This window comes from Xenopus laevis, chromosome 1L (assembly GCF_017654675.1).
Source record: "Xenopus laevis strain J_2021 chromosome 1L, Xenopus_laevis_v10.1, whole genome shotgun sequence".
NCBI lineage: Eukaryota > Metazoa > Chordata > Amphibia > Anura > Pipidae > Xenopus > Xenopus laevis.
In genome coordinates this window covers 83,754,771-84,003,689 of record NC_054371.1, presented here as the reverse complement: position 1 = coordinate 84,003,689, position 248,919 = coordinate 83,754,771, and the positions used below count along the sequence as shown (strand labels likewise).

General features: G+C 38.7%; 2 protein-coding genes across 10 annotated transcripts; both read right to left on the bottom strand.

The window, feature by feature from the left end:
* Positions 1 to 10,119: 10,119 nt before the first annotated feature.
* fam13a.L (family with sequence similarity 13 member A L homeolog) lies at positions 10,120 to 139,500 on the bottom strand. 9 transcript variants are annotated; one of them, XM_018244044.2, is made up of 34 exons: positions 139,333 to 139,500; positions 128,411 to 128,989; positions 123,900 to 124,109; positions 108,177 to 108,357; positions 99,707 to 99,857; positions 97,240 to 97,314; positions 95,540 to 95,617; positions 94,903 to 94,980; positions 94,597 to 94,674; positions 93,160 to 93,234; positions 92,290 to 92,367; positions 87,668 to 87,745; positions 84,502 to 84,579; positions 83,199 to 83,276; positions 81,123 to 81,200; positions 80,984 to 81,031; positions 75,569 to 75,741; positions 48,713 to 48,754; positions 41,833 to 41,871; positions 41,233 to 41,415; positions 38,669 to 38,852; positions 36,149 to 36,225; positions 35,144 to 35,189; positions 30,399 to 30,537; positions 27,407 to 27,620; positions 25,933 to 26,074; positions 23,734 to 23,815; positions 21,417 to 21,637; positions 19,864 to 19,947; positions 17,735 to 17,830; positions 17,003 to 17,080; positions 14,337 to 14,533; positions 13,218 to 13,319; positions 10,120 to 12,478 (listed from the first exon to the last, which is right to left on the bottom strand). In XM_018244044.2, exons 2-34 carry the CDS (start codon positions 128,697 to 128,699, stop codon positions 12,355 to 12,357), a joined length of 3,876 nt encoding a protein of 1,291 aa, XP_018099533.1. In that variant the 5' UTR covers positions 128,700 to 128,989; positions 139,333 to 139,500; the 3' UTR covers positions 10,120 to 12,354.
* Positions 139,501 to 178,806: 39,306 nt separating this feature from the next.
* LOC108719625 (ovochymase-2-like) lies at positions 178,807 to 240,899 on the bottom strand. Its single transcript, XM_041584083.1, has 26 exons — positions 240,730 to 240,899; positions 239,009 to 239,031; positions 235,044 to 235,247; positions 234,324 to 234,417; positions 227,154 to 227,294; positions 224,765 to 224,862; positions 222,088 to 222,223; positions 220,728 to 220,937; positions 215,622 to 215,840; positions 213,821 to 213,961; positions 212,657 to 212,893; positions 210,377 to 210,562; positions 206,803 to 206,912; positions 205,119 to 205,219; positions 204,374 to 204,651; positions 203,837 to 204,000; positions 201,477 to 201,663; positions 199,492 to 199,710; positions 199,186 to 199,326; positions 195,933 to 196,169; positions 194,382 to 194,564; positions 192,091 to 192,179; positions 191,305 to 191,399; positions 189,244 to 189,491; positions 187,817 to 187,977; positions 178,807 to 179,035 (listed from the first exon to the last, which is right to left on the bottom strand). Exons 1-26 carry the CDS (start codon positions 240,854 to 240,856, stop codon positions 178,844 to 178,846), a joined length of 4,221 nt encoding a protein of 1,406 aa, XP_041440017.1. The 5' UTR covers positions 240,857 to 240,899; the 3' UTR covers positions 178,807 to 178,843.
* Between the last annotated feature and the right edge of the window lie 8,020 nt (positions 240,900 to 248,919).

The following is a 248,919-nucleotide window of genomic DNA, read 5'->3' as shown; positions in this document are numbered from 1 at the left end:
TTCCTACATATGATGGTAACCTAAATGTCCTACTTCTAAGTCTAAGTGGGTGAGGCTATCATGCAGTAAATGTAGCAGCTATGCATGGTGTGTACATAATGGGACGGAGCTCAACACAAAAAAACACAGAGAACAAGACCACATAGAGAGAGCCAATTAAGCACAGTGTGAAACACAAAATGTTTGGGTATACTTTTTTTAGTTCCAGTGCCACCGTAGACTTGGCATGGGCGTGACATCTCTTCCAGTTGTATAGCATGTCTGTTATGACTACGAGGTGCTACAATGGGCCAGGTAACTCTCATTCCCCAAGCTTCACAGCCAGATATAAACAACAAGTCTCCGGCAGCAGATGGAGAGATTTAATTTTTTCTTAAGAAAATGTAATTTATTATGTAAGGCACCTAAGGGCCTCTCACATACAGCTGCCACCCTAAGCACAGGCCCTGGGGTTCCGATATATAAATACAACCCTGGGTGTATTCAGGATTTATTTTTAAAGTGTTATCCATGTATTTTCAAAGGTAGATAAGCCTTATATGTGAATTGTGCAAAAAGTCTCAGCTAGGCATGGGTTGTTTCTCAAGTCACATGTAAAGGCCAGTCGGATGGGCATGAAGGCAAAATCACCCAAATCAAACATCAAGTGGTAGACCTTCAGGGCAAACTGGAAGACCTTATAAATAGAGAACATAGACATAACACATGCATTAGAGGATTAGCAGAATCTTATACAAATCTTGAGAAAGAGAAGGGATCTTTGTTTACTTCTTTAGTACCCAATGTGTTGCCAGATAAATTGAATATGTATTGTTTACATAGATCTTGAGCATTGTAAAATTCCACCATTATCAAAACAAGAAATCTGTTATGAAAGCAGCTTGTGAAACCCAATATTTAAACGGACAGTTGGACAGTCCAAATCTTTACAGATCTATCTCCAGCAATGACTGCCAAAAGATAAACATTTAAACCAGCTCTAGTGATTTTGCAAACATACAGCATTAGGTACCTTTGCATTATGTCTGATCTTTAGCTATAAAGGTGGACAATATACTACCAACTCATCCCAGGATACCATAGAGGTTCTTCAAAGACTAAATTTAGCACCCATTGGTTGAATGTGTGGTCCACTATGGGTTACCTGCTTAAAACTCCAAAGTGTAGTCACACACATCTATGTAATGGTATTTAAAGTTAAATTCAAGTTACACACATTTTTGTTATGGTATTTAAAGTTATATTAATATGTTCTTTAATTGCTTATACAACTCTTTACCCAAAACAAGCTCTTGGAACAGTAACCAACATTGTCTGACATACAAAACACATGGCATGCAATATTACCTTATAACATTTACACACAGTCGGGTCAGTTTTATCACAAGCCAGTTAACCTATCTTAATGATTTTGTATTGGGGGAACCAGAGTAACCTTATGCAGGCATGGAGAACATATATATTCCTTTATTAAATAAATCCTAGCTTTGCATTTCTGCTAAACTAGATAATGTTGCTTTGTTCTGGAGATCCCTTGAGGCATCTGGGAAAATGACTAAAGGTCCCCATAGACGCAAAGATTTTTCGTTGGTGTATGATCGATTTCAGTGCAATCCGACCAATCTGTCAAATTATGGTGAGGTTAGTGGGAATCGAACGATCATGCATCTTACGATTTTTCATCCATCTGTCAGAAAATTGATTGGTCAGGTTAAAAAAATGTTATCGGTCCCAGTGAAATCTATCTATGTTTGCAGGGCCAAGCTACCCTCGGTTTTCCTGCCAATATCGCCTGAAATGGACTTTTTAGTTGATGGACAAATCATATATGTACACGATTGTTTCGAGATAATCGTAGTCTCACAATAATGAAAAGATCTTTTAAAGATCTTTACCATCTATGGCCAACTTAACTGACCATAAAATTGAACTAATCAGAAACAATTTGTAAACATAGTATGACATTGGGGGAACCAGAGTAACCTTATGCAGGCATGGAGAACATATATATTCCTTTATTAAATAAATCCTAGCTTTGCATTTCTGCTAAACTAGATAATGTTGCTTTGTTCTGGAGATCCCTTGAGGCATCTGGGAAAATGACTAAAGGTCCCCATAGACGCAAAGATTTTTCGTTGGTGTATGATCGATTTCAGTGCAATCCGACCAATCTGTCAAATTATGGTGAGGTTAGTGGGAATCGAACGATCATGCATCTTACGATTTTTCATCCATCTGTCAGAAAATTGATTGGTCAGGTTAAAAAAATGTTATCGGTCCCAGTGAAATCTATCTATGTTTGCAGGGCCAAGCTACCCTCGGTTTTCCTGCCAATATCGCCTGAAATGGACTTTTTAGTTGATGGACAAATCATATATGTACACGATTGTTTCGAGATAATCGTAGTCTCACAATAATGAAAAGATCTTTTAAAGATCTTTACCATCTATGGCCAACTTAACTGACCATAAAATTGAACTAATCAGAAACAATTTGTAAACATAGTATGACATTGCTATTGTTTCAGCAGATATGCTCCAAAGCTTTGGGTCTTTGTGCCAGGAACTGAGTAATCACATTAGCTAGTATAATCCATCTGATAATAATTAGTAGCGTAGAACTAGGCTTTCATTTCTGCATGTTGTGGTATTTCACAAATATTTGTACTCAGAAAGCAATTTTTGGGTCACTATTTAAAAGTATGAATTCCCAGAAGTAGAGTATATAGCCTTCTAGAGACATAAACTTTCTGTAGCAGTCTTAAGGTCCCCATAGTCCCGAACGACCGATTTTAGTGAAGTCCGACCAATTAGTCAAATTATCGTGAAGTTAGTGGGATTCGAACGATCGTACTTCTTACGATTTTTAGTTCGACATCTGTCAGAAAATTGATCGGCCAGGTTAAAAAATCTTTACCAGCCCCATTGCAATCTATGTATGTTTGCTGGGCCAAGCAATCGGCTACCGTTCAGTTTTGCTGGCAATATCGCCTGAAATGGTCTTTTTAGTTGATGGACACATCGTACATTTAAACAATCATTTCGAGATAATCGTGGTCTCACAATAACGATTGGATCTTTTAAAATCTTTACATCTATGGCCAGCTTAAGTCTACCTAAATGTTGCTGAATTTATATTACCTATATCTTCCCTGATGTTTGATTACATAGTAATGCAAGTTTTGGGAGGTTATTATCCCCTTTAATATTATTCCCAGTGCTTACTTGCTTCCAGCAGGACTAGCTGCATGCTGTTACCAGCACAAGGAGCATAGTAACCATTTGTTTTTTCTCTGCTCCCATCATACCAAAGAGATTTGTGGTGATTAACAAAAGAACCCACAAGTTAAAGCTGATTTTGCTTTCCCAAACAACTTTCATGTGATTAACAGGAAGCAATATTTGTCCTATTTTCTAGGACAAATAAAAGCTGTAGTTTTGGTTAAATGTTAAGTTCCCAGAAAACCAATAGACAAGTGTTTTGACATTAAAGGGGACACATAGCCAAGGTGCAAGGTATCAGTCACATGGTCAAGATTTGAACAAGTGAATGTCAAAAGAGAAAACCAGTCATTCATACAACACGAATAGGGTTTGCCATATTTTTTGGAACAAAATACTTTCCTATAATTAGGATTTGTCCCTATTAATGACAGCTAACAGCATCAAGCACCATTTTTACCATCTGATTGGCAACTCTAACCACAAAGAATGGTTATATATATATATATATATATATATATATATATATATATATATATATATATATATATATATATATATATATATATAATATCAAAACAGGGGGGTTGTGGGAGCACTCTAAAGGCTTTAAAGTATATATAAGTATAATAAATGCTTTTGCATATGTACCCAAAACAGGGGTTATTTTGTTACAAAGTTATGATCATAAAATTGATAAGCCACCATACCACGTCAAGGTAAACCCCGAATGGCGGTCCCTAACTTGTTTTATATTTTATGTGCATTTTAGCATTACCTGTAATCAATGTCCGTTGAACGCTGTTTTTTCACTAAGGGCTAAATCCTCCCCAGCCAGCAATCAGGCTTTTAAAGGAGAGATATTCCCAAAACAAACGCCCAATTTTAAAAGCATAGGATCACCACTAGTTTAAAGGGGGGGTATGGGGTGCTACAACCACTGAAGCTATGCCACAGCTCCTGGCTAAATATACAATATCAAAACAGGGGGGTTGTGGGAGCACTCTAAAGGCTTTAAAGTATATATAAGTATAATAATGTTTTGATATTATATATATATATATATATATATATATATATATATATATATATATATATATATATATATATGCACAGAGATCCAGTATGGTGCACTCGGTAAACATTCATTCACATGCCTGTGTGCAGGTCAAAAAAAGCCATATTTACCACAATGAAAAGAGTCCTGAAGACGGCTCAAGTGAGGAGCCGAAACGTTTAATAAATATTTGACTTTTTTTCAAGACCTGATTAGTGCGGTCTTTTCATTGTATATGTATATATACATATATACATATATATATATATATATATATATATATATATATATATATACACATACACACACACACACACAGGACCTCCATCAGAAATCGCAGGGCCCCATACGACAAAATTTCCTGGGCCCTCTGGGCTGCACCCACTGCAAGCCCAACCTACAGGTCCGCCCTCCCCACAGGTCCGCCCCCCACCACACAGTAAAAAAAAAACAAAAAAAATATTGGTGGCTAGGGTTCCCACATGTTAATAAAAAATAAAAAGATATTGGTGGTCAGGGCCCCCCATAAAAAAACATTTGTGGCTAGGGCCCCCCCATTCAAAAATATTGGTGGCTAGGACCCCACATGAGAAATAAATAATTGGTGGCCAAAATTGGTGGCCAGGGCCCCCCCGCCCACATTATGAGAAAATTGGTGGCCAGGGCCCCTTAAACGTCCATGCCTTCCCGATGTCAGCAGCTCTCATAAAGATGGGGGGGCCCGGCTTATCAAGTAATTGGGGCATGGCCGGGCCCCCCTTACCCTCGGGGCCCCCTACAACTGTCCCCCCCTGATGGCTGCCCTGTATATATATATATATATATATATATATATATATATATATATATATATATATATATATATATATATATATATATATATATATATATAAAATATATATCACCATCCTGTCAAAAAATAATTATGTATGCCCCGAGGGATGTAATATACATATACACATATATATATATATTAGCACGTATTGGGGTATTAGATTTATTGGTATCATATCACACTCATTTTTTTATAAGATTAATGGGTAGAAATGGGCATTACACAATATGTATTATTTAATGAACAGAGCACTCACGGGTTAATAACAGAGATATGGGTTAAACAGTCCTGATTTCAGAACCGAGACCCATTGGAAGTAAATGGACATGTAAGGGATTATTATCTGTGGTTTTCAAGTTATTTATCTTTTTAATCAACTTCAGCAATCTGGTTGCTAGGGTCCAAATTACCATAGCAACCATGTACTGATTGGAATAAGAGAGTAATAAAAAGTAGCAATAACAATAAATTTACAGCCATGCAAAAGAAGGCAAATGAAAAAAACCTATAAAAAATAAATAAAAACAGATTGAAATGGTGCTTAGAACTGGTCAATTCTAGATCGTACTAAAAGTTAACTTAAAAGTGAACTACCCCTTTAAAGGCCAAGTATGTAACAAAAGGGCAAAGGGGGTAAGATTCAACCTGTGTTGCCTTCATAAACATCTAAGTTCCATGATCTTTATAAAAGCACTTGACCATTGGCCTCATGCCATTATTTGTACATGGAACTCCTATGTGACTTATATCTTATATTTACAATAGGTGGTACTTTATTCGCTATTCACACGCATTTTGATTAGTCATTTGACACAAAGCATAGCAAGACCCATCTGCATTCAAAAATAGCTTTATTATTTTTTTATAGAAAATAGAATATACAAAAATGTACAAGTTTTTTAGTGGTGTTTATGAAAGGGACACGTTCTCCATTCCATTCAATTCTGAGAAAGACAAGAATACCTCTATGATAAAATGAATATGGAGCTGCTGAAGTGCAGAATAGGGAGAGCGGGGAGTAGTGTACAACTGTGCTACACACAAATATAACTGCTGCACACAGTAATTTAGACGATCAAAAAAAATCTGCAAAGTTTTTAGTCCTGTTCAGATTCAAATGCATGCCAATGTTACCTTTATAAAAATTCTGACAAAAGCAAAACATATGTGCTTTTAATTCAGCGGCGCTGGATAATCAATATCTGCAAAATGCAATAGTGCATTAGAAATCATTATGCCTACCCATATAGTAACCCTAATTACAATGTTTTCTATAATAGTAATATAATCCTTACCATCAGTCATATTATCCCATAATATAATCTGCCGTCAAGTGCAGTCAACTTCATTTGCTGTTTATTAACAAGAGGAGAAGCATCTGCTGTGGAACAGGCCAGTCATCAGTGATCCAACTCTAGAAGTAAGGGTCAGTGGGCCAAAAACTCAAGGAGCCCTCTAGGCCTAAAAATGGGGGTGATTACTGTGTTGTCTTATAGACTGAAGAGAAATGCACCCCTTGTGTGATTGAGTTAACTCTGTCCATTTTATGTAAATTCCTGTGATTTTAAAAGGGTATTTTATCAGCTAGGGCAAGTGGTAAATTCCAGAGATATTTGGAGGTTTTACACCTTTATATTTGGTATATTTGTTAAAAAAAAATCAATATAAAGGTCTATATCCAGTGATGTTTGGCCATATAATGTATAAACACCTAGCTGAAAAAAGGGCCAGAAGAAGGTTGCTACAAATCCACTCCAAATTATTGTTAGGTTGTGTGATAAAAGTGTTAAATGAGTGCATTTTAATAAATATGCCCCAAAGACAAAAGTAGTGGGCAGACAAGATCAAACTATCACCAGCTTTTTGGTGTGTGTGGTGGCAGTCAGTTGGGAAGAGAATGGACTAAAAAATAATTCTGCTTCAGTTTAAAATCCATTGTGTGATCTTGTTCTTCTTCGGAAAGAAAAAAAATATAATGTTCAATCAATAAAAGAATTACACACAATGTTTATGCTACACCCCTGGAATAGATTTGTTTCATAAAAGCAAGGCTATCCGATCATTGTCTCTCATCACTTCAAACTATCAGGCAATACAGAGAGAAAATCTAACACAGAGGTAGTCATTTTTTTTTTAAAATGGAGGTTCACCTTTAAGTTAACTTTTAGTATGTTTTAGAAAGGCAAATTCTATGCAACCTGTCTTCATTGTTTTTTTCATTTCTATAGTTGAATTAATTTGCCCTCCTCTTCCGACTCTTTTCAGATTTCAAATGGGGGTCAATGACCACATCTAAAAACCAAATGCTCTGTAAGGCTACAAAGTTATGTATTTGTACTTTTTATTACTCTTCTTTCTATGCAGGACCTCTCCTACTCACATTCCAGTCTCGTATTCAAATCAGTTCATGGTTGCTAGGGTAGTTTCTACCCTAGCAACCAGATTACTTAAATTGCAATCTGAATAGTTGCTGAATAAAAAGCCAAATAACTAAAAAAAAAAAAAAAAATGAAGACCATTTGCAAATTGTCTCAAAATATTCTCTACATCATACTTGATGTTAATTTAAAGGTGAATAACCCCTTTAATGAAGGGCACGTGCAGTTTTCTTAACTGAAAGCCAGAGATTTCCAGAATTGTTGGCCCAGCAAAAAAATGAGCTAGATAGATGCTGCCATATGGAACGGTCAACGTTGCAGATCCTGCACAAAAGAATGATTAAAGAATGATTGTTCATTTTCCAGTGATGCTAATAAAGCCCTCGTGTTTAAATTATACACAGTATCTAAATATAAAAATAATTTTTCCAATACCACACAAAACAAGATACATCAGCCTTTAGCCCTTGGTCTCCAAGAACACTCTGTTAGGGAGCACTGATGGGAAAACTCCATATTAAACATGTTAAAGCACGGCTAGTAGAATCTGAGGAATATCAATTTGCATATACACTTATGTTTGGTACATCTTAGCGGTCATTCATTGCCATTTTGGTTGAACCCATTTTAAATTATACATTAAAATGATTAAAAGGAATACAGAATGTTTTACAATTACATTAAATACTGACATCATTAGAAGAAAAACTGACCCAATCTTTTCCATACAGTCATGGTATGTTTAGGGCTTTTTCTGGCCAAAATTTCCCAAAACTCAAAGCAGCACACTTAAACCACACCTTGGCTACAACTAAACTGATAAGCCTTCAGCACGAGGAGATGGATGCACAGAGCTTTTGAGTTTCAGAGAATGCTCTGCTTAAAGGGATTCGGTCATGATTTTTATGGTTTACTTTTTATTTCTAAATTGCACTGTTTATATTGCAAATAATTAATTCTACTATTTAACATTTTATTCTTGAACCAACAATATTTTTTTTTTGCTGTAATATTGGTATGGAGGTAGCCAGTGCATTGTGCCTGATTCTGAGCTTTGAGAAGGAGCCAACACTTCAGAATTGAACTGCTTTGAGACGGCTATTGTTTCTCCCATTCTTATTGTACTTCTATACGACCCAAGTCGAGCTCAACACCTAGTGGTAGACATGAGAAAAGCACCCAAGCAGGAAAAAAAGAGGTTTTTTTAGGGAGCACTTTTAGGAATGCAAACAAATACTTCAGCAGAGGTGTCAGGTAGCTGCTATCTGTTTAGCTGCCCATTGTTCTATTGATAGGCTACTGGGGGGGGGAAGAGGGGGGGGTGCAGTGTAGCAGTAACGAGTGACTGAAGTTTATCAGAGCACAAGTCACACGGTTTGGGGACATCTGGGAAATGGACATTATGTCTAGCCCCATGCCAAGTTAAATAAAATAAAAAAATTTGCTCTTTTAAAAAACGGAACTCTACTGGAGCAGTACTATTGCGATTTAAAACATGTTTTTCCGCGACAGTATCCTGTTAAAGGCAACACAAACATGATGATTGAGTGTTGCCTTTGTGGATTTCTAAAGCATCTACCAAACATGGTAGATGGGTTATTTTAAATGGATAAAACTAGCTCTACCAAATTAAATTCCAAATGGTATCTTTTACCAATAATCATACTCCTTAATATTTATAAAGCTTGAACATCATGGTTGGTTTAACTCAGACCACCCCCTATCATAAGGGGGGGGGGTTGGCTGGTCAGAGCTCCCCCTGGTGTACATGACACTGCTTTTCTGTAGACTGTAAAATGACCTTTGTGCTGAGTTTTTAAAAGCTGTGAGAGAAGCCTTAAATGAGAACCAAACCATAAAAATTTATGTGGCTAAAAATGCCACATTTTATATACTGAATTTATTGCACCAGCCTAAAAGTTTCAGCTTCTCAATAGCAGCAATGCTGCTGTGACACTCACATGCTCAGTGGGCTCTGAGCAGCTGTTGAGAAGCTAAGCTTAGGGGTTGTCCCAAATATACAAGCAGAAAATGAGATTGGCCTGTAATATAAGATGATGCTACAGGGCTGATTATTAAATTCTGATGCTATTTGCACTGGTTTCTGTGCTGCCCTGTAGTAATTTCTGTATTAATTACTAATCAGCCTTATATTGTGACATTTAAATTCTATGTTTACTGTATATTTTGAGTTGGTTCCTAAGCTCAGCAAGTGACAGCAGCACAGAGCATGTGCAGTGAATCAGAAAAAAAGAAGATAGGGAGCTACTGGGGCATCTTTGGAGGCACATATCTTTACTGCTCAAGTGCTGTGGTTGCCTTGGGATGGTACAGACCCCTGAAACATAATGTACAACATTTCTAGCTACTTTTTTGCATAAGCTTTAGTTCTCCTTTAAGCAGTTGTGAAAAATGTATCTGTGTGTCTCAGAGTTTAAGTGCCAATAACAAATGATGTTCCTGCGCTCCCAATGAATCTAAATATGCACATTGGCAAAAAGCATAATATATAGAACTGTCTTTTAAGCACTCTTTGTTGATAGAAGCTTAAGGGTAACTGTTTAGTGCAGGTTTGGCATCTATTAATCAGAAACCCATTATCCAGAAAGCAGACATAAAGCAATGCCATTTCTCATAATATCGAATTGTAACCCATTTTCTTGGTATTTTATGGATTATGGCCTTGTGTATTTATATGGTCATTAAACTCATTGGAGACAATATATCTTACAATAAGTAATACATTATTCATAAATAATGCATAATACATTATTCTGTAGTGCATCATCAGAAACACACTCCTTCAAAAATGGTTTTGAAAAGATTTAAAGGGAAACTTCACAAAAAATAGCATGGTGTCATTTTTTTTTCTTGACAAGGCTACTGTGCAACTCTTCAGTTACTTGTATCTTTAACAGCATGCCCTAGCAGATCATTCAACAATTCCCTTACGGTAATCTCTGGCTGCAGTTATGCCCATGCCCCAGTATTAAAGTAGGAATGGCAAACTCCACTGTGGGTACTGGGAGCTATTCATTTAGCTGCACTGGGTTGCTGTATATAGAAAAGCATAATAAGCTCTATGCACTTGTGCAAATTACAAGCAGGTATACAAAAATAAATCAAAACTACAGCACTAACAGAAAATGCAAAAACTATTGCCAACAATTCTTTCAAGCGTGTAATATAAAATATTTACTTATTATGTAATAACTAGATTATATGGATGCTCAACAGATGTAGAACAGCCAGGGGAAATATTGATGAAATATTTTAAGGGCCTGAAAAGAACAGCAAAATACATCTGAATAAAGGTTAAATTGGTGACCATGAAGCAGTATCTTCAGAATATGGACCACTCAAACAGCAATGTATATTAATGTACCATTTATAGCAGAAATGAGAATCATCAAGTACCATTTATTATAAAGCCATTTTATAGATTTCAGTAGCCGCAACACCGGTGGACTAATGACCACATTCTGCATCTGCACTGCAGGGCAGCTTCAAAAGCCAAGTCCAAATTAACTAACAGTGGTTAAAAATAGGCACAGGGATTGGCATGAAAAGCAAAATATCCACCCACAGGCTGTGTTCAAGGATCACAAGAGGTGGGACACTATAATATATATATATATATATATATATATATATATATATATATATATATATATATATATATATATATATATATATATATATATCTCTATCTCTATAAGAAGCATCACATATTTTAAAAAGAAAGTGCATGCTGCAAAATGGGGAAGGGGAGAGGGGGAATTTTTGCACACATGTAACCCAAGGCCTACAGTATATTAACAATCATAATCTATTGTTTGATTGAAGGGTTAGCAAGATCTAGAAAGATCACTTGGATTTTTAAAAATGGTCCATAAGATGCCATAGATGAAAAGTCCAGAGGCTGCTTAAAATGTTTTTCCCCCCTGGTTATTAAGAATGATCTGTAGCCCCATATTTTATTTTTCAGATGTGATCCAAAGGGAGGCCAACAATACAAGATTTTCCCCTGAAAGGGCAAGGATTGAGGATGTGAAACGGTCTTGATAATTTAAAATTGAAGGCCAAGCATTCCAGTCTGATAATGTAGGCATCCTTATGCCCAAGGTCCAGTAGTGTTAAAGTGGACAGTAGATTATAATGGATATGTGTGCCAAATATAGCAGCCCACATTTAACGTCTTTGTGTTATAATAGAGAAGAACAAGGTCTAGCCCTGCTGTTCATCAGTGCAAAATGAAATCAGAACAGATTAAAGAAATGCCAGTCCATACAGTGGCTGAGCTGTGACTATAAAGGCCACTGGACAAATAATGGCTTGTTATCCAAGCAGTACATACATAATCATGGTAGCAGTCCTTATAAGGACAAACATAATGCTTAGCTTCATCCTTTGGACAGGTTTTCTCCATGCACAGATTGTAGCTTTCAGTTACATTTACACTGCATCACATATTAAAGCAGTTAAAATGAGTTGTTAAATAGGTCCGACTTATTTGGTCCCCTTTTTTCTGCTATGGGCAGTCAAGTGCTTCATGGACCATTAAGTTCTTACCCATATATCCACTCAGTCAAAGTGGTACCCAGTTCAAGAGGCAATTATGATAGGTTCCAAAAAAATGCACAATTATGGTGAACAGGGGATAGAAAGACACAGCCTCCTTGCATAGCAAGACTTTGTGGTGAAATAAGACACACAGACATTCTTGAGCAGGAGAAAGGATGCTCCCTTTAGGATGAAGCAGGTTTTGGTGTTCAACAGAGACGCACAATTCTCTGTCTAGAACACAATGCAGTGCAGCCTTGGGACGTACACGGTTTTCATTTGGAAAGTTCGCTCACTAAATCACATGGTCTGGGAAACACCCCTCTTGTTTATTAGGACTTCCAACAGACGAAGTTTGGCTTTTATGTGCTTGTACTCAATGTAGTCTTCAGCCACAGGGTTGCGGTCTTCTTTTTGCACATTCCTAGTGAGAAAGCAAAATGCATTAAAACAGTTAAAATACTTCTGTAAAAACAAAACGGCTGAATAAATGAGACAGAAACACAATGTAAATGTGTATTGGATGAGAGACTGGAGGTAAGAAGGGGAAAGTTTTAATAGAAAGATAAGTAATAAAAAGTAACAATAACATTGAAGTCTCAGGGCGCAATTATTTTTTGGCTGTCAGGGTCACTAACCCTAATCTAAGAGCTTGAAAATGGCAGAAGATGAAGATAAATAATTAAAAAACTATTTTAAAAAAAGGCCAATTGAAAGCTTGTTACAAATAGGACATTCTATAACACACTAAAAAGGTAAACAAGGCCAAACACAAGGAAACGATAATTGATAATATAACTACATCCATACAACATGGATCAAGAATAATAGAAACACGGTTGCCAAATCTGGCAGGCACAGCAGAGAAATCAAAATAATTTATTTACAGAGGTTTTGCCAAAAGAACAGTCACATACTGTTTTAAATATCTTCAATGTTTTGAGTTCCAGGCTTTATGTGTTATTTGATTTGCATTGCAATAATTGTCTAATGAACAATTTTAAATTGTAAAATTACATTTTTGAATTCTGAAATTTGCCTATTTTGATACCCACTAGATTTGTTTACTTGATACTAGTCCCCAAATTATTATATGATTAGTACTAGACAGTGATATCTCTACATGGCTTTGAAAGCAACACATTGAGCTGCCAGTTAGTTACCTTCCATTTTGCTTCAGAAAATTATCTTCAAAATCTCTCAGTACTTTTCTGATCCTCTTTTTTTCTTCCCTTGCTTCTTGTAGCTGCTCTAAGAGCTCTGGGCTAAAAGAACAGAATAAACAAAAAAAATTAAGTTACACAATGCACAGTGCTATATATTTTCAAACAGACGCTGGTTAGAACCAGGGTTTTATCATTTAAATATTGTATCTGTGTACTAGCGTTTGCAAATGAACTATTGCTTGGAAACTAGTAAATATTAAAACTAATATTAAATCTGATGAGAACCATAAATGATATTTAAGCTGCTTACTACTTTTAAGAACTAAATCCACTGTATCAGGGGGGGCCAGTGTATGTGCCTAGGACAGCAACAGACCTAAATACAGCCTTGCATTGTATTCTACAGAGCTTATGTTACTGCCTGCAATATAAACTGTATATAAAATATAAACTGTAGCAGTGTTTCTGAAGCAAATACAACCTTTTCACTAGTGCAGGCTAACAGAACATTATATATTTTTTCCAATGGTAAAAGAGGACTAAAGGTGCATTATTTTTATATGCATACAAAATATTTTTCATATTTTGGAGATAGATGTCTTTTAAAGAGATAGTGACCATTTTCAGATTAGGTAGGAATGTGTCACTGTGCCTTTAATAAGCTACCAGGTGCTACCGAAAGAGCTCTGCTGTGCCACTGAAGCTTAAATTTTAACAAATACAGGTATGGGACCTGTTATCCAGAATGCTCGGGACCTGGGGTTTTCCGGATAACTGATCTTTCCATAATTTGGGTCTTCATGCCTTAAATTTTCTAGAAATTAATTTAAACATTAAATAAACCAAATAGGCTGGTTTTGCTTCCAATAAGGATTAATTATATCTTTGTGGGGATCAAGTACAAGCTACTGTTTTATTATTACAGAGAAAAAGGAAATAATGTTTAAAAATTTTGATTATTTGGATAAAATGGAGTCTATGGGAGCCATTCCATAATTCGTAGCTTTCTGGATATCGGGTTTCCGGATAAGGGATCCTATACCTGTACTATTAAATTTATTATATGTCCTAGCAATTTTACGATCGCTGCTTTGCCAAGCAATAAAATAAGCATACATTGATGCAGAATGAAGGTTGCCGAGTCCGAGATCTTGGCTGCTTTTAGAAGGAAATTTGTCATCCACTGGAGACACAAAGCCATCTGCATCATCTTCTAGCTGCTCCAAAAACGTTCTCACACTGAAACCAGGCTTCATTGTAACTGTAAAATCTGTGTTGCCATTGCTGTCATCTTCAGATCCCTCCTCTTCTTCCTACATTCCACAATGGATTGCAAGCAAAGGAATGTATTGTGGGTAACACAAATGAAACACCCATAGCCAATGACACGGCAAATGGTAAATGAAAAGCGATTAAGTGAAGCAACAGAGATGTCCAGTTCAGACCTGATTAGTACAGAACACCAAACCATACCAGTGTAGTTAGTGAAACAGAGCTTCAATCAGAACCTTTGCTCCTGTACATGCACTCATCCATCCTTTAGAAAACAGTAAACATAACCTCCCTGCAATGCACAAATAAGTGTTTCACTTGAACTTTGCTTTACTTTCCATTATAAGGTCAAGATAATCATATGTAATGACACACAGGGTCCCTGTATTCTTTTGCACTTATGGATATACCCATGTGATTTCACAATGGAAGGACAATAGTGTGTTATCACCTACATAAATTCACAGGCGACAAAATGCTCACGGATAGCATAATTTAAATCATTGTAAGGTGGTCATAATCATCCAGTAATACCGTAGTGGCAATTTTTGTACCTTTACATTGGAATGCCAATGCAATTCCACACTGCTGAAAAAACGACTCATGTGTCGCTACCCTTATAAGTAGGCAAGTCCTGTTTTTTTCTAAAATGGTGAATTACAACACGCAGGAGAGTTATACAAATGGGTAGAAGATTAAGAAAACACTATGCCATGGACAGTATTTTACTTATGTGGCATATAAATATTTATAAGTTCCAGAATTTGCCTGGTATTTGGCAGATGGCTGAAGAGTGCAGTGTGGTGGGAAACATTGCTTTGTTAGTATAAAAAAAAAAAAAAAGAAAAAAAAAAACCCATTGTGTTACATCAAACATATTCTGGTTTCCAAAACGCTCCAGATTTATGTTCTTAAAAATAACACAATTGGTGGTTTCCTCTTGATTTACAGTCAAAGGTTTGTCGAGTTACGAGATACATTCAGTCCTATGTTTGCAAAAATGCAAATAAACAGACTTCCTCTGTATGCTACATGGCCAGTCGCTGTTCTATGATCCTGAATTCACAATGTCTTTCAGTGTGAATAATTTTAATCAACTGCAGTACTTGGAAAAACTACAGCACCTGAAGGAGGACCTCCAGGTCGGTTCTGCAACTACTTAAAGGAAAACTATACCCTCAAAATGAATACTTATATACAGATAGTGTATATCAAAGTAAGTAGCATATTAAAGAATCTTACCAAACTGGAATATATATTTGAGTAAATATTGCTATCTTACATCTCTTGCCTTGAACCCCCATTTTGTGATGGTCTGTGTGCTGCCTCAGAGATCACCTGACCAGAAATACTACAACTCTAACTAACAGGAAGTGTGGAAGCAAAAGACAGAACTCTTGTCTGTTAATTGGCTCATGTGACCTTACATGTATAGTTTGTTTGTATTGTGTTAAAATGGCAATTCTCTATTTAGGATTATCCAATGGCACATTGGCACTAAAAAAAAGTATATTATTATGAAAATGGTTTATTTACATAAAGCAGGGTTTTACATATGAGCGGTTTTATGCAATGTATTTTTATAGAGACCTACATTGTTCGGGGGTATAGTTTTCCTTTAAGCGGAACTTTGACCTAGTTTCCGGACCGGGTGCCATGGCTTTTAAAATGTTTTGGGGTCTCAGTTAAGAGTCCTAATTAGGATATAGCTGTTTCAGGCATCACAAAGATAACTTTTGTTGTGAATACAGAATTTCAGGAAAAAAAAATTCATACTGAAGTACTGCACAGTTATTCCATTTTGTTTTTCACTGGTTACTTCAGTAACCTGTGTCAATGGCTAGGTTGCATGAACTTCAATACATCTGAAATTCTAGAATTTGTAGATGAACATGTAGAATCATGTAGAATCATACATGGTATGTCAAAATAACAATGTTACTTTTTCTAATTTGTATATCTTCCAGTAAAGCCCACCACAAAGAGAAGGGTCTGACTTCTGATTTGTTTTGAATTTTCAGAGCCTCAACGCAAATTGTTAAATTCAGGGATGTCCAGACATTGGTCCTCTATCTGGTGCTGAAGAACAAGTCCCAGCATGCTCTGACAGGAGGCAAAAAGCCACAGTATGTACAACTATGTTAAAATAGTTGCCCCATTCTCGTCTGCTTTTTCTTACAGTGAAACAATGCTCTGAGCCATTCATTGCTTTTCCAAACAGTAACCTGGAGCATAGCAGGAGGCATGGTTTAAAGAAACAGAAAGGCAAAAACATTATCAGGAAGTTTTAGAAGTCACAACACAAAAGCCAGTGCAATCACAGCAATGAGCAAGGCACGCAAGATTGTATTGAGTTGTGGGAAATTGAAGCAGCTACTGATTTGTTTGAAAGCACCACAATGAATCAATGACTGATTATTCAAGAATAAAATCATTGTATGGGTTGATTTATTGGGATTCTTGATGCAGATTTAGCATTTACTGGTGTTAGCAGGTGAAGTTTCTTTTACCTCCGGGAAGAAGGATGCTGTTTGACCCTCGATAATTGGCTGCAGCAAAGGGCTTCTCCGCTTGCTTGAGGGTGATCCCTGTGATGAGTGTTAACAAGTATGTTACACTACAATGCCCTCTCTAATATATCCAAAGCTACTGTAGCAGCTACTCTTTTTATTGGGCCAAAATAAGCCGTAGCTTCACAGCTAGGCACTCTAGGATTCTAGCGGATTACTTGCTTGCAAATACCAAGGAGGGTGTATGTCATAGCAGCTACACTGAACTGCCAGCCTGCTGCTAGCACAATCCCTGTATATGGAGAGTTTAATTCTGGTATATCAAACATTTTAAAAAGATGCCTAAATATTTCACAGACCTAATGTACGATCTGATCTGTGCCCTAGAAGTGGAAATTCTAAAGTGATAAATAAACCACATGACAAATTCTGCTTCAGTATGAATATGGTTAACATGTAAAACAGAATACATCCAAACTCACACTCCAAGTAATGGGAGGTCCTTAACCCAGTAACATTTAAATCCATATTATAGGCGCAGAGAACATAGTGTTTCTGCCACTACAAACGACATGCTGTAACTGTACAAAAAAAACCCCAAACAGATCTCTCATATTGAAGTTAAGCTAAGACATTTTGGGAGAAAGACTAACAATGAAACCAAACACATTACTGTGGATAGGGGAATAAAATGCATCAATAATAAACGAATAGGGATAACCCCTTACTTACAATGACTGGGATAGTGTTTGCTCGACATAGAATTTGCTTAAAAAGTCTGTATCTGTCATACAATGGTTTCATTACTTGTCTCTCATTTTTGGTTACCTGTAAAACAAAACATAATGTAATGGGTAAATACAAATATCTACATTTTTTTACTTTATTACTCGAAGCAGTAATAAATATACCAGCATATATTTTTATTCTTAAAGGGGAGCTATGGCGAAAATGAAAGTTTTATATAAGCTCCAGCATACTGAAATAAGAAACTTTGTAAATACAATCAATTAAATATTCTGCATTGTTACTAAAATAATCAAGTTTATGTTCACTATCTCTCTCTCTTAGCATCGGTTTCTCTTCATTATGTCTTCATGCAAGGACAAGGCAACCTTTTTTGGTAATGTGGACTTTATTCTAGAGCTATTTTTTCTCTTCTGAATCACCAACTCATTTTTGTGATATATGTCTTCCTTTACTGGGTTTAGTGCAAAGAACTTCACTCCAGCAGCATTATTGGCTGCAATACGGTCTTCCCCTACATATCCAAGATGGCCACTAAACTAGTTATGCGCAAGCACAATTTTTACAGTTCCTTTACAGTGTGGACCATGTCATAATAGCAATTGGACGCAACTATTCCAGGGTACTCACCACTGCAGAATTGCAGTCTGGTCTGAGGGAGAAAGTGAAGAATTATAGGAACTTGAAGCTACTCTGATATTTCAAAGTGGAGTTTAGTGCTACAAATAAATCTGTCCATATTAAGGTGAATCTAGGGCTCATCAGAACAGAGCATCAGTAGAGAAGAACTTTGGTATTGGTATTCTGCTTGTGTAAATGAGGGAATGCTTTCAATCCATTTCTGCATTAGTATGATAATCAATTTTCTGTAGTAATCAAACCAACAACCCTCCTAGTTATACAATTATGTAAGTTGTGAGTGACTTTATGGGCTTTCTACAAGCTTGGCACCTAGTTATTGTATACAGGTTTAGTCTTAGAAAAACAGGTTGGTTTTGCTTGATGACTTTGCGCCTCCCAAAATTTTTTCTGTGGATGCCTACATGGACAGGTAATTGGCATTCCTCTGCGAAATTGGCCAACAATGCATGATAAAGAGACACAGCATACACAGAAGTGCATAACACTGTACAGTCCTAACCCCCAGCTTCCAATATTTGTGTGTGTGCAGTGGATATCCATCCTGGTGGATCGGCTAAATATATAATTTACTATTTCTATACAACATAAAGAGGCCATATTTTTAAACAATTACAACAGGTAAAGTTCTTCTTTTGCATAGTCCTACCACCCTGATAGGACTTTGCAAAAAATGAACACAGCCTTTAAATTCCTGAAATGTTATCAGCTAAAAATTCATGTATACAAATCTTAATATACTGCTGAAAGTGTACTCTGAAATCATTTTTTTTTAACCTGACAGTCATCCAATTGCAGTAGTACTAATCTCAGTGTCTCAATACTCACTGTCTGTCTTGGAATGCTGGGATTTGTAGTTTAGTAACAGCAGAAGAGTCAAGTTTCTGCTGTAAAAGGTTTCAACTGCTCAATAATGCCTCCATTTCTCTCACACATAGAAAATATTGTCACCACCATAACTCCAACAGTAAAATCCAGTACTTAACAAAATAAAATGGATTCTGAAATGAATAGGCTTTGATGATTTCAAAACGTTTTGTTCCCTTGATAATACAGTTGGCTGCATGTAATGAATAACTTGAAATTACTCTGTATTTTTCCATTCAGAACCAGTGCCAAGTCAGGGAAAAGATTAAAGCTATTTAATTAAAGTCCTCCTTCAAATATTATGAGATTCTTAGACATGAAGCACAGTAAACGTGCAAAACAAAATGAGGGGAAAATACAGCAAATATGAGAAAATATATATATATTTTTAACATGGGATTTATTTTATTAATTCATTATTAAAATAAGTTTAATAGAACCGTTTGCTACATAGGGGGGCATTTGCTTCAACTCAAGAACCGACAGTCAATCTATAAAAACTTCTTATAGCAGACTACATTTAAATAATATATATTTATAAATATGTGTTAATAATGTCATTCAGATGACAAAAAGCATGATAGCCAAAGAGACCCACTAGTACATACCGGCCTGCCGTGAATACTTTCATAGTAAAGTAAGGCTTTCTGGAGAGACACTTTCTCAGCAGCAATCTGATCTCTAGTCATATCCTAAAAGTAAACATATAGAAGGTTACTCTCACTCCAGGTATGTTTAGGTTACCTACTAAAATAATGTAGGCATGTGCCCACAGACCTTTAATAAAAATACATGACAGGCCAGGGGCAGAAGAATTTGCTCAGAACCCAGTTATGTACCAGGCTAAGCACTGAATTCAGCCTGAATACAAAAAGAATCTGACATTGTGTCATTTTCACTCAGTTAGAGTTTGCGTTTGGCTTTAGGGCTGTGTCAAATATTCAAACTAAAATATTGTCAAGGCTTTTGTGACAAGTAAAGAAACATAAAACCCCCTCATAATTCTGATGCTATAAAAACAAAATGAATACACTAAAAACCTATTTTTCTATTGTTGTAATGAGCCATTTTTTTGCTCTCTTTTTATTTTAGAATCTAGGGTAAACAGAAAATATATCTAGTTTCTAATTATTATTGATCTTAAATAACATGTTAACTATGAGGTCACATGTTATCTATGTGCAAGTTGCATTCCACCTCTTCATATCTGAACTTATAAATAGGAGCAGGTAGTTGTGTTCCTGGCACCATGGGACATTGTCTATAAACATTTTGATGAAATGGAATCACAAGGGAAGCTGCTTTACTGAGCTCTATGGACAATACCTTAGGACAGCAGAGACATCTGAGAGCTCCTATGCATAAGAATGTGCAAAGACAACATGGCATTGTATTCATATATGCCTTTAAAAATGTTGCAAAGTATAAATGTAGAGATGATGATTTTTGATGTAAAATATCATTAAAATATATTCATAAAGGTAATCCATTGCAATAAATTTTACATTTACTGATATAGAACAATCCCTCTTTAACAAAAGTACAGGTATGGGACTGGTTATCCAGAATGCTTGTGACCTGGGGTTGTCCAGATAAGGGGTCTTTCTTTAATTTGGAATACCATACTTTAAGGCTTGTAAAAGAAAGTTTAAACATGAAATAAGCCAAATAGGATTGTTTTGCCTCAAATAAGGATTAATTATATCTAAATGGGGACTAAGTACAAGATACTACTTTATTATTAGAAGTAAAAGAAATAATTTTTCAAAATATGAATTATTTGATAAAAATGGAGTCTGTGGGACTTCCTGTAATTTGTAGCTTTCTGGATAACGAATCCTATACTTGTATTGCAGGGTCCACTTTATCTGCATTTTACTCAATGTATTTTGGTACAAAGACCTCACTTCACAGTGTCCAGGCTTGCTGGAAAGAATTTTTGTAATGTTTTGTGAGAAAAAAATGCAGGGAAAAAGTGAGGATTACAAGACTATTTGCTGGTAACGCATGTTATTAATAAATATAGGCTGTTAATCTTAAACCCAGAGTGCTACAAAGAAAGGAGCATTTAATAAAATAATACATTACCATACATCAGATTAAAACAATTTCATGGACTAAAAACAGTTGGCTGCTTATAAGAAAACCGAACATCTTGTACCTTTACGTCTTCAGGTCGATTGACTTCGCTCCTTTTTTCCTGAAGCTTTTTTTGGATAGTCTCCATTGTTGCTTCTATCGAAGGCTTGGCAGGCTTTTCTACCGTCTCTGGTTTCTTCTCCTCCTCTCTGTCAAGCTGAGAGCCAAAACTTTTTGGGAGTGTATTGCTTCTCTGGCGCATCTGCGGAACAAGGTCTTCTTCGGGTAGCTTGATTTTTGTATCTGCATTATGGAAAACCAAGTTGTAATTTGACTATTCAGCAAAAATAAATATCATTCAATAACAACTCAAAATACAGTCATATGAAAAAGTTTGGGAACCCCTCTCAGCCTAAATTACAATTTACTTAACTTTCAACAAAAAAGTGGTAGGGCTTTCATTTCCCAGGAACATCGGCGTACTGGGGTGTTTTCTGAACAAAGATTTTTAGTGAAGCAGTATTTAGTTGTATGAAATTAAATCAAATGTGAAAAACGGTCTGTGCAAAAATTTGGGTACCCTTTTAATTTTGCTAATTTGAATGCATGTAACTGCCCAATACCGATTACTGGCAACACCAAATTGGTTGAATTAGCTCATTTAGCCTTGAACTTCATAGGCAGGTATGTCCAATCATGAGAAAAGGTATTTAAGGCTCATTTAGACAAGCCACAGTCATTTTGGAACAGAGGGAGAAGTACAATATTCTGGAATGGCTGTCACAGTCCCGACTTGAATATCATCAAAAATCTATGGGATGATTTGAAGCAGGCTGTCCATGCTCGGCAGCCATCAACTTTAACTGAACTGATTTTTATGGACGAATGGTCAAAAATACCACCATCCAGAATTAGAAACTTTTTCATACGACTATTCTCCAAAATGGAGGAGAATTGAGTAATGGTGCTAGTTTTTCTCTCCCTAACTCCAGAAAAAACATTTGGGAACACAGAACACAATCAATAAGATTACTTAATTTTGCTTTTTGATCTGAACTGCATATTATATTGGTAATATACCCGAGTATAAGCCGAGTTTTTCAGCATCCAAAATGTGCTGAAAAAGTCTACCTCGGCAGTCACTTTTAATCATTCCTATACCAACAGTACACTTGGGGAGAGACTGCAATATCCCACAATGCCCTCTGTTGGTTATATGAAAGAATAACAGTGACTGCAATATCACACAGCGCCATCTGTTGGTTATATGAAAGAATAACAGTGACTGCAATATCAAACAGCGCCATCTGTTGGTTGTATGAAAGAATAACAGTGCGCCCTCTGTTGGTTATATGAAAGATTAACAGTGACTGCAATATCACACAGCGCCATCTGTTGGTTGTATGAAAGAATAACAGTGCGCCCTCTGTTGGTTATATTAAAGAATAACAGTGACTGCAATATCACACAGCACCCTCTGTTGGTTATATGAAAGAATAACAGTGCGCCCTCTGTTGGTTATATGAAAGAATAACAGTGACTGCAATATCACACAGCACCCTCTGTTGGTTATATGAAAGAATAACAGTGACTGCAATATCACACAGCGCCATCTGTTGGTTGTATGAAAGAATAACAGTGACTGCAATATCACACAGCACCCTCTGTTGGTTATATGAAAGAATAACAGTGACTGCAATATCACACAGCGCCCTCTGTTGGTTGTATGAAAGAATAACAGTGACTGCAATATCACACAGCACCCTCTGTTGGTTATATGAAAGAATAACAGTGACTGCAATATCACACAGTGCCCTCTGTTGGTTATATGAAAGATTAACAGTGACTGCAATATCACACAGCACCCTCTGTTGGTTATATGAAAGAATAACAGTGACTGCAATATCACACAGCACCCTCTGTTGGTTATATGAAAGAATAACAGTGACTGCAATATCACACAGCACCCTCTGTTGGTTATACGAAAGATTAACAGTGATGGCAATATCAAACAGCACCCTCTGCACATGGTAGTGGGACAGTGGGACAATGCACACAGTAATCCGTTTGGCAATTCTCTGTCACCATCAGCTTTGCAAAGAAGTCTGGTTGATCGCTGGGGGGTCGCTTTGGCAGAATGTGCGCTGCTGGGAGACAGGGCTGTAGTTGTGTCTAGGCTTATACTAGAGTCAATAAGTTTTCCCAGTTTTCGTAGGTAAAATTAGGTACCTCGGCTTATACTCGGGTCGGCTTATACTCGAGTATATACGGTAATAACTGTATAATCATAAATGTAACAGCAGGGTCCCAATACATTTATAAAACAGTTCTGCTATTGCTCCAGATCTAATTATGGGCAGGCATTTATCTTTATATGCCCACCTCCACCCACTTCATACCTTTCAGCTGCTTCCGGAACTTTGCCAGTTCATTCATCCATTTAAATACTTCAGGGTTTGTAGCTTTGTCCCGATGAGATGGCTGAGAGAAAATAATAGGGCAGAGCAGCGAGTTAGTTAAACTGCTTATTGTTAATCTAATCAGCCATAAACTAAAATCTTGGACAGGATTATACAGAGGATATTTTATAGGATTTAGGTACAAAGAGATTCTTGACATTTCTTGAGAAGCCTGTCTGCATGAATTTACAGGGCAGATTAGCTGGGATGCATACGTGACATGTATCAAGTAAAGTTAGCAATCCTTGTGGAAGTTTATTTTTCTGCATGTTTTATACCAGCATTATGTGAGTACCTAATCTTTATAATATATAGAAGCACAACAAATATGTATGATTATAATCAGTCACTGGTGCCATTATGCTAGCTTTTATGCAGAGGTATACAATATTAGAAGTGTATAAAAATCTATAAATACAAATATAAAGCAAATGCACATTTCATGTAAATAAGTTTCATTCAAACTTTGCTGTCTGTATCAGTTTAACCCTATTTGATCAGAGGCTATATTTATTTTTACTATCAACATCCTAAAAAAAAAAAAAACACATGTGATTGGAGAGTCCTAAATCTGGAACATTTTAATCTGATGCCATGAAGTCAGCATCTCAGGCAAAGCACAAATGAGGTAAAAGGGCTCACCGTGAACACACTGCAAAGCTACTTTGCCTGAACAGGAAGATCTATTTGCTGACTCACTCTAGTCATTTAGTAGTCATGAGATAGCACTTTTAACTCATGAGGTATAAGTATCAGATACAATGAAGGAAGCCAGATTTAAAGGAAAAAATAACCCGTCCTGCTGATGTAAGTTCATTCAGCTGGGCAGGGAGATCTATGTGCTGACTCACTCCAATCACCAGAGTAGTCATGAGAAAGCACATTTACCTGCTTCATCATGTCGTATAAGATCTGATATGGTGAAGCCAAGTTTTTTTGTTTTTTTTTTTTTTTTTACACAGACATACATAATTCCCCAAATTGACCAGAAACACTCTGCCTCAGACTTGTAGGAACCATTTCACTATGCCCCTTTAGGCTGACAGTTACTCAACTCCTCCCACACCATGTTCCATTGAGAAGTAACAGACTGGGATTTGAATTCTATCTGCTTTACTTTCTTCACCACCCACTGTAGAAAGCAGAGGAACTTCAAGTACCAGAATTCATCACTTATAGAATAAGCTAAGCAAGAGTTTGAACAACATTGTCAGCCTAAGCAGGGTAGGAAAATGGTTTATACAAGTAAAACTGGCCTTGCAGGTTGCATTCCATTTGTTTCGTATGGTTGGATCGGATCATACACTAGCCAAAAAATCATACAAGCATCAATTGGGCAGGCCTTCTCAACCAATAAACTACAACAGAGTCCCTTTGGAGGGATGAAGTCAACATATTTTAAGGATTTAAGTATGACCCCCTTCAGAGGCAGACTATCAGTTTCCTCTCAATCTGTGGGATCATGTATGTCTGTGTATAACAAATATTTTATTAGTTTGTGTTTTACATAAGCCCAATTGAATGAATGTGTAAAAAGAGGGGGGTATTTTTAAATGGCTTAACAACAAAACTATGACTATCTTACAGACTGATGAAGGGACACTATTTTTCTTACGGTTTTCAAGTATAAAAAAAAAGCACACTAACACAGTGTCTCATAACAGCAAAATACTGAAATACGTTTGCATAAGTATTGGATCTCTAAACTTTATTTTGTAGAACCAAATCAAGTCCTGGCTTAACCGGCCAGTAGTGCTTTGGAAGGGGGGCCCCTCTGCAAAGTTGTGTAAAGGGGTTCCTTTAATTGCACCTCTCAATTCTAAGAATCTGGGACACTACATGGAAAATGAGGAACCGGACCTGGCAACTCTGAACAAGGTGGCGCAAATCACCCTGAAAGAATCAGCAAAAAAAAACAAAACACAACATGTTCAGCTGGTACATTCTTACAAAAGCTGTTGTTGCTGTAAAGGTGAATTTACAAAATATTTTAAGTGTGTTTACTCAAACATCACATCAGTTTATTTCTCTTAAGGATTTAAGAACATACAAAAACTTACATTAAAATATTATTTATTCTTTAACATTATGTTAAAGCTTACACAAATCTGTGACACTTTTGTTAACAGCAAAACTTACTCTGTATTTTCGGTCCTCCTCAAATCTATCTTCAAACTTGCGGATTTTCTTTTTGAGGCTCTGGATTTTGCGGGTGAGCTGCGCTGGTGTAAGGTCCTCATCTCGATCTTCTTCATGTGAGCCCAATGAAGAGCTGCGCCTCCTGCTGGAAAAGCAGCAAAGGGTTAACAAAGCACTGAGGTACTATACAAGAGACATAACCTCAAAATCTAAGCATTTGAGGGAAGCTTCAAATTACTCTAGTCTTCATATTATGGTTACAAAGGATTGTAAAGACCACACTAAACTTTGAAAAGAGACTGTGAAGGTTGGGGGTGTTTTCTCTGGAGAAAAGGCACTTGTGATGGGACATGATTACATATACTAAAAGTACTTTTGAAGGTATTCTAGCCAGACAGCGAGGAATCTTTATCCCATAAAAAAAAAAAAAAAAAAAAAAAAAAAAAAAAAGATAAATGCACCACAGGCCTCCCCTTTTCAAGTTGTGCTGACAGATTTTAGTTAATGTCTTGGATAACTTCTTAGACAAACGTAAACTCAAGGACTATAGTGATCTCAAGTTTATGTATGTAATTGTATTGACATATCTGTATAGATATGTATGTTTACATACACAACACACACACACACACTGCTGCAACATTGTATTCTACTTCAGTCTGTCTGTCTTAATATCTGCTGCTAGAATCTACCTCCCACCTAAGAGAGAACAAGCCTCTGCAACTGAACTTTTTTTTTATGGTTACCTATTTACCAACTTTATTTTTGTCTTCATTCATCTTCATACTTGCAGACTCCTCGGTTCCTCGAAAAGAAACACCTGGTCACACTACTCACTTTGATTATTGCATGCTACCTTAAAGAAACAGTAACACCAAAAAAAGAAAGTGTTCAAAGATGAAAAAGTAGAAAAGGCACAGGTTATGCAGCATATAACAGTTAAGCTCTGTAATATACAATGGGATGCTTCAGAACTTATCTGTTATCTACTATGTATCCTGTGCTTGAATGTCTGCCCCCGTGGCTACAGAGCAGCTTGTTTATAAAAACTATTGTTGTGTTTCTGAAGCAAATACTCTAATTTTACCAGTGCAGGGCAACTCTACATTATATTGTCATTCCTTAAAAACACTTTCATTCTTCTGTTGTTACTGTTCATTCAAACCTTTCTCTCTTATGGAATCCCATCCCTGAATTCATCTACATAGAATCCAACTTCAATCTCTTCAAAAATAAACTCAAGTATTCTTTCTTGGAGCAGTGACATCTTATCACATCACAGTATTTAAGGAGGCAACGCCTCAACCACGATAACCCTGAAAGCTCTACAGGGAAGGGGCTTCCTTCCGCTGTCATTTCCATTCAGACCAAAGTCAATAGTGTCAAAGTGCTCTCTTTTTCATTTACCTTAATGATAATGAACTTGTACTTGGTACGCATGATCGTTTTATTTAGGCAAAACAAAGTGTATTACCTCATAAAAGAATGTGCATTTGGAGGCGAAGGGGGCACTTCAGGGTCGTCAAGATACTGTTGACTGTGGCCATAGGCATAAAAACGAGGAGACAACATAGGGTCACTGTCAGCTTCAAGAAGTTGGCGAATAAGGCGTCCTGCCTGAGGAGACAACCGTGCCTCATCTGAGTCTCTTCCACCTTGCTCCCAAGAGGTCAGGGCTGGGACTGGTTCTATAATAGGCAAATTAACATTTACTTGCAAGATAAAAAGTTAAACCTACAATTTTCAGTAAGCATATGTGTATGAAGCCTTTTCCTCCATCTAAATACTTACATGTAACCTATTTAATTACTTACATGTACTATTTTTCTCTATCTCTCAAAATCTTTTTCATGTGATCAACTGTTGATTTAACAAATGTGACTTTTTCTTAGGTAATGCAGTATCAGAGTTGCCTGTGTGACCAAGGTCACAATATCTACCTGTTATATGAGCTGCCTTTATAACAGAGAAAGCAAATAAGACAGATTTGGTCTTTCTACTTATTCAAACAAGATTCCTTTCATATAACCGCTGTCCAGAATACAAAGCCGATAACGGACTTCCTAAATAAGTGAGAGACATAATTATATACATCTGAAGGTATATGTCAGCATTAGGGCTGCAGCTTGAGACAGTCTGCATAGAAACAGAGCAGATCTACCGTTTTCAAACATCAAACTATATTGAACACATTAAACAGGAACAAAGTGTTTAAAAGTCACAAAATAACTATATTGCCTTTTCATAACCAGTATATGATGCAGTTTTCTGCAAATATTCTTTATAAACTCATAATCATGGAAGAACACAGAGACCTGAACCCAATCCAAAATAGTCAATGATGTTAAGTTAAAATGCTTATAGGCTAATGTCTCTGCAAATGTCTTTTACACAGAGAAGAAAAATACTAGAGGCAAAAAGTAGTAGTTTCATAAAATAAAAAAGACAAACAATGAAAAACAGGGATATGGAATATTTCCATGCAAAAATAATGTGATATATTATTGTTTAGCATGCTAAGAGTAGGTTTTTTTCTAGAAGTAGCAGGTTGGCTGAAATATCAAGTGAAGTATGAATAGAAGGACAAAAGGACACATCCAAGTACAGAATGGATTTTTCTAGGTGCCTTTGCTTCATATTTTTAGCTATTAACAGTTTAAACATATCAATTTACTTTTATTCTACAGTTTGCAAACCAAAGTGAACTTTACATGTACTTTTTCTGCACATAGCTTGAAACGAGAAGCGTTGTTTAAACTTCGTATAAAGTCCCAAAGACGGTGGGATTTCAATGATAAATAATGAATTTTGGAACTATCAAAAAGTAGAGCAAAAAAGGTCAGCCTTGATGTACTTGCAATATTCTACTCTTAAGGCCCATGGCAAATGGGATGTATTTTTCCATTGGGGTTTGTGTGCCCAGCAAAACGTAGCTCTGCAGCCTGTCATTTACTTGAGTGGTGCTCAACCCTTGGATACAGGGGGGCTGTAAGAGCCAGACAACACTTCAAGGCACAGCACCAATAAGAGACGCACCCGTTCATTGTGACATTCTGGAACACAGGCATGACTACAGGGGGATTAAGTGAGGAACTTTTTTTATTTTAGCTGCTGCTGCGGCGGCCTCCTAACAGTGTTATCTTGGAATGTGTCAGCAACACAGGCACATTCACACAACACCTCAACACACCAAAAATGTTGGGTTTATTCATTTAGCAACTGTAAGAGTAAAGTAATCCCCTTCAAGTGACTTGATCAAAGTCCAAATGAGCACAAATTAAAATACCCACAAAACTGCAAATGACAGAGACACACAATGTTATTTTTTCTTACAGCTAAACAGCAATTGTTATTTACTCAAATAGCGCTAATTTACTTGCTTTGTATTAAACAGGGAACAGATAGTTTTGATGCAACATCTTCTATTTCAAATACATATGTAATTTATTAATGCATTGTTTGAATATTCAAATCCATGCCTCCTAGTGTCTCTGGTTACCACAGCAACATCACGCTTGGCAGATGGGTGAAGCATTAACAAAAAAAAAAATTACATATATTTGGGAACAGTGCACAAATCAAGAGCCTGAGATGTTCTCATTCTCTCTCTCTGCTAATGAAGGATATCAGATGTTCTTTTCAAAGGGGGGAAATTAAGGCTCTGCACAACAGCAGATGTCTGCTGGGTATCTGTTTCTTTCTTGCTGTACATTTACGCTTTATTATACTTTCAAGTAAACATGCACTCACAACTTAGTTTATTATTAACTTAACAGAAATTAGCCACATAGACATTATAAGAGGTTCAAGTTAGAAGAGTGCAGCTCAGAGAAAAACTACTTTTAAACTCCAAAAAGCTGGTAGAAATGGTAACTAAATGTGCAGTTGTTTTGAGTGTAACTGCTCTAAGCCCTTCAGAGTAGCCCCCCCCACCTGCATTTTGTAACCTTAACTGGGACTCCACCAATTTCTTCCCTAAAGAACTAATGTGGTAATTGAGTGGTTGTGTAAAGGGTATATTTGTACGTCTGAGGGTCTCCGCACCAAATATCACCTAAACCCCTGAGTATTAAAGTTTTTGTCACATTTCATTTCATTCAGCACGATTCCTTGAGCGAAAACATACTGTTGTCACTTACCACATGTCTATCTTATAATTTATAGTTGACATCTTGTAAGTATAGCATTGGTTACTGCAACTTATTAATCACAAAACCAAAGTAATCACTGACATCTTTGCTCATTTTTATAACAGCTTAGAACTACTGCTGCAAACTGAAATAATACTGTTTCTAAAGGGCTGGTTGCACAATACATTTGTATGTAATACAAGTTGCTTTTTGCAGTTGTACTGTGGGCACTGAAGCACAACTTTTTGCTGAATACAGGCACATTTGTTGGTCAGTCCTCTAGAAATACCAGCCCTGTTAGGAATGTTTTTTTATAAAAACATATCTATTTCTTACCTTCCCAGTTATTGTCATCACACAGTGAAGCGAGATCCAGCCGAGGCACCTCAGGAACAAAGCTCTCTTCAGCCTCTAGCCTTCTTTGCGGTCTTGATTCAGAATTACTCTTTTGTTCCTGAATTTTCATTTTTGCTGGCTGGAAAAAAACCCAGCAAGAGAAACAATGAGCTAAATGCGTTTTTAACAAGAACAAAATGTCTTGCAACTCAGAAGGAAGCTGTGCAAATCCCACATGAAACAAATGAGTGCTGGACAATCCCTGATTCAAGCTTTCTGCCTGCTCTCTGAAGACTGAGCGCTTAGTGACCTTTGCATGTTAATTGGCCAGATATCCTCCCCGGTGAAAACACCCCAGTATGTTTCTGAACTTCCCTGTTGGACCACAGAAACACAGCTGCATTCCTGAGACCATCTGCCTAAATCTAAAAAACCTGGAATTCTAAGAGCTGTTGCTTATATTAGTTCTAAAGGAATCACCACACCCATTTGCTGACAGTGGCAATGAGAAAGGAAATCATATAACATGTAAAATAATGATCTTGTGGTTGCTAAGGCTGACACAGCAACACAAGCTTTACTTTACTGGATTCCCTCAGGCAAAGACGACAGAACAGGAGTGGATAAATGGAGCACTATGAAGTTGATCTTCCTACGCAGGAGCTGCTAATCAGCCTGAACTGTTGTAGTTCCCTAGGATACAGGGCTGACCCCAGTCCTGAGAATACATTTCTACCAGAGGCTAAATGAGAAAGAGGGGGCCAAGGAGCACTTTTTATAAGGGACCTCCTGCACACCAGAGCTAGCATGGTCTGGAAGCTCAGCTGGAAACAATACAGGGTTTGGGTCAGTGCCAGCCACAAAGTGAGAGTACACTTGATAGCAAGGAACATACCCTGCAGTGTGTCAGTAGATGAAAACTTCATTGTGCTATACAAGATTTGAAGGTTACACAGAGGATTTCTAGTAACCCTTTCTGTGCTAAACCAGAATTATTACGAATATATTTTAGATACTACCTGGATGAACTGAAATTGTACCATTAATTCAAATGACTTTTGAGCACTGGACAACAAAGGGATTCTGTCATTATTTTTATGATGTAGTTTTTAATTCAATCTACCATATACAATTTAATTCCTGAACCAACAAGTGTATTTTTTATTTTAGTTGTGATATTGGTATGTAGGCAGCCATCTCAAGTCATTTTACCTGGTCATGTGCTTTCAGAAAGAGCCAGCACTTTAGGATGGAATTGCTTTCTAGCAAGCTGTTGTTTCTCCTACTCAATGTAACTAATTGTGTCGCATTGGGACCTGGATTTTACTAATGAGTAATGTTGTTGTTATATCTACCAGGGAGCGGTTATCTTGTATTAGGGAGCTGATCTGGTTACCTTCCCACTGTTCTGTTGTTAGGCTGCTGGGTGGGAAAGGGAGGGGTGATATAACTCCAACTTGCAGTACAGCAGTTAAGAGTGGCTGAAGTTAATCAGAGCACAAGTCACATGACTGGCCCCGTGTCAACCTTCAAAACTTTTGAGAAATGCATCTCAGTTCAGAAGTCTGATGGCGCAGCACTATTAACTGATGATTTTCAAAAAAAAACATGTTTTCCCATGACAGTATCCCTTTAAAGTTATAATTTTTTCATGGGCTTTTGTCTAAAGGAGTTGAATCCGCAGTTTAAATCTGCCCATGTACAGTCATCTTTAGGTTACTGCCACATGGAGCAGTTTGTTGGCCTGAGCTTAATTGCATCTCTGCTCTGCTCTCTGGTGAATATGCACCCGGAGACAGTTCCTGCCTAGGGGCAGACACAAGTAATGGATACGGGTGTAGGCTATTTATATGCGGGTTGAGTTTTCCTGCACCCTCTCAACCCTAACCCGGCCTGCGCCACCCCCACTATGTATAGACATGCGCCTACCCCAACATCACTAAAGGGGCAAGACAGGCACAAGCCGGCAGTGTGAGGTCGTGGGTGGGGAGAGACCCGAAGATTTTTTGCGGTAGCCGCAACCCGCGGGTTTCAGTCCGACCCGCACATCGCTAGTGTAGAAACATTGAGCAGAGACACGCCATACTTGCGTTTTTTCTCCATTTGCCTATACCCAGGCCAAAGCAGTGTGTCTGGGTGCAGACACACAAGTCTGCAAAGGGGCAGCTTCTCAGCCAGCGTATAAATTGCCAAACTAAGCTTTTTAATAAATTTTCAAACAACAATGTTTCCTAAACAGTAGGCCTTAAATAAGCTCTGCTTAGTTAATAAATTTAAGTATAGTCTCCAAGTCTTTTAACAGCTGCCCATTAAATAGCTGAAATGCAGGCCAAGGGACTAGGATACTATGCTTTTTTTCCTGAAGGCTCATAGGTAACAGCGCCTAGAGGATATATATACAATGAGAAAGTAAATTATCTATCTTTAAAAGGCTTTTCACCTATGAAATCAATGCTTCGGGTGACTGGTATTAGGCGGAGGGCACATGGAGAATTGTATCCCGTGAGAAGCAGATTCGGTCCCTTCCGCAGCTCCGTTTATCTGTACTGAAAAGTACAGTTTCCGCTGTATTGTTTAATATGAACTAACAAGTGCAATAAATTTAGCATTTTTTTAAAGTACATGGGCTCTATGAATTGTAATAATTTATGGGCAACAATGAACTTACGTTTTAAGCATAATAAAGTGAATGGTTATATTTAGTATTGATTTCCACTGATCATTTTTGGGTGTTATATAATGATGTTCTTGCTTCCCTTTGAATTGAGTTACAAACTTCCCAGCATGCATTATGGGAGGAAATTAACAGCAGTTATGCCAATTTCAGAAATGCCCCCAAACAATTTTGCATAGTGTTTTATATGATGAATGGAAATCTTCAGTCAATACATATGTACACTGCTAACACTATAAGCAGAGAAGCAAAGCTTTAAAACTGCCATTCATTTCAATGGAACTGCACTTAATTTGCTCACAGTGTCATATTCATATATTCACTCATACAAACAGAGAAACATGCAAACCCTGGATTTTATTATGACCTAATTCTGATTATTAGCGATGGGCGAATTTGACCCGTTTCGTTTTGCCAAAAATTTGCCGCCGGTGAAATGTCGCTGACGCCCATTAAAGTCTATGGGCGTCACGGCAAAATTTTTTGACGCGCGTCTTTTTTTTTTGGACGCACGATGCCATACAAGTCTATGGGTGTCATTTTTGCGGTGAAACAAGGTGAAAAAATTCGCCCATCCCTACTGATTATCCCATAAAATTTACTGGCCTTGCATAAGATAGAAGATCTGATTACAAGCCCCTTGTACATGCTTTTCCTTCCTTTAGAATAGCAGATTAACATGAAACAAGATTACACACTTTTTTGAATTTTTCCTAATTCTGGCTTACAGTGCCCGTTTCTAGTGGAAGGTTTCCCAACTCTCTAGGCAACAGGCTTAGAATGCACACAATTTCATAGGGATGTCGCATTTTTATGACCCACAAAAGCCATATAATAAGATTTTGGCAGATTTTTTATGTTGAATGATTTTGCCTGCATTATAAATCTGAAACAAACAAATATAAAAATACTCAAATAAGGGGAAGGAAAGAAAAGTGCCACTCCAGTGAATATAATTACTATTCTAGGACACCACACCAACATGTGTTACCTGTGCATGTACAGTATAGTTCAATTCATTAAAGGGGTTGTTCCCCTTTAAAATAACTGAGTTATTTAGCGTTTTATTCAGATGCTCTCCAATGTGCAATTTCAGCCATCTGGTTGCTAGGGTTCAGATGACTGTAGCAACCATGTACTAATTTGAACAAGAGACTGGAATATGAACATCACTACAAATTTATATTAGAGCATTTGTTTTTTTAGATATGGGTTAGTGACCCTCATCTGAAAGCTGGAATGATACAGAAGAAGAATGCAAATAATTCAAAAACTATAAAAAAAATGTTTAAACAAAAAAGAAGGCCATAATTAGAATTAAGTTCTAGGTGAACCACCCCCTTTAAGTTGTAATGTCACTATGCTGCGTCATGGACAGTCGCAATGGACACTTGAAAAATTCTTAAAGGAGAAGGACACCATTAAACCCTCAAAGTAATGCTGCCCTGAGTCAAAGGAAACACATCCTTTCTTTCCTTCTATTGTGTACACATGGGCTTGTGTATCAGACTTCCTTCTTTCACCTTAAACCTCCAGGGCACGGCTTGAGCGTGCTCAGTTTGCTCCTCTCTCCCCCTCCCTGCTGTAATCTGAGCCCAGAGCTATGAGACAGCATGGAGAGGCTCAGGCAGGAAGTGATGTCACACCAAGCTAATATGGCAGCTGCTATCCTAAACAACCAAGGTGAGCTTCTAGAGCTGTAGTGCACCTACAGTTTGCACAATAACAAACACATTTTCACAATCTGATCCTAGCGTCTATCTAGCCAAGCCTTCACTAGTGTTAGACGTATATTAATAATTATAAACAGCAGATTTCTAACCAAGAAGTCATCAGATTTGGTGAACCCTTAAAATCAAACAATGTCCTAGGTTGGTGTTATTTAAGAACACTAAACATTGGATTAAATATATGGAGCAAAAAAAATGGGAAAGATTTTTTTAAAGTTTCCTGCAGCAAATTCGTATAAGACAGTTCACCAGCATTATTGAGGAGTTTACAAACAGAAATGAGCATAAAACAATCATTCCTTGCAGACAATTTAAAATGCGGCAAACAGGCAACGGCTTACCGAGGATATCCTTGAATATTCTTGGTCACTCTCCATTTCTTTGCTGCTAGGAGACAAAAATAAAGGGAAAAAATGAAGTTATGTTTAGGTGTGCGTTGGAGGTTACAAGATACTGTAATGGTAAATGAGATGATACATAGACAGACACAGCAGGAGTTCTAAACACTAAAACTGGCTGAACAAAATGTTTCCTTCAAATTAATCAGATCGCATGGTATCTGGCCACACACAGTTTACCCAACTGCAGTAATCTGGCTACAGGATGTAGATCACACACAAAGAAACAATACACCTGAACATTGTAGATCTCTAAAATATAACCACAGAACCATCTAACAAATAAACAGTGTTCTGTTTTGCCAGAAGCATCACCTGTCATTTCACCTCATCCAGTTGGTTCCTCTGTGGCCCTCAACACATGCGCTTTATTAAAGGTCTTCTTTCAGAAGCTGGCAGGACTGCGTGCAATATTTACAGAAGCGCATAGTCCTAAGAACGCAGGTGAGGAAGGGGAGGCATGTAATAGTATTATTCCCCCTGCGGCTCAACTTTATCACCACCCGCCAAATTATCAGGGGAGATCAGTGACTAAATACTTTTTATGCAAAATACACTTTAGTAGTACAGGTACGGGATCTGTTATCCGGAAATCCGTTGTCCAGAAAATTCTTATTGGAAGCAAAACCAGCCTATTGGGTTTATTTAAGGTTAACATGATTTTTAGTACACTTTAGGTATGAAGATCCATATTACAGAAAGATCCATTATCCGGAAAACCCCAGGTCCTGATCATTCTGGATAACAGGTCCCATACCTGGTCGTGCAAATGGATAATCAAATATAGAACATTTTAAATATTAAAGTTTCCCACCTGGCACTTATGAGAGACTGTGCTCCCACACAACTCAAGGGCAAACACATACATGTTAGGTTTCTTCAAATTAGTCATGTTTTGGTGTACCCCCTTCAGGAACAAAGTTTTAATCTTAAATAAAAAAATATTACCTTGCTTCTGACAATACTTCCATGCCAGTAGGCTCTTGTATATCTACACTTCTTGATGTAAGAAAGTTTTCTGTACTCTGCAAAAGAAAGTCAAATTTACAAATCGCAAGATATATCTGGTAGCATCCTACGATTGATGTTATCTTTATGCCTATATATAGCATTTCCAATTATTCACACAGGCACTAGAGTTGCAAACGGTTACAGAGAACACATGAGAAAGGAACAATGCACAGTGCACAAAGTTTCTTTTAAATAAAACATCAAAAAAGAACAGTTTAGAACCTCAAACATTCAACGATTGGAGGTAAATACAAACAATGCTATGATTCAGCAATACAGAACACCTACAGTGAATATAGTCACATTGCTTTCAGAATACAAATGGTCACATGATGATGCTAACCACGTTTGTTCTGTTGTATTATCTTATTGGTGCTTACACACTATTAGGGATTGATAGAATGAATGTAGAAACAACAGGTTTCTTTTTGACCTAGAAATTCACTGTGCACATGTCATACTATTATGGAAATGTTCACTCTAAAGCCTAGCAACAAATGACAGAACAAAGCATCTGTCAGCACAACCCGACCACCCCCCAAAAAAAAAAAAAAAAAAAAAACTTCCTATGGTTTGCCAATCTATGGCATGCATTGAATTGTCTGAATATAATATCTATTTTCCACAGTGACTTTACCTTTCCATGTTAGCAAAGTACATATTTTAAGGTAATAACCATACAAGGCCTTTCCACCCACAGAGAACTACAACGTACAATGTGCTAGGCCTGTCTTACAAAAATCTAAAATTGTTGGGATTATATGAAAATTTAGTGCTTGTTTCAATTCTGGCAGCAAAAACAAATTATTCAAGAGGAAAGTAATTGCTTTCTGAAACAGCATGCTGTCAAACTGTGCACTTTCCGATCATCCACCAGCTGCACATTTTTTGTATTTACACCCACAGCTAGCAGCATATGTCTCCTTAAAGTGACAAGGACCTCACTACTGTCAGTTATACATCAAAGACTAATAAGAAGCAACCCATTACCAGAAGCATAATCTCTGCAGCAATTTTCTACAAAGTTAAACGCAGTACATCAGGCACACGTGAAATTATGGTTGTAGTCTAGAACAGCTGGAGAAAAAAAATAATATTCCCTGCCCTGCCACAGAGCACGTTCCAATACATCAGCATGTAAAACTTGCTGGTTTCAAGCAATAAAACTACCAGCATCCACCAAAACCCATACACCCTACTGACAAGACCCCTGTCGTGGTGTAAATAGGGTAGGGCACATTACCAATGCTTTATTCACTCACTTTTGATGCAGTTGCTTTAGTTTTAAACTAAAGTTTAAAAAATATGAACCAATTTTTTTTATCACAATTGTATTGTGTACTGTTAGGATCACCATATCTCTCTATAGTCCTACGAGTTAAAGAAAACAGGCTTGGGCATATGTTGTACTTTGACTGTCCCTCCATGTGGAAGCAATGAAATGGCTCTTTGGTTCTAAAGATCTTTAAATGTCAGAGGTAGTTCCATAAAAGGCAGTTCCTGTTTTATCAAATGGTGGGGAGATAAAGATTTAAATACTCCAAAGCTGCAGCTAGGGGAGTTTAAACAAACATATAGGGGCAAATTCACTAAGCGCCGAACGCTAGCGTTAATTCGCTAGCGTTTGGCATTTTCGTTACTGCGCAAATTCACTAACGAACGCTGGCGTAGTTTCGCTAGTGTTACTTCGCACCCTTACGCCAGGCGAATTTTCGCTAGCGACGTAACTATGCAAATTCACTAACTTGCGCAGTGTACTGAACGCTACCTTTTACGCTAGACTTCCTTCGCCACCTCAGACCTGGCGAAGCGCAATAGAGTAGATAGGGATTGTTTAAAAAAAAAAAGTCAAAATTTTTTCTAAGTCCCAAAAAACGCTGGCGTGTTTTCTACATTATGGGTGATAGGCTGAAAAAGATTGAAATTTTTTTTGGGGCTCCCCTCCTTCCCCCCTACATTTCCTGACTCATGGCAACTTACCTAGACAGTGGGCACATGTGTAGGGCAAAATAAATTTTTATTTGATGATTTGAAGGTTTATGCAAATTAGCCTTCGCTAGCGTAACTTCGCTTTACATAGCGAATCAACGCTAGCGCAACCTTACGCTACCCCTGAGCGCAACTTCGAATCTTAGTGAATTTGCCCTATAGTGTAGTATATAATTAAAAATGTGTGCCGTCCAAATAGACAAAATTGCAGGGTCCAGCAACACAGGATAAAACTAAAATGACAAGAAAAAAACAATAGAAGACAGGAACACCAGTGCTCAAGCAGTCCTATACACCACAGGTTCATATTTGTGTGTTAGTATAATCCAAAAATGTTTATTGAAACATTGGGCAAGCTTGGACAAGAGCTGTACAGCCCTCACCTAGATATTCAAAATATTAGTGAAAAAATGTCAATCGGGCTTTTATAAAGATTTTTGTATTTACATACACAGCTGTCATACTTACCAGTGGGCTATCTTGATTATCATTGAGCTCTGAAAGCTTGCTACTTGATTTTTGCCTTTTTGGTTTGCTCCTTTCCTCAATATACCCAGAGCAATTTTCCTGGAGCTTCTCTTCTTCTTGTGCAAGGCCACAAGCATCCAAACTCCCACAACCTGAGGGGATGTTTTCCTTGTTTATTACTTCCCTGAAAAACAAACATGTTCTTACAAGTTACCATCACAACCTATCAGGGACCATATACATGCTGTGAGGTGACAGCAGTCAATGTACATCAGAAGTAAAGAGAAAAGAAAGGACATGGTTATCCTACTGAACAGTTTATTTTGTTGTAAACTGTGTTAGACAAAAGCAAATAAAATGGCTGTTTGTGAATACACAACAGGTAACCACAATTTTATAAATTTAAAGTGCTACGGACATCAATTTCTACATTAAATAATATGGCACTGCCATCCCTATGATCCAATATCTTAAATATGGCATTTCCCCCCCCCAAATCTGCATATGCTAACTTGTTACAACCATAACCAAGGGGTGATCTACTACTGTACTAGGTACTTGTAGCATGATGTATATAGCAGATATATTATTCTCCTTTTAGTGGCTAATCAGATCTTGGACCAGCAGTGCATTAAAGCCGTAGGAACTATGCCTTCCGACACTCACTGGAAGTAGACAGGCAATACCAATGTTCACTTTCAATTACGATAGGTTGGATGGGGGCAACAATGACGGGAGCAGCTTCATTAACCGACTACGGTAAATATTTATTAACATTGGAGACAAATATTACCACTGTTGTTGCCCATAGCAACCAATTAGGGCTTTGCTTTTTTTGTAGGCTACTATTGAAATTATGGATCCACCAAATCCACTATCTTGGCATTTGACTGTATCCCAGAATTCTTTGTGAAAGATATGGGCGAATGACAAACCTAATCTGATCCATAATTTGCATATGCAAAGCATTTGGTTCAGCCAGGCAACTGAATTTGGCCGAATCCGAATCCTGCTAAAACAGGTTGAATCCTGGCGGAATCCCGAACCGAATCCTGGATTGGTGCATGCCAAGTTGAAATTAATCACCGATTGGTTGCTATGGGCAGCATCGCCGGTGAGATTTGTCCCCAATGTTAATAGATATATGCCCTGTAACGTCAATTCATTTCTATTTGTAGGAACTCTTGCTGTGTATATGAACAACAATACTGCCCATGAAAACTTGAGTACTGTCTTGAATCCCTGTTTTAAAGGAAAACTATACCCCCCAAACAATGTAGGTCTCTATTAAAAGATACGGAGTAAAACAGCTCATGTGTAAAAACCTGCTTCATGTAAATAAACCATAATCATAATAATATACTTTTTTAGTAGTATGTGCCATTGGGTAATCATAAATAGAAAATTGCCATTTTAAAAAATAAGGGCCGCCCCCTGAGATCGTAAGATTCACTGTGCACACATACAAACCACATGTAAGGTCACATGAGCCAATTAACAGACAGAGTTCTGCCTTTTGCTTCCACACTTCTTCCTGTAACAGTTAGGGGCCGATTCACAAAGGGTCGAATATCGAGGGTTAATTAACCCTGGATATTCGACTGGGAATTAAAATCCTTCGACTTCGAATATCGAAGTCGAAGGATTTTAGCGCAAATAGTGCGATCGAACAATCGAAGGATTATTCCTTAGATCGAACGATAAAATCCTTCGAATCGAACGATTCAAAGTATTTAAATCCAACGATCGAAGGAATATCCTTCGATCAAAAAAAGTTAGCCAAGCCTATGGCGACCTTCCCCATAGGCAAACATTGAGTTTGGTAAAAGGGTCGAATATCGAGGGTTAATTAACCCTGGATATTCGACTGGGAATTAAAATCCTTCGACTTCGAATATCGATTCGAAGGATTTTAATCCAACGATCGAAGGAATATCCTTCAATCAAAAAAAGTTAGCCAAGCCTATGGGGACCTTCCCCATAGGCCAACATTAAGTTCGGTAGGAAATAGGGGGGTCAAATACAGTACTTCGACTATCGAATGGTCAAACGATTTTTAGTTTGAATAGTTCGATTCTAAGTCGTAGTTGGTAGTAGCCCATTCGATGGTCGAAGTAGCCCAAAAAACACTTCGAAATTCGAAGTTTTTTTACTTTGAATCCTTCACTCGAAGTTAGTGAATCGGCCCCTAAGTGTTGTAGTATTTCTGGTCAGGTGATCTCTGAGGCAGCACAGATAGAGTCACGAAATGGTGGTTCAAGGCAAGAGATGTAAAAGGGCAATATTTATGTAAATATATATTCCAGTTTGGTAAGATTCTTTAATATGTCATTCAATTTGATATAAACTATCTGTTGCTTAACTATTCATTTTGGGGGTATAGTTTTCCTTTAATACACTGTATATATTTAGCATTGTTAGATAAAATATGAGAATGGGAAAGCTAACACCGAAAGCAGTTGCTTTTTTTCCCCATCTTAAATATCATTATTAGCTAGCACCAGGCAAATATATTTAGCTTCTTCAGTTGGATAACTTCCATGTGCCTCAACTGTTTTGCTTACATGTCTCTGGGTTTTTTCCGGATTTCCTCTTGTTCTTTCAAATGCCTCCTCCTCTGTCTGGCAGACACGCTGGTAGATGGTGATGATGTGCCAGACTCAGATTCTTCAGAACTTTGGGCTCCACCACTAAGTACATCAAAAAGATGCTGTTCCACTGCTGTTCTAATAGTCCTCTCCAGAAATCTGTTGACCATAGAAGAAAAAAAAATAGTTTACCAAAAATTGTGAACTTCCTGGATGTGTGCGACGTGTATCCATAGCGGCTCGTACAAACAAATAAAAGAAGACAAAAACATCAGTGACAGGTCAGGGCCAAAGTACTAAAAACCAAAGCTCCGCCTAGCAAATTAAAATAATTCACCGCCGACATACATAACATTTTTTTTTTTTAATGATTCACATTCAAAGACTAAACATTTTCAGATAATTGATTTTGTAGAACACACTGTTAAAAAGAAAAAACAGGATAACGAGACTTCGTAGTCAAAAGAAGCAGCAAGCAATGGTAGTAATGTGAAAGATAAAAATGTACCAAATACATATATGATGCAAAGCCCATGTTTTTTGTTATAATGAATATAAACAATGTTTAAAACTTACTCTCGGTCAGCAGGAACGTTGACTTGAGTCACGTGACCACTGTGTAAAAGACAGGTGGAAGAAACAAGAAGCATAAATTAAGTGACTGTTCTGTCATACTAAGCATTTCAAGGTTGAACTTGATGGACTTCGTCTTTTTTCAACCCGACTTAACTATGTAACTATTTATCCCCGGCGACTAAATCACAGAGGAAACAGCTCTGGTTACTTCCCTTGGTTTCTGTCCCATAAAAGTAGCTTGTACAGTTCACAGCACAACTAATAAGTATTGCAGGATCTATTTAGTAAGGTCCACTGTAATGGTCACAATTTGTAGGTGTTTTATAATAATGAAACCGTTAAAAGATCCCCAAGAAAGTGTCTAGACAACAGTTTAAGAGCATAAACTTTTTTTTTCCTTCCAGTTTTATGTATAATGCTTGCCTTTATAACTCTCCTAATACATAGATAGGTAGGATTTACAAGAACAACTACTTCTTTTCTGTGATAAACAATGGGAAATATCTTCAAAGTAAAGAGTAAGGGGTTATTTATCAAATTTTAGAGCTATGTGAGCTTTTATAGACCTCAAATGAATTCACAACTAAAATGGTTTCTAATTTAAGATAAAATTTGAATCAGCAAGTTCAGGGTTAACATCCCAAAAACTTGAATTGATTTAGTTTTCAGCGAAAAAATTAAAAAAACTCAAAATCGCTCAAGTGTTTGAGTAAGCCCCTCTGAGTTTTTTTTTCTTTTTAACCAATTTATGACTCAAAAATAACCTTGAAAATTTAAACAACAACTTGAACCTTAATACATCTGCCTCTAAGCTTCCCCAAATATACAATGAATGGACTGTGCTGTACACAGTAAACCGTGACCTTGTGCCATACTTATTATTGTAAAATGGAAATGGAAACAAAGTGCTGCTTATGAACAGGATGTATTTTTTTTATTAAATGTTTAGTTTCATTTAAGATTCTTTCATAGAAAAATCATTTAAAAACACAGCAACTGACAAACCCTGTTATTAACTATCTTAATGCTTTTTTGATACAATGTGAAAGCTCATCAATATAATTCTCATACCACTGGTCTGACAGAATGCCTACATGTATACATTGTAAATGTATACATTAAAAGCCTATATTAGCGTCACAGTTCATTTAGTTCTTTTTACAGAAAAGGTCTTGTCAGATTAGATATCCATTTCCATTTTCAGTATCAGAACTGGGTCCAAGCTTCAAATGCAATATCTTTTGATCCCTCGCCTCCTGTACGTGACAGCATTTACAGTACTTTTCCTCATTCTTTAGTTATTTACTTATAGGGGGTTATTTATGAAAGTCCGAATTTATACCAATATTTTCTGAAAAAAACTCCAACAAATCCGCACAGGTTTTTTCGGCTCATTTATTAATACACTTTCCTGAAAATTTGCCATATTTTTTTTAAATTTTTGCTCGAAAACCACGTAAAATTTGGATTATTGTACGAAACCCAGCACAGAGAAAAATCTTTGGGACTTCTCCCACTGACTAATATGCAACCTCGGCGGCAGGTCCGAGATGCCGGATTTTCGGATTCGGACCTTTTCCATCCTCGGGGTATGATAAATTCCGGAAAATGTGTGTTTTTTTTGTGTTTTTAAATTCTGAGTTTAGTAAATAACTCCATAGTATTCATTCATATATGCATACTTCTTAGAGCACATTCTTTTCTCAGTTATGATAAATGACTGCCATATTCACAAGACTAAATTCAATATCAAGCTATTTAAACACTAAGCCACAACACTTAGAGCACCCTGTGATTGGGAATGCTAAGGAGTGGGCGATGCCACAATGGGCATTAAAAACAACAACAACAACAACAATACACTCAGCTATTCCATGGAAGTTTGCCTTACCTGTCACTGAATCTACACAGCTTACGGTATATAAGTATTAAATGTAAATGTAGCCACTTACTGAATTACAATTCTATACAAATATATCTAAAATTACAAATAAAGATTTACACATGTGGACTTCAGAAATGCAAACGTGAAACAGAACTGCCCACTCACCACTCTGTTTCTTCGTGTAATGCAGTGAAATAAAAAGGATGACCCCAGTTTATAAAACAATGCCCATGAAGCTGTACCCATTAGCATACTCACTGCCTCCTCATTCTACAGCACATGAAATAAAAGGGATTTAGCGATGTGAAGAAAACAAAGTGTTTCACAAACTCTGTACTGAGTGAATGGTCAACAAATTTTTATAACTTTGTCAAGACAGGAACTGCTCCTTCAGAAGCCAATAAGGTAAAAGTCATTCTATAGCTAGATCAAGTACACAATTCTACATTAGCTACTGTTAATTATCCACTACAGAGGTAATAAAGAGAGGATAGTCATTTAGCAAGCTCTGGAAAAACACCAGCTTTCTAACTTTGGGCAGCAAGCCTATGCTCTCTTGCCCTTCTCCATATAGTCTTCCTGCAATTCCTTGCTCTCCAAACCTGTCAAAAATACAACTATTGGGGTACTGTACCTTTTATACTTTATGCTGTTTTATTAAATTTAAATTACCTGCCCATTAAAATGACAGAACATCTTCAAAAATACAAAATAGACACTTCCCATCACATACGGGTATTCCATTTGTAAATTCACAGGTAAAAACACAATCATTACAAAAAATGGTCTAGTGCTATTCACTACATATCACATTTATACTACAAATTCTAATTTTTTTGCAGTTATTTTTCTAGGTTTCTGCACTACAGTATTTACAAAACATTTTTGATATTTAAATAAAATCCTATTGATCCTAAAAGCGGATAATGATTTAAGTGAAGAGCACAATGTAAAATCTCTCCCAAAAGGGAGATGACCAATTTGAATTAGCAAAAACAAAACAAAAGCACTACAACACATATGAGAAATTAAATACCAATATCAACCACCAATTTATCCTTCATTCCACCGCACGATCCTGACTATTTCCAAGTTTTACCTTTGCTCAATAATGAATGTTCTGCTTGACAATTACGTCAGAGGAGGCAATTATATGTGTAACATGCATAAACAAATAAAACCAAGCATATTCCAGATTACGCACAGTACATTTTTTTTTCTCAGCACATTCAATCCCAGTAATGTTAATGATTACTCAAATGCCATAGTTACAAACAAGGGAATATGTTGCTTACAAGTATGTTGCATTACAAACAGATGAAAGTTTTCTATGAAGCTGTACAATTTCCAAAAGTTATGCTTCAGTAATGCTTTAAGGTTAATTGTCACAAAAGGGGTTTTGCGCTGCATTTTTAACCATTCCTACAGTGGCATTATTACGCCAATAATATATTAACACGGATATTAATTGCATCACCGCAAAAGCCAAACACATTATTGATGGGCATAAACAATCACACAATGCAGGACAGTGCACTGTTATTCAGATTTTTAGAACGGTGGCTTCCAAAATTAATGTGGTAAATTTAAATAAAAAAATATGGTCTACATATACTAAAGAGTAATACAGTCATATGAAAAAGTCTGGGAACCCCTCTCAGCCTGCATAATAAATGACTCCACTTTCAACAAAAAAGATAATGGTATGTCCTTCATTTCCAATGAACATCTGAGAACTGGGGTGTTTTCTGAACAAAGATTTTTAGTGAAGCAGTTGTATGAAATTAAATCAAATGTGAAAAACAGGCTGTGCAAAAATGTGTGTAATTTTGCTAATTTGAATGCATGTAACTGCTCAATGCTGATTACTGGCAACACCAAATTGGTTGGGTTAGCTTGTTAAGCCTTGAACTTCATAGGCAGGTGTGTCCAATTATGAGAAAAGGTATTTAAGGTGGCCAATTAAAAGTTGTACTTCTGTTTGACTCTCCTCTGAAGAGTGAAAGCATGGGATCTTCAAAGCAACTCTCAAAAGATCTGAAAACAAAGATTTTTCAGTATCCTAGCTTAGGGGAAGGCTACAAAAAGCTATGTCAGAGGTTTAAACGGTCAGTTTCAACTGTAAGGTAAATGGAAGGCCACAGGCACAGTTGCTGTAAAACCCAGGTCTGGCAGGCCAAGAAAAATACAGGAGTTGCATATGCGCGGGATTGTGAGAATGGTTACAGACAACCCTAAGATCACCACCAAAGACCTGCAAGAACATCATGCTGCAGATGGTGTATCTGTACATTGTTCTACAATTCAGCGCAATTTGAACAAAGAACATCTGTATGGCAGGGTGATGAGAAAGAAGCCATTTCTGCACTCATGCAAACTAGGGATACACCAAATCCAGGATTCGGTTCGGCAGAATCCTTCTGGCAGGCCGAACTGAATCCGCATATGCAAATTAGGGGCAGGGAGGGAAATCATGTGACTTTTTGTCACAAAACAAGGAAGTAAAAAATGTTTTCCCAGACTTCATCATCATGGAAAATCTATGGGATGATTTGAAGCAGGCCGTCCATGCTCGGCTGCCATCAAATTCAACTGAACTGGAGAGATTTTGTATAGACGAATGGTCAAAAATACCGCCACCCAGAACCTATACACTCATCAAAGGCTATAGGAGGTGTCTAGAGGCTGTTACATTTGCAAACGGAGGCTCAAGTAAGTATTGATGTAATATCTCTATTGGGGTGCCCACATTTATGCACCTGTCTAATTTTGTTATGATGCATATTTTCTGTTAATCCAATAAACTTTATGTCACTGCTGAAATACTACCGTTTCCATAAGGCATGTTATATATTAAAAGGAAGTTGCTACTTTGAAAGCTCAGCCAATGATAAACAAAACTCCAAAGAATTAAGAGGGGTTCCCAAACTTTTTCATATGACTGTATAAAGGGCCTCGTGTGCAGCACTTGATTATACATTACTTTATAATTGGGATAACTCCCAATTTAGGGGTTGTTCACCTTCCAAACACCTTTTTCAGTTCAGTTGTTTTCAGATTGTTACCCAGAAATAAAGACTTTTTTCAATTACTTTCCATTATTAATTTTTTTACTGTTTTTCCAAAATCTAAGTTGAATGTCTCTGTCTCTGGTGTTTGAGTCTGGTAGCTCAGTAATTCAGGTGCAGACTCTAAACTCAATTTTGCAACATTTAGTTGATACATTTCTCAGCAACATCACTGGTGTATTAGCAACTATTGTATCAATTCCAAAAGCTTTAAATGAAACGGCAGGGACAAAGATAAGAAATGTATCAATTTAGAACAGTTTAAAGGGTCAGCGACCCCACTTCTCCCAGAGCTGCTTTAGAAGGTGAAAAATTATGTGGAAAGCAGATGTCAATTCACATAATCCATCACTTCACAATGATTCAAGGCAACGATAATGTGAGCTTAACAGGCACCTGTCACCAGGGGCGATCCGGGCCCCTCCATCGCCTGAGGCAGGTCAACAATGCCGGTGGAGGGGTCAAGGAGGCAATTTCCGGATTTGAAAAACGGAAATCCGGCTCTTAAAGTTACAGAAGTGGCATGCGCCCATGGTAACTAGTGGGGTGCTGCCGTCTGAGGCGAGTTTCTCAACCCGCTTCATTGGTACAGTGCCCCTGCCTGTCATACTTAATAGAGCTTCCTTCACCAGAGGTGGGGGCTAATAGAGCATGCACTCCATTTGGGGGAAACAGATTTCTTCATTAAATCACACCCACCAGCGTGCGGCTGCTCGTACAGGGAGGGAGCTCGAGGTGCAAGGTGGATATGTTTGGGCACATGCATAATATGTCAGATTGAGAGGCAATAAGGTCAGAAGCTCATTATCGGTATGCATGCTACACAACATAGCCGCTAACACCAGGAGCTGGTGAGGGAATAAAAAAAACAAAACCGTTTTTCACCCACCCCCTTAGAACCGAAGGTTTCCTTTCAATTTGGGGAATCAGAAAATTTCTGTGGTTAAAAAAAATAAAAAATATTTATTTATTTATAACATTTATTTTTCCATTTTTCTACCAGGGCCAAACTGAATGAGCTAAACAATGAAAAAATTGCCCTATAAGGTGATATTAACATAAAAATGAATGCCAGGTCAAAGTTGGTATTGGATACATCTGTAACCAAGCTCTCGTTGCACATGCTCACATATACAGGTGTGGAACTCCTTATACAGAAACCGGTTATTCAGAAAGCACTGTATAACAAGACCATCTCTCAAATGGAGAACATTTTAAGCAAATAATTCAGATTTTTTAAAAAGGATTTCCTTTTACTCTGTAATGATATAGCAGTAACAGTACTTGATCCAAAGAAGCTTCCATATTGATGGCAAATTAATCTTATTGGCTTTAGTTAATGCTTACAGTAGACTTAAGGTATGGTGACCCAAATTGGAGAAATATGCCTTATGTAGTACCCCCAAGCATTTAATAGAGCTCAAACCTGTATTTATAAACATGTTCAACATAAGTCCAAAATCACATTTGCAGGTGAAAGCTTGCCCAAGTACAGTCCATGCTTGCATGTAAAGTAGCATCTAATAAATCACTTGTTGGATTCATGGAATCCTGTGAGTGCAGATTTAGAGAGAACAAAACTTTATGGCAAGGAATATTAGGTATTTTGTGGGTGTGTATTTCTATTCCAGTCTCTTGTGCAACTCAATGCATGGTTGCTAGTGCAATCCGGACCCTAGCAACCAGGTTGCTGAAATTGCAAACTGGAGAAGTGCTGAATAAAAAAATGAAAAGCATTTGTAAACTGTCTCAGGATATCACTCTCTACATCATACTAAAAGTTAACTCAAAGGTGAACAACCCTTTTAAGGCAGTATGCCCTGATGTGGTTACTTTACTAAAAGTAGACCCTATATTGCTAAATCTGGGTACCCTTTTTTCACATTTAAGTGAAACGCTTTCAAACATTGTAATGTTTGCAACTCACCTCACGTAAAAGGGTGACATGGGGCGTTCATCATCCTGAGAGCTGAAAACAAAAAAAAAAAGGATATGTGAATGAATGCCATACCATCAGTTGGTACACCCAACCAGTGGCCAGTTGTATTGCCCACAACAGGCAACTGTGAAGAAACAGATGAGAAAAAAGTAAAGCAAAGAATGCCACCTGCTGGTAAATAAACAAACCACTACTAGGCTATGGACACACAGGCTGTTGTAAGCTGCTGTTTTCAACCTGCTTAATTGGGCTTACCTCAGCCTGTGTGTGACCGCACAGATCAGATTCAAATCAATAGGGCAAGGGCACGGAGTAGATCTGTTTCTCTCAGCCTGCAAAATTACTCTGATCAGCCACTTACAACAGCCTGTGTGCCCATAGCCTTTATCTTAGCAGTTCTGGGGGGGCGGGGGGTAAAGGTATTCTTAAAATATTTACTGGTCTTGTACTTGGTCGATATACCACTAAAAGGCACCCATGTTGCAGCAGATAAAAAAATATTTAACTTATTTATTTCTGTTTGCTTGCATGGAGAAGTTGTACACGTTTCCCCTTTATTTCCCTAGATTAATATCAGAGGGTCTTGTATGCAGAATGGACTCATTAAGGTGAATAAAACCAGTATACAAGTGGATAAAGCTTGCTTTGTGCATCAAGAAGCAAGAGAAAGGATCCTTAAAACAAAACTTATGCTTTTTAGGCTGTAATACATGACTACAAATGGCATGAACGGGAAAAAGTAAAAGAAGCTTTAGGCCTTAACCTGAAAGAGCTAATGCATAGAGACAAGACGGAGCCTCAACTAAAGAAAAAATGCACAATTTGTTTTTTTCCCCACCGCAAAGATCTGATAACCTCAAACTTGTGTAATACAGGATTCAGCACAGTATTACTTAATGATAAAATAAATTGCTTTGTATTCAACTTCAGAATCTTTAGTGAGAAACACAGATGAAGTATTTAAAACAGCACTCACTTTAATATATATCCAATATAAAAAAGTAAATCTTTGAAAGGGAACACACGTGACGATTAATTATGCAGAGATATCCTGTTTTACTTTGGATATATTTTTAAGCGAGTACATAATTAATACTGAACTATATACTTTTTTCTATTCCTGGAATATACACTAGTGTATTAAATGAACATACCAAACTGTAAAAAGTCAGCAGCAAAACGTAAAAGCTAGTTCAGTTATATGCAGGTGCATTTTTTTCATATCTGTGCACGTCGGCATTCTGTTTAAAGAGGTAGTTCACATTAAAATTAACTTCAATGCTATAGGCAAAGCAATTCTTTAGTTAGTGTTAATTTTTTTCCTTTTAAATATTGTAATTTTTTGTTCTAGAAATCAAATTGATCAAAACTCCAATTTACTTTATCCCCTATTTAAGCAACTTAAAATACAAAGTCTATAACGCGATTTCGTTTTTTTTTTTTTTTAAAAAAAAAAAAAAAAAAAAAAAACCTTTGGATCATAAATATAATTTTGTATTTTGTTATTGTAATATAAAATAAGCCAATGCATTGGCCACAGATTTTATGAAGCAACTGCAATTGATAAAGTTTGCAACACAATTATTACATTTATGCAGGATTTAGGCACAATATACCATTACACTTTGGTCCAGCTTCCTTCCTCTAAAATAAATACAGTGTTTCCAAAGGTCAGTGGGAATGTCCATTTTGTGCCTTTAGTGTCATGCCATGCAAATACTTAAAATTAAACCCTTTAAATCTGCTTTAAGTGTAAAATAATAGTGTTCCTTTAAAAGTAAATATGTTACAGAATGGCCAATTCTAAGCACCTTTTCAATTGGTATTCATTATTTAGCACCAATTCTAAGCACTTTTTCAATTGGTATTCATTATTTATTTTGTATAGTATTTTAATTATTTGCCTTTTTCTTGCTGACATTTTCCAGCTTTAAAATGGGAGTCATCTAAAAGCAAATGCTCTGTAAAGCTACACATTTATAACTATTGCCAGATTTTATTACTCATCTTTCTATTCAGGCCCTCCCCTATGCATATTTCAGTCTCTTATTCACATCAATGCATGGTTGCTAGTGTAATTTGCACCAGATTGCTGAAAATACAAACTGTAGAGCTGCTGAATAAAAAGCTAAATAACAAAAAAACACAAAATAATGAAAACCAATTGCAAATTGTATCAGAATATCACTCCCTACATCATACTAAAAGTTAATTCAAAGGTAAACAACACTAGTGAGGTCGCCAAACAACTTTAACTGATATTCCCACCAAAGGCAGGGCAATATCAGGCTAATTAAGATTGTTCGGGCCTAGGGCCAAACGATCGTATTACAATAATGGGAATAGGCGCAGACAGGACGAGGACCACATCAAATACCCAATGCTGTACTTGATTGCAGGGGAAAACCAAAACTGTCTGATCGATATCTGCCTAATTTCTGGTTAGATATAGGTTGGGGAGGCCTCTGGGAATGCCAGATACACAGGTAGATAATCTGCCAAATTGGCCTAAACGACCCGAATCGGCAGCATAAATCTGCTCATGTATGGCCAACTTTACAAGGATAAATATTTAACAATATATTCTGGATTGCTCCACAAGGTGGAGTATGCAGAAAAACCATACAACTCTCTGCATTCTTATTACTGCAAACTAACTTCAGAGACATTTTAGAACTGTGGCAAACAAAACGTATTTTACTGAATTTATTAATAAGGATCCTCACTGTACTCTTATGTATACTTATATAGGAATGGTAACAAAAGAAAAAGCCTACAAATACTGCAATATAGAAATTATAAAATAAAAAATATCAAAAAATGCTCTGTTTCAGAGTTTAAAATACATATATATTTCTATCCTTGGTCTCCTATGGGTTTTAAAAAACAAGAGTAGGATGAAGTACCTACAGGTACCATTAAAAGTACAATAAATGCTTATTACCTATATAGCTAGGATATAGTTCCATAAGTTGCAGATCACAAACACCAAAACCAATGTAACACTATTAGCAGCAACTGCTCTGTGAATTGGTCATGATCAATGTCAAGGTTCAGACTATATCTGCCCATCCAGCTGGTATGACCTGCCAGCCATTGCAGTGTAATAAGGGATGTGAAGTACCAGCACTTTTCCTATAGTCTGTAATGAATATGTAAAAAGAATGTGCAGATAATGGTCTACTTGCCAAAATGACAACAAATTTAGGAAGCTCAAGGGATATCCAGAGAGATCATTGTTTGATTCAAGCTGAACAGATTTGTGGATAGATGGTCTACAAAAAGGGCGTAACTACAAAGGAAGCAGGGTTGGGGGGGGGGCTTATGAGGTCCTAATTCATATACAATTTAAATAAATATTGGTAAGATTGCCCAACCTTGGGGCCTGAAATAATCTGCTGTGGGGCCCAGGAATATCTAGTTACACCACTGGTCTAACAATATTACATAAGTGTCTGCCAAAGCTTCTCCCCAGGATGGCTAGTTTGTGCCAAAAACATTAAGCAAATGTAGTTAGCTTAAATCAACTTTCTCACCCCCCCCCCTCGACAACAGCCTCATTGCACCCCCGCCTAATGGTTTTAAAAAATAGTGGTGAGCACAACTTTCCCTTGTTTGTTATAGTTTATACAGGAGCAGTGACCAGCTCCATGTTGTAGCTCCCACCCTTCCAAGCTATAGTCAGGTGATCCCACTGGTGTCTAATAAAAGGGCAGCCAAGTATGGAGGTTTACTTTGAAAGCAGCAAGTTAAGTTGCAGGTAATACCTAGTCCCTTTGTAAAATGTATAATGAAGCAATAGAATTCTTAATGAATCAGATAAAATTGAGCATAGGACTGGCCAGATATGGGATGACTTTGACGTAGTTGGCCAGCTTAAATATATTGCAATATATGGACAAACAATCCCTGTTTTGTTTAAAGGGTAAGGCATTTTTTAGTAGCAGTATGCACAAAATGTCACTGTCTTAAATATATTGATAATGGGTTGAGTGCAGAGGACTCTTGTATTTGACTATATGTATTTTGTGGTCACAGCCTCATTGCACCCCCGCCTAATGGTTTTAAAAAATAGTGGTGAGCACAACTTTCCCTTGTTTGTTAAATGAATCATATTCAGATACGAGCAGGCAGTCTGGACAATTTTGACCTTACTGACTAAAGGTGGCCATACATGGAGAGATCCGCTCGTTTGGCGATGTCGCCAAACGAGCGGATCTCCCTCCGATATGCCCACCTTGAGGTGGGCAATAGCGGGCTGATCCGATCGTGGGCCCTAGGGCCCAACGATCGGATCCTAACGATGCCCAAACGGGCGGTCGGATCGCGGGACCGCATCAACGAATAGATGCGGCCGCGATCCGACGGGATTTTCTGTCCCATCCGATCGAGATCTGCCCGACTTTTGGCCAGATCTCAATCGGTGAAGCCCGTCGCGGGGCCCCATACACGGGCCAATAAGCTGCCGACACGGTCTGTCGGCAGATTTTATCGGCCCGTGTATGGCCACCTTAACTGTCTGGACATGTTTAGCTCAGCCATCAGTTTTGCCAGATTATCCTGTAGTTTTATCAAATTACAGTTGCTCTGTCCAAAGCAAAACTTTTACCAACTTTTTTGGGGGGTGTACTATGATAAAATGATTCAGCTCCCCTTTGCTTCCAATTAATATTTAAATAGCAGGACATTCAGGATATCTGTTAAAGAAAAAAAAAAAAGTTCATTTTTACATTGAAAAAGGTCAATGCGTTTTCGACCCCCACTAAATGGGGGACAATTGTCAGGGGGACAATAAAAAAAGCAGGCCTATTTTTTTTATTGTGCCCCTGTATCCATTTGGGGATCTGCCACACGACCCCTGCAGTGAGCAGGCACATATATATGACTGGGTAATTAACCAGGAATGCACTACCAATAGTGATGGCAAATCTGACCCATTTCGCTTTGCCGAAAATTCACAAAACGGCAAAAATTCACCGAAATGCAAGTCAACTAATTTTTGACATGCAACAAATTTTTTCACCCATTAAGGTCTATGGGGGACATTTTCACAGCTAAACTTGCCAAAAATTTTCGCTCATCAAAAACTACCAATTAAATCAGGGATCTGCAACCTTGGCTCTCCAGCTGTTAAGGAATTACAAGTCCCACAATGCACTTGCCTTTAGACTCCTTCATTAGACTCCTTCATTGCATTGTGGGACTTGTAGTTCCTTAACAGCTGGAGAGCCAAGGTTGCAGATCCCTGAATTAAATGCTTTTCCCTTTACTTCCAGCCAGATACAAAGTAATGGAAAAATAGCATTTGACCATCCCTACATATATGCAACTGCACAGTATCTGTCCTTTCTGCTATTTGGCCCTTCAAGAAACAACAAATCAAAGTACAATAACTGGTTATGCTTATTTACAAACACTATTTTATGCAGTTATTTGCCACCAGGTTGGACTAAGGGTAGCAGAGTGTCAATCAGAAAATATGCAAATCACACAAGTTTGTATCACAAAGAGGCGTTATCCAGTACTGCTGATTATGCATTTTTTCCATTCGAACACAGACCACAGAAACCACAGGAATGAGAACATGTAGAAAAACAACATTGTTGGGCCAATGATTGTTATACCCACTTTCAATTAAACTATACATGTGAATAAAATGTGAGAATACACACTGCAGCATCAACAATGAAGCTATCTAGATACAAGAGAGACTAGAGAATCAACTTAACTTGCAATATATACACCTATGGGAACAAGCTTAACCCTTTGGGTGCTGGTATTTTTTCCCTATAGCCGAGCTATAGCTTGCCAAAAAACATGTGGTATAGCACAGAACAAAGAGCACCAAAACACGTAGAATATATGAAGCTGGCACAATGGTACTTTTGATTAAATGCAGATAAAATTGGACACATAGGTACAGACCCATGGCAGAAATAGCTCCTGCACAATAAACACCCTCAGGCTTATTATCAAGCAAGGTGTTTCTATTGTCATGACTCTGCCAGACAAACAGTCCAGAAGCATTATTTTTTTTTTTAGTCACACCTATGTGTCGTACTGTCATTCTAGGCAACTTGCTGAGCTGCAACCACTGGCTGCAGGTTGATCAATAAGGCTGCACGTAGTTTATCCTTGCCCCAGACAAGGAAAGCATGTGGCAGTAATATTTAAGGCCCGCAGATAACATTGTATTCAAATGAGAATAGTGAAAATATATGTTAGTCATTGACTCAATTGGTGAGGCTAGTAATATTACACTTCTAATAAAATTAATACCATTATTTGGCCTATTCAAAATGTATCAGCAGCTCTCCAGAACTCTTCATAAAAATGTAAATCTTAATCTTAAAGCTTAAAAAGTGACAGTAGGAGCAAGGTATGGGTATAGCCCTAAGAGTTTTGGATCTGTGACTTTGCCCCGATATATGAAATTATCTTTGTACTCTTAATAGGATGCAATACGGAGGCATTAGAGAGAAGTTATCACAAGCACTGAACTGCAGGGCCCTGCTGATAATACCACAACAGGGCCTTTGCACTTGGCTCTTCTGTTACCCAAGTCACCTAGGAAAAGACAGTTTTCTCAAGGCATCGAATATAAATAAATAACACCTGATTTTAACTAAGGCATAGAGAATGTGTCTGGAGCACAACACTGCTTCTGAAATTAGACGAATCTCAAAGTAATATCCAAAAAATAATCTTGGGCCTAACGCCCAGCTGTTATTCCACAAGTGGTGTCTTTGTTGTTGTGATATCATTCTGGCATCTTCTGGGATCTGTGCATAAGCTGCTCTTACAACAGCACCACCAGGTTATCACTGCAGACAACCCCAAGTATTTTGTTTTTTTTATTGATCAATATCGAGATCTAGGCAGTGAATCATACCAAACATGACCTTTTTAACCAATTAGGGACAAGCACCCTTCCCTTAGCAATGAGCTGGAGACAAGTCTTTTTTTTTTCCTGGCAAAAACACTGCACTGCATTTACCAACACCACAGCTCTGGGTGCATATTTTAGGGACTATGTAATGCAGGACTGCCAAAACGAAGCACTTGGAATGAGGATGCTGGAATGAGTATGCCAGAGGGTTAAAAAAAACTATTGCATGAACCCATGTTGCCAATTTATGGGATAAACGTTAAAATGCATGAATGAATAGGACAAAATTGTAATTATGACAAAGATTACCCACATAACAACACTAACCCCCATCTACATGATTAAACAAATAAGAAAATGACAGCTGATGTATGAGGTTTACGTGGTCACTATAAATTGAAATATAAAACGGGGAATAAAAGGAGAAAAAAAGGAAAAGCATTTGAAGAAATACGTCTGAAATCCTAAATGGAGCAGCCAGGCTGCTGTGTACCTTTGAAGAGCCATGAGTTCGCAGGCCATCCCAGTGCAGGGAGCAAGCAGAGAACAGTGTGCTCGTCCAGCAGCTCAGTCTGCAGTGGCTACCTTCAGCAGGATTCCAGTTCATGGAATATACGAGTAAATTTCCTGCGGCCGTTCGATGCATGGACTAACTTCTGTATGTGGCAGCTGCTTATCAGAGGAATTGGGGCTGCGTAATGTAGCCTTATCCCCGCCCTCTCCTTGGCACACATGCACTTCAGCAACAGCAGCAACTAGCGATGAAGTCAGCCAGCCCAGCCGAGAGAGGAGCGGTACAGTGGCGCTACACCCTCCTTCCTGGTAACGTGACAACACTTCTGCAGGAGACAGCCAATCACGTGCGCTCTTTGGCCAGCCTCATGAATGGCGAAGATCCCAAAAAGGAAATCCTGGGTTGTGTCCGTAATATTCCCAGGGCTTCGTCTCGCAGCTTTTCTTGTGTACTCTAGGCTGCATTTTACGCTAGTTTATGCAGGCTTGTACGTAGTCACGTCTGCCATGCGCCACAACAGCGCTTCACGACCGTGTCTGTCTGGATAATAGCACAGTTTTCCACAATATCACGTTGCACTTGGGAGAAAAACAAACTGATTGTAGGCCTGTACAAAACAGATCGATATAGGCCGCTAGCTGCAATGTTTATACAGTCCTGTTTCTCTACACAGTTACATATAGAAGCCAGTCTATAGGTTTAGTTCCAATAACCTTATTGTGCTTATTTTAACCTTAACTTTAAAGGTCACGGCATTCTTTCCAGAAACTCGGACAGGTTTTTGTATCTCTGCATGTATGGCCTATCTAACGATATCAATGAGTGACTGTCACTACTAATTGTCGGCCATAACTTTCCTAAAGGTGGCCATACACGGATAGATCCGCTCGTTTGGCGATGTCGCCAAACGAGCGGATCTCCCTCCGATATGCCCACCTTGAGGTGGGCAATATCAGGCTGATCCGATCGTGGGCCCTAGGGCCCAACGATCGGATCCTTCACGTTCGCAAACGGGCGGTCGGATCGCGGGACCGCATCAACGAACAGATGCGGCCGCGATCCGACGGGATTTTTAACCCCATCCGATCGAGATCTGGCCGACTTTCGGCCAGATCTCGATCGGGGAAGCCCGTCGGGGCCCCCATACACAGGCCAATAAGCTGCCGACTCGGTCTGTCGGCAGCTTTTATCGGCCCCGTGTATGGCCACCTTAAGGTTTTTCTTTTTGTCAGTGATTTAATGGCCAGAACATTCTCTGATTTGTTCTTTTTTACTACAATTTAATCTGCATAGTTAGTGATAGGTCAGGAGATTGCACCGCATGATCAATTGTCCGATAAAAGGCTATATGTGCCAGGGTCGGACTGGACATTGGTGGGTCCACTGGGTTCCAAACCATTTGTTTTGTTTTTTTGGGGGGCCCGGCCGATCGGGGTAGGTGGTCTGGGCCAGCGGGGGCTAGGGTTGCCACCTGGCCAATATTTTACCGGCCTGTGATGGTTGCATGGTTCAAGAAAAGGTGGCATCCCTAGCGGGGGGGGCCATGAGGGCCCACCGGGTTTTTTCCCGGTGTCCCACCAGCCCAGTCCAACCCTGATATCTTCATGTCTATGGCTCAGCAAATGTGAGGGTAAACGTTGACTCCTGAAATTACTGAATTGCCATGCTCTCATTACTCCGCAATCTTGTATGAAACCAAGAGAGCTAAATGGTTAAAGGAGTTGTTCACCTTTAAATTAACTTTTAGTATGTTGTAGAAATAGTTTTTTGAGTTATTTAGCTTTTTATTCAGCACTTCTCCAATTTGCAATTTTAGCAACCGGGTAGGGTCCAGATTACCCAAGCAACCATGTACTGATTTGAACAAGCATACGAATGGGCAATTTAGACTGAATTTAGAATTGGCAATTTTTTAACATACTAAATGTTAACCAAGGGTAGGACTACACAGAAGTTTTAGGCTGTGTCTGCATCCTACAGTCATGTCTCGGCGGATTTCGATCTCTTACCTTATTTCTGTCGCATGCATTTTGTCACAGTGCGTTGGATCGCGCCGAAAACGTCCGTGTAGTCCTAACCCTAAGGGCTCTTACACACGGCCGTTCCGACCTGCGCTCCCCTGCGTTCCGTTTTTTGGCGTTCAGCCGCAGGGGAGCGCAGGAATAGACGCAAGTAATGATTTGAAATGGGGCTGTACTCACTCAGGCGCGTGTAGGCGCCGAACGCAGGTTCAGACGCAACATGCTGCATTTTTCCTGCGTTCGGCCCCTACACGCGCCTGAGTGAGTACAGCCCCATTTCAAATCATTACTTGCGTCTATTCCTGCGCTCCCCTGCGGCTGAACGCCAAAAAACGGAACGCAGGGGAGCGCAGGTCGGAACGGCCGTGTGTAAGAGCCCTAAAGGGGGGGGGGTGAGCATGTTGTCTGTTTTGAACAAGCAGTCAAATGGATGCCCTAGTAAAACATTTGGTCAATAATATATTTATGCAAATGAAATCAGCAGGCAAATGGATTTCCCATCGAGTCCAATCCAATCTGTCCAATTATTTGCAGCCAATGATGTAATGATCCAAGTACCACTTAATCAGAAAAGCCTGACCTAATGAACAGGAAAGTTGCAGTTTTGTAAACAGTTAAAACCTTTCTTATTAGGACATCAATATAAGCCAAATGCATTTCGTACCTGTTGGAGCACTTACTCACTGATATTTCCATGGAGTATAAACTTTTCCCACATGTATCCCGTGGCACAATAACAGTAAAGCTGGCCATAGATTTTGAGATTTTTAGAAGATCTGATCATCATCGTGAGACCACGATTATCTCGGAACGATCGTATGATCGTACGATCACTAAAAAGACCAATTTGCCAGGAAAACAAAGGGTAGCTGCCTGCTTGGCCCTGCAAACATAGATTGCACTGGGACCGAAAAAGATTTTTTAACCTGGCCGATCAATTTCCTGACAGATGTCGTCCGAAAAATCGTAAGATGTTCGATCGTTCGAACCCCTGTTTTATTGCAACTGTTTCTTTGTTAAGACCTAGGCACACATTTACTGGGAAACAAAAGCTTTCAGAGAAAGTGGTTCTAGTACTTTGCAAAGTGACAAGAAAACCTAAATAGTGGAGTAGTAAAAGGTCAAAGCAAAGTAATTTCCCAGGCTTACAGCTTGCTTTACTGGCTTTCTTCATCCAGATCCAGCTAGTTTTATTCAATTACTGAGGCTGGGCCACAATAAAACACAAACAGTAAAACAGGATTGGCCTGGGCTAAGACAAAGCAATTGCCAGGTCCCTAATATTCTGCATTACAATTCCACTTTGCAAACCTTTAAAAAATGCTTTTTTTTTTGTTGCAAAGTATTGGATTATAATACACAAAAGCCATGAATATCCTGTAAATTATATCCTTATAAACGGTGAATAGTGATGTCATCAGTTATAAACGGTGAGTAGTGATGTCATTTCTGTCACATGACTCACTAAAATTTGTGTATTATAATAAATAAAGTACCCCCAGTTGTAAAATATGAGGATATTAGAAGTTACCTCGGAGTTCCATGACCTGTATAAAAACACTCGGCCTTCGGCCTCGTGTTTTTATATGGTCATGAAACTCCTCAGTAACTAATAATATCCTTATATTTTACAAGAGGGGGTACTTTATTCACTATTTATTTATTGGGTTAAATAGATTTATTCTATATCTAAAACCTTTTGTGAACTATAAAATATGCCCTGCACTGAATCCCAGTATCCGTCTTACCTGTTACAAAGCGTGTAGTGTACCCACAGCCTCTTTTTTTCCTAACCTATTCCTATCTGTTTTACACAGCACTCAGGGAGTTAATTACTATGTTTTACTAGTTCATCCTCTTTCCCTTAGCAGAATAAATTGTGTCAGAATAAATTTGTCAGAATAAATTTGTAATCCCTAAAATGCATAAATACCACAAATAACCTATAAAATATATCCATATGTATTACTGAAGGATTGCTCTAATACAAAATATGCTATTTTGTTTCCTAAGTGAGTCTTGAGAGTAATTTCAGTCTATAATAATTTACTGCAATCACACAGAACAGGAAGTACAAATGAGCACAGTGATTACAAGGGTTTTACAATAGCCATCTGTGTTATCACATAGGCATGGGATACTTGAGGAGGTGGTGTTCTGGAACTGTTTACTCACAACTAATTCTGGAGAGGCCATGGCTTTCAAAAAAACGAGGCATACATTTCTCCAGCACTCGGTCATGTTCCCAAACAGGAAGCGTATTAGGACCGTTACATATTCCTAGCACTGTCATTTTACAAACAGATTTAATCTGGGGACAGAGGCAGCTCAAATTGCTTGATGTCATTTAAACTCAAAAAGCAAAATGCCTGTTAAAATGGCAGTATACTGCTTTCTGATGCAGGTACAAACACCCAAGGCCATGGGCTATGCATTTAAATACAATGCGATACAGCAATTAGCATTTTATAGACCAGAGCATACACTCCCGTACATGCTTTTTAAGGGTAGTATCTTAAAAAAAAAAAAAAAAAACAAAACACCATACTGTACCTAAAAGAATGATTTTCAACCTTTTTATATAGTGCCATTATATTCTGCAGATAATATATAGGAGTTCCTGCCCTGGCAGAGCTTACTAGCCAAGGTCCCTAGTGCATTCACATAAAACACAGTTAGGTGATGTTGCCCTTGGGACATTTTGCTCCCTACGGACACCAAATTACTTTTCATTGCTCCAAATGGGAATTGCCACCAGTAAGACATATGAATTGCATGAAATTTCAGTCACAAAACAAAAACTGTGCTACCGTGTTAGCCAGTAGTAAAAATAACAAAATTTGTTTGTTTTTTATACATTGAAATTCAAGACATTCATATTACGTTGTGTGTGTTAAAGGGGTTGTGAACCTTTAAGAGAACTTTTAGTATGGTGTAGAAACATATTCTGAGTCAATATTGGTTTTCATTTTTTATTATTTGTGGTTTTTGAGTTATTTGGCTTTTTATTCAGCAGCTCACCAGTTTGCAATTTCAACAATCTGGTTGCTAGGGTCCAAATTACCCTAGCAACCATGCATTAATTTAAATAACAGACTGGAATATGAATAGAAGAGGGCCTGAATAGAAAGATGAGTACTAAAAATAGTAGTAACAATACATTTGTAGCCTTACAGAGCATTTGTTTTTAGATGGGGTCAGTGACTCCCATTTGAAAGCTGAAAAGTGTCAGAAGAAGAAGGCAAATAATTTAAAAAATGTAAAATAAAATAAAATAATGAAGACCAATTGGAAAGTTACTTAGAAATTGCCATTTTACAACATACTAAAAGTTAACTTGAAGGTGAACCACCCCTTTAACCACAGGTCTCAGGCACTTTGTCTTACCCATTGGTACTGACTGATATTATTAAAGCCAATCCACTTTTCATTTTTTTTTCTTTTTTTTTCCTTTGGAGTGTGAGAGAATATCAGAGTACCCAAAGTAAATTCCCACTATATGGCCAGAATCTAACCTATGACTCCAGTTCTAAACAGCAGTCATGCTAACTCTTGAATATCCCTTTATAATACACAAAAGCCATGAATATCCTGTAAATTATTTCCTTATAAACGGTGAGTTCTGATGTCATCAGTTATAAACGGTGAGTTCTGATGTCATTTCTGTCACATGACTCACTGAAACGTGTGTATTATAATAAATAAAGTACCCCCAGTTGTAAAATATAAGGATATTAGAAGTTACCTCGGCCTTCGGCCTCGTGTTTTTATATGGTCATGAAACTCCTTGGTAACTTATAATATCCTTATATTTTACAAGAGGGGGTACTTTATTCACTATATAATACACAAGAGCCATGAATATCCTGTTAATTATATCCTTATAAACGGTGCTTAGTAACTTATAGAGGGGATACTTTATTCACTATATTATGTATTGTACAAAATGGTGATGGGTAACTTAAGCTGTCCACTTAGCTACTGTGGAGAATGCTTTCAAATATTACATTGTATGGGTTATCCAGCAATACCCAGTTTTTTTCTCCCATGAACCCTTGCAAATAAATTAAAGGTTTGGCTTGTTGACAGATCAGCCTGTGTTCTGAGGGGCCACAGTGTAGGGGCTGCACCTAATAACGTATCAACATGGCAGTTCTGACAAGTTAGTAACACATTAGGATGGATGGAAATGTGATATCTGAGAAAGCCAGTCATGAAACCAGTCAGTACTGGAAAGTCTGGCAGCCCTGCTTTACATTTTCCTTTATGCAGCTGTCAAAGTGAATTTGCAATGCAGTGTTCCCTGAGCACTCCAAGCAGTCCAACGTCTATAAACACATGCTTACTGCCCTGTCTTGGTTTCACTACTGCTCTTTCTGCTGTGTAGTATTTCATATGCACCTGTTACGGATTCTGTTCCATCTTAAAAATTAATTCCATTTGGGCATGAAAAAAAGTCTACACGCCATAGCTAATTTTCCTAGGGGTGCCTAACCCCCCCTTTTTTTCTCCTCCTTTAAAGGGGGTCTCCACCCAAAAAAACTGATTGTTGCATAATCAAAGAAAATGTAATTGTAAGCAAACTTCCAATATAAATAACATGGGCCAACAACAATCTATCTATCTATCTATATATATATATATAATGAATAAAGTACTCGCTATTGTAAAATATAAGGATATTACAGTATAAGTCCGCAAGTTGTCCCATGACTACTAAATTTATACAGGTTGTGGAACTCCGAGGATACTTCTAATATCCTCATATTTTCCAACAAGGGGTGCTTTATTATAATACACAACTTTTAGTGAGTCATGTGTCAATAATTACATCACTAGTCACCGTTTATAAGGATATAATTTACAAGATATTCATGGCTTTTGTGTGTATATATATATATATATATATATATATATATATATATATATATATATATATATATATATATATTTTTTTTTTTTTTTTTACGGAACTTTGAAATATGGTGAGAAGAAATAAAGTTTATTTATTATTCCAACATTTGTTTCGTTCTTCCCCAAGGAAGACTGAAACGAATAACGTTGATGGAATAAAAAAAACATTTTCATGTTGAACTAATGGAAAGAGCTGTGAGTGCTTTCATTTATTGGAATATATATATATATATATATATATATATATATATATATATATATATATATATATATATATTTTGAATAAAGTACCCCCTCTTGTAAAATATAAGGATATTATAAGTTAACGCGAAGTTTCATGACCATATAAAAAAAACGAGGCCAAAGGCCGAGTGTTTTTATACAGGTCATGGAACGCCGAGGTATATCCTCATATTTTGCAACTGGGGTACTTTATTATAATACACAAGTTTCAGTGAGTCATGTGACAGAAATGACATCAGAACTCACCGTTTATAAGGATATAATTTACAGGATATTCATGGCTTTCGTGTAACACACACACACACACACACACACACACACACACACAGCTGGAAACAGCCATATAAGCATAATTTATTACTGTTGTAAAGGCAGTCAGAGTTAATGGGTTATTTGTGGTAAGTACAACTTGTTACCTTTAGAGTGTCCAATGACTGTGTTGTATTGACCTGTCCTGCTAGTGCATGAGGCAGCTGTCATTTAAGAATGTACTTATCCAATGAATGAGGCCAGGTGGAAGGCTCAGTTATCCAAAATATGGTAATGCATGACTAAGACTTCCGCAAAATTACTTTTATTTAGAGTACACTATGGTATAATGACTCACTGAAAACAGGAATTGATTCAGAGTGCTCTTACAAATAAACACTACCACTTTCAAAGTCAACCCTTTCCTAAATAAAAATGCCACATGTACAGATAAAGTTTTATGATAGTTTTCATTAGAGACATGTAAGAAATAGTAGAGAATGCTCTTAAAATATAGAAATTTTTTCATACTCACCGTAATTTCTATTTCCAAGTCACTTCCATGGCAGCATTCACCAACATGGGTTAATCCCGCCTATCAGGTCACTGGACAGGAAAGAGTTAACGATCGGTATAAATACCTTGCTCCTCCCAGCAATCCTCGTCTAGTAACAAGCTCCAGAAGAAGGGAGGGAAGTTGGTGAATGCTGCCATGGAAGTGACTTGGAAATAGAAATTACGGTGAGTATGAAAAAATTTCTATATTTCCCAAGTCACCCATGGCAGACAATTCACCAACATGGGATTTCCCCAAGCTTAAAGAAGGGAGGGACCATTATCGATCAACCAAAAAACTTTATTTAGCATGAACAACAGATTGCAAAATCTTTCTTCCAAACTTTGCATCTTGAGACAGCATCACATTCAGTCTGTAATGACGAATGAAGGTACAAGAAGATGTCCACCTCGCAGCCTTGCAGATGAGGTCTGGCGGGGCCTTGGCTTCCGCCGCCCAGGAAGTAGCCATGGCTCTTGTAGAGTGAGCCCTCAGGTCCTTAGGAATCCCATTGCCTGTCAACCGATAAGCTAGAGCAATGCAGGAGACAATCCAGCGGCCAATCGTAGATTTAGCTGGTGCCATACCCTTTCTAGGGCCCCTCGGAATCAGGAATAACTTGTCAGATTTTCGCCAATCCTTCGTTCGCGTCAGATAATGCGAAACGGCCCTCACCAAGTCCAAAGTATGCCATTCTCGCTCCTTGTTAGACTTTGGAGACGGGCAGAAAGAAGGTAGTGTAATTTCCAAATCGGCATGAAATTGGGAGATTACTTTTGGAAGAAACTCAAAAGATGGTCTCATAATCACTTTGTCCGGATAGACAACTGTGTCTGGCTCTTTTGCTGACAAAGCAGAAATCTCACCAACCCTGCAAGCTGAGGTAATAGCGACCAGAAACAGGACTTTCAATGTCGCATGCCAGTCCGAGGCTTTCCGCAAAGGCTCAAAAGGTGAAGACATTAAGGCTCGTAAGACAATCGTAAGGTCCCAAGGTGGAACTCTGGATTTCTTGAAAGGACACACCCTTCTCATTGCGTTGAAGAACCGGTTAACCAGAGGCTCCTCCGCCCAGGAATGACCACACAATGCAGATAATGCGGAGACTTGACCTCGCAGGGTGCTTGTGCTAAGTTTTCTCTGGAAACCCACAAACAGGAACTGAATCACCTGTTGGACAGTAGGATCTTTTGGGTCAAACTTGTGTTGTACTGCAAATTCTGCGAAACACTTCCAGACCCTGTAATATTGAGCCGAGGTAGAAGCCCTCCGAGCCTTCAATAAGAAATTCACCAGATCTTCCTGGAAACCATATTCTGCTAGCCTCTGCCTTTCAATTTCCACGCCGTCAGTGACAGGGAATCCACTCCCTCGTAGACCACTGGGCCCTGGGATAACAAATCCGGCTGAAGAGGCAGTCTCAGAGGTGGCTCCACTGCCAAACTCTGCAGGAGCGGAAACCAAGGGCGTCTCGGCCAATACGGAATTATGGCTATGACCAAGGCTTTCTCGATATCCACCTTTTTCAACACCCTCCAAATCATTGGAAAGGGCGGAAAAACATAACCAAATATCCTGCTCCAATCCTGGAGGAGTGCATCCACTGCTTCTGCCAGAGGACATGGTGCCCTGGAGAAGAACCTGCTGCACTTGTGGTTTTTGTCCGTGGCCATAAGATCGATTTCTGGCCTTCCGAACCTCTGTACTACGCCTTGAAAGGTTAGCAGACATAAACTCCATTCTCCTGGTTGCAAGGTGTTGCGACTGAGAAAGTCTGCCTCCGTATTCTGACTGCCTGGAATATGTAAGGCTGTCAGCCCTTCTAGATTTTCCTCTGCCCACGTCATTATTGGGGCCAGTTCTTTTAGCAGTCGGGCGCTTCTGGTGCCACCTTGCTTCTGCACATAAGACACAGTTGTAACATTGTCTGACTGAATCTTTACCCAGGCATGTAGAATCTTTTCTGAAAAGGCCAGCAATGCCTCTTTCACGGCCCGTAGTTCCAGAATGTTTGAGGAGACACCCTGCAGGTTCCAATGACCTTGAACACTGCGGCCTTCCAGTACTGCACCCCAGCCTCTCTCTGAAGCGTCTGTCGTGATCACCACATACGGGGGGTTTGCAAGGACCATCCCCTGAGTCAAATTTCCTACAACCAGCCACCAACTTAAACTGTCTTTGGCGTCCTCTGAAACTACAATTCGTGAATTTAGTTTCAACTGTCTTGAAGCATTCTCCCTCAGGAAGAATTGTTGGAGAGGCCTCATGTGCCACCTGGCCCACTTCACCATCTGGATCGTAGATGCCATGAGACCTAGGACCGACATGCATGATCTTACTGAGACTCTTTGTTGTTCTTTGAACTGTCTTATTTGTCTCAATATATGCTGTATCTTTTCTTGAGGAAGTGAAACTATTCCTTCCTGCGTATCCAGGTGTGCACCCAAGAAGACCATCCTTTGTGACGGAAGTAAGCTGCTCTTCTCCCAGTTTATTACCCAACCGAACTGTTGGAGTACCAGGATTGTTCTGTCCCTGAATCTCAGAGCTTCCTCTCTTGATGAAGCCACCAACAGAATGTCGTCCAGGTAATGAAATATAGGCACACCTTCTACTCTTAGAAAAGCCACGACCGTGACCAGGACTTTTGTAAACGTTCTTGGGGACGTTGAGAGGCCAAAGGGAAGACAGGTAAACTGGACATGTTGACCTCTGAAAACAAATTGAAGATACTTCCGGTGTGTCTTGTGCACTGGTACATGGAAATATGCGTCCTTCAAGTCCAGATTTATTAGCCATGATTGTGGAGGAACTGCTTGTAGGATGGACGTCAGTGATTCCATTCTGAAGCGCCTGCAGTTGACAAACTGATTCAGAGGGCGTAAATCCAGTACCGGTCTGAATGCCCCCGAGGCCTTCCGGACTAGAAAGAGCTTCGAATAGAAACCTAAGCCCTGTTGGGACTTCGGAACCCATTCCACTGCCCCCGAGTTCAGGAGTTGATCTACATACTCCTGTAACACTTGGTCCGAACCTGGTACCTGCGGGACTGAAGACACCTTGAACACATTGCGAGACGGCACCCTGTGGAACTCCAACTGATATCCTTCCTGAATCACCCTCAGGACCCATTGGTCTCTGATTTTTGAGGCCCAGACCGCATAAAAGGATGTTAGACGTGCCCCCACTCTGCTGGTCTGAGCCGGCCTGATCTCATTGCTTCTTCTCCGTATGGCTTGAGCTGAAAGTAGAACTTCTCCTATTGGGAGGCCTACTTTCCCCCCTTGTGGGCTTCCAATTAGTCTGTCTTCCGGCAGTCCTTCCATATCTAGGCTGTCTTGAACCCCGAAAGGACCTGTTAATGGGGGAACTAGGCCTCCCCCCTTGACGCCTGAATCTCTTCTCCTGCGGCAAAAATACACTCTTGCCCCCGGAAGCTTTCTTAATGATGGAATCGAGTTTCTCACCGAAGAGCATCTCTCCCTCAAACGGCAACTGACATAAATTCCCCTTAGAGGCTGAATCCGCCAGCCATGGCTTCAACCACAAAGCCCTTCTTGAGGACACCGAAAGTGCCATAGTTCTTGAAGCTAGATGTACCAGATCTAGAGAGGTATCGGTCATGAAATCCACCGCTAGTTTCAATTCAGACAACATTTCACGTAACCCAGACCTTTTGACATTAGAAGAAATGGCATCTTCCAGGTTATTCAACCACACCTTCATAGCTCTTGATGTGGAGGTCATAGCTACTGCCGGTCTACAAGTTGCTCCTGCCGCTATAAACGTCTTCTTGAGGTTGGTTTCGATCCGTTTCTCCATTGGATCACGGAAAGCTGCTGCATCATCCACTGGCAGCGTCGTCTTTCTTGCCAACCTTACCACCGCAGCGTCGACTTTAGGCGGATTGTCCCACAATTTAGAGAAAGACTCCTCCACCGGATACTTTTTTGCAAACTTCCCCTGGATAACAAACTTTTTCTCTGTTCTCTTCCACTCAGAGCTGATGATTTCCTTAATTGAATCATGCACCGGGAAAGTCACCTGTCTTTTCCTGACCGATGGGAAGAATTTATCTGCTGAACTAGACTTAGGTAGCTCTTCCGAAAGACATAGCGTCTTCCTTACTGCCTTTACCAGATTCTCTATCGCTGTAGGATCAAATGCAATCTCTTCCTCAGAAAACACTTCTCCCTCCTCTGAGAGTTCTGAATGTGCGTCCCCTGGAGAATACAATTCTTCATCTGACACATCTGATAGAGACTCATATGGCAAATCTCTGACCCTCTTAGCTTTCCTCTGTACCCCAGAGGTAGAAGCAGTAGCCTCTTGCATGCCTTGTACTACAGCTTGCTTGATGATGGAGACCAGAGCATCCAATTGTGGGGCTCCTGAAGGCTGAGGGTCTGCAGACGCTACTGGGTCCGTAGCTGAAGCCGCTTTCTTTGAGAGAGTAGGCTCCCCTTTCTGCAATTCAGTTGACATATGTAGGCTGAAAATGGAAAAGACAACCATCAGCCACTAATTATCGTTCTCTCTCATTACATCCATATATCCACAGCCAGCTTACCTAGGACCTTTGGGCTGAGATCCTTTTCCAGAGCCAGGCTGATCCATAGTAACCTGTAACACATTATTCCATAAGCATAAATTCAATTACAAAAGCAAGATTCCACTGGAAAGGCACTCACAGTCTGTAGCCGAGTGAACCAACGCTCTCCAACTTCCGGCGAAGTGTACAATCACATCCAGCCAAAACGCCAGCCTTGCACACACTGCCAGCGTCTTCTTATTGCGTCACTTCCTGACGCCGTTTTCCCGCGCGTCAGTCCGGTCGCGCGTCACTTCCGGGCGCGCGCGTCCATTTCCGGGCGCGCGTCTTCTTTGAGCGCGCGTCTTCCGCGTGCGTCACTTCCGGCACGCGTCACTCCGTTCGCGTCAACTCAGGCGCGCGTCTTACACGCGCTTCCGCGTCCGTACTCGACGCGCGTCCGCGTCAGTATTGGCGCGTGTGCTCTTCCATGGAACAAAACACTTTACCCAGCCTCGAATCCATCTGAAACGGCTGATCCTCTGGACTGCTTCATCCTCCTCTCTACCTTTAGGAGGGAATTCTTACAGCAGCTCCAGCACACAACCCTGCCCAACGGGTTCTTCTCACCACAACCCGTATAGGGTGCACTTGGAGGCATCAGAGGGGAGAGAGAGAGAGAGAGAGAGACCCACTCTGGTATGGTAAGCTTAGCAGCCTTTTAGCCATCTGTAGCAGCCTGTAGCAGTCTGTAGCAGCCTGTCGTGACCTGGACAGGAAAAAAGACGAGGATTGCTGGGAGGAGCAAGGTATTTATACCGATCGTTAACTCTTTCCTGTCCAGTGACCTGATAGGCGGGATTAACCCATGTTGGTGAATTGTCTGCCATGGGTGACTTGGGAAATTACACTACTTACTCTGATTTGTAGATGTTTTTGTTTTCAGAGCCACCTATTTCTAAGAGCAAAGGGCAAATAGGTCCTGCTGATGTTATGTGCATGCGTTATCTTTTCACTTTTGGCAAACCATGACACATATGTTAGGCCATGTCACTGGACTCCTAGGCCTCTTTTTAGGGGATTATAACACTACACTAAAGATATGGAAGATTATATAGATGATTATGGGTAGCCAACTTGGAGGTTTGGCCAAGAAAGGTTACGACCAGTCACCCTGAGAATAATTTAGGGATGAAGCAACATGAGCATTTAAACCTTCACAAAATCTAGGACAGACAAAGTAAGTGACAGTAACTTAACCAGTCCTGCCCAGATGTGCACCTGGGCCCCCTCACCGTCTCTGGACATGTGTTTCATATAGAGTTTGTGAAGAAAAATCATTCACAATTTTGTCTCCAGGGGCACGGCCCTGCTCCCTGGTAGTTAAGCCACTGGTAAGTGATAATTATATATTAATCTCTTTATAAACTGCAAATTAACACTTTTTCACTACATAACATTGAGACTGCACTGTTAAAATGTGTTTGAGAACTTTTTCCACTACAATGCCATGTGCCATTGATAGTTCAAGATAGATAATAAATGTATATATTACTCTAAATTGTATAGATTAATCTAGAATATAGATTATTCATTTGATTAATCTCAGCCACCCCTCTCAAATGATACAAATATCGCCTAACAAAATTTAAAAAATAGAAACGGGCAAAAATCTAATGTTTGACCCACACCTACTTTGTGACCAGCACCCTAAATACCACGTCAATTTTACCAAAACATACCCTAGACGTGCCTGTATAATTACTACAGGAAATGGATAATCAGCATATTAAAAATAGACGTGCCTGTATAATCATTAAAATATTGCCAATGAGCACTCCATTAACTCCAGACATTCCAGTAAGATCAGTGCAGAAATGGACAGATTGCATCATTACACCACTGTTTGCCACTAATTTCAAAATAGGATGCTATGGATGTGGTTTAATGCCAGATTTGTTTTTCTTTCTCAAGGAGCAGGGAGCTGAGAAGAACCAAACATAAGCAGGGCAACGCGGGGCATTTACACAAGCACACTGGGTCATGAACTGAAAATGGGGACTATCCCACAAAAAATGGGATAGCGTCAACATTTGCAAATAATGCAGCAAAAGGTTTGGAACCTGTTATCCAGAATGTTCGGAACCCAGGGTTTTCCGGATAAAGGATCTTTCCGTAATTTGGATCTTCATACCTTAAGTCTACTAGAAAATCATGTTAAAATTAACTAAATAGGCTGGTTTTGCTTCCAATAAGGATTAAAGGGGTTGTTCACCTTCCAAACATTTTTTCAATTCAGTTGTTTTTAGATTGTTCACCATCAATAAAGACTTTTTTCAATTACTTTTATTTTTTACTGTTTTCCCAAAATAAAAGTTGAAAGTTCATCTCAGGTGTTTCAGTCTGGCAGCTCCGTAATTCAGGTACAGACTCTAAACTGTTATTATTTTGCAACATTAACATTAATTGATACATTTCTCAGCATCATCTTTGGAGTATTAGAAACTATTGCATCAGTTCTTACAGTTGCCTGTAATGAAACCCAGAGACTCTGCTCAGCAGGGACAAAGATAAGAAATGTATCAACTAAATGTATCCATTTAGAAGTTTACAGGGTCGGCGACCCCCCCCAGAACTGCTGCAGAAGGTGAAAAATTACACTATACACTTCAATATTAGAAAAACATAGAAAATAGTAAGACATTGAATTATTTCTGGTGATCTGTCCGAAAACAACCCCTTTAATTATATGTTAGTTTGGATCAAGTACAAGGTACTGTTTTATTATTACAGAAAAAAGGGAAATAATTTTTCAAAATGTAGATTATTTTGATAAAATGGAGTCTACGGGAGGCGGCAATTCAGAGCTTTCAGGATGATGGGTTCCCGGATAATGGATCTCTTACCTGTAGTTGTTTACTACCTACTGTTTCACTTAAATAACTAAATATTTCATTTGGCCAAAGCAGCCCAATCTTTTTAATCAGGAGCATTTGCTCGTTATATTTTTTTATTTAAAGAATAGAGTGACAATCCTTTTAAGCACAGAAGTTTTCAGTTCTGTCCATGTAAAGTGCAATGCTGGATCTTTGTCTTTTTACAAAAAAAAAAAAAAATAGGCTTTTATGCAATGAATAATTTAAATGTTAAGCAAATGTAACTTATAATAATGAAGTAAGAGTGGATGTGCAAGGGTTCCCTCAGATGTGTGTCATTCTAGTAAGCACTAGTTAGTGCCTTGAACACTATGTAAAATGGGCAAGTGTCTTACAGCATTCAAGCAGAACAAACAAATAGTGCTGCCAAGCAGACATCTTCAGGCTTGTGCAAACTCACTGGCTTGCAGCCACACAAACATGTTTGCACACATTTGGATTACAGAGCACATCATTTTCTTATATTACTTTGTTGCTTATATCCTCCAGGATGTTGCTCTAAGACTTTTTCATTAAACATCCCACAAAACCCTAAATGTTTATACTTGTAATGTACACTCTCTTTACTGGAAACAGAATGTGTGTAAGCAGCAATTTTAAAAGGACAACAGCATTCCTAGTCTTTGTACATATCATATGGACATGATGATGTGAAAACTCAAGTGTGACAGTTTAGGAACTGGCTACCACAGCACCTGCGGGTACATCTACGTGTGGACATGTAAAATACCGCATGGAAGGGCTTACTTCGGCACGCAGTAATTGATTGCGGCAAGCGATCAGTTAAGTGAGAACAGTGGGTCCTTGGGTTCTGCTTTCCTCTGGGCCAGGCTACCCCAAAACAGCTGGGTCATGCACAGCTAGAGTTGCCACCTTTTCAAAAAAATTCTACCGGCCTGTAGTGGGGGTGGGAACAAACGGGGCGGGTTGAATGCAAAGTAATTGAAAAAAGTCAAAAGCCATTATTAAGCAGTGACTATAGCTGTGGCAGAAGACTTTCGTTCTCCTTTAAAGCATTTTTAAAGAAAATGGGTCCATTTTGGCAGTATCTGCATAGAGTGTTTATTGTCTGTGTGTTGAGGATTTCTGGGTGGTGAGAGATTTCAGATTTCTGTACCAACACATATTAACATGTTATTGTACAAATGTGTTCTGAGCAAGCTCTTTGACAGTATCAGTCTGGGGCAGTTATTTTCATGCACTGAAGTTATATACCCAGTATATGCTAAGGGGGTGACTAATCCCAGTTATTTGCTGGTGGTCAGTTGGGAGAGAAAATGATTATCAGATTCATTCTGCCCTGAAATCACTGTGCACCAACAAACATGGCATGGGCCTGTTAGTGCACACAGGGAGAAGATTTAGGAACAAAAATGAATACTTTTGCATTTGTGCTCCAAAATCTGCCCTGTCTATGACATGGCTGTAAATGAACAACAATTTTGGGGCAGAAGGAGAAAACAACTTATGTGACATGGCTTTTATGCTAAAATGTATGACATAGGAAAAGCTGCATAGCCACAGGTTAAAGATTCCTGATGTACAGAGCACACACACACGTATGTATACTGATCCATGAGCAATGTCAACATAGCTATTCTGAGAATGTGTGTTTAGTGATACAAAATCTCTCACTAGGTTGTGCTTTGTACACAAGGGTTTGGGTCAAACATGATAAACTTGTTATCTGGCAGTCTGCTAGCTTCCAAAGCAAAACACAAATAATGAGGTGCAGGCTCAGCTTCTCTCCACCTGCATTTTCTCCTGCAGGCGGGGAGAAGCCAATGCACTGGTCAGCCTGACTGCAGACACACTGAGCAGAAAATGGAACCCAAATGCATAGTTTTGCGTTTATGCATAAATATCCAGTCAGTGTGTCTGCATGCAGACTCATGTTGTGCCTCTCAGTGCAGAGGAACAGCGGAGTCTCAAGTAATGCCACACTGTGCCCCTGCACTAATATCTGCTGTTTTCTGTCTGCACCCAGAATCACTTCATCAGCCCAGGTGCAGACACAGGGAGTGGATTTCTGTGCCAATATGCACTTCTGCTCTGAAATTCACTCCGTGGGGCTCATTTATCAACACCGGGCAAATTTGCCCATGGGCAGTTACCTATAGCAACCAATCAGTGATTTGCTTTTTAAAGCCAGCTGCAAGTAGAACAATGAATGCAGCAATCTGATTGGTTGCCATGGGTTAATGCCCATGGGCAGATTTGCCCAGTGTTGATAAATGAGCCCCACGTGTCTGTACCCAGGCCAGTGTAACAGAAGACATAAGCAAAGAGGCTGCATAGGCTGAGAAACAGTCCAGTGTGGCATTATCCTTACAGTGAATGCCCCATAAAGTTTTTTTGGTTTTTTTTAAAAATTGAATCACATATTACATTACACAGGCCATTTGACATTAATCACTATGCCTGCTACTAGCTGTTGGTTGCGTCCCACTGCGATACACAGACGATAACATTTCTAAGTGAAACTCCACTGTCATCAAAATACCTGTATTATCTTTGCAGTAATTTACTGGGCAAGTCATTTAGTGCACGATGATGAGTGATGAATAGTAGCAGATTATAGCTTTTTAAAGGGGAACTAAAGTCTAAAATAGAATAATGCTAGAAATGCTGTATTTTGTATACTAAATATAAACATGAACTTACTGCAACAGAATCCTAATTAAACAAATGATTTATGTTTTCAAAGTAGGCCGCAGGGGGCTGTCATCTTGTAACTATGTTAAACATCTCTTCAAGACCAAGACTAAACACATGCTCAGTGTGGTCTGGGCTTCTGTTGGGAGGTTAAGCTTAGGGATCATCATAAATGATCAAAACAGCACAAATCAAATAATTTCTGCCATAGAAGCTGATACAGCAAGACTGATTAATAATCAGAATATGCAGACTGCACTGGGTCTACGGATACCAATCTCTACACTTTCGCCGGCTGCTCTACAGGGAAACGAACAAAGCTGCTCGAGTTCTGGGAAGTCCCTCCCCCTGCCATTGTGAAAGTATGATCAGTTTCCCTGCAGAGCAGTTAGGGACCGTCTGAAGTTTCCTATCCGCAGCAGTCAGAGCAAGTAAAACAAAGGGGGAAATTCACTGCATACAATCAGGTTTCTAATAAAAATGGTACACATTTTTTAATTGAAGTAAATTGCAGATAGATTTCTTTTTCATAAATTAAAAATTGGAATTTATTTTTTGCCTTTACATCCTCTAAGAAAAATATGGATTTTTGTTATTTTTTTCTGATCTAATTTGGCAGACCAGCACTGAATACCTGACTAGATTTAGCGGTACTGTTTGTGACAGACATGTTATGTGAGGCAGCCAGCTAGTTATACAGTATATGAAGAACTGCATACTTTGCCTGTGAAATAATAGTTCCTGTGCTGAGAATATGTTTTTCTTAGCAGTCAATCAGAAATTAGGGCTATCAATGTGGCTGGTAGCTAATAAGGCCACTTATGTTTTATCCAGCCCAAATACCGCAAAGATAAATCTCTTGATAAAATAATGTTTACCTGCCGTTTGTAGACTATATGACTTGTATTGTCCCCTTCAAATAAGAAGGGGACAATACAACTGTGTTAGGCAATGTATGTATGCCAGAAGTATGCAAGGTATTTGGTCAAAAGGTATCAAAGATAGACAGCAGATTTCAGATCTGAAATTATGTTTTTTTATACACACAAGGAGAAGGATATGGGATAGCACATAATATTTGATGATTTCTCTCCTGCTGCTGAAAAACTGCATCTGTAATACACAATATTTTAATCTCTATCAAGGAATCAATTGCTGTAAACTGACTACATGGATCAACAAGCTGATTTTTTGAGTTGAGTGTGTTTTGAAAAAATACTGCCTTCCAGTAAGGTCTCCCTTTAGTCAAAGATCATTACATATTTTTACCTACTGTATGTAAAGTGAAACATTGCCCTGCATATATACCTCGGTAGTTAAGAAGGAGAGGACCTACCTGTGCAGAGAGTCTGTACTGCTGTTTACAAAAGAAAGGCGATCTAACAAGTCCATGTCCTCAGAGAAGTCAATTCGAGGTCTCACATGAAGGCTGGGTTGAGGTTTGCCATCTGATGTTTTTGGCGTAGGCACAGAGAATTCCTGAAGCAGGGTCTTGCTCTTAGGCTTAAGCTACAAAAACAAAAATGTGTCAAAAGATGAAGAGAATGATCTTTTACATGAAGAACCTCTTCTCATAGGTAAGACATCTGGGAAGCACAACGCCAGACAAACTGTCAGCAAACTGCAATATGAGACTTGGACAAATAGGCATACACTGCAGTGCAACATAAAAAGAAGATATTTCACACAGAATATAGATTAGGGTCTGTTTCTATTGTTAACTAGCCATGTACCATGCCAGTAAACTGTAAGTTGTAAGACAGTTAAAAATAAAGAAAACGTGTTGTCCATTTTCTCTTTCAGATCTGTAGTTTTCCCATTATTTTTTATCTTAGTAATTTTTTTTCAGTATGCTGTACTTCATCTGTGCACTCTGATAACTGGAATTCAAGGCTGCAGCTTGCCTTCAAGTACAGAAACATTTTTTCCCAAACAAATCCATCAACCTATAATTTGATGCTTTAAAAAAATGCCAAGGTCAACAATATAAAAAAAGAAAAAGTGAAAACAAAGTGGAGATTGGAGAAAGTATACAAAACAAATGGCGAACAAACAGCCTAGTGGCAAGTTTGCACACTGCATCGTCAATTGTCAGTGGCCCATCATTTGCCAATAGCTTAAAATAATTTCCAGAGTTTGGTTGACAGAATATTTGTTAAAAAACAGACATATCGCTTCACACCTAATAAATATATAGTACAGGTATGAGTATGATTATTAATTGTAACAGGGTTTTATTAATTGAAACTTAGATGCAGAAACACCAAGTGGGTAAAAAGCTGTTTGCCTGATATGGCCACCTTGTGCTGACCGATACAGGGCAAATCCGATCATTTGGCCCAAAGTGGGAATAGGAAGCAATTCGTGAGAGAGGTTGTGAGAGGACTGCATCAATGTGCCAATGTGGTTCTCATCCCCAAAGGGACTTTTAAACCTGTCTGATATATATTTGATTTTTGGCCGGATATTGATTGAATAGGCCATCTAACAGGGCCCATACACAGGCAGATAAGCTGTTGTCTGATTTTGTCTGTCTAATTTCTTCTAACCAAAGAAGGGTTAACCAGCTCTATACAGTACACTTCATACATATACAGGTATGGTATTATTTAGAATGCTTGGGATGTGGGGTTTCCTTGATAAGAGGTCTTTCCAGAATTTGGATCACAAAGCTTCTAAAAAAAAATTGAATGTAGAAAATTTTAATTTTAATGTAAAAAATGTAGGATTGTTTAGTGACGATTTATGCATCTTAGTACTCATCACGCACAGATTACGGTTTAATATTAAAGAAAAGAAAGTAAACATGACATATTTATTTAAAATGGACGCTATGAGAGAAGGTCTTCCTGTATTTCTGAGCTTTCTGGCTAACTAGACAATACCTGTAGTGTAAAAACCAACCCACAGCATTTAAATAAGTGAAAGTAATTCTAATAAAAAAATAAAATCACAGCTAATTCACACTATTGAATAATGTATTTTTAAACGTTGCTTTCTAACAATGGCATTTTGTTCCCTTCAATTAATATTTTTCCAGTGTGACTAACAAAAGCCCTGCCTCATGGCTGCTACGGTGTAAATAGCAAGACAGATGTCTTGTGCTTTTCCTGCTTTTCAAACACTGTGTACTTTTGTTCAGGAGTTATGCGCATACATTAGCTTTGAGATCTTTGAAAATCTGCTTTATCTCAATCAGAAAAAAGAAATACAATGATTTTTTTCCTACAATTTGTGCATGGTTTTGAAAGCTTTATTTCGAGAAACACAGGTTGGATGTTTCATTAATTAATTAATAATTAAGTCATACAACTGTAAAGTATTATGGATAAACAAATCTATGATATGGTTTATATAAGAGAACCCCCCACCTCTCAATAATACTGTGGACAATACTGTGTTAAATCCCGCAAAGAATAAAATAAGGGATATGTAATAAGCATAATATAAAGGTGGGACCACAAAAATGGTGTAAAATAAGGGAAAACCTAAAATCAGTTAATGTAAAATTAATGTTTCACTGTATTCCTTTCTGCCAAACAACAGAACCCCTGTCTTGCCTTTTAGAAATTACTATTGTGTTTTATTGTTGAACACTTGTATGTAGGTGGAATCTAGTTCAAGTTTAGAATGATGAGAGACGGGAAACTAGGCTAATGATATCACACAATAGGAATCACTTACTACCTAAATCATACCTCCCAACTGTCCCTTTTTTGGAGGGACAGTCCCTCTTTTGACAGCTCAACCCGCAGTCCCTCATTTGTACTGGAAAGTCCCTCTTTTCTATGCACCGAACAGCCAGAAAAAGAAACAAAGTTTCTCACTTAATTGGCTTTTAGCAGAGAGCCCAGAACAGCTAACAGGTGCAAATAAGATACTTTGTAACATTTTTGAGACACAAAAACACAGTTTAGATAAGGAGAAATATTTTCAAACTTTCATAACCTGCCAAATTTTGTAAAACAAACATGGTAATTAGGGGGTGTGGTCACAGAAAGGGGTGTGGTCAAAAAAATGGCTGTGCTACGTGTCCCTCTTTTTACTTCCAAAATGTTGGGAGGTATGCCTAAATGATAATGATGTTATGGGGGGGTGCCAAGGTTCTACAGTTATGCATTAATACAGTTATTCTTTGCACTTTTTTTGCACCTTGAGCCCTTGTGTGAAGCCAATACACATGATTTCTGGTTACTCTGGTCTGTTCTGCCTTTCTCATTAGATCCCTGCAGCGTTATTGGTTATTTAGGGCCAGTCAATTAAACCCTTCTTCAGTATCAATTCCTGGCTTGAGTATTAGCATTCTTGTTGCTTGAGCAATCATCCTTGCATTTGTCCTGCCTGCCTGCTTCAGCCTGTTCTGTCTGTACACCTCCTCTCTTCCACTCCATTCTGTTCCAGATCCTTGCCCTCACCGATTGTCTAGTCTCTTGTTGGTCCTGAACTGCTTCTTGCCTGAAGGACTCACACTGTTATCAGAAAAATATTTACGTAGACTCAAGTAGCAATTGGAATTAAAAACAGTTGTGTGGGTAAGATATCCTTTGAAGCACAAAAATAACCTCAAGAAATCCCAATGCTTCCTTATAGATAACTACGCCTGCCATTCATGCTATCCAAGGGTCTATTTGTACTACAGGTATATTGAGCACTATTTTTATTAAATATAGCTGAAAGCAGTCCTTGGAATTATTTCTGTTTATGAGAAGATTTAAATATTGCTGCTAGGTTGGTGAATTTTGAAAATTCATGCTTAAAAATTTTTCTGAGACTGATGAAAAACAGGGACTATCCCTGGAAGTTAGGACAACTGCCATCTATACATTCAGTACATTTATCATATCCTTTATTTTGCCACTAGTATGGATTAATTATATCTTAGTTTGGATTAAGTTCAAGATACTATTTTAATTATACAGAAAAAAAGTAATTTGTTTTTAAAATGTGAATTATTTGATTAAAATGGAGTCTATGGGAGATGGCCTTCCCTTAAATTGGAGCTTTCTAGATTAACTGGTTTCTGTATAACAGATCCCATACCTGTATAAAAGATTTTTTTATAGTGGCCTAAGGCCAGTAAAATGTGAACCCTGTAAATCTATACAGAATTGCAATCGGTATAAATTTGAATGTGGCAATCCAGTTTTGGAAAGTTTTCTGTCTGGTTGTCAAAGATCTGAATATAAACGACCGTATAATCACATAACCACACAATCACAATAATACTTTTATCCCTCAGCAGTAAGAAAATGTCCCCAATGAGTGAATGAGTAAAGACTGATTTTTTAAATATCTGAAAAATTGCAGAATGTATGGTGCAACTTCAGATGAGGAAGCCCCTTTTCATACACTGTAATCAGCTGGTTCTCCTGTGACTGAACTGGAAGCCAATGGTGCTGTGTAAAGGTGGTCATGTACACACAGATATTATCTTACCAAATTATATTGTATGATATTCAGTACGTGTACTGCGGGAGATGAGGCAACCAATTTCTGCAAAAGACTTGGATATCGGTCGTCTAATCAATTGCCTTTGAAGCCAAAGCCACACCTACAAACGGATACTGCTGAATCAGATAGCAGTAGAATTCTATTGTTTCTACCTGTATATCTGATGTATGTATCTATAACTTTATTTGTAAAGCGCTGTTAAGGAGCCACAGAGCGGTACAATGCATAAAAGTAAAATATATATAAAGTACACACAGGGAGGACAAGTCAGACAATAAATATACACAGAGCTCATATAAGGACACAGGGCTTAAATGCCATGTGGTAAGAGATACAGTAGGAAGCAGGTACCTGCCCCATAGAGCTTACAGTCTAAGTGGCTGGGTGGGTGGCTAACATACAGGCAAATATTGGAGGGGAAAAGGTGCACAAGGTAAAGGCATTATCCAGTAGGTACCAAGATTAGACTGTTAGAATGTTCTAGTGCTCCAAAAGGTAGACTTTTAGGTTTTCTGGATGATGTGAAAAAGACGGTGGCTTTGAGAGGAGCGAAGAAGACAGCCTGGAACATACAGTGAGACAAGTGAAAAAATGTAGTGAGGAGCAGATGGTCCAGCTCTTATCATTCGTAGTGAAAATTACAAATGATAACAGGTAAGATCGTAATTGTAATTTGTTTAGCCACCTCAAGGAAGCAAAACAATGGCCTGCCTGATCAATATACAATCAGGGCCCAGTCAAGGATCACCTTAGGCTGTTGGTGTATGGTAAGCAATACTGCATGGGCCACCTCATTATTAGCTCAGGAGGTAAACTTTCAGACCAAATGAAGCAAGGATTCCTAATCAGCTATGAGACCAGTTATAGAGAATGCTTGGAACCTGCAGTTCTCCACATAACAGATCTTTCCATAATTTGTATCACCATACCTTATGTCTACTAAATTATTTAGATAAAATGGAGTTTATGGGAGATGGCCTTCCCATAATTCAGAGCTTTCTGTATTATGGATTTCCGGATAATGGATACCATACATGAATATGACTAGCTTCAGTTTGCCAGACCACACAATTCTTTAAATGCTCCTCAACACACATGCCTAGTTAACAGATGCACAATACTCACTAATCACTAGTCAATTTGCACCCTACAATACACAATTCCTTTTTCTAAGACATAAGATCCGACTCCCAAATTGCAATTACAATTTTCGTAACAAACATTTTATTTTATTACATTTCCATTATTCAGTGCATAGCAATGTGCCGCACAAGGACAGAATATTGATCTCTTTTCTTACCTTTGTCCTTGGTGAAAAACTAGGTTCTTCATTGTCTTCATCATTTATCTATAAATATAGACACAGGGACAATGTCAGGCTATTCCAATGGTAAATACTAAAAAAGATAATTAAAGTACTTTAACATTGTTTACTATACCTGTCTTCTAGGAGACGTTTTAGGCTTACTGAGTGCCCCATTTGTGGTTTCCTTGCCTATTAAAACCAATACATTTTCCTATGGAGTGAATGAAAAAAGAAAAAAATGTAAAATGATATTAACAGTAATTTTTTTTCGCGACACATTAATACTCAGAAGCTATGAAATATATTTTTTATTAGTTATAGTAAGCTTATTTGAGCAGGGTATGTGGTAAAAACAGGGGGGAAATTATAAATTGTTTACCAATAATGCACCTTGCTTCCCTGTAATTGCATCCAACACCGTCAGTGTGCAAACATTGGTGGCAGTACATGGGTGAACCATGGGCAACCATATGCACCGCTTATTGGCACACCATTCATCAAGTGCTAAAAGGAGCAGCTACAGATGCAAGGCACATCAGAAGCTAGGTCATTAAAGCCAACCTGCTCTGTGGTCATCATAATTGAGCTCTTATCTCTTACGTATATGATAGGTGAACAGGAAAAAAAATCCTTTATCTATGAAATTAGCAGAATGAAACCTATTAAAATAAAGCACATGACTACAGTAACTGCAATGGGAAACTCTGAAAGTAGCCCTTGGCACATAATTCTTGCCTGACAATCTGTACTGATACATTATTAGGCAACAACTGCAGCTTGAAGGTGACTCACAACGCATGACCTTTTCCCTCTGCAACAGAATGATTCAGTGGGGTAGGTCTGATGGAAGAAAGAAGGGGTGCAGCACTGGCAAAAGCCTTGAATGCTATATGATAAAGTTCTTAAAGGAAAACTATACCCCTTAAACAATGTAGGTCTCTATAAAAAGATATTGCATAAAACAGCTCATGTGTAAACCTTGCTTCATGTAAATAAACCATTTTCATAATAATATACTTTTTAGTGTCATTGGGTAATCATAAATAGAAAAATGGCATTTTAAAAAATAAGAGCAGCCCCCTGGGATCGTATGATTCACGGTGCACACAAACATAAACAAACTATACTTGTTAGGTCACATGAGCCAATTAACAGACAGAGATGTCTTTTGGGTCTACACTTCTTCGTGTTACAGTTAATAGAGATGTATTATTTCTGGTCAAGTGATTTTTGAGGCAGCACTGAGACCATCACCAAGTGGTGGTTAAAGGCAAAAGATGTAAAAGGGCACTATTTACTTAAATATATATTCCAGTTTGATAAGATTCTTTATTTGATATAAACTGTTGCTCAAGTATTCATTTTGCGGATATAGTTTTTCTTTAAGCTTACAGACATGTGATGTGTCCTAGTCTCCCTCTTTACTGGCTTTCTGTCTGGCAAGGTCACTGGCCCCTTCCTTACTGGCCTCCCACCACCTAAAGTGTAGCCAAACGTATAGACTCTCTGGTCGAAGGAAATCCCTTCTTAAGTTCCATGGAGGAGAACTGCATTGCTTCTACCTACCGGTGCCAACTAGTGACTGGAACAGAAACAACACTGTTTACGCACGATAAACCAATTATACGATATATATATATATATATCTATATATAGAAATATCTATCTATCTCTCTATCTATCTATCTATCTATCTATCTATCTATCTATCTATCTCTATCTATCTATATACATACACACACACACGCTTATATTTGTTGCAACAGCACCAATCTATTGACCCACAACAAATTGGTTGATCTGTATATAAATTCTGCAATTATCGCCAGCATTAGGTGCAGTCCAGTTAGGAAATGTTATATTGTTGTCCAAACTAAAAAGAATGGGCACCTATGAGTACAACCACAGAAAATAATGTAAATTGAGAAATGCGCTTGTTACTTAAGGGCAAGTGCCTTCACAAACAATTCTTACACTTAACCCTTTCACTATCTTCCCTTTGGAATTAACAGAAGAAATAATTTTACATGGGGCATTTAGAATTTTGACTACAAATGAAAACATCCCACTACATCACTTGGTCCTTGATGCGACCTAGAGTGTTTTTGGGGAACAATTAGTAATAATCCATCACAAATCATTGCAGAGTTTATGGAATAGTGTATCCCAAAATATGATGCCAATTAATTCAACAGTTTTGCTTATTTACCTTAGTTCTGGGAGAAGTTTTAGGCTTATCAAATCCCTCGTACTTTGTTTCCTTTGCTATTCCGTCCACAAGAAATTTCTATTATGCAAATGAGAAAACAGAGTTCAATATACAATTAAAATGATCTCCTGATTAATTTTTTGCACTACACACACTAAGGGGCAAGAGTATTAAAATTATTATTGTGACTTTTCAAAATTTATCAAATGGTGATGATAAAAAAAAAAAATCCTGCTAAGATGCCACAGATGTCAACAGGTGTGTTTTCAGCATTCAACTCTTAATCACAATTATCCCATCTGCGATTTTTCATAAATATGAAAATCAAGATAAAATGTGATTGAAGGAAAAGTCATGCTTGTGTGCATTATTTTTAGTGGTTTATTTAGTTGTAATTCAGCTTATTTGAAACAACAAGACAAACTATATGAACTCTAAACAAACATGTTTCTTGTGTAGCTCAGAATTGAATCATTGGCAACCTATGGGCCCTGGTACACCGATAAGAGTGAATTGCAAAATATATGTCTTGCATTATTATAAATTGAATAAATGCAGTACATTGAACAACTACCAATTAAATAGCATTTTGTAATGCAAACATTGTTTCAGTAACTTTAATGTATGTTGGGTTCTGAAATGTATTCTTCATTTTACCTTCGTTCTTGGGGAAGTTCTAAACTTACTGAATTCCCCACACATCGTTTCCTTTACCAGTGCATCTAGAATATGTTCCTGAAGCTAATACAATGAAAAGAGTGGGTTGAACAAAGAACCCTTCTATAACAATAGAACAATTCTATAAAAATTCATATGCAATAAACACACTGAAAAAGTGAGCAATGTACTTTTTTAGGCACAATAACAAATTAGAAGTGATGTCAATATATGTGATCTATCACAAAATACCAATGTGAACCAAGTCACATGTTTTTGGATTAGAGGAAAATATTACAAAAAGCAGATTTCTTTTTATGCCGCCAGCTCTTTCACACTGTATACAATAGATTAAGAAACTTTATACATATGACATTTGATTGCTAATTGCCTTAAACAAGAGGCCTAATGAGGCATCCTTGGCTTGTAAATTACTGCATGAAAATGTAGAGATTTTGCGATATCTCAGGCTGAGGGCTGTTTGTAGCCCATTCCCTCTGCAGTTAACACATTCAATTCAAACCTGCCAGTTAGATAACTTCTTCATCTGTAACAATTATTGTTACACTACATGTTAATTATAAAGTATGTGGCTTCCCAATTTATGCTACAAATTAATCTGTCCGTTTTTCTTAATTCATTTTACCTTAGGTCTTGGAGAAGTTTTAGGTTTATCGATTTCCTCATTCTTTGTTTCATTGGCTGTTCCACCCAGAACAAATTCCTATAACGGGATAACAATGAGACAACAGTTAAGTGGACAATTATTAAAATTATTTCTCAAACATTTTAACGCCATCCATTGCCATTTCTGTTATCAGCAGGCACAATCCATTACAAAATTTGTTACAAAAGGGTTTATTTTATTAAGGTGAATATTTTGATTTATTCATCAAATAATGTTCACCATAAGTTAGACCACCTCAGACTTGGCCTAATCCATTATAGACAATGAGGCTTGAAAGAAAGGTAATGGCATTTTCAAGGTTTCATTTATTAAACTATATATTTTGATTTACTCAATATTTATACTGAAGAACCAATGGGATAAGTTCAGGTAAAGAAAAATTATTGAATAATATAAAAATAGAGGTATAAAAAGCGAAGTTATTTTTACATTGGCCATACAGTTTTTTTTACCAGAATTTTACACTCAGCTTCACATTCATTACATGCTTGATAAATACACATGATGTAGCACAGTGTAGCATAAGGTTAAAATATACCCATTTTCTTACTGATTTGACAAAGTTGGGCTTTTGTAAAAAAAAAGAAATACAATTTTTTTTTCTTACAGACATACCTTTATACAGTCAAACTTTGCTTGCACAGACCAATTCACTACCTTTCTTATGCGCTCAGTGTAATGCAATCCTTTCCCTCACCTTGTTCTATTGTGAATTTATTGATTCTCAGATTTGAAGTCCCACTGCTTTCCACAGACTTTGTGCACCACCCACAATGTTAAGCAGAATCCTATATCCATCACTTCACAATGGAACAATGTGAGGGAGAGATTATCACTCTGTGAGCTTAAAGGAAGTTGGGTATCAAAGAATATCATAGCTTCCTTTCAATCTGTGGTATTATGCAAATCTTTACAATATGCACCACAATGTCCTCAAAATGCTTAGTCAGAGAGCTCAAACTCAGCGAAACAGTATTCTCCCAAAAGAACACATAAAGCATTCTAAAATGAGTGGGGACAATTCAACAGTTCTCAAGGAGCTATGTATGTTTACCTGCATTTTATTCCTGTTATGTCTTCTTCTAAAAAGTAACTAATACATTACAATTCATTATAGTGTCAGAAATCCAGGAAGGATACAGCATGTAAAGCACTTAACATTGTAATGTCTCTAGGCGAAGATCCAATGAGAGTATCCTAATGACCTGAGGCCAACGATTATTATTATCATACAGCAGATATAAACTCAATCTGGCCAATCTGGCCACCCACGTGCTGGGCCAAATTGGGCTAAATCAATCATTGACTCAAGGCCAACCATCGGCTCGCCTCATGGAGACCAATCTGAAAAGGACAGCACGAAAGTGCAGATTAGCCCCTTTTTGAACTGTTTTTTAAATTTATCCAATAGATATCTGCCCAATTTTCGGCCAGTTATTGGTTGGGTTGGCCTGTCAGTGCATACAATACAATGGAAATGTGGGCAGCTTTTATCAGCCAGTGTACAGCCAAAAAGATGTGAAACAGAATGAACGAATGAGCGCATAATATGTCTTCTTTAAAAGCAAAAATAAATGTTAACTATATTTAATCTGATTTGCTGCAGTACACAGTGCAGAATTATGTAGCCTAAATAGGCTGACAAAAGAGTCTACCCATGTGGGTAGAAAGTATAGGTCTACATGTTAGTATAACTTAATGCTTTTTTATGCTATATTTACCACCTCCATAATAAGAATAAGGTGTTTCACATATTACAGAAAGTCATATATTTCTGACATATACTAAAAAGTCTGCATTGTCAGCTTGCCATAACAGAGTAAAACCTTCTGATCACTAACTACCAGTTTTCCTTGTTTAATTCTAACCACATGATCTTGGATTTTGTACTGGTATGGGACCTGTTATCCAGAATGCTCAGGACCTGTTTTCTGGATAAAGGATCTTTCCTTAATTTAGATCTAAATCTAAATTAAGGATGCCCCAGTCTACCTGGCCGGCTGCATTGCCTAACCAGCGTTTGCATGCGCATCCAAATTTTTGCACTATTGAGGTGGGAGTAACTGACAGGGAAGGTAAATGCCTATCGCCCCCCAAGCTTTGCGCCCTAGACATGTGCATCTTCTGCCTACCCTTAGTTCTGGTCCTGCCTTAAGTCTACTAGAAAATCATGTAAGCATTAGATAAACCTAATAGGCTGGTTTTGCTTCCAAAAGGATTAATTACTACAGAGAAAAAGGAAATAATTTTTAAAATTATGGATTATTTGGATAAAATTAAGTCTATGGGAGATGGCCTTGCCGTAAATTGGAGCTTTCTGGATAATGGGATTGCGGATAATGAATCCCGTACCTGTAGTTACGCAACATCTGGAGTACTATCCATTAGCATTTCTAAAATCAACCATCCATTGCAAAATTAAATGTGGTTATATTAAATTAAATGTACACCATTATTTTACCTCAAAGCAAAGGTCTAGGTTAATTTCTTAAATTAAATGGGACAGAGGAGTCTTGAGTAAAAAAAATAAATAAAAACTTCTTATTTATAGACAACTTAATATATTTTCTCCTAACTGAGAATTATGTAAATGATCTAATTAACATTGGTGACAAAACTATCTGCTCCTACTAATAAAATTCTACTTGTTTTTAAGGTTGTTGTACAAGTGTATATTTGTCTAATTCAGCCATCCAGTGGTCTGCCAAACCAGGTGTTCCTTTGGTTACTGGGCCATAATCATAGGGGACACATAATCCTGTGGACCACATCCACGATACAATATAGTCCTCATTCAATGGTATTTTTTTAAACTGCCTAATATTGGTTGGGTAGTCCGTAATTTAAGCGCCATATATGCCCCGAATGTTGCACTGTATATGGCCATTTTTAGAAACAGAACATTTAATAGCAAAGTGACATCAAGAGCAAACTTCACTTGGCCATTAATTATTGCCTGAAAATGCACACCACTGTGTTTCTGTTTTTGAACGATATTCATTTGCAGAAACATCTGTGATAAACTGATTCAATGTTTAGCATTGAAAAACATACATTTTTTATAGTATATGTATGTGCTATTCCACAATGTTTTGTAAATTGAATTCATGCTATAATAATTTACCTTAGTTCTTGGGGATGTTTTAGGCTTCGCTAGTTCCCCATTCTTTGTTTCTTTTACCATAACTTCCAGAACGTCTTCCTATGAAATAAATACAAAGACAAATCCAGGTTTAAACAGAGTGCAGGTGCAAACAGAGTTACAGTTCAGCATAGACATATTTTGTACAAATTACAATTTGGTATGTTACAAACTTGAAATGACTGCTTTCACTCCATACTGTGTTCCTTACAATGACATGCAACAACATTTCTTAAGACCTTTAAAAGAAGAGAACAAAAACAAAGAATTTAATGCAATTCAGTACTATAATGCACCATGAGCACATGCAGTAACACGCATAATATAGTGTGCTTCAGCTTCAAACTGAACTATTAATTTAACGTGAAATCAGCGATTTATAACTCTTTCTTTGTTCCGAAACCAAAAATCATGTTGAAAAACACTTCTCACATGTGATGAACATTGCTACTGGCCACATCTCCAAGGTTTATATTTTCACAACTGTGTGGATAAACTAACAAACATCCAGTTTTTCTTTACATGCAAAAATAATTTTAGGCCAGCTAATCTTTTTAAAAAGTTTGAAAAACTTCGAAATTCGAATTCAAAAAGACCAACAGGTTTTTTTTGGCCGAATAGTACCAAAATGTGCTGAAAAAGTCTACCTCAGCTTATACTCGAGTCATTATGAGTTGATCGACGACAGTGGCTGAGCTACTGACCGGAGTCCCTTGCCCCTGCACCCCTGATGGTTCCCACAACTTTGCTCGTAATCGCTCCCCGAGAAGACTCAGAAAAGAGAGAGTAGAGGGAACCTCTGTTCGCACCTGTGAGAGTGGACGTGGACTGAAAGAGCAACAGCGCGCACAGATCATTTTGTCAGTTTGCCTGGTCCTAGTGGCTGCTGCCTGGCTGCAAGTGCAGTCAGTAATCTACAATTCAAAAGTGCAGCCAGCCATAGCAGGTAGGATTATTGTATTTTTTATTTTATTGCAAATCTTCCACTCACTTGATAAGTTAAATAATGAATTATATTTATAAAAATCTGTCTGCTGACTAAAATAAATAATAATATGAGCCAATTCAGTCAAACAGACTTTAGCAAATGCTACAGCCTGCAGAGATTATTTTTAAAAAGGGTTTTTTGATTATTTAAACTTACAGTAGCTACTGCATTTCTCACCCTAGGCTTATACTCGAATCAATAAGTTTTTTCCAGTTTTCATAGGTAAAATTAGGTACCTCGGCTTATACTCGGGTTCGGCTTATACTCGAGTATATATGGTAATAGCGCATTCGATCGAATTTGATTCTGAGTTTTTCCCCAAAAAAACTTTGATTTTTCAAAGTCCACCTATTGATTCCAAATAGGTTCTAGGAGGTCCCCTATAGGCTAAAACAGCAATTCTGCAGGTTTTAGATGGCGAATGGTCGAAGTCTAATTTATAAAGAGACAGTCAATTTCAATATTCTCATTTTCGAATTTTTTTTAAAATTCGAATAGAATTTTGACTATTCCCTAGTCAAGGTACACAAAAATAGCTCGAAATTCGATTTTTTTTAATTCAAAAATTCCACCTCGACCATTGATAAATCTGCCCCTAAGTGGATCATCCACTCCTTTGTGTAGCCCCATTTAAAGTAGAAACTTTTACATCACATTTAACTGCCAAAAACCACTCCACGTAGCTCTGCCTGTCAATGGGGCTACAAGAAAGTTTACGTGACAGCGGATCTGCTTCCCTCTGCTACCCCCCTACCCTACATAGACCCTCCTCCCCCCCAGCCTAGCTGCTACCCCGGGCAAATGGCCCTAACATTTTACTTACCTCTCGGTGCAGATTCATGGCATTGAAGTCCACGGGCACCTTCTTCTTCAGTCTTCATCGGGTCTTCTTCTGACACAATTTTCGTCACTTTCAGCACATGAGCAAAAAAGACTGCTTCAACTGCGCATGTGTCGATATGCAACTTACTACCCCATGAAGAGCGAAGATGGATGCCGTGAACTCCGATAACATGAAACTGCACGAGGGGTAAGTAAAAAGTTAAGGGCATTTGCCCGGGGTAGCAGCTAGGCTGGGGGGAGGAAGGAGGGAGGTCTATGTAGAGGTTTTTTTTACTAATGGGTTTACTTCTCCTTTTAGATGATGAGTGTAAATGTTGGTACTATGCAAAAAAAAATAAATAAAAAAAAAGTTGGTATGGAGCATCCAAAGACTCAATGCTCTACACCAGTGCTGTCCAACTTCAGTGGTACCTAGGGCCAGAAGCCAGTGTTGACCACTCCCTGTTATAAACCACACCCACTTTAAACCATACAAATTTTACCACAAGAACTTTTAAGATCATGCCCACATTAATGGTGGTAGCACACCAGGGATATCACTCATTACTCATATGTGAAAAATTTAAAGGACAAGGAAAGGCAAAAAAATAAAATCCCATTTTTACTTTCTTTAATCAAAAAGAAACCTATCTCCAATTTGCTTTAATTAAAAATGTGTACCGTTTTTTAAAAGAAACCTGACTGTATGCAGTGAAATTCTCCCTTAATTTACTGATGTAGATAGGAATTGTCAGATGATCCCTAACTGCTGAGCAGGGAAACAATCATACTTATGAACAGCAGGGGGAGCCCCCGCCTTACTTACCAGCCATGCAGAATTCAAGCAGCTTTGTTTATGATGATCCCTAAGCAGGGTCAGGCAAAGATGTTTAACAAAGTTACAAGATGACAGCCCCCTGTGGCCAACTTTAAAAGCATAAATCATTTGTTTGATTAGGCTTTGTGGTGCAGTAAATTCATGCTTATGTTTAGTATACAAAATACAGCATTTCTAGCCTTATTCTATTTTAGACTTTCCTTGTCCTTTAAGTCATATTAAAACATACTTTTAAATCCACATGCCTCCTCCTCCCCTGTGGATAATGAAGCAACCCCTAGCACATAAACAGACACCTTTGGGACCCCGAAAGGCATGCTAGGAGCAAAGGGCAGGCAGAGTATGGCACACACAGGGAGCATAGGGCAGACAGAGTATGGCACACACAATGAGCATAGGGCATGCAGGATACAGGGAGGCCTATCAGGACCACTACAATGACAATACAGTGCCCAGCCAGCAGTTTGTAGGAGGTGTGAATGGGTGAACAATGTAGGCACTTTCAGTCTGGGACTGAGGTGTGAACAATACAGTGCTTTAGGGGTGTGAACAATAGAGGTGTCACAGGTGTGAACAATGCAGGGGGATTACAGGTGTGAAAAATGCAAGAGTTTACTGTCTGAATTTGGAGCCAGTTAATCTCAGTACTGAAACCTTTTAAATCTTACACAAGGTAAACAGACACAGCAGGCAGACTGTCATGGGGGGCACACAAGGGGGTGTTGCGGGCCGGATGCGGTCATCAGTTGGACAGCACTGCTCTGCACGTTTCACTGTGTCTGCCTGTAAACTACTTTGGTACTTACAAAATCTGATTGTGAGTAATGTAGTACAATGTTTTTTAATTAAATGCTTTGTTTTTTAATTAAATGTTGGGTGTTGTATGCTGATGGAAGTGTTATAAGAAGATTCCCTTGCCAGAACTGATTTATGCATATAAAAAAAGGTTTTTAAGTACCAACCTACACAGGTGTGCAACTAGGCACTATAAAGGAGTGGACACGTGACAAGTAGTAATATTCAGCATGGAGGAGAAGTGGCTAATTTGAAGAATTTAAGTGAAATTATATATCTAATTTGAAGTGGAAGCACAATATATGGTATGTTATTGCATGTGCTTACATGGTATATTATGATACAGTTGTACCCAGATTTTCAGTTTTCCTAGAATTGATGCAGATTTTTTTGTGGTCCCACACAAGCAAATTGTTTATTATGTTCCTGGATTTTATATCAGTTTGACACAGCCCCTCACTGAATTAAAAATTTGGGTTTTACTGTATTTATGCACTTTTGTACTATTCCTTTATAGATCTTACAAATAATTCAGCTTTCTTGTGATAATTTTTTTGCTCTAAACACACTGAATAAATAATCACTTTATTTATGTAACTTGGTTATTGGGCATGCTGACACTAAAGAAAAATATTTTGTATGAAGCTTGATGATCACCAGATATGCTACTTTATACATACAGGTATCAGACCTATTATACAGAATGTTCAGTGGTTTTCTGGACTTATCTTAACACAACTAAAAATAATTTAAACATTAAATAAACCCAATAGAATTTTTTGTCTCCAATAAGGATTAAAATATTTTGCTTATATTAATATACATTAATTGTTTATTATATATCTACTATAAATGGGTAATATTCCTTTCTCTACTTCATCACTGGAATCAGCACTGAGAACTGCTGAACAATAAAACTCAAGAATAGCCATTGACCCATAATAATTGTGTTAAAATGCCGACTGGTATTTTTAGGCAACTACTGCATTTTTCGTGGATAGACTTATAGCTCAACGTCCTTTCCCTCTGCTGTAAATGAAATGAATGCAGTCAACTGAAATGTACCAGTTAAATTTATTACTACAAAACAAGTAACTAGCATTATTTAAATAAAAATGTAGATGTATATAAAATGTACCAGTATTTCCTTATTTATTTTACCTCTCTGTTTGGAGAAAGTTTAGGTTTTTCAAATCCACCATTCTTTGCTTCTTTGACTACTGCATCTAGAGAATCTTCCTAGGAAGGGAATACAAGAAGAAAACAGAATTCTGCAGTCACAGATTGAAATTATTTTTTGATTATTTCTAGTCAAAGAACCAAGGTCATATGTTTTAGTCTCTTATGTAGCAGATATGGCTCCCAACCAAGGTCATATGTTTTAGTCTCTTATGTAGCAGATATGGCTCCTATGGCTCCCAAAACCTTTAATAGGAAATGTGTGTAAAAGTAAGTCTTAGTGTTTTATCAACACAACATCACTATTTGTGAGACAGTGGTGTAATTACCAGGGGGACAGAGGTTGTGCCATGGATAATGGCTGAAAGATGTCAGGTACAATGTGAGAGTGCGTCCCTCCATCCCTGCAGGGTGGCAGTTACACCACCGGTGTAACATTAGTCTTAAATTGGCCAGTGAGGGCCCATGATTATCAACTCATAATGCTAAGCAACTACATTCTTGTTTTATCAAGAGTAGGCGGAGGACCACATATTGCCTCTGCACATAACAGAATCAATTAAAATAAATAGTAATTTATTGTGCAAAGCACCCAGCACATGTATGTGACATTCAAAAAATTCATTATCAATTTAATTCACCAGAGACAATTTTTTTTTATTTACTTGTCTTTTCTGGAAGTTTTAGACTTATGTGATCCTCATTCTTTGTTTCCTTAACTATTCAATCCAATACATCTTCCTATTAAGTATATACAATAGGAAAATTGATACAATTGAAAAAAAATCTCTAAGAAGGGGGGGGACAATTTTTAGGCGATAAAAAGCAGACTCCTTTAATGTGGAGTTTTACCTTTCTTCTTGGAGAAGGTTTAGGCTTATCAAATCCACTGTATGTTGGTTCCTTGGAGATTGCATTAGTATTTTCCTAGGAAGTAAACAGCGGATGAACAGAAATATCTCCTGCTTTTTAATTGCAATAAATTACAACATGCCTGTGTAATTTATGCTTATTTATTAGTAATTATGACAATAAAGGCTCTCACCTTGCCTCATGGCAGGAGCGGCCATGTGCTAGGGTAAAAAGCCCTTACACCCAAATCAGTGGAGTAAATAAATGGGCCTCGAGGGGAGGTGTCACCAGAGAGGGGAGGGTCTTAAATGACCCACGATTTTGCATGCAGCACACAGAATTCTTAGAATTGTAGGTCACCCAATGTTCCCTGGGGAATGCCCTCACCCAGATAATGGTTGAAATACCAAGGCAATACAAAAAGTTTCAATATTTATTTGAAAAAACTCCTAATTGCAGATTATTTTAGAATAATCCAGTCATCCATCATCCAATCCATCATCAGTGGCATAATTTAAAAGGGTCCCACCCCCTGCTATTTTAATTAGACTTCACTTTTTATAGTCTTTGAATTATTTGCTTTCTTCTATTGACTCTTTGTTGCTTTCAAATGGGGGCCACCGACCCCATCTATAAAAACAAATGCTCTGTAAGGGTCTGGCCACACGGGCAGATCCGGGGAGACTAGTCGCCAGGTGATAAATCTCTTCTTCGAGGCTACTAATCTCCCCGATCTGCCTTCCGCCAGCTAAAATGTAAATCGCCTGGGGACAGACACACGGAACGCTTTGTTTTCCAAAGTGATCCGTAATTGCCTCACAAGAAAACTTCGGGTCGACTTCGGAAAACTAATCGCTCCGTGTGCCTGCCCCCAGGCGATTTATATTTTAGCCAGCGGAAGGCAGATCGGGGAGATTAGTCGCCGCAAAGAAGAGGAGATTTGTTGCCTGGCGACTAATCTCCCTGAATTTGCCCGTGTGGCCAGACCCTAATTGTTATTACTCATCTTTCTATTCAGGCTCTCTCCTATTCATATTCCAGTCTCTTACTCAAATCAGTGCATGGTTGCTAGGGTAATTTGGACCCTAGCTACAAGACGTAATAAAAATTAAAAAATAAATCTCTACATCATACTAAACGTTGAGTAAAGGTGAACAACCCCATTAAATATGAAATAAACCCAATAGGCTTGTTTTGCCTTCATTAAGGATTACTGATATCTTAGTGGGGGATCAAGTACAAGGTACGGTTTTAGTATTACAGAGAAAAGGACATTGTTTTAATTTGCGTTCTAGATAACGGGTTTCCAGATCCCATACTTATATCAAGGAAGCTTACTCCAAGTTCTGGATTTCTGTTTTAAAATCGGGAAACCATAACATACTGTGAATGCATAGATGTATATTAGCATATATCACAGAGTTCTAACAGGCTCACCTTTGACCGTGGAGACTGATAAGGAACCTCCCTTGTCTCTAGACACACTGGAGAGTTAGTCTGATCCACACAATATTTCTATAGAAAAAACCATAAGACTATGAAATAAACACAGGCAACAAAAGCTGATGCTTTTTACACTGTAGTGAGATATAAGCATAATGTGCTAAATATAAGTTTTAAAGAATATTAGTAATGTCCAAATAGCAATGGATATTTTCCATACAAATATTTAATGTGTTAGTCATGTGTTACAAATGATTCCTATAGCTGCCTTGCAACTTGAACCTTCAGAAAATCACTTACCTTTGGCCATGGAGACTGACAAGGAACCTCTCTTTCTTTTGAAAGTGCTGAAAAATGTGGCTGATCCAAATTATGTTCCTGTGAAATAATCAAATAATTATTTGTATAACCATCCAACAATCACCAAGACAAGCTGCATCCTGGAGTTAATCATGTCCTTGTTCAGAGGTGGTTTTGATACATGTGTTCGTGTTAACAGTTACTAACTCTAATTTAAGAGAATATGGAAATCAAAGTTTAATGACTTAATTACTTCAGTCTACAAGATACTAAGGTTCTTCTTTAAACTTTGACAAAATCTACTTTGAAGGATGAAATATGAAATACAACTAGTTAATAGTTATGGTTAAATAGAACTAGAATTAAATCTTTACAATACATCTCGTACAGCCAATAGACAGACATAAGTGCATATCATTGCTAACATTCCATAAACTGTCAAATTATATGTATGGCATTTTCAAGAAAACCAATAATTACCAAAAATATTTTTTTTCCTTCAAGCCCATAAACAGTTCTCTTGATTATTCTACATCTAAAACAGGCCCCAAATCTCCAAGCAGGACCCAAATCTCCAAGCAAAAAACTGGTTATGAAATGAGGCTCTTCAAAATCAAATGAATCCATATTCTCTCACCTTTGCACTTGGGGATTTGAGAGAAACTCCTCTATCGTTAAAGCACCTGGGAGAAGTATTCCAATCGGCATTGCATTCCTACAGAGATACACATCATTAAAAAAACCAAACATGTTGTATTTGCCCCACAGTCAGTCATTTTGCAGTAATGCAATACATCTCTACAAAGCATCAAGCATTTTTGAGACAAACACCCCTAGGGCTTTTTTTTTTTTACTAAAACTCAAATGTATCTCTTTTATTAAGCCAAGTCTGACCAAACTTCCATCCACAATTTTATCTTATTTATCAATTAAATAACTTGATAAAGTCGGGTCAGGAAAAAACTCGATAAAATCATACAAATTTTTCAGATCTGACTGACTAAAATCGCACGTTTTTTTCCGGTTTATCGCCTGAAAAGCCCAAATTTTTCGGATCATCGAATGAAACCCATCGCAGATCACATTGGCTTCTACATGACCTCAGCAAGTTTGAGATAGCTGATTTTTGGATTTGGACAGCTTCAGGGTACAATAAATCTGGAAAAATTCAAGTTTTTGTTCCATAAAAATTTGAGTTTTTTCCTCAAATACCTTGACCAGAAAAACTGAGGACTGAGCAGAAAGATAAGGAATAAAAAGTAATTATAAAAATAAAATTGTAAGCTCATAGAACAAATTTTAATTGGCTGCGGGGGTTAGTGAACCCATTTGAAATCTGGAATCAGGCCCGGATTTGTGGAAAGGCCATCAAGGCCCGGGTCTAGGGTGGCAGGATTTTAGAGGGTGGCATGAAGCCCAACCACATCTGCATTGGTTCAGAAAGTCTGGGGCTTATCATGAGATCAATAGGTTTTTCAATTCCCCGTTTGCCAATCCCCAGTGTTCCCGACCTGATGATGAAACAATTTAATTAAAACAGATAATGAAAGAAAAGTGTGGGAATATAAATGAATGGAAACTTTAAATTCTCTGAATAAGGGACTAAACCTGGGCCTTGGATTTATGGCTAATTATGTGGACTAAGAAAGGACTGCACCAGGTCAGAAATACCAACATGTCTGGATATGGAATAAGAGAACATATGGAATTCCTTTGATTTTACACTCCAATAATTCAGCACTCGTAAATTACTTTGACACCTTACACATAGATTGATATTCCTTTTTGTTGGTCATTTGACCTATGAGCTGAATGTTGTATATATACCAGAGAACACCACAACTTCATTGTAATCAGCTTGAAAAAGGAACTAAAATGTTCTGAAAGCTTGCTATGATTATATTAGTTAGAAAATAAAGGTATCACCTTTATACCACTTTTGTTATTTTTTTTTTTTATTTCAAAAGGGTTGCCCTGTAACACAAATGAATGGGAGGGGACAGGGGTGACAAAAGGCAGCGGGCCTTGGGGCGCCAGCTATGTAAATCTGGCCCTGGCTAGAATGATGTATAAGAGGAAGGCAAATCATTTAAAAACTATTAAAAAACTAATGAAGACCAATTGCAAAGTTACTAGGAATAGGAAATTCTATATCTATAACATACTGTACAATCATTTTAATTTCTTACTCATCACCATGCATTCTTCCCCAAGAAGGGAGACTGCTCAGTTCAAGACAAAGCAACAGTAAGACTGTCACCTTTATTCCAGGTACTAGTTTTAATTATTCATGACACCAACAAAAAACAAATATTGCTGCAATATTGGGTACCTAACCTTTATCCGTGGGGAATGAGGAGTTTCTCTTTCGTCAACATGCAGAGTGTGAAAAGTTTGGTCCGGATTATATTCCTGAGGAAATAAAAAAAAACATTCAATTTCAATGCAGCAGTAAAATTCAAGATAGGCAAGTCAAGATACATCATTGAAACCTTGTGAGTTTTTCCATGGTTATGCCACACAATAATATGAAAAAATAGACACTGCTGTAAACATTCCAAAGTGTGATTTGCACTCTAGGAATTTTAATAACTCCACAAAAATCGTAGATAAAATTAAGATCTTGCAACTAAATAATAAAAACTTGGAACAGGACCTGGAAGTCACATGCTTACTTTGACAGAATGTAGATTTCAAGATTCTGAAAAAAAACAAGCTACGTAAGCTTTACAATTTCTGAGCACAAAACAAGTCAAAGTAGCAATTTGTTCTGCCTGAGATAATGGGTCATATCTATCTTTAGCTGTGTAAAAAAAACATTGCCTAAGGAAACACGACATATCACATTTAAATCCTTGCTACACTGTGTACAATCATGTGTATTTTTTGAACTTTGTATTAAATGGTGTACAAACTGGTATAATAATTAACTTGTCCACTGTCTCTAATGTAGTAAGTGACAGTGTAAATCCAAATACACACTTTAATATGTAATACACCTTGATAAATTACACCATTTTAAACAGCTTGATGATTAATATGCCTCAATATTGTAATTATCCCCAGGGTCATTCGGGCCATGAGACAAGGTGAGAATCTTGCCTCAGGCGGCACGGATCGACCAGTTACCGGGGGGGGGGGGCAAAAAGCCGTCTCTGGTTACTTTAAGAGACTAATTTCCGTTTTTAAAATGGAAATTCGACTCTTCTAGTGCAGCAAGCGCAATAGGTTCACTGCACTAGCGATGCGGCCCCTCCTCCACCTGCTCCGACGCTATAAGTTAGAAGCGTGGAGCGGGAGGGGGGGCGGCATCGGGGCTGCTGCCTCAGGCGGCAGTAGTCCCTAAAACATTCCTGATTATCCCCCACTTAGTTTCACACCAATATAACTATAATGGCCAAAAGAAAGGTTATGATTTGTTCTTGAGCTGGTGACCAATAGATAACAAAAGTGCTTATTCATTGTACAGTATTGTGAAAATACCTTCAATATAATAAAGCAGGACGGACAGTAAACTTATGAGCATTAAAGTATTTTGATTATAACAATTTAAAAAACCCTTAGATTAATCCTATAGGAGGGGTCAACTATAGCAGGACAAAATTGGCCTCTTTTTTGTGCCATAGTGAGGCATTATAAAAACAGATTTTTTTTTGTGGAAAGCCAGACTACAGTCCATTAGATCTGCCTCCGAAATTGTACTTTCAGTTGGTTCACAAAACTGTCAATGGTAGGTAATATGGTCAATGGTAGGTAATATAATGTGGTTTGGGACTTGCTGAAATATGCTGATGGAGAAAAATATGCATGCTTTAGCCTTACGAATACTTTTATTTTTATTTATTTTGCCAATTAATGGATATGTCAACATTGCTTCAAATATCTGCATGCACAATTTCACAAAGATTAAAAAGAATGCATAGTACAAGAAGTCAGCTATTATACAGTGTGGTAGAGTGACCAGATGTGTAGAAAGGTGTGTTTTGCCTTTAATGTCTCCTCAGTAGATGTAAGCTTCAGGAACGGTGTTCATAAACAGAGAATAGTCTCTCTCTTTAAAGACTTTAGTAGCCAGGTCCTGGAAACTGGAGTATTCTGGAACAAGCAGATCAGATACTCCATTCCCTAATTCCTGCTCACAAGTTGTAGCTCACTTTCCACAGGAAGGCTGTGGAAAAGTATTTTATTCTAGTGAGACTGTCAGGAGGTCTCTCTGAGCAGGGCACAGAGCTCGAAGGTTACCTGCCTGTGTTAAGAACTACCAGAGGAACTGAGGGTGCTGCCTGCAACTGCAAGGTGCACAAGGAGCTGTTACCAAGTGACCAAAAGCCAGAGACTGAGAGGAAAGCATTGAGTGGGCAGGATTTATTTTTATGATTTGTGTTTTGTATCCTGAAATGGTCCCCCATGTGTGTAAACAAACTGCCTTAAAGAAAAGAAAGCGTCTGTTGTGGATCCCACAAGCTTATAACAGGTGTGGAATCAGTTATCTGGAAACCTGTTATCCAGAAAGGCCGTCTTCCATTTCCTTTTTCTCTGTAATAATAAAACAATATCTTGTACTTGATCCAAACTAAGATGATATTATTAATCCATATTGGAGGCAAAACCAGCCTATTGGGTTTATTTAATGTTTAAATGATTTTGTAGTAGACTTAAGATCCAAATTATAAAAAGATACGTTATCCAAAACAGCCCAGGTCCAGAGCATTCTGGATTACAGTCCCATACCTGTACTTCATATTTAATTTTTAGGAGTTGTCAGCAGTAACAGTAAAACACTCTTGATTCTCATTCCACTTACTTTCACTGTAATAATTCCTGCCGTGTCTTCTAGTAGCTGATCTTTTCCCATGCTCTCACACTCAAATAATTCTGTATAATCTTCTAGCAGCCTCTCCATGATCTTGTTACATATATTCTGCTGCCTCATACATTCTGGCCCTGGAGTCACACTGGAAAAAAGAAAACATCCACCAAATTGTGGTCAAACAGACACTGCTAAATATTGTTTTCGTACAGAACTAGTAAATTAAGGTATGTTCATGGTTATAGATAAGAGATGTCCTTGGCGAAAAGAGCTAGGACTTTATTGCAGTGTTCGACCGGATATCTACATGGAGTAAGGTTAGGGGCACACATGGTTGATGATCTGCTTTTCTCATCATGTGTTTTTTATTCAGGCTGAGAAACATGGACCCTTTTCTGCTTGCCCTCCATGTAACTCCACAGATATAAACAGTGTTGGCCTGTGTGCAGCTACACTGAGCATATTTTGGCCAGAAAACACATTTTCAGTGTAGCTGCACACAAGCCGACTGTCTTTGGACAGGAGTAGCTGTGAGCCACTTTTCCCAGCCTGCATACAAAACATGCAACAACAGCATGGGAAAAGTAGAGCATCTGGCCAGTGTGCTTTGCAGAGGTTACGTTACCTACTTGAGAATCTGCAGTCTCCAGACAAAGCAGGTTATGTGATAACACAAGCATTAAATGACATCCAAATAATGTGTAAGTACATACTAATCAGATCTGACATTAAATCCCAGCTTGTTGCACAAATTAGGCTTATCTAGACTTGGAACAAAGGTGTGTTTACCCTGTTATAAACGCAAACTCCTGCCATTTCTTGGAACCATTTTAATATTTGCAGTTTAGAACAGTCCAGCTTTTGCCATGTAACACACTTATTATGTTTGCTGGCTAGATCATATTAAAATGATATCATATAATGGGATCTATGGAGTCCTTGGACATGAAAGTTCATGACAGTTCATATGTTGCCCAAAGGTCTCCAGTGGAAAAGCTCTGCTCTGGAAACCATTTAGTCATGAACTCAATTCAAGAAAAAACTAGCGATTACAGGTCTTATAACAGTAAGCACCTTAAACATTATGGCAGCCTATGTCTGTTGTAAAAGATTATTCTTGTTTAAAGAAGGTTGGCTGTGGGTTAGTAACATGCAATGTCCTGAACATATGTCCCAGCTGAAGAGTTTGACACACAAGCAATATACAATCAAGACACATTTTTGGATCCAATGGTTGGAAGGCTGAAAGGTTAAATGTTATAATTTCTTATAAATGATAGGCTTTTTAGCACTCATAGTTTATAATGGCCATAATGTATCCCTCTTGTAAAATATACAGTATGTCATGTCAAAATATCATAAAAGTCACCTTAGATTTTATATTTATATCCTTATATATTTAACACAAGAGGGTACACATTTGTAATACACAAGTGATATCAACAACTACTGATTAAAAAAATCACATAGGCCTTTTTATAAGGTTTACTATTTAAAGGTTAAGAACTTTGTGAACTGTATTATAATGTGTGTTATCCACTGGTATTTAACAGGTTATAAATCAGGGATGATCTCCAGTTGTAGGTGGAGTACAAATTTTAGAGCACCACAGGTTGTAAAAACCTAAGGCTAAACATATGTGATCTTCTGTGCCTGCACCCAGAACTACTCCATTGGGATTTCAGTGGTAAAAAGTATGCATTCTGTTGCCGAAAACTTCTCCATGTGTCTACACCAGAGGCAACGCAGTGGTTCCGGGAGCAGGCACAGAACAGTGTTGCTTTGCACATTGGGGCTGATTCTCTTTATTATCTACAAGCTGAGAATCAGCCTTGTGTATCGGTTGCCTTAAGTAACAAACGTTTAATCAGTTTAACCAAGAACAACTGAATGTGAGTCAAAGGGTATATGCGCTAAAAAACAATTTTTAGATAATCAGGTATGTGAAGTCATGCTAATAAAAACTAACTTGTTATAAACAATGCCTTCACAACATTGTGTGACTATCAGTCAGACTATGTAGTACAAAGGTCTTTTCTGCTAGTCACCTCTGACAGATCCACCTAAATATTGGATTTTACAAAAGCCTACACCACAGATAAATCTCCTGGAACAAGTTCTTGATACAAAGGGCACACATGTGATAAACCAGCAAGTGAAAAGCCTGTAAAACCACAATAACCTGGATTGCTCTAGTTCATGACATATCTTCATAAAAGAAAAATTATTTACTGTTTGAATCAGGCTGCTGACAGGTTTAAAGCAACTTAAAGCAAACAAATCATCTGAAAAGGATAAGTATTTCTTAACTGCTTTTTTATATTAAGGTTTATATTTAACTACTGTGGTTTAATTTTTTTTTAAAAGGTTTTTTTTTTTCTGTCTTGGGTGCTAAACAGCAAAGTTTGGTGTGCTAGTGTGCTTACAGCAAGTTTGTCACAACCTGCTTTACTTTGCAGTTTTCCCTCCGTTTGAGGGGGTGGGGTTTGATTAGTTGCACCTGAACAGACTGTATAAATAGAACCCCTGGCACTTCAGTGAGTCTGTTTGAATCAGGCTGCTGACAGGTTTAAAGCAACTTAAAGCAAACAAATCATCTGAAAAGGATAAGTATTTCTTAACTGCTTTTTTATATTAAGGTTTATATTTAACTACTGTGGTTTAATTTTTTTTAAAAGGTTTTTTTTTTTTCTGTCTTGGGTGCTAAACAGCAAAGTTTGGTGTGCTAGTGTGCTTACAGCAAGTTTGTCACAACCTGCTTTACTTTGCAGTTTTCCCTCCGTTTGAGGGGGTGGGGTTTGATTAGTTGCACCTGAACAGACTGTATAAATAGAACCCCTGGCACTTCAGTGGAGCTTGCTCTAGTGTTAGCTTCTCTTAAGTGTTTGCTCGTTAAGTGGGGGTTCTGTAAGTGGAGTTACAAACACCGGAGTTGAAAACTAAAGGAGGTTCAAACTAGGTCAAAAGTTTTGTTCTAAACCCTCATTTTTATTTATATATTTATTTATATTTTTTCCTGTTTTGATCTGTAACTGGGATAATGAGTGCTAGCAAGATTGAAGGTCTGACTCAGTGCACAGTCTGCCATATGTATGCAGATTTGGAACAAGAGATCCAAAATGCTTACCTCTGTGGTGGTTGTGAGAAAATTGCCACTTTGGAGGCTCAAGTTAGAGCACTAGAGCAACAAATTGCAACACTGCGGTCGATTGACAATCTTGAAAGGAGTCTTTTGCTCACTGAGCAGGACCTAGCGGGGTCAGATAGTTTGGGGGGAACAGAACAACAGCAGGATGTTGAGGCAGCTAGCTGGGTGACAGTTAGAAAATCTAAGGTGGGCAAAAGGAAAATGGAGGCTGATCCGGAGATTATACATCGCAACAAATTTGCCAGATTGTGTGAAGATGATGGGAGTATGAACTCTGGATTGGCAATTCTAGATGGGGCTGATCTCTCTAACAGCCGGGAGACCAGTTTCTCTAGTAGTGGTGGGGGGGAGAGTAGAGTCAGGCCTAAGCAGATTGTGGTTGTAGGGGACTCAATTATTAGGAAAGTGGATAGGGTAATTTGTCGTCTGGATCGCTACAACCGAACAGTTTGCTGTCTACCTGGTGCCAGGGTTCGGCATGTGGTTGATCGGATAGACAAATTATTGGGTGGGGCTGGGCACGACCCAGCTGTCTTAGTGCATATCGGTACTAATGACAAAATAAATGGTAGATGGAAGACCTTAAAGAATGATTTCAGGGATCTAGGCTCTAAGATCAAGGAAAGGTCTTCCAATGTAATCTTTTCTGAAATTTTGCCTGTGCCACGTGCAAGTTTAGGAAAACAGCGGGAGCTTAGGGAGCTTAATGCGTGGCTAAAGTCTTGGTGCAGGAAGGAAGGGTTTGGGTTCATAGAGCACTGGGCTGACTTTTCGTTGGGGTACAACTTATACAGCCGTGACGGTTTGCACCTCAATGGAAGGGGGTCCGCGGTGCTAGGGGAAAGAATGGCTAAGAGGTTGGAGGAGTGTTTAAACTAGGCAAGGGGGGGGTGGGTGAGAGAAAGGATTATGGGGAAGCTAGTGTAGACGGGGCAGTGGGGTTAGTAAGGGGTCATGGGGGAGGAGTGAGGGGGGGCATACAGTTTACCAGCTAAGGAGGTCCCTCTGTTACAAGGAAAACAGAATAATACTAACTTAACGTATAATTCTTTACCAAGTAATGCACATTTCAAAAGTAAAAGTAATAACCTCCGCTGTATGCTGGCAAATGCACGGAGTTTGTCAGGTAAAATGGGAGACCTAGAATTAATTGCATGCTCTAAAAATTGATATAATTGGTATCACTGAGACCTGGTGGGATGAAACATGTGACTGGATTGTGAATTTAAATGGTTACACCCTTTTTAGGAGGGATAGAGGGATTAAAAAGGGTGGAGGAGTGTGTTTGTATGTAAAGCCTGAATTAAAGCCATGCGCTAAAGAAATAAAAATAGCTGGCACTGGTGAGGGTGTAGAATCACTCTGGGTAGAGATTTCGACTGGGCAAAAGGTATCAAAAAGAATTATCATTGGTGTATGCTATAAACCACCTCGTATAAGTGTCGAGTATGAAGCCGAGCTACTCTTGCAGATACAAGCGGCTTCACAGCTGGGTCAAGTTGTTGCTATGGGTGACTTCAATTATCCAGACATTGACTGGGGTAATGGGGTTGCTAAGACAGAAAAAGCTAGTAGGTTTGTAAATATGCTGAATGACAACTTTTTATTCCAGCTCGTTCAAGAACCTACTAGGAATAACTCTCTTTGGACCTTGTAATAACTAACAATACTGAACTCGTCTCTAACATTTGTGTGGGTGAGCATTTAGGGAATAGTGATCATAACATGGTCTCCTTTGAGATTCTGTTGCAGAAGCAATTCTATAAGGGAGTAACTAAAACACTAAATTTCAGACGTGCAAACTTTGACAGTATAAGGGCATCTCTGCAACATATTAAGTGGGAAATGCTTTTCACAGGGTTAAACACAGAACAAAAATGGGAAGTCTTTAAAATGCTGCTTAATAAATATACTTGTCAGTATATTCCACTTGTAAGCAAGGAACGTCGTTGCAAAGCAAAACCTTTTTGGTTCAATAGAAGCGTTGGTGTTGAGGTGGGTAAGAAAAGACGTGCTTTTAAGGCTTTCAAGTTAGCTGGTACAGCCGAAACATTTATAAGGTACAAGGAGGCCAATAAATCATGCAAAGAAGCTATAAGGCAAGCTAAAATTGCTATAGAAAAGGATATTGCAGCAAGCAGTAAAAAAAATCCAAAATTATTTTTTAAATATGTCAATAGTAAAAAATGAAGCAGGAAGGGGTGGGACCCTTACTATCAGAGGGGGGTCAGCTGGTTGATGAAAACAAAATAAAAGCGCAGATTCTGAACTCGTATTTTTCATCTGTCTACACAAATGAAGAACCAGTAAGTGAAGGTTTCCTTCTTAACACTCCCAATTCTAGTAATACAACTAATGATGCATGGTTCACACATGAAGAAATTCAAAAGAGACTTGAACATGTTAAGATTAACAAAGGTCCAGGGCCAGATGGTATTCATCCCAGGGTAATTAGCGAGCTTAGCTCTGTGATTGCCAAACCTCTTTACTTAATTTTTCAGGATTCATTGAGATCTGGCATTGTGCCGAGAGACTGGCGAATTGCTAATGTGGTGCCTCTATTCAAAAAAGGATCCCGTTCTCAGCCTCAAAACTATAGGCCAGTTAGTCTGACGTCAGTATTAGGAAAGCTTTTCGAAGGGTTAATAAAGGATAAGATACTGGACTTCATAGCAAATCATAATACTATGAGTTTGTGCCAGCATGGTTTTATGCGTAATAGATCTTGCCAGACTAACTTAATTTCTTTTTACGAGAATGTAAGTAGAGACCTCGATTCTGGATGGCAGTGGATGTGATTTACTTAGACTTTGCTAAAGCATTTGATACAGTGCCACACAAAAGGTTACTGGTTAAATTAAGGAATGTTGGCCTGGAACATAGTATTTGTACCTGGATAGAGAACTGGCTAAAAGATAGACTACAAAGAGTGGTGGTAAATGGAACATTTTCTAATTGGACCAGTGTTGTTAGTGGAGTACCGCAGGGCTCTGTACTAGGTCCCTTGCTTTTCAACTTGTTTATTAATGACCTGGAGGTGGGCATTGAAAGTACTGTTTCTATTTTTGCAGATGATACTAAATTGTGCAGAACTATAGGTTCCATGCAGGATGCTGCCACTTTGCAAAGTGATCTGTCTAAACTGGAAAACTGGGCAGCAAACTGGAAAATGAGGTTCAACGTTGATAAATGCAAGGTTATGCACTTTGGCAAAAATAATATAAATGCAAGTTATACACTAAATGGCAGTGTGTTGGGAGTTTCCTTAAATGAAAAGGATCTAGGGGTCTTTGTAGATAACACGTTGTCTAATTCTGGGCAGTGTCATTCTGTGACTACTAAAGCAAATAAAGTTCTGTCTTGCATAAAAAAGGGCATTAACTCAAGGGATGAAAACATAATTATGCCTCTTTATAGGTCCTTGGTGAGGCCTCATCTGGAGTATGCAGTTCAGTTTTGGACTCCAGTCCTTAAGAGGGATATAAATGAGCTGGAGAGAGTGCAGAGACGTGCAACTAAATTGGTTAGAGGGACGGAAGACTTAAATTATGAGGGTAGACTGTCAAGGTTGGGGTTGTTTTCTCTGGAAAAAAGGCGCTTGCGAGGGGACATGATTACACTTTACAAGTACATTAGAGGACATTATAGACAAATGGCAGGGGACCTTTTTACCCATAAAGTGGATCACCGTACCAGAGGCCACGCCTTTAGACTAGAAGAAAAGAACTTTCATTTGAAGCAACGTAGAGGGTTCTTCACAGTCAAGACAGTGAGGTTGTGGAATGCACTGCCGGGTGATGTTGTGATGGCTGATTCAGTTAATGCCTTTAAGAATGGCTTGGATGATTTTTTGGACAGACATAATATCCAAGGCTATTGTGATACTAAACTCTATAGTTAGTATAGGTATGGGTATATAGAATTTTAATTAAAAGTAGGGAGGGGTGTGTGTGTGGATGATGGGTTTTCATTTGGAGGGGTTGAACTTGATGGACTTTGTCTTTTTTCAACCCAATTTAACTATGTAACTATGTAACTATGTAAACAAGAAATAACTCGTAATCAATACTTTCAGATCGTAAAGCATATTGTAAACAATAGCACTAAAAAAATTAAAAGAAAGACCTGTCCTGCCAACAACTGTATTTAAAAAAATAAACCCTAGCTTTACAGTACAAAATAAAGATAAACCATCGACATTAGTTCAACAATCTACTTACCTTCAAAACTGTCAGAGATGTTGTTTTGTCCCTTAAAACTCTGTGAGCTTGCAAACTATACTAAAAGGCCTACTTATCAAGCTGTGTAACGTTTACTCAAACTAAAAAGGGTAATTAGCGGTGTAAAATAAAAAAATGTATTTATCAAGCTGTGTATTTCTCCATACTAGTGATAAAATAACATCCATTACCATTTCTGAAAACATAGGCAAAATACTTTACAAAGTTAAACGCAGTAATATTTATCAAGCTGTCTAATTTAATGTACACCATTTTTTACATCACCTCAGAGGTAGGGAGACCCATCAAGTCAATGGGACTAAGGAGAAATTCTTAAGTAAAAAATAAAATAAAAGGCAAAATTGTATTGTACAATTTTAGGTGGTTGTAACTGTATTTAAAGGATAGCTAAATCCTAAAAATGAATATGGCCACAAATGCCATATTTTATATACTAAACTTATTGAACCAGCCTAAAGTTTCAGCTTCTCAAGAGAAGCAATGATCAAGAACTTCAAACTTGTCACAGGGGGTCACCATCTTAGAAAGTGTCCGCAACGCTCACGTGCTCAGTGGGCTCTGAGCAGCTGTTGAGAAGCTAAGCTTAAGGGTTGTTGCAAATTTACAAGCAGGAAATGAGGTTGGCCTGTAATATAAGCTGATGCTACAAGCTTATTGTGAGTTGGTCCATATGCTCAGTAAGTGTCAGCAGCACAGAGCATGTGCAGCGAATCAGCAGAAAAGAGGACGGGGAGCTACTGGGGCATCTTTGGAGACACAGATCTTCCTTGCTAAAGGGCTGTGGTTGCCTTGGGCTGGTACAGAAGCACAAAACACAACATTTGTAGCCTACTTCTTTAGTTAAGCTTTAGTTCTCCTTTAATATGAATTGCTGCTGTAAACAGTACTGATTATGAAGAAATGACAGGGAAGTCAACCCGTGAGTATGACTGTGAATGGAGAGAAAGAATAGGGCAACATAATATGCTGTGTATTTAACAGGATCCCAAATGTTAAAGTTATGGTTATTAAGCCTCAGCTTGTATGTACAAGATTTTGTTTCAGCAAAATTAAGATGGCTTTATTGGGAACTTACTGGAAGCAGCTAGGTCCAAACACAGTGGCTAGATTATGAACATTCATTCGGTTTTCCCCACAGTGCTCAACCACCTGGGTCAGAAAATGACACAGATACTTCAATAGATTGTAGTGTGAGTCAGGCAGTTGCTTAAGTAGGCCCTTTAAACTGTTGTCGCCTTGTGGGTCACTTACGCAGCCTGTGAAGAAATCAGAGGCACTGTAAATTGAACTTATATAGTCAGTATAATATTATAAATACAGTCAACTCATAAAACATAAGCTGAATAATTGGAATGAAAGGTTAAATTGCTACAAATTTTTTCAAATAGGCTACATATCTGGATTTAGTAGGTATAAAGGGCTATTACACACAATCAATTTAGGGAGCTTTAAAGGGGTGGTTCACCTTTACGTTAAATGTTCTAGAATCGCCAATTCTAATTCAGTTGGTTATTAATTTTTTTAGTTTTACCAGAGCGTATCTGCTATCTGCGGTGTAACCTGAGCCTTTTCTCCTTTAAATAGCTGCCCCCATTGCTACACAGCAGGTTATTTATATAAACAATAGTAGTGAAGCAAACACAGCAGTTTTACCAGTGCAGGACAACACTGCATGGTATTTTTATTACTTGAAAAAAAAAATTAATTTTTTGATGTCACTGTTCCTTTAACATGTAACAGCTCCATCTACTGATCTCACATTAACAGTCAATAAATAACATGGGGGTCACTTGCAGATATTTATTGTATAAAAACCCAGATTGCCACATTTTTAAGCAAATCGCTTGCATGCAGTTCCAGTAGAAGCATTCAAATATACAGGTCACACTAAAGAGCACACTATGGGGCACTGGAAGCATGCTTGCAATCCTCAACACTGACCTTTTTTCTACTAAATGTGTATGGTTGCTCAGTGGGAATTATTTGTATATTGTGGTTATCGAGTGAAAAATACTGTGGTATAACAGGCGATTCTTCACTATTGTGGTTTTTCCCACTATATTTTTTAGTGGTTCAGGTGCTGCCTTATATCTGATATGCCAGGGGGTCACCACATTGTGTGAGTAGTACTGAGTGTGTGGGGCTGTACAGCAGCCGGAGTGGAATTTCACATACTGGCGGCTTTTTTTGGGCTGTTTGCTGTTCATTAACGGCAACCATAGTAGAGAGTAAGCAAATTATCTGTTTTATTTGCCCGATATAAAATGTTTATTTATTTGGTTAAATACCACGTTTTCCAACAAAAGAATACAAGACAGTAAAATAAAATTAAACAAACGTACATACAAGTTATAGAAACAAAAAAAACATATACATCCTTGCCAGTAAAATCTAAGCTTGTTTACCATTAGGTAGGTAAATAAAGCTAAAGAGAACCTGAAGGGATCATATGTTTGCCTACATAACACCTAATGATATCATGCATAGCCTGACAGTACTATTCTGGCTCCTACAGAATGTCCGAGCTGCTTTACTGGTCACAGTCACACTGTATCATGTAACGCAGCCACAGATGGTTGGACTACAACTCTAAGAACACAGCATGGTTAAAAGGGCGCTGTCAATTAAATCTTACATTTGTCCTTGAACATGTATACTTCTAGAATTACTAGTTTCATTTTTTTGTGCTGAAATACACTGTCCTCAGATCACTGCCCCTGTGCTGTCAACATTGTGACAGCTCCAGCTGATGCACATACACAAAGAATATTATGTCCACAAAACAACATTAATTTAATTTCCAATTTTCATAAAAATAACAAGATAACCTATTTAAAACTTCTCTTAAACAGTAAGCAATATAAAATGGCATAGTTCGTTGTGTACACACGACTCCAGCCATATTGCTTTACTTGCCTTTCTTTGAGTTTAAGGCCTTTTTGAACTTGAGTGTATAATTATAAAAGTTTATATTTAATTTTATACAGGTATTATGCAGGAATGTATGCTAAAATGATACACTTTATTGAACATAGCGAATTCCCGAATATATGGGGGAAAAAACTTGTGCAAATCTAGCAATTTTGGGTAGAAACTACATTACCAATCTTGCAAATTTGCTAGTCACATCATCTATGTGAGTTTACTAGACTGGAGCCAGTTTCTATGCAGAATTGTACCGTTTGTTTTTTCAATACTAGATTTAGAATTTAAGGTTGTATGTCTTGGAGACTAAATAAGCCATTCAATTTCATCATCTCGTTGTGTTGGGAAGCATAAATGGAGCCTCTGAATACTGTTCTTTACTGCCCTCTGCTGGGTATTTTTTTTACAATGTAAAAGGTACAGTATATAGCAGAATTTACAAATTCCTTCCACCAATCTATTGCAGCCACAATTAGGGCAAAATTTTGACTGAAAATATGCAAAGAATAACTGCAAGCAAAACTGCAGATATGAAAAGAAAATACTCCCAACACAATTGTGGCAGATGTGTCAAAATGTGCATTTACTATTGTGCATTTACTTTGTAACTCTTTGTTACAAATTGGCTACAGTTGCACTGAAATTTTGCATTGTTTAGATTTTATTTCCTGAGCTCACTGTCAAAATGACGTCCGTGCATGGGTTTACGGCGCGTTTGTTTTTTTTTATTGTTGTAAGCCTCTGTGGAAACCCTTGGAGCTGTCAACAGGCACACTTGTGCCTCAAATAGGCAGTCAGCACAACTATGTGGAAATGCAAGGAATGTTTTTTTTTTTCTGTGCTGTTTACTGGTAAGCAGGCCAATAATTTTTAGGTTTTGTTCACGCTGACATTTCTTACCAGATGAAAGACATTTAATGGACAGATTGCCACTTGACATCAAGGCTGCACGTTCTTTGTTCATAAATGAACTACCTATTGGAAAAGGAACCCATACAGCTGCTGGCTTACCAATCACCCGCTACTATATTTCATTTACAAAATGAACTTGTTCATTTTGTTTTTGCTACTCCACTCATTCAAAGAACATAAGCTCTTTGAAGCATGAAGCACTTGCAAAGGGGTCAAATTACTCAACTGACACAGGGCCTGATACAATAAACCCTTGAGTACTTTTCTTAGTTCTGTTTTAACAAGGCCAGTTTTCTGAAGTGATCTGATTTTCACACTCACTTTCATCTAGTATAGTTTCTATGAGTTAGAGGAAATCTGATGTAATTCCAATATTTAAAAACAGATTATGGCCTCAGCCTGGCAAATATAGGCCTATAAGTGGTGGTGGGCAAGTTTTTTTTTTTTTTTTCACATCATAAATTTTTATTGCAAGAAAATGTGTGGGGGGTGGGTACAGAAATTAAATAACAGAAAAATGTGATGGGGTGCAGGCAATGTCCACAAAACAAGGTTACCCAGTCAATATTCACAATTATAACATTAAATAAAAAGTTTGACCACACAGTAATGTAAGAACATCAAACTTGCACAGTATCCTTCACTTAGTGGGCCAAACTACTTATAAATGGTATAAGTCATGTACAGTCCATGTGCTCAAAAAAATGGTTAGCGATATAAAATACCTCTGTGGACAAGTTATTTGAAGGTTTGGTACAGGATCTCATTGAAGATTATGTTCTAGAGAATAGCATTTTAATCAGCTTGGCTTTATGAAGGACAGATTGCTTCAAACAAATTTAGTTGCTTTTTATGATGTAGGAGTATGTAAGAACTTGGGACAGTGGGGTTACAGTAGATGGGATATATTTGGATTTTGTTAAAGTGTTTGATACAATGCCACATAAATAGCTGCTTACTAAATAAAGCTCTGTTGGTCTTGGTAATGTTGTTTGCTTTGCTCAGGGCTGAGTCATTTTGATTGTATTCATCTGGATTGTGTTCCTGGATAACCTTTGTTACTTGTTCCTGTGATTCCTAGTTCCAGAGTACTTGGTCCTGTGATTTTGTTTCAGCTTTCCTTGCCTGCCTGGTAAAGACTTTGTATTTTATTTTGACCTGTTCCTGTGTTTATCTTCAAGGGATCCTGTCATCGGAAAACATGTTTTTTTTGCAAAACGCATCAGTTAATAGTGCTGCTCCAGCAGAATTCTGCACTGAAATCCATTTCTCTAAAGAGCAAACAGATTTTTTTATATTCAATTTTGAAATCTGACATGGGGCTAGACATTTTGTCAATTTCCCAGCTGCCCCTGGTTTTCCCCGCAAACAACCTTTTCGGGAAAGTGTATTAATAAATAAGCCGAAAAAATCTGTGCAGATTTGGTCTGAGTTTTTTCAGAAAATATTGTAGTTTTCCAGTAAATTCGTTTAGATAATAATTGTGTATATTTGAGTTATTGCATTACCACTGAAGCAATGGGGGTCTATTTTACTTCTATCAACTCATTTTCATACTCATACATTTGTTCGCAGCCAACATCTTTCCATCTATTATCTAAAACTATATTTCTGTTTCTCACCAAATTATCATCCTTGGGCATAAACTCTGTGCTTCCCTGTACTGCATAACTCTGCATTGAGGGCAACTGTGTGTTTGTGAAACTTGAGTATCAATTTATATAAAGATGTATTTTTATCCTGCCTGGTAGAACAGTTGTTAGGACTGCTACTGTAACGTTCACAGCGGGAAGCCGCTGTGACGGGAGTAAGTCTCAAACTTGTTAGTGGGTGTGGTGGAAGCCCAGGGAAATAGCCATAAACAATTGGAGCAGACATAAGGACTCTGCAGGTTTAATGGTAACTGAAAGGGATACTGTCATGGGGAAATTTTTTTTTCAAAATGAATCAGTTAATAGTGCTGCTCCAGCAGAATTCTGCACTGAAATCCATTTCTCAAAAGAGAAACAGATTTTTTTATATTCAATTTTGAAATCTGACATGGGGCTAGACATATTGTAAATTTCCCAGCTGCCCCAAGTCATGCGACTTGTGCTCTGATAAACTTCAATCACTCTTTACTGCTGTACTGCAAGTTGGAGTGATATCACCCCCCTCCCTTTTCCCTAGGGATGCACCGAATCCAGGATTCGGTTTGGGATTCGGCCAGGATTCGGGCTTTTTGAGCAGGATTCGGATTCGGCCGAATCCTTCTGCCTGGCCGAACCGAATCTGAATCCTAATTTGCATATGCAAATTAGGGTTCGGATTCGGTTCTCGGATGAATCTCTCGCAAAGGATTCGGGGGTTCGGCGAATCTAAAATAGTGGATTCGGTGCATCCCTACTTTTCCCCCCCAGCAGCCAAACAAAGGAACAATGGGAAGGTAACCAGATAACAGCTCCCTAACACAAAATAACAGCTGCCTGGTAGATCTAAGAACAGCACTCAATAGTAAAAACCCATGTCCCACTGAGACACATTCAGTTACATTGAGAAGGGAAAACAGCAGCCTGCCAGAGAGCATTTCTCTCCTAAAGTGCAGGCACAAGTCACATGACCAGGGGCAGCTGGGAAATTGACAAAATGTCTAGCCCCATATCAGATTTCAAAATTGAATATAAAAAAATCTGTTAGCTCTTTTGAGAAATGGATTTCAGTGCAGATTTCTGCTGGAGCAGCACTATTAACTAATTCATTTTGGGGAAAAAAAAAATTTCCCATGACAGTATCCCTTTAACTTTAATATGTTATAGAATGGCAATTTCTAAGCAACCTTTCAATTGGTCTTCATTATTTTTCAAGTTTTTGAATTATTTGCCTTCTTCTTCTGACTGTTCCCAACTTTCAAATGGGGGTTACTGACCCACTCTAAAAACAAATGCTCTGTACAGCTACACATTTGTTGTTATTGGTACGTTCTATTACTTATCTTGGGCCCTCTCCTATTCATATTCAGTCTCTTATTCAAATCAATGCATGGCTGTTAGGGTAACTTGGACCCTAGCAACCAGGACAGCTGCTGAATAAAAAGCTAAAAACCCAAAAACCATCAATAATAAAAAATGAAAACCAATTGCAAAATGCCATAGAATATCACTCTCCACATATACTAAAAGTTAACTCAAAGCTGAACAACCCCTTTAAAGCAATGGACATTACCTTGTGTACGATTATCTTAAATGAGGCCACAATCCTACCACTTAATTCTCAGGTTAGGCTAGAGAAGAAATTCTGCTCAAAGGCTACATTAAAAATGCGATTCGTAATAACCACATTTCACACAATTTTTCTCAATATTGTAGTTTAAAAATTAAATTTTTTCATTCTTGCAATTCAGTTGTCAGATTTTTTTTATAATATACATTGTTTTTGTAACACTGTGACATGCATAGTGCCCTAATAATTTAAAGCAAGAGAATGTCTTTACATTTTTATCAAGATTTTGTGTGGGAAGATATTCCACTAAACAATGCATAACTGTTCTTGGTCAATGTATTATTGTGCAGTAAGCTATGCTAGGCGAGGTGAAAGCTCAAAAATAAAAATCAACTATTAAGTCTACACTGGTTGACCAGATAACTGACAAAGTCAAAAGGCAATAACAAAAATGTCTCCATTTTTTAAAGGGGTTGTTCACTTTCCAACACTTTTTTCAGATAGTTCAGCAGAAGACTTTTTCCAATCACATTATATTAGTGACCCTTTTTCTAATATTTAAGTTTAAAGTTTAATTTTTTACCTTGGTATGACTTTCTAAAGGGGGGCTGTAAACTGTTGTTAATTAATACATTTACTTGATATTTCGTTGGTCCTGCTGAGCAGAGTCCCTGAGTTTCATTAAAGGATAAGTAAACCTTTACATGTGAATATGAAATTGATGATTCTATTCTAAGCACGTTTGTAATTTACATTCATTATTTATTTCTGTTTTAATTCCAAGATATTAAGGGATGCATGTACTGTTAATATAAATTAATTTTGTTACAGCAGTGCCACCTGCTGGTCTGTTTGTGATCATTCTGACATGTAAATAGTCAAGGAAGTTGTCAGAAGAAAGGTGTGGTTAGGAAAGATTTGAAAGATTTTTTAGCAATACTTATTGCTATTGTTTTTCATGATTTTCAAGAACCTTTAATCCTTGCTGCTCAACAGCCACACAAGCACAATCAATGTGAAGTTTCACAGACACTCAAACATGGCTTAACAATATTATAAGATAGGGAGCTGTTTTGAAAAAATAATGAAGGCATGGTTCACACATGAAGAAATTCAAAAGAGACTTGAACATGTTAAGATTAACAAAGGTCCAGGGCCAGATGGTATTCATCCCAGGGTAATTAGCGAGCTTAGCTCTGTGATTGCCAAACCTCTTTACTTAATTTTTCAGGATTCATTGAGATCTGGCATAGTGCCGAGAGACTGGCGAATTGCTAATGTGGTGCCTCTATTCAAAAAAGGATCCCGTTCTCAGCCTCAAAACTATAGGCCAGTTAGTCTGACGTCAGTGGTAGGAAAGCTTTTCGAAGTGTTAATAAAGGATAAGATACTGGACTTCATAGAAATCATAATACTATGAGTTTGTGCCAGCATGGTTTTATGCGTAATAGATCTTGCCAGACTAACTTAATTTCTTTTTACGAGAATGTAAGTAGAGACCTCGATTCTGGGATGGCAGTGGATGTGATTTACTTAGACTTTGCTAAAGCATTTGATACAGTGTCACACAAAAGGTTACTGGTTAAATTAAGGAATGTTGGCCTGGAACATAGTATTTGTACCTGTATAGAGAACTGGCTAAAAGATAGACTACAAAGAGTGGTGGTAAATGGAACATTTTCTAATTGGACCAGTGTTGTTAGTGGAGTACCGCAGGGCTCTGTACTAGGTCCCTTGCTTTTCAACTTGTTTATTAATGACCTGGAGGTGGGCATTGAAAGTACTGTTTCTATTTTTGCAGATGATACTAAATTGTGCAGAACTATAGGTTCCATGCAGGATGCTGCCACTTTGCAAAGTGATTTGTCTAAACTGGAAAACTGGGCAGCAAAGTGGAAAATGAGGATCAATGTTGATAAATGCAAGGTTATGCACTTTGGCAAAAATAATATAAATGCAAGTTATACACTAAATGGCAATGTGTTGGGAGTTTCCTTAAATGAAAAGGATCTAGGGGTCTTTGTAGATAACACGTTGTCTAATTCTGGGCAGTGTCATTCTGTGGCTACTAAAGCAAATAAAGTTCTGTCTTGCATAAAAAAGGGCATTAACTCAAGGGATGAAAACATAATTATGCCTCTTTATAGGTCCCTGGTAAGGCCTCATCTGGAGTATGCAGTTCAGTTTTGGACTCCAGTCCTTAAGAGGGATATAAATGAGCTGGAGAGAGTGCAGAGACGTGCAACTAAATTGGTTAGAGGGACGGAAGACTCAAATTATGAGGGTAGACTGTCAAGGTTGGGGTTGTTTTCTCTGGAAAAAAGGTGCTTGCGAGGGGACATGATTACACTTTACAAGTACATTAGAGGACATTATAGACAAATGGCAGGGGACCTTTTTACACATAAAGAGGATCACCGTACCAGAGGCCACCCCTTTAGACTAGAAGAAAAGAACTTTCATTTGAAGCAACGTAGAGGGTTCTTCACAGTCAGGACAGTGAGGTTGTGGAATGCACTGCCGGGTGATGTTGTGATGGCTGATTCAGTTAATGCCTTTAAGAATGGCTTGGATGATTTTTTGGACAGACATAATATCAAAGGCTATTGTGATACTAAACTCTATAGTTAGTATAGGTATGGGTATATAGAATTTTTTTTTTTGTATATATATTTTTATTTTTACTTGCAGAAACAATACAAGGAAATCAGGACAAAAGAAAATATACATAGTCACGGTTCAAGGACTGCAACCACTGGACGATTTCCAGCTTGCAGAAGTGTATGATCTCTGGAACTTTCACATTTTTGAACCATGTAACAATTAACAATAAACAAATATAAAGAAAAGCCTATACATGTACCGTCATTTTGGGAGTAGCGCAAATCTAAGGGTAGGGAGGTCATACAAATCTGGCATCAGAGTGGGCATGGGGTAAACATAACAAGGATATAAGGCTAGTTTTGTTATCATCACTTGCTAGTATGTCTACTACTACCACTACTACTACGTCATCCCTTCTGTCCTGGGAAAAGAGTGTTATTAGTGGGGCAATATATTTCGATAAGTCATCCATGGTGTCCAGACTTTGTGGAAGTGTGATTGTGTTGCTGTCCGTGAACTAGTCATTCTTTCTAAGACCAGCATGTTATCTATTTTGGTCTTGACCATATGGAAGTCCAGGTTCGGGGATTTCCAAGAGGATGCTATGACTTGCTTCGAGGCCGAGAAGATATGAGTGATTAGCTTCCTTAAATGTTTGTTACCTCCTGGGACTCTCTTGTGAATTAGTGCTTCTGCCGGGTTTTTCCTGAGGGACAGTCCTGTAACATTTGTTATTAAGGTGTAGATGCGAATCCAGAATCTGATGGCTTTAGGGCATTCCCACCATATATGTAGAAAACTGCCATGTTGGCCGCAGTTTCTAAAGCATAGTGGGGAGCTGGTCGGGTACCATTTTGCCAATCGGGCCGGTACTAGGTACCACTGATGCAGTATCTTTTGGGAGGTTTCTTGTATCGCTATGTTGATGGAGCAATGTGTGGTGGCTTTGATAATATCTAGCCACTGGTCTTCCTCCATGCAGATCCGGAGATCTCTTTCCCATGTAGCTATAAATCTGAGTTGTTTCAGTGGGGTTGGATGATTCAACTGGTCGTATAGGATTGAGATAGACCTTTTTTGGGGATAATCTTGTAGACACATTCTTTAGAAGATGGTTGGGTTTGGAAATTTTTCCTCTTTCCAGAGATTGCCAATGTAGTGCCTGATCTGATGATAATGCAGGATTTCTCTTTGTGGGATATCATATTTTTCTTGCAGCTGTTGCCATGTTTTGAGTTTTCCCAGTTTGGTCAAAGAGTATATAGAGAATAGGTTGTTGTCAGACCACCATTGGTAGGTGCCCTTCTGCATACCTGGAAGAAAGTCAGTATTTGAGTCAAATTTTGCCACTGGTTTATGGGGGGAGCAGAGACTGTGTGCTGAGATCCCTTTTCCCCAAGTTTGTAGTGAATGCAAAATAATGGGATTGGCACCGTTTCTCTTACGTTGTGCTTTGGTCCATAAGAGGTTGTTGATTGAACCGGCTTCAAGTGTGTCGTGCTCTATCCGGACCCACAGTGGGGGATCCGTTGTGCGATGCCATTCAATCAGTTGACTTAGTTGGGCTGCTAGAAAATAGTTTTTTAGGTTGGGAATCCCTAAGCCACCTTTATTTCTGTCTGGTTGCTGTTACAAAGTTTATACGGGGTTTTTTCTGATCCCAGATAAATTTGTTGATTGCTTTCTGAAGGGAAATTAGCATCCCTGTAGGGGGGGAGATTGGGAGTGTTCGGAAGAGGTAAAGCAGATGAGGTAGTGCAGACATTTTGACGGCCGAAATTCGTCCGAGCCAGGATAATTTCAGGTTGCTCCAGGAGTTGATCATTTTTAGAATTTTCTGAGACGTTTTATTGTAGTTGGCTGGGGATAAAGCTTTGTAGTCCCGATGGATATTAACCCCTAGATATTTGATGTTGTTCTCTCGCCATTGCAGGTGAAAGTTAATTTCCAGCAGCTTGGTAATATGTTGGGGGATGTTGATATTGAGGGCTTCAGTTTTTGTTGCATTAATTTTTAGACCTGAGATAACACCAAAATTATGGAGCTCATCGTATAGAAATGGAAGGGATGACATAGGGTTCGAAACTGTAAGCATAATATCGTCTGCGTATAATACACTCTTATAGTCTACATTACCCACCCTGATGCCAGTTATTTTGGGGTGGGATCGGATTGCAATAGCGAGGGGCTCAATGGCCAGAGCAAACAATAGAGGGGATAAAGGGCACCCCTGACGAGTGCCTCGTTCAATTGAGAATTTAGTGGAGCTAAATCCCATATGGTGTACAGATGCTGTTGGGAAAGCGTAGAGTGCTTTAACCACATTAAGGAAAAGGGGTGGGAATCCGCAGCTTGTCAGGGTTTTTTGCAGGTATGTCCAGGATACTGTGTCAAAAGCCTTTTCCAGGTCAAGTGACAGTAACATTGAGGGGATATTTTTAGTTTTCGTTTGATGCAGGAGGTTTATGATTCTGCGGATGTTGTCGGAGACTTGCCGGCCCGGGATAAAACCTGATTGATCTCTATGTATCAGGGAGCCTAGCATGAGGTTCAGTCTGGAGGCCATAATCTTTGCTAGCAGTTTTATATCTAGATTCAATATAGAGATCGGGCGAAAGTTTTTACAGTTAGTGTGGTCTTTTTCAGGTTTGGGTATTACTGCTATACGGGAGGTGAGGGATTCTGGGTGAAATTTATGTTTGCCTTGGAGTATATCATTAAAAAGTTTTTGGAGCCAGGGTATAAGAGTAGAGGCGTAGGCTTTGTAGTACTTTCCAGACAGACCGTCAGGGCCAGGAGTTTTTTTGGTTTTTATGTTTTTGATGGCCAACTTTATTTCGGAGAGGTCTATGGGTTCAGCCAGTTTTTCAATTTGTGGTTCTGTCAGGTGCGGTATTTTATGCCTCTCGAGAAAGTCATCTATTTTTTTCTCTTCGATTGTACCTTGAGAGTTATATAAGGATTTGTAGTAGGACGCAAACTCTTGGACTATCTTAAGGGGGTTTGCTGTGAGTTGTCCTTTCTGGTTCCTGATTTGGGTGAACGGGGAATGTAGATATTTATTGGAGAGGCGACGGGCTAGCATAGTGTCAGCCTTGTTCGCTTTCTGAAAGTATTTTTGTCTTACCCACTGCATTTTCTTAGTCTCTCTTTCAGTTAGTATCAAGTTGATTTGGGTACGTAATTGTTCTATTTGTCTCCTAAGTGGGAGGTCCCTAGGGTGTAGCTTGAGCTGATCTTCTTTAATCTGTAGTTGTGTGGTGAGACCGTTTAAGGTTTCTGATTTTGCTTTCATTAATCTTGCTTTGGTTTGTATAAGGATGCCTCTGATATATGCTTTATGGGCTGACCATAAGGTGGGACTGGTGACATCTGGGGTGTCATTGATTGCAAAATATTGTTTTAGTTCTAGTTCCACAGACTTAGTTATTTGGGGATCGGAGAGCATATTGTCATCCATTCTCCAGTTGTAAGAATGTGGCTTATTAATTAGGTTGGAGAGGTGCATCAGTACCAATGAGTGGTCAGACCAAGAGCAAGAACGAATTCGGGAATGTATTATCAGTGGGGTTAAGTGTTGTTGAATCAAAATCATATCTATTCTGGAAAAAGAATTATGTGGAGGGGAGAAAAAAGAAAAATCTGTACGCTGAGGGTTGCATTCTCTCCAGCTATCTATATATCCGTATTTTTCCAATAATTTAGCAAAATAATGGGGGCCATGCGATCTTTTATTTTGGGCTCGTGGTGCGTTAGTGTGCCTATCTATGTGGGGGTTGAGCACTTCGTTAAAGTCTCCTCCTATTACGGTGGGACCTCTGCTGCGTTCTTCAAGGGTGGCAAAAAAGGTTTTATAGAAGGAGGGTTGATTATCGTTCGGGCCATATACTACTGCCAAAGTGACAAGAGTGTCTTGTAATAGACCATTAAGTATCAGGAAGCGCCCTTCGGGGTCCGCTTTAGTGTCCTGGAGAAGAAAGTTAACCCTTTTATGGATACATATGGCCACCCCTTTTTGTTTTTTATGAGAAGTTGCTAGGTAGACATTACGATAAGCATGATGGAAATATTTAGGAGTGGAGGTTCTAGAGAAGTGAGTCTCCTGTAGAAACACTATGTCAGCTCCTATCTGATTATAATGTCTGAAGGCCATAGATCTCTTGGAAGGGGAATTTAGGCCCTTTACATTATGGGTAACACATAATAGTTCCATTGTTCATATTAGTTATTGAGCTATTGTTAATATTTCTGAACCCTTTAATAGGCTGTGAGCCAGGAATAGTATATCTCAGTACCTCTACACATGCATGACAGTTTTTTAAGGCATTGAAAAAACAGTAAACAATAAACATAAAACAGAAGTCTATATGCAATTTAACTTTCATGAAACAAAGTATTGATGAATCATCAATCATGGGAAGGGTCTTGTATTCGACCGTCTAGGGCGGTAAAGACCTTCAAGTGGGGGGGGATTTCCATCCGGATAATCCCCAGAATAAACAGTGGTATTAGTTACCCGGGAGAGAAGAGGCCGTCAGCCGGTGTGTATGGGGCTTTTGTGCCACAAAGGAGAAATGGGACAGTCATCGTTGCTTTTCGATGGGGATAGAGATTTTGGAGAAGTAGGTGGTGTTTTGTTCAGTCTGAGACGGGACAATAAATCCAGCCCTTCTTGTGGATTGAGGATTGTATGCTGGTGGTTGTGGTAGGAAAAAGATAGTTTAAAGGGATATCCCCAGCGATATCGAATGTGATGAGAGAGCAATACGGTTGTCACAGGTTTCATCAATTTTCGGCGTTGGATTGTAGTAGAAGCCAGATCTGCGTAGATGGAATATTTATGGCCTTTGTATTCCAAGTTAGGCACTGATCTGGAAGCAGTCATGATGGCTTCCTTGGAGGTGAAGTAGTGGATCCGTGCCAAAATGTCCTTTGGAGGAGCGCCTTGTACTCTGGGGCCTAGGGCCCGATGGACTCTGTCAAGGATCAATCGATTTTGGGGGAGCTCTGGAACCAGCTCTTGTAGTAGCTGTGGTATTTCAGATTGTAGGTCTTGTATGGTGTCAGGTAGGCCACGTATTCTAATATTGTTGCGACATGATCTGTTTTCCGCGTCTTCCATGCGGTCCTGCAGTTCTGTTATTTGTTTTTGAAGCGTGGTGATTTGCTGATCGTGTGTGTTAACTTTGTTGAGTACTTCGTCAACTTTATCTTCTATGGCCTCCGTGCGATTACCTAGGTCGCGCAGTTCCTGTGTCACGTGGTCAGTAATGCGGGTCGCCACAGCTGTTAATTCCGCCTGCAATAGTTGTTTGAATCGTCCGATAAGCACCGCGTCGCCTGAGTAAGCAGGTGTGGGTTCGGTATCGGAGTCCCCTGTATCGGGTTCTTTTTCCGATTGTGGAGAGGCCCGAGATGAGGCCTTGGTGCTGGCGGCCATTTTGGATTTGTCGGCCGCGTGAGGAGCGGGGGATTGTGGAGGGGAATCCTTACGTTTTGCGACCTGTCTCCTTGGTTTACCTCCTCTGGGCATATTCCGAAGTTCTTGCCCCTCACTTGTGAGCGTTTTTGAGTCCGGGTAAGTGCTTAATGTAGCTTGTAGGGGGTTACCGGGAAGGGAGCTCCAGGAGAGTTCGACTGCTCAGTAGCGCACCATAGCCACGCCCCCGGGTATATAGAATTTTAATTAAAAGTAGGGAGGGGTGTGTGTATGGATGCTGGGTTTTCATTTGGAGGGGTTGAACTTGATGGACTTTGTCTTTTTTCAACCCAATTTAACTATGTAACTATTTAACTATGGTTCATTAGGACAACATAATACAGGCAAGGGCTCCGCTATTCTCAGCCTCACTATTTTTTGCAGGCTAAGAAAAGTGGATCTACTGTATGCCCTATCTCCACTAATTTGAATAAGATTAGACAGAGATAATATTATTTGCTGTTTTCACAAACACAAGCAGCAGCCAATTCACAATAAACAAAGACTTTTTTCAATTCCTTTCCATGTTTTATTTTTTACTGTTTTCCCATTTTTACTGTTTAAAGTTTAATGTTCCTCCCTAGTGTTTCAGTCTGGTAGCTCAGTGACCCAGGAGCATTCAGAACAGTTATAATTTGCTACATATAGTTGATACAATCAGTTGATTCACAGTCACAAATAGAAAATAGAAAGTAATTGGGGAAAGTCTTTATTTCTGGTGAACAATTTGAAACCAACTTAACTGAAAAAAGTTTTGAAGGTGGACAACCCCTTTAAGAATTATTTTCTCCCATTATGCAAGATGTCTATGGAGGTTTTTATTCATCCAGGTCATGTTATATCTAGTAGAAGTAAGTCTAGAGCAACTGGAAACTTTACACCTCCATTCATGCAACTCTAACAAGTAACACCTTCCTCTTTGAGTTGCATGACGCAATGGTAATTCTATCAAAGTAACTACACAACATTCACAACCACTGTGAGTTTCAGTTGTCACCTCTCTGGATAGCTATACTGCAGCAATGTTATTGGATTACTGGAAGAGTTTATATGACGACAATTTCCCATACCAGTCAGTTGAACTGAAGAAGCTGCTTGGAGAAGTAGTGAAACGTCTTGAATGATTACTCAGCAAGTCCAGTTGTTCTAGATTTACTTCTGCTAGATACATTATGCAAGATATATTTTAGTTTACATCTCCTTTAAACACAAAAACGAAAGGCAGGGGAGTATTCCATCAGGGAACAGTTGCATAATTTTATCTATTCATACCTCCCAACTGTCCCTCTTTCGGAGGGACAGTCCCTCTTTTGACAGCTCAACCTGCAGTCCCTCATTTGTACTGGAAAGTCCCTATTTTCTCTGCACTGAACAGCCAGAAAAAGAAACAACGTTTCTAACTTAATTGGCTTTTAGCAGAGAGCACGGAACACCCAACAGGTGCAAATAAGATACTTTGTAACAATTTTGAGACACAGAGATAAAGAAAATTATTTTCAAACTTTCATAACCTGCCAAATTTTGTAAAATGAACATAGTAATTACAGGGTATGGTCGCTGCGCTACGTGCAAAAAACATTTTTTGTCCCTCTTTTTACTTCCAAAATGTGGGGAGGTATGTCCATTTACACTCTATCCCCCTTTAAAGGGATGAAGTACAATTTATAAAGCTGTACTTACTTTGGTAACTCTCAAAAAACTTGGGAAGTAATGCAGCAGTAATCACACCATCTGGCATCTCCCGGAGAAAAAGCTTAAGGAGACTAGCGGCAGAATGAACATCCGTTTCTTCTCCCAGTATCAGCTCCTCTGTGCTTTCATACTTAAGCTTAAGTTGTTCAACCAATTTTACATTTCCATTAACCCTGAAAAGTCCCTCTTGGTCCATTCCTAAGGATACAGAATGTGAATAGGCTTAGTTACCATGTCAAGTAGCTAAGGTTTATCCATCTGTTAAATATTTAACCAGATATGTTACCCTGCTATCAGACAAAACTTAAGTTCTATTAACATTTATTGGAATTAACTTTTTATGTTTTTTCTTTCTGTTTATGACAGCAGTGCTCAGGGAGTTCAGCTATTCTGGTGGAAATAATGTTACCATTATATATTTGGCAGCATATTCACTGGTAAACTATTCTACCTGTGAATTTCTACAATATGCAGTGATATGCTCACTCATTGCTTTTTCCTACTAGATGTAAAAACAAAGTGAGATAAAAAATTCACAAGTGCTCTTTCAGCAAATGTATAAAGTTTTATGGATTTAAATTTTCTGCAATGGAGATAAATCGTTCTGAGGAAAATGACCAGAAACTCATGCATCTATAGCTAAATGTAGGGCTCACAAACATATGTTTTGCAACTAGATATGCAAAATATCAAATTAAAAAAAACAATAAAGGAAAAAATTCTAAATTCACCATAACATATAAGCGATAAGTCAGACAAATTTTGCCATATCAACTTCCCAAGTCATGTATGTTCATTATCGCAAGGTGTTATTATGCCACAGTGAAACTTTGAAAATACAGTAATTTATCAAGTGTCAATGTTCCACCATTTTTAGCCAACAGTAATTTTGCCAAGTTAGCAAGCAACCAATACAAATGTGTACCAGACATATTTGAATACATCATATTCTCCATGTCATTCATTGGTGGTGGTGATAAAGGGGTTGTTCACGTTTTAATTGACTTTTATATGATACAGGGTGATATTCTGAGACAATCTGCAATTTGTTTTCATTTTTATTATGTGTGGTTTTTGAGTTAATTAGCTTTTTATTCAGCAGCTCTCCAGTTTTTTTTAGCAATCTGGTTGCTAGGGTCCTAATTACCTTAGCAACTGTGCACTGACTTAAATAAAAGCTTGGATTATGAATAAGAGAGGGCTTCACAGAGCATTTGTTTTTTAGATGGTGTGACCCCCATTTGAAAGCTGTAAAAAGCCAGAAGAAGAAGGAAAATAACTCAAAAGCTATAAAAAAGAAAAAATGACAGCCATTTGAAAAGTTGCATAGAATTAGCCATTCTATAACACACTAAAACTAAACACCCCTTTCATTCCCCAACCTTATTACCCAGTACAAGAGAATTTTTGGTAAGAACTATACAATTTTATCCTAGCTATAATTAAATATATTGTGCACTGGCTTATACAGTAGTGTTGTCCTAACTGTAGTGTAAGTATCAATGTGAACTATATAAAATATAATTAAATTATTGAAATAAAAATGTGATGTATTCATATTCTTACGCCTTGAAAAAGCTGACATTGCGAAATGCGCATCAGTGTATTTAACTTATTGGTCAACTATTGGAGGGGTGGTGGAAATTGCTCAGCTCATAACTATATCTCTCTCTCTGTACAACTTATTTCCCAGGAGGCCGTGGATTTGTGGTTTTATAGGATATCTTAGCCTTCAACAGCATTAGGGCCTAGCTAAAATTTGAGACCACAGTCCCGGTTGCTCTGCCTTCTCAGTCTTTGTGGTGTCCCAGGGATAGAAAATATTAGGTAGTAGATTTGGGACACCTCCACCTTCTTTTTCTTCCAAGGTTCTCTCTTTTTTCATGAACTCGGGCATTGATTATAATTTTTATCACATTAATTGTGGTCACTATAATTAATTTAATTACCTTTTACTATATTTATTTATTCAGCACTACTAAGCACTTTAAATCCAATGAATTCATTTCTTAAACCTAATTTGATGGGGAATAGAATTATCCACATTTTTAAGCAACGTTCCTATTTATAATATTTTAGTGGGTTATATCCCGGCTAAGGGAACCTGGTGGTTTATAATTGGTTCAAGCTTGGGCATGAGCATCAATTTTTGCCTTTTAAAATCAAATCACTGAATTAACTATATTGCACTGCACTTTATTAATTTATTAAGAATCAACTTTAGTAATTGTTTTTTAATTGGAATAAATGCAACTATAGCACTGCACTTTATAATTTAAATCTTTATTTATAAGGCAATTGAATAAGGCTACAGGGTAGCCTAATCTGTGACTGCTGTTATTTGAGCGATTAAGCGGGGAGCTTTTTCTCCTTCTTTCTAATTTGCAACTTAATTACTACTGATTTAGGTCAGACCTCTGCGTTAATCTAGGGATAAAAATTTGTATTCGTATACAAGGGAATCACTGGTGTGTTTGGGCATTCATATTCTGTCATGGACAATATCGGGGGGGCTTAAACTGCCAATGCTAAATTACTGTGCTGTGGATTCTATGGTGCACACATATGTTATATTTATCATTAGATAGTTAAAGGAGAAATAAAGCCTAAGAATTAATCAGGCTAGAAATGTGCTGCATTTTATATTCAGAACATACTGCCCCAGTAGAAAGGTTTAGCCCCTTATGGCTTAAAGGGGTTGTTCACCTTTAAGTTAACTTTTAGTATGTTATAGAATGGCTCATTCTAAAGGTGGCCATACACGGGCCGATAAAAGCTGCCGACAGACCAAGTCGGCAGCTTATTGGCCCGTGTATGGGGGCCCCCGACGGGCTTCCCCGATCGAGATCTGGCCGAAAGTCGGCCAGATCTCGATCGGATGGGGTTAAAAATCCCGTCGGATCGCGGCCGCATCTGTTCGTTGATGCGGTCCCGCGATCCGACCGCCCGTTTGGCGAACGCTAGGATCCGATCGTTGGGCCCTAGGGCCCACGATCGGATCAGCCCAATATTGCCCACCTCAAGGTGGGCATATCGGAGGGAGATCCGCTCGTTTGGCGACATCGCCAAACGAGCGGATCTATCCGTGTATGGCCACCTTAAGTAACTTTTCAATTGGTCTTCATTTTTTTTTAGTTCTTAGTTGTCAAATTGTTTGCCTTTTTCTTCTGACTCTTTCCAGCTTTCAAATGGCAGTCATTGACCCCATCTAAAAAACAAATCTGTAAGGCTACACATTTATAGTTATTACTACTTTTTTTTTATTACTTTCTATTAAGGCCCTCTCCTATTCATATTCCAGTCTCTTATTCAAAGCAATGCATGGTTGATAGGGCAATTTGAACTCTAGCAACCAGACTGTTGAAATTGAAAATTGGAGACCTGCTGAATAAAAAGCTAAATAACTCAAAAAACACAAATAAAAATGAATACCAATTGTACATTGTCTCAGAATATCATCTCTGCATCATACTAAAAGCTAATTCAAAGATGACCAACCTCTTTAATACCTAGCACTTGTGCCCGCTATGGCTTTAAACTAGAAGAGTTTGGAGATATAATATGAATCTAACGCAAATTAAGCTTTGACAGGAGTTGGTAATTGTAGGTCAAGCCTACAGGTTTCCCATTCTTGAGCTAAAGTTTTTACCAACTTCAGAATGCTGTAGAAGAAAGTTCTCAATGGATCACAGCTCTCCAATCACTGCATGATTCCAGGGAGGCCAGCTATAAGATATTTGGAAATAACACAGAACATATGGAGCTGGCTAGTCTGATAAGTGGCAATTTTTCACTGGGGCATCAAACACTGATCTGCCTTCAGCCCATATCTAATACATATCATGGCATCTGACTGTAAGTGCACCCACTGTGTGAATTTTGGCGCAATAAAGTGCACATGTGCATTCCAAATATACCCCTGTGTGAACTGACAGGTACATGCTCTGCTTCTCGGTGCATATAAAAGACTGGAAAAATGGCAGCAGATAGGAGTGTGGCTTACCAGTAGAAAAAAACACATATAATCACCAGACAAAGCACTGTTAAACAGATTTTTGTCTGGGTTAGTTGCATGGATTGTCAGACTCATTGTTCATGTTTTTGTAAACTACAACTCTCATCTTTACCAGATTATGGCTGTTTGCAAGGATGCTGCAAGTTGTATATTACAGAAGCTGGAGAGCACTATTCTAGCCGATAGTTATTCACGTGGATGCTAAAAAGTTGTAGTTCACGTAAGCTTAAAAGGCAGCAAGTTTGACACACTTCATCTACTCATCACTAGTAATTGCCAACAAGTTATAAGAAGTGACAACGGATTTGAAACTGCAAAAGAACTACAATCCTTTGGCTCTGCCCTGATGTCAACATGTAGCCCTCCAGCTGTTGCTGAAATACAAATTTTAAAATTCCCTTACATCAGGGAGGCAATGGTTAAGTCATATTTATAATCATCAGAAGCAAACATAAGCAATAAACAATGTGCAAAATAACCTTACCTGTGGTGCGTAAATACTCCACTATGTTCCATACCAAAGTTGGGATGCCTTCAGTCACTAATCCATTTAGGTGTAGATCCGTAAGTTGCACACCAAACACTTTCTTGCCTTGTATGGGGGGCTGTCCTCTAACAGGCCGCGAGACCACCTTCTTCATATCCTCTTTCAGCCTGACGGCTGCCTTGCTTTTCTTAAAGGAGCAGAGGAAAAGTGAGCAGTCACTAGCCGAAACAATGGGGGCCTGCATTCTAGTGCTGCTCTGCTGCTTTACAGATAGGAAGTCAAGCATGGTGGGCCATTACAGAGTGTGGATTCAAGATGCAGCACTGAAAAAAATGCAGCAGCTCCACAGGCAGGCAAGGATATGGGAGAACTGGGAGAGTCCTCCAGACTGCTGGAGGTGGGGCAGTCACACAACTTCCCTGTAACTAGGAGATGGTGGGAGTTTTTTTGCAGGAAGAACACACAGCTGTTTCCAAGCTATATTACCACAGTAACCTCTGGGCGGGACTACTGAATCTTGTGCAACCTCAGAAGCCTCCGCTCTTTCAGGAAAACCTTGGTAGGTTTCTCTAAAGCCTGTGAAACAGATAGGATTCAGAAGAACTTAATATAAGAACTGAATTTAAGGCAGGACAGTCTGTGGAATTAGTACAGGAAGTGAGTGTTTGCTGGCTTCACTTATCTTTTGTTTTTGTTTTGTGTTCTTAGAGTAGGTGTTACTAAGCACAGAACATAAATTACCAATCCCCTGTCTGTTAAATCCACATCAGAACAAAATAGGAGTTGTGTTTAGTTAGCATTTTAAAGATGACCTGTTAAATCAGGATAAACACCACCAGATCTGCGAGAATGCATGGACTGATCTTTACACACAACAAATCCAGGCTCAGTAGCTTTTGTCAACTACAGATCCCAAAACCCTCAGCTAGAGAGCAAAAGCACAGCCCACTCTACTGCATGACTGCCATTATCAAATAAAAATATAAGTTATTGGATATTTTGCACCTTGTACATTATTGAAAGTGCTTAAAACACACTAAAAATGTGGTTAAAACACACTAAAATAGTGGATGAACACCGGCAATGACAATGCATAGCTTGACTGGCAGTACAACAATTTACCACTTAGGGCTCTTTTTTACGTGTTTACGCGTTTTTACCTGCGCTCCGTTTTTTCAGCGTTCAGCCGCAGGGGAGCGCAGGAATAGACGCATTTCATTATTTCAAATGGGGCTGTACTCACACACGATCACAGGAACAGAATTCATGAACACCCCCCAGGAGTCACCACATAAATCAGATGTCGAGAACAAGGTATTCTTAATCGTTTACTTCAAGCTATGTATGCGGGAAATAATGTTGTGCGATTTAATGTCTTAACTTGTTATACAATAATCCATTGAGAGGAGACCTGCATTCTGACTATTGAGTGTGTATACTCGACATATGCTAACGATGGATTCTATCCATCATTTTCTTTTTTATTTCCGAATTCCTTTGTATTTGTTTATTTTATTTGTTATTAAAAAATTTTCAATAAAAACATTTATAAAAAAAAAAGAATAGTTTCTAACTTTTCAGTTTTTGTCTCCATTCCAGTAAAAATGTAAATGGTTTTCTGAGTATGGAAATTTGTGGAAAAGTCAGTTTCAGAGGCATTTGGCATCTCATTAGCAATACAAAGCCTACTTGTTAATAGACAAGTCTTTGTTTTCCGAAGTAGCCTCATGAGGAAACTTCGGGCTACTTTCGGAAAACGAAGCACTCAGAGTGCCATCCCGCCGGCAATTTAGGTTCTAGCCGGCGGGAGGCAGTTTGGGGAGATTAATCGCCCTGAATAAGAAGCAATTTATCGCACCAAAATCACCCTGAATCTGAACGTAAGTCTATGCCCTTAGAAGGGGGAGTCAGAAGAAAAAGGCAAATCACTATAAAAAATAAATAATGTAAACAATTGAGTTGCTTAGAATTGGCCATTCTATAACATACTAAAAGTTACCTTAAAGGTGAACCACTGATTTAAGTTATTGGCAATAAAAAATATAATTGAAGTTCGCCAGATATCACCGTTTTCGGTCTGGCGAAAGAGCGTTACTATGCAAATTCACTAAGTTTTTGATTTTAAAGTCTGTTACCTCTATCTCCAGACTTGCCTTCGCCACCTCAGACCAGGCGAAGTACAATAGAGTAGATAGGAGTTCCTCAAAAAGAAGTTGAAATTTTCCAAAAAACGCTAGCGTTTTTTCCTGTTTAAAGGGTGATAGACTGAAAAAGATCATACATTTTTTTTGGGGTACCCTCCTTCCCCCCCTACATTTGCTAACATATGGCACCTAAATAAACTGTGGGCACATGTGTAGGGCATTATAACAACTTTATATAATTTTATTAAGGTTCCCTGGCCTTGTGTAGTGTAATGTATTTGCTGCAGCATATACGGCCATTGTACTTTAACTGCACGCCGCAAGCAAATTAGCCAATGCTAGCGTAACTTCGAACTGCTGAGCGTAATTTCGATGGCGTAATTTTGCCAGCGTTCGGTACCCTGTGTGCAACTTCGGATCTTCGTGAATTAGCACTGTCCAGGCGAATTTACACCTGGCGAAGTGTTGCGATGTGCGCGAAGCCAGCGCTGGCGAATTTTCGCCGGTTAGTGAATTTGCCCCTATGTGGGATTTCTTCTCAACCAGTTGAAAATAATGTAATTGTATTAGATGTATGGATTAGATATGTTACAGGTTAAAACAGTGCTTGTTATTGAAGGGAAACTACACCCCTAAATGTTTCAGGTCTCTATAAAATAAACTAAAATACTGCTTCACCTAAATAAACCATTTTCATAAAAATATATTGTTCTAGTAGTATGTGCCATTGAATAATCACTGTGATAACACACATACTAAGGGCATTTTCTTCATGTCAAAATCCACAATTTTTCTGCTCGGACGGGCTTAGGCCCAGGGAAGATGGAGCATTGGCTCCTCTGCTCTAAGCCTGGGTATTTTTTTAGGCTGAGAGAAGCATATCTGCTCTGTTCCCCAGCCCCATTGATTTGAATAATATTCCCTTGTATGCAGTCACACTCAGCAGACTAGAAAGGAGGTTACCTGAAAATGCCTGCTTCAGTGTATTTGGGCTAACCTCTACTAAGGTGACTGCACACAAGTGGATCTTATTCAAATCAATGGGGCTGGGGCACAATGTGGATTCGCTTCTCTCAGCCTAAAAAAATATGCAGACTGAGAACAGAGAATCCAATGCTCAGGTGCTTGGCATGCTTAGAGCTTCTGTTTTCTCCTAAAATAAAAAAGAAAATCAGCACTATGTGATACCTGCATACAGTATCTGAGTAACAACTTAAAAAAATAATTAACTACCTACAGTATGTTCCAGAACCAAGCTGGTCATATTTCAGCTGATATAAGCTGCTCCAGACTGAGTTGCCAACTGATTGGTTTGTGTATATGTACCTCCTGATTGCCTGCTTGGGATTTTCAAACCTGCCTGATGGATATCTAGACAAAAATCAGCTGGATCTCTATCAAGCAGGTTTAAGGGCTGCTCTGGTGTGATCTCTGGTCATTATCAGATTTTCCCAGCTTAAAATTGGCCCATTTTTAAAAAGTATGGCCAGCTTCACTCTGACTCTATGACCTACTATGTTAAAGGGTGACCAAATGATCAATGCAATGATATGCACTTCTGTGTTGCTCATTTCTACATGTTTTTAAACAAGTCAACAGAGACACAGCTGAGATATGGGACAGTAACTGTGGATGAATACGCAGCGTGCGGGGTTCCCTTCTGACAGGCGTCGGGCGTACAAAATCTCTTGTGTAGTTTAGATATGGTAAGGGCTGTGTAAAATAGATTTAATATTTCATTGCAATTAGGTTTTAAGACATGTGGAAATAAGAATTTATATCAATGTTTATATACCACTGAGGGTATTGTAGATATTTTTTATACAGTGTTTTCTAGTTAATGGCATTTAAAAGGACGTCTTGTTGACTGAAAGGTCAAAGACAGCATTGTGCTGTTCAAGGCGTAACACTGCTTCAGAGTGTGTAATGCTAGAGCTGAGTTAGTATACTGATTATTAATCTCTACCTTCCATAGAGACACAGACAATGTTAAAAAAAAGCACATTTACATTTTCCAACACTCCACGTAAAGATTTTGAAAACCTATTAGGCCCATGCTACTGTTAATTCCCACTAGGGATGCACTGAATCCCTGAATCCTTTGTGAAAGATTCGGACGAATAGTGAACCATATACTAATTTGCATATGCAAATGAAAATGAGGGGCAGGAAAGTGGAAAAATATTATTTTTACTTCCTTGTTTTTTGACGAAAAGTCATGTAATTTCCCCTCTCTGCCCCTAATTTACATATGCCTATTAGGATCCGGTTCAGTCAGGCACAAGGATTTGGCCGAATTCGAATCATGTCCAAATCACAAACAAAATGGATTCAGTGCATCCATAATTCTCACACAAAGTACAGTACTCCTGACATGCAAGAAGCTTTCTGTGAATGCCTTAAACAACTTTCTGGGGTTTTATTTTGTACAAACATATGAATAAGGTGTTATTTGCAAACTAAAAAACGGGGTGCAAAGTGCAAAAAATTGGTGCAATTTGCCCTTTTTCCCTTACAGCCTAAATGAATTGATGTAGGTCTCTGCACTCCATTTCAAAGACCACAGATTTGGGGCTACATCTATGATTACATTGCTTTTTGTGTATTCAGTGCTCTTTTTTGCTATGAGAACCTTACCAGAGGTAAGGCAGTAGTATTAACATAGTAACAAATGTTGTTGATAATCAACAGTCTGTTGGGCTATACAGGAAGTAGGAGACTATAATACATTGCATCATTTGCAGTTTTAACAGTGGGTATGATTAGCAAAGAACATGAATCAGCACTAAACACAGACATATAAACAGTAGTTTTAAACTGTGGTTGCCAACTTAGATTTCCACATTCTTTTCTACTAAGCAGAATCTACTTAAATATACTAAAAGAAATAAGATGGAATGAGCATTATTTTTAAAAGGTGTAATAAAAAACATAAAAAGCCAAAATGTCTTTAAATATTTAGTATTCCCTAATGGCAATGGCAAACTAGAAATAATTTTATACAGGAGTCCCCACAAGCATACCTCCCAACTGTCCCTTTTTCGGAGGAACAGTCCCTCTTTTGACAGCTCAACCCGCAGTCCCTCATTTGTACTGGAAAGTCCCTCTTTTCTCTGCACTGTACAGCCAGAAAAAGAAACAAAGTTTCTCACTTAATTGGCTTTTAGCAGAGAGCCCAGAACAGCTAACAGGTGCAAATAAGATACTTTGTAACAATTTTGAGACACAAAAACACAGTTTAGATAAGCAGAAATATTTTCAAACTTTCATAACCTGCCAAATTTTGTAAAACAAACATGGTAATTAGGGGGTGTGGCCACAGAAAGGGGTGTGGTCAAAAATTGCTACGCTACGTGCGGAAAAAACATTTTTGTCCCTCTTTTTACTTCCAAAATGTTGGGAGATATGCCCGCAAGAACTGAGGGCAGAAATAAACAAGTGCAATTAGATTAAATATCACATTACCAGTTTAACTTCATGCTGCATTGTGTATAAGGGCAGTGGCACACAGGAAGATTTGTTGCCCAAGATTTTATATGCGCAGTTGCGGGTGACAAATCTCCCGAAAATGCTTCTCCATTAACAATAATTGAAATAGCTGGTGGTATACCAAACTTATTGCTAAATCGCCTGAAGTTGCCTCCAGAGAAAACTTTGGGTGATTTAGCAATATGTTGGGCACACCACCAGAGATTTAATTTATTGGCAGTGGAGAGGCATTTTCGCACATAAAATATCGCGGACGACAAATCTTCCCGTGTGCCACGACCCTAATCGTGCAACTTTATCAAACGAGATAATGTAATATATGTAAATTCTGCAAAGGAGAGCTTTTCTCTGTGGTCTGAATCCAGTTTTGACACAGCTTCTCTGTTAGTGATGTCCAGGAGAAATTCTTAATCCGCATCCGACCCTAAGCCACCCCCTTTCAACCCACATCTGGCCCGGCATTCCCCCTCTATCTGCGCCCGTCCTGACCAGTAAAGTGGCAGGGGCAAGTCTATAAATATTGAGGCCAGAAGCTCGCAGTGCTAGTTCCGAAGATTTTGTGCAGAAACCGGGCTCAACAGTAAATCACTATTCTCTGTATCAGTTTGATATGCTTTAGGTTTTGAGCAAACACTTCTTTGCTGAAGGGGCTGATCAATCCAGAAACTCCCCACACACAGTGGTTTCAGTAGATTATTAAGGAGACACTCCAAAAATACATATAAATCAGCAATGTTGTCCTTCAGTTCCACAAGTATATAGTGCACCATATGTCCTTCCTTGGACAAATATTCTTCAACTTTAATCTGGATTTGCACAACACCTGACTTCTGTGCAATTTCACAAATGAGGGCTCTGCTTTTAAAAAAGGCTTTGCCTGACAAGATTTGCTTTTTTGCAGCACTTTATATTGTATTCATGTAGGCTCTGGCTTTACTCACTGCTTCTTTGCTGTTGCCATAAATATGAAATATGTAACTGTCTTGGTCCAGGTCAACTGCTACTCCTAGTTTCCTGAATATTGGAACCATTCTTGCCATTCGCAAGCCCTTAAACTGGCCATAGACACAAAGATCCGATCGTACGAATCATCGTGCGATCGGACTTTCCCATCTCCCTACCTGCCACTAACCATTCCAATCAAATAAAGTACAAAAGAACAGATCAGCCGATGTTCTGCCCCTGACAGCAATCGTACGAAAGTTATGTCCAACAAAAGCTAGTGACAGTCTCCCTCTAAAAATCGTATGATCGGCAATACATGCAGAGAAATTATCGGCAGCCGACAGAAATCTTTTAACCTGTCCGATTGACCAAACGACCGATCTCAGCTGGACAAAAAATGTCAGGACTCTCCACACACGGTCCGAAAATTCATACGATCAGATCTTTGCGTCTATGGCCAGCTTTAGATGTTCTTGTACCTGGCTTATGCAATCTATCAGAAAATGTATTTTTAATTGCTTTTACTTTTCCATGCTCGCTTAAAGAACTCCTTAAACTTAAGATTGTGGAAGAGTTTTGCTTTTCAGCATGTCTACCAATTCTAGACAGAATAATAACCTGGGTACAAATGAACTGCCACATGCATGCTGTAAATCTGTGTGCATGTCCAAGCTTACTTTATTTATTTTGCAGTTGTTTGATTGTGGTGTTGTCAGTGTAACAATTGCCATAAGCTATACCTCAAAATCCTCATGCTTTATCTTTATAATGGTATCCAAGCAGGGAAAATGCCCTGAACATAGTGGGGACCCCCAATCTCTATATTGTGTTATCTCTTGTCTGTGTGCACAGTATATTTAGTATTAATTATAACAGCCTCTGTGAAAGGGTTGTGGAATAGCAGAGGAAGGTGAGAGTTGTAAATCAACAGTAACTTTACATAGATTTGACAGTCCTACAATTGATAAATAACCGAGCTCTGACAAATTACATATAAATGTTGGCATACCACTCTACAGTCCACTGAAAATAAATCCCATAATCCATTAAATACAACTAAAATAATTGAAATTAATTAAATAAAACACAGATGCTGCATTAAAGATCAGAAATTAGCACTCTTCACCTGTTGTTGGACTACAACTCTCAGATACTCAATTTATTCTTCAACTAGCAACATTACAACTCTTGTGTACTCTGTATACTCATCCTTACAGTTTCGGACACTATAATGAGCATTAACAGAAGGAGTAGTAAATAGGAACCCCTATGGCATTTAATCCCAATGCCATAGTATAGTATACGCTGCAAAACCTTTTTGTGGTCTTGATAAAGGTCCTCTGTGCAGGACCGAAACGTCGACTTACACCATTAAAACGTTGCACATAAATTAAGTCCCATGAGTTCTCTGTGTTCTTTATGCTGATCTTACTTTTTGCCGCAGCACCTGGGCTGTTTGCCTTTTTCTAGGGGTGAGTACGCTACTCTCCAGACTCTGTGTATATATACAAAAACTGCCTGCATGGTTTTTCAAAGGGCAGGATACCCCTGAGATTGACGCTGCAATCACTTCGTCATAGAGCCGCCACATCCCTAGCTATGTAAACAGAGGAAATGGCTCTGTGCTGCTGAACAATTCATCCACCTGACCACTTTATTTTTCTGTGTGTGCCAGAATACACTGGAAGAAAATCTTAGGCCTAATCTTGTCAAAAAAAAAAAAAAAAAACTAATAACAACTACTTTAGCTGACATTAATGTGTGTATGGTAAAAAAATATTTATAAGCAAAGTATATTTCCCATTGTATCTACATAACGGCAAATTATGTTAATGCTGTACAAAATACTTCTAACAGTAATAATAATACAGCACTGTCATGCAATGGTTAGCATGTTGCCTTGCAGTACTAAGTTACTAAGTATAATTGTAGCCGGGCCCTATATTTTATGTCCAGTGCTGAATGGGTTTCCTCCGACATGTCAAAACATATACAGGTAGGTTAACTGGCTCCTAATGCAAATGACCATAGTGTGTGTGAATGAGAAACTCAAAATAAAAAAATTAAATATATATATATATATATATATATATATATATATATATATATCAGCCTATAAATTTGCCAGAATAGCCAGCTGTTTTACAAGTACATTTTACAGACATTTCCACTATCAGGTGCAACTCTTGGATATTTTGTCACTGTATTTCAGGCATGTAATGTTGTTACAGCTCTATGCAATTCAGGTAGGCCCAATGTGGCCATAAAACTAGGTAATTAAAGGCAATTCAATTGCCTTCCACTGTTGCCATCAAGTGCTACACAGTAAAGAATGTAACAGGGATGAATTATTCTGTTTCATGTTGAACATATGACATTTTCAACCCATTTTCATATGGTGTACCTTGCTGTGACTTTGAACAGAGAAAGCACAGTGGCTACCAATAAATAAGCAGAAAAGCATAATTCAAGCACAAGTAAAGGCTTAATCACTAGAGGGTGCCAATTTGTTAGGCGTCTGACCTCTCCGTAATTATAATCATTAACATCAGACCCTGGGCTGGTGCCCCCACTTCTCTGAAAAATGCACCAGCCCAGCCACCATCTTGCTTCTTCTGGTCTCTGTTACCCTCAAACCTGCCATGGAAACTGAATGCCAATGTTTTAGATTTTTTTCCAATGTTAGTCTCCTTCGTGAAACCATTTGTATTGTTTTCAGGCAAAAACAAACATTTTAGTCTTTGATAAGTGACATTATACTGCCCTATTGTATATCAAGTAACTACAGTATACATTTTAAGAAGTTTTTTTCTTGCTGAGCAAAATAAGACCATTTATTTCTCGATGAATAATGCATACCTCCCAACTGTCCCTTTTTCGGAGGGACAGTCCCTCTTTTGACAGCTCAACCCGCAGTCCCTCATTTGTAGTGGAAAGTCCCTCTTTTCTCTGCTCTGAACAGCCAGAAAAAGAAACAAAGTTTCTCACTTAAAGGAGAAGGAAAGCCCCAGGGCGCAAAACCCCTCCCCCCCTCCCGTGTATTGCCCCCCCTCCTTCCTCCCCCCTGGCCTACCCCTCCCGCTGGGCAAATGCCCCTAACTTGTTACTCACCCCTCTGCGCAGGTCCTGTCCACGGAGTTCACAGTCGCCATCTTCTCCCACGCGCGTCTTCTTCCTGCTCTGACCGGCGTCTTCTGGCGCATGCGCAGTAGGAACAGGTACCGGTACAGCTCTATTGCGCATGCGCCGAATGTCACGAAGTTTTCCGATTTCACTTCGTGACATTCGGCGCATGCGCAATAGAGCTGTACCGGTACCTGTTCCTACTGCGCATGCGCCAGAAGACGCCGGTCAGAGCAGGAAGAAGACGCGCGTGGGAGAAGATGGCGACTGTGAACTCCGTGGACAGGACCTGCGCAGAGGGGTGAGTAACAAGTTAGGGGCATTTGCCCAGCGGGAGCGGTAGGCCAGGGGGGAGGAGGGAGGGGGGGCAATACACGGGAGGGGGGGAGGGGTTTTGCGCCCTGGGGCTTTCCTTCTCCTTTAATTGGCTTTTAGCAGAGAGCCCAGAATACCTAACAGGTGCAAATAAGATACTTTGTAACACAAAAACACAGTTTAGATAAGGAGAAATATTTTTAAACTTTCATAACCTGCCAAATTTTGTAAAAAAACATGGTAATTAGGGGGTGTGGCCACAGAAAGGGGTGTGGTCAAAAAATTGCTGCACTACATGCAGAAAAAAATGTTGTCCCTCTTTTTACTTCCAAAATGTTGGGAGGTATGTATGATCTGTGTAAAAGTTTGCAAAACTGGATACATTGACAGCTTCTTAAGCTGGATGCCATTTCTAAGAATACAAATACCTTTCAAGTCTAGTGGAAATGTGCCATATCACATATTCAAACAGGTGGATCACCTATAAGTGAACTTTTGTCATGCTATAGAATGGCCAAACTTTTTACTAGCCTGGAGGGCGTGACCCCACATAGTACTCTATCCGGGTACATGATCTTCATTCTCTATTTATTTTGAATGTGGGTAGGGGCATTACCAATAATAACCACGGATAGCTATGCTGCACAATGCCACTAGCAACTTTTTTAAGTAGTTAACCCCCCACACCCATTAAAGCTAATAAACCAGGAAGCAGCATAGCATGCACACGGTGTATTTTTATTTTTTTAAGCCACTGCTGAATATTTAAAGCATGGCTTCCAAAAGTGCTGCTGCTCCCCAGCTGTTCTAGAATTAGCGCTGTCTCGGAAGACACTGGGAGTTGTAGTTGAACAACGGCGAAGAAGAAAATACTCTAAGTATTTACGGCATGCGCAGTCTTACCTCAGAACTGGCGTGCGAATCACTGGTTTACCCTCCTGTTTGGACAGACAGCCGATCGATAACTCCAAGAATATATAATACTCTTTGTCTTGCCCAGTGCCAGGTTGGTGCTTTGCTATGTTTGCCCCATGCGTTCCGTCACACCCAACGGTGGTGTTTGTAAACACGCTCCACGTGTGAATTAAGCAACACGCCCTATTCACAGAAGCGCAATACGTAAGCCGATTGCAGAGGGGGCGCTAACATACGCTGAACACTGTACGTACTTTACGTACCACGACCATATTTACTGGCATACAAGTCGCAGGGCGGGCTCTACACCTGGGGATGAAAAGCAAAGTCTGCTTTTAGTTGTGATTGGCTGCGCGTTGCCAATGGACCCTCTCTATTATAGGGAGGAGATGGGGGCACATTTCGATTTCTGAGCATAGGCGAACGGCTCTCTAGATAACAAAAATAACACTTGTAGCCTCGCAAGGCCTGTCCTATATCATGACTGAAATTTTTCTCACAACAAAAACCGTACAATGGACTCAGTAAAAGGGGCGCTTCCATTAGCCGTGGAATCATAATTCCACCTACTGGACAAACACAATATTACTTTGGTTGCTTAGGGTTTGGTTTATTTTACCTCGTGAAAATGTATTTGACATGTTAGGTAAAATCTTAAATGAGGGGATTTTTTTTTCCATCATATTGAATCTGTGTTTTTAGTTGCAGGAATGATTTGTGGGCTACTTCCGCTAATCCTTTATTTTACCACTACATCCAAGGTAGCGGTTAGTTCCTATCCTAGGAAAGGACCTGACGTCACGGTCATGTGATCCTACCATGTGACCGCTCCACTGCGGCTTACCTATTCGTGAGCTGCAAATTCAAACATAGGAAAGTGGTAATGGGTCCTAGTGGCGGCTGCGGACTCTTGACAGGACCTACAACTAAATTCCCAGGGTTGCCAACGTGTATTGTAGGTTTAGTACAGGTTGCAACCTCTACTTTAGGTTTTGGGGCGGTTCATTGTGTCGCTGGATGTTTGTAGGGATTGAAGGGATCACTGCCTCTGAATTTCTGTGGGGTGAGGGGGGATCACAGTGAATTAATGTCAGGTAGACTGTATTCAATGTTTAGACACCCAAATGCAGCTACAATATTGTTGTTGGAGCTGGGGGTTTTTTACCATTACTCTCGCACAATTACGGTGCAACAATGGCAAGATAAAAATGAAAGGCAAGACATACTGACACAGCTATAATAATATTCTATTCATTAACCATAAACAGCTTTGCTTTTCTGCCATGCACTGAAAGTCTCCCTTAATGGAGAATAATGTAATGGACAACTTGGGAACAATAAATTGTATAGAAACTGTTGCCTTGGTGTTTCATGAGCTGACGGAAAATGTGGATAGAACATGGGCTAACGGTCATGAGAGGGACTTCTATTTAAAGGACCAGTAACATCAAAATTTTTTTTTAAAAAAATCGTTAGTACACATCAAAAAAAAAAAACACCACCACAAATTATAATTTCAAATCACAAAGCCTTTATAAAGAAATAACTTACAGAAACTGCACTTTCTGTCCTGTACAGAAAGGGCGACCATCGATGCTGCTGGGCTCGATTTCTCCTCCCTGGCTACTCTACTGACAGCTTGTAAAGGAGCAAGATGGATGCCTCATGCCTGCGATGCGATGCAGTGACTGCTCGGGCCCCCTTCTCCTCCTGTACTATAGATGAGAAGTGCCCACCTGGACACTGGAGGAAGCGGTGGTAGTGGAGGTGGTGGAGGGAGCTGTAAATCAATGTTGGCAGCGGCAGCTTGATGTTTCTGGTCCTTTCAGGAGAGGATCATTGCCTAAACCTTTTTAAAGGACCAGTAACACCAAGTTAGCTTAACACTTAATTCCCCCCAAACTTCTATATAAGTCAGGCTTACTCTTTGGTTTTCTTTTTAAATCTTGAGCTTCAATCTGACTTCCAAAGTACTTCATAACAGAGGTGACGGCCGCTTGAATTCCTCTGTGTGCTGAACCAGAAGTCAGCTTCACATGGATGACCTAAAGCACCTAAGCTTTTTTTTTTTTTAAGCATCTGCAGTTCAAATGTCTGTTTCTTTTCCTTCAGACAGCTTTGGGGGTACATACCTCCCAACATTTTGGAAGTAAAAAGAGGGACAAAAATCTTTTTGTCATGTAGCGCAATTTTTTTTGACCACACCCATTTTTGTGGCTACACCCCTTAATTACCATGTTCATTTTACAAAGTTTGGCAGGCTATAAAAGTTTGAAAATATTTCTCCTTATCTAAACTGTTAAAATTACTTATTTTCTTATCTCAAAATTGTTACAAAGTATCTTAGTTGCACCTGTTAGCTGTACTGGCCTCTCTGCCAAAAGCCAATTAAGTTAGAAATTTTGGACACAATAAAGATCTTTACACTTTGAATTGGTGCCTGCTGGAAGTCTGGGTTCATTGAGTGCATGCTCCTTTTTACATTTCGGTTCGTCCGCCCCCTATGCTGAGGGCTCAGGGCAGTGCACCTGGGCCACTTCCCGTACGTGGTGAGTAATTTGTTTACCACATTGAAGTACCCATACTACAGATGACTTCTTATAAGTTAGAAATGTTGTATCTTTTTCTGGCTGTTCAGTGCAGAGAAAAGAGGGACTTTCCAGTACAAATGAGGGACTGCAGGCTGAGCTGTTAAAAGAGGGCTGTCCCTCCAAAAAAGGGACAGTTGGGAGGTATGCCATACCTCCCAACATTTTGGAAATAAAAAGAGACAAAAAATTTTTTTGCATGTTGTGGCCGCACCTCCTAATTACCATGTTCATTTTACAAAGTTTGGCAGGTTATAAAAATTTTAAAAAATTTCTCCTTATCTAAATTGTTAAAATTACTTATTTTCTTTTCTCAAAATTGTTATAAAGCATCTTAATTGCACCTGTTAGCTGTACTGGCCTCTCTGCCAAAAGCTAATTAAGTTAGAAACTTTGTTTCTTTTTCTGGCTGTTCAGTGCAGAGAAAAGAGGGACTTTCCAGTACAAATGAGAGACTGCGGGTTGAGCTGTCAAAAGAGGGACTGTCCCTCTGAAAAAGGGACAGTTGGGAGGTATGGGGGTAATATTTTGAGCATATATATTAAAGGAACAGTTCAGTGTAAAATTAAAACACTGGGTAAATAGACTGCAAAATAAAAAAAGTTTTCAATATAGTTAGCCAAAAATGTAATGTATAAAGGCTGGAGTGATTGGATGTCGAACAGAATAGAACAGAACCCAACTTCCTGCTTTTCAGCTCTCCAACTCTGAGTTAAGGTGGCCAAACATGGCCAGATTAAAGTTGCTGATATGGGTCCTTTAGACCGATTCGGCAGTTTATGTGACCGTTTATGTGACCCGTCGGTGCCCATTCATTTATCTGGGTTAAAAAATAAGAAGCAATATTTTCACTATGAGATGAAATATATAGTAATGTTTTACTTCAAATTAAAAAGTAAGGCCTTCAAAAACTTTGCAGGCTAACTACTTTCCCAAGTTGTGTAAGGGTGAGAGGCAATACTCAGCAAGTTGCGCTATAAAATGCCACTCAGCCCCCATCTTGTGTGCAGACAGTCAGTAGCCTAGCAGCTCTGAGTTTTACTTTGATAAGGCAGAGCTGTGACTACTCACATTCTAATGTGCTTCTGGGGAAAGAACATTCTGACTCAGTGCACAGTCTGCCATATGTATGCAGATTTGGAACAAGAGATCCAAAATGCTTACCTCTGTGGTGGTTGTGAGCAAATTGCCACTTTGGGGGCTCAAGTTAGAGCACTAGAGCAACAAATTGCAACACTGCGGTCGATTGACAATCTTGAAAGGAGTCTTTTGCTCACTGAGCAGGACCTAGCGGGGTCAGATAGTTTGGGGGGAACAGAACAGCAGCAGGATATTGAGGCAGCTAGCTGGGTGACAGTTAGAAAATCTAAGGTGGGCAAAAGGAAAATGGAGGCTGATCTGGAGATTATACATCGCAACAAATTTGCCAGATTGTGTGAAGATGATGGGAGTATGAACTCTGGATTGGCAATTCTAGATGGGGCTGATCTCTCTAACAGTCGGGAGACCAGTTTCTCTAGTAGTGGTGGGGAGGAGAGTAGAGTCAGGCCTAAGCAGATTGTGGTTGTAGGGGACTCAATTATTAGGAAAGTGGATAGGGTAATTTGTAGTCCGGATTGCTACAACCGAACAGTTTGCTGTCTACCTGGTGCCAGGGTTCGGCATGTGGTTGATCGGATAGACAAATAATTGGGTGGGGCTGGGCATGACCCAGCTGTCTTAGTGCATATCGGTACTAATGACAAAATAAATGGTAGATGGAAGACCTTAAAGAATGATTTCAGGGATCTAGGCTCTAAGATCAAGGAAAGGTCTTCCAATGTAATCTTTTCTGAAATTTTGCCTGTGCCACGTGCAAGTTTAGGAAAACAGCGGGAGTTTAGGGAGCTAAATGCGTGGCTCAAGTCTTGGTGCAGGAAGGAAGGGTTTGGGTTCCTAGAGCACTGGGCTGACTTTTCGTTGGGGTACAACCTATACAGCCGTGACGGTTTGCACCTCAATGGAAGGGGGTCCGCGGTGCTAGGGGAAAGAATGGCAAGAGGTTGGAGGAGTGTTTAAACTAGATAAAGGATTATGGGGAAGCTAGTGTAGACGGGGCAGTGGGGTTAGTAAGGGGTCGAGGGGGAGGAGTGAGGGGGGCATACAGTTTACCAGCTAAGGAGGTCCCTCTGTTACAAGGAAAACAGAATAATACTAACTTAACGTATAATTCTTCACTAAGTAATGCACATTTCAAAAGTAAAAGTAGTAACCTCCTCTGTATGCTGGCAAATGCACGGAGTTTGTCAGGTAAAATGGGAGACCTAGAATTAATTGCATGCTCTAAAAATTATGATATAATTGGTATCACTGAGACCTGGTGGGATGAAACATGTGACTGGATTGTGAATTTAAATGGTTACACCCTTTTTAGGAGGGACATAGGGATTAAAAAGGGTGGAGGAGTGTGTTTGTATGTAAAGCCTGAATTAAAGCCATGCGCTAAAGAAATAAAAATAGCTGGCACTGGTGAGGGTGTAGAATCACTCTGGGTAGAGATTTTGACTGGGCAAAAGGTAACAAAAAGAATTATCATTGGTGTATGCTATAAACCACCTCGTATAAGTGTCGAGTATGAAGCCCAGCTACTCTTGCAGATACAAGCGGCTTCACAGCTGGGTCAAGTTGTTACTATGGGTGACTTCAATTATCCAGACATTGACTGGGGTAATGGGGTTGCTAAGACAGAAAAAGCTAGTAGGTTTGTAAATATGCTGAATGACAACTTTTTATTCCAGCTCGTTCAAGAACCTACTAGGAATAACTCTCTTGTGGGCCTTGTAATAACTAATAATACTGAACTCATCTCTAACATTTGTGTGGGTGAGCATTTAGGGAATAGTGATCATAACATGGTCTCCTTTGAGATTCTGTTGCAAAAGCAATTCTATAAGGGAGTAAATAAAACACTAAATTTCAGACGTGCAAACTTTGACAGTATAAGGGCATCTCTGCAACATATTAAGTGGGAAATGCTTTTCACAGGGTTAAACACAGAACAAAAATGGGAAGTCTTTAAAATGCTGCTTAATAAATATACTTGTCAGTATATTACACTTGTAAGCAAGGAACGTCGTTGCAAAGCAAAACCTTTTTGGTTCAATAGAAGCGTTGGTGTTGAGGTGGGTAAGAAAAGACGTGCTTTTAAGGCTTTTAAGTTAGCTGGTACAGCCAAAACATTTATAAGGTACAAGGAGGCCAATAAATCATGCAAAGAAGCTATAAGGCAAGCTAAAATTGCTATAGAAAAGGATATTGCAGCAAGCAGTAAAAAAAATCCAAAATTATTTTTTAAATATGTTAATAGTAAAAAAATGAAGCAGGAAGGGGTGGGACCCTTACTATCAGAGGGGGGTCAGCTGGTTGATGAAAACAAAATAAAAGCGCAGATTCTGAACTCATATTTTTCATCTGTCTACACAAATGAGGAACCAGTAAGTGAAGGTTTCCTTCTTAACAGTCCCAATTCTAGTACTACAACTAATGATGCATGGTTCACACATGAAGAAATTCAAAAGAGACTTGAACATGTTAAGATTAACAAAGGTCCAGTGCCAGATGGTATTCATACCAGGGTAATTAGCGAGCTTAGCTCTGTGATTGCCAAACCTCTTTACTTAATTTTTCAGGATTCATTGAGATCTGGCATAGTGCCAAGAGACTGGCGAATTGCTAATGTGGTGCCTCTATTCAAAAAAGGATCCCGTTCTCAGCCTCAAAACTATAGGCCAGTTAGTCTGACGTCAGTGGTAGGAAAGCTTTTCGAAGGGTTAATAAACGATAAGATACTGGACTTCATAGCAAATCATAATACTATGAGTTTGTGCCAGCATGGTTTTATGCGTAATAGATCTTGCCAGACTAACTTAATTTCTTTTTACGAGAATGTAAGTAGAGACCTCGATTCTGGGATGGCAGTGGATGTGATTTACTTAGACTTTGCTTTGCATGATTACACTTTACAAGTACATTAGAGGACATTATAGACAAATGGCAGGGGACCTTTTTACCCATAAAGAGGATCACCGTACCAGAGGCCACCCCTTTAGACTAGAAGAAAAGAACTTTCATTTGAAGCAACGTAGAGGGTTCTTCACAGTCAGGACAGTGAGGTTGTGGAATGCACTGCCGGGTGATGTTGTGATGGCTGATTCAGTTAATGCCTTTAAGAATGGCTTGGATGATTTTTTGGACAGACATAATATCAAAGGCTATTGTGATACTAAACTCTATAGTTAGTATAGGTATGGGTATATAGAATTTTAATTAAAAGTAGGGAGGGGTGTGTGTATGGATGCTGGGTTTTCATTTGGAGGGGTTGAACTTGATGGACTTTGTCTTTTTTCAACCCAATTTAACTATGTAACTATCTGATTTTGATTTTTAACAAAGACTCAGACCAGAAAAGGCATGGATTCTTAACATACTGCCCAGGATCTAATGCTGCTTAGGGTGGGTGCCCATGTGCCTCCTAAATACAATGACATTGCCTCCTACAATAGGTCAATAAGACAAGGTACATATCTAATTCAATATTTTGGTCAAACCACTGATTCCCCCAATTAATTTGGGTTCACATTTTGGCCAGTTTTAAATAATTATTTTTATAGTCGATCCTTTTTTTTAACAGCAATAAAAATTAGGTACAATATCTTATCATTGCCTACAAGATGAGGGTGATTATTTAAAACACTTGTATGCGCTTTTAAAGACTGACAATTAACATATCTGGGTGATTCCTGCTTGATGGCTCCTGTATTCCCTAAACTCCACGTTTCCTGTTCAAATTGAATAAGTCCATGTACAGACAATGTTCCCCCATCTGTGAGAAAATGTGAGCAGACAATACCCTGTTAACTGTTAATTCAGGATTCTGTTTGTTAATGTAGGGCCCTATAGGGATACAGGCCCTATAGAGTTAATCTTTTCACCATGTCCTTGGGTTATTGGGTAGAATCCCTGTTACAGAATAACCTTTACAGTGATAGGCTGAGAGATTTGATGACACTGCTCTGAAACGCTCCTATATAGTGTGTGCCGGGAGTGGCCACTTCCTCTTTTGCCTCTGGATGTGATTCCAGCTGGATGTGCTCAGGGGGACTGAGTGCAATAGGCCCAGAAGAAGGCATGTGTCCAAGTCGGGGACCAGGTAACCCCGTGAATGAGGAATAGTTACACTAGGGCAGACTTGTCATAGTCTCTCTAGGAGAGAAAGGCAGATAGGATAGAGAGAAAGAGCAGCTGAAGCTCCAACAAGGATTTGCAGGAAGGGAGTAGCTTCCCAAAGGCTCTGTGTGTTGCCTCCAGTCAGGGACCTCAGTGAAGAGGGACTGTAGGGTAGAAGCTGCTTTCCTGACAACTTCCAGGAGGGAAAGGTTGTACTGCATTTGCCTGTGTACTCTCTGTGTGAGCCTGCCTTGTTCTGTGTGAACTCTCAATATGCTGTTTTCCTCAAACTCCTGCGTGAGTACTGAAACCTGTGGTCATTTGCCCTTTTTGGCATAATAAACCGTTCCTGATTGTTAAGAACCTCCTGGCGCCCAAGTTGTTTTTTGTGTGCACAGTAGCCTGGGGGGGATGTAGTTGCACTACACCATAGAGGGAACACTTCCACTTAGCGAAGGCCCAACCCTGGGTGTAAGTCGCGTGTAACCCATGCTCTAGTGTTCTAGCTGGTGAATTAACCCCGAGTGGCCCAAATAGGTGTTACATTAATGTCACAACATGCCTTTTCATTGAAGAACATTTTGTGTAAGCTTTCTGACCCTTTCAAACAAATTACAGCTGAGCTCCATACTTGTGTACCTACATAAGCCACGTTTATGTTTAGAATTTAATGCTCCCATGCCACAGAAAAACTCTCTTAGGCACTTGCTGGGAATTTTATTAACATAGCCTGTGTTTCAAATGATAAGCTTGTATACTCTCTGGCATACACATAAAGTTTCTTAAAGGGACAATTTTTGTATTGATTTTTATTGCTGTTATTAAAAAATCCAACTCAATTGTATGAACTTCATTTGCTCTTGTTAGATTTAATGACACATTTTTCTTGCTTTGTAACAGTAAAGAATAGTTATTCTGTCACTGATGTTTGAATAACTGTTGAAAAGAAGTGGACACTCCTAGATCTATTAGAGATGGCAAATCCCTACAGTCAGTAACAGTTTTCCACATTTGTTTTGTGCAGAACTGTGCAGCCAAGGTACACTACCACCATTCAGAATTACAATGAAATCAACTTAAAGGAACAGTTGCACCAATCAATGCTCTGGCGCTCTGGAAAACCAATTAAACTGTTGGTGTGTTCAGTTAGAAAAGATTATTGATCTCTTCTGGGGACAAGTATATTTTTAGTTGTCTGAACATAATAGTAGATATAATGTTTTGCTAACTAATTTTTATGGCTGGAGAAAGTTTTTTGGTAGCAGGAATTGGAGTTCTTACTGGCTCTCTAGGGTACTCTTGCCGTTGTAGTGGCATAGAGGTTGATTTATTACTATATATTATTCAAACTAGCAGCTTTGCTTATTCATGTCTTTTGCAAGAGTCTGCAATTATTGGGTGGAACATACTATAGTGGAACTAAAGGGGTCAAAAGGAAGCCCAGAAGCTTTAATTGCCTGCTGAAACTAAGGAATTGGGTGACTTTTTTTGTAAAACTGAAGGGCAGAAGTCACAAAATGCACAAGGAACACTATGGGGTTATTTACTAAAATTCAAATTTTTCTGGTTGGGTTTTTTTGGGGCAAAAACTTAAAACTTAAATTTTTTGTGGATGCTGCAAAAAGCCCAAATCCAAAAATATGCCATGTATAAGTCAATGGCAGATGTCCCTATCCAAATTTGAAGATATAGCGGTTTACACTGGTTTAGTCCGATAATCCGAATAATATAATAAATAGTGCGATTCGGGATATAAGTCCGAAATAATCGTACTATTTGACTTTTATTGATCTGATTTATTAGAGTTATTTTAATGATAAATAGGGCAAAATCGTGGATGAAAGTTTGTTCGAGCTTTGTTTAATATAAAAATGAATCCCCCATGTATTAAAAACATACATACATATGTGTATAATCAGTTTAGAAGTAAGAATCACAATGCTCAATAGTATTGGCAAAAGTTGGTGCAGTTGTTTATGAAATTAATCACTGCATTGCATGGTGCAATTGCCACTGTTTGTCTTATCTGTATTGAAATTAATGAGATTAAGACAAGCAACTTGTTTCTTTCTCAATATAAAATAGAGAAAAACATAAATGGAAAGTGGCTAAAATAAGGGTATCAAAATAATTTCTTCAAATTTTGTGTACAAATTTTTTAAACTAACAAGACCATTTTTCCAGTTTCTCATTTCAATGATAATAACACAAGTAATGCATTGTGGTTGGACGTTATTCAATATAAAGCGTGCACCATTGTAGGCAATCAGATATGGGCTTTCAGCTCCTAGCTTGCAGTAGCCAGTTCAAAGCTACAGTACAATATTTGCTGATTGGTTGTTGTGGCTGGTGCAAAATTCATAAATGAGTTCCTACTTTGCACTCTGTACCACTATCTGCAGAAAAATCTTCATATAATATACAACAGTCAAAAAAGGGTGTGTGAAGTGGTGCATGGATCAAATAATATAACTCAGGAAAGACTTCAAAAGTTTTGCATCTCAGAAGTGAGAAGAGAGAGGTGATAAGGAAATTCTGCATTTTTTGGAAACACAAACATAGAAAAACAAGGGCAAAGTCTGTAGTGGAAATAAAAACATTAAAGGGTAACTTAAGTAATCCCTATTTACTGAACTGCCTTCCAGAATAGAAGGTATGAGCCAACAGCAAACAAAATGTAAAAATACCTGAACAAATAACAAGAGCTTTAACAGTCTTAAAACAAAAATATCCATATTTTATATCTAATGACAAGGTGGGTTAATTGTATGTATTCTGCCATTGAAATTTGCTTGTATAAATCTGGCAACTGAGTTAAAATTAAAACAAGTGACGCACAGTCAGACTACAACAATTATTTCTACTACAGGTATTACATTTCCCTGTCAAATATATGTCTGAAGCTGGAAAACCGTACAGTTCAGGGAAATTTCCGAAGAAAAAAAGTCCCCCATGTAATTGAATAGTGCTTTAAACAGCAGGAAATTGATCTGAGTAATTTATGCTGACATTTGGATTCAGAGAAAAGTCTCAGAAGAATATCTTGTGCTTTATTTAGCTAAATTGTTAGAAGTGCGTGCAACTAGAAAGTAGGTGTAATGACTGATATGGGCCTCCCTATAGCCTGTTTGTGCTTCTGTAATTGGATAAAACATAAAACCAATTCAGCTTTGGTGCATGAGGACTACCAGAGCAAAGAAGAATGTAACACAGGTCTTTGGTAATAAAAGAATCTCTTTGTGACTATACAAGCACAGTGACAAACCATTGCCTGTTTATCAATCACTCAAGGATCATAAATAAATCTGGGCTCTAGAGAAGTCTCGAAATGAAACATGGACCATGCTCTAAAAATATCTCGTTCACAAATCGTTTGGAAATTTCTTTGCACCACAGTAGGCAGGAAAATGCCTGTTCGGGACAACTACACCGTGCTTATTTATTGTTCTAATCAATCTAACTACACTGCCTTCATTCATCTGTATACTGTTTTTTACAGAAAATGTTTATGTCCCACTATCTACATAACAGTTCACTGAACTACATAATAGTTCACTGAATGTACACAATACTTCACTAACTTAATGTGCTTAAATATAGTTATAATACACAATTATACTTGAATACAAACAAGCATACACAAAATGATGTTGAAAGTAATACCTTTTATCCCAAAAAATCCAGAAGTAAAATTCACTAGCCTGACTGTTAAGAATATGAATGACCGAACATTCCACATAACAACAACATACAAAGTGCTAGGAATGACAAAAACATCATCAAAGTCACAGAAAGGGCAACTCGTTGAATCATTTTACCTGTCTATGTGCCTGAACAGTTCTAACTTCTGCTTCCAGATGCTTCTATTTACATCCTTAGTAGTATAATCTTCTGTATATCTCCCCTGGTGGTGATACAGGTAATTTAAGAGGAGAGGCATGGGAGGGCAAAACTACATTTGCATCGTATTTCCATATCTACAAACTGCATTTCTACGCAGGTATATAAACACTTTCATTTAGTACAGTAGTTTCACTTTAAAATGAAAATTTCACACAGAAAAAACAACAACTTTAGCCCAGATTTGAATTCATAGAGCAATGCTCCCTTCTCCAGGAGAAAAGGCTATAATCTTTCTAAATATATCAAAGCATGTATGCAATCGCCTTACAGCTTCAATGATTATGTTAAAAGATAAAAAAGGAACTTATATCTGAACTCTAACTGGCCCACCGTAAAACCGACCACACAAACGTTCTCTCTGTGTTGCAGAATAAAACACTCTCTCTGTCACCTTTCAGGTCTGGGTTCCCTGCACATTTCTCGTTACTTGTAATTAGGTATGTATATGTAGTAGTGTGCACTGTTTTGAATGTTGGCTTTCATACTGTTCAGCACGCATTAAGTCTAATACTACCCTGAAAGTTGTTGTGGAAGCTGCATATAAATTTAAATACAGAATATTCTCTTATTAAGTATTTCTTACATTGCACGGCAATGTTTCTGTTTCTGACATTTACTAATGGATATGATACCATACTGTGTAATTATGCCTTAATGATGAATGTGAATGATGAGTGTAAAGTGATATGAAAAGAAAGTAAAACATAAATTTCACTATGTTATGATTGAAAAAACAAGCCAGCATAAAGAAACCCGATACGAAAAACTGAGCACACTTTTATATTGCCTTGGAAGATTTTTGGGGCCATCTTTTGTACAACACTGTTTTAGTTTATTGATGTTTCAGATAATTTGTTTTTGTACACTTGTCCTGTATTCTTTTCCAGCCTTTTATTTGATGGTTTGTTGTTATGCTTGAGATCATTACCCTTTAGCATGATCCATTTTTGGCCAAGCTTTAACTGCTGGACTCATGGCCTCACATTTTACTTTACAATTCTCTTGTACAAACAAGAGTTAATGGTGGTCTTAGTGAAAGGGAATTTTTTTATGATTTGTGAGAACTAAATAATCCAAACACTGTCATTGAGGGCTGCCACTAGAAATGGTGTGATTTGTGGTGTATGGTTTACTCCACACATGCTTTTATACATAAAGACCATACATCTACACTTTGATTTCACCTATCCAGAGAACAAGATTTTAAAAGTTTAAAGGTTCTTTACAAATTAAAAGGACAGATAAAGGCAAAATCGGGGGGCAATTGGCAAGGTGTCCCCAGTGACTGCTGTCTATAATCACTAACCTGGCTAGTCATCATCTTCATTAAAGGAGAACTTAACCAAGAATTAAAAAATGCCCCTACCTAGTAAGCAAGCTAGTCCCCCCTTCCTGCATCCCCCTCGAGTACAATAGGTCTGAAAATGACCATAAGATCAGCGGAGCTTGTGGGCACCATCTTCCGGGACACGAGTCTTCATCATGCGCAGTTGGAGCAGTCTTCCTGAGCGTACCAGCTGCACATGTGCCAAAAGTCCTGGAAAATACTGAAGAGGATTTCAGTGCAGAATTCTGCTGGAGCAGCATTATTAACTGATGCGTTTTGGAAAAAAAAAAATTCCCATGACAATATCCCTTTAAATAAACACTAGAAGGATATTTTTAGTGCAAAATGCGCTCTCACTATTTTCTTCTTCCTGCAGTAGTTCAAGCTGGGAACATGTGCAACAGACAAATCTCCCAAAAAAAGTCTGTACTACATATGTGCCCTCCCAGGGGGCACAAGGACACCTCTATACACTGATGATGATGGGAATAGCACATTCTACATTGAAGGTACCTAAGCCGGTGTGTTTTAAAAGAAAAATTAGGACTGCCCTAGGGAAGGATATGATTAATTATGGGCACTAGGGGGAGTGTCATACAAATTGGTACCCACAAGGAAGAGGAGTATGAGGGGCCCAACTCTGACCCATGTGCCAAAAGTTACAATGTTGTGCCTGTTTTTTATACTTTATACCTGTTTCCTTGCTGACTAATGGCCCCTTACAGTATGTGTTTTACTAAGGAATAAAGCTGAATGGTTTTAAGATATTCATGTAACCTGGTTCTGTTTTTTATTTTCAAAAATTCCAAGAAATCAAGTTGATCTGTTTGTGAATGATAAGACTGCAAGGTTTAAGGAACAGGGTACTTTGACCATATCCTACCCATATGTAAGAGAGGACAGATGCAATTATAACAGTCAATAGGACTACTGCTAATACTAACAGAAAAGAAACATTTCAGACTTCAGTCACAGTGAGGCTCTTTTTACCTTGTCTTCTATAGTTTCCTGATTTATTTAACAACTGTCTTTGGAAATAAAGATAACTATTAAAGGTTTTGTCCATTGAGCAATGGTGTTTTTTAAATAAACACATTAAAATAGTATACTAACTTTATTTATAAAAGAAATTCTACCTTGACTAAAAAAGAGACGTGGCAATAGTATGTCTCAGGGGTATGGGGTGGTTAAGAAGACATGGCAGGGGTGGAAATTGGGAAGTCAGATCCGAGAAGTGAACCATCTTGGAATTAGAAGTGCTGGCCTTGAAATGACCTCATTCACTTGGGCGCATTATTGCTCTATGATGAACTATCTATACATGTGGGACTCTGTTCACTTGGCAAGTTCTAGGAGAGTGATGCCCAATCCATTTTGCATATATTGCAGGTCTTTCAAATAACATCACAGATTTAAACTCTTCTTAGAGTTTAATTGCATGTGTGGACATTATGTTCTCAGCGGAAGAACTACTGTATGTAATTACAAGCTAGCAGATGGCTGTTCTTCACAACTGTGCAAGAAAGGATTACTAAAATGTTCATGATATCAAGTGGTGGATGAGGAACTACCATGTAAAGGTGAAATGCTGACTATTCTGACATAACTTTATTTTGTGCCCATGAGAAATTGTTTTGCCCCTGTATTATCACATTTAGATTATTTAATTTACTCTCAACTTAAATTGTGGGTCTGCAGAAAACATCTAAAATTCTTCTTGTAATAAAAAACATATATGTGAGCTTCTATGTGAGCATATATAATGTGCTTCTGACGTCATGCACATAATGAGCAAGTTGCAATATTCACTCATTATGCGCATGTGTGTGCCTCAACATGGCTGCTCAAACAGGGAGCTCCCTTCCGATGTGGGTTTCCTGGCGCCTAAATACTGTTTCCCCCAAACCGGAGTGCAGGCTCCATTAGCCCACAACTTTGGTTGGGGAACATATTTTCGCCCAGCAGATGCCCTTTAAATGAGGGATGGCCAGACTTTAGTGATAGTGTGTCTACTTTAACTGAATTCAGCACCACAGGTTCTATTGCTACAAGTGTTAAAATACTATAGATAATGTAACCTTATTGGGTTAGACAAGGGTGCGGAGAAATAAAAATGAAAGGACGTCAGAGGTAAGAATCAGGAGTCACACTATTGATGTGCCACAGCAACTATAATACTGTTTAATATCTATCTAGTAGTTCTGTGTGTTCCTAGCTCACAGACTGGTATGTCTGGTAAGACTGGTAAATCTTGCCCTAAAAGTAAGTTTGTTTAGCATATTTAGTACAACTTTAAACATTTAAATGCATTTGATTTTGGAGAGATGTACTATACTTTTGAATAGTTAATCTCATGATAATCTGATAGTTTGCAGAAAGGTACTTACACATTTTTGTGGTGTAGAAGCTAAATTCTGTAATACAAGTCTGTGGCTAAGTGCACATAAGAGGCTTGATCCTGCAAGGTCACACAAGAGTTTAGAAATGTTTAGAAAATCTCATATCATACAGCTGTGGAACTTCAGACAGACACTCCAGATTGGACTAATTTAGGACTTTTTTTTTTCAGCCTTGAGAGCAAAACAACAAAGAGTATTAGAAAGGATTCATCTTTAGCTGTTTTTCTGCCACTAGCCTTTTGGATGAGAAAATCAGAAGCCAGCTGCAAGAAATAGACCATTTTATAAAATGATGTCATTTATTTTGACCTGCACTTTGGCACATGCAAATGTTAAATAAGTTTTCCAATGTTGTAAACTACTGCAAATACTGATTAAGAATAGGACAAAATTGTTCAGTTAGCAAGATATCATAGGAACATTATCTTTTGCTATCAGTGTACTGTTACACCCAACCGGAATCTGAACATGATATCATCAAATCAAAGCTGCTAATTTATTTTTAGTGAATAAAACTGTTGTTTATTGCAGTTCTTTTCAGATTCATTTAGGTAAATAAAACTAGAGAGTTTTAGTTTATTGAAATACCATAGTGGTAGAGGTAGGTGCAACAGCAATAAGGGGGGCAAAAGCATGCACCTTAGTGCTTTTTTAACAAGAACTTAGGGAACAAGATGCTACATAGGTAAGGCCCATCCAGGGGGGTTGGACCGGTGCAAGATTACATCAGTTAAGAACCTTTAATATAATTATAACCCATCACCTTCTCCCAACCCCTTTATCCTATCCTATAGACATTCTGCCACATCTTCTAGTAATGTCAACTAGTATGGCTATAGGACCATTTTTATTTAGATGTTATCTAGATTTATCTGTCTTGTTCTGAGTACCCCCCTCTCAAGTATCCTAAATTACTACTACTTGCCTCTCCCCCTACCTTCCTAATTGCCTTTCTTTTATACTGCACACTGTTGCCAGAATTCATCCAGTCTTCAATAAAGAAGAAAACATTAATGTATTGTATGTCATTATTATACATCCATGTTTGTATACACAGCACAGTACTTTTTTAAATGAACTAATAGTATATTTGTATTTAACATGTATACAGTATTCATAGATACATAGTAGCACAGAAAGAAGGAGGTTGTTATAGACCTTGCAATCTAATACAGTGATACAATATACTCACTTATCAGACTGGGCTATAGCACCTTTTTGGGCTATCCTTCAATTACCGTCTTCTATCCTGTCTATTCTTAAAAAGGCTGTAAACAATTCACACCTCCATATTGGTGTGCAAATTTGTAATTTGCTGCACATAACAAGTAAGCTAGACCAGTTGCATACTGTAATATAATGCATGCCAAGATGAATATTCTTCATGAGCAGCAGTCTGAAGGGCCGTTTAGGTCACTTAAAGACTTTTTTCCGAGGTGCGGTATTCAATTCCACCAACCAGGAATTTATCTTTCCAGGAGTTTGCTATTAATCTATTGAGCTTGTACTGACGTCTACATATTTGAGCTATTTAATGTTTTAACTTACAGTATAGTTGTAAGAAACTACCTGGATTTGAATCAGGGACCTGTTATATATCTGAGCCACAGGAGGCAGTGTGGCATCAGCCTGACACAGAGGAAAAATCAATTGTGACTCTGCTTCCAGGTCAATATCCTTTTGCCAACACCCATGTTCCAGTTGTGGGCAATTGCTCCTTAGAGGGCAAATTAAGCCCACTTTCCAGACTACCCAATGCTGGATCATTGGGCAACCTTGCTTATCCTAGCCTCATGAAGTGTTGATCATGTTCCTGAACTTGATTTTCTCCAGTTCCTGTGATCAGTTCCTGACCCTGTTTCTGAACCTGTTCCTGCAACCTTGTTCCCGATAACCAGCTCCTGCCTAGTAAGTCTTGCTCCTGCCTAGTATGTCTGCTCATGTCCCTGTTCCCTTTGGATCGATTGTAATCTGATCGCTCAGCCCCAGGGCCGAATGTTCGGATTAACCTGATATCGCCCAGCCATTAGTGGGCATATCAGGTTAAGATTCGCTTGTTTGGAGACTAATAGTGTATGGCCACCTTTAGTCAGCGATTCTCTCTGGGCATGATTAACTAAGTGCTTTAGAACAGACCCCTGCAGCTTTCACTGTGAGCAGAAAAACCTCTGTAACTATGTGTCTCTCAAAAGCTCACTGACAGCTGCTACTACGGGGGGGGGGGTACGGCAGAGGCAGGGCCCTAAGACAGTAATCCTGGTGGGCCCCGGACCCCCAGCCCGACCCTGACAACATATATAAGGGCACAGCCTGCCGCTAGACATATAAAGTCAAATGTGGTAATAACTAAGCTGGTATGCAAGAATATTATAGAAAAAATGTTATTTCATATACTTGCATAGTAGCATACAACTACCAGCATCCTCCCTGCTAGTGCAGGAATATGTGGAAGTGCCACAACAGGATCAAACTTTATGTTTTATATGTGACATTTGGTACTAAAGTTACACTTCCTACGCTAAATGCAGAACCCCCTGTACCCCCTCAGTGGGGGCCCTCGTTACTGCCTCAGAGATCTCTGTATGTCTCTAGCCATTGCTAAATTACCCAGCTGTCCCCGTGATAACTAGTAGCTGAGCTGTAGTTCAGTTACAGACAGAGATCTAAGCAGGGCCGTCATTAAATGGGGATGGGAGGGTCCAGTCAGGGGTCCCAGGAGATCTGATGGGGGCCCTGGTTCTAAAGCTGCTGTTTATAGTTTATTAGTGTTGTTTCAGAATGTGCAAGTTTGATATGTATGCGATTGGCTGTCAGTTACTGGGATATCATTCCTTATCTCGGTGACATCACTCCCAGCTCAGCTCTGATTGGCTGAAAGCTTCAAGGAAGATGATTTAACAGCTCAGATACAGATGACCCCTAGATCCTTCTCATTTATAGAAACTCCCAAAACACTGCCATTTAGTGTATAATTTGCATTTATATTATTTCCTTTTCCATATCAATTTTAGCTTGCCTTATAGCTTCTTTGCATGATTTATTGGCCTCCTTGTACCTTATAAATGATTTGGCTGTCCCAGCTAACTTGAAAGCCTTAAAAGCATGTCTTTTCTTACCCACCTCAACACCAACACTTCTATTGAACCAAAAAGCTTTTGCTTTGCAACGATGATCAATGTAACAGCCCCCCTAGTGGTAATAAATACATATCGTTTGCTTATTGTGCCTATGGGAAGAAATTGTCACTTTCATTAGTACTGGGGATTAAACAGAAACTGCTGGAAACCTTAATGTCTTCTTGTTTCTTACATTTCTCTAGGGCTCACTGTGGATCTACAGGAAGGAGGAGAGGTTCTGTAAGATCACTGATTTGGAGAGCATGAGGAAGGACATCATTGGCAAAATAAAATGGACAAGCTATGATTATTGTATAGCTAGAGACAGCCTGGAATTAACGAGGTGGTGGAAAATCAGATTTATGGCTGAGGTCCTGCAGGACAAGATGAAGGCCAAAGCCCAGCTGAAATCTCTCTACAAACAACTAGAGGAGATAAACTGGGCAATTTTCAGGAAGTACATGGAAACATATCCAGGTACAGTATCTAATGAATTTATTTGTTCAATTATTACTATTTTGTAATAGGGCTGATGTATTGAAAGCCATTACAATGCTGTGATTTTGTTAATAACAACCACAAAAAGAACATATAAATCCTGCGCAGCTTAAACCTAATGAGATGCCATAGAAATTAATAGGAAGTGTATCTTCATCATTTTGGCAAGGAATTGGGATTGGGATCAAATGGCTTGAAAATGCAGAGAAATGGTACGTTCGCATTTAGTAATGTTAATTTGCATAACTGCCATAATTCTGATTAAAATCCCCCAAAATATTATAGAATTTCTACAGAGATATCACTTGCTAAGGTAAAACCCTTGGTTACAAGTTTAACGTTATTTTGTTTGGTTTTGCAGAGAGCCCACCAGCACCATCGCAGTTTACACGGTATCACTTATCGATGCACCTCTGTGTAGGTGATCTTCATGACACAGAGGTGAGTGAGCCAGTCTCAATTCCACCAGCGATGCCTCCACTCCAATACACCATGATTCCACCAGTGGTGCTCCCCCCTTATACCTAAAATATGGTTTCATAGACAAGAGCACCCTTAAGCCACTCAGTAGACCCTGCATTCCTTTTCATTCCATCCCTCAAGACTGCTGAAGCTGGATTCTGCAAGCTGCCTGGGGTCCAATGGAATGGAAAGGAATGCAGTGTTCACCTTGTAGCTTAAAGGTGCTCATGTGTATGCTGCCATATTACCTTCTATTTCCATTCCATCCATCGCAATTCCAATCACAGTGTCCCTACTTTCCCCATAAATATGGTTCCATAGACAGGAGCACCTTTAAGCCACTCGGTAGACCATGCATTCCTGTCCACTCCATCCCTCAGACTGCAGAAGCCGGGTCTACAGGCTGCCTGGGGTCCAAAATAATGGAATGTAGCATTCACCTTGTAGCTTAAAGGCGCTCATGTGTATGCTGCCATATTCCCTTCTGTTTCCCTCACCCTGCTTCCCTTGATTTAATTTGGCGCATTGATCCTGGGAGCAAGTTCGATCGCCGTTAAGGGGTCAGGAAGGAATTTTTCCATCTAGTAGGCAGATTGTCCCAAGCTTGCCAGAGGTTTTTTGCCTTCCTCTGGATCAAATCGCGCAGTTTATCTAATTATTATCAATAAAACTGTGACTTACACAGATTTAACATCAAGTTGCTTTGTGTGTGTCTTTATTCTGGTTATTGGTCACATTTGGGAGGGGTAACATATAGATGGGGTGGGTGGGGTGAGAATGGAACAAATAAGAAACACTAAAAAGTTAAAGAAGAATGAAAGTGAAATCTACTCATGTTCTTGTATAATAAGAAACCAGTGTGAAACCAAGTGAGCTTCAAAGCAGGAAGTAGTTTTTTGTTCTGTTAAACATGCAGTCACTCCAGTCTTTATACATTAAATTTTTGGCTAACTAACCATATTAGAAACATGTTTTTTTGCACAGCCTATCTATTTACACAGTTTTTATTTTTACACTGAACAATTCCTTTCAGCTCAGCATAGCAGAGGAATTCAAGCTGCCGTCACCTTTCTGCTATGCAGAACTTTGGAAGTCAGATTAAAGCTCAAGATTTTAAAAAAAATGTTGGTGTTACTGTTCCTTTAAAGATACGTTCTGTCATCCCAGTGTCTTTACTATAGATACTTGACAGGGCTGGTAAACACGTGTAAGCTGCAGGTACATTTGTATGCAAAATGTATTTCAATAAGTGGGGAGAAGTTATTTTGGAAAGGGTTACTACACAGGACAGGATATGGTTAAAACTTAGCTGCACAAGGGAGATGAAGGCAAATTATAGACTAAGAAAACTGAAGGGAAAGGATAAAGTGAATGTATGTGTGCTATTTGTGGAGAGTGGCTAGTTCCTATCCTCACTAATAGGTAATGTTTCTGATATATGTGATTGTACTATGTGAAACATGATTTTTCATTGTATTAGACACTTAGAAGCCTATATCGTTTTAAAGAAGTGTGATTAAACCAAAGTGAAAGAGTACAAATTGTCTAAAAACTGTTTGGCAGTAGATGTTTGCATTTCGGACAAATCAGCTGGCAGGGTTAAAAACTATAAGTCTGTTGGAACAAAAAGAATAAAACACTATAATAAATGTTATAAAACAGCAATCCAGAAGGAAAAAAGGAAATGAAGAGAGCATTGCGGCTGAGGCTAAGACTAACCCCAAAAAGTTTTTCAAGTATATTAATAGTGAAAAGATGCAGGTTATTTGAAGGCTTGTTAAGGAATCATGTTCAAAATGTCCTAGTGAATGGCATTATTAGCAGCAATCAGCATGGCTTTATGAAGGAAAGGTCATGTAAGACAAATTTAATTGCTTTTTATGACGAGGTAAGTAAGATGTGGGACAGTGGGGGGCAGTAGATAGTTACATAGTTACAGTTAAATTGGGTTGAAAAAAGAACAATTTGGATTTTGCCAAAGCATTTGATACCGTGCCCCACAAAGTAATGCTATCTAAACTAAGGTCTGTTGGGCTTAATGAAGTAGTTTCCACATGGATAGGAAACTGGCTACAGGATAGGGTACAGAGGGTGGTTGTTAATGGTACGTTCTCTACTTGGAGTAAGGTTCTTAGAAGGGTCCATCAGGGCTCGGTATTGGGTCCACTTTTATTTAACTTGTTCATTAATGACTTAGGGGAGGGTATTGTAAGTAATGTATCAATGTTTGCACAAAACTATCCAGCCCAATGAATTCCATCCAGGATGTGGCATTTGCAACAGGATCTTGGCAAACTGGCAATCTGGGCAGCTAAGTGGCAAATGAGATTCAATGTTGATAAATGTAACGTCATGCACCTGATGTAAAGATATCCACTTAACAAAGAATTCTCCCCTCTATACTCACCTCTAATCAGATGGGTTTTCTCCAGAACAGGCACCCTGTACAAACGATCAGGAAAGCTATAGCCACAATCTATCAATGCAACCTGGAAAAAAGAAGACAAGGTTTATTAATCAACTTAGATGCAGATAAAGCATTTGATAGGATCTCGCACACACATATAAGACGACTTCTGAAATTCCAACACTTTGGGATACACATGCTTAATCTTTTCAAAGCCTTATATGACTCACCTCAAACCTTCCTGACAGTTCATGGGTATAACGCAGAAAAATTTAGAATTCAACAAGGAACCAGGCAGGGTTGCCCCCTCTCCCCTTTATTATGTAACATAGCATTAGACCCTTTAATACAACATCTCCTTCTTAATAAAACCTTTCAAAGAATCCCTCTGGGACACTTAAAACAATAATAACAGCTTTTGCAGATGATATCTTATTATTTATTCAACACTCACAAACAGAATTGCCCGCAATTTTAGATACCATCCAACATTTGCAGGCTTCCGAATAAATCTACTAAATCAGAAGCACTGGATATTGGTATCGAAGGAACAAATAACAGGAATGACTTTCTATTTACGTTAGCAAGATCACATATAACATATTTGTGTATTAAACTACCAAAAAAACATACAGATTTATACTCTCTGAACATCCGCCATACTATAGATAATACACAACAAGAACTCAAAAAATGGGAGACGTTGAACTTAACATTTCTAGGTAGGATTCATTTAATAAAAATGATTGTTTTCCCCAAAATACTATATCAAGTGCAGATGTTACCGTACAGCATAAAACCCTCAGATTATAAAAGATTACTCAAAACACTTCGCACCTTTATATGGAAACAAAAAAGACCTAGGATAAGCCTGTTTAAGTTGCAACAAACTAAAGAGATTGGTGGGGTAAATTTCCCAAACATATGTGAATACAATGAGGCATCACTCTAAAGTTTGGATCTACAATAGAAATGTATATACTTCAACAGAACTTGATCAAGTACTAACAGGAGGCCTGTCTCTTAATTTCTTACTCCACTCTCAGCTAAAAGACATTCCTCAAGATATGCATGAACATCCCCTATTCATAGACACATACAAAACTTGGAATAGAGTAAGGCACAGAGTTAAACTCACATCAGGCAAATCCATCTATCTCACATGGATGGGTAACCCAAACATTTCCAATGGGGAAAAATAATAGAACATTACTGAACTGGCAAAATCAAAACTTGAGATTGATCAAAGATGTTGCTACTGACAAATTCACCATAATTACCAAAGGAAACCTAGCTCAGAAATTCCCATTTCTATCTGAGGACTACCTACTCTCTATTCAAATTCTACATTTTGCTACAAAAGCTCTACAACATATTTCTCAGATCGATAAAAATAACCCAATAGATACATTATGGCCCAGAGGCACTACAGTTAAGACTAAATCTCAAATCTATCGTACAATTAGGACCACATTATTAATTGAAACTCCAAATCAATTTATAAGCAAATGGACCTCAGTAATTCCGCAGACAGAAGCTGCTAAGATACTCCAATTTCACACAAAGATTATGCAAACGCTTTCTAATAGTAAATATCAGAAAATGTCTCTACAGATACTACATCAATCGTATCTGACACCACTTCGGAGACATCATATAGGTACTACAAATACAGACAAATGCCTGAGATGCCAACAACCTAGAGCTGACCTCGTACACTGTCTATGGCTTTGCCCTAATATCCAAAAATTATGGGGAGAAGTTCAGGGATATTGGAAATCTCTAACAAAACAAACTGCACCCTTTACATTAACATGGGCAATTTTTGGAATACCCCCCCAACAATTAAAACGTACACGTTCGGAGAGACTCTTAGCAGAAAGATTAACTGCTGCAACCAGGAAAACTATTTTACATTACTAGCTTTCTTCATCTGCCCCCCACTCTCATTAGTCAAACAAAAACTCCATCACATTTTTCATATGGATTGGCTGGAATCTATGACAAAATAAGAACAGCATACAGAATTTTTTTTCTTAACTTGGATGAGTTACATAGCCTTCCTTCCCACACACACATTAAACATCTAACTATTTACTCATTTAGACACACTACCTGGTTTGACACAGAATTACCATCTAACAATCCCACCGTACAGGAAACAGATCTATACATCCAGAACCTTTCTTATTCACGGGAACAGAGCCATCGATCACCCCCCAGGAGTCGCCAGATAAACCGGATGTTGCATTCAAATTGTTAATTATTTTCAAACTATGATGTAAGGAAATATTGTTGTTTTAATTAATCCCATATTCAAGCTATCTACATTAACTCACAATTTGACAGGGTTTCAGATAAATCGCTAAGCTTGTATTGACAATGGAATCTTTTCTCTTTGTATAATTTATGTACCTCCAAATTTCCATTTTGTTACTTTATTTATTTGATTTGGAAAATAAATAAAAACATATGTTAAAAAAAATATATATATATCCACTTATACCCTTAATGGGACTGCACTAGGCAAATCCATAATGGAGACAGAGCTTGGCGTCTTTTTATATAGCAAAATTGGCTGTAGCAAACAATGCAAGTCAGCATCATCAAGGGCAAATAAGGTCTTGAGCTTTATTAAAAGGGGCATTGATTCACTGGAGGAGGGGGTCATTCTTCCACTTTATAGAGCACTGGTAAGGCCCCATCTAGAAAATGCAGTACAGTTTTGGTCTCCATCACTCAAACAGGACATTATTGAATTAGAGAGGGTACAGAGAAGGGCAACTAAGCTGGTAAAAGGTATGGAAAATCTTAGCTATGAGGAAAGACTGGCCAAGTTGGGGATGTTCACACTGGAGAAGAGGCGCTAAAATCGATACTGACACAATCCTTTAAAAATCATAGGAACGTGTCAGTATCAGATGCTGCACCCGCAATAGTTCCCCTCAAAGCCACCACCAGGCCCGTGAACCTGCATTGTCCCGACCCTATGACTTTGCTAAAAGATCTTCTGTGCTGTTTTAGTGACACTGGTCTGGGGGCAGCACAATCCTTTCATAGGCTAATTACAAATGAAAACAGAACTTCAGCCTATGGAAGGATCACTCCGCCCCCAGCACAGCATCACGGAAGCAAGGCAGAATATCCATTAGTAGTATCAGAGGGTTGTCTGCTTTGAGGGGAACTATTCTGGGTGCAGCAACTACTTGATACTGACACATTCATATGATTTTTATAGGAACTTGTCAGTATTGCTTTAAGGGGTGATATGATACTATGTACTGTATAAAAATATAAGGGGATCATATAATAGTCTCTGTAATGCTTTATTCACAAGTAGGTATTTACAGCTAACAGAAGAAAGAGGTTCCGGCTAAATATTCGGAAGGGTTTTTTTTACAGTGAGAGCTGTGAAGATGTGGAATTCTCTCCCTGAATCAGCTGTACAGGCTGATAGATTAGATAGCTTTAAGAAGGGATTGGATGGCTTTTTAGCAAGTGAGCGAATACAGGGTTATGGAAGTTAGCTCATAGTACAAGTTGATCCAGGGACTAGTCCGATTTCCATTTTGGAGTCAGGAAGGAATTTTTTTCCCCTCTGAGGCAAATTGAAAGGCTTCGATCAAAAGGGTTTTTTGCCTTCCTCTGGATCAACTGGCAGTTAGGCAGGTTATTTATAGACTTAAAAGGTTGAACTTGATGGACGTGTGTCTTTTTTCAGCCTAACTTACTATACTATATTATACCATGCTACTGTGTCAAAGATTTGTTGTCTGATCCAGCTACATTTTTATTTTTCAATAAAATTATAAATAAAATTACCTTTTTCAGTTAATTTTTAGAAGTTTAAAGGTAACTTTACCTACTTGGCTTGAAATAGACCCTGCACAATGTTAGACTTGTCAAAGTCAGCCATAGTTGATAGTACAGGTATGGGACCTGATATCCAGAATGCTCGGGACCTGGGATTTTCCGGATAATGGATCTTTCTGTAATTTGGATCTTCATACCTTAAGTCTACTAGAAAATCATGTAAAAATTCCTTTACTGGGCCTGTCAGGTAATTGCCCAATACAGATGCTCCTAGTAATGTTAGAGAAGGTTCTTAGATAGGATAGGAATTAGTTTATTCTTATATGAACTGATAATAACAAGAACATCTGGAGAGTCTTTGCAAGTATGCAGTTTTATTATCGCACTACATGTTTCTGACCCAACTGATCCTTCCTCTGGTGCACCAGTTGGGTACGAAACATGTAGTGCGATAATAAAACTACATACTTGCAAAGACTCTCCAGATTTTCTTGTTATTATATGTTACCAAAGTGGAGATGGCTACTCCATTTGTCTGTGGAAGAGTCTGACTAACTAAACCAATTGGTGGATCACTGAGGAATAATTTCCAGTTTTCATAGTTATATGAACTGACTAGTTGCCATCTCTTTACTGGACCTGTCAGGTATTTGCCTTATACAGATGGTTACTGTACTGTTAGAGAAGGTCCTTAGACAGGATAAGAATTAGCTTGTTCTTATATGAACTGTCTAGTTTCCAGTGGCATAAATACCGGGGGAGCAAAGGGTGCAATTGCACCAGGGTCCGCTCCCCCTCTGGGCCCGCTGGAGATCGCGCTGCAGTGTGGTAGTCCCACCAAAAATCACGGTGGTAAGTAATCTGCGCATCTAGAGGGGTAGGGGAGGGGCCCGAGTGCACATCCTGTGCCCTGACCTGGAAGACTCTAGTTACGTTACTGCTAGTTTCTATCCCTTTACTGGACCTGTCTGGTTTTTGCCTAATACAGATGGTCCCTGTACTGTTAGAGAAGGTCCTTAGACAGGATGGGAATTAGCTTGTTCACATATGAGCTGACTAGTTTCTATCCCTTTACTGGACCTAGTGTCAGGTAATTGCCTAATACAGATGGTCCTTGTACTGTTAGAGAAGGTCCTTAGATAGGATAGGAATTAGCTTGTTCATATACAGTATGAACTGACTAGTTTATTTCCCTTTACTGGACCTGTCAGGTATTTGCCTAAAACAGATGGTTCCTGCATTGTTATAGAAGGTCCATAGACAGGATAGGAATTAGCTTGTTCTTATATGAACTGACTAGTTTCAATCCCTTTACTGGACCTCATATGAAATAGCAGTAAAACCGATGATGGATTTCACACATCTTATATACCGTATGAAGTAGTAGCTCTAAAAATGGCAGAAATATGTCTTTTAATGAGTTTCAAATAGTTTTAACATACCATAAGGTTAATATATTGTGAGGGCCTTTATAAGGATGAGAAATAGCTAGCTCTATTAGAACAGACTAGTGTATATCCTTATTTGGGACCTTACTTTGAAGGTCCTTGTACTGGATTGTATTTAGCTTTGTCATTATAGACTGGACTAATTCCAATACTTTCCTGGTATCTCACCATTAGAGGCATTAGGTCCTTTCTAGGGATAGAAACTAGCTCACTGCCATATGAATCATCTATTTCCTATCCACAAGAGGGACGGTCCTTTCCAGGGATAGGAACTAGTCGCTACCCTACATCCACATATCAGCACTCCGCTTCTGATATGCTTGTGCCATAAAGGTGTGGGAACAAGCACAGGTCTGCTTAGTGCTGATTGGACAACGTGGAGCAGTGTGACATCACAAGAAGTGGAGTAGCTAAGTAAGGTCAATTTTTTTTACTGCAGCATTCATGGTGGATGCAGTTTCTTTATCTGCTACATGATCTTTGGCACTCCCACCTCAGTTTCTTTCCAAATATAAAATATAAAAAACATGAGGATTGACATTTTTTACTGTTCTAAGGTAAAGAGTGATGTTAGACTCTCTTCCTCCTCTTTTGACTGTCCCATAAAGGGTTCTGGTCCACATGAGTACTCCCAAAAAAGCAGTGTTTAAATGCAAAGATATTTCTTCTCCATTTGGAGTTAACTCAAGAGTATCTTATGGTTAAACTTTCAGTAAATAGGCCTGTTTGGGTGGCTCTAGTGGTAACCGTGCTGCACTAATGAAAGCTCAGGGGAAGAAATAAAATGAAAAAAGGGAAAATAGATAATAAAGTGTAGTAGTATTTACTGACAGAGTTGTAGTTCCACAACCTCATATGGTCTCGGACGACCTTCAGTGCAATTAACCTTTTACACTTCACCACTTGCAATTAGTTTAGGTGGGTACTTCCAGACATTCAGATTAATTTGTGCATATCAAAATTTGTAGAGTATGAAGCCTTAGGTTATTCTCTCTTGCTAGCGGACGTTAAAAAGTGCAAATAGTGTAAAAACTAAAGATGTTTTTACAAATAAAAAGTGTTTGTGTATTTCATGTGTGGCCCCAGACAATATATCTTTTTCCAATGTGGCCCAGAGAAGCCAAAAGGTTGGACACCCATGGTCTACAGGCAATGTTTCCCAGGAGTGCGAGACTCATAAACTTATTATTTGAGAATCTGTAGTGGTAGGTAAATTGATAAACTGCTTATGTCCACAATGAGTTTGCAGGGGAAAACAAGAAAGGAAATAAAAAAACTCTCAACACTTTTGTCCAGCCAATAACACAATAACTGCTAGTTTCCTGTGTGAGTTTGCAGGATAAAATAACATTCCTCTTAATGCTCACTGAGGATGTAGTATCTTTATTTGTGGCAAATCCTTTGTCATTGTCGTTCTACATCTCCCCGATAAAGGAAGATGATGCTCTTCATTTGGATCTTCATACCTTAAGTCTACTAGAAAATCATGTAAACATTAATTAAACCCAATAGGCTGGTTTTGCTTTCAATAATGATTAATTATATCTTAGTTTGGATCAAGTACAAAGTACTGTTTTATTATTACAGAGATAAAGGAAATTTGGATTATTTGAATAAACCGAATTCTATGGGAGACAACCTTTCCGTAATTTGGAGCTTTCTGTATAATGGGTTTCTGCATAACGGATCCCATACCTGTATGCAGAAATTAATTGCACCTTCCATTTACCAACCTCAGGTCACCATTTCGGGTAATTTGGCCTTAAAGGAGAACTAAACCCCCTTGCTAATAAAAAATATACCCTCTACTCTTATGTGAATAACTTGCATTCATGTTTTCTTTTTCTTTTTATTCCCTTTCCCTTTTGGTTGACAATTTGATGGATATGCCTTCTTGTTTACCTTATCTATGTATCAGCAATATCTGTGACAATGATAACTGTGCCCCAGGGTGTTCCCGGTTAGCACACACAAATGATGTCAACTTTCACATTGAAAATAAAAATATATAAATAAATAAAAAAAAAACATACCCTCTATAGTCCCCCCTCTCTGCTCCCCCCGCACAGGTGTTCACACAAGTAAATGCCCCTAAGATGGTAATTACCCCTCCTAGCAGAATCAGCGCATCGGAGCTCATGAGTAGTTGTGATTCATTAGTGGATTCTTATTCTTGTCCTTGTTGTCTTAAACCAAATTCCTGGGAAAAAATTGGATTATCAATCCAAACCCAACGAGAACTAGATAGGATGCTCCTTTCATTATTCTGAAAGTACCCAATTCATCTTCCTTGAAACTGCTTTAGTTAATTTCATAGTGAATGTTTGTTACAGGTAGGAGAAGATATATCTATTTTTCATCAACATTTTGTTTAAATTTTCATCTTAAAAGTTCATCTATAAGACAATGACAATTTAAATTATATTTTTGTCTCTTAATATTTCTTAGCATTTCTGCTCTTATCAGGCTACCTCACCTCAGGCTACCTTTAGGCTAATGGCCAGCTGCTTCCTGTTAATTTCAAATGTTGATTTTTGATCTTAGAATTTACCAAGGTGCAATTTTAGGCTAAAAACCACCGGTACTAGTGGTGTTAGGATATTTCAGGGGCGGCATGCCGCCCAGCCGCTTCCAAATACGAGCAGTGGAGACTGGCATGTGGGAGATTTGAAAATTTCCCGCTTGTCTCCAGTGCCTGGCTAGTTCTATGCGTGAACACTCTACATGGGTGCACGAGCGCACATAAAGGAAGGGAACGGGTAGGGGAAGGGGATGAGTAGGGGGATGGGAAAGGGTAGTGGAAGGGGAGGGGATGGTGAGGGGAAGGAGATGGGGAAGGGGGTGGGTGGCGAGCAGAGCTGGCTTGGGGGCTACTGGTAAGTAAATCTGGGTCTGATCATTAAAATGTCCCATGTGCCACTGTAAACAGTAAATAATAATTTTTTAAAAATACCCTTGCAACACCAAATTGGTTGGATTAGCTCGTTAAGCCTTGAACTTCACAGGCAGGTGTGTCCAATCATGTGAAAAGTTATTTAAGGTGGCCATTTGCAAGTTGTGCTTCTGTTTGACTCTCAGCTGAAGAGTGACAGCATTTGTCACTCTCAAAAAGATCTGAAAACAAAGATTGTTCAGTATCATGGTTTAGGGGAAGGCTACAAAAAGCTATCTCAGAGGTTTAAACTGTCAGTTTCAATTGTAAGGAATGTAATCAGGAAATAGAAATCCACAGGCACAGTTGCTGTAAAAACCAGGTCTGACAGGCCAAGAAAAATACAGGAGCGGCATATGCGGAAGATTCTGAGAATGGTTACAGACAACCTAAAGATCACCTCCAAAGACCTGCAAAAACATCTTGCTGCAGATGGTGTATCTGTACATCATTCTACAATTCAGCACGATTTGCACAAAGAACATGGTCAAAAATACTGCCATCCAGAATCCAGACACTCACCAAAAGCTATAGGAGGTGTCTAGAGGCTGTTACATTTGCAAAAGGAGGCTCAACTAAGTTTTGATGTAAAATCTCTGTTGGGGTGCCCACATTTATGCACCTGTCTAATTTTGTTATGATGCATATTGCATATTTTCTGTTAATCCAAGAAACTTTATGTCACTGCTGAAATACTACCATAAGGCATGTTATATATTAAAAGGGAGCTGCTACTTTGAAAGCTCAGCCAATGATAAACATAACTCCATTTATGCGTGTTTGTGTATCTTCATTACTACTATAATCATTTGAATACACAGATTCTACTTCAAATTAGATTCTTCATCAGAATTGTCACCCGGAAAGTGTCTCTCTGGCTCATCATCATTGATGATGGGAGGGGTGTGTGTATGGATGCTGGGTTTTCATTTGGAGGGGTTGAACTTGATGGACTTTGTCTTTTTTCAACCCAATTTAACTATGTAACTATTGATCTCATCATCCTCTAAAATATTACGTTAACCTTCACTAGTACTGTAATTATTTGAGTAAACATGTTCCACTACAAATTTAAGATGAAACTGTAATGGAATCTACCTCTGGTCGTCAAGATGGCGTCCAAGATGGCGTCCAAGATGGCGACCACCTGCCTCACCACATGGCTCCTGCTGGGCACAGCTCTATGACCTCACCTTCTTCCCACTCCCGGATTGGTCGTCGGCGACGGAACGGACGCCGGCGTCAGAATCGGGCGCCGGCGTCAAGACGTCAGCGTGAGGACGCTGGCGCCTGCGTCTGACGCAAGCGCGTCAAAATTTGGCGCCAACCCAGAGACTATTTAAACCTACTTTCCCCTCCAGTCCTTGCCCAACTATAGGTTCCTGCTACAGAGTTCCTGGGTGTGATTTCTATATTTGATTCTTGTGTACCGATTCCTGCCTGTTCTTCGATTCTGCTTGTCTTCTGCCTGGTCTGACCTATTTGCCTGTATTTTGACGATTCTTTGGATAAACCCTCTTGTACCTCGAACCTGGTCTGGTCTCCTCTTTGGTCTACACTATTACTGTGCCTTCAGGCCCGTTACAGTATAGTTGGGCCATGGACCCTTCGGAGGAGACTCCAGCTCCACCTGATGTCGGTGGCGCTATCCGCGGTCTGGCTTCCCGCATGCAGTCATACGAAGCCCAGCAGTCACACTTCGCTCAGGCTCTTGAAGCTATCCTGGACAAACTGTCGGCATTGTCACCTGTGGCCCCGGTCCCTGTGGCCGTTCCTGCAAGCCCACTTCAGCCTTCGGAACCTCGCATTCCTGCGCCTCCCCTCTACAGCGGCGATCCTGATGCATGCAGAGGTTTCATCAACCAGTGCGAGATCCAGTTCGCCCTGCTGCCAGGTCAGTTTGTATCCGAACGAGCTAAAGTGGGGTACATGATTACTCGCCTGCAGGGGAAGGCTTTGGAGTGGGCATCACCTCTGTGGGAGAAGGGGGACCCTTTGATTGACAACGCCAGTGCCTTCATCCGTGAACTTCGGGTCGTCTTTGATGCCCCTGGTCGAGCTATGGCATCCTCTGCTCGTCTGTTCCAGATCCAGCAAGGCACTCGCTCTGTTCCAGAGTACGCTATTGAGTTCCGCACCCTAGTTGCGGAGACCACCTGGAACAATGATGGGTACCATGCCGCCTTCTACAACGGCCTAGCCATGCGGATCAAAAACGACTTGGTCTCCCGGGAAATTCCTTCTCGGTGGGAGGATCTGGTGGCGTTGGCTATAAAGGTTGACACCCGGCAGAGGGAATTTCAACTCGAGCTCGACAGAGAGCGTTCGAAGAAGTATCCCCGGTTCCAATCCACCCTGGCTCCTCGCTTCCAGAGACCCCTACTCTTCAATCCGGCTTCTGCTTTTCCCTCTCCTACTCCTGCGGTTTCTGCTTCCTCTGCTCCATCTACTGAGGAACCCATGCAGATCGGACGGGCTCGTCTTTCCGAACAGGAGAAGCTACGGAGAAGGGCTGCCGGCCTATGCCTGTATTGTGGGGGCAAATCGCACTTCGCCCATGAGTGTCCTGTGAAGCCGGGAAACGCCAGCACCTAGGTAGGTTTGGGGAGACCTATCTGGGTGGTGTTTGTCATTCTCCCCAACCCTCTACTCAACGCTTCCTTCTTCCAGCACAGATCCAATTCGGTTCCCAGAAGATCCCAGTGCAAGCTTTCCTGGACTCTGGTGCTGCCGGAAATTTCATGGACAGAGTTTTTGCTGCTCGTCATGCGGTTCCCCTACAACCCTTGGCCTCTCCTCTGCGGGTGTTGGCTATTGATGACCGCCCTCTGTCTTCGGCCATTATTTCTCAAACCACCGCTGAACTTTCTCTTAGAGTAGGCACCATGCATCTGGAGAGATTGGCCTTCCTACTCATCGATTGCCCTTCAACTCCACTCGTTTTGGGACTTCCCTGGTTGTGCACCCATAATCCAGTCATTGACTGGTCCTCCTCTCAAGTCTCCCGCTGGAGCCCCTATTGCCAACGGAACTGTTTGCCTGCTGTACCCCTTATCAAGGTTTCTTCTGTTTCTTCCAAGTTGTCCCTTCCATCCGTCTATCAAGATTTTGCTGATGTCTTCAATAAGGGCTCTGCAGAGACCCTTCCTCCTCATCGACCCTATGACTGTCCGGTCGAACTTCTTCCTGGTTCCATGCCTCCCTGGGGTCGCACCTATCCTCTTTCCCCCTCTGAGACGGCTGCCATGAAGACCTACATTCAGGAAAATCTCCAAAGAGGCTTCATCCGCCCTTCTTCCTCCCCTGCTGGTGCTGGATTTTTCTTTGTCGAAAAGAAGGACGGAGGTCTGCGACCATGCATCGACTATAGGGGGTTAAACAAAATCACCATTAAAAACCGTTACCCTCTCCCCCTAATATCCGAACTCTTCGATCAGTTAAGAGGGGCCAAGATCTTCACTAAGCTGGATCTTCGGGGTGCCTATAACCTCATTAGAGTTCGTGAAGGGGACGAATGGAAGACCGTCTTCAATACCCGAGACGGGCATTATGAATATCTAGTCATGCCGTTTGGACTATGTAATGCCCCCGCGGTCTTCCAGGAGTTTGTAAATGATATATTCAGAGACCTGTTGGGGCAAAGTGTCGTCGTCTATCTGGATGACATTCTTATCTTTTCCAAAAATCTCCTCGAGCATCGCTCCCAAGTGAAGGAAGTTCTTCTTCGCCTAAGAAAGAATAATCTCTTCGCTAAATTGGAAAAGTGTTCGTTTGAAGTGTCTTCCATCCCTTTTCTTGGGTACATCATCTCCCAGCAGGGTTTCAAGATTGATCCAGCCAAGGTTTCAGCAATTCTTGATTGGCCCCTCCCCACAAGTGTCAAGGCTATCCAAAGATTTATTGGCTTTGCCAACTATTACAGACAATTTATTAAAGGTTTCTCTTCCAAGATCTCTCCTATCCTGGCCCTTATCCGCAAAGGGGGTAAACCACAGCACTGGCCTCCTCTAGCCTTGGAAGCCTTTGAAGCCTTGAAAACTGCCTTTTCTTCTGCACCTATTCTCAGACACCCCGAACTTCTTCTTCCCTTCTTCCTCGAAGTCGACGCCTCAGATGTGGGAGTTGGAGCTGTCTTGTCACAGAGATCATCCTTTGATGGGAAGCTACATCCCTGTGCATTCTTTTCTAAGAAATTTTCCTCCTCCGAGCAGAACTACGATGTGGGGAATCGTGAGTTATTGGCAGTGAAACTCGCCCTGGAGGAGTGGAGACATTTACTGGAAGGATCCTCCATTCCCGTGACCATCTTTACAGACCATAAGAACCTTGAATTTATCCAGTCCCTCAAACGTTTGAATCCTCGACAAGCCAGATGGTCACTGTTCTTCTCCCGTTTTAACTTCGTCATCACCTTTCGTCCTGGCTCTAGAAATAGGAAGGCTGATGCTTTGTCAAGAAGTTTTGTTCCTGAAGTTCCCTGCTCCGAAGATCCTGAACCCATTTTGCCTTCCTCCAAGATCGTCGCTGCCCTATTTCCCTCCTTAGCTTCGCAAATCCTTTCCGCTCAAGCCTCTGCTCCTGACAATATTCCTCTAGGGGTTGCCTTTGTCCCTCCTGATTGTCGCCAGTCTATCCTATCCCAGGCTCACAGTTCCAAACAGGCCGGTCATCCCGGAGTGGAGAAGACTACCGAACTCCTTTCTCGCCTGGTGTGGTGGCCATCCATGAGAAAGGATGTTAAAGATTTTGTTTCTTCTTGTACCATCTGTGCCATTTCCAAGTCTGGACATTCTCCTCCCAAAGGACTCCTTCTTCCATTACCCATTCCATCTCGTCCTTGGACTCATCTTGCCATGGATTTTATTGTGGATCTACCTGTCTCCTCCGGTCACACTGTCATCTGGGTTGTCGTTGACAGGTTCAGCAAAATGGCTCATTTCATTCCCCTCCACAAACTTCCCTCTGCTCCTGAACTTTCCAAGCTTTTCATCCAACATATTTTCGCCTCCATGGGTTTCCTGCCGAGATCGTCTCTGACCGTGGCTCACAATTCATGTCTAGATTCTGGAGATCCTTGTGCAAAGCTCTCAACATTTCTTTGCAATTTTCTTCTGCCTATCACCCACAGTCCAATGGAGCTGCTGAGAGAGTAAACCAGGCTTTGGAACAGTTTCTTCGCTGCCATGTTTCCCTGTGCCAAGACGACTGGTCAGATCTCCTTCCCTGGGCTGAGTTCGCCCATAACAATGCTTTGCATTCTTCCTCGCATCAGTCCCCTTTCTTCTGTGTCTACGGTCAGAATCCTTTGGCGTTCCCTCAGGATCTTCTCCTCACTAATGTTCCTGCTGCCAACGATCAGGCTGCTCACATGATGGCTATTTGGGCTGCTGTTGCCTCTAATCTGCAGAAGAGCTCCCTGGTCCAGAAGAGGTTTGCCGACAAGAAGAGGGTTTCCGCTCCACCCTATGCTCCTGGTGACAAAGTTTGGCTTTCCACCCGTAACATCCGCCTGAAGATTCCTACCCCAAAGCTTGGTCCCAGATTCATCGGTCCCTTTCCTGTCATTGAAATCATCAATCCGGTGGCGGTTCGTCTTCAACTCCCTCCAGAGATGCGGATCCCGAATGCCTTTCATGTCTCTCTCCTTAAGCCTGCTGTGTCCTTTTCTTCTTCTTCTTCTTCTTCCCCCCCAGCTCCAGTCCTGGTCGACGATCACCAGGAATTCGAGGTGAAGAGGATCTTGGACTCTCGTTTTTCCAGGGGCACTCTTCAATATCTCATCGAGTGGAAGGGTTCGGTCCCGAGGAGTGCTCCTGGGTCAGGAGCTCAGATGTCCATGCGCCCATCTTGGTTCGTAGATTCCATAAACTATTCCCTCTCTCCCCTAGACTCGGTGGTCCTGAGGCCCCCCCTAAGGAGGGGGGTACTGTAATGGAATCTACCTCTGGTCGTCAAGATGGCGTCCAAGATGGCGTCCAAGATGGCGACCACCTGCCTCACCACATGGCTCCTGCTGGGCACAGCTCTATGACCTCACCTTCTTCCCACTCCCGGATTGGTCGTCGGCGATGGAACGGACGCCGGCGTCAGAATCGGGCGCCGGCGTCAAGACGTCAGCGTGAGGACGCTGGCGCCTGCGTCTGACGCAAGCGCGTCAAAATTTGGCGCCAACCCAGAGACTATTTAAACCTACTTTCCCCTCCAGTCCTTGCCCAACTATAGGTTCCTGCTACAGAGTTCCTGGGTGTGATTTCTATATTTGATTCTTGTGTACCGATTCCTGCCTGTTCTTCGATTCTGCTTGTCTTCTGCCTGGTCTGACCTATTTGCCTGTATTTTGACGATTCTTTGGATAAACCCTCTTGTACCTCGAACCTGGTCTGGTCTCCTCTTTGGTCTACACTATCACTGTGCCTTCGGGCCCGTTACAGAAACCTGGTGAATCAAAATCAGATTCACCATCAGAAATGTCACTTGAAAAATGCCTCTCTAGATCCTCTTCATCAATATCATCATCCTCCTCCTCTGAAATACTATATTCACCTTCACTAGGATTATTTATCTGAATACACAGATTCTACTTCAAATTCAACATGAAATCTATCAGAATCAGATTCTTCATCAGAATTGTCACCCGGAAAGTGTCTCTCTGGATTTAGGTCAGAGGAAGCGTCTGTCAATTCTCTGCTGTTTTTATAACGCTGCAAGCTACTTTTCATCCACCACAGAAGGCCTTCATCAAAGGTTAAAGAAATATTGTCTAACTTATGACAGGTATTTCTTCAACACAAACTGTTTCAGTGTTACTTTTCCTCTGGGCTTTTCCTCAGCTCATCCTGACATTTTATTTTACTGCAAAGTATTAAAGTATAACTACGTGACATATCTTTAGTGGCAAAATAGAGCCAAATTGGTAAAATTTATAATAACATTATATTAAAATTATAATAACATTTCCTCTATGGGTAATGTCCATTTACTATTTTAGTCTCTGTACTGCCCTCATGGCAATGTGTGTGCAGCTAGACAATCAGCTAAACAATAGCTAGAATCTTCATTAAACATAAGAAGACGCGTTTGTGTAATATTTATTGGTGAATTCTAACTTTATTAATATTTTTCTTTCTGTGAAACTGAAATATAAAACAGATAACAGCCAATCAATATACACATATGAAGAACAGAAGTAAACCTACTTCTATATATAAGCATCTTGGTGAAATAATAAACTTACAGACAATTTATGTACCAGGATTGAGGAAGAAACACTAGGAACACAAGAACAAAATATCCAAAATTAAGGCAGCTCTAGAACTTCTTCTTACATATCTAAAGGGGCAGTAACACGAAAAAAGGAAAGTGTTTTAAATAACTGACATAATATAGTGTTGCCCTGCTCTGGTAAAACTGGTAGTTTAATATAATCAAGCTGCTGTGTAGCCATGGGGGCAGCCATTCAAGCACAGGATACACATTAGATAACAGATAAGTTCTGAAGAATCCCATTGTAAACTAAAGAGCTTTATCCGTTATCTGCTGTGCATTCTGTACCTTTTTCTCCTTTTTCAGCTTTGAACGGCTGCTCCCATGGCTACACAGCAGCTTGTTGATATAAACTATAGTAGTGTTTCTGAAGCTAACAAACTTTTTAAACACTTTTATTTTTTGGTGGTACTTTTCCTTTAATGCCTGTTTTTTTTTTATAGCTGCCTCAGTAAGAGCGGCCACTAGATGGCAATACACCTATCAATAATGTCATTCTGCCAGCTATAGCTATGAGGGCAGCACAGACTTCCCATGTTTGGAAAGAAAACAGAAAAGCAAAATCAATGGGCAGTGAAACCAAAGCTGAGATGCAAAAATTGGAAAGAATTTTTCAGGCCCATACTGACAATATGGGTGTTTTGGTAAATACCAGAGGGGGAACAGTTTGGGCCTCTGTGTACTTAAAATGCCAGGGCCTGTTTTCATTCTCAGTCCAGACCAGAAATTGGCTGTTTAGCTGCTGTTAGGGTTGCTACCTTTTCTGGAAAAAATATTAACCTTCTTGTATTTTACCTTTCTTCTCTATTGGCATCAGGCACTACAAGCCAGTAAAATACCGGTCTGATGGCAATTCTTGCTGCTGTGTCTGTACTGCCCATTCTATAGTACTGTATATACTCGAGTATAAGCCGAGGTACCTAATTTTACCTACAAAAACTAGGAAAACTTATTGACTCGAGTATAAGCCAAGGGTGAGAAATGCAGCAGCTACTAGTAAGTATTAATCAAAAATTGAGGCACGAGTGGGTCTTCCCAGAAACTATTATCCACTGTTACTATAGGCACCATCTCTCCCTACTTTACTTGCTATCCCATAGTTACCATACCTTCCCAAAGGGTATTATCCCTTGGTTAGATTTGCTGATGTAGAGAGCATAATTTTCAGATTGAAAATGTGGAAGTTAAGTTGCTGCATGTGACACAATGCATGGCTCCACAACTGTGGTCTATTTCATATTGCCCAGTCAAATAGAAAACAGGTATCTATTTATTATCTATTTGTATTGACATCTCTTACAAGAAAAGGAATTGTTAGAGTTATATTTTTTCCATTGTGTGGCACGATACTGCCTGAGCTTTTCTTGCCTCATGGCAAAATCAGCACTGCAGATACTGCCATAACTGGAAAAGGGAAGCTGTTATATATTCATTTATATGTACCGTATTTTTTCCCTGTCAAATTAGCGCAGTTGAAGACAAGCGTGTGTCGCCAATGACATTGCGCCGCTGTTGAAGTCACACGCAGCGTGTGCTCTGCTACCGCCCTTCGAGCATCTGATTGGACAGCCTGCGGTGCACAGAAGAGAGGATGTGCACGAGCTGCAGGGGGCCCTGCAGCACACAGAAGAGAGCACTAGCAGGTGCAGGTCAGCGCAGCCATCCGCTCTGATCAGTTAGGTACAAAGGATAATTTTTGTGCAAGCAGCCCTGACTCGAGTATAAGCCGAGGTGGACTTTTTCAGCATATTTTGGGTGCTGAAAAACTTGGTTTATATTCTAGTATAGACGGTAGGTCTGCTTCATAATCTGGCTTGACAGGATGCTCTTATATTAGGCTGATCTACAGATAAAGTCACCACTCACTAATCATATATATTGTGTGAAAAGGCAGTGATGGTAGCATGTAAAGAAATATGCAAATGCTTTATTCTGATTTTAGCTACCACTATGGGTGCCAATTTTGCTGGAATAGTGGAAATGGAAGTGGGAGAGGTTCTCCAGTTTCTTGACCATTTGAATTCATCCTTCAGCACAATAAAAGACATTACAGAGACAAAGTGAATGCATTTAATATTTCAATTCCATTTTTATTAGGAATAATTATGCATTTATAAAGTAGGTAATACAGTCCAAATTTATGAAATATTCTTTTCATAGGTATATTTCTGTATTGTGTCCTCAATCCATTCTTTGTAGGCAGACACTCTGGTGAACACAGGTGGCTTCTTAACCACTGCACAGTCTGATGGCCCAAAACTTGCAATGCCCTGGATTTCCCATGCTTCCTCTGTGCTTGATTTACAGAACAATGCTCCTTCTGCGCCATTCTGAAAAAATAAATGCAAAAGCAAAGGCTAAAACTAGCAGTATATAATATTTGTTAGGTTTGCTGTGTACTCAGATTGTGCATTAAATGTTTCTTTGCAACCTGAGGGAAGTGCCAGCACACTGATAAATAACATGCAACTACGTGAACTCAGAGCTTGGAAATTACCAGTAGCCTAAACCATACAGTGATTCCAGTGGTTTCATAATTAAGTTGGGTTATGTCAGCCAAATAGAGACTATAATTTTAATGCCCACATTTAAGACATTAATAAACAAGTTAAAAAGCAGGATTCCACTAACAACAATCAAATTAGAATAAAAATGTGCTATTTACCACCACTCTTTGTAAACAATCCTTCAGTCAATTCTCTATCCACATACAAATACTATGTTCCAGGCCAATATTCCTCAATTTACCCAGTAACCCTCTGTGTGGTACTGTATTAAATACTTTAGCAAACTCTAATTGGAGCACATTCACTGCCACCCCAGAAGGCAATTAAAGATCTATGACGCATTAAAAAAATCATGCTGGTATAAACTCATAGTATTGTAATTTGCAATGTATTCAAGTATTTTATCCCTTTTTACTCTTTCCAAAGATTTTCCTACCACTGATGTGAAACTAACAGGCCTATAGTTTTCAGTTAACAGTAGCACCACATTAGCAATTGGCAAATTTCTTCGCACTATGCCAGACCGAAGTAATACCAAAAAATGAAGTAAAGATGGTTTGGCAATTACAGAGCGAAGCTCATTTAGTACTCTTGGATGAATACCATCTGGTCCTAGTCATTTGTTTACCTTTACATGTACTAATCTCTTTTGAATCTACTTCAGCCATACATCAGTAGATATATTAGAATTGATTGTATTAAACTGGTACTTGCACCACCACAAAATTGACTGAAATTCATTGCGCAGGCATACTACTTCTACATTATTCCTCATTTGTGTGTATACAGACGAACCAAAACAGTTCCGAATTTATGCTTTTTTCCTGTTCTCATAAACCAATTGACCTCCCGCTGATATTTTTAATACTTACATATTTAGAAAAAAAAATGTAGTTATTTACTTCTCACATAGTTACATAGTTAAATTGGGTTGAAAAAAGACAAAGTCCATCAAGTTCATCCCCTCCAAATGAAAACCCAGCATCCATACACACACCCCTCTCTACTTTCCCATAAATTATATATATCCATACCTATACTAACTATAGAGTTTAGTATCATAATAGCCTTTGATATTATGTCTGTCCAAAAAATCATCCAAGCCATTTTTAAAAGAATTAACTGAATCAGCCATCACAACATCACCTGGCAGTGCATTCCACAACCTCACTGTCCTGACTGTGAAGAACCCCCTACGTTGCTTCAAATGAAAGTTCTTTTCTTCTAGTCTAAAGGAGTGGCCTCTGGTACAGTGATCCACTTTATGGGTAAAAAGGACCTCTGCTAATTGTCTATAATGCTCTCTAATGTACTTGTAAAGTGTAATCATGTCCCCTCGCAAGCGCCTTTTTTCCAAAGAAAACAACCCCAACCTTGACTGTCTACCTTCATAATTTAAATCTTCCATCCCTCTAACAGATTTAGTTGCACATCTCTGCACTCTCTCCAGCTCATTTATATCCCTCTTAAGGACTGGAGTCCAAAACTGCACTGCATACTCCAGATGAGGCCTCACCTGGGACCTATAAAGAGGCATAATTATGTTTTATAGTTATATAGTTGTTATAAATAACTACATGTTATATAGTTATTTTACTCCTCACTGCAGTGACCTTTCTCTGTTTCTCTATTTTAGTTTTTTACATGCTTTATTGGCCTCCTTGTTCTTTATAAAAGTTCCAGCTGACCCAGCTAACTTGAATGCCTTATCTAATCAAACGCAACACCAACACTTCTGTCAAACCATAAAGATTTTACAGCATAGTCTGAAAGGAGATACTTTTCCCTAAATCCACACAAATGCTAAAGATCAGTTTGGTATTATTAATTATTACCAGGTTTCCACTGTTACCACTATTGTTTGTAGGAGCATGCCTGAGAGAGTGTAGGTTGTTGGGATACAGGTATACAAATGTATTGATTTTATTCTGGGTAAATCTGACCATGTTTCAATATTTACATCCCAATTTGGCAGTGTGCCCAGGCTAACACTGATACTTCTGTATGCGTTCAGTTTAGCTGATCCTGAACAAACTAACCTAAATGTTAGAGCACCATCTTGTGGAAAGCATGTTTTATAAAAATGGAAAGGGAAAACATGGGAGGATAGAAACAAAATAGGGTATGAGTGTAAACTGACACAGCCCTCTACATCAAGGGGCCCATTTACTTAGCTCGAGTGAAGGAATAGAGGAAAAAAAACGTGTTTTTTTGGCTACTTCGACCATCGAATGGGCTACTTTGACCTTCGACTATGACTTCGACTTCGAATCGAACGATTCAAACTAAAAATCGTTCGACTATTTGACCATTCGATTGTCGAAGTACTGCCTCTTTAAGAAAAAACTTCGACCCCCTAGTTTGCCATCTAAAAGCTACCAAAGTCAATGTTAGCCTATGGGGAAGTTCCCATAGGCTTCCTAAGTATTTTTTGGTCGAACAAAATCGTTCGATCAATGGATTCGAAGGATTTAATCGTTTGATCGAATGATTTTTCATTCGACCATTCGATCGAACGAATAGCACTAAATCCTTCGACTTCGATATTCGAATTTGAAGGATTTAACTTCGACAGTCGAATATCGAGGGTTAATTAACCCTCGATATTCGATCCTAAGTAAATCTGCCCCCAAGTGTGTGTCAGTTTATTTAGGTACACAAAGAGGTAGTCTTACACATTTCACTTAACTATAGGCTTAATCATAGTGTTTGTTGAACATGAATGCGTAAGTCTACCTCTATGTACCTAAATAAACTATTTTTGGAAGATTGCTTTTTGAGTGTCTGCTCTACAACAATATGGTTTGATCCACTTCCCCAGCCAAATGCACCTGGGCCTCTTCCAGTAGTTGGTGAATCATGTGAATTCATTTTGGGACCCTCTTCAATTGTTTAATATTAATAGTGTCCACTATATTCCAATTTTCTATTTGTATTGAATAAGTGAAGCTTGCAGTGTGCTCTTAGGTTTTCATAATAAGTTAGCATAGAACTTTTTTTATTGCTAGTGTGTTCAGTATAGCTGGTAGTAAGGTCCATCCAAGTTGTTTTCAAGTTCTACACCATTTGTAAAGTCCACAGCTGCTACTGAGTAAATTCATTGCTGTGCTTCTAGTTCCATTGCTCAGTTTATGTAAAATACATTGATTACCGGGACCTAATTGTCACATGGTAGACCCCATGGTAGACCCCATGTAACGATCGCCGCCCGGAGCAGGCCCAGGAGCTCCGGGCGGCGCGTCCATCTTCGCCGGCGTCGCTCCCAAAATGGCGGCGCCCATGGCCGCCACGTGGGTAGCGGCGCCGGGCGATGACGTCAGCGCGCCGACGTCGGCGCAAGAGCGTCAATGACGTCAGAATGGCGCCAAATTTGAAAATAAAAACGCCAATTAGACGCCAGAAGGGCGCCCAAGAATAGGATTACTTTCCTGAAGCATATCCTGGGTTTCCTGTGTGCCTTATTGCCTAATCTTGTTCCTGCCTTGTATCCTGACCCTTTGCCTGGACTTTGGACTTTGTTTGTATTCTGCCTGCCTGTGAACTCTTGCCTGATCCTGACTATTCTCCGTTTAACCCTTTGGATACCGCGACCTTGTTCCCTCAAGAGGGCTTCCTCCTTGATCCAGACATCCTCCCTGGAGGGAGCTCCCGGCTCCCTGACATTATTCTTGGGCCATGGATCCTTCTGAGGAAGCCACACCTCATGTCGGACGAGCGCTCCGTGGACTGGCATCCCGCATGGAGGACTATGAAAACCAGCAGGTTCGCATTGGGCAAGCACTCGATGTCCTGCTGGCTCAAGTGCCTTCTGCGTCCTCCACTGCTCCACCTTCTGGGGATCCCCCCATGGCGGCAGCCCCCACGAACACAAGCTACCCGACAGGTGAGCCTCGCATTCCACCTCCCCCTCGTTTCAGTGGGGACCCACAAGCTTGCAGGGGATTTGCCACGCAATGCCAAATTCAATTTGAGTTCCAACCCACACAGTTTCCAAGCGAGCGTTCCAAGGTGGGGTATGTGATGTCTCGATTGGAAGGCAAGCCACTGGAGTGGGCAACGTCTCTTTGGGAGAAGAATTCCCCGCTGACTTTTGATGTTAAAGACTTTCTCCAAGCTTTTCGTATAGTCTTTGATGCTCCAGGTCGGGTACGAACGCCCCTGCCCGTCTCTTGCAGCTCCGGCAAGGAAGCCGCAGTGTCAATGAGTATGCTATAGACTTCCGAACACTGATGGCGGAGACTTCCTGGTGTGATGACGCTTACAAGGCTGTATACTACCAAGGCCTATCCATCCGCATCAAAGATGATCTCGTCTCCAGAGAGACTCCTGACACCCTGGAAGGGTTGATCGCTCTATCCATTAAGGTGGACACTCGTCTCAGAGAGCACCAGGTGGAGAGAGAGCGCAGTAGACGATTTTCTCCCATGTTGGCCCCTCGCTTTCAAAGGCCGATTCTGCAAACACCCGCTGTTCCTGTGACCCATGTGTCGACGTCTCCCTTGGAGGAACCCATGCAAGTAGGAAAGACTCGCCTCTCCGAGCAGGAAAGACTCCGAAGACGTATGGCAGGTCTCTGTTTATACTGTGGTGGGCATTCCCATTTTGCCAACGCCTGTCCTGCCAAAGCCAAGAGTTTTGTACCCCGAGGTATGTCTCAGGTTTCTCATGTAGGGGGCATCACTCGAGGTTCTCTGGAGAAGTATCAAGAAAATTCACGCAGGCTTCTCCTTCCTTTGCAGATTCACCTGGCAAGTAAGTCTATCTTCGAAAGGGCCTTCCTCGACTCCGGAGCGGATGGCAATTTCATGGATGCCTTTTTTGCCGAACGCATGAAGATTCCTCTGCTTCCATTGTCTTCTCCCCTGCGAATTACTGCCATAGATGACAAACCCCTGGAGTTTGAATTCGTCACAAAGTTCACGGCGGAACTATCTGTACAAGTTGGGGCGCTGCATCAAGAAAAACTTTCATTCTTCATCATCCCCTGTCCTTCTACTCCAGTGATATTGGGTCTTCCATGGTTACGTCTGCATAACCCCACCATAGACTGGTCCACTGGGCAGATCTCTCGTTGGAGTTTATTTTGCCTGCAACATTGCCTTCCGCCAAAACCCCTCGAGAAGGTGAATGTCTCCTCTGCGGAATTAAAGACTTTGCCCTCCACTTACAAGGGATTTTCCGATGTGTTTTGTAAAAAGTCTGCAGAGTTCCTTCCCCACATCGCTCCTACGACTGTCCGGTTGAACTCCTGCCTGGAGCTATGCCCCCCAGAGGGCGCACCTACCCTCTCTCTCCTGCAGAGACTACCGCTATGAAGGAGTACATCCAAGAAAATCTCCAGCGGGGGTTTATCCGCCCTTCTACCTCTCCTGCAGGGGCTGGGTTCTTCTTCGTGGAGAAGAAGGACGGAGGCCTTCGGCCTTGTATAGACTATCGGGGTCTGAATAAGATCACCGTGAAAAACAGATACCCTCTGCCCCTGATTGCCGAGCTCTTTGACCAGCTGAAAGGGGCAAAGATTTTCTCCAAGTTGGATCTCCGGGGGCCTACAACCTCATTCGCATCCGGGAGGGTGACGAATGGAAGACGGCATTCAACACTCGGGATGGGCACTATGAATATCTCGTTATGCCCTTCGGCCTATGCAATGCCCCTGCCGTCTTCCAGGAGTTTGTGAATGATGTGTTCCGAGATCTCCTAGGAAGGTTCGTAGTCGTATACTTGGACGACATCCTGATCTTTTCCAAGGACCTTGAAAGTCATCGCTCCCAGGTGAAGGAGGTACTCTCTCGTCTGAGGAAGAACTCTCTCTTCGCCAAGTTGGAGAAGTGTGTTTTCGAGGTATCCAAGATCCCCTTCCTAGGATACATTATCTCTCCAGAGGGATTTGAGATGGACCCCGTGAAAGTGTCGGCCATCCAGGAGTGGCCTCTCCCACTGAGTACCAAAGCAATCCAGAGATTCATCGGATTTGCTAATTATTATCGACAGTTCATCCGGGGGTTCTCTTCCCGCATTGCACCTATCCTGGCCCTCATCCGAAAAGGGGTAAACCCAGCCTGTGGCCTCCATCTGCTATAGAAGCCTTTCAGTCCTTGAAAGAGGCCTTCACGTCCGCTCCTGTTCTTCGACATCCCAATCCTGCACTACCCTTCTGCATCGAAGTTGATGCTTCTGAAGTCGGAGCCGGAGCTATCCTGTCTCAGAGACATTCCTCTGATGGAAAATTGCACCCCTGTGCGTTTTTCTCCAAGAAGTTCTCATCCGCAGAGCAGAACTATGACGTCGGGAATCGAGAACTCTTGGCAGTCAAGCTTGCCCTTGAAGAATGGCGTCACCTCCTGGAGGGTTCTGAAATTCCTGTCCAGATTTTCACTGATCACAAGAATCTGGAGTTCATACAGTCCCTCAAGAGGCTAAATCCCAGACAAGCCAGGTGGGCCCTTTTCTTTTCCCGATTTAACTTTGTTTTGACTTATCGCCCAGGTTCCAAAAATCTGAAGGCCGACGCCTTGTCTCGTAGCTTCACTCCGGTGGACCGTGACCCTGAGAGACAGGAACCAATCATTCCACCAGTCAAGATCATTGCCTCTCTGTATCCCCAATTTGCCGACCAGATTCTGGCTGGGCAGTCCTCGGCTCCTCAAGATACTCCGATTGGCATGGCCTTCGTCCCTCCAGAACTTCGCCTGGCCATCCTGCAACAAACCCACTGCTCCAGGCAAGCTGGACATCCTGGTTCGGCTAAGACCCTTGAACTCTTGAGGCGCCTAGTCTGGTGGCCTGATATCCGCAAGGATGTAAAGGACTTTGTGGCTGCTTGTAATGTCTGCGCCACTTCTAAGCCTAGCAATTCCCGCCCCAGTGGGTTGTTACAGCCTTTGCCGGTACCCTCTCGTCCATGGACGCACCTCTCTATGGACTTTATTGTCGAACTTCCTCCCTCCGGTGGGAATACTGTGATCTGGGTTGTTATTGACCGCTTCTCCAAAATGGCCCATTTCATCCCTCTGAAGAAGTTGCCCTCTGCGGTGGAGTTGTCCCAGCTATTTATCCAGTACATCTTCCGCCTGCATGGTTTCCCGGTGGAGATCGTCTCCGATAGAGGCACCCAGTTTACTGCCAAGTTCTGGCGTTTCTTATGCAAAGACCTGGGAATTGTTCTTCAGTTTTCATCTGCATACCACCCGCAAACGAATGGGGCAGCTGAACGTGTCAACCAAGCCCTGGAGCAGTTCCTGAGGAACCACGTATCCCTCTGCCAGGATGACTGGTCTGATCTCCTCCCATGGGCGGAATTCGCTCATAATAATGCTTGTCATTCCTCTACAGGAAGGTCTCCGTTCATGTCGGTGTATGGTCAGCATCCTCAAGCTTTTCCCCAAGACTTTGTGCTATCTGACGTCCCGGCTGCTGACGACTCCGCAGCCCATATGTCTGCTATTTGGGCTGCGACCAAGTTGAACCTAGAGAAGAGTGCTCTTGTTCATAAGACTTTCGCGGATCGTCGTCGAAGATCCTGATAATGTCTGGCTCTCTTCCAGGAATATCCGGTTGAAGATACCATCTCCCAAGTTGGGTCCAAAATTCGTGGGACCATTTCCCATCTTGGAGATAATCAACCCTGTGGCTGTCAGACTCCAGCTTCCACCAGAGATGAGAATCCCCAACGTGTTCCACGTGTCTCTGGTGAAACCCGCCATCACCAACCGGTTCTCTGGCGGTCAGTCTCCTCCTCCTGCCATCTCAGTGGAGGGTCAATTCGAGTACGAGGTGGAGAAAATCCTAGACTCCAGAATCTCCAGAGGGTCCCTTCAGTACCTCATTCAGTGGAAGGGCTTTGGCCCTGAAGAATGCTCCTGGGAAGGACACCGTGATGTTCACGCTCCTCGTCTGGTGAGGGAGTTCCATTCCAAGTTTCCCCAGAAGCCAAGTCCTGGTGGTCCAGAGGCCCCCGTGAGGGGGGGGGGTACTGTAACGATCGCCGCCCGGAGCAGGCCCAGGAGCTCCGGGCGGCGCGTCCATCTTCGCCGGCGTCGCTCCCAAAATGGCGGCGCCCATGGCCGCCACGTGGGTAGCGGCGCCGGGCGATGACGTCAGCGCGCCGACGTCGGCGCAAGAGCGTCAATGACGTCAGAATGGCGCCAAATTTGAAAATAAAAACGCCAATTAGACGCCAGAAGGGCGCCCAAGAATAGGATTACTTTCCTGAAGCATATCCTGGGTTTCCTGTGTGCCTTATTGCCTAATCTTGTTCCTGCCTTGTATCCTGACCCTTTGCCTGGACTTTGGACTTTGTTTGTATTCTGCCTGCCTGTGAACTCTTGCCTGATCCTGACTATTCTCCGTTTAACCCTTTGGATACCGCGACCTTGTTCCCTCAAGAGGGCTTCCTCCTTGATCCAGACATCCTCCCTGGAGGGAGCTCCCGGCTCCCTGACACCCCATGACTGTGTTTTGGTTGTCCAACAGAATTACCCAGGGCCGCCAAGTTTTGACACTTGTTGTGATTTCAGAAAGCATAGTAATTACTTTATAACCTCAAGCAAGTTACTGAAAGATAACTGGCAAGCTAATTCTATTTCTAGAGCAAGTGTCTCTTACCTTGCATTCAGATTTGAGCTTCTCTGGTGATTCAAAACCTGCACAAATCATTGAAGGTGTCAGTTCACTCCACCAATACTTGGGCTGGCTACACGTTTCATAGGAGAGAATTGGTATGGGAACTTGAAACTTTTCTTTAATATTAGCGAAATTTGCTCCACCTATAAGCAGAAAAAATAGTTTTATTTAAAAAACAAACAATAAGTATTTATAACTTGTACAAAGTATTATGTTTCGAAATGTCCTTTTTTTAATACAATGAAATCAAATTTAACCCCCTTCTAATTTCCACCTTAGATTATTTGGTCGATGCTGGGTGCTTATTCATGAATCAATTCACATTTCATAACTATATTTCTGATTTAGGAAGACTTGTAAATGCTGCTATAATCGATGTAATGGGGCTAAGGCTAATGGCAGATATGGTAGTTTCTCTGCTGGTGGATAAATGCCATTGACTGCCAGATACTGTCCCTGCATCATCCTGTTAACTTCAGATGTATCATCTAATTGGTTGATGTGAGTTATTACAGCTGCCCCTTGTGTGCAGCCTCCTACTACTGGGCTGTAATCTGTCCATGTACACAGTGATATACAAATACAATGGAAGGTGACAGCAGGAGCAAGGAGCAGTATTGGGTGGACACTGGTGTATTATTCTGCAGTATTGGTGGACACTGGTGTATTATTCAGGTGGGAACAACAGTGGCCTTAAGATCTGCTTGTTTGGTGAGGTCGCCAAACGAGTGGATCTTTCCCCCGATATGCCCACCTAAGGTGGATAATATTGGGGTTTTAATCCGATCATTGGCCCTAGGGCCAAACAATCATCTTACAATGGTAGGAATACTAGACAATGTGGTTCCAGATCAGACTGGAAAATCAAACTACCCAATCAACATCTGGGCGATTTTTTTTGGCCAGATATCGGTGGGGTGAGCCTGACAGAGGTCTCCATACATGGGAAGATAAACTGCCTGAATCGTCTAAAGGGCTTGAATCTGCAGATTAGATGTGCCGACCTAAACATAGTCTTGTGTGACAAGGGTTGCCACCTTTTCTGGAAAAAAATACTGGCCTTCCTGAATTCTTGCCATTTTTTCCTGTTAATAACATTGGCATCAAGCATCATTTTTACCGGCCAGGCCGGTAAAATACTGGCCAGGTAGCAACCCTATGCGTGACCCATATTCTGCCAAAGGAAGTTAGAAGGGTGGCTAGAGAAGCATTACATGAACATATTTTTTTGCCTTAATGACTAAACTAATGAGCTTATGAGCAAAGTGATATTCTTCCTTTTTTGCCAGTATTTGTATGTAATCAGTATGCTTCATGTGTATAGCCTTCTATTGTACAGCACCGTGGCATATGTTGGTTCTTTATGAATAGTAAATAATACTATTGAAAATAACAACTAATGAAAATACCTTTGTTTGAAGCTGCCCAACCTGCCCAGTAGCATAGTTCCCCGGGTAGCAAAAATTCTTTAGAGGCAGGCAAGCAGACTGGTTGTACTTCAGTCACTTTCTCTGACAGGTGCATCAGTGCTATGTCATCAGAATGATCATTGGTCTGTGGATAGGCAAAGTTCTCATGTCTGATAATGGTATCTGTACCAAAGCACTTCTCAGGTGCATGCCCAAGGCACACTCGCCAAGAGTCCAGCTTCTGGTTCCTGAAAAAAATATATATTCTCTTAGGTTAATGGCACACATGAGCACATGGGACCTTTTACATAAATTGTCATATGGCGCAAAGGAGCAGACACTGATTGCAACTGTGCAGTACAAACTGATTCCAGAACAATTAGCAATGTCTAAATGCCAACACAATACCAACTATTAAAACAGATTTATTAAACACCTACAATAATCTTGGTTCATATATATGGCAAGGATCGATCGCCTTTAAAAAGTAATACTATTGGGCACATTTGATTCTAAGATTTAGAGGATGACAGATTTTGTATATTTACTGTTTTTGTTATATTTATTATGGTATTTTTGCATTGTCATCTGTATATGATTTTATTTTGTCTTTGTGCAAGACTTCTATATTCACTGCAAAGCAGGCCAGCTGGACACACTCATGATTGCTCCAGAATAAGGAAACAAGACAGGCAGGAATATTCATTCATTACATATTATTATGCATAATCTAGGTCAAGACTTTCTCCCAAACTGGGGAAGGGAAGGCGCCACACAGCTTCTCCTGCCTCATAACAGGAACACCTGGGGCATGTCAACAGAATTAGATCTTTGACCCAGTTTTTTTTATTTCCAATGCACAGTTGGAAATAATCTTTGAGTAAACAAACATTGTGTGCTTCACAGTAGCACAGTATCTGTGTATGTTCTGCTATAAATCTATATCTTTATTTGTATAATGTCATTATGCACACAGACTTATGGATCTTTCTAAGGCAGTGGTACAAAGCTATATAAACAACTCAGGCAAACAGAGTTGGAAGTTTATCCTGGGTTTCAGCCAAGTCAATAAAGAAAGACTAAAAAGGCCCAGGCCCAAGTGTGAACTACTAAATGATCAACTCATTAAAAATAAATGTTGTACGAAAAAGTGTAAAAATTAGTAGAGTTGCTCTGGAGTTTAATTTCCTTTCAAAAAGTTGCAGACTATTTGCTTTGTGGGTGATCAGGTAAAAGTTCAACCACTGTATAGCACCTTGGACTGCACAGAGAGTCCATGTAGGGTAGGGGTAGGGTTTTTTTAACTTTAGGGTTTGTTTCTCCTTAAAGACAATTGCAATTCAGGCAATTTGGTGCTTTTGAGAAATTGCTCTACATGCAATTAAATAGGTGCTTTACCTTTACAATAACTTTTAATATGTTATAAAAAGACTAATTCTCTTTTTATTTCTTATAGTTTTTGAATGATTTGTCTTCATATTCTAACTCTATTCAGCTAGCAAATGGGGGACACTGACGCCATAAAAAACAAATACTGCAAAGGCTACAGTTGTGTTATTGCTTTTTATTACTCATCTTTCTTTTCAGACCCTCTCTTATTCATATTCCAGTCTCTTATTCAAATCAATGCATAGATGCTAGAGTAATTTGCACCCTACCAAGCAAAGTACTGCTAAATAACACAAAAATATAAAAATGAAAAGCAATTGCAAATTGTCTCAGAATATTACTCTCTCCATCAAGCTACAACTCCTTTAATTTAAAATGTGTAATTATAGCGAAATGTTATATATTTAGTAACAGAGCAATATTTCAAAATGAAAAAGACATATTTTGAAAAAGGAAATTTGCTATAATAGAAACCCCCTTCTCATACCATTCATTCATTTATTTACCGTATTCATTTACAGTATATCATTCAAAATATTTTCAGCATTTAAATAGAAAATTATCTTAAAAATCATGTCAGAATTTGTTTTGTGGTTATACCATTGGATTTTATGGTAGTGTAAGTAGTTTCAATGAGCACAGAAAAGGCAAGAACACACAAGAAATGCTTACACATCGATGCAGTGAGCAGGCAGGAGAAGCCACTCTGAATGGATAAGAGAGCCGGCACAAGTATGTTGGAATGGCAGGAATGGCCTAGTTTGACTCTGCAATCAAATGCAAACATATTATTGTTTCTTATCTTCTCTATGGACATTACACTCACATCTTTGGCACTGTAATTCATATGTACTCAATTTTAAGTAAAAGATTTTCAAATAATGCCTAATATATAGTACACTTTTTTCTGTATACCGGATTTATTAGGCTTCTGGTACACATAGGGACTACCAAATAGCCATTTACAGCCCTTATTTGGCATCCCCAGGAAAGTTCTCATGCTTGTGTTGCTTCCCAACTCTTTTTACATTTGAATGTGGCTTATGGGTAAGAAAAGGTTGGGAACCACTGCTTTAGTCCATTGCTCTACCACAGAACTACAAAGGAATCACTAGTTGCAACTGTCTCAGACACTGTTATAATTGAACTATTTATGTACTAAATAGCAGATTAAAGTGGATGGACATTTTTTTCCTCACTCTAAACGTGTTAAAGTCAGCAAGTGTTTTTTTTAAAGTTTTTCCTCTCTCCAAATTCATTGCTAAATCCATTGGTTGTCTTTTCGCTGCATTTTTTTTACAGTCACAACTTTCATGGCAAAACAGCAGTTTAACAAAAAAATAAAAATTTGCAGATGCCAAAAAATTCTCTCACTGCTATTTCTTAACTTTGTGAGGCATACAGTAAATTATACTGTTTTTGAGGAGAGAAACAAAGTAGTACCTGCAATTTACTTACTTGCACAGAGAATTGCCATTGTGAAGAATGTAGTCCTGAAAACCCATTGATTTTACTGGATGACATAGTATCACAGTTTGTAGGCCATTCTACAGAAAAAAGATATAAATATAAAAATGTTTGTTCAGCAACATTATCATTTAACTTCCAATGTGCACTGAACAAAACAGTATCTAAAAAGAAGACACACAAGTCATTTAGATCTCAGTTACTTGTAGTAGCAATCAAAAAGCCATGGAGATTACCTTGGGCTGCTTTCCTGTGATGACCATGGGAAATAGCCTAGGACTATGGAGTTTGAAATGGAGAATGATTTTTCAGAGATTGACATATTCTTGTACATAAGACTGTTCTGCTAACTAGTTAATCCTCGTGTCCTCAGAACTTCAGATTTGTTATCAGTGTGTCATAGTAGCCTCAAGTGTCTGCCTTGCTCCCCCATTCCAAAGGGTATTCTCATGGACCCACAATATACCCTTTCAGTTTTAAGCAGTTCTAGTGGAGATAGCTAAGCCTGGCTATATCTAATACAGGTTTTTTTAAAAACAGAAAGTTAATGTCCTGTTGAATCCCCACTAACTGTATACAAGAATTAACAGACAAGGGGAATGGGAAAAAACCCTAAAATTTTTCCATTATTCACCATAATCTCTATTTCCATGTATTGTTGCCAATTAAGATTATATATGAATATTAATTAATATACTGTATATTCGTTGCCTGATTGATATTTAAGAATGAACACAAGATCCAAAGAACCATATCTACTCTACAAGCATTATATGCACTATATGAGCATGCCATTTCAATTTTCCACTCATTTCAGTTACAGTTTTAGAAGGGCTGAGAGACCATGAAGCAATTATTTGCCTGGCTGACTGTGGATCTCCAACATAAATAAGCAATATGTCAATTTATAAGGCATCAGAATGGGGTGTCTTTCTGATGTACAGGTCAGCTTCTGTCTGCCAACACATTTAATGTCAAATATCATAATAAATTCCATATAGAAACCTATGACACTAGAGAAGCTTTCCTCTTGTAAAGAAAAAAGGAATGTTTTGTGCACACTTTGAATTAGAGAAAACATCAGAAGACATAATATAGGATGGAAATCTTACTTTTCAGACGAGCATTATTCACTGAAAAGAAATAGATATTTGATAATCATTAAGATTAACTAATCCACTCTCATGTTGCTATGCCAGGTATGTAGAATAATCAATTATCACATTCTTCGGCAATAACATTTCAGGCAAAATGAGTGAAGAAATCGATGAGGGGTTTGACTTGATGAATGTTTTATTAAAATCTTCAAAATTTTAACAAAAAATGACATTTCAGTAACATTTTTCTGTTGCAATGCACTTTCCATTATGATATCAAAAACTGTTCCACTTTCATGGGGCATCTCTAAGTGCTTTATAAACATGTAATTCTGTTTCTTGAAAAACTGTTATGCTCTGACACAACAGAAATGATATCCAATATGATAACTAAATGTAAAATACATTTAAAGGAGAAGGAAAGCTAAGGAGGCATTTTATTGCCAATAGATTAGCTCCAATAGTGCAAGCTATATTCTGTAGAATGTTTTACCATACATGAGTAAAAAGCTCTAGAAGCTCTCTGTTTGTTTATCATAGCAGCTGCAGTATTAGCTTGGTGTGACATCACTTCCTGCCTGAGTCTCTCCCTGCTTACTTATAGCTCTGGGCTCAGATTACAGCAGAGAAGGGGGGGGGGAGAGTAACAAACTGAACATGCTCACGCGCATGGCAAGGAGGTTCAAGCTGAAGGCAGGAAGTCTGATACAGAAGCCCATGTGTACACAATAACAGGGTTTCTTTTGACAGAGGGCTCAGAGCAGCACTACTTTGAGGGTTTACTGGTATATTTAGGTGGACATTTCTATTAAGGCTTACTTAATTTTAACCTTTCCTTCTCCTTTAAAGGTCAATCTGTTTATAAAGAACCTGCAATAGCCCTTTTTTATATGAGGAAATGTTTAGTCTATAGGTGTATGTGATACATTTATCTTTAGCCTGTCTTTAAACCATTGTGTACTAAATAGCATATCAGTTATTTGCTATACAAATGTGCGCACTATAGCCCTATAACATCTTCAGTTGCAGCTCTTGTGGATATAAAGTAGCTCAATTGGGTCAAGACAATCATCAGCACCCAGTGCTAAATTTTATTGGCTACAGTAGATATTGTACACCTGAGGTTTTTTTTATAATTAGTATAGTTAGCAATATTTTCTCACCTATTACATTATTATTTCTCACCTATTATGATGTCATTCCATGGTTTGGCAGGTCTTAGTGGTAAGCTGGAAACATCAGTAAGGTTAGTTGTCCAATAGCCACTGAAACCTTTAAAATGTCTTTCATGATTGCTGACAAATTTAATGACTGCTGTGTTTCCTGTTGTGTTAAACATTCCTGGAATGTTATTTCCACAGAACTGACCTATAACAATTAAAAATCAAGATATTAGCTTTACAAATCATCATATACGGTAATAATGCAATTTATATATATTATTTCAGTGTTTGTGTTCAAAATAAATCTGCAACCCAGAACAAAGGATTGAACAAAATAATCATGCCATGCTTTCTAAGTTCTGCATTTTGATTTAACTATTGTATATATTGGGGCTCATATACTAATATTGAATGAACCAGTGCATTAAATAAAAACAACCAATTAAAGTAGCTTTAATTGTCTCACTTCCACTACAGTGATTAAAGATAAGTGCTTTTTGATAAAGACTACTGTACTGGTTCAGTTTGGTACCTATGTTGGTAAAGAAGCCAAGTAAATTAAAACAACTTGCTTTCTGAATAAAATGCTGGTTGCCTGCCTGCTTCATGAAATATTTTACTTTTTTTTCCTCCATATTTTTTCATCATCCCACCTAAATAAAAAACTACTTGGGAGGACACAACCCCTGTGCAGTTAATTACTAACTTGGGCATATTCTAACCCAGTCTTCTAAAATTCAGTGTTCCATTTTAGTGGTTTATATTTTTCAAATCTTAGAATTTTTATATTTGCTTTAATCTCCAATTTATTCCCCTGCGTGACCTTTTTATATACTGTATTCTCATGGTTTCTTCTGCATAACAACCCACATATCCATTGTTATCCTAAACACCCCTCAGGCTTGTATTCCCCAATATCACCACCATGTGATTTAAACAGTTTATTTGTTGAACTATGCCTAAACCTTTCACTAAAACATGATGTTTCTTAGGGACCCTGCACCCATTCCTGGAGTTTATGTGAGACTCATGTATTGCATAAAAATCTTTGTTCTTTCTGAGGCAGGCTTAGCAGGGCATAATAATTACAGGGCACTGTTGTCACTTAATATTTCACCATCGGGTGTTAAAAAAAATTACTATAAAATACGAATTATTAGTGGAAAAAAACACAATTTTTTCTAAATTTATTATACCCTGAGTATGCAAATATCTGAATCTGAAAATCTGGCATCGCAGACCTGCCGAGGTTTTATATAAGGAAATGGGAGAGTTCCCTATCCTATTTGGAAGTTTCTGTGGTCTGCGATGTAATTAGCCTGAAAATTATATTTCAGGCTTTTCAGGCAAAAATCGAAAAAGTTCTGACTTTTTGGGAAGAAGCCTGAAAAAATCGAGCTCTTCAGGAAAAGCTTCCAAAAAAATGTACGATTCGGATTTTTGCTCAGTTTGTGGATTCTATTTCGGTCTAAATTTTTTATTAAAAGAAAATCAGAAAAAAATAATAAATAATCCCCCCAGTGTTAACTAAATTTTAGTGGAATTATGGGAATACAGATCTCGTCATACTCACCCAGATTTATAGCACCACCTCTGTCTCCATCAAAAATCTCCACATAATCTTGGCAACCTGCTATAAAGCTATGCTGCTGTAGTTCGAAATGTGTAAAGACAATATGAATTTTCTTTCCTGCCTCAACAGCAACTCTCCAAGTGCATGCTGTGCTACCAGGGTAGTTGCCATCTGGCCAGTTGGTTGACATGAAAACTCCATTATCAGCCATGAAGTTACCTCCACACTGCGCTAAACCTAGAGAAAAGGAAAGTATTTATACTGACATAAAGAATAAATCTACATTCCCCTAGATGCAACAGAAAATCGTTTTCTAAATAGCAAAAAAATCTGCTTACAGAAAAGCATGTACAGTATTACAGATTCTGCATCTTTTCCCCCCAGAACACCCCATAATACCTCAAGATCCCACTTGCAGTTGGGTAGTGTGAGAATAAGGCCAGGTGGCGACAATCTTCCTTTCTTTTCTTTTCTTTTCAAATTCTTTTTATTGAGTTTGCAATAAAATATGAATAATTTACATAGCTTTTTGATAATCACAAGCGTATGGCTATGCAGAAACATGTATATGTAATTCAAAAAGAATTTGTACAATATAAACCATAAATCTTCCTTATCACCTCCATTGCAAGCAGTCATATGGGGTAGAGGGTGCCTTGAGCACAGTGTCATATGATATCATTGACGGAGTTGCCAGAATACAGGGCATTAGTAGACCTCTCTGTAGCTAGAACCACTCTGCTTTGTCATAGCCTTTTCAGAGCAATATCATTCATCTATGCCAGCATAGGCATTTCCCTACACACTACATTTCCAGCACTGCACCAAAACCTTATATTGCAGAGAAGTCATAAATCAACCCATAAGACAAGACAAAAAGACAGACTTGCCAGCGTTAAGTACCCTGATGTGTAGCAAGCAAAAGGAGACAAATTAATAATTATGCAGCTTTGGGTGTGCTTAATTAAACACATAATTCCGTATATGAGAACAAAACATAAGGCTTTTATGTTACCATATTCTGCTTTATGTGAGTGCATGATTTTGTTGTCCATCAAGTGGAGTGAAGTGAAACTGTATAAATGTGTAAGGATTATGAAAAATGTGTAAGGAATATGAAAGAATGTCTAGGCATTGAAAATGAATGAAAAGGCAGTGCTTTTTCACTAACATGTGGTTAGTGAAAAATATTGGGCAAGCTTTATGCAAGCTACAATGGCAGTCTCCCCATACTTAACACTGGGGGTGCTAGAAAAAGGTTCTCTCTCTCTCCCCCCCCCCCTTTCCTCTAACCATACACTTATAAGAACTGAGCAGCAGGTGGCGCTGTGTTACAATTCTTTGTACTGGCAGTTAAAAACTAAAATAGCTTTAAAAATATGTAAATTAAAAAAATATAAATGGCAAAAGTGCTTAGAAAAGCACCCTGAGTATTTTTTTTAGGATGGTGGGGACAAAACACATCCTACGAATCAGATGTAGTCACATGGGTCAAAATATAATGGGAATCGTCAGATATGCAGGCAGAAATAATAGGATTCTACCTCTATCTGATAATTAAGCATTAACCTTTTGCCAATATTCAGGCGCCATAACAAATTTCAGTCTGGGCCGTTTGACTAGATGACTGATATCCAAGTCTTTTGCCGATATCGGTTGCCTCGTTTCCCAACATACACATTTAGCCGAATCCTAAAATAGTGGATTATGTGCATCCCTAGTTGTAATTTATAATTTTGCATATGTAAATTAGGTAAATGAGAGGGAAACAAAAACGCACGCGGATACAAATTTTTTGACTTTCTTGTTTGTGTAATTAAAAACCATGAGATTTTTTGGATTCGGTTTGGCCAGGCACTTGAATTAAGCCGAATCCTGCCAACACCAAGACCTTTGTGACTGCTTTACAAGGCTGTTAAAAAAATTCTAATCTTTCAAGAACAATTGTATTGATTTTGTGCTGTGCTCTTTAATTTTCTGTCTAATCGCTTAACCCATACCTTGGCTACTTAGTTGTAAAAAAGGTGAAATATTATGAAAGAAATAAAACTGGTGCCTATCCAACATAATCCCAATTACCTAGCAATAGCATAACTAAATAGCATCTTATCTCAAGACAAGTACTGTATATATCTAAACTACAATTTTTGTAAATGTACAGTATTGTCATGGTTTTAGTGTGTATAAAGTGTTAAACTGTAGCTTAGAAAGAGATTCAGAAGTCAGTATTTGTTTATTACCATTGCTGTCTCTGTACACTCATACCCCCAATCACCACCCTTCGCACCTTCGCATTTTTCTTTACTGCCACAGAACACTTTTTAATCTGATTTTATACATATATATATATATATATATATATATATATATATATATATATATATATATATATATATATATATATATATATATCCAATATTTGCATACAATTACGAAGAAGGTGAGCTTTTTGGGCATTTGGAAGCAGTATATTATCTACTGCTGACAAGTCAAAATGTAACCTAAGCTTGCTGTACATGTGATTATTTTTCATACAATTATGTGGATTTGAGCCCATGGGCCACTCATCAGGTGCCAGAATACAAGTTAAAGCAAAAGCCCTGTACTTAATGCTTTCTGAATGGAGTACAAGTACAAGGTTCCCTTGTTGCGCGGAGAGAATTCTATCAGAGGCACATCTGAAACAAGGGAACTATGTGAATTGTGGATGAATGAATGCATTTGTACTACTTACTGTAAGTGAGCATAGTGATTGTGTAATGTTAATTAACAACTCCTTATATATCATAGTGTCTGAGGATTCTATGCATTATGCATTTGGCCAATCAAACGCACATTAGCAATGATCAACAAAACAAAAATATTGGCTGACCCACTACCTGGTGTCCTTTTATATGAAGGCATTAAACGTTCTAGAACTGTATAGGCTAGTTGGTTTTTATATACATTTGTGGAATACTAAACAAATGTCAACACATCATGCTGAGCATCAGTTGGCATAGTCTCAATTTAAGACAAATTCAGTTCATTGGCATAGGAAGCAGGAAGTTACCTGACTTGTTAAAATGTGCTTATTAACACAAGCAATCTTCTTATTAACAACAATAGTACAATTCATGTCTATTGAGCTTTTGTTGTTTAAGTGTCTGTTTGTTTACGTTGGTATACCAGTTTCACATTTAATATATAATATGACTGTGCTCTCTTCAGTAATATATTACTTTACCTTATCTTTTGCAGCATTTTTACTTACTTGGAATAGAATCTGGAGACACGATTTCCCATGAGGCAGAAAACCCTTCATCTACCACCCTGCTGTTGGTTTGAAATCTGACTGTTAGAATGTTACTGAAACTCACAAGATCTGGAGGCAGCACAGTTCCACAGTGTGTTCCTACAAGGCAAATGGATATTTTGAACCATATTTATTAGGAAAATCAAAGCAGTTGGGAAATTTCCCTTGGAAACAGGGAGGGGACACAAAACAAATTAATGTTCTGCCACCTAATGGCTTTTTGTACAAACTGTCAGATATAAAAAAGAATCAAACATGACTTACCAAGGTAACTCAGCTCATCAGAGACCACAACTTTGTCATTGGTGCATATGGTACTTCCCTCAAGCACAAAACTGTTAAAATGCAAATGGATGACTTTACCCTCCTCTGCTAGAATATTCCATAAGCAGGTGGCATCATTATTGTATGAAGAAGGATATCTCATGGAAGTCAATTGTCCTTTTTTGTCATATAAATTTCTGGCACTTCCACAGCCAGATGCTGTTAAAATATTCAATAGTCACTGTGAGATCAATGAGCATTAAGTTTATTTACAGAATTATTGCCAGTACCAGTAATTGTGATAGCTATCAACTGCAACAACTCCAAAAACAATGATGTTTTATAGAAATCAGTGTTTTCCACACAAATGTTTCAAAGGAAATAAAGGTCAACTGACTCATAAGCAATTTATTTGATTTCTCGGTTGCTCCTGTACTTGGGGATGATTAGTTATATTTATTACAACTACAAACATCTGTTACCTTTTTGTACCCTAATCACTTATGACGTAACTATATAGTTGACTTTTTTTGAATTAAGAAAAATATATATGCATACATTTGTCATTATTAGCAGGCCACTATACGTCCACACAGATAACTGTATAAAGTTTTATTTTGTACAATCTGATCTGTGAATGTTTGGCCACCTTAATACATGAAAGTATTTGCAAAAAGGGGCACAAATAAACCAAACAAGGAACAAACCAATTGTTTATATATATTATTCTAATGTCATTTTTGTATAAGCAGTGGATGTTTAACACCAACTTAATATCACAATTTGGATACCTAATATAATGGAGTACATCTCCAGGGATATGTATGAGTATTATAAAGTGGAAATAAGCATACAAGGAGGCTAGATGGTGCCCATATCTTGATAAGTTGGACAATAGGGCACTGGATTTTTGGTTATTTACAGCAATTATGGGAGAAGGAAAATGCAGCTAATCATATTTATATTTACAGTTAAATATCCCGTATAATGAACAAAGCTCTTTATGACTTCTGATGAGAAAGGGGGAGGTGGTAGTGGTAAAACAAAGCAACAATCTATTTGCACTTCATCATAAAAAATAAAGAGATACATATATTTATGAAAAGAATAGGGATATTATTGTTCTTAGCATAAACCTAATTTATTTTACTTATTGGAACACTGGTGTATTTTGCCTCTATAATTCATTTTCTGAGTATCCTATGGAACAGAAAGCCATGATAAGGCAGGTTTTGGATAATGCAACAGTTCCAAAAAAAAGAAATCTTTTAGAACTGATCAAAAGACTTATTTAAAATCTTACATGCTCAGTTTTACCATTAGTAGCACCTTCCTGCACAGAGACATAATCATTTTCTGCCTCTAGAATACTTGGTAACGCAATGACAAGAAAAGATATTTAAACAAACAGCACCGAAATTGCTGCCAGGTCTGCTCTATTTATACAATATGTACACACCAGGGAAGCATACTTTCCCATAAGATTTATACTGTAGTGGCCCAAAGCAATGCTTCATTTGCAAACTAAAGCTTGCATGGTAATGACTCCCAGCACGCACTTCAGACTACAAGCCAACTCTTGCTAACCAGAAAATTGCTTATGGGAAAAAGAACAAAATTAAATAATAATTATTAAGACTTGTGAAATACTATCGATAGAAAAAATACGTGAAGAGAGAAATCAATAAATCTATTTCATACATACATATATCTATACTTTTTCTCCACACCAAAAAAATCCTGCTGTCAGTATTATTTGCATTATCTTCAAAATATCTGGAATGTCTTTATCATGATGTAATAATATAAGGTTTGTGTGATAAGACAAAAGGGCATTTAATGGTAGATGTAAGACTTTGAAGTGCATATATTTCTTTAAGATGTTTCCACTCTAGGGCATTTATCTGATTTCATATAAAATATGTATCTACTGCAAATTATTTGGCGAGCATTACAGCACAAAATTGGAAAATGTGAAAACATACAGTGGGTATCATACATATCCTTTTTGATGGTCTGATCTATCCAATCAAGGTGAGCAGAAGTACGTGTAAAAACACTGGGCTTTTTATCCATAATACAGCCAATAGCTCCAAAGCTAGTAATTCCATGAACCTCCCAGGTTCCAGGCTGAGAAGTAGAAGGGCAGGCAAGTGGCCCTCCAGAATCTCCCTGTATTTGAATTAGAGAAACAGAACAGTTCTATTAATGGCTTGGGGAATTAATTCTACAATGTTAAAACCAATAGAGCTTTGGAAAACCCCAAAATAAAAGTTCGCCTAATAACAGAAAACTTAATTCTAATCAACTTTCATTTATTAAAACTTCAGTTCTTATAAAGTTGTTAATTGCTATTGAAAGTAGCATTTGCTTGACTCCTGCTTTTTACCTTTTAAACAATGTAGCAAATGTTTTTTTATTAAAAGCGAAAACCACTGTGCAACTTCTACTACCACCTCTAATTGATAAAGTCTTGATGCCTTGATAAAGCTCTTTGCGAAACGTAAGTCGGCTGCCTTTTTACTCTATTTATTTAATTTAACTTTTAACCGGATTGATTCAAAAAATCCAATTCAGGAGTGGAAAACATTTTTAATCTAAAGCAAGTAATTGAACTCTCTTACTTCTCTCTCCAAGACACATTGGATTAGTGTTTTTTTTAGGGAAGAGAGTACTTAACAGATAGGCAAGGTAAAAAACGAAGACCACAGTCCTTTGTCTGCCTTCTTCCTCTTGTGGTGTTCCAGGGCTCATATAGAAAAAATACCAGACAGTAGAAACCGGGACAGCTCCCCTTATATTTCTCCTTTTCCAATTCTTACTTATTTTTACATTTTATGAACATATCGATTTGTGTGGACTGAGAAATAATTGTATCACAGAGAAACATTGTTGCTTTTTAAGATTGTATAACTGGATATTCACCTGGTTTACCTAAATGATGGTGGGTGGTGTGAATATAGAAATTTATATCAGCACTGGTTGACACTTTAAGTATGAATTCATCACTGTGGTGAAGCACTTGCATTTTAATTTAAATAATTTATTGAATGAATTACATCACACAGAAGTTAATGAATTGAATCATGGATTAAGATAATTTAATCAAGTGAGAAAAGCACAATTGATTTATTATACACAGAGGTCAATTAATCAAGGTAATCATTGGGACCAGTAACATCAAAAATGTTTTTAAAAAAAATTCGTTAGTATACATCGAAAAAAAACCACCAACATAAATTAAACTTTAAGACAAGAGTCCTTCAAAGCCCCTGGCTGGGAGGAGTATGAAGATGAGTTGGAGAAGGAAATGGGGGCAGAGGACACGCTATCAGTGGGATAGCCAGGGAGGAGAAATCAAGTGCCGAATGATAGATGGTCGCCCTGTCACCTTTTCTGAAGAGGAGGGGAAGCGGAGTTTCGGTAAGTTAATTCTTAATAAAGGCTTTGCTATTTTAAAGTTAATTTGTGTTGGTGTTTTTTTTTGGTGTATACTAACAATTTTTTTTTGATGTTACTGGTCCTTTAAGAAGAGAAAAGCACTTAGCACTTTTTTTTCCATTTATTTATTGATTTATTTTTTTTGTACAGAGATATCAATTAATTACAAAGGGAAGAACACAATTAAGTATGAAATTTAAACTCGAAGTGAAATTAGTTGGTCCACTTTATAGTAATATATAATTTAGTTAAATAACCACAGAAGGTATGCGGGGTTAATGTACTTCTTTTAGAAATAGAGAATATTGCAAAGTTGAAAGAGCTCCCCAGTAAAGACAGGTGCGTTAATCAGTTGGCTTGTCTAACGTTGTTTCAACAGTCTTAGCCACCAGGGCAGAGAATATAAGGGGACAGAAAAACATTGCTTTCAATAGCATTACATAAACAAATAACTTTAAAAACCATAGAAAAATTGTAATGGATGTATATTGCAAAATTGCTTATTATATTATATATTATATTCTCTTTCATTAGGCAAAAACATATTTTTGGGGTTGACGTTCCCTTTAAGTAGCAGTACTATTACTTTTTCAGCCCTTAACCACTTCAATTTAAAGGCATGAAGACTGAAAGCCCATGGATGTTTTGTTGTATTCAATTAGAGGTATGCAGAATTGGAAGAATACTGAATCCTCCACCAAGGTTTTAAAAACCCTTTTTAACAAAACCACCTTAATTGGCATATTCATATTTGAACAAAATTTCTGAAAATCTGAAAAATTAGCCACCTTGATTTTAAGGGTTTGGATTCAGAACAGTCTCTGCCATTTTGAAGTTCTGAATGATGTGTAATAGATTATTTTCCCCACTGAATTTTGGGTGTGTAATCAAAAATTATACTAACCTGGCACACTGATTTAAGCTCATCTGGAAGTACATAACCTGCACAGATCATTGACTTCTTCATTTGGAACCACCAGTATTGAGGTGTTTTGCATGTATCATATGGAATGACCGGTAACACAACTTGGTTCAAAGCTTCTGCTACTTTAGGTGCCGCAGAATTTCCTGAAATTCAAAATACATGTTAATAAAATTTAGTAATGAATTAACGCAAACCCTTTTACAAAAACATATGAAAAGGTGATTATACTCTGGCTAACACTAGCCACTGAGACAAGACTTGCAATCATCAGGTGGGTAACTGAATCTGGTAAAGGTATGCATGTTTGGGAACTGGCAGAAAGAGTAGATACAGTATTTCCGTGAATGGTCAGCTGCGGGTTGTTAGACTTCCAGTTTCAGAAAGGATAGTTCTTCGTCATCTGTATAACTTTGCTAGTAAAGTTTGTGCCGCAATGCCCCTGGTTGTCCACCTTTGAATTAAAGGGGTTGATGTTCATTTTAGAATAAAAATATATATATGGAAAAAAACACCTGCCTGTTTCATCTCCCCAGCCAGTTGCATGGCAGCGGTAATTTGGATCCAGAACTTGATCATAGGGAGGCAGACAAGCAAAGTCAATCACATCACTTGCAACTACTTCCCCGTCAATTTTCACCAATGCAATGTCAAATTCCAATGCAGGGATTTCAGGGTAAACAAACAATTCATGACGATAGATGCCAAGAACTTTAAAGCACCTCTCAGTTGGTTCCACAAATGTCAAGTTGTGTTTTCCAAGACACATTTGCCAGCGATAAAGTTCATTTGCATAGCTGGAAAAAAGTGTTATGTTAGTAATGTTGTGTCTATTGAATGATTTAACATATATAAATTACAAGATTGTAGAATGTTATCCCTATGGAAAATGGTGTAGAAGGAAAAGTAGTCATTTAGCCATTCCATAAATATTTCTTTTGTACTGCTCGTTGTGTATGTGCTAGTGCATTGTTCCAGTACTGAAGTGCTTACATAGAAAGAAATACTTTAGAAAGCCCTCACTGCATCTACATTATGTACTGAATATTCCTAAAGGATGTGACATAAAACCCATTGTCTGACTATTATTCTGACTATTATAACAAGCAATACAAAGTTTGCAATAAATGCTATAATAATACATTTTGTAATTTGAGTTAAAAAAAAAAGACACACACACATATACACACACACACACACACACAAATGCATGACTTCAGACCATCACATGCAAAATGTAAAGATATTATATGATAAAATGTACTTAATAAAGCAGTGGGCTGCTGTGAGGATCCAGTTCTTGTGGATGAGAGTTGCACCACAGGTGTGGAAGAAAATTGTTTCATTGCGGGAACTGGGCCAAACCTGGAAATATTAAGTGCAATAATAAAAAATCACATTTCCTCTTCTCACAGACCTGCCATTCAAATAATCTCTGAATAAGCCAAAATGCAATTTTTAGATTGTAAACTCTTTTGGGCAGGGCTCCCCTTTACTGACTGTAATGGTTATTGATAGTTGTTTTTGTATGTTCAGTGGATAGGTCCATTTTTTGTACAGATCTGAGGAATTAGTTGGAGCTTTATAAATAAATATTGCATGAACTTGCATGTTTACACTCCAAGATTATCTGGTCTACAATTTCATGCAAACTGTCACTTTATGGGCAGCATGCTGGGAGCTGTACTATCCACTTGTAGAGAGAAGTCATGCTATGTGATTCAACTCACACTAGATTCTTTATTGAATGTTGTGAATTAAAGGTCTCAGTTCTAAACTGAATTTAGACCAAATTTTTCCAAGACGCCATGTCTAACCGCTTCATCAAAAAGCAATCTTGATAAAGCCATAAGACCTGATATCATCTTGACCCGTATCCAGTTACTGCCATGGAGTTTGGTTTTGCATTATGTGACAGCAATACTACTTTTGTCCACTATAAAGAAGAATGTAAGTCACATCTTTAGCTTTCTTGAACCTTTGATCAGAATCGATACATCCAGCAAAGCCAAACACAAAACCATATAAAATTACCCATTTTATTAATGGAAAACTGGCAGTAAAGCAATGTTTATTTTAAATTTCTGAAACTACTCATACGGGTGGCACACAGACCTTGATCCAATGAGAAAATGAAACTTGCTTGATCAAGATGTGGCCAATTTGCGGCCAGATAAAGGTCATGAAGGCCTGTTGGAGTGCTCCATACATGAGCAGATAAACTGCAGAATCAGTTTGAAGGGCCTGAATTGTCATCTTAAATCTGTATATGGCCACTTTTACATTTCTGGTTTTAGCTATTAGTAATTTCTTACTATGCAGACTACTTTCTGTCAAAGTACATAAGAAACTAGGGCTGTTTTACAAAACAAAGATAGAGCTAAATTGCATCAGGTGGTTGTTTTTTTATTCTGAATGGCAGTAGAAGTATGGGCAGCACGATTGGAGCTTATTTATTATTAAAAAAGCACGATTGAATCGGATCCGGGACAAACACAAAAAAAACAAGCAAAAATTTAAATCATACAATTTATCAGACTTTTTCCTGTAAATTCATAATTTTTAATTTTTTTGCCCAAAAAGTCAGAAAAAGTCAGAAAAAGTCAGAAATTCTGGCTAATTCCAGCACAGACAACATAAAATCCAAATAGGCTAGGAACCGCTCTCATTGACTTATATACAACCTCAAAATGGTTTGAGATGTTGGATTTTCAAATTCAGACTTTTTCCATCCTCGGGTTATAATGAATCTCGAAAAATTCAAGGTTTTTTTCCACGTAAAATTCTGATTTTATAGTAAAAAAAACCTAAAAATTTTCGAGTCTTTGGCATTTGCCCTTTAATATATAACCCCCAAAATATGACACACCGAAACAAATGCCTTTGATCACCCTTCTGAAAGATCAGGTGTAGTACTGTGCATTTTCCATAGATAGAAGGTTTTTTACCTGCATAGACACTTGCCACGGCCAGGTATGGGGTGCAGCAGGTTCACCATTGACAATTCTGGTATTGATCTTGGGAGGATATGTAGGCTTTCCACACTTAGTTGGCCATTCTGTGAACAATAAAACACAAATGAGAAGGCTTTTAGAGTAAGCTATCTTTGCATGTATAAAAATCAACTCTGGACCCCGCATCAAGTAGGATGACTTTTAAAAAACTGACTGTTTTCTTTTACTGGCTGGCTGCAAAACCTCGGCCTTGTACAGTAAGTTAAGTACAATTATTTCCAGAGGGATTCTTTTTTAGAATTTAGGTCTTCTTTTTTAAAAGAGAAGGAAAGGTTAAAACTAAGTAAGTCTTATCAGAAAGGTCCACCTAAATATACCAGTAAACCCTCGAAGTAATGCTGCCAATAAAATTTAGCACTAGGTGCTGATGATTGTCTTGTCCCAGTTGAGCTACTTTATATCCACATGAAGATGTTATAGGGCTGCAGGGTGCACATTTGTTGAGCAAATAACTGATATGCTATTTAGTACACAATGGTTTTAACACACAAGACAGGCTAAAGATCAATGTATCACTATAGACTAAACATTTTCTCATATAAAATAGGGCTATTGCAGGTGCTGGATAAACAGATTGACCTTTAAAGAAAAAGGAAAGGTTAAAACTACAAGCCTTATCAGAAAGGTCCACCTAAATATTCCAGTAAACCCTCAAAGTAGTGCTGCTCTGAGTCCTCTGTCAAAAGAAGCACTGCATTTCTTTCCGTCTATTGTTAACACACGGGCTCCTGTATCAGACTTCATGCCTTCAACTCAAACCTCCTTGCCCTGGGCGACTAATCTGCCTGAAAAGCCTTTCCACTGGCTAGAATCTAAATCGCCAGCGGGATGGCACTTGGAGCACTTGGTTTTCCGAAGTCGTCCAAAGTTTCCTCGTGAGGCAACTTTGGGCGACGTTGGAAACAAAGCAATCTGAGTGCCATCCCACCAGTGATTTCGATTCTAGCCAGCTGGAAGGCAGTTTGCGGAGTGAAAAAAAGTTTGCTAATTTTATAGTTTGCTCCAATACACAGTTAGGGCAGAGACACACGCCAAGATTCGGGGAGATTTAGTCGCTTGCCCACAAATCGCCTCTTTTTGTGTTTCTGCCCTAACTGTGTATTGGCACAAACTATAAAATTAGCAAACTTAACTTTCTTCCACTATTGGAAGAGGTTGCTAAACAGATTATGGGTTTGCAAAAGCGATAAATTCACGCAAAGGAAAATTTTTTGTGCAAAGGCATTACTGACTTTTATTACATTCCCCCATTCGTTTGCAAAGCTGCCATGTGGTTGTGTATATTTTTGCACACAATATAAAGTACAGTTGAATGCATTTGATCTATTATCCAGAATGCTCAAGAACTGGTGTTTTTCAGATAACGGTCTCTCCGTAATTTGGATCTCCATTTAAGTCTTCTAAAAATTAATTAATTAAATTGAATCCAATAGGATTGTATTGCCACCAAAATGCATTAATTATATCTTAATTGGGATCAAGTACAATGTACTGTTTTATTATTGCAAAGAAAAAGGAAATCACTTTTAAAAATTTTAATTATTGAATCACCATGGAGTCTATGGAAGATGGCCTTCCCATAATTCTGGATACTGGGTTTCTGAATAACTTATTCCAGACCATATCTGTACACTATGCATCAGGTATTCTTATGACTACAACACGTTTTGATGTGGGTTGTAGAGAAAAGGCTCCTATTGGTTCTAGTCTAGTTGGGTAATGTAATAAAAGCTTTGCCCAGGTCTCTTAACATATACCAATATATGGACTGCTATGTATTGCTGGATCAGTGGCAAATTGCACATTTATTACAATCTGCCACCTTAAATAACCATTCTGCTCACAGAATACCTTTTTTGTGTACATAGTTCATTAGAACACTAGAGGTTGTAGGTGTTAGGGATTTAGTAAAACTGAGGCCATACTCAGGTTATTTGTAACCCCATAGTATGATTAAACTTGTAATAAAATCCATGGGAACCATGGTTGAGTATAGCTTATCAGTATGATTATCTATTGTAAACTTTTTGGTGTGTATTTTGTTAATCACAAATTTCCAAAGCATATAACAGATAAGCTGTGTAGAATACAAGAGAGGATCATTTACTATGTGCAAGGCAGTGCAGACAGTGGAGGCACATATACATCTCCCTCCCACACCCTAACTTGAGTTTTATTCAGAAACACAAATTAGGGAGCGCTAGTGTCAGGTGTAGCCAGATCTCAGACAAAAGTACCAAGGTAATATTTTAAGGTGCTGGTTTTCATTTTATGGTGTTATTGGTGCTTAAATTTAATCATATCAATTCCAGTAAGTCTGTGGGATGGGAATAAAACAGACAATTACTGATGGCACTTGTCAATTGTTCTGCTGAAGTCAAGCTATAATCAGCTGGCTCATGAATAGCTTTGGAAATGGGTTCCACAAATGAAATGTTTGCTAACTGTCAATTTTACATTTTCATTATTTTAAAAACATTACATCCCATATAAAAATACATGACATGCAGCATGATATGGTTTCACTATATTTATAGTGTTAATTAGGGTGGAAAGATTCCACTATTACATTTTATGTTAGAGTTATAGAATAACTTATCTGGAAACCCATTATCCAGAAAGTTATGGAACACTATAGGCTCCATTATGAGCAAATCATTAAAAAAAATTATTAGCAAATAAGTATTTCCTTTTATCTCTCTAATAATTAAACAGTACCTTATATTTGTTGGTGACTAAGCTTATAATAAACTAAGTTTATTGCTTGTTTTTTTTTTTAGCAGACTTAAGGTATGGACATCTAAATTTCAAAATATCCCTTTTTTGGAAAACAGATCTTATCTGGATAATAGATCCTATACCTGTGAAAGAGAATTCCATTCTGTGTATACAGATTCCCCCTGTGAGCCCCCTGACTTGGATGGATTCTGTTCTCTAGCTAGGTTGGTCATTAGTACCCTCACCTTGAGCAGAACCACCTGATTTGTTTTGAGAGCAGTTCTTTGTTTTTCAGTGCTGTGAAGAGATATCTCTATTCTCTCTCACCTGTAACTCCCTTTTTACGCCCACACGTTCTCATGTCATACATTTCCAAGACTATAAAACTCAGTGATTCCTTTTTTCGGTGTTCTGACTTTTGGTGAGTTGAGAATCCACAGAGCTTGTGTCAAATAAACTTTATCTTTTACCTCAAGTGGTCTCCAGTAACTGATTTTTCACAACACTTGTAATTACTGATTTGAGACCCAGTGTGAGGAGGCTACTTGCCACTTTTATCTTATATCACCTACAGATTTTCTATAAGCTTTATCCTGGTTTCCCGGTTCAAACCATCATAAGGTAATTTTTATAGCACGTGCTTTATGATTCTTAGCACGATAATGTTTTTTTTTTTTTTGTTCTTCAAAACTTTAACTTTATAAGTCATAAAATATCATTCAGATAGATTTGAATATATAAAGAGCTTATTTTGTTATTAAGTATAAGTTGAAATATTGAATGTGCTTACCTATTTGTATGTCATCCCATGGATTTGGGGGCTCTGGGGCATCAGTTGGAGCTGGTGTCAAGGGATCAGTGGTCCAGTATGCACGGAATCCTTTTGCTTCTGTAAAGAGGTCACTTTGGAATCTCAGTGCAATGCGATTGCCCTGAGTAATTATAGTAGAAGGAACAGTGGTTCCACAGAAACGACCTTAAAAGAGAGGAAACATTTCCTGTTTTAAAAATGATTCGCCCATGCTTAGCCATGATAGTTTTATACACATCACATTTCTTCCTGTTTGGTATGATACCAAGCATTCTTAGGTAAATAACATTTGCCAGCACGTTAACAAAGTATAGTATATTCTTATATGACTACTACAGCATCAAATATTTCATGTTACATTGTTATTCCATGTTGTTATAGTTACTCTTTAGTATGGGTATTTTAAAAAATCTTTTTGATATTCACTGTGGTTTATTGTGATCTCTGTTATTGAAGCCTGGCAATGATCTGTGCTGTATAGGTAGGCCACATTATATTTTACAGATATGTTTGTTCTATTGTTGAACAGGTTCCCAGTTGAATTAGAGATTATAAGGAAAATCCAGTGTGAGTGTGTAGAGATTATATAGTTGCCACTGTGTTTCCCTTGCCGTTCTTTCCCCCCCCCACATAACTGGGTTTCCATATAGATCCCTCTGAGGTTTTTCTTTTCATTTAAGTTCATCTAGTTTGCATTTAATATAATTATACATCTCGCTATTCAGTGAAAGCAAATTATGTTGTGTATAGATGAGTGTTTACGTTTGTATATGTATGTGTTCACCTTTTATTGTTGGTTACTAGTTTAACGGTACTAATTACACATACAGGTAGTCAATTGAGGATTAAAATTAATGACCCACAAAAGATCACACTTACAGCTGTTCAGTCTACATTTAGTGCTTGAGTCAATATCCCCTGCTGTGGAGATTTCTATTTTGATGTTGCATAATTTTGGAAGAGTAATATGTATGTGGTATTAATGTCTCCATAGGGTCTCTCATTATACATTCTTCCAGAACTGTAACTGTGAATTGACAACTTCTAATCTAGAACAGATCATAATCTTTATTGCTGTAGTATTGCAGTCTCCTCATGAGTATATACTTTATTTGCAGGCACTAAGTTCAGTACCAGTATTGTCTGTGCAGTGAACTACTTTAATGATGTTTTGTCTTATGCCTATTCATAAATTAAGGGATGTTGTAATCATTTATTTACCCCTATTATTATAAAATGTATTATTATTTTTTGTCACATTAGAGGTTAAGATTTCACATTTATATTTTTACAAGTTCAATGTATCTAATTTTATTTCTATTTTAGTTACAGCCTGCAGCAGAAGTATATTAAATGTTATTTCAGATAAAGGGCAAGTCCTCTTCTCCAGTTGGACATTGGATCTGTTTTAGAAAATATAGCAGGAGTCTCTGCCATAGAGAGTTTTCCAGAAATAAAATAACCAGGAATTGACACCCATGGAAGCATAACATTTCAATGTAAAGTAACATTTTTCCAAGACGACCCTATTTTACATAGTACTGTATTCAAATTTTTTCTGGCAAAATTTAAAGCCTTTCTGCAGCTTATTTTTGTATATTAAACCTGGTATGCATGGATTGGAAGAAGGTTTAATATACTAAAAAAGCATGATTTCAGAATAAGCTAAAACAAGGCTGTACAATCAATTTTGCACTAGATGATTGGATTACTACTTGACATTTGGTCACATTTGTGGACGAGAAATTGTACTGATTCTAGTGGACAACCCAAATACCAAGTACTCAAACTGGATTTGAGGCATTAAGCCTTGACAACCACTCATGAGTGTGTGTGTGTGTGTGTGGGGGGGGGGTCTGGAGAAACCTAACCCCAAGGTATTTCAATAGTTTGCCAAATATATTTGATTTGGAAACTTTATTGGATGACCTATTTCACAAGGATGCACTTGGTCTGGATACAAAGAAAGTGCATGATGATATGTATAGTAAATACTGAAAGCCTACAAAGAATGCATATTGGGCAGGTGATCATATCCCTGTGTTTATTTTGTATAAACTGTTCATACAACTACTTTCATTGGCTTTTTACATTTAAAGGGGGTGAAACTACTGTTCTACTGATGGAATTTATGTTTCAATTTTAAATATTCATTATTGTTAATTTACATAGCATTGCTTTATCATCATTTTACAGAAATGATACCTTGTATTATGTTTTACCAATTAAAGAAAACTTATATAATCTTGAAAAACTAACCATGTGTTTCTGTATGTCCTGGTCTTTCTTCAAAAGTGGAAACATAATCATAACAGGCCCTGGTAAATAGGTCTACATCTTCTAAATCGAAATGAGTGAATGTCAGGTGCACTTTTTTCCCTTGTGGTACTTCTATGACCCATACACACACATTGTTTGGTCCATAATTATTAGGCCAATTTGGTGTCATTATCACACCGGTTTCTGCATTAGAGCTCCCACCACAGGACTGTATCTCTGCGAAGCAAGAAAAAACTGTTAACAAATTAATCAATAAAATAAATGAATGAATAAATAAATGAATGAATAAAAAAAAATGACAATAAAAAATCCCAAAAAATTCATATTTGGTTTGTCACTGAACACTGCCACTACATTTAGCAGACACCAACATTTCTTAAAAAGTATCATTGAGAACGTCAAGCTAGATTTCTACAATTTACATACTGAATCATTGTATGGGGCATATAGCGTCAATTCACTAGCGTTACTTTGCCTATTTCCTAATGGGCGAAGGCATCACATCGCTAGTGAAGGAGATAGACACCAGCGTTGATTTGCACTCTAATGCCAGGCAAATTTCGAAATTCACTAAGATGCAGATTTTATTGAACGTTACCTCATTCGCCAGACTTGCGAAATTTTAAGTCCCAAAAAACGCTGGCGTCTCTTCCTTTTTTCAGAGTGATAGCCTGCAAAGATTTTGTTTTTGGGTAACCAGGTTCCCTCCTCCAGTTTCTAACATATGGAACATAAACTATAGAGTGGGCTCATGTGTAGGGCATTATAACAACTCTATTTTCTTTATAAAGGTTCCCTGAACTTGTGTAATGTAATGAATTTGCTGCAACATAAACGTCCATGTAACAAATGGATGTAGGCAAATGCAAATTAGGCAACGCTAGAGCATCTTCGCTTTTATTGCCGAAGTAACACTAGCGAAAATTTGCCAGAGTTCGGCACCCTGGACGCAACTTCGCACTTTAGTGAATTAGCGTTGTCCTAGCGAATTTACGCCTGGCAAAGTGTTCCAATGGCTGTGAAGCCGTTGCTGGCAAATTTTGGGAATTAGGGAATTAGGTTGGGGAATTTGCCCCATGTTATTTGCTGGCGTAATTATAGTTGCAAAAAAGCCCTATGCATTCCCTTGTTTTCCTCAGATACCTGAAATATCATCAGGGTAAACTGCTTCCCATTTTGCTTCAAACCCTTTTTCTGTTCTCAGGTTGTCCGTTGAAAATCTCACAAAGAGCTTGTTGCTTGTGCTGATAATCACAGGAGGCTTTAGAAACCCACAGTAATTGCCTAAAATTTCAATGGAACAGAAGAAAATGGTTGTTAGTGGTGAATTAACAACTTGAGTTTAATTGAAGTTATTACTTAAAAGGTGCACCTTTGCACTGAAACCTTCACCTATATTGCCAAACTACAAGGCTATTTTTCTACACAGATCAAAATGTATTGAGACTCAAAGACAACCTTTTTAATGAGTTTAGCACAGAACATGAGTGGATTCTGGTACTGACTAGGTTTAGGCTTTTTTCCTCAAATCATTAGCCTTTATTCACATGGTGTTATATTACACAGTGCTTTACAAAGACTGTTTTAAGGAGCAGTTCACTTTTAAATTAACTTTTTCGTATGCTGTAGACATTGATATTCTGATACAATGTGCTATCGCTCTTCATTTTTATTTATCTAGTTATTTAGTTTTTTGTTCTGCCAAGCTCCAGTTTGGTTGCTAGGGTCTTTTTTACCCTAGCAACCAGGCACTTATTTGAAAATGAGACTGGAATATAAATAGGAGAGGGACTGAATAGGACGATGTCATAAAAAGTAGCAATAACAATAACATTTGAGCAACTTGTATCCAGGGCATACATTTACTCTGCTTGTTAGGACTGAAGGCTGCTCTGTTTTTACAACCTACCACAGGACAGGTAAGAAGTAAAGTACAGGGCTCCCTTGCACCCTCTGGAACTAATTTGCATAGTCTGAATGACACACAAGTTAGGTAATGGGTAGGTGCTGGGATGGGGGATTGCTAAGTGCCTACCTCAAATGAGCCCTGTGTTTTATTTGATATATCTTAGTCCATCCCCTCCATTCTATCTCACTTCTGTAAGGTACTTCTGGTTTATCCTGAACAGACACTATTAACAACAGCTCTCCTACAGTGAGCTATGTAGTCCTTGATCCTACATTCCTAAATCTAAACACTGAAATTCTGGAATATACAATTGAAGCAAGCTTTCACAGTCTTCCTAAAACAAGGGCACAAACATCTTGAAAAAATAAAAATAGGTGTATTACATTTAAACTGGTATCAACCAGCTACAGTTAAACTATTTCTTGCAGACATCTGTCCTATTTTATTTGAAATAAAAAAAAGGCTTTGATTCTAAAGTATGAGTGGCATCATAGCAAAAGTGATTATGGTGGTAGAGAAGGTGAATCTCTTCCTTCAAATATTGATGTTTGCATGTTCTGGCTCCCAGATTTCTATTAGCTGCTCATACTCTCTCCCAAAGCTGATGGAGTAAGCAAAATATGTGAGTTATAGTATTAAGTTGCACTTAAAGGGAGGGAGAGACAGAGAGAGAGAGAGAGAGAGAGAGAGAGAGAGAGAGAGAGAGAGAGAGAGAGAGAGAGAGAGAGAGAGAGAGAATAGAATTAGCAGTTGCAACTACTTCTTGGATTTAGCCAAAATCCTGTTCACATTAGATTTTTTTTTGAGCATTGAATATGCAAATTAGGATTCAGCTAAAGTTCAGTATTTGGTCAAATTGCCCTAAACATAGGTGGTGAGGCAACAAATACAAAATCTGCTACAAAGATTTGACTGAATTTATTATGAATTGTGTTGTATTCTAACTGACAATGTTTAGTTAAAGGAACAACGCCATTTATGCATTTTTTATGACAGAGTGTTTATGTAGTGTGGGTTATGTACTGCAATGGTTACCTATCGCATCTGAGGTATCAGATACATTTATCATGTCTATACATGACCCCAACTCTCCATCCACAGCAAACTCAGTAAATGCCAGTTTGACCAGCAATCCCTCTGCAACGGTGATGTCCCAACTGCACTGAAGATTTCCAGGGTAGGTGTCAGGATAACTTTTAGAATGAATGACGCCCTTACGGCCACGTTGCAGTGCATTGCTCTCACATCCAGAATCTAAAAACAGGTACAAAAACATGCATGAATTATTCAATACAACCTTCAGATGCTTTTTATTTTTCCCATAATTACCCACATGTAAAATAAATGTACATATTGATTATAAGAGAATAAACTCCAGAGCTGTAAATTGTGCTCTTTTTGTCCTCCATTTTGTTGTGGCTATAGATCAACCCTCTTTGAGCAGAGCAAGTGTTTTCTTTGTCTTAAGGTAGCTTCATGAATAGTATATTATGCCTTTTTCCTGTAATTTTCAATCCAGAAACATGTTCGGTATACTTTTATAGCTTTTAGTGGTTATACTGCAAAGGATGAAAATGAGCAGTGGCCTTAAAGAAGACCTGTCCTGTCATGAATAAAATAATATTACCCCCCTCTTCAGTGAAAATGTTCCAGCCCAGCATACTTTCTGCATGAGGGCAGGCCTGGATTTGTGGAAAGGCCACAAAGGCCCGGCCTAGGGTGGCAGAATTTTAGGGGGGTAGCATGCTGCCCAACCATACCCGCATTGGTTCCGAAGCACTGGGGATTTACAGGAGATACAACAGTTTTTTAAATTTCCTTTGCCCCAATCCCCAGTTTTTAAAATTCCTTGTGCACCTTGTGCACCAATCCCCAGTATTCTGGAACCCAATGCTAAAAATTTGTGCATGTGGGGGCGTGGTCTGCATGCTGACAGGGTAGGACGCACGCTGCGTGAGCTCAGCCAGAGGGCCTACATTAATCCTGTTTATAAACTCGTTTACCGATTGTAACACGTTACTGTTGATGCGGCAACGACGCGCATATCTTCCTGGGACCCGATGAAAAAGAATCGTCAATCCAACAAGCTTTACACTGCAGCTGCAACTAAGGGGAAGCGCATACAAGATGGCACCGCGACTGGGGCGCGTGGCGCTGTAACATCACCATGCTTGAATCCGAAGCTGAGGGATGAAACAGCCAAGAAACTGGGGAGATGTGCCCGGAGTACATCGCCTCCGAATCAAAACCAGGGTATGTCTTCCCCCTCAAAACCAGTCCCCGATGCTGGGGAAGGCCCTTCCAGCCCAGCCACCCCACAGCAGCCTGATTCTCATACTGACCCCACGCTAGCAGAAGTGCTGCAAATCATAACCAGCGATCACCACACATTAATCTCCAAAGTGGATGAAATACACACAGACTTTGCTATTTTAAAGCATGATCTGCAAAAAGTGAGGGAAAGAACAGGCGAAGCTGAAAAGAGAATAGGGGATCTTGGGGACTTAACCTCTCCTCTACCAAATCAAATAGACTCTGTTTCCAAACAACTGACTATTCTTGAAACTAATGCAGATGATTTGGAAAACCGCCTTAGGCGGAATAGCATCCGAATCCTAGGCATGCCTGAATGGGCAGAAGGCAATGCCACATAATCCTTTGTTGAAAACTGGCTCCAATCAAAGTTTGGTGACTGCATTTTTTCTCCCACCTTTGCTGTAGAAAGGGCCCACAGAATTCCAGGCCGTCCTCCACTACTAGTTGAACCGCCTAGGCCATTAATCGCCAGACTTCTCAGTTATAAGGACAGAGAAGCAGCTCTAAATGCAGCATGTAAGGCAGGTGAAATAATGCATGACAGCCACAACAGCTCACTATATCCAGATTTTTCTACAATCATCAGGAAACAGAAATTTGCTGAGGCCAAGCGGCTGTTAAGGCAATGACAAATACCCTATGCCATGCTTTTCCCATCCAGACTCCGGGTAACGGACAAGGGGAAGACTCATTTCTTCAACTCTCCGGGAGACACGATCGATTGGATTGAGGGGAGACCTCGAACACCCCCACCTCAACACCGGGTGCAGCCTGAAGCTTGAGTATCTACTATTCTTCTCATTGTTAAATCAGGGACAAGCCAGCTTATTCAGAGCTTACATTGGCATTCCAAATATAGGCCTCTTATGGACGAGGAGACTCTTTTGTGACTTAAAACTCTAAGCATACTCATCGTCCACACTTGGACAGGCTGAGTAGATACTAACTCATTTTTTCCCCCCTCCATATAGGTTATGGTTCTGGGCGGAAACTCACACAAAGTTAAAGGGATGTTAGGGATTGTGTGGGTAGGGTGGGTATGTGTTGGGAAGTTGGGGCATAACTGTGTTTACTGTTTTGCATCTTTTTTGACATGGCAACAATGTGCATATGTAAGGTATGATGTGCTTATATTGCAGAATATCACCAAATCTAAAACATGTCTAGAGTTAAAGTAATGTCATGGAACGTGCGGGGTATGGGTTCAGCTATTAAACACAAATTGGTTCTTGATTTCATTAGGAAAGAAAAACCCCATATTGTAATACTTCTAGAAACACACTGTGGGGCAAATTCACTAAGGCGCGAAGCGCCGAACGCTAGCGTTAATTCGCTAGCGTTTGGCATTTTCGCTACTGCGCAAATTCACTAACGAACGCTGGCGTAGTTTCGCTAGTGTTACTTCGCAACCTTACGCCAGGCGAACTTACCTAGACAGTGGGCACATGTGTAGGGCAAAATAAAACTTTTATTTGCTGATTTGAAGGTTTTCTAGGCATTTGTAGTGCAGATACGTGTTCCTCCATTGAAATTTGGATTTCGCGCCGTATGCAAATTAGCCTTCGCTAGCGTAACTTTGCTTTATATAGCGAATCAACGCTAGCGCAACTTCGCAAACTTACGCTACCCCTGTGCGCAGCTTCGGATTTTAGTGAATTTGCGGAGTGATGGCGAAAATTCGCCTGGCGAAGTGCGGCGAAGTTAGACCTTAAGTCTAAAAAAGCCACGGCTCAGTCAATTCTATCATTCTATGTTCTCTACATACTCCAGAGGGGTGTATGTTCTCATTTCCAGAACGTGCCCATTCACTGTTAATTCTTTGATAACGGACCAATATGGGAGTTTTGTAATTCTACATGGGCTCCTGTTTGGTCGCCACTACACTATAGCTGGGGTCTATGTTCCACCTCTATTTGATGCCACTTTATTGCAGGAGCTAATACAAAAGATTCTTGCACTGCCATCAGCACCGATACTGTTAATAGGAGACTTTAATGTAGCACCAAACCCGGAACTTGACCGTCTCACAGTCACCAAGTCCCGGAATCCCACATACGGTTTGAGTGACATATGGCGTGCCAGGAACCCTGGAGTTAAGCAGTTCACCTGTTACTCACCTGGGCATAATTGTTTATCTAGAATTGACCTGGCTATGGGAGCGCCTGATATGGCTAATTTGGCAACAGAAGCCGAGATTCTTCCAAGGGGCATATCTGACCACTCCCCTATAACTATTACTATTGTGGGATCTATGGACCTCAGCGATAGACTATGGAGTCCATAATGGGTTAACCACAATCAGGAACAGTATTACTTCGTATCTCACTTTAAATCAGGATTCTGCATCTATAGACATGGTTTGGGATGCCCTTAAGGCTCACATTAGAGGGGAATACTGTATATCAGTAATATTAAGGCCATCAATGCAACAGTTGGTGCTGAAATACTGGCTCTAACAAAAAAGGTCGCCTTTAGACTAACTTGGCCATCACGCATGACAACCCGGGGGAGAGAGTAATTGCCTCACTCGATAATGAGAAAGCCTTCGACTCGGTGGGGTGGACATATCTGTGGTCCACCATGAGGCGAGTGGGTATTCCATCTACCTTTATCAAAGGGGTCCAAGCATTATACAACAACCCAGTGGCTAGAGTCAGAACCAACTACACAATCAGAAAGCAGTCTGTGTTGTTGTTACCTCAGACTTACCTCAGATTGCCCTCGCTGCTCGGCTATGGTGTGGACCTGTGGTGGTACAGACCATTCAGGAAAGAACGGAGCTTAGAATCCCCCTGGATCCTATTATAGTTCTATTGAACAGGATTGAGGAGGTAACTGTAAAAAGAGCTGAGTGCACCCTCCTTTCTGTGCTATTAATGTATGCAAAAAAGGCAATAGCTCTCAAACGGAAAGACTCCTCTGGCCCAACTGCCTTTTATTGGGTAAACCTTGTTAGGAAAACAATCCCCCCTATATAAATTGACGAACATGAAAAGAAACTGTCCAAGGAAGTTTCAAAAGGTGTGGGGTATATGGTTAGATTTGGATGAGGACACATGAGTTGGTTACCACCTAGTGGACTGGAGAATTTCTTTACTGATATTGATTTGTAGTAATGCAGAATTGTTTTTTTACAAAGTTGAAAAGTTGTCCATAGGATTTAAATTCACTTACTGCTCATTCTGTTCGAGGACATTCCATAAGAAATAATTAAACAAGACTGTCCACAGCAGTCAATCCAGTTCTCACAAATGTTTACAAAACACTTTAGTGACTGTCACAAAAACCTCTATGACAGTCAGGAATCAATGTGACAGATTTCCAACTGCTGCGCTCTGGCATATAGTACCTAGCCATGGGGTGCAGTATTATATCATCATCATCATCATCATCATTTATTTATATAGCGCTGTCAAGATACGCAGTGCTTTAATGCTCATTAACACAAATTTGCATATTTGCTGATCATTCTTCCCCGTGGGTTTGCTCCCATAGTAGATACCAACACGGAATGCAGAAAAAATTCTTTACACAATAAGTCGATGTATGTTAAAATGTCCTTGGGTACAACCTAAAACAAAAGACTTAATAATGCATTGGTTGTGCAACACCCTGGAATTAAAATACGATGCTGTTGCTGTTAAAGACGACAACATTACTTTGAAGTTTCCCAAGGACACGCCCTAGTGCAGTAGCAATATTTAATATCTCAAGTGTAGAATTTTTAATTTATATTTAAGAGTGGTTGCCAATGGTTGTTTCACTGAAGAAGATTTGCACCATGTTACTCAATATGCTCATCTATGCTTGAAACTTTGCACTTACCAACGAAAGAGGTTGTAGTAGTGGAAGAAGTAGTGGAAGAAGTAGTGGAGGTAGAAGGAGCCACAGTGGTATCAGGTATATTTCCTTGGAATGCACTGTAGGTGGCATGGAAACCATTTCCGGAACCTTCACTGTCTGATGTGAAACGTACCAGTAGTATGTGGCTAGATGAATAAACTGGTCCAGGAATCTGTCTTCCGCAAAAGTGCCCTTTAAAAACAATTGTATTTATTATCCCCTTGAACAGTAGAGACAAATTGCTAAGTAGGCGATAGTAAAAAGTAACTTGATATTTTCAGATACAGTACAAAATATTTATCCAATTGCATTAGAAATGTTCTTGTTTCATGTTAATAACCCATACATCCCAATGATCCCATTTCTATTTTCATGAGAGTAACCCTTTAAATTACATATCAAGTCACCAAATTGCTTTCATTATAGCTTGCTGCTGTATTTTTGGAATTTTAGCTAAGCAAAGCAATATGCAGTAAAATAAAATAAATAATTATGCTAATTCCACAAAGGCATCAAAAATTTAATGAGTTCCACTCCTGTGGGCTGGCCTTATGAACTTAATCTAGAAAAATACTTTACCACTCTAAAAAAAAGTGGCTGTTCTGAGGTGAATTGGATTCTATTACCTGTGAAAATGTTATTTTCTTCTAGGTCAGCCTACTGGGAAATCAGACATAAAATAAGTGATATATTTAACTCAGGAAATGTAACTTTATCCTTAATTCGACAATACGTTGCATTGATGTTCTTTAAAAGCGATGTCCAGCATGGTAGGGTGGTGGTAGGAGTTACCCTATTAAACTTTTTATATGCATGGAATTTCTATAAGAGTTCCCTTTGTATCTCTTTGCAATACACATCTCCCAAAGCAAAACACAATAAAATAAACAAAACTATATTCATATTTTAATTCATAGTCCAATCAGACATGTTTGTAAATTGGTTAGACTCACGACTGCATGGATCCTTGAGTGGACACATGAGTCCCTGTAGCACAGATCTAGTATTCGGCAGTTACTTTTATTGTATGTAGTTAAAATGATTTCATGTGGTTATTAGATCCAGCATAATTGTTTGACTAATTAGAGGGACGCAATCCCTCCTGTTACAGACCCTACTTTGCTTGGGAATTGGTATCTTGAAGCAACCTGCTAGGGGAAGGCAAGTACATTTCTGAATAGCATCAATGCATATTCAGTTTTGCATCCGAACCAGCACTGTGCACTAGCACTTATGTTTGTAAAGAGGGCTTATGATTTGTCTGATAAGGAAGGATATTGAGGAATGACACACACCATCACTGCCAGGTCAAATTAAGAAAAAAAACCAAAAGAGAACATACCAAGCTTGCTTGACCCTTTGGTGTCTCCATCATAAATTTCAACTGCATCTTTGCAACCTGCTGGTCCCGCAGGTTCTAGGTCAAATGAAGTGAAGGCCAATTTTATCTTGTAGCCAGAAGCAACTGAAATTCTCCACTGCAAGAATGAAAAAAAAAATACTTAATTAAGAGTGATTTCTTTATTATTGCTATTTTATAATCTGCTAGCTAGGAAATTATGTCTAATAGCACTACGCAAAATACATTCATAAGTGAATAGAATTAAGGCGTTCTCGGTCTATTCACATTTTCATATATATGACCTTACCGCTGGAGTTCCTTTTCTGTTCATTTGCCTAGTGGAGACCCATGAGGAGATTTTAGTGTCAACTGGAACCTGGACTAGGGTAGGGTACAGGGTGAGGGGGACCCAATAAGGACCTATGTGTGGGGGCATTTTATAATGGGGAGACTAAGGAGAAGCTGCATTTAAAAAACTGAAGAGCAACACCATTGATGGACTCTGTACTGCTCTGCGAATGGAAGCAATAAATTGTGGTGGCAGGATTCTTACATTCTGATACATGAATTTATAAATGTAATTACTTGAAAATGCTGTATCCTGTTGAATCCTGTATTCTGCTCAGGATTTACCCTAATTCAAGATTTTGTTGCAAGGTACAGATTTTCACAGTGTCTATTGTATCTAATAAATCCAAATCTAAACTCTCAGGGGTTGATTTATTAATTTTCTGGATGTAGATTTCATTGTAGTGATTCACAGCAAATAATTGTAATTGCAATTTCTAAAATCTGCATCTTGGTAGTTCTTAGGTGGTGAGATTTTTTATTTTTTTCAGTTTTCTTTTGTAAAATGCTATTTACCAAAAAGAAAAAGGACGCGTCATCCCAAAATTCAATACAGTTAACAGTCACTAACTGTAACTGTTCTAAATTGATACATTAGTTGATGCATTTCTTAACTCTGGCCCTTTTGAGCGGATTCCCAAACTTTCACCAAAAGCAGCTGTTATAATTGATAAAATAATTGATAATATTCTACAGATGCTGCTGACAAATCTATCAACTAAGGGGGTTATTTACTAAAATAGAATTTATCTCATATTTTATTAAAACATAACCCACAACCAAACTCTCATGCCCGATTTGAACGCTGAAAAACCCGAATCGGTCAATTTTTTTTGGCTTTTCCCCCAAATTGCTTGAATTTAAGTTTCAGATTTTTCAGGCAAAACCCAGGGCAGACCACGAAAACTTGACAGGTCTAAAATGGCGGATTTTCTGATTGGTGCTTCTTGGAGCATCAAGGTATAATAAATCTGAAAATTTGAGGTTTTTTTTACACAAAAAAAAATTAATTTTGAGCAACCTTGAGCAGAAAAATTCAAGGTTTAGTAAATAACCCCTTAAATGTAGCAAATTGTAATAGTTCAGAATCTCCACCTGGATCACTGAGCTGCCAAAATGAAACACCAGATACAGGAACATTAAACTTTAAACCTCAATTTTGGAAAAAACAGAAAAGAATGAAACATGGAAATCAGTCGAAAAAAATCTTTATCTATGGTGAACAATCTGAAAAGATTTTTTTATATTCAATTTTGAAATCTGACATGGGGCTAGACATATTGGCAATTTCCCAGCTGCCCCAAGTCATGTGACTTGTGCTCTGATAAACTTCAATCACTCTTTACTGCTGTACTGCAAGTTAGAGTGATATCACCCCCTCCCTTTTTCCCCCCAGCAGCCAAACAAAAGAACAATGGGAAGGTAACCAGATAGCAGCTCCCTAACACAAGATAACAGCTGCCTGGTAGATCTAAGAACAACACTCAAGTAAAAACCCATGTCCCACTGAGACACATTCAGTTACATTGAGAAGGAAAAACAGCAGTCTGCCAGAAAGCATTTCTCTCCTAAAGTGCAGGCACAAGTCACAAGACTGGGGGCAGCTGGGAAATTGACAAAATGTCTAGCCCCATGTCAGATTTCAAAATTGAATATAAAAAAATCTGTTTGCTCTTTTGAGAAATGGATTTCAGTGCAGAATTTTGCTGGAGTAGCAATATTTACTGATGCGTTTTGAAAAAAACACGTTTACCGATGACAGGATCCCTTTAACGTGTTGTTAAAAAACAAGACAATTACCGGTGTCGTGTTATTTCATTTACAAAGTATGCAGAGCTGTGCTCAGATCTAATTTCAGTTAACTATTCATTCGGCATTACTCCTAATATTTCTATCATCTTTTTAATTATATTCTTCTTTTGCCTGATCTGCTTGACACAATGCAATATATATTAAGTGTAGGGTTGCCAAAATTAAGGAACTGTGACATCATTGTCACCATCTGTGCATTATTAGCCAGTAATTATATGGTATGGCTTATTTTGTACTCTGTGTCAGAATATAAAAACGTCACTATCTAGCTGGGTGATACACAAATCATTCTGAATCATTATTACATAAATAATAGCATGGCCTACATAATTCTGTAAGATGATTGATTAAAATATAATTAAAGTTTTTTCATAGGATAAAATTTAAAGGATATGATCGAATTGCACCTGGTCCCAATTCTCTTATTCCATGTGTCCGAGTCAAATGCATTTCATGGAAATCCTTCAACAAACACACAATGCACAGAGAACAGCTATGTTTGATCTAGAGTAATTACCTGGTAGATGGCATCGTTCTTGTATGCACGGGCTGATGTGTCAGGTGTTCCAAACTCCCCTGTGTTTCCCTGCAAATGTCCTCCTCCTCCAACAATTCCTGCACCACAAATAGTTTGAATTATTTTGCACCTTTAACCACTTGTTTTCCATTTCTGAGAAAAGTCCCTTTTTCTTTAATGATCTAGTAATCTTTCAGGTGTTCAAGACATAGTTAAACCCAAAGCATAACTTACATGGGCACCTCACATAATTGATAATACAGGATTTAGGGATATTTCTATAAAGGCAACACAATGAAAAATCTGCTTGTTTAACAGTGTTACCAATAGAAAGAATATTTGTCTATTTTTTCCACTTGGGGGCAACAGGTCAACAGATCACGTGGAAGCCAGTGCAGACCCCTTGGCTGACAGCCAGATCCACATCTCTGTTCAGTCTTCTCTTGACCCAGTGGATATCTTGAACCCCTTTCATATATTAGCGAGGGCATTGTTTTGGGTAGAACATTTTCTATATTTTTTTTACATTTGTAGCTAACTACTTGTGACAAGCTAAAATAGTCTATATTCTTTTGAATTTGCTGGGGACAGTGTGCCCAAATTCTAGTTCATATGGTATACCCAATAGTATATAATTAAAGCTTTCTAGCCTGCTACAAAGTGTCATTAAACATTGCCCTTAAAAGCCATTTGAATGAACAATTTATATAGATTTTGCATAAATGATCCAATGTCAAAAATCCAATTTACATCACTTATAATAAGTATAAAATACATATAATAGTGGCTTTACATGGTCTGATTACACGATTATATTCCATTTGTGATCAAAAAATATTATATAAACTGTGTAAATTATTCTGCCCATCCACAGGATATTAATGGGAGTTTTGGGGGATGTCTGAGCTATGCCACATCCATTTGCATATTGTAGAAACAATTTGGACATATTGGCACTCTTTCTAATGTAGACCTGGAAATAAGAGGAACTTTGGTTATTTTCCTTTTTCTGATAATTTTTTGAAGATAATCCTTGTATATGACATAATTTGTGGTGTGTATGCACAATCGCTTACACAAGAAATTTAGGTAAATATTTAGATATTTTTAGTCATTTTGTATTCCAGTAATTAGATTTTAATAACATAGCAGTGTCCCTCCAGCCTGGATTTTTACACCCCTTCCAGCATAACGAAAGATTATTGGTGTCAGATGGTACTTAACTAATACTGATTTTGCTGTCAAGAATTGATTTTGATGAGTGAATTAGGAGAATCAGTGCTAAACAGTGATGTGCGAATTTATTCGGCAGGCGCGCATTTATGGCAAATTTCTGCATTTCGCTGCCGGCGGAAAAATGTGCGAATTTGCTGTGAAAATTTACTTGACGCCAGTAACAATTTTAACGCCGACACAGATTAACAGACACCCATTGACTTTAATGACTTTAATCAAAGTTGACGCCGGCACCCATTTTGACGCCAGCGGCAAAATCTACGTTTTGCTAATTTTTAGCCAGTTTCAGAAATTTCAAAGGAAATTCGCAAAGTTCGCGGTAAAGCGAAACGGGACAAATACTCCCGTCACTGGTGCTAAATTATGGAAAACTGGAAAATGCTTTCTTGTGTTTACATGGTGTATTTATTTGCTGATTATGAAATAATAATATATATATAATATATAAGTATCCAGCATCTGCTACACTTTAGGTTGCGTATTTTTATTTATGATGTTCCTCTTTAATGAAAATAATTCAGAATAGTTTTTGCCAATATAAATCTGAATCTTATTAAAATAACCAGTGGATCAGTATATCAGATTTAGCAGCATGTAAACTTGGACCTACTTTAACAAGATCAATCTAGGATGAAACTCTGGTTAGCGTAAGAAATATAAAGCAGGCTATGTAATACTAACTGTCCAGAGCATTTAATAAGCCGATAATATTTGTTTTTGTGCTGTGAATAGTAAATAGAACTTTAACTGAACCCTGGCTCAGAATATTGTTTAGTTATCATATATAGTCAAATACACTGATCAATTGATTCACTTATTTTTGTATTATCATAATTTTTAGCACTTATTTTTTCTTTTGCTTTCGTGTGTAAAAGCACTTTTGAGTACTTGAATTTCACTGCAAATGGTACATGGAAAATAATAAAACATGTTAATGAATCAAGCTCTATTGTTTTATGTACATAGAAATATTGGCTGTATAATGTGGCAAAGAGAGAATTTGAAGGTAACCTTGAGTCATACAGAATTCCAGGGCTAAAAGTCATTTTTAATTCTGTTGTGTTCTTTGATTCGATACACTGATTTCTAGAAATGTACAAAATGCACAAAAAGGTCTATTTGTGTTTTGTAAAAAAAAATAACCAGGACTTACCTGCAGTTTTACTTGGATCTATTGCTTCATATTCAGCCTTAAATCCTGTGTCTGTTGTTTGACTGTTACTTATGAAAGATATAAAAAGTCTATTTCCAATAGAAACAAGTGGCTTGGGAGTTGAATGCCCACAGTATCTACCTGTTAAGTATAATAAATATCATTATTCGACAACTCCAGGTATAAAGGATATAACTGCAGCACAAACTCAATTTCTGCAGTGGTTTAACTTTAAGGGGACCAGACTCCTACAGTTACTGGGGCATGGTAAGAGACTGCCCCACTGAATGCAGCAGGGCCAACAGGGGGCCCTTGAAATGTCAAATTACATCCCTGCATTTCTTTATATAAATATAAAATATGTAGAGAAGCGGGTCATAATGCCTGAATAAATCTGTATGTCAGACTACAGACAAGTGTATGGACCTTGAGTCAGATTTGATCAACAGGGAACTGGAATTTATTTTGCTGAGGCAGATACTATTATTATTGACAGGAGCTGAGATACTTTAATAAATGTTTCAAAATGTGCATGAGGTATAGTAACATAGCAATCATTTATATTACTTGTTATGACATTACCCCTATTGTGTTTTATCATCCTGGACCCTCAGCCTAACAGTTCTCTTACTTCTTCAAACGAATGATTTACAAAAGTATGAGACACTTTAAAAAAAAAAAACTAGATAGATAGCACAACTCATCACTGTTTTTGAAGGTGTTACATTAATTATTTATATACAATTAAACAATTTAGAAGCTAGGCATCTGCTTCTGTGATCGCTAATGGTGTGCAGATTGCAGACACAGCATTTCGCTATGTATTGTGCAATTCCCTTGGATTTTCACTCAAGTAGGAGGTTATTAAAAAGGAGAAGGTGTTGGTGGAGGAGGAAAACATGCACTACTGTTAGATTCCTGAAATCCTTGGTACATTTTACATGTCTTCTGTATCTATGTATCTATGGCTACAATACTGCTCAAAATCTAATTTAGAGGCTTATTTAAAGGCTAATTTAGAGGCTTGTATTTGTATTCAAATAGTGGCTTAAAAATATAAGGATGAATTCAAATACCTTGCACATTATCAAGTAGCAAGTAAGTTATGCATGTGGTACATTGTGTTTAAAAATATTAGCATAACATCTTTCTTTTTCTTTCTCTTTTTTTTTTAAAGACAGCTATAAAGGTGTAGTGTTGCAAATTCCTTTGCAGAGAATTCCTTAGATATTTTGTAGCATTAATGTACAGGGTATGAGTTTACTAACCCCTTGAAACTTACATTATCCTGCTCCAGCTATTCCGTGACAGGCACACATGGAAGTGTTTTACAGATTTAAAAACATCAATATTCCCAACGCTGGAGATATTGTGAATTCATTTTATGGAGTATATGCAATTCTTAAGGGAGCTTCTTCTCCATGAATACTTTTTCTTGCTACTTTGTACTTATTGTTAAATGCCAAACTCCCAGTATGCTTTGGTAGCTTTCTAGTGCACTCATAAAGAATGAGCTTGTTCCACATAATAAAGGGCTTGAACAGTATGGCTTGAGTATAAATATAAGCAATAATGACAAAACTGAATCCTCAACCGATTTTTGTTTTAGTTTCTGGGATCAGTGTTCGAATAACACATAAGCAGATATCAGTAAATAAATGTCCATCCCAAATCCCACCCTAACTGATGTTCATGCTGGGATTTTAGGTATATTTGGACAAGGCCCCTAAAGTTGAATGAATCTTCAAAGAAGTCAAGCTAACGTGAGCTGAAGTGAATTGATAGACAGTTAATTTTTGTGTGTTTACTTATTAGGACAGCATATGCAGTAGTACTATTTTAAAATGATTTATTTTTTCTGAAATAATAAAATCTTTTACTTGATGGTAACTAGACTGCATGAACATGAAGTCTCAAGTACTCTGGATAACAGATCCGTTACCTGTGCATACAAATTCACCTGTTTTATTGTTCCACACATGAATAGTATTTTGAAGAAATAATTAATATTGACAGTCAGACTTTCCATTTACTTGCATTCTAACCTTAAAAACTTCCCAAAGTGAAGATAAAAATATCTTCTCAGCAGAAGAGGGCAACAAGAGGGACCTTTTCTCTTGTCTGGCTGCTAAGATGTAACTCAGTCAGACATGTCAGTTCAGTCAGAAGGAATGTCAGTAAAAAACTAAATTCAGAAGTCTGTTGCAGTTTCGTAGGAGACAATGGGCACTACAAATTAAGGAAGATGAGCAGAAGCCATAACTAATGTATTAGACAGGGAGGCTTTGTGCGTAATGTTCTGTGAAAGTCACTAGCGCTTGAAACATTTCTAGGAGCACATGGAACACATAAGGAAGAATAAAAAAAGGGGGGGGTTGTGGGTGCACTCCTAAGGCTAAGTTAAATTGTGTTTAAGTATAATGCTACTGATTTGGCCAATAAATAAATGCATATTCCCTGGTCCCCTGTCTAAGTAATTCAGTATATATGCAAGTGCATGGGTTTACAAAAACATGGGTTTTTGTTACAAAGTTATGATCATAAAGTTGATAAGCCACCATACCACATCAAGGTTAACTCCACATGGTGGTCCCTAACTTGTTTACCTCTGGTCATAGTATAAAAGGTCTTGTACCTCTCTGCATAGTAGCATTACTTGGAGTAAATGGATCCTGAACCTTGGTTTCAGTCTGAGGGCTAGATCCTCCCCACCACTAGCTTGTGGCTTTTAAGAGAGAGAGACTGCCCAAACCAACACCCATTTTTTTTAAAAAAATGGAAAAACAATAGTGAAGGCAAAGTAAAGTTACAGCTGCACACTTGCATGTGCGTGAGTATAGGTGTGAGTATAGGTAAGAGTATAGGTGTGAGCAAAAACAAGTAAAAAAGCCAAACTAAATAAAGGTAATCTTGTGATCCTATGATTTTAGACAGCCATGTGGAACAGAGCTGGCAGCTATACATTACGTTAAATAACTCCTTTTGTATGTCTGTGGGTTAAGATTTTACAACTATGCACGGGGGAAAATAACCTTTCGAGATTTCGATATCTTCAATTGAGGCATTTTGTTTTAGCTATTGTCCCTAAGGGCATACTACCTCCCGTTGACCCGCTGTCAGCACTTTGCCGCCTAGGTTATATTCAAAGAGGGCTAACATCACGGTGGTATTATTTGTTGAACTCCACTAATTTGGAAACCCATCCACATGCTTACATGAAAAAGTGGGAGGCTGATTTGCAATGTAAGATAGATTTGCCTAGATGGCAGAGAATGTGGGAGAATGCAACAAAAAGTTCTATATGCACTATTATCAAGGAAAATATATACAAATTGCAAATGAGGTGGTATCATACACCAGCACTACTGCATAAACTGTTTCCTCAAACTTCTTCTCCCACATGTTGGAGATGCAACTCTGGGGAAGGTACTATCTTACACATTTTCTGGTCGTGCCCGGTGATTTTAGGCTTCCGGGATTCTGTGAGTAAATGGTTGGGAAAAGTGCTTTCCTCACCTGTGCCTAAAGACCCGATTATATTTGTCTTAGGGGATACCATACCTAACGTTGCAACTCCACTGCAGAGACTGGCAAATTCTATTCTGTCAGCGGCTAGGTGCTGCATAGCCAGTAAATGGAAGGGGTCATCCCCACCTTCAGAACAAGAGTTGTTAAATCGGATTCGATATGTCAGACGGATGGACTTTTTAACAGCTTTACGTAATGACACAATTGACCGCTTTAATAACATTTGGGGCAATTGGGATGTAGCCCAGGAGGTACTTTCTAGTTGACATATTTCGCCACTCATGCTACCTTCCTTATTTACCTAGCCATATCGTTCTAGGATGTTATGCATACCACTTTGTTATGTCTGCTCAGGATGTCCTGTATTTGAGATGTTGATACTGCTGTGCTGAAACTCATTTGTGTGTATAGCTGTATTGAGTTTTATGTTTCTTATTTTTCATCACTTCCAGATTATTGTGTACACTATGCCATTTGATCTCCAGATACGGGATAATACTTTTTGAGTGATTGTTAACTGGAGATGACTTTCATATGTGTTCTATACAATACTGTCCTCTTCTATATATTGCGATCTATTATGCCAAATGTGAAAATACTGTACACTTCTATGAAGATGTTTTCCTTTTTGTTTAATAAAAATATTTTGAAAAAAAAAAAAAAAAAAGATTTTACAACTATGATGCCCAAACACCACATAAACTTTGTATATAATTAAAGTTCCTTAACATTTCAGTTAAAGTAGGAAGGCATGACCTGTTGTACAAACATAGCATTTTTTCTATGTAGATTTAAACATGCATGTATGAAAGTTGGCGTATTAATTGTTCACAGACTCACACTCTATATCATTGTTTCATAAACTGTGGGAACAGTTCTAGCCTATGACTAGGCATGAAATGTGTTAACTCCATGCCTATGCTTTTTTTTATTGGACACTTTAACTTTCCTGGCAAAAATAATTTTTAGTCGAAATAGACTCTGAAGTTCAGTAGTCTGTTAAAGGAGAACCAACCCCCCCAACTAATGAAAACCGCTACCCTCTATAGTACACCCCTCCCTGCCCCCCCCTCACAGGGGTTAATACCTGTAAATTCCCCTAAGTTTTTAATTACCCCTCAATGCAGAGTCAGCGCAGTGGAGCTCACAGGCTCCATCTTCTGGCACTTTGGTAATCTTCGAGTCCCTAAGGCAATCTCCGTGGCTTTCAGCGCATGTGCAGTTGTTCGGGACCTGCATTTTGCTACAACTGCGCATGCGCCACTATGGCGATTACTTACTGAGGATTCCCGAAGCGATTAAAAAAATGGCCCCCCGTGAGCTCCAATGCGCTGACTATGCTTCGAGAGGTAATTAAAGACTTAGAGGCATTTATAGGTATTAATACCTGTGCAGGGGGGGGACAGGGAGGGGGGACTATGGAGGGTAGGGGTTTTCATTAGTTGGGGGTTTGGTTCTCATTTAACAGAACTGTACTTTGTGAAATACATTTTGGTGTAATCCAAGCAATTTACAGGCTAGGAATAAGGATCTAAAACTTATGCCAATATTTTTTTTTTTGATTTTACATATTTATGCATGGACATGCTATAAAAGTGTGTTCTAAGCCCACAAATAAAGTTTTCTTCCTGAATTTATTTAGCCAAAATGAATAGGACTTTGCCCCTTTAAAGTGCATCTTTGGCTGTATTCATATCTTCCGAAACTGAAATATGTCATCCTGAACTGAAGTATGACATATGTTCTTGCTGGCCATTAGGCTGGCATTATTTATTTGTTTAAAGCCGGACCCCTCAGTGTTTAAGGCACAACAGCAGGCAGTTAATCCTCAGAGACAGATCTGCTCTAGGGTGTAATCTCTTAATGGGAAAGCATTCGATTCTTATGGCAGAAAACCTCTCTTTTCTTCTAACAATGAATGCCACTATAGCTTAAACCAGTTAAAACAGAAAAACATGGTACCAACACCATTGTCCTATTTATGATGAACCATCATGACAGATTTTTAAATGCATAAGTAAATGTTTGGTTTTTGAAATAAATGCATTTCTAAATAGCCATGTTTGACCATATATGTGGCACATGTAGGGATGGACGGACAGTTCTGATAGACCATTCTGTACTCCTGGATTAGTTACAGTCCATGTGTAGAAAGTATGTATTAAAGTTTTTCTTATTTTACTTTATTTATAAAGTGCCAACTTATGCTTGATATTAAAACATTATATACAACCTTTGCCCCTAGGGAGTTTACAGGGCCTATCACATTTATACACAATATGGTTGGGTTTATCAGATGGCAATTAACCTGTCTGTTTAGTTATGGAGTGTGGGGGCACTGTGAAGATGTCTTGAGACCAGCAACGTGGGAGTCAAATTTGTATTCAGATACAGGTAACCAACATTGTGTCAGGCTCTGCTGGGATTCAAGCCAGGGACCTTTGGGTTTCTGGCTCAATGCTTTAAACACTGGGCCAGGTGAGCAGCCTGTAGGGTTGCTTGCTATATGTTATCTGGTCTTTGCAACCCTAGCCCAGCAGCAGCCTGATTGGTTTGCAGTCAGCCATGTCATGAATTATTAAAATGAAAGTAAAATTAACATTCGAATAAGGTTAACATAGTGAAGTATATTAACAAGAACAAATTCAGTCCTACTTTTAAACCTTGCCTTTACCTATTTCTGCCTTGACCTTGCCGGTTCCTGCTTCCAGTCCTATTCTGACTTATACACTGTCTTATATCTTCCCTTGCTCTACCTTTTTCTTCCTCTCCTGCTATCCGCTCCAGTCCTCTCCTGCTATCCCATCCTCTCCTGCTATCCCGTCCTTTCTTGCTATCCTGATCCTTCTGCTCCAGATCCTTCTGCTCCCCTATCCCCAGTCTAATCTGATTCTACGCCCGCACCATCCTGTTCTGAATCTACGCCCGCAACGTCTAGTTTTTCCCCATCTGCTCCATCTCGCTCCTACCCAGTCTGTCCTGTCCTGATTCATCCTGTCTAGTCCAGTCCTGATCTTTGCCCTCTTCATCCTGTTCTGCTCTGCACCTATTCCAGTCTGACTCATTGCCCTCGTCACTCGTTAATGTTTAAATGTATTAGCATCAAAACAAACTTTTAAGCAAATATAAAATAAAGAACTATCACTTACAGCTAGAAGACTATTAACCAATGCCTTGTATATGTGAAAGGGTTATAGGAAAAAATGGCCAGTATATGATCATTCAACCCATGTACTAAAACCCCTGGTTATTTAACAGTGTGTTTTTCTTTCCTAGAACCCACTGGACTGTGGGAAGTAAAGGAATTATCCACAGCATCTTCCTATGTTTTGTTTGTCCTTTGGACGATATTCTAACTGGCCTAAAACAGTAGAAATAAACTGCTTACTGAACTGGTACTTTACCAGTCTAGGCATATATGGCACCTCTAGTGGTGGATGGACAGTTCGGACAGACCATTCTGTGATCCTGTTAAATTGAAGTTGGTCTGTCACGACTGAAAATGCTATGATTCAAATCTGTGGTTGGGCTATCAACAGATTTTAACTTCCAGTTGCAGTTCATTGAAAAAATAAAAATAAAATTGTAATTAAAACAAAAACATATACAAACAATTTACAAACCATAGTACTTAATACTTACCCAATGTACCAGCATCATCCTCTATACTAACATGATCTGCAGTACAATGTGTGCTAGCTTCCAGGTGAAATTCAGCAAACTTCAAATGTATAACCTAAAAGATATTTATGGTGTTTAGTTTACACTTTCATAATTATAACAGCATAATAGTACAACAGACATCTAAAAAATTTGCAATGGGCGTTTCGGGGAGATTTAGTCGTCTGGCGACAAATCGCCTCATCTTTGCGGCGACCAATCTCCCCGATTTGGTAGCCTCAAAAATGTAAAATTTACAAAAAAAATATTTAATTTCATAACATGCATGCAATGGTAGTCCTGTATTTGCAGATATATTTGTTTTCAATCTAACTCCAGTCTTAGAAATTTTAAGTGATACATATCCTTTATGTGTGCCCAAGAGCCCTACAAAGTTACAATAGAAATAATTTAAAATAAATATTGTGCTTTCTTTAAATAATGACAATGTTTTAAACTGCTTTAGCAGAAACAAATGTATATTATTGTTCAAGCTAATCTATTGTTGTTAAGCTTTAGCATGAAATGCAACTATAGAGATCACGATTTATTGACTACTATAAATTTTTTGTTAAAAACTATTTTAATTAATGGACATTCTGAAGAGCCCAATACAAATAAGCAAGAAGCATGTTTGAAATTCACTTAACACCATTTTAAGTGATAATCAGTTGTCAGATTCTTTGTTTTTATGCTTCTTACTTTATTCTGTTCCACTGTTATCTCCCACATGCAGTTTTTACTGTCATCATAGTTGCTGGGATAGTTCAAACTTTCAAAGCTTCCAGATGCCCCAGATAGGTGCTGAATAGTACCACAACCTGTGGAGTATGGAAAGAAAATAAAATAAGCCTCAACAATAATATAAAATATGTTACAATGTAGGAAAATTAACATTTTCTCTTTAACCCCCCCCTTTTCTGGAAAAAAACTAATGTAGTTTCTCCTCCATTATGAAAAAAAGTCAGCCTTAATGTGAACTGCAATATATTACCATAAAACTTTATAATTGGTGTAACTTCCATGTAAATTAAACTAAAATATGTATTTAGTGGGCAATTAAATATAGATGCACACTAATTGCTTGTGTCTATTGTTACTATTTGCATATTAGTAGCTTGCATGTGGTTTAAGCATATCACCCTGGTGGTGCCCTTAAAAAAATCAGACTACCAGAATATTGCTACATGGGTTCAAGTCCTTGTGTTGGTTCATAGTAACATCATAGACATAGTAACATCATCGACATAGTAACATCATAATGAGTGATATCTGAAAACACATGTAGGGTACCTGAGGAGACGATGCAGAGTTGCCTCTAAACAACCATTTTGTGCAAGATAACACAGAACAACAAGGCTATGACATTGGGCAATAATTTACTTGTTTGGTAACCTGCCCAAATGATATCCTATCATTTATGGTTAAGTGAAACAATTTTGCATAAGCAATTGCTTCAGTTTTATCAGTAACCAAAGCCAGGGGAATATTCTTTGAATTTAATTTAGATAGGGACTCCAAAAATACATGGTTAAATCAATAATGAATCAAAACAGAAAAATTCTCAATCTTAGATCTAGCCCTGTAACCTCTTAACCTCTATTTCGTTATTTTCATTCCCCTTTTCCTTTGTTTTTTACATTTTCACTTATTTGCACATCCTTGTCTATATTCATGTACAAATTTATATACTGTATTAGTGGTTCAGAAAATATGCTAAGTGCAATGTATTTGTGTAAAAGCAATTTAAGTGAGCCTGTAAAAATTGTAAACAAGTTAATGGAACATGTTAGAATTTAAACCAGACTAAAGTTCAACTGCATAACTGAAATATTAGATAGAAACCTACAGTCAAGTGCACACTTTATTGCTCTTCCTATTCCTTATCAGTACTCCTTTATCAATTATCACAAAATTTCAAGATTATTCAAATGCCAGTTTTCCATAGATAATGAATTTGTGGATCAAAGGTCAAAGTATTTTGATGTTTGTAGTATAGGCTGAAGATTCCTCATAATATAACATAGTTATATAGTAACAGAAAACCATAAATACCTTTAGTTTTCTTAATTTACAAGAAATGAATAGTTCCCTGTTTAAAATATTCTCTAACTTTCATAAATAATAAAATAGAATTTAACAAAAACTGAAAATCCAGGCATGACTTGCAGTCTATTTCCATAGTAGAATAATAGGTCAAATAGCATGAGGCTTAAAACAATGTAAGCCAAGATGCTTATTCTGAACAAGAAGCTATGCAAAAGTAAAAAAGGTCTTCCCAGACACTAGCATGTTAACATTACCAAAAATGCATCAAAGGGGTTGTTCACCTTTAAATTAACAAGTTGGGGCACATTTACTTAGCTCGAGTTCGAATTTCGAATGTTTTTTATGGCTACTTCGACCATCAAATTGGCTACTTCGACCTTCAACTACGACTTCGAATCAAACTAAAAATCGTTCGACTATTCGACCATTCGATAGTCGAAGTACTGTCTCTTTAAAAAAAACCTCGACCAAGTACATTTGTGGTTTTTGAGATGAGTAATAAAGTAATTTGAAAGTTACAAATAATCAGAAGAAGAAGGCAAATAATTGGAAAACTATAAAAAAGAAAAAATTAAGGCCAATTGTAAAGTTGCGTAGAATTAGCCATTCTATAACATACTAAAACTTAAGTTAAAGGAAAACTATACCCCCAAAATGAATACTTAAGCAACAGATAGTGTATATCAAATTGAATGACATATTAAAGAATCTTACCAAACTGGAATATATATTTACATAAATATTGCCCTTTTACATCTCTTGCCTTGAACCACCATTTCGTGACTCTATCTGTGCTGCCTCAGAGATCACCTGACCAGAAATACTACAACACTAACTGTAACAGGAAGAAGTGAGGAAGCAAAAGGCAGAACTCTGTCTGTTAATTGGCTCATGTGACCTTACATGTGGTTTGTATGTGTGCACAGTGAATCTTACGATCTCAGGGGGCGGCCCTTATTTTTTAAAATGGCAATTTTCTATTTTACAAATGAGCTGTTTTACTCAGTATCTTTTAATAGAGACCTACATTGTTTGGGGGGTATAGTTTTCCTTTAAAGTGCAACCACCCCTTTGAGAGCTACATGAAGCCATTAGGCAACGGATGTGGTCTACGGAGAGCTAGTGGAATCATTTTATTAATCAGTAATTGATAAATTATTGATAAATTAATGTAACATGTATAGCAGTGAAGATTTGCCAGTGAATGTGATATGGACTAAGTCTAGCTATTAAAGTGGAACACAAATTGTACAGACAGGAATATAGCATTGTAATTTTTTTCTTTTGTTGCTATGTTTAAAAAGCAGCAATTTTTCTGCTGTGGGTTGTGTAGGGTGAATGCGTGGCTAATTAAATAAACATTGACTCTGACTTCAGGATATGTTGGTTGGATGCATTCTAATATAATTTACTGGTTCTGTGTAGAGGTATGGGACCTGTTATCCAGAATTTATTCCTTTAAAGGAACAGTAACGTCAAAAAATAAAAGTGTTTTAAAGTAATGAAAATATAATGCAGTGTTGCCCTGCACTAGTAAAACTGGTGTGTTTGCTTCAGAAACCAGTGCAGGGCAACACTACATTATAATTTCATTAGGTTAAAGCACTTTCATTTTTTGATGTTACTGTTACTTTAAGTTCATACCTTGGTTGCCTACCCATTGTCTAGAATAAGTAGTTACATTTTATACATTCAAAAGATCTAATCCAGTGCCAGAATTATTTAATTATTTATATATACAGAATGTGCAGGTATTTATAAAGCCCCATCCTTGGAAAATGCAGGGTTGCTATATGCACAGATACAACAGAAGGCAAATATCAGTGTAGTGTAATAGTGCCAGCACTGATGTACATGGAAGGGATGGAATTAAAGAACTGGTGGTAAACTGCAGGATTAACTGTTTATCAATCTTGCTTGATAAAACACATTTCCAAGCATTTCTCAATTAGGGACTACTGTTAGGGACAGTGGCAAGTTGAGTAGTCCAATCATTTTGTTACCTGGACGATTAATAGTTCCTTGGGTGGGCACACAAGTGTTAATTTTACGGTCAGTATAATATTGCTTTAGCATATTAAAACTCTCAGAGAGATGCTCACTCTTAAAGGAGAGACAAACCCTAAAGTTAAAAAAACCCTACCCCCCCACCCTACATAGACTCCCTCCCTGCTCCCCCTCAGCCTAGCTGCTACCCCGGGCAAATGCCCCTAACTCTTTACTTACCCCTACTTGCAGATTCTGTCCAGCGCAGTTCACGGCAGGCATTTTCTTCTCTTCGGTATGAGACTGGCGTATCGGCGCATGCGCAGTTGGAGAAATTTTCTGTATTGCGACAACTGCGCATGCTCCGAAACTCACGAAAATTGCCGAAGTGCCAGTCTTATTCCGAAGATTACCGAAGCAACTGAAGATGGCGCCAGTGAACTCCTCTGGACAGAATCTGCACAGAGGGGTAAGTAAAGAGTTAGGGGCATTTTCATAGGATAGCAGCTAGGCTGAGGGAGGGGGGGTCTATGTAGAGAAAGGGGTTAGGGGTTTTTTATATTTAGGGTTTGCTTCTCCTTTAATGCATCATATGATAATTCCTACGGTTTTACTACAGGCATAATACTTACATTCCCGCTCTTTCCATTGCTACCTTGATAAAATATATTTTAGAATTTAGAATACTAGGATACTAGAATTTGTAGAATTCTTTTAAATAGTCAACATTAACTGATTTGATTTGATTAACTGATTTGATTTATATAGGCGGTTATTTATCAAAGGTCGAGCGTTTTACCACGAATGAACTCGAAACTGGAACATTATGTTTGAGAAAAAACTAGAATGTGAAAAACCCCATTCTGCAGATTCGATTCCCGCAACCTGAAAACTCAAATTTATCGAGTTTTCAGCAAAAAAGAAACTCAAATCGCTTGAATCATTAGAGTTTTCAGGCAAAACCCTCTGAAAAGAACCTTGAAGATTAAACAGGCTGTTAATCTCTTCAAATGGTTCAAGGGACCTCTGCAATTAACTTCCAAATGACCTCCACATTTCTTAGGTAGTATATTTTTGAATTCAAGCTATTTCCAGGGTTGGGGTATAATTAATCAAATCGAATATTCAAGTTTTTTTTTTAAAAAAAACTCGATCAATTCAAGGTTTTTTTTTTAACCCGAGAATGTGAGTTTTGAAAAAATACAACTCCAAAACTCACATTTTTGTGGAAAAAACAACTCAAACTTTAATAAACCTGCTCTACAATGTATATCTTGGATATGGCTGCTAAACAAAAATGTAAATAAAAATGTATAATGCTTAATTATATATAATGGTTAGTGATGGGCGAACTTATTCGCCAGGTGCAAATTTGGGGCGCATTTGCGCGATTCACCACCATCGAATAAATTCGAAACGCCCGCGAAAATTCGGCTGAAAAAATTTTTTTCGCCAGCATCGAAAAAAACGGATGTCGGCGTCAAAAACGGCCGCCGGCATCAAAAAAACTGGCGCAGGCGTCAAAAACGGGCGCCGGCATCAAAAATGAGACGCCGGCGCCGTTTCGCAAATTTTTCGCCATTTCATTTTGCCGGAAAATTCGCGAATTTCCATCGAAATTCTTTGTATCTGTCTAAATATTATTTGAGAATTTCACTTTGATTTGCAAATGTGCTTGGAATCTTGCTTACATTCTCTCTTTCTCTCTCTCTCCCATTATCCACCTTATTGCTTTAAAAAACTTATGTCATTTATGTATGCCCACTTCTCAGTTTGTCTGTTGGCCTTTACATGGATAAAACAGACCAAGTTTGCGCCAATTTTGTAAAATTTTCACACCTAAAGTGAAAGATTAACCTAATTGTAAGGCAAATTATATACACGTTTTAGGTGTATATATACAGATGAAGCCACTTTGATTTGTGAGTTAAATGTGTCATGACTCAGGGTTAATTGAAGAAACTGTGTTATCTAAAGTCATCTTAACTCATTTAATGCATTTAACCTTTTCATTAGCATACCAAAGCACCATTGTTCACAATGGTGAATGCTTTAATTAGATGGGATGTTGTGACGCAGTTTTCTGTGTTAAATGAGATAAATGGGATATCTGTGTTTAGTTATTCTGTGTCAAACAGACAAACCAAAGTGGCTGCATCTGTAGTTGAATAGTTGAAGTAGATGCCTGCCAGTTGGATCCAGTAAAGTCTCCACCTTTAGTAGGCAAGAGAAACTTGTTTTCACACTGTTTGGGATATCTAGACTTTTGAAATATATAAAACCAGAAATCTGAGATTAATCTGACACTTATAATATTGATTTGTGAAGAAGACTTCTTATGTTATGTACTCACCTTCTGCTTCTGATGATTTAGGCTTTTCAAGAAAGCAAACCACTATTAGACCAATACAAGCACAAGTCATAAGAACAAAGAGTGCAATCAGCACAGACTCCAATGAGCTTAGCCTCTTGGAAGCCATCCTTGAGTTCAGTCCTTGCTGGAGCCCACAGCCTGTGGCTCAGGTTTCCACAGACTTCCAATGGACTGAAACAAATCTGCTGATGAGTTAGAAGTGTACACTCCACTTTATCCCATTGATCTATATAACTGTGAACCTTGGTCAGTGCATTTTATGGTTGTCATTGTCAGCAGTTGTATTTTCTTTTAAAGGGATTCATGGGAAAAATGTTTTTGCGAAATGCATCAAATAGTGCTGTTGCACTATTTATATAAAAAAGATTTTTTTTTTATATTTAATTTTAAAATCTGACGTAGGGTTAGACATTGTTGGCTGTGACATTGTTTCCCAGGTGCTCCATTCATGTGACTCATGCCCTGATAAACTTCAGCCACTCAACTGCTGCACTGCAAGTTGCAGTGGTATCACCCCTTCCCTTTCCCCCCAGCAGCCCCTCTGCAGAACAATGGGAAGGTAACAAAATAATGGCTCCCTGATTTGGTTGTTGTGTCTTCTTTATTAAAAACTGGAATTACAAGTTAAAAGGGCACACCTTGGTGCTTGTGACAATCCATTAGAGGATATATGGGACAGTTCTCTGGGGTACATATGCTAGAGTGCTGATGGGCACAAACTTGTGCCCCTTAGTGTTCATCCAACAAGCACTTGCTATCCAACAAGCACAAAATGGAGCACAGTGTGCAAAGAGAGTCTTTTTTCCCACTTTGCACACTTTGTTCTGCAATGTAAATAACCCCTTATGCTACACCTACAAAGACTATGTGCGTGCAATAGTTAAGACAAATTAGGATAGTTGAAACATGCTGACCCCACGCTGTTGTGAACTAATGATGGCAATGTCTCGCAATTCAGTAGATGCTAAGAACTTGGTGTACATATAATAGTAATGGGTAAAGCAGTAATTAAAATTACTTAAAAAAAGACAAACATGGCAAATTTGATATGAAGGGCCATCATCTTTGCTGTTGATTTAGTCATGACTTACATGACTGACAACATGCCTAATAATACTACAGACTCCAGTGATGGACTGTTGAAAAATTGAAGTGCACCATGCATGGGACTATATATATACGTGAATATACGTGAATATACGTGAATTCTGTGACGTGAGTGCCGACTCTTCCATGGACTGTATATTGATATGTCTGAGCCTGGCACCCGAGTGAGTTATCGATCTGATTATTCATCTAAACAGAAAGAATGCTAATACTATGATTGGGGTTGAAAGTCTCATAGTGGATGGATGTGATTACTTCTTCCTTTTGAGGTCTGTAATGGTCTAGTACCCACAAGTGACTTCCCTCATTAGATGCCCTCGACAAGATGCATGCAAAAGAGTGATTAGTCCCTACATCGATACCAACAGAACGGTGATGAGTTGGGAGACCATGTGCCGTGCGAGCCAAATACACGTAAGATACATGCAGTGAAGTTCTGATGCTTGTTCACATTCACAGAGGGCTCAGATCCCTGCATTGCGCAGGATGCACAATCTTTGTAAATCAAAATAGGCACAATAGTATCCGTTGGCTAATGAACAGCGTTTATTCCATAACACCGGCCGCGCAGACACTGGCGCTGTGCATGTGACTGCTAAAGTGGTGATCTGCGGTACCGATTTGCCGACAGTTGTGGTGTTGCCCTGACAGCCTATGCGATTTGTTTGAAAGCAGGGAGGGCCTGAATGCTGCTACAGAGATTCGCGAAGATCTGCAGGCCGGTTCCCTCACCTCTCTGACGATCATTACAGGTACACTCTGGATGGCCAGCCACATTCAGTTGGCAGATTTACTGAAAAAGTGGGAGGGCAACCACGGGATTGATCTGGGTCCTATGCAGTGAATTGGGACAATGAACTGTGCATAATTTCACTAGCACGATTTTTATTTTTTATCGATATTTTCTATTTTTTGATTTTTTATACGCGCTTATGTTTTTTCTATTGCTTATGTATATGATATTGGACTTTCATCACATGATATGTGCACTATTTACATGAGAATGTCTATTGACAAAATATAAAATAATTTTGTTTTGATATAAGACCACATGGAGGGTGGGGATAATTCACATGATTGATCAGTAATGGTTTAGTTTTTTATATACACATATTGACTTTCTATATACACAAAACCTAAGGCTATATTATGTAATTTTTACACTTTTATTGGGTTCTAATACAGACAGGTTCAAACAGACCCTGCTGCGGTTCTCCTAACACAAGGATCAGAGTTTTTTCTTTAACAGACCATCAGGTTTTTTTTTTTTCTTTCACAACCACCAGGCTTTAGAATGAAGGGTTAATATCTGCATGTGGGGTTAATTACCATACGAAGGGAGAAAAAAGTTTTGTCTATAAGGTGGGTCAATTTGCATGTTTCTGGCTATAATTGAGGGATATATTAGTTTTATTACATGATGTTAGGGCTTTATGATTGTGAAGTTGAGGGAGTTCACTTTAACAACGACCTATAATCTTATCTCTTTTTTAGATACTAAATGTAACATAAAACTTTTAAATGAACAGCTGCGGCTAAGGAAGCAACAAATGGCCATAGAGGGCAGCAGAATGTTACTTAGTATTTGTTTTTAGTTTTTTAACAATGTATATTGGAGTAGAGGTTGAGTTTAAATGTTAGTGTACCTCTGCAATTACTGAAAGTGATATATGGAATGAGTGTATAGTCTTAAATATTTGTATGCTAATTATGTTACGTATTCTGATGATTGTACTGACACGTCTGTTCCAATCTGACTTTTTCCCGCCATTCTCTGTATTTAAAGCATTTCTGTAACATCTATCAGTGCTTTGAGAAAGGCCTCTGAAGAGGTCGAAATGTCAGTCTCCTTGTGAATAAAAACCTTTTATATTTTTCTAAGTCCTGAGAGTGCGGACCTTATTCTGTATGATATTGTATCTATTTTTGGACACTGCACCCAGGCATATTTGAATTCTGTGACGTGAGTGCCGACTCCTCCATGGACTGTATATATATATATATATATATATATACTGTATATATATATATATATATATATATATATATATATATATATATATATATATATATATATATACTGTATATATATATACAGTATATATATATATATAGATATAACAACTTTATTTTATTTTATTAAGGTTCCCTGGCCTTGTGTAATATAATGTACTTCCCGTTGTATGCAAATTAGCCAACGATAGCGCAACTTCGCTTTGCTTGCCGAAGTAATGCTAGCGAAACTTACACAGGCGTTCAGCGCCCTGGATGCAACTTCGCATTTAAGGGAATTAGCGTAGTCCTGGTAAATTTATGCCTGGCGAAGTGGGCGAAGTTGTCCTAGTTTATTTGTGCCGCCTAGGGAATTTTTCAAATAGTGTGTATCCATACCCATATAGTGTTTATTTATTGTATTTGGCTGCATACTCAATGGCAAAATATTTGACCAAATACCTAACCAAAAATAAATTTTTTATGGATTTGACTTATTTAAATTTTTATAAAATAGCTTTCAGGCTTGTAATTTGTACTGCTTTTGCTTGCTAATTCAACTAGGAAATGAAATTTGGAAGATGAAAGGTAGAGGGCAATCTATTTTTTTGGTTGCTGTGGCCAGTGAACTCAATTGCATTTATGTTGCAGGTCAGAAAAGAGGCAGAAAAAGAAGGCTAAAATCATGTTATGACTATAAACAATAAAAAATTTACACCAATTGAAAACATACTTAGGTTGATCTATAACAAAATATGAACTACCCTTTTTCAGGTTCATATTTGGTTCCGTAATGATTTGACTGAATCTGAATTCTGCAAAGAGTGCTGGTTGCAGGAAAGCCCTGGAGCTATAAACGCAGGGGCTGCATGACAAGGGATCCCAATGACCAGCAGCCAGATTACACTGGTTTATATTTAAAGATTGGCAGTAGGGATGGGTGAATTTGACCCGTTTAGTTTCGCCAAAAATTCGCCGCCGGCAAAGACTATGGGAGTCAACATTTTGTCGCGCTTCTTTTTTTTTTGACACACAACGACATACAAGTCGATGGGCGTCATTTCCGCAGCGAAACAAGGTGAAAAAAATCGCCCATCCCTAATTTGGCAGAATCAGATACAGCTGTGTTTGGTTGAGAAGGAATGAGTTAAGGCAGGGGAAAGCCAAGCTGGGGGCAGAGAAAGACAGGGATGTGATGTCAGGGGAAGACATGACATCCCTTCTGAGCAGGTAGAAACATGTTATTGTTTAATGTTATTAGCTGCAGTATATACACATTAACTCCTCACTATACTGCTAGCTTTTGGGGTAGGACTATTTGGCCAATTGCTTGTTATTATCTTTGCTTTTTATTTGCTTATTTTACAGCAGTTAATCTCACTGTAGTCATTTAGGCAGCATGAATCAGCCTCTGTATTATATAGAAATTCAGGCTGTGACACTGAGCAGCTGTTACTGCCAGGGCCGGATTTGAGTAAATGGCACTCTGGGCCAGCTCCAGACGATTCACCCTCGCGCACCCCCTCCCGTTGCCACATGGTTATAGATATATATATATATAGAGAGAGAGAGAGAGAGAGAGAGAGAGAGAGAGCGAGAGAGCGAGAGAGCGAGAGAGAGAGAGAGAGAGAGATACAGTACAGTTCCCCCTGTGAGTTTATCATGGAACTTGAGGCAGGGTTCTCTCTGTAATATAATGTTATTAGCTGCTGTATATACACATTAACTTCTCACTATACTGCTATCTTTATGGGTGTAAGTCTCATGCCCTTTCTTTGTTGTTAATCACACTGTATACAGAGATGGTGATGTTGCTTATTCAGGAAAAGGGCAAAGCCTGAATACAGTAAATTTCTCTGGCTTTGCTTTGATCAGTCTGTGTATTACATGGTATTTCTATAGATATAGTTACTCAGCAGTCTGTTGTCAGATTCTGAACTTTATTTTTCTGGGCTTTATCGGGTTACTGATTTCAGCTCGTGCTCAGAAGACAATCCTCTTCTTCTGCAGACAGAACCTACACATAGTTAGATCCTCTGTTAGTATGTGTAGCAGGTTGCCAGACAGGTCCGAACTGAGATTCCAGGTACAAAGAGGCCCAAATAGCCCCCCACAGTCCACTAAATAATGACTTGCTATGGCATCTTACAGCAGCCCCTCTGGCATTTGCCAGAACTGACAGATTGCCAGTCCGGGCCTATTGCCAGATACAGATGAGTAAGTATTACGCACCATCTACTTATTGTAGCTTGGATTGGATGTAGTTTACTGCATTTAAAGGTGTGTGCATATACAGTATATATACAGTATATGTAGCAATGTATAGCAGACAACATACAATATACAACATACAATAGGTCTCGCAGTTAGGACCGGATTTACATAGTGGGTGCCCCTAGGCCCACTGCCGTTCGTCGCCCCTGTCTCCTTCCCTTTATTCATGCAAATTTTCATCATCTGGACTGGAGCAATGGGGATGGCGCATGGAAAATTAAAAAAATTATTGTATCTCCTGCGTATCCCCAGTGTTTTTTATGTGGGTGTGGTTGGGCAGCATGCCGCCCCCTAAAATACTGCCACCCTAGACCCCGGCTTAGGTGGCCTTTCCACAAATCCGGGCCTGCTCGCAGTGCCTGTGGCTTTCAACTAGAACCATTTGGGATGCTTGTCTTGGGGGGCTATGGCCAGGGTTCATAGGGCTGTGTAGCCAACTGGTAGCAAGACAGGCTCTTGATGGGCAGGGGTCCTGCAGGAGTGGTGGCAATAAACTGCCTGGTTACACTTGCCCATCCAACCCCTAGCGGTTGGGTGGCAGGCATGTCAGGTAGCCTATGAAGACATATGGGGTTTTGATTATTGGCAAGCATTCTCTCTGGGAAAAGGTTTAATGCAATTTCACCATATCTGAGCAATATATAGAATTAACAGCCCCCAATATTATATCACACAGGCCTGCGTATTGTAGCTTTACTTTGTGACCTGGGGGTAGAGGTAGGTTTACTATATTTATATATTTAAGCTGATCACCTAGCTCCCTGGCAGAATGCTAGACTTTTTTTTCAAAGAGTCTAGTTTTGATTTTTCTGGGCAGAAATAAGTTCAAGCAAATTTTGCAAATTTTCCAGCGCAGAAAAATGGGACCAATTCGTTCATCACTATGTCTGTAGCAGCAGCGCAGTTGCTGTAAAAGGATAGAGTGCACACATCACTCATGTTAAATGCTGGAAATGGTGCTAACTGGACTTTTTTTTGTGCAGTAATGCAACAACGTCATTGGAATTATGGTTAAAAAAATGCTGCATTGTGGGCAGAAAAAACATGGCACACTTCAGTGTGGTAAATACATGACCGTATAATGTTGAGATATCTGCACTGCTGCTTGTCTTTTCAGTATGGAGTTAAGCTACTCAAAAAACATTATCAAACACTAGAAATAAAAGGTAGAATTATTATGTTTCATGGTTTTTGGCACTTACTCATAGGCTCACTATGAACAATAAATACTTCAGGCTATCTTTTCTTATCAAAACAAAACATTTCTACAGTTTAGACTGTCATTTGTTTAGAGTTCATTTGAATACCTGCCTGTGTTTTGGAGTAAGTATATTCTCCCTTGCTAAAGGCATGCAATCATTTTTTGAAACTATTTAAAATATCTGCCAGTGTAACCATTTCAGGAAGAGATTTCTTCTTTCACTGTAAAAATCCATTTTCACACCATTAGATGAAACCTCCTTTCTTCTAATCTGAACTGATGCCATCATGACTGTTGTATAAAGCATCAGAGAGTTTATTACAATATATGGTTACCATATATATTTCTACATACTGTAGTTATCTTTCCCCCCTTGAGCTATTTGTAAAGGGGAAGAATGACACTCTCCACTTATGAATCTGTACCCCTTATAATGAGTGATTTTATTAGAGTAAAGGTCTGCTTTAAAATGGTGATTTAAAAAAATAAATAAATAGGTAGGCAATGGCACTTTTAAAAATAGTTAACATAAAATCACTATGTTTAGTTTGTTTCATATCTTGTTTTTTGGCTGGCCAAACCACATTTTTAGTCTCAGTATTGTATGCTTTCCTTTTGGAAACTGTTGCATGAGTTGATATGTGCTATCAGATATTATTGTGCTGACACACAGGGGACAATATACTTATATGTTCAAGTCAATGTCCTATTATAAGCAGGCAAATGCTTTGTGAGCAAACGGATGAGGTGATCCTTAGATGATTTAAGTGACAGCATATCAGGTTTTATGTCAGCAGCATTGACACTGGTTAGTGGTTATATCACAGTCTGAAGTACTCAAAGATAAGACAGTTGCAAACCAACTTTGTGCATCTGACATATCTGCACAGCCTTAGGGGGGGGGGCTATTTCTTCCTCTGCTGCTCCTTCTCCCCCCTACAATACTTTGGTCAAAATATGTAAGCTCACATACCACATCAAGGCCCCCATTGTACGTTAGTCCTACACTACCTATTAGCATTCAAGCCCTGGTGATTTCATTCTTTATTTGGTGTAAGACTCCCTGCCTTTCACACTTGAGCTCCTAAGTTAAGGCTAAGTGCAACATAGAACTTAACTTCCTTCAATTAGCACAGGGTCATCGCTAAAATAGCTTAGGGAAACAAGCAGTATAGCAAAATAGTAATTTATAGTGTAATATATTTACACCTTCTATTTGGCCTATCTAGCCCACTTTCCAAACTCTCAGTTGTTCAGAGTTCACATATACAGCACTCTCATGTGGCTCACATACATGATAGTTTTAAATCACCATGTGTGGTTTTGATGGATAATTAAAAGCGTTTCCTATTAATCTGTACCCATCAAAGTAACTTAGTCTTGATCAGAGTATATGGTCCCCTGTTGTAGCTTTAAAATATACGCTGATCAAGAGTAAGTTACTTTGATGGCCACAGATTAATAGTAAACACTTGTGAGTATCCATCGAAACCACACATGGTGATTTAAAACTGACTCCGTGCTAATTGAAGGAAGTTTGTTCTGTTGTACTCAGAGGAGAACGAGTCTTTTGGGAGGCGGCGAGTTGATAGGCT

Excerpts from the sequence above, each read along its gene's own strand:
- fam13a.L (XM_018243894.2), bottom strand. The coding sequence starts at position 128,699 with ATGCTTGACTTCCTATCTGTAAAGCAGCAGAGCAGCACTAGAATGCAG. Across the intron at positions 97,315-99,706 it reads CAGGAATTATTACAGTGAAA|GAATATAATCCGGACCAAAC; the intron begins GTAAGTGGAATG and ends TTATTTCCTCAG. Across the intron at positions 19,948-21,416 it reads ATCGACCTGAAGACGTAAAG|GATATGACTAGAGATCAGAT; the intron begins GTACAAGATGTT and ends GTTTACTTTTAG.
- LOC108719625 (XM_041584083.1), bottom strand. The coding sequence starts at position 240,856 with ATGGCTTCCAAGAGGCTAAGCTCATTGGAGTCTGTGCTGATTGCACTC. Across the intron at positions 235,248-239,008 it reads GCAATGGAAAGAGCGGGAAT|AAAGAGAAAATGTTAATTTT; the intron begins GTAAGTATTATG and ends AAGGGGGGGGTT. Across the intron at positions 201,664-203,836 it reads AGCTTAAATCAGTGTGCCAG|GGAGATTCTGGAGGGCCACT; the intron begins GTTAGTATAATT and ends ATTCAAATACAG.